A 248,986-nucleotide genomic window follows, 5' to 3' on the forward strand; every position below is an offset into this window, starting at 1 on the left:
CCTGACCTGAGTTGAAACCAAGAGTCAGGCGCTGTACCCACTGAGCCACCCAGGTGCCCCTAATGTCCCTTTTTAATGCAACTGTTACCATTCCCTACTAAAGAGACACCATTTCATGGGATCCTGATTAGCCATGTCCCAGAAGAGGATAAGCCCAGAAGAGGATGACTGCTGTGTGGCATCTTTAGAGATCAATAAAATCATTTTTATGTAGACCAGCCATCTTGGAGAAGTGGTGCCCTTTCATTTTGCTGCAGAAGAAAGAAGCAGCTCGTGAAGAGTCAATAACATGAGCTGCACGTTCGATGAGAAGCAGGACCAAGCCGGAGGAATTGATGCTGAATGACTAGTCAGCCTTTCTCAGAAAGGAGCTTAGCCTGGTCCCCAGTTTCTGCATCTCCCCTCTTCCAACAGCTTGGGCCACCCACAACCAATCCTGACCTTAGGCAGGAAGGCTGTTAAGATGTCCTAGTCCCTTTTGAGATTCCGCACATCTGGCTCTGACCTGGGTGCAAGAATTGATCATGGGACTTCCCATACATTCAATCAGTCATTCAGTTCTTCAACATTTTTGAGTATCTATGATGTTCCAGGCACACAGTGAGCAAGATAGGCATGATTCCTGCCAAAGACAATATAAGGAATAGTTTTGGGGAGCTTTCGATACCCCACAGTCTCCATTAGCCTTCCTCACCCCAAATAAATCCCCACCCCAAATAAATTTCTAGCCCTTCTTATAACCAGATTTTCTACTCAAATCCACTCTTATGGAAATTCTGGAGCTACTATTTGTCTGATCCCTGATCCCTATTTGACAAAGTTCTTTGTCAAAGAACTTAACATTTTGTGGGTCAAACACCAACAAGCCGTCAGTGACAACCCAGTACAACAGGTGCTCTGATGGGGGCACTAGCTATGCTGTGGATACTCAGAAAGGACACTGAACCAAGGTTCATGGAAATGACATTCAAGATAAGACCTAAAGCGTGATATGACTTCAGTAGCAAGAGAGGTAAGGGAAGGAGTCCTCATCAGAGGATTCGGTATCTACAAAGGCTAGAAGGAAATAGGATTTCGTCTGAGAACACTGAGTTTGGGAAGGTAGAACGTGAGTAGGTGAAGGGTAAGAGAAAGAAGGTAAATCACAAGATATGAGGTTGGGGAAATGGGCAGGGCTAGATGGAACAGGGCTATGGGTTGTGGGGTTTGGATTCTATCCTAAAAGAAATGGGAAGCCATCCTGTTTTTTGGGTTTTTTTTAAAATGTTCATTTATTTATTTATTTTGAGAGCTAGAGCACGCATGAAGGAGAGGCAGAGAGAGAGAGAGAGAGAGAGAGAGAATCCCAAGCAGGCTCTTCACTGTCATCGCAGAGCCTGACAAGGGGCTCAGACTCACAACCTGTAAGATTACGGCCTGAGCCGAAATCAGTAGTCGGACGCTAAACCAACGGAGCCACCCAGGGACCCCGGGAAGCCAATGTGTTTTAAGCAAGCAAACGAACTGATTGGTTTGTGTTTAGAAAGAGTCCTCTAGCCACAGGGTGGAGAATGAAGGAGAAAAAAACAAAGCTGTAGAGGAGGGTTTCGCCCAGGCTGCAGATGATCATGTGGCTGGAGCCAGGGCAGTGGCAACAGAGATGAGAAGAAGTATGAGGCTTGTGTTAGTTTTCCAGGGGCTATCACAGAGTACCATACACTGGTTGGCTTAAAACAACAGAAATGTATTACCTCACAGTTATGGGGGCTAGAAGTTTGAAACCAAGGTGTTGGCAGGGCCATGCTTGCCCTGACGCCTCAAGCAGAGAACCTTCCTTGACTCTTACAGCTTCTGGCATTTGCCAACAATTCCTAGCCCGTAGATCAACTGCCCCAGTAACATAGCTATGCTTCCCCTGTCTCCATATCATCTTCCCTCCGTATGCGTCTGCCTCTGTGTCCAAATTTCCCCTTTATAAAAACACTAGTTGCATTGGATTAAAGCCCACCCTAATGACCTCATTTAACTTGACTACATCTATAAAGACTTTATTTCCAAAAAAGGTCACACTCCGAAGTAGTGGGAATTAAGACTTCAACACATCTTTTCTAAGGGATAGAGTTTAACCCATAACAGGGATTCTTTTTTTACTCTAAGTCCCATGCTCCACCTGATGCCCAGGGTCAGACAGGTGCCTGGTTCCCCGGGCTTTGTCCACTGTCCTCCAGAACGGCAGTGGCTTGTTCTTAATAGTCCTCATTCCAAAGGCCAGAGACTTGTCTCAGCCAGGGAAGCGGGGTCTTTGGGACTTTCCTCCTGCTACTGCTTGCCAGTTCAGCTCTCAGAATATTCTCTGTATCTGAATTCTTCAGCTGAGGCTCTGTCCATCTTCCACAACATCCCATTCCCAGGAGGCAACATTCCTGTTGCCAATTGCCATCCCTGACTATCATCTGTTACTTATTTTGCAATCCACTAGATTAGTGTTTCTCAGAGTGTGGTCCACAGACTACCTGCAGCAGAATCACTCAGGAGTACTGTTAAAAATGTCATTTATTGGGGCGCCTGGGTGGCTCAGTCGGTTGAGCGTCCGACTTCAGCTCAGGTCACGATCTCGCGGTCTGCGAATTCGAGCCCCGCGTCGGGCTCTGGGCTGATGGCTCAGAGCCTGGAGCTTGCTTCCGATTCTGTGTCTCCCTCTCTCTCTGCCCCTCCCCCGTTCATGCTGTGTCTCTCTCTGTCTCAAAAGTAAATAAACGTTAAAAAAAATTTTTAAAAATGTCATTTATTTTGACCCACCCAACCCCATTGAATCAGAACCTCTAGGTGTGGGGTCCACGGCTCCATGTTTCTAACTAGCTATCCTTGTGGTTTTTATGAACACTCAAGTTTCAGGGTCACTACTCCTGTAGGCTCTGCCTCTCAGAGATGGCACTATATCTGAAAGCAGATGTTCTTTCCAGTCAGGCCCACACTGTCATGGTTAAATCAACCCTTCTGAGCCTCCAGTTTAAGTCTCACACAGAGAGGAAAGAACAGTACTGAAATAAACCATCCCTCAGGAAGAAAAGACCCAAGTATTGGGATTTCACTGGGCCTTTTGATAAAGATGTAGAATTCCATACAACTCATGAAAATGAGAATAAAACTATTTATTGAAGGACTCTTTAAGAATATCCCCCGAAATTAAAAACCTGAAATAGTATCCCCAATAGAATCACCTAAAGATTAAACATGGTATAGGGGCACCTGGGTGGCTCGGTTGAGCGTCCACCTTTGGCTCAGGTCATGATCTCACAGTTGTGACTTTGAGCCCTGCATTGGGCTTATTGCTGTCAGCACGGAGCCTGCTTTGGATCCTCTGGCTCTCCCTGGCTTGCACATTTTCTCTCTCTCTCTCTCAAAAATGCATAAACAGACAAAACGTTAAACGAGGTATATGTATTTATATGTATAAAATGTATACACATATATATTTTCTGTATATGTATAAAACTGATAGCAGAGATAGATAATCCAGAGCCCTGACTGCTTCTCTCAAGCCCACTCATTCCCCACCCTACTCAAAAAAAACAAAAAAAAAACAACAAAAAAAAAACCATGTCATAGCCTGAAAGTTTTCTATCACCTGATATTTAGTTTCAAAGAGCAAGTCTGCCTTATTCTTGCTGTTTTTTAAATTTTAGGCTTCTGGAATTTGGCTGCAATATAAGGGAGTTATAGGATAGATGTCAGTATGTAAAAAATACTAATTTTTAGAGTTTGGTTCAGAAATGATTTCTTACAATTTTCCTTGAGGGATAAAGGTTCAACTCTGTTTAAGCACCAGAAGAGAGCAGGCATGGGGCCCAGTGCAGAAACAGCAATCCTGCGGGTACTGAGTAAATATTTGATGATGCTGACCCTATTCTTGCCCAAGGCTAAGAGACTGTCACCAACAGAGGGATAGATGATCATCCCTCAAGCAGTTTGGTCTTCTTTGTACATAAAACTCGTATCAGACTTTTACTTATTAATGACATTTTTGTGTTGTAATGATGGTGGGATTTTCTAAGCCCAGATGCCTACCAGTTATCTCTGTCTATAGAATAGAGTTGAGAAACTCCAAAAAGATGCGTGGGTCGACAGGATGACTGATCTCACCTTTAAAGTAAAGGAAGAACTAAAGTAGTTCTTTAAATAGGTCGAGTCTAAATAAACTGACTTGAACTTCAGCGATACTTCCTGGATATTTCAGCCAAGTTGGGATGTTATTCACTTCATTTGCTCATTTTATAAAGATGAACCCACCACAATTACACTAACTTTAAAGGAAAGGATGTTTCCATTTATTTTTTTTAATTCAACAAACTTGCATTTCTAATATCAACAACCAGCGTGTATGTAACCAACATCTGATATGTCTTACTAATCTGTTTTTAACCCTGCTTTCATAATTCAAAAGGTGAACTCCCGATTTTTTTTTCTGTGTTTTTACATGTATGTTCTTTAAATAGTTGATGCTAGGGTGAAGGAGTTTTATAGTAACAGGCAAACCAGAGATTGTTGAACCTCTGACTCCACCAGAGACCTGGCAAATTTTACTGGAGTAAGAGGGAGCTTGTCTTTGCTGCGTTCTTGTCTCCTTTTTGACCTGGGACCTGCTGTCTTCACAGCACTCTCTTCTGAGTCTCCCCAAGTTGTCTTCTGTTGTACACAGCCTCTTTTAAAATATCATGTAGGTTTTACTCTCCATCACTCTCCCCAAGTACCCTGTAAAATGAAAAATATAAAATGCCAGGGCACCTGGGTAGCTCAGTTGGTTAAGTGTCCGACTCTTGATTTTGGCTCAGGTCATGATCTCACAGTTTGTGAGTTCAAGCTCTACTTGCGATTTTCTCTCTCCTCTCTGCCCCTATCCTGCTCTCTCATGCTCTTTCTCTCTCTCTAAAACAAATAAATAAAAACTTTAAAATATTACATTCTCATTTTCCCCATTCTATTTCAAAGTATTTTCCTTAGTTAGGAATTAAGAAAACTTAGCTGATTAATTAAAGTGGCTCATATTGGGTCACCTGGGTGGCTCAGTCTGTTAAGCATCTGACTCTTGGTTTCGGTTCAGGTCATGACCTGAGTGGTTCATGAGTTCGAGCCCCACATCAGGCTCTGCACTGATAGTGTGGAGCCTGCTTGGGATTCTCTCCCTCCCTCTCTCTGCTCCTCCCACATGCACATGTTCTCTCTCTCTCTCTCTCTCTCTCAAAATAAAGAAACTTTCAAAAAATTTTAAAAATAAAGTGGCTCATATTAATGTTATATTATAAAACAGGAATATGTTAGATTGAATGTGGAAAGAAAGACAATGAAATGGAATTCTCAGGAGCCCTCAGCATGGCTGGCTTCTTCATGGCCTTCCTTCTCCATGACAGAGAAACAGGGGGAACAATTGGGCAGCCCATCTTTGAAAGGATCCCTCCTCATCTTCCTGTAATAGTGCATCCATTCCAATTCACTCTTCCCTGGTTAGGCTCAGCCTTTCACATATAAATATGACTATGCTTTGATGATCTTATATGGAAAACTCAGAGAGAGTTACTTTTTCACCCACTACCATAAAGCGTTCCTTCCGAAACCCAGAAAGAAGGTACGAAGAAAACTTTGGTTGTCCTTCATTTCGTCTTCTCTTGACACAGAATCATTTTTTCTGGTTTTAAGTACTGTTAGGCAATTTGGGAATTTCAAACTATGTAAATAAACACTCTCTTCTCTAAGTTTCAGTTATACATAAATTAAACTACTTCCTTAAAAGACTTTTTGGAAAGCAGTGGCCAGCTTGGAAACGTGTGTCAGTTTTTCATTGAACTCAATTCAGAAACAGCTCTGTAGCATGTTGTTAGTACTCATTTTTAAGGAGCAGCTATAAAAGAATTCACTGGGACAAACATTAGGTTGAGCTTTAAAAGGCCAAGGTTGGGGGGCCTTTTAGCAGTTGCAGATTTTATAAGTTTAAAAATTGTGAACTAGTGTCCTTTACACTCCTTATTTCTTTTCTAATGAGGCACTTTGGGTTAAGTTCTATTTTTAAATGTATCTGAGCCTATTGAGAAGAAATTTAAACAAGGGCCTAGGATGGGGCACCTGGGTGGCTCAGTCCATCAAGCGTCCGACTTTGGCTCAGGCCATGATCTTGCGGTTTGTGAGTTCGAGGCCTGCGACCTGCGTCAGCTTCTCTGTCCCCTTCTCTCTCTGCCCCAACCCCGCATGCACACGCATGCATGCACACGCTCTCTCAAAAATAAACGTTAAAAAAAAAAAGTCTTAAACAAAGACCAGGGTACTGGTTCCAGTCAAACTTTAACCTCCAAGACCAAAATCCACCCAAGCTGGCTGAGTTTAGCATTAGAACAAACTCAGCTTAGGGACAGTGCCATAACACAGGGCAGCAACTGCACCAATCACGTTGCGCCAAGCAGCATTTTGAGTGCAAGTCTAAAGTACGGCAGGAAGGAAAGTTTATGGCATTTTCCCCCTCCATTTTGAGATTTAGCAACCGTGCTTCACAACAGAAGGAAAAATATGACTGTCATTGAATAGCAGAATGCATGTTTACAGAAGGAATTGTGGGTTTCATCATGCAAACAACCAGTTCAGCATATAAGCATTTCAAGCTGATAAAAAGGTAGATCAAGGGGAATCCACAACTAAAGCACTCAGGAGGGGAGAGAGCCTGATGTAATACCGCATACAAGTAACATTTGAAGGCATGCTAACTAGTGACACTCTTCCTGTTATTATGCAATACTAGAAGTCTGCAGAAAAACCTTTATTTATTTCTTAGTTTTTAAAAAATTTTTTCAATGTTTATTTATTTTTGAGAGAGAGAGACAGATGGAGCCCAAGCAGCAGAGGGCAGAGAGAGAGGGAGACACAGAATCCGAAGCAGGTTCCAGGCTCTGAGCTGTCCGCACAGAGCCTGACGCAGGGATCCAACTCACAAACTGTGACATCATAACCTGAGCCAAAGTTGGATGCTTAACTGACAGAGCAACCCAGGTGCCCCTGCCGAAGAACCTTTATACAGGTAGTTGTGATGGTTAGAATATAGATCAAGATACTATAACCCAACACTACAGTGGCTTAAGTAAGATTGGTTTATTTCTCTCACATGTTATCGGCCAGACATAGTTGGCCATTCCAGGGCAAGTGGGGGGCTCTGTTTCAAGGTCACACAGGGAGCCAGGTTGCTTTGATTTTGCTGCCCTGCTTCCTGTTAAGATGTTGCTCTCATCTTCATGATTGACAGCGGCTCACTAGTACCAGACCATATGCCAACTATGAAAAGCAAGAAATGACAAAGTGGAGGGCAACCAACCTCTTTTTCAAAGACATGCCCCAGAAATTACATACATCATGTATCCCCACCACTAGATACAAAGGTGTGTGGGAAAATCTAAAACTCAGTGGCTCTTCTTGCTCAAAGGGGAATGGATATTGGCGTTCAATTCAAACTTTCCCATAGTAGTTAAATGACGAGCTTCTGAATGTGTGTGTGTGTGTGTGTGTGTGTGTGTGTGTGTATACACACTCTCATACACAAGCATTTGTAAGAATAAATAGGGGCTTACATAGAAGGCAGGATTACCTAATGATTAAAATAGATCCATGGTAGATTTTAAGGCCAGGAAGACCTGAGCTTGAATGTTGGCTCTATCATTGACTAGATGTATAGCTCTTCTAAACATTAATTTTCTTACCTGTAAAACAGAGATAATTCTTACCTCATAGAAAGGTTATAAGGGGCAAATTAAATAATGTGTATTGTCGGATAATAACGAATTTTTCTGTTCTTTGTCCTGGATTTCTGGCTGGGAGTTTCTAAAACCCTTGGAATTTCCCAAATGTCTTTGTTATTCATGAGCCTTTTGGGTCGCCCCCGAATTCGTTCTATCAAGATAGAGATGGTTCAGGATAGGGGCTGTTACCAAAAAGACCAAACGTGTGATTAGAGGGTTGGGGCTTTAGAGCATGGGATATCAGCCAAATCTCCTGGCTTTTTTGGAGACTCCACAAGGAGACTCTGCATTTGGGATCCTCTCATTCCTCACCCATGTCTCTTCACTTGACTGGTCCTGATTTGTGTCCTTTGCAGTAAAACTTTAATAATTAAGTATAGTGTTTTCCTGAGTTCTGTGCATTGTTCTAGTGAATTATCAAACCTGCGGGCATTGTGGGAACGCCCAAATTTGTAGCGAGTCAGTCAGAAGCACAGGCCTAGACACCCCCCAAGGTGTGGCTGACCTCTGAAGTGAGGGCAGTCTTGTGGAGAACTGAGCCCTTAACTTGCAGGGTCTGGGCTAACTTTGGGTGGTTAGTGCCAGAATTGAATTCCAGTACACCAGTTGGGGTCAGAATGGGTATAAAATGCTTAGACCGTACCTGGAACATGTTAGAGCTTAATAAAGGCTAAGTACTTTTATTGCTTTCAATTATTGTCGTTAAGATTGTCCCTACTCGACTGAGTTACTGGAATCCTAGCGATGTTGAAATGATACTTAACTATTATTCTGCAGTCCTCATCAGAGTTTCATGAGTGTTTTCCTCAACATGTGGCTGTCTCCAAGCCTCTTTCTCTGAATAGAAAGTTGAAATGAGGGACTTGGATCCTCATCAAGTTCGTGAAGAAAACCGAGTACATCACCAGCCCTTCTCTCAGATGACCACCATCAATAGCACCCAGTTGAAAGGCTCCCACACGAATGCCACTTATAAAGTACACAGGCTTCTGTGCCTTTCAGAATTTGGAGTCACCTGAAGGAGGTAGAGTTCTAGTCAAACTAGAGGTGACCTCATGTCTCTATTCTGAGGGCAGCCACCATATGGAAGGAGAATCCCAACTCACAGCCCCCTGAATGGTTGAGGCCTGTGCTCAAAGCAGAATTACCAAAATTGGACGACGTAGAAAATGTGTTTTAAACACATAAGGGTGGTAGAAAAAAAACATGGGATCTGCAGTTTGGTAGAAATGTGTTCAAATGTAGTCTTTGCAACTAGCCAACTATATGACTGGGGATAAATGTTTTAATCTCCCTGAATCTCAGTTTCTCCCCTACATACAATGGAATAACAATGAGTCACTTATGAGGTGGTTGGGAAGAAACAGCGAGATGATGCACGTATTTACCACAGCACCCAGCTTGTAAGAAGACACTGGATGTATGTGACTCCCTCTCCCCTTTGCTTCATGGGGCATGGTGAGAGGGAAATCCTTCCATTCGCTTACTATTTAAAAAGCCCAGTGCGGACAGCTTTCTAGGATTGGGTTACCAGTTATTCTTTTCCTGAAAGGCAAGTCTTAGGTTACAGTTTTATTGTAAACATCTCCAAAACACTGCAGGCAGAAAGATCAAGGAGATTTGCAGTTCCTAGAAGGTTGCATGAAGGTTTGTATTTCAGGGTTGATCTGCTGGTGGACGGGATTCTGTCGTCAGGAGTTTTCTTTCTCCATGTGGCTTCTCAGCAGATCATCTGACCTTCACAGTTTATTCCCCACAATTTGTACCTTTGTACGGGTAGTGTTTTTGATAACGTTGACATTTAGAGAACATTCCTGTTCAGAATCCATGTATGGGATGGAACTGAACTCTTCCAGTAATGAAGAATCTTTTTATTTAGCCGGGACTTTCAACTCTTCATCTCTCCTATCTCCCCGATGTGAAAATCCTGCCTGCCTTTATTGCCAAAACAGAAATGACTGCAAAGTTCGAGGTCACTTTCAACAGATAACTATTTATGTGGTGCCCTAGGGAGGGGGGATATGGATCCTTCAGAAGGAATGTGCTTTTATGGCACACAGGGTCTGTAAGTTGCTAGGCTTAAAAACATCATTAGACTGATACTAATCAATGAATAATTAAGTCTTTGTAATTAAGGATGTGTGCAAACATTAATTGCAAAAATAGTCACCCTGGTATTTCTCAGCGTTTCTACCTCATAAACTAATAATTCATTAAAAAGTAGTTAATAGTTATAGAATTCTGTATTAGCCATTAAAAGTGAAGTTGTACAAGTATATTTATTAACATATTTGTACATTAGCAATCTACATGTGCAAAATAATAAAATTATGTACTATACAATCCCCATTTTGGTAAAAAATAAAATTGCATATTAAAAATTAAAAACCGAATTAAAAACTACATTATCTGTAGACGAATACTACAAGGAAACTGTCTAAAAGGACATGCACTAAAATGCAAATGACAGAATGATAGCTGAATTTCATATTCTTTTTTCTGGAATATAGTTTCAATCTTTCTATAGCGAACACACATCACTGACATACGTTTTTTTTTCTTAAGATTTTACTTTTGAACGAATCTCTACACCCAACATGGGGCTCAAACCTACAACCTGACATCAAGAGTCACGGCCCACCAACTGGGCCAGCCAGGAGCCCCACAGCTGGCATACCTTCTTAAAGCTATTGTTAAAATAATTATTTTCTGATCACCAGACCGGGCTCTGCGAGGTGTAAGGCAAGCGTAATAAGGTTTCACAGTGAAAAAAGAGTTTACGTGTAACTAAAGGGCAGTGTAACTAAAGAGCCAGCCTCAGCTGAGCACTAGGGTGCTTGTGTCCATCACAGACTCGCCTCTGCACGAGACAACCTTGGGCAAGCCACATCCGTTCTCTGTACATCACTTTTTCCACATGGAAAAAAGCACAATGCTATTCCACACCTTGATGCGATATCACAAGATTGGGTGCGTACCTCATGCTTGCACTGGGTCGCAGGAAAACCCCGCACACTGTCAGCACCCTGGATTTCCATTCGTGATGTGAGCAATGAGTTTGTTGGAGTATTTATTTAGTATTTCTATTTATTTTTGCTATTATTAGATTATGTTCTGGAAACTTTTCCATGCATCATGGAGAGAGGCTTCTCTGTGGGGAATCTTGAATTGGTAATCATTTCCATCAGGAGCAGTGAATCTTTGGCTTTTGCTTCTCTGTTAAGTTCGAGGTGCTCTTTTATAAGTCTCTGTACTGTTTGGTTTTGCAGGGCAGGCTTTACTAAAGTGAAATTTCACCAACAGCATGGCCTCTGACAATAGAACTGGGTAATTCAAGGGAAAGGAATTTAGACAAGGAGTTTAGACAATATGCAGGCCACTAAAGAGAAAATAGATCACAAAACACAGAAATACCATCCAGGTATACAAGTTGGTCTCCAGCTTTTATGAAGTCTTTATAATGTCTGTGTGAGACCCTATGGTTCAGAGGCTTGAGTTTTTGCAATGTCTAATGATATGAAAAAATGTTAATCTAATTATTTAAAAAGAGAGAGCAGGGGGATTGCTACCAATTGTTCCTTCAAATTAAACTTAGGGGCATGTTGAAACCGACTGGGTGGCTCGTCGGTTGAGTGGCTGACACTTGATTTTGATTTTGACTCGTGATCCCAGGGTCATGGGATCAAGCTTTGAGTCGGGCTCTGTGCTGAGCATGGAGTCTGCTTGGGATTCTCTCTCTCTCTCTCTCTCTCTCTCTCTCTCTCTCTGTCTTTCCCTCTGCCCCTCTCCCCCACTCTCTAAAATTAAAAAAATATTTAAATATTAAACTTAATAAGATAAATCTGACCTTGGGCATTTAAATCAGAATAAATAACAACGTTGGTAAGTCTTTTTTTTTTTTTTAACGTTTATTTACTTGAGAGACAGAGCATGAACGGGGGAGGGTCAGAGAGAGAGGGAGACACAGAATCGGAAGCAGGCTCCAGGCTCTGAGCCATCACCCCAGAGCCCGACGCGGGGCTCGAACTCACGGACCGCGAGATCGTGACCTGAGCTGAAGTCGAACGCCCAACTGACTGAGCCACCCAGGTGCCCCCAATGTTGGTAAGTCTTAAAATAGGTTAAGATTGTCTTCCTGAATAGCTCTGTAACATGCACACTTCTACCTTTGGCAGAAAACTGGAATATTGGAATTCTAAGGTCACAGATGATCAATGTCAGGTGGCTGACCATGATTCATTTTTAATTCCAATCTAACCATTAATTAAAGTAGGTGTCCTTGACTTAACATTCAGTGCAAGAAAAGCTCAAAAAGAAAACGTGACACACACACCCCCTAAAAAACCACCGCATGGTTCCACTATCACCTTTACATCTGCTGTTCATGGTAGCTATAGTAACTAGCATTTAAGACGCAAACACACAAAATCAAAGTCCTAGGCTGATGCAATAATTCTCAAATGGCTTTGTTCCACGTCTAAGATTTCCCTGCCTGCTCTTGCATCATATTTCATGTCCAAATCCTCAAGTGACTAACTTACTGCTTTGGGATGGGCAGGCGAAGGGGGAAAGGATAGACGGGAGTCAGGAGGCATTAGGGCCACCTGCCCTTTCAGAGAAAAAAAAAAAATATAGATGCCCAGGGCGGTTAGAGAGACTCAGCCCCCTCGGTGTTCTGCTGGGAAAGAAAGAGGCTGGTCTGTGACAGCTGTTGCATTGTTGGGAGCAGTGCTGGTCCAGCCCCCTCCAGGAGCGTGGATGGGGTCAGCCCTGCCTTGTCCAGCCACAAACTTACCTTGCGTGGTAAGACCTTGCTTGGGGGCAGGGGCTGGAAGGTGGGGTAGGGGCGGGGCTTCCAATTTTAGCCCGAAAAAGGACAGATGATTTTCCAAGGGTTGAATTCAAAGCAAAGAAAGAGCAGAGTGGGAGAGGGAAGTTAAGCTATAAGTAATAATCTAAGCTTTTCTGAAAAACAAATTGGGCCAGTGGTTTTTAGTGGGATTTAAATGAACATTTTGGTTTATTTCATCTATTTTTGTAGCAGATACGGGCAACGTGTTTAAACAGAAAAGTGGTGAATAGTCACCCTTCCATTCAGGTGTTTATATTTTCAGCATAAAGGCATCGCTGACAAATTGTATCCAAGACTGGCCTACTATGCTAAAAACACACTTTCCTGGTATTCCTGTAATTAAGAAAAATTAGGGCACTTCCCAAACAGGGGGAATTGCAGACCTCAAAATACCCCTCTTGGAAGACTATATATGACATTACATTACGGGGACATTAGCCTCGGTTGGAATAGTTTTACACACATAAACCCTTAACTGAATGATAAACTAGTAATTCCCAAGCATTTCCTTAAAGGGAGCTTAATATTTTGGTTGGCAAATGTGCCTGGGGAAGTATTACATTAATAATACTTGCTTTTTACACAGTTCCTTTCTTTATGTAGTCAGCATGCTTTATGGTGGATCGGATTCACAAATTGAAAAGAGAATGAATACACTTGAGCTTTTATGACTTACTCTGTCAAAAGAATGCTCTCAAAAAGCACAAAAGTAAAGCCCTGTCTCATGCCTGAGGGAAAGGCTAAATGATTAATGGCTTAAGAAACATAGATAAAATTGCAATATATATAAGGTAATAATCCATTAATCAGATATGGGAAGATACATAATATTACTTTGTTAATGAAGATTATAACTGTAATCCAGCCTTGGACCTACCCAAATCAGGTTGGACCTAAATCCAAGGCCCGGGGATAAAAAATAGAAACCTATAACACAAATGTTCCATTTCCTCAGGCCCCTAGACTCAATCACATCTGTTGGGTGAGTTCTCTGACACTGCTAAGTGGAGAGATGACTTGGGGAAAAGACTTCTAGAACTTTCCTGTATGCCTGAAGTGCCACATATGACATTTATGTCTGAAAAGCTCATTTATTCATTTAGTTCCATGGTCAGTGCCCATGTAAAGGGTGGGCAAGGGGAGGGAACTAGGAGTCCCATTCCCATTATCTTATCTGCCTTTTCAGGGCTAAGCCTAAAAGAAAAAGCAGCATTAGTGAAAGAGGTACAGCTGTTGGAAATGCTTTTTTATTTCGGTCAATTGAAAGACAAGTACAATGTGATTTCTTAATGCAAAGGGACAGATGCCATTTAATGCAGCCATTACCAAAAGAAGGGTATGTCTTATTGATTGCCATAGCTAAGAGCCATGCTGATAAATACAAAATCAGCATTAACATGGCATTATGCCCTGAGCAGACCAGATATTCACTACAGGAGACACAGGCAACTAAATCTGGGTTTCAGTTACAAGTGACTTAGTAAGGCTGCTTACCCGGCTCTTTTGAAAACCTCAGTCCAAAAACACAGCAACCTTCTAAATAAAAGTATAGTGAAGAAAGTAGTCCAGTATCATTCTTTTGCATGTTGCTGTCCAGTTTTCCCAACACCATTTCTTGAAGAGACTGTCTTTTTCCCATTGGATATTCTTTCCTGCTTTGTCGAAGATTAATTGATCATATAGTTGTAGGTTCATTTCTGGGTTTTCTCTTCTGTTCTTTTGATCTATGTGTCTATATTTTTGTGCTGGTACCATACTGTTTTGATCACTACAGCTTTGTAATATAATTGGGCATCCGGAATTGTGATACTTCCAGCTTTGCTTTTCTTTTGCAAGGTTGTTTTGTCTATTCAGGGTCTTTTGTGGTTCCTTACAAATTTTAGGATTGTTTGTTCTAGTTCTGTGAAAAATGTTGGTGGTACTTTAATAGGGGTTGCATTAAATGAGTGGATTGCTTTGGGTGGTATAGACATTTTAACAATATTTATTCTTCCAATCCATGAGCATGGAATATCATTCCATTTCTTTGTGTCATCTTCAATTTCTTTTATCAGTGTTTTATAGTTTTCAGAGTACAGGTCTTTCACCTATTTGGTTCGGTTTATTCCTAGGTATCTTGTTGGGTTTGGTACAATTGTAAATGGGATTGCTTTCCTCATTTCTCTTCCTGCCGCTTTATTATTGGTGGATAGAAATGCAATAAATTTTTGTGCATTTATTTTGAATCCTACAACTTTACTGAATTTATGTATCAGTCCTTACAAATTTTTGGTAGAGCCTTTCGGGTTTTCAATATAAAGTATCACATCATCTGCAAATAGTGAAAGTTTGACTTCTTCCTCGCCAATTTGAATGCCTTTATTTCTTTCTGTTGTCTTTTTGTTGCTGTGGCTAAAACTTTCAGGTTACTACACCCAAACAAAAAAATAAATTTAAAATGGGTTGAAGACCTAAATGTAAGACATGAAACCATAAAAATCCTAGAGGAGAACATAGGTAGTAACCTCTTTGACATCAGTCATAGCAACGTCTTTCTAGATATGTCTCCTGAGGCAAGGGAAACAAAAGCAAAAATAAACTATTGGGACTCCATCAAAATAAAAAGCTTCTGCACAGCAAAGGAAACAGTCATCAAAACTAAACAACAACCTATGGAATGGGAGAAGATATTTGTAAATGATATATCTGATAAAGGGTTAGTATTCAAAATACGTAAAGAACCTATAAAACTCAAAAACAAATAATATAATTAAAAACCAGCAGAAGACATGAATAGACATTTTTTCAAAGAGGACATCCAGATGGCCAATAGACACATGAAAAAAAGCTCAACATCACTGATCATCAGGGAAATACAAATCAAAACCACAATGAGATATCATCTCACACCTTTCAGAATGGCTAAAGTCAACAACACAAGAAACAACAGGTGTTGGCAAGGACGAGGAGAGAGGGGAACCCTCTTGCACTGTTGGTGGGAATGCAAACTGGTGCAGCCACTCTGGAAAAGAGTTTCCTCAAAAAAGTTAAAATTAGGGGCACCTGGGTGGCTCAGTCAGTTAAGCATCTGACTTCAGCTCAGGTCATGATCTCATGGTTTGTGGGCTTGAGCCCTGTGTCGGGCTCTGTGCTGACAGCCAGAGTCTGGAGACTGCTTCAGATTCTGTCTCTCTCTCTCTCCCTCAAAAATAATAAATAAACATTTTAAAAAGTTACAATTAGAACTACCTTACAATCCAGCAATTGCACTACTAGATATTTACTGAAAGAATACAAAAATACTAATTTGAAAGGATGCATATATCCTGATGTTTATAGCAGCATATCCACAATAGCCAAATTATGGAAACAGCCCAAGTGTCCATTGACTGATGAATGGATGAAGAAGATGTGGCATATATATATATATATATACACACACATATATACACGATGGATTATTACTCAACCATAAAAAAGAATGAAAGCGTGTCGTTTGCAACAATGTGGATGGAGCTAAGCAAAATAAGTCAGTCAGAGAAAGACAAATACCATATAATTTCACTCATACGTGGAATTTAAGAACCGAAACAAATGAGCAAAGAGGAAAAAAGGGAGAGGCAAGCCAAGACACAGACTGTTAACCGTAGAGAACGAACAAACTGATGGTTATCAGAGGGGAGATGGGTGGTGGAATGGGTTAAATAGGTGGTGGGGATTAAGGAGTGCACTTGTTGTGATGAGCACTGGTGTGGTATGAAAGTGGTGAATCACTCAATCCTACACCTGAAACTAATAGAACATTGTGTTAACTAACTGGAATTTAAATGAAAACTGTTTTGAAAAAGAGCATATAAATGCATCAAGGTCAGGTTTGAGAGAATCAAGTGGGCTGGGGAAGGGTTCATTCCATCAGGGTACTGAAAGTCCCATCAAAGCCAATACCCCACCTGTCTTGATCCCCCAGAGACACCCCAGACCGTAGGCTTAGAGGTGCCAGAGAGACTTGATTCCAAATCATACATGTGTGATCGAGGGCAAATCACTCAATCTCTCTGAATCTCAACTTCTCGTTGATTTACGGACAAGTAATAACTCAAAGTACACAAAGTGCTTACTTAGCACAGTGCCAGAAACGTGTGAGACTTTCCCTATCCCTCTTCAACTTCACTCCCCTGCCATTTCTTTCTCTGCTTTAGACCCGCAGGGCTATTCGAAGGCTATTCTTTTGCTTATAGATACATTCATTTGCTCAGCATTTTGTCAGTTGTCGGTCTTCAGATTTTTCCACAATTGAGAAGGAACCATGAGAAAAAGCAGAATGGCATATCTTCTTTATGAGGATAAAAAGAAGTAATGCAAATAAAGTACGTGTGGGAGGTGGGCTTTCCTATATTCATTCTTTCTACACATACTTGCTGTATGTGACTGTGCCAAGAATGGAGCCAGACTTGTCCCCAGCCTCTGTGGGGTGGAATAGGGGGATGGGACAGTGTTGAGGCAGGATGGGACACCTCGACTCAAGCACTGCCTCTTTTTTAGAGGTAGTGCTTGAGTTGAATCTTGTAGGGGAGAGTGGGGAGTGTGGGTTAGAACGCGGGGAGTGGAGAGGGAAGAAGTACCGTGTAAACACAACACACGTAGAGCTTCCAAGGCACTTTTTAGTCTCTTGCTCTCAAACATGAGCAGCCGGAGATTGCCACCCTCCGAGGAAACCTCCTCACATAAAACAACTAAAACTAAAAAAGTAAAAAAAACAAAAACAAAACAACAACAACAACAAAACCCCCCACTACTTTGAGGGAGAAGAAATAACGTAAGAAGAACTCTTCCAAAGAAATCGTTATTAATAACTTCGTTGAAATTAGGGAAAATATCCTACCCATGAAACAACAGAATTCTGTAAACAATTAAAGAACAAACAAATAAAAAAAACTCTCAAATAAAATTCTTCAAAGCAAGATCAAGGTAGATGAGATGTAGAATAAAAACTAAGGAAATGAAAGAATCTGACTTTTAAGGTGGACAAAGATGAAGGCTGTTACCACATTATAGATTTTTTTTCCTTCATAAAAGGCTACACACTAGAATTATTTCGAATACCCCAAGGAGCTGACTGTGAGAGAGTAGAAGATACCCCAAGGATAAGGGGCTGCTGAGAAGTAAAATATTTAACTTCTATTTCTCAGTCTAGAGAGGGAAATTGATGTCTCCCATCCTGTGAGTTCTTGGTCACGAAACCATGTGGTAAAAGGCGGTGAGACTTTGTGCCTCATCTGTTAAAGAATAATTTTTACAGGAGCGCCTGGGTGGCTCAGTCGGTTAAGCGTCCAACTTCAGCTCAGCTCATGATCTCACACTCCATGAGTTCCAGCCCCGTGTCAGGCTCTGTGCTGACAGCTCAGAGCCTGGATTCTGCTTTACATTCTCTGTCTTCCTCTCTCTCCGTCCCTCCCCTGATCGTGCTCTGTCTCTCTCTGTCTCAGAAATAAATAAAAACATTTAAAAGATTTTTTAAAAAGAATAATTTTTACACAACGATAAAATAATGCTCTCATATAAATATAAAATAAACACATGTGAAAGGTTTTTTTCTCACTAATAATGAGGGAACCAGCAAGATATTAGAATGGGTTGAGAAGAAAACTCAAAGTAATACACATTTGTAGTGATAAAAGGAAAGCAGAGATAAATTTGAAGGAAGAAACTTGAAAATGAATTTTATTTGCCTTAGTTTTTAATACCTGAGTCTGAAAAGAAGCTACGAAGTGTATTAAAAATCTCAGTAATATTTGCTCAGTTCTGAGCCTTTTTTATTAGCTTTTTTGTTTGTTTACCGATTAATGATTTGCCTACAACATGAAAGGTTATTCTTTAAGTGTAATCTGCCTAGGTAGTAAAAATCCCGTGCCTTAGGAAAATTTTCGGTGTTCCATGTTCATTTTATTATATCCTTTATTATTTAAGTGTACCCCCAAAGAATCCTCACCTATGATAGAGCTATGGTTCTTTTTTTAAAGTTATTTATTTATTTTGAGAGAGAGAGAAATAGGTGGGGAGGAGCAGAGAGGGATGGAGAGAGAGAGAATCCTAAGCAGGCTCTACTTTGTCAGTGCAGAACTCGACGTGGGGCTCGATCCCACAAACCGTCAGATTATGAACTGAGCCAAAATCAAGAGCCGGACACTCAACCAAATGAGCCCCCCAGGCGCCCCTCTGTGTTTATTTTAAACTGTTTTATTGCCACTTTGATTAAACAGGTACCACATACATCTTCACTGAATATCCAAATCTTCTCTGATAACTTTTTGGATTTTTGTCTTCTCAGAACGTGGGCTGACCCATGACAAAATTGTTAGTTCGGTGAATTCTTCTTCAGCTCCTTCTTATTACATTCTAATTTCTATTTTTTTTCTCTGGTTCCACACAGTTCCTTTCAAGGACCCAACACCAGGAAGTACACTTCCGGTAGCCCAAGGTATTCCTTTTGTCAGGCAAAACCAATGGTGAAGGTTTTCCCTTCCCCAACTCCTCCATCAAAACCCACGTGCCGTGTTTCCATCCCTATAATTCCTGTTATCGCTTCATCTGACGAACTATATTCCATGGTAAGGAGTTATCATTTGCACAGCAGAAGAAAACATTAAGATATATTTAAATAGTGGAGGACATATTGAGTACTGTTGTATGTTGGGCATTATGCTCTACCTACATCAACAGACATGGTCAATTCCTAGACTTGAGAAGCTTATATTCTATGAAATTAAGTCAATGTGGTACGTGTTACAGTAAAGTTGTATATAAAAAGTCCCAGAAGCCCTCACCTTTATGTTCAAGTAAATTTTTTAAATATTTATTTTATTTACTTTTGAGAGGGAGAGGGAGGGAGAGAGAGCATGAGTCGGGGAGGAGCATAGAGAGAGGGAGACGCAGAATCCGAAGCAGGCTCCAGGCTCTGAGCTGTCAGCACAGAGCCCGATGCAGGGCCTGAACTCACGAACCTGAAGATCATGACCTGAGCCGAAGTCAGACCCTTAACCGACTGAGCCAACCAGGCGCCCCAATATTCAAATGATTTTTAAGAAGGGTGCCAAGATTATTGAATGGGAGAAAGAATAGTCTTTTCAACAAATGGTACTGGGACCACTGAATATTCACATGTTAAAAAAAAAAAAGTTGGGTCTCTCTCTCTCACACACCATATGCAGAAATTAACTGAAAATGCATCAAAGATCTAAATGTAAGAGGAAAGTATAAAACTCAGAAAAAAAAAAAAAACATCAGAATAAGCCTTCATTACCTGGGTTAAGTGATGGTTTCCTAGATTCCCCCAGCAAAAGCAACCAAAGAAAAAATAAGTAAGTCGAATTTCATCAAAATTATTAAAAACTTCTGTGCTTCAAAGAACACTATCAAGAAAGTGAAAAGACAGCACACAGAATGGTAGCAAATATTTGCAAATCAAATATATGACAAGAGACTTGTACCCAGACTGTATAAAGGACTCCTGAATAGATATTTTTCCTAAGAAGACATAACAATGATGAATAGGCATATAGAAAGATTTCAGCTTGCTTTTTAAGAATGTTTATTTATTTATTTTGAGAGAGAGAGAGAGAGAGAGAGAGAGCACATGCAAGAGAGCATGAGTGGAGGGGCAGAGAGAGAGGGAGAGAGAGAGAGAATTCTGCCAGCACAGAACCTGACACGGGGTTTGATCTCACAAACCATGAGATTGTGACCTGAGCTGAAATCAACAGTAGGATGCTTAACTGATTGAGCTGCCCAGGCGCCCCAAGATTTCAACTTCCTTAATCATTAGAGAAATGCAAATCAAAATCGCAAGGAGGTATCTCATCACATAAGTTAGGACGGTATCATTAAAAGGACAGACTATAGCAACTGTTGAGAAAGATGTAGAAAAATTGGAACCTTTGTACACTGCTGGTGGGAATGCAAAATGGTACAGGCGCTTTGAAAAAACACCTTGGTAGCTCCTCAATCTGTTAAACATAGTGTTACCCAGACATTCCACTCCCACGTATATACCCAAGAGAACTGAAAACATGTCCACATGAAAACCTGTACATGAATGTTCCTGCCAGCATCGTTCATAACAGCCAAAAAGTGGAAACAACCCACATGTCTATCAACTGATAAGTGGACAAACAAAACGGAGCATATCCCTGTGGTGGAATATTGTTTGGCCCTAAGAAGGAATGACATACTGTTACATGCTGCAACGTGAATAAACGTTAAAAAGATTGCACTAGGGGTGCCTGGGTGGCTCAGTCGGTTAAGCCGCCGACTTCAGCTCAGGTCATGATCTCACGGTCTGTGAGTTTGAGCCCCACGTCGGGCTCTGTGCTGACAGCTCAGAGCCTGGAGCCTGTTTCAGATTCTGTGTCTCCCTCTCTCTCTGACCTTCCCCTGTTCATGATCTCTCTCTGTCTCAAAAATAAATAAATGTTAAAAAAAAAAAAAAAAGATTGCACTAAGTGGAAGAACTCAGTCACAAAAGGATAGTGTATGATTCCGTTAATGTGAAATATCCAAAGTGGGCAAAACCATACAGAAAAAAAGTAGATGAGTGGCTGCTGAGGGGCCAAGAAGAGTGAGGGAATGACCGCTAATGGATACAAGGTTCCTTTGAGGGGTGCTGAAATGTGTGGAAATCAGATTGTGGTGATGGTTGCAAAACTCAAAATATTCTAAAATATTTAGAACTGTATGCTTTAAAAGAGGGAATTTTCTAGTTTGTGAAATATGTCTCAATAGATGTGTGTATGAAAAAAAGTCTCAGAAACCTGAAGTTTGAAGAGAAGGAGAAGGCTTTATGAAGAAAATGACATTTGACCTATGGATGAAAGGCTGAGGAGTAGTTTTCTGCATAAAATTAAAGGTCTTTTCAGCCAAAGGGAAAAGCAAGGGATGGTGAACTACAGCTGACCCTTGAACAACACTGGTTTGAAGTGCGTGGGTCCACTTATGCCCAGATTTTCCATGAAGGACAGTAAAGAATCATAAATGTAATTTCTTTTCCTTATGATTTTCTTAATAATATTTTCTTCTGTCTACCTTGCTTCATTGTAAGAATGCAGTATAGAATACATATAATTAATCGACTGTTGTCAGAAAGGTTTCAGTAAGTTATTAGCAGTTAAGTTTTCAGGGGGTCAAAAGTTATACGTGGATTTTTTTGTTTATTTGAGACACAGAGACAGAGCGTGAGCAGGGGAGAGGCAGAGAGAGAGGGAGACACAGAATCTGAAGCAGGCTCCAGGCTCCAAGCTGTCAGCACAGAGACCAATGCGGGGCTCGAACCCATGAACTGCAAAAACATGACCTGAGCTGAAGTCAGATGCTTAACCAACTGGGCCACCCAGGCACCTCTACACATGGATTTTTGACCGCTCAGGATCAGCACCCCTACCCCCACCTGCATTGGTCAAAGGTCAACTGTATTTGGGAACTATGTGACCAAGTCTTGCCTAGGAAAAGGTTAGTGGGAAATAAGAATGGAAAGGAGGGCCTGGATCAGCCAATTTCAGCAGGAAAGAGAGGGAGTGATCAAAAAGGAGTAAAGAGAATGTGAAAAAGACATGGATGACGGAGGTATGGACAGAGTTAAAAGAACCCGAAAAGGATCATGAAGCTTTCTCAGACCAACAACAGTAGGGAGTTGTCATAGTCCCTAAGCCTAAGGGTCCAATGGTGGGGAAAATGACCAGAATTTAGAGCTATAGCTATAGGAAAGAACCAAGTCAATTTGGATGTTAGGTAGAGGAAGGTAGCCACTGCCAAACCTTGGAGGAAAGAAGCCCAAAGGTGGGGCAAGGGATGGGATACAGTGATTGCTGTCTTTCCCACCTTCCAGTCTCCCGACACCTGACCCGGAAGGCAAAGCACAGAACCTGTTGATACAGTCCCTACAGGGCTGCCTCCTGGGGTGGAGAGCTGGGCCAAGTGTGAAGAGTGAGTCTGGAGAGGAAGCAGCTCAGGGCCAGATCATAAAAGATTTGTGTGCCTTGCCAAGCAGTCTGGACTTTGTCCTGCAGACAGGAGGAAACTATAAAAAGGATTTAAGTAGGGAAGTGACTGCGATGTGATAGTTTGGACAGGGAGCACTTAAAACCGGTTCTCAAAGTGTGGTCCCCAGTCCAGCAGCATCCACATCACGTGGGAACTTGTCAGAAATGCAAATTCTTGGGTCCCCTCACTAAATTACAGGAGGGAGATCCAGCAATCCATATTTTAACAAGCACCATCACGGAGAATATAATCAGATAATCATCCATAAGTATGTGTTTAGTTAATAAACATTGAAAGGATGCTTACCCTCACTACTCATCTGAGAAACTCGATGGAAAACAATAAGCTATATTTCATCCATGACACTGTCAAAGCTAAACATTTTTTCCAGTGGCAAGCAATTGCCAAGGTTCTGAAAATACAGATATGTATTGTTGGTAGGAAGCTATCTAGGTATATCCTTTTTGGACGACAAATCTGACACTCTTTAAAAAAACCCTATGCTTACCCTGACCCAATGACTCTACTCCTTTGGTGTCTAACCTAGAGAAAAAGATACACATCCACAAAGAGAGATACAGAAGTACATGCATGTCCCTATATTATTTGTAATAGACCAAAACAAAAAACAAAACAAAAACAAAAACAAAAAACCCAGAGGAGGAATAGCCTAAATTTCCATGCATAAGGAACAGATAAATAAGAGATAGTAAAGTTATAATATGAAGGATTTCTTTTTGGATTGGATTCCTTTTTTTTCCTTTTTTTTAATGCTTATTTATTTTTGAGACAGAGAGACAGAGTGCAAGTGGGGGAGAGGCAGAGGGAGAGAGAGACAAAGAATACAAAGCAGGCTCCAAGCTCCGAGCTGTCAACACAGAGCCTGACATGAGGCTCCAACTCACAGACTGTGAGATCATGACCTGAGCTGAAGTCAGACACTTAATGGACTGAGCCACCCAGGTGTCCCTGGATTTCTATAGAACTACATAGGAAGAGATTATCAAAAACATCTCTGAATGAAAAAAAAAATTCAGAATGATATACGCAGAACAATACTGTTTGTGTAAAAAAACATACGACTTTACTAAATGTTTTTGATAAATATATGTTATGTATAAAAATGGATTACAATAGGCATCAAACTCATCATAGTTATTTCCTCTGCAGAGAAAGGAGAGGACAAAATTAGAAGACAGTAGCCAAGGGGAGCTTTTATTTTACTTGGAACAGTCGCATCTCTCTTTTTTTTTTTTTTTAAAGAATATTTGTATACTTTAAAAATATTTATATACATGGAAAGGCTGAAAGATAATGTGTTGAAACATTAATAGTAATTCATTTTGGATAGTGGGAAATGGGTATTAGTTTCTGCTCTCTGTGTTTTTCTTTATTAAAAATTCAAGCTCTTCCCCAAAAGAGATGTATATAAGAAATCTTTACACTTTGTTGAAGAAGAGGAAGGAGGAGAAGGAGGATGAGAGGAAAGAAGAAGGAAGGAAGGAAGGAAGGAAGGGAGGAAGGAAGGAGAGGAAAAAGGAAAGAAAAGAAAAATGGAAAAGCTACATAGTATGTGAGTCTGGCTGCTAGTTGAGGGAGGAGGGATGAATAGGAGGAACACAGAGGATTTTTAGGGCGGTGAAACTACTCTGCATGATATTACCATAGTGAATACATATCATTATATATGTGTTCAAACCCATAGCATGGACAACACCAAGTGTGAGTCCTAGTGTAAATTTGGGGCTTTGGGTGATAATGATGTGTCAGTGTAGGTTCATCAATTGCTACAAATGTACAGCTCTGGTGAGGGATGTGGATGGTGAGGGAGGTTCTGCATGTGTGGGGCAGAGGGGTATATGGGATATGTCTGTACCTTCCTCTCAGTTTTACTGTGAACCTAAAACTGCCCTAAAAAAAATAAAGTCTATTAAAAACAAAAACCCAGCTTAAAAGTTCCAATATAGAAGGTTGATAAAATTATGGTATACTGTAGAAGACACTATCATTAAAAACAATAATAATATGAAGACATTTTTAAGCTTACAAAATTATAAGGTTAAAGTTAAAAAAAAAAACAACAACAAAACAGGTGCACAGGTGCCTGGGTGGCTCAGTTGATTGAGTGTTGACTCTTGATTTTGGCTCGGGTCATGATCCCAGTGTCGTGGGATCGAGCCCCATGTCAGGCTCCATGCTGAGTGTAAATTCTTAAGATTCTCTCTCCCTCTGCCCCTCTCCCAGGCTTGTGCTCTCTCTCTAAAACATAATAATTGTATATAATAAAATATTTAAAAGGCAAGTGCAACAGAATTTATGTTACAAACCCATTTTGTGAAAACAAAGTGAATGTTTCTGAAGGGTGGATCTATGAATAAGTTTCTTTTAGCTTATTTGTATTTTCTCACTTAATCTGAAGAGAGCCTTATTAGTTAAAAAATAAAGTTGACAAAAGAAAAAGAATCTAGCAAGGATAGAGAAGACAGATAAGTCAGTGGCACACCTAGTCTTGCCCTAGGTGATACTTGATTTTTATTGGCTTCTATACATCTTTTGTTATTTTTTTTTTAATTTTTTTTTTTACGTTTATTTATTTTTGAGACAGAGAGAGACAGAGCATGAATGGGGGAGGGTCAGAGAGAGAGGGAGACACAGAATCCGAAACAGGCTCCAGGCTCTGAGCACAGAGCCCGATGCTGGGCTCGAACTCACGGACTGCGAGATCATGACCTGAGCCGAAGTCGGACGCCCAACCGACTGAGCCACCCAGGCGCCCCTTTCTTTTGTTATTTTTTTAAAAAACACAACTTAGCAGCTCCTTTTCCCAAAAAGACACTGAGAATTTCATGCTGCCAAGGGAAACTTTCTGATGGGCAAAAAGGGTTCAAAACATAATTTCAAATGACAGTGCAAGTGATTTATTGCGGTACCCCCTAATGTGGGACAGCTGAGGACACAGCAATGCGTTCCGTGTATAGGAACCTGTGTTCTAGTACCTTCCATCATTTCTACACTGTAGAGAGCCAAGCCACCTGACTCAGAATTACCTGGAGAGCTTATTGAAAGGAAGCTCTGTACAAGGCCTGATGCTTGGGGCAAAAGGCTCTGTCGCCAGCAGAAGCAAACCCCATGGAAGATGTCCTGTGCACTCCAAAATTCACAAAACTTTGCCAGAGACTAATCACCGAATCACTGGGATTTTTCAGAAACCTGGATTCGTCATCAAAGTGCCGGTCCTAACAGTTGCGATGAGGATAACACACAGTAGTGTCTTTGAGCTTTTGCTTTGAAGAGTCCAAATACCGGAGAGGTAGAAGCTATTGTTATCAGTTTCCACTCCCGTGGAGGCGGAGCCTTGGCATTTTAGGGACGACCAGAGACAGGAGATACCTCCAGAATGAATTATCTTTAGGTAGTCCCAGATAGGAAAGATAGTATGCGTCAGGGATTCCTCTCGATACAAAGCACAGAGGAACCATGCAGGAAGCTGGGGCCAGGCCTATCTCATAGGCGATGGTGTGCATGGACATATATCAAACTTCCTAGAATGTAGAGAATTCTTCTGATGCATCACAAAGAAAGTCTGCTTTTGACAAAGGGCCCTCTTCAGTCCCTAAGTACCTCAGAATGGTAACGAGTTTTGCTAAATATTCCTGAGAAAACTTGAAAAATGATCTGCCCTATCCCTTTCCTGCCTCCAACCAATTTCTGGCTATAGGATATAGAGCTAGAACAAGAGAGTAAGATGTCTCCTTCTGCGTAAATATGAATTTTAGCACCCATGGAGCACCCTCTGGAGTGGAATGTTCTAGACCGACACTGTTCCCTAGGTAACCGCTGGCCACGTGTGACTACTGAGCACTTGCAGTATGGCTTGTATGAAATGAGATGTGGTGTAAGTGTAAAATGCAGATTTTGAAGACAGTGTAAAGAAAGAATGTAAATCACTTAAGATACTTAGGATATATTTGGTTAAATAAAATATATTATTACAATTGATTTCACCTGTTTCTTTGTACTTTTTAAAATTTTTTTTTAACGTTTATTTATTTTTGAGACAGAGAGAGACAGAGCATGAACGGGGGAGGGTCAGAGAGAGAGGGAGACACAGAATCCGAAACAGGCTCCAGGCTCTGTGCTGATGGCTCAGCGGGGCTTGAACTCACGAACCGCGAGATCATGACCTGAGCCGAAGTCGGACGCTTAACCGACTGAGCCACCCAGGCGCCCCTCTTTGTACTTTTTTTAATGTGGCTACTAGAACATTTTCAAGTATCTGTGTGTCTCGTATTTCTGTCAGACAGCAGTGCTCTAGGACAAAAAAGTAAGCAGTTGCTGCCTAGCAAAAAAATATAAGTGGCAAGTGGGTACTCTCTTGCCTTTCAGCCTAGCCCGAACAGAAGCACGGCTTCCATTGCAAAAATGTCTCTCTCTGATCTTCTCTCAAATTGCCGAGATTTCTCTCCTTTCCTTTGGTGAAGTTCCTTGTGGTGAAATGAGAGATGTACTCTTACTTTCACTTTTTTTAATCTCTCAGTTCCTCAAGGTCAGGGGCCACGTTGCCTTCTGTGTTTTGCATGGCTCTGCACCCACTATGAATGCAAGATAAAGATTTGACCCACAATGATCACCATCTGTGCGGGCTCCCTTCTATTATTTACACCTGATGGATGTTCATCAACGTTTGTGGTTGTTCATTAGTGTTCAGGTTTATAGATGAACAACCATAGCTAATTGATGAGCCTTTATTGCTAATGAGTAAAGGCTGATTGAGAGATGACTGAGTTCTAGTTAACTCTGAATAGCTCAAAAGGCAATTCAAGCACCAGAAGACACCTGCTTTGTGCAAGGCGTAGGTGAGTAAGTATAGGTTTAAATAGGAAAAAAAAAAAAGAGGCAGTGAGATTAGAATCATACACAGAATACACACTCAGTAACCACAGCAGGAAGACCATGGTCTGAGAAGGGAAGAGCTGGGTAGAAGGACTTTTAGACTTGAGTTTAGATTCTAGAGCTGATTGAGACATGTCCCCTAAACTGGGCAAAGCTAGAATCTGTTGCAGCTCTTTGTGTGTTTAATTACACATTGACCTCTTCTTACAAAGTGATAAATAGCTTGTGCAAGTGTGCATACATCTACTCCAGTATACGTGTGTGCACATGCACACACATGTGCTCACACACTTGGTCTCCCGCCATCCCCCTTCTGTGGCTAAAAGCTCCACAGTTCCCACAAAACCCCCTCATGGGAACTGTGGAGCTTTTCAAGTATGAATCTGAAAAATTTAGAGGATTGTAATGTTTAATCTTAAGACAGTTGTTATTCTGGGGCTGCTTGTACCAGTGTGCCATTACCAAAACAAGGATTAGCTAAAATCCGACTCTGGCCAGTTCAGGAAAATCTATGGGTCAAAGGGTGGGGTTTGTGAAAATCACAAACACATTTTAAAGGATTAAGCAACTCGCTTGCAGTGTTTTTGTGGGACCTGCCCCATTCCCTCCTATTCTAATACTCTCTCCCCAACTCTTGCTCTATCTTGGTTTTCATAGTTTGTTTGTTTTTAAATGTCACAACATAGTGTCAGTTAGAGATAACCCGTGTTGGCAAGATTCATTTCTAGAAATTAAGAAATGACTCTCGAAAATCAAGGGCTATCAGCCATTCTTACATTGTGTAAACCTGTTCAATGACACCTCAGACCAGCTGTGTTGGAAAAATAGATGGAGGGGCTCTGATGGAGGGGAGAAGAGGGCAAGTAATTGGTTGAACTTGGAGCACTTTTGGAATTCGGATAGAACTTCGAAGGTACCATGGTGGAGAACAGAGTGCCACGAGACAGTGGAAGCCTGGAGGGAAGGGACACAAGCTACTGAGAGAGCAAGGCGCTAGGTGAGGTGAAGAAGTGGATGAGGACACATTTCACCCGGTTCAGATTTTCCTAGGGCATCATCCATTGGCTCAGGGTAAGGAAAAGGAATGGTCTTTCTTCTCTTCTACCCTCTTTACTGCTGCAAAGGCTGTCCCCTTTCCTCACCATTCAGACTTCAAGCCTATAAGATTAATGCTATGACTAACTCTATTCTGTAATGTGTTTGCTTTTTTGGTCTAGCTTGGGAACCTAAGCACCATTTAAAACATTATTATTTTTTTTTTTAAGAAAAACACGTGGGGCACCTGGGTGGCTCAGTTGATTGTCTGACTTCAGCTCAAGGCATGAGCTCACAGTGTGTGGGTTCAAGCCCTGTGTCGGGCTTTATGCTGACAGCACAGAGCCTGCTTCAGATTCTCTGTCTCCCTCTGTCTCTGCCCCTGCCCCCCCACCCCGTTCTCTCTGTGACTCTCAAAAAGAAACATCAAAACTTTTTAATAATAATAAAGAAAAAATATGTGTTCTCTATTGCAAGCCTGTGAAATGAGCACAAAATGGACTTTTGGAACAAAATAATTTTTAAAATATAAGCTATCCATATACAGTAAAACCTTAGTTTGTGAGTGTAATTTGTCCCAGAAACATGCTTGCAACCCAAAGCACGTATATATCAAAACGAATTTCCCCATAAGAAATAATGGAAACTTAGATGATTCATTTCCCAACCCAAAACAATATTCATTAAAAATGATTACAATACTGTAATATAATACAAAATAATAAAGAAAGTGCAAAATGTAAAGAAAAATAAACAAATTAACCTGCACTTACCCTTGAAAACCTTTGTGGCTGGTGCGAGGGAGACCAGAGAGAGGGGGGTTATTGTGTAGAATGACTTTCACTGTCACTACTGGACTATCTATTGGCTCAATGGAATCTTTTTCTGCATGGGGGCACAGATGTTGACCACAGTCCAATATTAATAAACTCTTGTCATACTGTATTTAACGTAACTAACAATAAGGCAGCAGAGGAAAGGGTCTATATCTGCAGGCAGGCTGACCTAGAATGAAGCAAAGCATTCCTAAGCTTACTCTTGGGTGGAAAAAGCAAAGGACTGTCCATAGGTGTTTGAAGTGACAAAAAATACACTAGTGCCAGTCGTGGGCTCCTTCCAACGTTCTGAAAACCACTGATTTCTGCCAAACACCATGGCCTGAGACAGAGCATTCAAGCATGGGAGATGATCACCCACAATCCCACAGCAAGGGAGAGAAAGAGAGAGAGAGAGAGAGAGAGAGAGAGAGGAACATTGGCTCAGTTGTGAGCAGGTAACATTCAGTGTCAGGTACTACTCATATTACAACATATTGCTTATTTATCAAGTTAAAATTTATTAGAAATGTTTGCTTGTCTTGCAGAACAGTCACAGAACAAGTTACTCACAATCCAAGATTTTACTGTATATAGTTTGGATAATAGCCTCATACTTCTAATGAAGTTGTCTTTATACTCTTGAGATGACTGATCTACGATCCCTTAATAAAAAATGGTCTTTAATGAAAAAAATTCATTCCGTAAAAACCTCACTACATCATCTTTTTAAGGTTATTTTACCATTATTCTGCGGACTTGTGAAGATAGTTTTAAGAACAGCATGTGGGGCCCTGTTCTAAGCTGCTGTGTCATCATGCACTAGTGCAGTTTTTCCAGAATTCTCTCTGGAAAATGATACCTACAACCCCACGCTGACTTCCTCTCTTCCTGGTTCAAAACCATTCCCCGCTGCTAAACCTATCACCATGTTTCTCTTTCCTGCTTGAGGGAAAAGTGCTCAGCTTCCTGCAGCCAGTGCAGAATTGGTCTCTTCTGGGCTCAGGATCTGACGCCACACTTCTGCCCAAGCTGAGTAAAATGACGTATGCACTTCATTTCTGGAGCTCAGTAGCAGAATGAAGCCACAGGAGAAATATACAGAGCATTGCACAGCATTTTGAGGACCATTGTTCTCTTTTATTACAAATGCAGGGGGTGGAGCGTGCAGGTAAATGGCTGACAACTGGATCTGTGGGGGAAGCTCTAATTGGTAGCATTTGCAGATGTCCATGATGGAACTATTCCCACCATGACTGATTTCTAGCTACCAATGTGCTGTCGCTGACTGGATTGACTGGGAAGGGATGTGCAGCAGTATATCATGACTTAGTGTTTCCACCGCTCAGATTCAGGTGGAATCTCAAGATCATAGATAACTGTAAAATGTAGTAACAATTAACATGCAATGAGTTTTGAGGGTTTATCACTTTTGTTTTTAATATAATTTATTTAAGTGTAAGTTTGTATGATTAAGTTTTTAATATTAACTGTGTTTAACAACTGACTCACAAAATCCCTGAAATCTAACAATGGGTTTTTATGAGGCAGTTCCATAGGGCTTTGGCATCCCACTGATGTGGATCTGCCTTGAGCAGGGGACTCTTTAAGTCCCTTTTTTAAGTAGGGGATATGTATCAGTGAAAAGGCTTCCTGAGATGATGGCTGTAGGGATCTGCCCCTAAAACTTTAGGAATACAGTCAAACATATTTAAAATCATATATTCCTCTCAGAGACATCTGGGTTTTCTTTGTAGGTTCCCATCCTAGCGTTGACCTTACTCAAAGCTACTCAACTTGCAAATTCTAGCAGGCTCATAGCCAGAGGTGGTACAGCTTCCCGCATCGTTAACTTCCATGTGTAAGTCAAGAGGGGGACGACCCTGTTATTCAGAATCACTGTTACACGTGAGTGAAAAGTAATGGGGTTATATTTTACTTGCTTTAACTATGTTTAGATTTAAATGAGTATAATTTCCTAAAACAATAACATAAATCCCAGAGAAGAAAACCTGTCACTCGCAGGAAAGCAAAGCCAGAATAAAGCATTTCAATATCTCCTTTTCTACTTTAGCTGGGTGGCTAGTCTTCTGACAACCCAAAATATTATTTTAGGAGTTTGAGACACAGGGAGAGGGCACAGACAACCCGAGAGAAAAGGTTACAATCACAGTTTGGTGAAGAGAAAACACTCTCACAAAGATAATATGCCATGACATATTGTATTGAAGTGTGGCTTTTCATGAGAAATTCCACATCACAAGGTTCTCATGTAATACAGGACTAAAGTCGCCCCTAATCTCCAAATCCAGTGCCTAAGTGCTAGCATAACCTGCTGTGAAACAAGGCTCTTACATAAATTCTCCATGCTGTAATATTTCAGCTACAAAGGAGATTGTATCTGCCAGGATAATTCCCAATGAGGAAAGTTACAGAAAAAGTAAATAAAATTCTCTCTCTCCATGGAACACCCAGCCCATCTTTTACATGTAGATAAGGTTTTGCCACATGTAGACTGACCGGTTTTGGGTTAAAGGGCCCACGCGGAGATTTGATGTTTAAAGAGAAAAAGAAAATGAAAATTACGTGACATACTCGGTAGGGGATATTTTGAAAGCTAACTTGGGATGGTTTATCTAAAATGCAGGGCCAGGGAATTTTTACCAATGGAAGGTCGGTAGAGTCTTCACATGAGAATTCCTGATCAAGAGTGACAGGACTGTGTACCTGGAGGCAAGACTTCAGCCTTTGAAACCAGAAACAGTCAGCCTTAAGACTGCCATGTTATGCCAGAAGTACTTAGCTTTTTCTGTTTGTTATTCTTCATAAGTTTCAGGTTGCTATCTTCAGTTGTTAGTTCCTAACTTTAATTCCTAATCAGATGTTCAACTGCTTTAAATTTATGTGACTATAACATGCTGGTGTTGAGATCAACAAAGTCAGTTTTCTCTTGTTTGGGTTCACCTTGTGTTCTGGGTTGAATTTTGTCCCACCCCCTACTCCCACCTTACCCCCACCTCACCCCCAAATTCTTATGCTGAAATCCTAACCTCCAGTACCTTAGCGTGCGATTGGAAATAGGGTTTTTAAATGGACAATCAAACTAAAGAGAGGTCATTAGTGTGGGCCCTAATCCAGTGTGACTGGTGTCTTTATAAAAAGGGGCAATTTGGACACAGAGACAGCCATGCATGGAGGGAAGACTGTGGGAAGACACATAAGGAATGAAAGGCCATCTGCAAGCCAAAGAGAAAGGTCTGGAGCAGATCTTTCCTCATAGCCCTTAGAAGAAACCAACCCTACCCACACTTTGATTTTGGATTTCTAGCTTCCAGAACCGTGACACTATAAATTTTTGTTCTTTCAGCCACCCGGTCTGTGGTACTTTGTTATGCTTCCCTAGCAAATGAATACACCTAGCATATCCTAGAGGGCCAGATAACTACGGAAAACAGAAGGTGCTTCCTTTTCCCTTGGACATTCTTTCTTATCTGATAGTTCCTTCAACCATCCCATTGGCATTATTAGAGTTCGTTTCTACCAGTTTAAATTCCTCTCAGGATATGCTTCAATTCTCTTAGGGAATACCAGACCTATGTGGGCTCATAAGAAACATCAACTGTAACATCTACAAACAATAAAAACAAGTATGTGGGACATTTGGCAATAGGTATCAAAAGCATTAAAAGCCTTTATGTCCTCCTGTGCTGTATTTCTGCTTCTAAATACATACTCATGTATGGGCACCAAAATTGAACTAGGAAGTACCAAGGAGTTTTTTTTTTTAATTGTTTTAAATTCTGAACTTCATAATGAAACAGGTGAAAGGGTTTTTTTCTTTTAATGTTTATTTTTGAGACAGAGAGAGAGAGAGCAGGGGAGGGGCAGAGAGAGGGAGACAGAGGATCTAAAGAGGGCTCTGGTGACAGTGGAGAGCAGGATGTGGGGCTTGAACCCACGAACCATGAGATCATGACCTGATCTGAAGTTAGACGCTTAAGCAACTGAGTCACCCAGGCGCCTTATTTTTAATACCAAAAAATTAAAAGTGACTTATTGTACAATCAAAAAATAGTTATCTTGACATAATAAAATACTGGTAGCCATTAAAATGTAGATGGAACACAACTTACTTACAAAGAAAATTCCCAAGATATATTTTTAACTAGTTAGTCAGTTATAAAATAAAGTGATCCCAGGTTTGAAAGAGAAGGAGGGCAGGGGAAGAAATGTTAATGCTTTTCTCTGGTTTGCAGACTTATGGGTGATTTTATTGCCTTAAGTAGCAGTATTTTCCAAATTCTCTACAAAGAACAGGAATTCCTGTTATAATTACGCAAAAGAAACAAAACAACAACAACAAAAGTTTGGGTATAAGAATTTATAAGATAATTCTTATGGGCATGATCTTGAGATGATTTGGCCTACTTTTAAATTTATATAACTATTTTATTTTCACATAATGTACATACATAAAAGCATGCAAATCATAAATGAACAGCATGACGAATTATTGAAGTGAAATACCCATGTAACTAGTGCCCAGATAAAAAATTTGAGCAACAGTAGCACCCTAGAGACCTCCTTCATCCCCTAAAGGTAACTACTCTTCTAACACCATTATTAGTTTTCCCTGGTTTTTAGTTTTATGTAAATGAAACCACACTATATATTCTTTTACTCAAAGTTATTTTTGTGGAGACTGATCCATATTTTTACAAGTAGACATGACTCATTCATTCTCATTGTTGGATAACAGGGGTTGCCAAACTATGGCTCACAGGCCAGCTGCTGATTTTGTAAATAAAGTTTTATTGGAACACAGCCGTGCCCACTTCTTTACCTCTTGGCTGCTTTCATGCTACAATGGCAGAGTTGAGTAGTTATAACAGATATAAGGCCCACATGGCCTTACGACGTAGCCCATTACAGAAAAAGTTTGCCAACTCCTGCTATATAACATTAATTATGTGCCGATGCCACAATCTATCCATTCTACTTTGCATAAACACCTGTGTTGTTTCTAGTCTGGGGCTATGATGGGGCTGCCGGATACAGTAAGTAAAAATACAGAATTCTCAGTTAAATTTGAATTTGAGACAAACCAACAATATTTTTAGTATAGCCCAAATATGGCATGGCCACCCTGGCCTATAGGAATAGCATAGCTATTCACATTCGAATATGTGTCTTTTGGTGAACACATACACTCAGTTCTGTTGGGTATGTTCCTGGGAGTGAATTGCTAAGCTGTGAGGTATGTGTATGTTCACATTTAACAGATACGAATAAAGACTTTTCCAAAGTAGTTATACAAATTGATAGTCTCACTGGCAGTGTATGATTTAGTTGGCAATCGTTAATATAGTTAGTCCTTTTAATTTTAACCAGGCTGATGGGTGTGGAGTGGTATCCCACTCTGGTCTTTATTTGCATTTCTCTGATGACCAGTGTGAGCCCTTTTCACACGCTTATTGACCATTTGGTTACGGGATTTGTATGTGTGTATGTGTACTGCCTATTTAAAATTTTTGGTCTTTTTTTTTTTTTTTTTTTTTTTGATTGTTGGGCTAGCTGTCTTTCTCATGGCAACTAATGATTTCTGGCATGATCTGGCTTAAAACGGTGAACTGGAACAGATTTTTTTGTGTGTGCCTCTTTTTTCTCTTTCATTTTCTCTCTCTCTCTGGAATTTGACCTGGAAAAGATGTTAAAAAAAAAAAAAAAAGATGGGTTTCAGCAGGACAGGATTTGAAAATTCACAAGGTGACAGAGCAGCACTGCCCAACAGAACTTTCTGAAATGACTTTCTCAAATCTCTGTATCTGAGATACTCAATATGGTAGCCGCTAGCCTCATGTGGCCTCATTGTTTGAAATATGGCAATTGTTACTGAGGAAGTGAACTTTGCATGTTATTTCATTTTAATTTATTTAAGTTTAAATAGACACATGGGGCCAGCGGCTACAGAATTGAACAATACAATTCTCATGGATTAGCCAAGCATAAGCTAGTTATGAATAAGCTAGTATAGGGATCCTAGTTAAGATAGTCAAAGAGGTTCTTTTCTTCTTTTCTGTCCTTTCTTTTCTTTCTTATTAAAGTTTTTAGTTAAAAAAATTTTTTTTAATGTTTATTTATTTTTGAGAGAGAGAGAGACAGAGTGCGAGCAGGGGAAGGGCAGAAAGAGAGAGGGAGACACAGGATCTGAAGCAGGCTCCAGGCTCTGAGCTGTCAGCACAGAGCCCAACGCGGGGCTCAAACTTACTAACCATGAGATCATGACCTGAGCCGAAGTCGGATGATTAGCCAACTGAGCCACCCAGGAGCCCCTAAAGTTTTCATTTTTTTAAGTAATCTTTACACCCAACATGGGGCTTGAACTCACGACCCTGAGATCAAGAGTCACACGGTCTTCTGACTGGGCCAGCCAGGTGTCTACAAAGGAAAGTATCTGTTTCTGAATTCTCAGGAGCTGTTCTGAAAAGTTGAGTGGCTGGAGCTGTTTTCATGTCCCCTCTTAACTGTGGCCTGATCTTACTATAACTGTTCTTAGATTTTGGTAAGATTGCATCTCCCTTATACTGCCCCAATGCTGGTTTTTCAGCTTTTCTGAGTTCTCAGTTAAACACGATGAAATGAATCTTTTCCAAGTGACTTTGCTGTGACTAAATTGATTAGTTGGCTCCGAATATTATAACGTCCTCTCCCTAGGGAAGAACCAAATTTTACCGTTAAGACCCTTACAGATTTACCAGCTTTACTCGACACCTCTCGAGGCGGCTACCAAGTTCATAACACTTTCTCCTCGAGAGGAAGACTCCCAGACACATAGTGAGAGGTCCTGAGTGACCAGATCTAAGAAGGTCTTGTAATCTTCTTTACAGAGGAGTGGTTCGAAAACTCTCCTGTAGATCTGAATCAGCTGCAGGACTTGTAAAAACAGACTGGGGGCCCATTCCTGCAGTTTCTTTTCAGTTAGGTCTGTGAGTTGGGCCCAAGCATTTGCATTTATAACAATTTCTCAGGTGATACTGATGCTGCAGATCTGGGGCCCACATTTTAGGAACCACTGCTATAGATAATCAACTTAGGGGTAGATATCTCAGGGATATCCCTGCGATAGGGATATCAGCTTCTCTCAGGAATTTGTGACTTGGAACAAAGAGATGTGGAGACTGAGCCCTCTGGAGACAAGTTACAAAAACTACCCCTGTTGTGATTCCCTGAGCTGGTCGGTTCCTGCTTGTGAGTGGAGCCTGGGTTGTTTAATCCTTTCACTTAATCCTATTTCTGTATTTTCCATAAACTGGCCATAGACAAGTTTCTGTTGCCTGCCCCTAAAAGAACTTGAACTAAGACATGAGCGTATCAGTTACATGTTCCACCACAGAAACAGAAACCGTTCTAAGTATTTAAAACAGATATAATACAGCACAGGGAATTGGTCGTGGGGTGACAGAAGGCCCGAGAAGCCAAATATGAAATGAGAGATTAATAACATCAGGAAGCTACCTCCACCCCTAGGCTGGAGGGACAAGGGGAGAAGGTAGCATTAACAGAGGCTGGGGTGATCTAGAAGAAGCCAAGACCACAATGGACCAACCCGACATGGGAAATGCTGCTGCCCTTGCCAGAAACATTACCCAATGCCACTCTGCAGAAGTGGAAATAAAAAAATTCCCTGGCTTCATTCTTCCTCTTGCCTCCAACCTCTCATCAGTGCCTCTGTCTGCTCAGAAATCTGGAGAACATGGCCTGTGATAGGACAGCTTGGGGCACTGGTGGGATACAGATCTGAAAACAAGCCAAGGACCAACACTGTTCTATTTGGATTTTGTGTGTTTTTTTCTTCAAAGCACACTTTGCCTCCTTGCAAAATAGTGACATAATATGTGCTCACATATAATTTCTAATAGTTGCTTGTTAAGAACAAATGTTTTATAGCTTTTTATTGTTTCATAATTAGGATTGACGTTTGAGACCATCTTCAGGGGAATATTGCAAACGGTAAGAACTAGCATGTGAATTTTCAGCGCCAGAGGTGTTTTTATACGTCTCATCAGATTTAATGCTCAAAAACCTCGTGAAGTAGGTTTTACTGTTAGCTCAATTTTAAGAATAAGGAAATCAAGGCTCAGAAGGAGAAAGCAACACAGAATAAGCAAAGTCACATTGCTCAAAAGTGGTAAAATGGCTTGATCCCAAACCTGTGCTCAGCACATAACCTCAATTGTTGCAAAACACCAAGCTATTGTGCGAAACCACATGCAAAGCTACAAACTTAAAATTCTTTCTCTATTGATATCTCATGTCCTCTCTTATCAAAAAACCCAATGTGTAGAGTAAAACTGTGTAACCAGAACTGGGAGAGGTTATTCTGAAAGATCAGCAAAATACCCCCAAAGCACCTTCCCTCCTCCACCACCTGTGGATGGTCAATTAAATCTATTCTCAGTGGTCCCACAGTTTCCTAATTAATAGGCAATGATTATGGGGCAAGGCAGGGTCTTTCATAAGCTCATTCTAGAACAACAGCAATCATTTTAAAAAGAAAAGGAAAAAAGCAAAGAACCCTTTGGCTGAGAATATAAATTAAGCTACACATAGTGCGTGTTTTTGATGGCTCCTAAGACTACTTAGTCACTTAGAATTAAATACAAACACACACAATGAGTGTATGTGAATGTATGTGCCTGTGTCTCACGGAGAGGAAGAGAGAGAGTTCCCTTCTGTATCATAGAAATTGTTAATCTTCCTCTAGTCCCAGGTCTACGGGCTGCATTTCTGATGCTGAAAAGCCATCTTTGTTTCCCCTGGTTACCAATGAAACTGTGCAGGGATCAGTTCAAATCCATCACCATGTACAGAAAAATGCTTCCAAATACAAATCTTACTCTCTGTATCTGTTATCTATATCTATTTAAAAGGAAGGACAGCTCACATGTGCACATGCACACATTTCTGTGCTTACAGTGTAGGTACATGATGTCCTATATATATGGAAATGAGCTATGTAACACGGCACATCTCTATAATATTAATTGCTATAGAGAATGGGATTTTTTTCCACAGGCAGCCTCCATCCTCTCCTTCACTGCTTGAAGACCCAAGAGAAATTGCTGTAAAGTGATTTGTCCTATAAAGTTACTGCTCAGAATGTACCTCAATAATATACTTTTATCTATAAGGATAAGCCCTGCCTTAGAGAGAGCCCTACACCCAATTTATTGACTCAATAAATTTCAGGCTCACTGATTGTATTTCCATCTAAAAGCTTTACACCGTTATAAAACTGGAGAGCCTTTAGTATCATTTCAGGTCAAGTTTCTTTCTGAATATTTTTCCACAATGAGCTGCAATACATTAAGCCTACCCGTTAACTAGAATATCACCGATTATACTCTTGATCTGATGGCCAAGGGACCATTTGCATTGTCTGGGTTCCACTTAACACAATATTTGAAATGGATAGAATAGCTTAGAACAGGAGAGCAACATTCAAGCCATCTTCCTTCAGTGGAGAAAAATGTGTCTGGTTTGTTAAAAGAAAATCAGAATTCAGAACTAAAACTTCTCTCTGTAAAACAAAGCATTTGTCTCTGCTGATATCCTCAACCAGTTCCATGAATATTTTTTCTTGAACCCAAGTTAGTGCTGCATAATGAGATGAGAAAATAAGAGTGATAAGATTTCCAGTAATTAGGTGCAGTTGTTTGAAATCTTAATTGTGAACTTCTCCCCTCCCCCAAGATGTACAGTCTTCTAGAGATTTTGCTAGCAGAAATAAGGGTGTGAACTGATCCTTATGCGTGATTGAGACACATCCAGTGCCATTATAATTTACCTTTACAACTGGAATAACTAGATACATTGATTCTTTTTTCAGTTAAAAAGACACCTGAAGAACTGCTCTCAGTGTGAATTTTTCGTAATACTTGAGATCCACTGAATAATGAAAAATGTCACAGAAAAATTTTACATATTGAAAATAAAATCCTCCTAAAGGGTCAGAATTCGGCCACACACTTTTTGCTTTAGTTAAAATTAAACATTCAGCTGTATTAAGATCACGGCATTCTTGAACAGCACGATGCTGTTTGGTTTAGGTCGTTTAAAAAATATTTTAAGAGAAAGGCATGGAAAAGGAGGGGAGAGTGTTGTGGATTTAAAAGTGCATGTATGCATATGTGTCATTTATCAAAACTTTAGACAAGGACGTCGTCTTCCTGGGAGTTGAGAGCCCTCAGAGCGGGAAGTCCGCTGCAGGGAAGAACAAAAGCATGGCTGCGCGATAGTACTATCTCTGCAGCAGCAGCAGGCTCCCCGAAGGAGGGTTGCAGCGACTGTCTATTATTACACCGCATTTTTATTAGTGACAGCCTCCGTTATCCTGTCAGCTCAGCCAACTAAGCTGTTCCCTGCGTTCTGGTTGGTCACCCGGACTCCGTTAAATGGGAAAAGGAAAGAGGACAGAAAGGTGAATTGTACTAAGTGGGGGCACACGGGGATTTCTCTTCTTCGCGGCCGGCATCGCCTCTTCCTCGGGGACGTGGGGGGAATTCCAGGACCGCTTTTAAGCCAGAAACCAGTGCGTCCTATTAATTAGTTTCTAAGCGCAAGGAAGGCAGCGAAAAGCTTAATCTTCTCCCTCCAGCTGGGGCCAAGAGCCGGGATGGTCAGAGCTGCCTGGCCCGTGCGCACCAGCGCCCGACCCCTGGCGGCCCTCAGAGCCCTCACCGGGCAGAATGGAGGTCAAGTCAAAGGTCACGACCGCAGGGTGCCCTCCCCCCACCCCCCTCGCCGCGGTGTCCGCAACTCAGCTTCTTGAACGACCACCACTAACACTGCAAGGCTGGAGGGCGGGGAGGGGGCGGGTCCGGCGGGGGGCGGGATCAGGGGGCGGGGACGCAGCGGCCGAGGAAGGCGACGGGAAGTGTAGTTCCGTGAACCCTGGTTAGCGTAGTTACTCGGGCTGTTCCTGTGAGATCGAGACTACAACTCCCAGGGGCGTGCGGGCCCGGCAGGGGAGTCCATGCGCAGTGGGCGCCACATTGTATCCTATCAGGCGAGGAGAGGGTGATGTCACCTGCGAGTTGGTAACCTACGAGCGGCTGTGAAGGAAACTGTTTAACCGGATCCCATTGTACCCGGAGCGCAGAGCCGCCTTTCCAGCATGCAGGGGCTGCTCAGGTAAGGGGGACGTGCCGCCTCGCCCGCCGCACTCATTCATTAAGTAGCACCGCGCGGTGGCGTGGGGGTGGGCGCGCTACTTCGGGCCGGGCGCTGGGTTCGCGGCGCGCCCTCCCGCTGCCTCCCCGGAGCCCCAGGGCCAGTAGGTAAATATTAAACCCGTCCTTCAGGTTGGGTCTGGGTGGGAACGGGACCTAGACAGCTCCCGGCTGCCAAGCTGGGTTTGGGAAAATGGCTGCAAGCGCGGCGAAAAGCAAGGCAAGCCCGGAGGAAGGCGCCCCCGAGGACGGGGGTCCCTCCCTCCTTTCTTTCTGAGGCGCTGGGATGCCAAAAGAGCAGGCAGGGTACCATTCGCCGCCTTGCTGTAGGCTTTCGAGGCTGGGGCTTCGGGGCGCCGGGGGTCGTGGCCTCGGCTGGGGGCCCTGCCCGCGGTCGGGAGCTGCTGGCCCGGGAGGCTCCGATGCAGGCGTGGTGGACTCGGAGGTGGCAACAGGGAAGGAGGGACTCGTGTGCCCGCCCGCGTTCGAGCAGAACCCCAACCATCCCTGCAGCCCTCGCTTCGAGCTTTATTTGAAAAAGGGACGAGGTGACTGTAATTCCGCGAAAGTTGGAAGCTAAAGGTCTCGCAGGAGAGGAGGGAAACCCCGCGCTGTGGAAAGACCAAGGGGTGTTGGCGGACAGCGGGGAGCGGAGCCTGCGCCGCCTGTGGAGCGGGTTCGGGGCGCCGCAGGGTGCTCGCGCCTCTCGTCCCCCTGGGAAAGGTGCATCTTGTTTCCCCTGTCCGGATTGCTCCCTCCACAAAGAGCACCTGAGCTGGGGCGAAGCGTCTGCCCGGAGCCTTGGGCTGGGAGTTGGTTAGGCGGTGCGGGGTGTCGAACAATCTAATGATGAGGCTCGCTGTGGGGCAGGAGGGCTGGGCAATAGGAACCATCTGGTGTCGAAAATCCAACTGCTTGCAAATGGGCTTGCCCTCCGACTTGAGACGTGCTTGGGGCCCGAGAACTCTATAAAAGTCCTCTGGATTTCCTTTCCTAGCACCCTCATTCTTTCGCATACTCACTCATTCATCAAACCCAGCTAATGGATCTGTTCTCAAGTCGCTCACAGCCTGGTGATGGGATGTTCTGTTTTTTTGTTTTTTTGCCCCCATAAAATATTTTGGTGGGCCTAGGAATTGATACTTGCGCTTTATTTCCTCTAGCTTGGTCCCCTACCCCATCTCCACCCGCAGGAGAGCATCAAGAGCATATGCTACCCGTGACCGTTTTGCGCTCAATGAGTTGGTAGTTGCTTGAGACTGGAGAAGGACCTAGTGAATTGAAGCGGAGTTTGTCTGCGAGACGAATCCCGTTGCCATGGCGACTCCTGCCGTCGGAATCTTAACTGCTCCCACTGCTGTTTCAATTCGTTGTGGCTCTGCGGGCAGCTGGGAGGGCGTGGCCAGTGGGTGTGGTCAAATGCTCGTTCCGGGCCCAGCTGCTCTCTCTTCTTCACCGTTTCCACAGCCCAGGCCTCCATTCTCTTGGAAATAACTTGGGCACAGTTCTAGACCCCTTTCCCTCTCGTGTGCCCAATACCTTGGACTCTCCTCTCTCCAGAAGTAATGCTGGAGCCTTTTTCCTGAGGCATGCTCTTTCCCTTTCAGGCTAGATGCATAATTTCCCTAATAATGTACCTGACCCGAGTTGGAGGCATATTTCTCAAGGAGGGCGTGTCCTCTGTTTTGCATGAAGAGAGAGCTCTCTGGCCACCAGTAAAGGGCCTCGATTTGCCCTAGGTGCATCTCTCTGGAAGTTTATAGGAACAGTTAATTACTGAAATTGAATTCTGGAAGTCCATGTCATGCCTTGTGGTTCCCATAAAATCTAGAAGCCTGCCGCCTGCTTAAAGGATGCAGGTCCTTGAGAATGAAGCAGGCTGGGCAGGAATCTAGGAGGCCTGGGTCATTCTCTAGCTCTGTCATTGCTGGCTACCCCACTCTGGGGTAATTCTTTACTTCAGGGGACCTGGGTCCTTAGTAACGTGGGAGAGGGGCTATAGAGGGTTTCCCAAAGTTGATTCTAGGTATAAAATCTTGTGACTCTACAAAGGACTTGGTCATTGTCTTTTCTCAAAATAATCTGAAGATGAGTTAAATTCCACTTCTGACACTGTGGCATTGGGTTAATATCTCTGAGCCTTATTTGTATGACTCACTTGACAAACCAGCCTGGCTCTTCATGGCAATCCTTCAAGGTAGGCAAGGCAGCCATTTGACTAGTTGTGATGATATTTCTAATATTACTAGTGTTATCCCTGTATCTGGACTTCTATTTATCCTTTTATTGTAGAATTGTTCAGGGTTTGTCATTTTATAGATTCTTGATGAATGCAGTTATGTGTAATCTAATTGCATTCAGTGTAATTGAATTACACAAATATTTTGTTTACCTTCTGCTTTTGTTACATGCCAAAGTGGATTATCACAGACATTGCAGTTAAGGGGGAACAAGGCTGTATCTGTGAATGTGTATGCATGTGCATTCTTGTGCAGGTAGATGCTTGGGGACATTGACTGCCAAGTGGTTGACATTTCATCGTCTTGTTTCAAGTAGGCGGTTACATCCTCATGAGGAAGCAGAATCAGAAATTGTCACTGTTTTTGTCCTAGAACTTATCATTGACTGAACATCTCCTTCGATTGTCTGATTTTTCATGTGTCCCTGTAATTCTGACAGCAATTCTAATGTGTTCCACCCCCCCCCCCAACCCCCAAGGTCTTTGAGGGCAGGGTCTTTGTCTTGTCCTTCCCCGTCTCTCTAGCAATTAGTGTTTGACCATTGGTAGGTATTTAATAAATATTTGTTGAGTCAATAGTAGAGCCATGATTGGAGATTCAAGATTGCATTCTTTCCACTGGTAGTTCTGGCATCAATGGTAATACTCCTTTAGCTTTCTGTGAAGTAGTTTCATCTCAGCATAAATGAAAACGCCTATGTAGCACGTGACCTGAAGTATAGAAGGCCTTCCATGTGTCTGAAATCGATGTGTTTTGTAATTATTTGCTGTTGGAATACATTCACTCACATAGACTTTCTTTTTTTTTTTTTTTTTTCTCTAAAATTCTTGTTACAGGTCTTAATGCAATTCTTATTACCCCACAGCCGGCATTTCTAGATGTCTCTTGTTCTCTCCCTGGCCCAGATAACTTTCCCAGGAGGTGTAGGACAGGAGAGAGAGAGAGAGAGACTAAGGCAGAGATAACTAGAGGGTTTTGCCAGGCCACCCATGGCACCGGAGGCACCATTGGGGTAGAGGAGCTGGACAGTGGCTTTCTTATCTGTGGAGGAGTTTTCTCATAAACAGGATTGGTTGTCCCAGGCTGGCTCATGTGAGAGAAGAACGGAGTAGGAGAGATTTGTCCAATATTTGTAACGTTGTGTTATCATCCACTAGTCAGATTCTGTGGGTTTTCAGAAGTATAAATTAGCGAGGAGGCATGATACCAGCAGTGGGTTGTGTCCTTGGGTGGTGCTTACAGGAGCTTAGTAGGTGCCAAGGAATTTGAATCCTGGCTTTCTCGCTCTGTGGATAGGCTCTGGGTGTCATGAATGCCTGTGTGTCTGTGTGTGGTTTTATTTGAACGACTTTGTTTAAAAGCCTGCTTTTAGTGTTGGTATTATGGTCATCAGAACAAATAAGCTGTTTACAAACAAAACATGGTTAAGATTGAAAGTGTTTCATCGTGTAAATATTTTGGGGATGTCATAAAGAGTGGCTTTGGCTTGAGAATCTTGAGGTCTTCTGTGAAATCACTTAAAAAGTTACAGCTGTTGGATCAGGGAGACCCGGCTTTTCCAACAAAGCCTGGTACCACTGAGAGCCTTAGGTGTTTGGTTCAGGAAATAATCACAGAGTTGTAACTTCTGTGGGGCCCTCCCTGGCTTCATGTCATACTCCTGGTATTTCCAAGCTTTAAGCCTATCCTTATATTATTGCAGGAAATAATTGCAGGCACCTTTGCCACTTTAGGTTAGCAAACTTGTTTAAACTCCAGAGGGGGCACGGTCAAAATGAAAATTCTTATATTTCATTTTGTGATTTTTCTTCTTTGCATAAGGAACGTGGACTACTGTCACTTACATTGGCATTTCGAGTTCTAACGTGGTAATGGAGGAAATCTTCCAAGTGAAATGTATTCTAACACTCACAGCATCTGTTCTTAATGGTTTCCCTGAGAGCTCAGTTTAGAGGCAACTGATACCACAGGTACTATTTAAGAAATCAGTAAGGTCGGGTGATGATCTCAGTTCTTGAGTTCGAGCCCTACATCGGACTCTCTGCTCTCAGCACAGAGCTTGCTTTGGATCCTTTGTCCCTCTGTCTCTCTCTCTGCCCCTCCCCTGCATGTGTGTGCGTGCTCTCTCTCTCAAAAATAAACAAATATTAGGGGCACCTGGGTGGCTCAGTCTAAGTGTCCGACTCTTAACAGATGCAGGTCATGATCTCACAGTTTGTGAGTTCAAGCCCTACATCGGGCTCTGCACTGACAGTGTGGAGCCTGTTTGAGATTCTCTGTCTCCCTCTCATACTGCCTCCGCCCCAGCTTGTGCTTGCTCACTCTCTCTGTGTGCCTAAATAAGTAAATACACACTAAAAATTAAAAAAAAATTTTTAATATTTATTTTTGAGAGAAAGAGAACGTGTGCATGAGTAGGGGAGGGGCAGAGAGAGAGGGAGACACAGAATCTGAAGCAGGCTCCAGGCTCCGAGCTGTCGTCACAGAGCCCGACGTGGGGCTTGAACTCACAAACCTTGAGATCATGACCTGAGTCAAAGTCAGCTGCTTAACCGACTGAGCCACCCAGGTGCCCCAACCCTAAGGAAAAAAAAAGAAAATTAAGTAAATAGACCTAAAAAAGAAGAAATCTGTAAGGAGAGGAGTTTCTGTATGTGGCTTGAGAGTAACATCTGGTGGATGGGGCAGGCTCGGGTGGAGGATACTTCCTGTGAGGTCACATTCACTGGCTTCTTCAGTAGGTTGTGTTTAGAGTGGCTGATAGAGATTGGAAGTGAAGGATGGATCTGAATTGCCTCCCCGTCCCTCTGATTCCTCCAAGCCACCACTTAGTAAGTACCACCACTGAGAGCGGGACGGATGCAAATGAGATGCAAGTTGATTTTGGTGACCTACATTCTACTCTAGCAGACTATTTTTGCAGGAAAAAAAAAAAAAAGGAGTTTACCTTTTTATTGTCTGGCATCCTTTCCACTGTTCCGGGAGGGGAGAACTGAGCATTTCAGAATGCGTTTGCGTTCATAATACACACATCCAAAAATTAGTTAAAACGCTGAATCCAGGAGCACTGCAGCAAGTATACGGAGGCCTCCCCCCTTCCCCGCGGTTCATCTGAGGTTGCCAAATACATATGCAGCTTTGGTGAGCATTCTTTTCCTTGTTGATGTTTCAGCACTCCTGGTTTTTACACCATCTCTGACTTTGTCCAGTAATGGCTCCACTCATTTGGAATGTGTGCTCCTCTGAGTTTCTAAATTCTGCTTGTGCTCTCAGATCCATCTTGAGTGCCACAGATTCCAGGAAGCCTTCCCTGCCTCAGCTTTTACCACCCCCCTCTGTCCTTCCTCCTCAGAGCCCTTAGCCTGACCACGGAACGTAACATAGCTGACACGATGCTGATAGTCAAGGTATGTGAGGTGCTTACCTTGAACCAGGACCTTCCTAATACTTTACATGGGCTTAACCATTGACTCCTCTCACCAATTGTATGAGAAGGTACCATCATCACCATTTTACAAAGGAAGAAACTGAGGCATGAAGAAATTAAGGAACTTGCCTGGCTCAGGTCCTGCAACTGGTAAGGGGCAGACTAGGTTAGGGACCTAGGCAGCCTAGTTCTCTGCACCCCTACACTGTTGCCTTGCCTCTGGTTTTCCTGTGTGTTCTTTTCTCTCCATCGAGTTAGGGGGAATCATAACTTCCTTTGTATCTCTTACTTCTGAAACAGTGCTGGGTCAGTAAGTGCTGGGTTCATTGAGAGTAAAAAGGCTTCTTCATTTAATGGTTTCTTTTTTAAAATTTTTTTAAAGTTTATTTATTTATTTTGAGAGAGAGTGAGCACAAGGTGGGACAGGGCAGGGGGGTGGTGGTCAGAGAGAAGGAGAGACAGAATCCCAAGCAGGCTCTGCACCATCAATGCAGAGCCCAATATGGGGCTTGAACTCATAACTGTGAGAACATGACCAGAGCTGAGATCAAGAGTTGGATGCTTAACCACCAGAGCCACCCAGGTGCCCCTTCATTTAATAGTTTCTTAAAGTCTGACTTTTCTGGAGCAGAAAATGTTGCAGAGGATTAAAAATGTTGCATCTGTGTATTTGAATGATAAAACTTTTGAACTCCCTCCTTTTTGCTGTGTGGGTGATAGGCAAATTATTTGAAAAAAGAAATGCTCTTATATGCCATCTCTAAATCTATTTGGAGCCTGTCCAGCATTAGATTGTATTTATTAACTGAGATAACTTTCCAATAGGTTGAATCTCTTATCTAAAAAAAAAACCTTCTCACCCAGAACAGAGCTCCAGAAGCTGACTCCCATAACTTCTTAGCATTCTTCCTCCTTGTTGTCTTTTAACATAAATTGTAAAACCTCTTTTGAAAAGAAAATAATGAAAACTTGAGTAGTAGTCAGACATGTAATCTAATATTGGTTTATCCTTAGATATTAAAATAAGCTTTTTTATTTCTCACCTCAGAAGAGAGACTTTTATTTATTTTTACAGTGGAGCAAATTTGGTGCCAAATATATGATTGCAGTTCTTTTAAACCTTAGCCCCTATTGTGAATTAAATGTGGAAACCCAGGGAAGCAGGTTCAATTTTTAATGCAGTTGGTACGATTTCCTAACTTACAATAGATCTTTTCCTTTTGGCTTAAAACTGGATATTTTGCCCCTTTGACATATTTAATGAAGACAATTGAGTAAAACTCAAAACTGTGTCATTTAGGGAAATAATAGAAAAGTTATGCCCTAACAGTATATTGCCAGGAAAAGGAAATGAAAACAAGAGGCTTATTAGCTGATAAGTTGTTCAAACATAATATTCATTCATTCAACAGACATTGATTTCAGAAGCTTTTTTTTTTTTTTCATTCATCTTCTTACACTTCCTAAGTATGTCAGTCACCGTTAGTAATAACCTGAGTTCATTCTGTTCTATAAATTGCACCCGGATTGGAATTGAAGGTACCTTTTATTCTGCCAGGTACATAATTAGGGTCAACTAATAAACTGGTCTTTGTCCTTTTCATTTCTGAAAGAAAAAAAAAAAATCTGTGCAATTGGCAAATATTGCCCATCTGATGGGCTTTCTGAATTTAGTCTTCCAAGAGTAGATAGCCCAGATCTGAGCTTTGGGCATTGTCTGGGCAATAAGAGATGCCCATTTTTTGTTTTTTGAAATGGGTTCTATATTCTGGCTTTTTGGCTATGCTCAGCTTGTTAGTGACCTACAAACCAGGTCAAGGCCATGGGTTAGTTTTGTCTTGTTTTGGAGCCACAAACTGTACCTATAATCTTAGTCAGCTTTAAAAAAAATTTTTTTTTATATTTACTGGTTTTTTTTTTTGTTTTTTTTTTGTTTTTTTTTTTTAAGTAGGCTCTATGCCCAATGTGGGGCTTGAACTCACAAACCTGAGATTGAGTCACATGCTTTACCAACTGAGCCAGCCAGGGCCCCTCCCTCCTGCCCGGTTTTAATTCATCATGCTACTTCTTGGCAACAGAGGAGACTAGATAGTACACTGTGGATATATTAATGCATAGCCATCACTTCAAGGGGCAAAAGATGGGGGTCTTAGTTTTTTTAGACCCCATAAGTTAGAGGTAAAGCTTTGCCAACAATTTGCCAAGGAATTGTATGCTTCTGACAGGTGTCCTTCTATGAAGAGTGGGTCAGAACTAAGAGCAGCTTCCTAAATAAAACTTTGCCAAAGCCCCGTAGCCTTGGTCTTTTCTGTTTCTTGGGGGATGTGACCCAAGTCATTAGTAGATGTTTTTGTGCCATTTCTTGGCTTCACTCTTCTTCCCTAAAACCCCTGCAGATTTGCATCCTAGGAGAAGAGTGAGGGATAGTGGTCAGCATCATTCACCAGGTTAGATTGTTCGTATGTATCTAAATGTATTTGTTTCATAGAGATCTGCAAAACCAAGCAGTGAAATGATTAGACATGAGTTAGTTAATTAGAGCCTGTAGTTCTGCAACAAGAGGATTACACCAAGGGCTCTCCTAAATATTGAGAATTTAATACAAAAAAATATTGTAAAAAGTTCAAGGAAATGATGTAGACAGTTTAAACCATTTGAAGGTCCCTTTTGCATTCTCTCCTCTCGAAAGTTGGTGAAATTGTGGATACAGAAAATGTCATACAGTTTCGCCCTTAGCATTTCTTTTTTTTAATGCAGCTACAGTTACCCCATATTAGTGGCTTTTTGACTTAGGATGATGACGGCAGAAGAAACAACAATGACATTTGGCTTCTTTCCCATTCTGTTTGTATGTGGCAATCTTGTTTGCATTAGCAGTCCTCAACCCTGCTACTTGCACTCAGTGGTAATTTGAAAAAGTCTGAGACAGTGTGGAATGAATTGGGCTGGAATTGAAGGCGATGGCCGAGACTGCATCATGTTCTCAGAACGTTAAATGAAAGGCCTGTTATTATATTTTCATATTTTGAACATTAAGAATAGGGATTGGATTGGACTAGAAAACCTCTATGACCCATTTAGGGCTTAACAGTCTGTGTGTAGGTGACATTTCCAACTATAGAAGTTCCAAGAACTGTGGCAAGAAACTGCCGTGCCTATGACATTTTCTGCTAAGGGACTGGTTTGAAATTTAAAAAAATAAAATACTATTTTTAGTTTGACCCAGTTTCTTTTCAGGCTGTGACTGAAGCCACCTTTCTTCCTCACTCCACCTTTGCCTACTACACTCCTTGGATTGTAATTTGAGTCTGGAAGAGCAGTGAATTGCCTCCTTGTCAGTCCTGTGCTCATAGCCTCCTTGTGGGAAAAGGACAAGGTTGTCTTCCATGGGCCAGGTTTCATGTGAGGGGAGCCACAATCACTGACCTCACCAAGGAGCGCGTCTTACCCCTTACCCCCTATTTGAGAAAAGGGAGCTGTGTGGTAGCAGAGGGTGGGGGCTGCTTACATTTGAATCCTCCCGAGCTCACATTGTTTTTCTGATGGAATATGTTGGGGGAAGTAGGTGGAGGGGAGGACAGAGGGAGTTATTGGGTCTCACTTATCTTATCATTTGTTTCCCTCTGGATCGCGTTTGTTTATACTGTCTCCTCGGGCCAGGAATTCCTCCAGCAGAAAGCATGCATACACGTGGGGATATTCAGATCTGATCCGAGCTTCCTTCTTCTTGTGTTCCATTTGCTGACTTGGCTTTCCTCTCTACAGCCTGATCTGAAAGGAGGGCTGGAGATATTTAACCTGTTTTCAATTCTTCTGTTATGTGGAAACGAGATCTTAAAACGGTGACTTGGGGCAAACATGTTAATGTGTTTTTGATGAGAAAAGAGGATGGTGATGAGTAGGCTTAAATCTAACATTTATGTAGAACTTACTTATGTTGGCAGAGAGTTTAGTCATGAGTGTTTGACACCTTGAAATGAAATCTCGTCACCATTTGGTTGCTGTGTTGCAATTACACAGAGAAAAAAGACACACCAATTAATTTTAGGTTCAGATGTGGGTAATCTTTGCAATTCATTTGAAATTCCCGGGCCTCAGTTTCCTCATCATGAACTGTTGTGAAAATTCTAAAATTTTGTGTGAATGGTGTTATTGTTAAATAATGACCTTACTTGTATGGCATTGTGTAATATTGATGATTATAATAGCCAGTGGATTTCCCTAGAATGGAGATCAGTGAGGGGGGGGCGTACCTCCATTTTCTCACCTTCAGAGTTTCCAATATTGGCCCCTGCTCTTAGCACTAAGAGACTCTGAAACTAAACCCTTAAAATCTGATCCCTCTTCTGTTCTTTTTTCTTTTTTTTTTCTTATGTTTATTCATTTTTGAGAGAGAGAGAGAGAGAGAGAGAGAGAGAGAGAGACTGAGCAAGAACATGGGAGGGGCAGAGAGAAAGGGAGACACAGAATCTGAAGCAGGCTCCAGGCTCTGAGCTGTCAGCACAGAGCCCGACGCAGGGCTGGAATTTAAGAACAGCGAGATCATGACCTGAGCCCAAGTCAGATGCTCAACCAACTGAGCCACCCAGGAGCCCCTGATCCCTAGTCTGTTCTTAATTGAACAGCTTCTTGTTCTGTTCCCCAGCTTGGGGGCTCAGGAAGTTCCATAGGGTATAAGGGACAAGGCTAGACAATGTCTTTGGGTGATCATCCAGTTCTGTTTAAATTGATAAACTCTTTAAACCAGAGTTTGACTACCAGTGGTATACAGGATGGATGTAGCCAGCTGTCATGTTTTGTTTGACTAACCCAGTGTTATTTTAAAAAATTGAATGATTTTAGCAAGTGTTTACGTTCTCATTTGGCACAGGCCTCACCACACCCTAGTGCCTCATACACAGCCACTTTGTTTAATGTGATATTTCTTTATCTCCTTGGACCTTGAAGGCATTTGAGTTTGTGATCCCTATTTAATTTAATTTATTTATTATTTTTGAGAGCCCCCTAAGTGGGCTTTGCGCTGTCAGCAAACCTGATGTGGGACCCGAACTTGTGAACCATGAGTTCATGACCTGAGCCCCCAGTTCATATTGTAAGCTACTGGTAACAAGAGTCTCTTCAAACCAGTGGTCTGGTAAACGACTCAATCCAGGGTATCTGAACCTCAGTGCTATTGGCATTTTGGACAGGATAATTCTTTGTTGTGGGGGCAATACTGTGTACTGTAGGATGTTTAGCAGCATCCTTGGCCTCTATCCACTAGATGCCAGTAACAACCTTTCCTCCAGTTGTAACAACCAAAAATGTCTCCAGACATTGCCAAAGGTCCCTGGGAGGGCAAAATTGGCCTTGGTTGGGAGCCAGTTGACAGATTTTGGATGGCCTGAGAACTTTTAAACATTGGACCAGGCGTAGATATTTAGGGATAAATTGGAATTCATCTGGGAAACTAAGCTACCCTGCTGTTTTTATTTATTTGGGCAGTTGGTGAGAGCAAAGTAAAGGTCAGTGGATTAGACCCTGTGGGGTCATTTCTTCATTCTTCCGTGACCACTGCCTGGGAGGCCAGCCACATTTTAAGGACATATTCTTGGTCACAACAGGGGACTCTGTGAGACACTGATGCTGGGTCAGGGCAAGCCTACCAGAGCTAGTGGGTAAACAACTTTGAAGCCCAAGGCCTGTGTTGGTAGGTCAGTAATGTTATCTGTGGATAAGGAAGATGAGGCTTTGGGGAAAGAAAAGGTTTGCTCTGTCATTATTGTCAAAGGCCAAAATGCTTAGAAAAAGGGAGGGGGGGCTTCAACCTTTAAAAATGACAGCTTATCTCACATTAGCAGTGTGGGAAGAACTCTGAAAAAGATTAACATAGTGATGGGGGTTTTTTTTTGTTTTTTTTGTTTTTGTTTTTGTTTTTTTCCCCGCCTCTCCCTCAACCAAGAATGTCTTTAAAACTTGAGTCTAAAACTTGAGCTTTGGCAACACTCAAACTTGACTCTCAGAAAAGCATCGGTAAGAATTTCAGTGTACATGGGGGGAATGTTGTGAAGTTTTAATTAACCAACCCAAATTCAGTTCTTGAGCAACTAATGAGAAGATAACGCTTAGGGAAGCACACAGTTTCAGTTAAAAGAGAAGCCAAAGTCCTTTCTCAGAGGGTTGCGTAGGACTTCCGAAGGCTGTCTGTTGGTTCTCCACCCTGGATGTGAGTCAGAATATCCTCTGGTGGATATAAAAAGATGCCTCAGGATTCTGATTTAGTAAATGTCCGGGTTTGGACCCAATCTCCAGGATTCTTGAAACTCCCCAGGTGATTCTGATATTTAGCCAGGACTGAAAATGAGTGGGAAGAGCAAAAGATCTGAAAAACTTGAGACCTTATCTTCTTTTCAAGATGATTCCCTAGGAGATTGAATTTGCACATTAACCGGTTGTTTCAAAGAAAAGGAAGCAGAAACCACCCTATTACAAATGGCCAACACCAGGGTGCCTTTGCCCTAAAGTGGGTGAAAGTCGTAGTCGGTGCTCTTTCTAGCTTCTATTCTAGAAAATCCAGATCCTAGAGAGGATCTAGATATTTCACAGCTAGATTTCACTCAGTGAGTTTCTCATCAGACTCTTTTGGCTTCATAAACATAGGGTAGATTTGTTTGTTGCAAGTTTCCTTCCTTAACCTATGTCATGTGCCACCACAGAGCCCAGACTACAAAGTTCCAGTGTTATAACTACCAAAGGTGAGAAATAGAATAAAATGCCTCCTTTTACTTGGATTCTACTTAGAATTTCAGATCCAGATTTCTTTCAAGCATAGCAGAGGCAAGGGAGTAACTAAGTTTCAGGGGGGAGATATTATACTGGCCATTTTATGGACTATGTCATAAACTATGGAAGCAACACCTTAAAATATCATTCATTCATTCTTTCATTCATTCATTTGGCTTGTAAAATATGTTTTAATGTTGGGTGTGAACCCTTAAGAATGCTATTTTAAATTCCAGGTTTTTTCCCTTGGAATACAAGAACTCTTGTTTTACTTAAATAAAGCTCAGATCATCCTCTGTCTTCTGCTCCTGAAATAAACAAATTACATTGTGCAATAGGTGAAGAGTGTCTCCAATGAAAGATTTTTTTGCTTTCACTGGCAAGTAGTTTCATGTTTTGTGTATTCGGATCATGTCTGGGTTTTCAAAGGAATGTTCATAGCATCAGTTATAGGAAGCAGTACTCTACAATCCCAAATCCACAGTTTTTCCAGTATTTGTTATGCCTGTAGATCAAGTCTTCTACCCCCCAGTTCTTTTCTTCCCCAAGTGCTGATTTTGGTGTTCTAGGTGACCAATGTTTCCTGTGCTAGAGAAGAATTTGTTAGCATTACATGGTTTTAAAGGGAGAATGACTAATAAAAACAAAGAATACGGTTTGTTTCTAAAAATTGTGGAAATGGTTACACAGTTTGTAAACATACTAAAAACCACTATATTATACATTTTAAATGGATGAATTTTATGGCATATGATTTTTATATCTCAATAAAGCTGTTAATTTTTTAAAAAGGCAAAAAAAAAATCCTAAGTGCGACCTTAGAAACAGAATTTTAGTCCTTAGGGATAATATCTATGATGTATTTTCCCATTTCTTGTATTCATGAACATCTCAAATTTTTTCCTCTAAATAAGTGGATATAAACACTGACAAAGGATATTTGTGATAATTCCTTAATATTTATGGACCATCCAAGACATTGGAAACTTTGTTATAAAGAAATTGTTGTATGGATTCTGGCTCATATTCTTTTCACACCTCCTAATCATGAGCTAGGGCATTAAAGGGTAGAAAGCTTTGTACTGTTTTATACTTACTGTGATGATAGGCTAAAGGTTTTGGTCATACATTTGGCTTAGTCACAATTTACTTTAAACTTGTTCCATATGATTATTTTGCAGGATTTTTCTGCTATAGAAGTCTTCACACTGTAAAAAGCAGTCAAGTATGTAATCTTGCCTGTAAAGCTAACTGTGTGTGTTGGAAAAGGAATATTTCATTTATAAGGGATTATGTAGCTCAGCGTTTCTCAAATTTGGATTCATGATCCTTTGAGAAACACTGCATTAAAAGTTAAATTGCTGAATGTTTAGGTACTCACTTGGTGCCATGGGATCATAAACTCATGTGCAGAAGGTGTGCTCTGAGGTCCTGTGATGTACTCTTTGGGTATAAGATGCTTATCCAGGCATATTAGTTTTATTGCTAGGTAACAAATTACCACAAATTTAGCGGTTTAAGACCCCACCAGGTCAAAAGTCTGGGCATGCTGTGGCTAGGTTCTCTGCTTAGGGTCTCAGCAGGCTAAAAGTCACGTGTCAGCTAAGGCTGCAGTTCTCATTTGGGGCTCAGGGATTCTTCCATGCTCTGTAGTTGTTGGCAGAATTTATTTCCTTGTGACTATGGGACGGAGGACTGCTAGTTGTTGGCCAGGGACTGCTTTTAGCTCCTAGAGGCCACCCACATTCCATGTCATGTGCCCACATTGGCAGCTCACACATGGATGTTTCCTTTCTTCCAGGCTAGCTGGAGCACATCTCTCTGACTTCCTTTTCTGCCCTCTGTCAGAGAAAAGGCTAAGCTTAAGGTCTCACCTGATTAGGTCAGACCCACCCAGGGTGATCTCCCTTTAACCATATAATGTAACATAACCATGAGAGTAACGTCTCACCATAATTCATAGGTTTCACTCAAAAGGTAATGGGGAGTGTCATTTAAAGTTCTGCCTATTGTGGTTCCTGGGTGGCTCAGTCAGTTAAGCGGCCAATTCTTGATTTCAGCTCAGGTCACGATCTCACTGAGTACGAGCTCCTCTTAGGGCTCTACACTGACAGTGCTGGAGCCTGCTTGGGATTCTCTCTCTGCCTCTCCCCTGCTCGTGCTCTGTCTCTTGCTCTCTCTCAAAATAAATAACCAAAAAAAGTTAAAGTTCTGCCTATCATAACAGATAACAGAAATTATGCCAATATACTGTTGATGATTAAGGTGAAAATCCAAAAACCCAGAAAATAAAGACACGTCACAAATGTGCTTCTGGACTCCCTTTCCCCTTTGTCTGCCTAAAATATCTCCTCCTCAGATGTATTGCTTCCCTTTCCTACTTTTCTTGTTTCAAATTGAGTGGAAAATGAAGATTTAATTTTTTTTTTTTTTTAACGTTTATTTATTTTTGAGACAGAGAGAGACAGAGCATGAATGGGGGAGGGGCAGAGAGAGAGGGAGACACAGAATCTGAAGCAGGCTCCAGGCTCTGAGCTGTCAGCACAGAGCCCGACGCGGGGCTCGAACTCACAGACCGTGAGATCGTGACCTGAGCTGAAGTCGGACGCTCAACCGACTGAGCCACCCAGGTGCCCCTGGAAAATGAAGATTTAAAAAAAAAGTTTTATTATTGAAAGTTTCCTACACACACATACCCGTGTAGAATGACTAATATTGCTATTAGGATAATTTTACATATACTCACAGCTTCATCAATTATCAATTCATGGTGAGTTTTTCATTTTGACCCTGAACTACTTTATGTCAACTCTGGGTTTATTTTAAATTTTTTTTTTTTTTTAACGTTTATTTATTTTTGAGACAGAGAGAGACAGAGCACGAACGGGGGAGGGTCAGAGAGAGGGAGACACAGAATCCGAAACAGGCTCCAGGCTCTGAGCTGTCAGCACAGAGTCCGACGCGGGGCTCGAACTCACGGACCACGAGAGATCATGACCTGAGCCGAAGTCGGCCGCTTAACCGACTGAGCCACCCAGGCGCCCTAACTCTGGGTTTATTTTAAAGCAAATTCCAGACATCTTATAATTTCATTTGTAAATATTTTTAGTACTTCTGTCCAAAAATACCAGGACTCTCTTTAAAAATGTAACTAAAATACTATTATCATACCTAAAATAACTTATGTTATTTCTTTGAAGTTATCAAACATCAGTTTTAAAATTTACACTTTTTAAAAGTTTGTTAACTCGAGATTCGAATAAATTTCATACATTGCAGTTTTTAAAATATATTCATTAAGCCTCTATGCATCCTGTGCAGCATTTTTCTTGGCAACATGTGAAAAAAACTGTTGTTTGTCCTATAGAATTTCCCACAGTGTAGACCTCACCGTACAACATCTCTCTGTTTCCTCCATTTCCTGTAAATTAGTTAAGATGAAAAGCGATGGACCTATCTGATCATTAGCGGTAGAAAAGCTTACTTGGTAAAAGGAATGTATAGTAAGTTACTCGATTCATGTTTGTATAAATAGAAAAATATTTGGGAGTAGAGCAAGTATGTTAGATTTTTCAGACTCCTATTACTGAGAGCAGGCTAAGTGTTATATACTTCTAGCGCATGAATTAGTGCCATTTAAATTCTTATAGGAAATATACAGCATATAGATTCATTAAGTGATACCTAGATTTGTTTAAATTTTGGCCTAAGTGTTTTTGTTAAATTGAGTTTTAGCTTCCATAAAAGGAGAAAAATTCTTAAGGAGAAAGGTATTTCATTTATGAGTTCTGGAAAATAACCAGATTTTAAAAATTGTGAAGATCATGAAACAACTGCTTTTTAATCATAGGGCATTGATAATTATTTCTTATCTGTAGGCTCTCCAAAGACATGTCCTTTATCCTCAGAGAACATGATATATATTTAAAATTCTTAACCTTGAAATATTCTATTTTAAAAAATGCAACGCTTAATATTATTTTAGGAGAACAATTTCATTTGACTGTCACTGAAAGAAAAAAGAGGTTATCTAATTTAAATTTTGTTTTGGAGGAAAAAATAGCTTTGGGTTGAGGTAAGTAACAGTTTACTTAGAGCATAATTACTTAGAAGAGGGGATACAGAACTTTTTCTATACAGGGACAGATAGGAAATCTTTTTGGCTTTGTAGGCCATGTTGTTCCTGTCAACTATTAAATTCTGCCATTATTGTAGGAAAAATAACCATAGACAATATGTAAACAATGGGTGTGGCAAGTTGGGGAGAACTGATGTCTTGACAATATTGAATCATCTTTTCCATGAACATGGAATATCTCTCCATTTATTTCATTCTTCCTTGATTCATTCATCAGAGTTTTGTATTTTCTTCATATAGATCTTGTACACATTTTGTTAGACTTATACATAAGTATCTCATTTTGAGGGGTGCCTACTGTCAATGGTATTGTTTTTAATGTCATTTTTTACTCTTTCATTGTTGGCATGTTGGAAAGCAATTGACTTAGTAACCTTATATCCTGCAACCTGTTTTTTTTTTTTTGTAGATAGTCTTTATCAAGTTAAAAAGGTTCCTTTGTATTCCTAGTTTATGGAGAGTTTTTATCATGAATGGGTGTTGGATTTTGTCAAATACTTTTCCTGCATCTATGAATATGATCATGTGATTTGCTTACCTGGGACAAATCCCACTTGACTGTAGTATATAATTCACCTTGTACGTTGTTGGATTCAATTTGCTAATTTTTTTGAGGATTCTTGCATCTGTGTTCATGAGAGGTACTGCCCTATTTTTTCTTGTAATATATTTTTCTGGTTATGAGCATAATGCTGGCTTCATAGGATGAGGTAGGAAATATTTCCTCTGCTTATATTCTCTGAAAGAGATTGTAGTGAATTGTTATACTTTTTCTTTAATGTTTGGTAGAATTCACCAGTGAACCTATCTGGGCCTGGTGCTTTCTGTTTTATAAGGTTATTAATTATCGAGTTCTCTGTTTTTATCAAGGCCTGTATGCAGAAACTGATCTGATAGTCTATGCTAAAGAATAATTTTCAAAGAGTTAAAAAAATAAGATTCTCAAAATTATAAAATAAACACATCAACAACTTTGTTTATTAGAAGGAACCAGAAGGATGTTAGGACCAGTTCAGAAGATAATTTAAAAAAAAATTAATGTTTATTTATTTTTGAGAGAGACAGAGACAGAATGCGAGTGGGTTGGGGCAGAGAGAGAGGGAGGCACAGAATCCGAAGCAGGCTCCAGGCTCTGAGCTGTCAGCACAGAGCCCAACGCAGGGCTGGAACTCAAGAGCTGCGAGATCATGACCTGAGCTGAAGTTGGACGCTCAACTGACTGAGCCACCTCAAAAGGCGCCCCTCAAAAGATAATTTAAAATACAGATATATCTCTGTCTATCCATTGATCCATCCACCTGTCCATAATCAGAAATGCTGAAATAAATTTGTAGTAGATACAAAACTAGTTAATATCCTAAAGGACTATAAAAATTCATGTTTTCTTTTCTGCATGTATGTAAATCAGTTGTATCTCTGCCAGGCAAAACCTCTTTGCTGTGTTATAGATAAGGGCCATTACATTGTTGTATGTTTTTTTAGGAGTTAATTCCTACTCCCACAAAGCTGTGAAATAGTCTGGCCCAGTGGGTTCTCAAACTTGTTTGTTTTAGGGTTTTTGATCTTTTTTTTTTTTTGACTCTTATAATTAATTTATTTTTTTATAATTTACATCCAAGTTAGTTAGCACATGGTGCAACAATGATTTCAGGAGTAGATTCCTTAAGCCCCTTACCCATTAAGCCCATCCCCCCTCCCACAACCCCTCCAGCAACCCTCTGTTTGTTCTCTATATTTAAGAGTGTCTTATGTTTTATTTTCAGGATTTTTGATCTTATGAAGTATTGAAGAACCCAGAGAAATTTGTGTAATGTATTAATTAGATTAGAATCAGAATTGAGAAACTTTAAAACTGTTCTTTCATTAAAAAAAGATAATAATGAAACCTATTTTATGTTATCATCTGGATTGATGACTTCATCATGAGTATTGAAAGTTTTGGAAAATTCCCCTGTGTACTTGTTGAGAGAATGAGAGAGAAATGGCAAATAACATCTTGATATTATTATGAAAACAGTTTTGAACTCATAAACACCCTGACAAGGCCTGAGGCTCTCCAGGCCTTCCCAAACCACACTTGAGAGAACCACTGGCCTAGTTAAAAGGGAAAGAAAAAAAAAAAAAAAAAGGTCAAAGATAATCCCTGTAGGACCTGCTAGACCACAAATAGCATTCTACTGAAAAGATACCCAGTCATCTGTTTTACCCCTTTCTAAATTTTAGGTTTTTTCTTAACAGTAGTCCCTCCTTTGACAAATGTTATCCTGCCCAGCATGGGCCATTATCAAGGCTATTTTGAAACTATTACGTCGGAAATGTATTTTATTTTTTGATTATAAAAGTAATACAGGTTACTATATAAACCCACATGAAAGAAAAAAAATAGGAAGTATAAAGGAATAGAGAAGCATCTTACCAAGGAGTCAAATAATGTTAACATTATGGGCATACATCTTTATGAAGTTTTACAAAAATTTTTTGATTATTATTTATGCTTTTTTTGTTTCCTTCCCCCAACTAGATATTGACATAAGCATATTTCATGTTATTAAAACTTTTTGAAAAAAATCAAGTATAGTTGACACTAAAACTCTTTTTTATTGTGGTAAAAAACACATGATGGAATTTACATCTTAACCCTTTTTTAAGTATATAGTTCCATAGTGTTAAGTATATTTGCATTGTTGTGAAACATCTCTAGAACCTTTAGCCTTGCAGAACTGAAACACTGTATCACTTCAACAACTCCTTTTCTCCTCCCCCACCCCCACTGCCTCAGCCCCTGATAACCACCATTCTACTCTCTTTATTAATGTGACACCGTAGATATGTTATGTAAGTGGAAGCATGCAGTATTTGTTATTTTGTGGCTGGCTTCTTTCGCTTAGCAAAAGTCTTCAAGATTCATCCATTTTGTAGTATGTGATAGGACTTCCTTTTTTTTTTTTTTTTTTTTTTTTTTTTAAGCTGCATAGTATTTCATTACATCAAATTTTGTTTATCCATTACAACTATATCCATTTTGGACATTCAGGTTGCTTCCACCTCTTGGCTATTGTGGATAATGCTCCTATGAACTCGAGTATGCAAATACCTCTTTGAGACCATGCTTTCAATTTTTTGTGATATATCCAGAGCCTGGTTCATCTGGTAGTTTTCTTTTTAATATTTTGAGATCCTGCCATACTGTTTTTAATAGCACCTGTACCATTTTACATTCCCACCAACAAAATTTGTTTTTTTTTTTTTTTATGGTAGTTATCCTAATGAGTATGAACTTATTAAAATTCTTAATAAACTTAGCTGGCTGCATGTATTTCTATTTTATGTGCTGTGTAGGGTAATCATTTTCCTAATGTTTTTCCATTAAAAACCACTTGAACATCTTTTTTATGTTTCAGATTTTTTTTAAGGATGCATTCTTAGATATGAAATAAATGAGTCAAAAGATATATAATTTTAAAGTTTTTTATAAGTGCTGCCAAATTGTCCTCAAGAAAGGTTTTGCCAGACGGCACTGAATGAGGGTATTAAAGGATCTTTCATTTCACACATGTTATGCTGAGTATTGTTATCTTACAATTATCTGTGACTGAACAACTGGCAAATGCTATCACATTGTATTTTAACTTGCGTTTTAGAAATTTGTTCAATAGAACTTTTTTTTCCCAAGGCCATTTGTATTATTTCTTTCTCAGATGGCCTGCTTGCGCATGTATCTATTTAAATCTCAATGTTTTAAACAGATAAGAGATTAATTAGCAATGCAAATATGAAGCTCCCGGAACTTCTCATAAATGCAGTAAACCATCATGGAACCCGTTAGAAGGAAACTTATGAGAGCTTCAGGCACATTTAAAATGACCGAAAATATTTCTCTGTGATTAAGGATCTCAGGGTGCAGATTTACATAATTAGTTATCTCAACAAGCCCTTTCCTCATTATGTGAAGGAAAACCTTAGGTCAGCTCCTGTCATTTTATGGCCCATTTGCATTTCCTGGAGTTGGCCCCAGTTGTTTCTTACTATATGCGCTTTTTCTGCTGACTGTGAGGCTGTGCTACATAGAAGGCATTTCTGAAGGCAGAGGGGACAGGGAGATGATATGTAGTTTTTCCGTTGGACTGCACATGTTTGGAAGAATAGGAGGTAGAACAATGAAATAATCCAAATATTATGAGGAGGGAGGCAGAAGTTTATATTAGACTGGTTTATGTGATAAAAGAAATGTTATACCCAGTGCTTTTTGTTTATAAATCGTATTGTAAAACAGATATTCACATGCTTAGCTAAAATATTTAAAGCATTTTGCCTATACAACACCTAATATTACCAAAAATGCTGTATTTATCACAGTCCAGTTGTCTTCATGTCAGCGTGTCGTAAGTCCATATTGTGGGGGAAATTGATTTTCTCCTACCTCAAGTGCTCTAGGTTTGTTCTCATTTAAACAGAAAATAGTTCTCTTCCAAGCAAGGAGGGAGGTTCATGTTCTAAAACTAATTTTAGATGGTTACGGTAATTCAGTAATAGAATAGAATGCAGTGTTTACCAGTATACTTTAGAGAAGACAACTTAGTGTTATCATGGCTCTGCTCACATCCTTTTTTTCTGGGACTCTGTTCTGAGGCACAGTGGCTGTCTGTCCTCCTTCGCGAAGTAACAAACAAAATGCAGAACATAACCCACGGAGCTTTCTGGTAAGGCCAGTGTTGACAGATTCTCCCTGTGTATTTGTTTGGGAGACATGGTCTGACCCCGTGGTGTAGAGGCTTTTGAGAGGATTCTCCAGAGTAAGGGCCAAGATCCTGAGGAGGAGTCTCCTTTGGCACTCTCCTTTCTGAAACGTCAATTCATGTCTTCCTAGCCTGGAAGAGTGGATATTTCTCCCCAGCTGATTCGTTAGTTCCTAGGCACCATTCAGATCACAAGTGGCTTGACTCACTGTAAAATTGGCTGATGGAACAGAATTTCCAAGAGTACCAAATGCAGTTGTAAGTGGGAAATGAGACACTTTATTCACACATTCTGTGGACAAATGACATCTCCAATGCCAAATGGACCGTGAAATATTTTATCTTAATTTTCCACAACGCTTTCTTGATTTGCAATGGCAAAATCCTGTAGGAAATAGAATAGAGATTATAAAGTCTTTTATTTCGTGGCTGATAAAGATCTGTATTAAAAGAATTGAAACGTGCTTTTCTTGTTAATGGCAAGGAGTTCCATATTGTTTTATGAATTTACAAAAAAGAGATTAAAAAAATGTAAAACACTGAGGCCCTGTCATTTTCTGATTTAGCCAATCCCAGGTAACTCTTATCATAAAAGTTTTAAGTGGAATATATGACTGATGGAGTCACAGTTTGTAGCTTTATGTAGGTTTCATTATTTAAAGGGACTCGTGCTAAGCGTGCCAAGCTTTGACAGTTTGTAAGATAGGCCATCATTAATTTCTACCAAGATTGGCAACTATTACTTGGTTTGTGTTTACTGAGATTCTCAAATGTGTAATTTATCTTCTATTGAAGAAACATTTATTTTACTTTATTGTTATTTTTTAAAAAGATTTTATTTATTTATCTATCTATTTATTTATTTAACGTCCAAGATAGGTAGCATATAGTGCAATAATGATTTCAGGAGTAGATTCCAGTGATTCATCCCCTAGGTATAGCACCCTATACCTAGTGCTCATCCCAACAAGTGTCTTCCTTAGTGCCCCTTGCCCATTTAGCCCATCCCCCACCCACAATCCCTCCAGCAACCCTGTTTGTTCTCTGTATTTAAGTCTCTTATATTTTGTCGCCCTCCCTGTTTTTATATTCTTTTTGCTTCCCTTCCCTTATGTTCATGTGTTTGGTCTCTTAAATTCCACATATGAGTGAAGTCATATGATTTTTGTCTTTCTCTGACTAATTTCGCTTAGCATAATACCCTCTCGTTCCATTCACGTTGTTGCAGATGGCAAGGTTTCATTCTTTTTGATTGCTGAGTAATACTCCATTGTATATATATACACCACATCTTCTTTATCCATTCATCTGTCGATGGACATTTGGGCTCTTTCCATACTTTGGCTATTGTTGATAGTGCTGCTGTAAACACTGGGGTGCATGTGCCCTTTTGAAACAGCACACCTGTATCCTTTGGATAAATACCTAGTAGTGAATTGCTGGATCGTAGGGTAGTTCTATTTTTAATTTTTTGAGGAACCTCCATGCTGTTTTCCAGAGTGGCTGCACCAGTTTGCATTCCTACCAGCAGTGCAAAAGATTTTAGTTTTTAAAGTAATCTCTGTATCCAACAAGGGGCTCGAATTTAACAACCCTGAGATCAAAAGTTGCGTGCTCTACTGACTGAGCTAGCCAGGTGCCCTGTAAAGAAACATTTTTAATACCTAGGTCCATATTATGGCAACAACACTATGGTTTATTTAGTATAATCATCTAGTTGGGAGGGATGAACTTTTTTGAAGTGAGAATTCAAAAACAAAATTTTTTTTAATGTTTATTCATTTTTGAGAGACAATGTGAGCAGGGGAGGGGCAGAGAGAGAGGGAGACACAGAATCTGAAGCAGGCTCCAGGCCCCGAGCTGTCAGCACAGAGCCCGAGGCAGGGCTCGAACTCATGAACCGTGAGATCATGACCTGAGCCGAAGTCGGACACTCAACCGACTGAGCCACCCAGGTGCCCCGAGAATTTTTTTTTTATAGTATCAAACAGAAAGCCCTGATTATTATAGTAGGATAACTAATATAAGCAATTACGTCAAAATTTCAAACCACGTTATGATGGCTAATGTAGTAAAAAACTCTCCTGTGGGGGACTGCAAATTCTTTAGACTGCTATCTGCTTATGTGACTTTGGCCAAGTGTCTTGGGCTTCAATTTCCTCAGATGTGAAATGGTGAGGTTTGAATTAGCTCACCAGTTCTGTGACAGTTTTGTTGTCTCCAGTGGCTTTTAAAGGAGTATAGCAGTCACTGTCTGAGTTGGCCGAGCGTTCTGCATCAGAAGTCAAGATGACCCCTTTTTAGACCTAGCAAATTGAAACCTGGAGTAAGTGATTTGCCTACTAATAAATTTAGTATAATGATAGAATTAGAGCTCAGGTCTCCAATAACCTCTTAGATACCTGTCTGACACAGTCTGGATGTCACATGCACATGTCCTTTCCCCCACTTTCTCTTCCCCACACAGCCGTGGCAGACAGTGTTTATCTAATGCTTATCTAATGTGACATTTCTTTCCTACTCAGCCTGGACATGGCCTCAACCCTTCTCGAAGCAGTATTCTAACAGCCACAGCTAATAGACAAGGGGATCTAACTGGTTCGACGTTATAAGTAGTAGAATCTTTCAAATAAAAAAAAAGTCACAGATGGTTTTTTACGGAGATTTACTTGTTTAATTCAAGTGGAATATTGTGGCCTTCTCTTTAGTGGCGGTTCCCAGCGTGATGATTCCTTTTTCATTAAAGGAAATTCTAGATTCCCGCATGACCTTGAATTCAGTAACATTTTAAATGAATTTGTTATGAATCCCAACATACAGATGCATTTGGAAGATGGCATACATATCTGTGTGGGACATTTTCGTGTTTATGAATTATTACCTTTGTTCCCATTACTTTATACCACTTTGTCTTTTTTTCTTGGTTTCAGTTTAAATTTTTATTTTATTTATTTATTTTTTTAAATATTTTTTTAACGTTTATTTATTTCTGAGACAGAGACAGAGCACAAACGGGGGAGGGTCAGAGAGAGAGGGAGACACAGAATCCGAAACAGGCTCCAGACTCCGAGCTGTCAGCACAGACCCCGACGCGGGGCTCGAACTCACGGCCCGCGAGACCATGACCTGAGCTGAAGTCGGACGTTTAACCGACTGAGCCACCCAGTCAGCCTTCAGTTTACATTTTTAAAGTAGGATTGAGTTTTCATTTTAAGGGATCTGTCATATCAGTGGTTTTCATACTATGTGCTGTAGAGTCCCAATTCTAGGAGGTGGGGAGAGTCCCCCTTTCCCCACACCCCTTCCGGCTCTAACCAGCCTGTTTTCATTCAAACTCTTCTATATATTGAGGTTCTCCATGAGATTTCATTTGGATAAAGGGTTTCACAGCTTTAAAAAAATTGAAAAACACTGATAATCCCACCTTCCCATTTTACACAGAGTGGTTTGGAGTTACCCTATTAACACTGGAGGCTGAGGACCCCGATGGTCCAATTTGCAGGTCACTCTTCAACCCCCTACCTGAGCTGCTGCTCAGAGGACCAGTGTAGGATGTAAACTAACACCACTGCCAGCTGAGTGCAGCGCACACTTATGTGGAAGGAGAAAATGTTCATATGGAAAGAAAAATTGTTTATGTTATAATACCAGGGGAGGGACTCACATCTATTTTTATTCCACCCTTGAATAAAAGGTTATGTTGTGTACATATTTGTAAATGTTTGTCTTGTTTGGGTGTGGGCTTCTCTTACTTATTTGGGCTGGGTGGCAGGATGGTGAAGCTTTTTTTTTTTTTAACCTTTATGTTAAACCAGTAGAGAGCGATGCCACCGGCAGAAGAATGCTTCCCTTCTCTTTTCTCCCAGTGGTGTTTTCTTTCCCATGCTGTGGCGTGCTTTCCCGTGTCCTGGGTTTAAGCACTGTCCAAGCAGAGTTTTTGGTGTCTTTCCTGGATTTTGCCTTTGATAAAGGACGGTCTCATTTCAGGACTCATTTCTCTGCAGTGCTCATCTATTGCCATTATTAAAATCAACATGCCATTAAGATCCCAGCCAAATAGGATACTTACCATACCTGGCCTGGGCTACCCTTTTCTGCCTGTGGCATTAGCACAAAGCCAAATGTCCCTCTGAAGCCTGCTGTGATTTCTAGGACTTGCTTTTCTCATTGACCTTGGCCGTTTAGGGCTGTAGGTGATCCAGGGTAACTGGAGTGAATGTCTGGTGACTGATTGCAGAGGGTGGGCCCCATACCTGGCTGTGGGATGTTAAGTGCTTCTGGTTCCTCCTCTTCCTGGTTGGCAGGAAGTGCTGACTGCTCCCACAGACCCCCTGACAGGCCACTTGCTTTCTTGCCCTCTGGGGAAGGTTCTTACCTCTCTTGTGGAGACGCTTTTCTTTAAACTGCAGCAAAGCCAAAATGGTTTGCTTTGGCCAGTAGTCTCAACCTCTTCCTTTCCCATATGTTTTAACAGATATGATGAGAAAGGGAAAGCACTTTTCTCTGGCCCAGGTCACTTTTTACCAAAACAGTAGAGGGAAAAGTTAGGAGGTAAAAGGAGAAAGAAGAAAAGCACATAGGAGGATGTTACATCAGAATACTGATTCTCAGATAATTGAGTGGTAATTTTTGTGCCTGAGTCGTGAAGCTGAACTTTCAAGGAAGTTTGGGGAGCCTAGTGGAAGACCTCATTCGAGAAGGAGTCTCTTCGTGCCATTTTCCACCCGGAAATTAAAATAGCTATCTGCTGTCTTATTCTTTCCACTGTCAGCTCTCCAACAGACTGTTTTCTCTCAGGAAGAATTAGGATGGCGAATTTCAAGTTCTTGGTCCGCTAAGGACAGGCTCTCTGAGAGCTTTAGTTACCTGAGCACTTCACCAGCATCACTCTAGAGAGAGACTCACCGAGCAGCCTTCCGGGGCAAAAGTTTGGTGAGCAACAGGACTCTGAAGGGCCCGTCAAGTATATATGGACTTAATGTGCTTTGGTGGAAATATTTTTTACTAGTGGTAATTTAGTCTTCTTAACCAGGGCGTGTTAAAATGTCCACCACTCATCTCTTTGTCACTGGAATTACTGATTAGTTGGCTATAATCTGACCAGAATGACTGGTAAAAAGAGTAGGAGTATAACCTCAAGGATTATTACCCAGAAGCTGTTTTTAAAAGGCATCCCTGGGGGGGGTGGGGGTGGGGAGAGACATCCCTAGAAATCTGAGTAAGATCTATAGTTTAGTTAACTGTGATGTTCCCGGTTTTGATAATGTATCATGGTTATGGTTATGTAAGCTATTTCCAATGGGGGAAGCAGGGAACTTTTCTGCACCTTTTTTTTTTTTTTTTTTTTTTTTTGTAACTTCTTGTGAGTCTGTGGTTATGGCAAGATAAAAAGTTAAAAATACCCTGAGAAGAATAATTATCACTCCGGGTGAGACATTTCAGGTCTGACTTTGTTTGCTTTTTGCTTCCTGTCCCTGCTACCTCCCTTCCTTCTTTCTTTTAATGCTTTATTCAGAGATATTTCACATACAAAAATCATGTATTTTAGAGTAAATTTAATGGTTATTGTCCCAGTTCATTGGCTTATTCAGAGTTGTTACAACCATCACCACTATCTAATTCTTAAACATGTTCTTTTTTTTTTTTTTAATTTTTTTTTTAATGTTTATTTATTTTTGAGACAGAGAGAGACAGAGCATGAACGGGGGAGGGTCAGAGAGAGAGGGAGACACAGAATCTGAAACAGGCTCCAGGCTCTGAGCCGTCAGCACAGAGCCCAACGTGGGGCTTGAACCCACGGACCGTGAGATCATGACCTGAGCCGAAGTCAGACGCTTAACCGACTGAGCCACTCAGGTGCCCCAAACATGTTCTTTCTTTTAAAAATTTTTTAAAAGGTTTTTTTTATTTAAGTAATCTCTATACCCAACATGGGGCCGGAACTCATGACCCTGAGATCAAGAGTAGCACGCTCTTTGGACTGAGCCAGCCAGGCTCCCTTGATCCTAGCACATTTTCAACTTTCCCGAAAGGAACATCATAGGCATAAGCAGTCATCTGTGACTGTGGACATCCTTCTCCTCCCCCCATCCCCAAATCCATCCCAGGCAACCATTAATCCTCTTTCTGCCCAAATAGATAGATTGGCTTGTTCTGGACATTTCATATAAATGGAGTCATACGACATGTGGCCTTTTTTGACTGGTTTCTTTGATTTAGTATAGTGTTTTCAAAAGTTCATCCATTCACCACATGTACCAGCATTTAATTCTTTTTTGTTGCCAGATAATATTTCATTTTATGGATATACCACATTTTGTTTATTCGTGGACATTTAGGTTGCTCTGCTGCTGTCAATATTTGTGTACAAGTTTTTGCACGAACACATGTTTTCAGTGTTCTTGGGTAAATACCTAAGTATAGAATTGCTGGGTTATATGGAGACTCTATGTTTAACGTTTTGAGGAACTGTCAAATTGTATTCCAGAGTGGCCATACCATTTTATATTTCCACCAGCAGTGAATGAGGATTCCAATGCCTTTACATCCCAGGTGTTTCTTAGATACTATATTTGTCTATTTTAGTTGTGTTTATGGAAGGCCTCCTGTTGTCTTGGTGGGTATGGGAACCGGGACCTGAATGATGATTTTGGAGGAAATGAAACAAATGAAAATCAAGTAAATTATTTTCAGACTGGCTCAGTGTAGTGCTTTCAGCCCTGAGCGTACAAACCTTCCTGTTTGACTGGATATGACATTACCAGGAATTTTACTTTCCTGCTTTCATTCTCCCTGAGGGGAAAAAAGAAATATGTCTTTTCCTCAGCTAGACGTGGAGGGTTCAAACACACATAAAAGACCCCTGAGCTATTAACAATTCCACAGGAACATGTACTTGGTTTATGCCCAGAATAGTTTCTCTCCAGTCATTCTCTCGGTGCTTCCTCTGTGCTGTTCTCCGCCGGAGCGTAACCTAAGAGCTGAATCAAGGTTTGTTCAGTCGATGTTTGGAAAAGAAACGGTGACTGGATGCTGGTCAGCTGGCTCGGGGCTGCTGGCAAGACTGGCCTAGACCATGCTTTCTGCAGGCCGCAACCTCTCAGGCTTGTTAAAGGCCTGTAGCAGGCGGTGGTTGTGTTTGCCATGTCTGAGGTCAGGATGACAGGACCTTTCATAATCCCCCATGGCAGTGAACAGGCAGGTTCAGAGATCCTGGAAATGGCCAGTGCACCATCCAGAGACAAGATCCCAGATCCTTTGCTCTGTGTGGGACCTACGGAGCAGGCAGGGAAGGGAATAACAAGCTATGTTGTTTCTTAGTTCTGGTATATAGATCTAACTCCCGCTGTCTTCTGGCCACTGTTGGTTACTTTTGGTTATACACTGGCAGTAAGCAATCGGATTATTTTGCTGCAGAAACCACACTGTGGCAGAGAAGGCCTGCCTCTTATGATTGCTTTTCTTACGTTCCCTATTTCTATGCTTGTGGAAAAGAACTTTGTGAATGTTTGCAATCTGGTGGATTGCCTCCAGATTTTCATTCACACACCAGTGTGAGTCTCTGTGACACAGGGCAGGTTTAGAAGGTGAGTGTTGTTCCCTGGGGCCTCTCTAGCCCTGTTTCAGCTGGTCTGCTCTTCTGAGAGCTGTATAGTCATACCTCCTCTGACTTGCCAGAGTCCCTCCCTGAAATGACTTAAATCAGGACAAGACTTCATGATCCTATCTCTTTTCCCTTAAAAACTGTCCATCTCAGACACATGCATTCAGTGTCCTGTATTATCTCTGTTGAGTCAATATCTTTCATTAAAATGAGGTTGGGGGATGGCACCTGGGTGGCTCAGTTGGTTAAGCCTCTGACTCTTGATAGTGGCTCAGGTCATGATCTCAGTTTGTGGGATTGAGTCCTGTGTCGGGCTCTGTGTTGATAATGTGGAGCCTGCTTGGGATTGTCTCTCTCCCTCTCTCTGCCCCTACCCCCCTCTAAATAAGTAAACGTTAAAGAAAAAAGTTAAAAAATAAAATGATGTTGGGCGTGTTTATATATATGTATATGTGCGTGTGCGTGTGGGAGGGTGTGATTTTTTGGATAGCTGCCTATTTATTACACCCATTGCAAATTGCCTATGCATTTTATTATGCCTCTATTTCATAGATTTGCACCCCCCCCCCCAACAAAAGATTTTAGGTTTAGCCATTTCAAGGGTCAATTTCATATCACCGTGAAGTATTGATATACTTTAAGATTAGAGTAACAGTTGATGTGTTGTCTGTTGGCTACCCTATTGTGTAATTTCTACAGTAATTAATGTATTTGGCTTAATTACTTCAATTAGAACTTAAAGAATTGAATTCTAAATCTATACATAATGTATTTCTTTTGACTTACTGTGGTCCAGCCATGACTGGGTTGAGAGTTCATAATGCCTTCCCATATTCCCCCAAATAGGAGTTTCCTGCAGTTTAAAAATGTTCTAAGCAGATATTTGTTCATCTCGCATTGTGTTTGACCTGGTCTTGGGAGAAAGAAAACTGTCTGAAAAAGGCTGGTTCTCATGTGGTGGGGGGCAGAAAACTGGTTCTTCCTAATCTGTATATGTGCCTTTTTTGTTACTGGCCCCAGTGAACTCAGAGGCAGACTGTGTGATCTGCCAGGTCTCAGGATTAGCTCTCTGTGAGTGTCTGTGACTGATTTTGAAGGCATCAGTCACCACAGCATTTCATACAGCTACCTTCAACCTGAGTACTGTAAGTGGGTTTATCTGTGTTACATTTTATCCAGTGTAAATCCAGTGTTATTCGATAAATGAAAATCATCCTTTTGTCTCTTTGGGACATTTTCACCTTTGAGGTCTTCTGATTACGTCCTTGTTATGAGAGGTCTGAGGTTTGATTCTTCTAAATAAAATATGTTCTATGCTGTCCAATATGGCAGCGAGTAGCCATATGTGACTATTTAAATTCTAATTAGTTACAATTAATTACAAATTGCATTTGTCCGTCACACTAGTCACATTTCAGACCTCCACTAGCCACACATGGCTAGTGGCTACTCTTTTGGAAAGTGCAGAGATAGAACACGTCCATCACCACGGAAAGTTGGCTGACTGTAGACTTTTCTCTATCCTATAAAATCCAGGCAAGACATTAATCACAGCAAAGAGGTAAATTCAGGTGCTGGTAAACTGTTGCTGCTTATTCCTAGCCTAAAATGAGAGAAGTAACAGGATGTGTCATTCATGCTTTACTTGTTTCTGGGCAGTGTTTCCTTACTATGGTTTGGTTTCCAAAGGGCAGTGTATGTCCAGTAATCAGACTTGCTCATATTCCAGTGCAAGTTAGATGTTCTGAAACAATATATAAATACATTACTGCCTACCATCCCTTCCGTTAGAAATGAGATCTCTAACTCCATTTCCAGGAGTGAGTTGTGGGTAAATTAAAATTTTACCAAGATAGGGTTGTCACTATTGGCCTGTTTCCTAAATGGCACAGGTATACAGGCTTTGTCTTGGGCGGGGGAGAGTGGTTAGGTTTCATTTTGGTTTAAATTTACGTCTATTGGCTTTTAGTTGTTAGGAGATATTTTTAAGACTGGATATTTGTTAACTGTATTTATCCACCTTGAAATTTGAATTCACAAGCTATAAATTTATGAACAGAAGAATTGGGTGTAAGTCCTTCCCTCCTTTACCCTTCCACATATGACTATTAAGTTCTTGCTGCTTTTGTGTAACTGATATCCAAGGGTTGAGACTGCATACAAGCCATACAACATGGACATACAACATGTTAGCTCTCCAGGAAGGTTCTGGTAAATGGACAGAGAAGTGGCAATTAACTGAAAGACCTTTCCTAGCTAATGTGAACCATTCTTTCTTTAATTTTCATTATCTTGAATAATTCCCAATTGCTTGAGAATATATACCTGTGTTCTTTCTAATGTGTGCATTTGGTGGTGATGGTGTATACACCAAAATTATATCTAAATTCCTCTTAGGGCAAGGGTGTGATACTGAAGAGGAATTTAACACGTTCTACCACCAGCTCCCCCACCCCCATCACCAGCCTATTTTCAGAAACATTGTAGGTGAGGTTATGTGAATTTTTATTTTATTTTTTTATAAATAATATTTTCCCAAGGGCTGGAAAAACTCCATAGCAAGTAGCTAGCTCTTGGCATAACCCCTTGGGGAAACCATTGCTGTGCCATGGTGTGAGGATCCTGGTTCTTGTTCTCTGCTATCTTCTGGGACAAGCAAGAGCACTTTTTATTCATGTTCAGCACTTCAAGATGTAGCTTTTATATTCTCTCTTGCATGAAGAATCACTTATTTTCTTTATTCTTTTGTTTCATGCCTGCTTATCTATCATTGGAAGTACTTTCTTTTTCATAAGCCCATGGTAAATTTGTATATATCATCTATACATATATCATAATAGAATACTTTTTCTTCCAAGAATAGAACCTGGGCTAACATGTAGAAAACTGGAATTGCTACTCTTTAGAACTGGATCTTAGATCTGGTTAAAAATAAATAAAATGAAATGAAATAAAAAATAAAACAATATAATAATAAATTAGTGTCAATGTCTTTCATATATTCACGAACATGTAAACACATAACGTTTGGTTTGAACATGAACTTGGCTGTCATGTGTTGTGATTCATTGAGTGCTTCCTCTAGCTTCTTGTTCTCAGGGCCTTGCTTTTCTAGTATTCCTTTGGTGCCCACTCCTTTGCCTCAGGGACTTTAGCACTGCATCTAGCCATGCTGTTATTCATTCTTAACTGTGGGCCAACATCTTGCTCCAAATGCATACATTTTCCTTGGATGGGTGTTAGCCATAGATTATGTTTGGACCCAAGAGTGATTCCTGCTATGGATGTAACTTTTAAAAACACAGAATGTCATCTATATTGCCCCTTACTGAGCCACGTTGAAAAGTATTGTCTTGCATTTAGTTCTGGATTTCAAGCATTTGATCCACATTTCAAGCCTCTCCTTCTGTGATTTTGTTTTACCAGAAGGTTTTGGCAGGAGATAGAATGATTTGGAGAAGAGATTCATGGAAGTCAGAGAATCGATGGTTCTATTCTCTGGAAGTCATGGAACTGGACTAATTTTAAGCTTCTGAAAGGGAAGGGCAATATGTTTATTACCTATATTAACCTGTAAGTATTTAATCTATAGCACTTAGCCTATAATTGACTGATCGATTAACTCTAGAGCAAACATGCTCAGTGTGTTTTGTTTTTTTTTTTTTCATTTTTAAAGTTTATTTATTTTGAGAGAGGAGGGGGAAGGACAGAGAGAGAGGAGAGAGAAAATCCCAAGCAGGCTCCGCGCTGTCAGTGCAGAGCCCCATGTGGCGCTCCATCTCACGAACTGTGAGATCTTGACCTGAACCGAAACCGAGAGTCGGTCACTTAACCGACTGAGCCACCCAGGCCTAACCGACTGAGCCCCTGTGTTTTGTTTTTGTTAATATTTAAGTGCTAAAATTGAATATTGTGTATCAGAGATGTTTGCCTAGTTTTGAACGATGATCTGGCTTATTACATGGTTTCTTTATTAACCACACTCATTATTGTTTCCAACGATACTTGCAGTGAGTACATTAATGATAATTAATAGCTTTCATGATGAAGCCAAAAAATGAATGTGGTTAGTGAAGCAACACTGCTGAAACTGTTTTTTTTCCCCCCACTAACACAAGGTAGGACGTGGGCTCTTTCTTTCCCGGTGCTTCCCTTCTCTAGCTTACTCCACAGATTTATTAGCTCCATTTCTTCCGTTGGAAGAACCCAAGTGAGGACCCCTGGGAGTAAATACAGTGTGGTTCTAAATTCTGGATTTGTCAGGGTGCCCAGTTGAGTACTGGGTTTGGTGGGCAGAGATCTTGATTTGAGCCTCCTTGGGCCAGCTTTGCCACCTCTAGCTCTATGATTCTGGGCAAGGTTTGATCTAATTACCTCTTTTGGAGAATGTGTATTAATGATACCTGGCTTCCCTGCCTGCTTAGAGAGAGCTTGTGAAGATCAAAGGAGAAACAGTACATGTCATTTGCACAGCACTATAAAACGTACGATCTCACTATTAAAAAGGGTAGTTAGGGTCCCTGGGTGGCTTAGTCCGTTGCCTGTGTGACTTCAACTCAGGTCATGATCTCACAACTCGTGAATTCGAGCTCCGCGTCGGGCTTACTGCTGTCAGCACGGTGCCTGCTTCGGATCCTCTATCCCCCTGTCTGTCCGCTCCTTCCCCACTCACGCTCTGTCTCTCAAAAATGAATGAACATTTATTTTAAAAAATAGTAAACTGCCTGTGTATTGATATTTATACTCACTGAACCCTCTTCTTCATGTGTTAAGAAACACAAGCCTGGGCGTTGGGGCAGCTAAAAACAACTGCAAGGAATCCAATGGAATATATGCTCAAAATGTATTTTAGTTGCCTGGTGATGATATTTTTGCATTTGAATTATCAATGTGGTACTTGTTATTTTTTTCCAGTAGTTTGAGAATGGAGCTTGGAACATTTTTCACTGGAGTCCATTTGGTAGACTGTCCCCTGGGACATTCATCTTAGTGGAACAGTATTGAACTAATGCCTACTTTCTTGGTTTGCTGTTCTCTGGGCTGACTTGGTTTGTACCTCTGGAAGATCATAGAGAAGCCACCAAGTAGCATCAAAGTCTCTACTTTATTCTTTTTCTTTTAGTTGTTGCATTGGAATTATTTTGAATGTAAGCAAGAGAAACTAAACTTAGGCAAAAAGAAAAAAGAAAAAAATTTTCCTGAAGAATATGAGGTAGCCCTTATACCTACAGGAAAGCTGGAAAGCACAGGTACCTGTGGAGATTTAGAATTCTGGGGAGAGGGGCACCTGTTGTTTAAGTGTCTGACTTCGGCTCAGGTCATGATCTCATGGATCATGGGTTCAAGCCCTATGTTAGTCTCTGTGCCGACAACTGAGACCCCAGAGCCTGCTTCAGATTCTGTTTCTCCCTCTCTCTCTGTCCCTCCCCCGCTCGTTCTCTCTCTCCCCGCCCCCCCCCTCAAAAATAAACATTAAAAAATATATAAAGGGGCTCCTGGGTGCTCAGTTGGTTAAGCGTCCAATTCTTCATTTCAACTCATGATCTCACGGTTTGTAGGATAGAGCCCCATATGGGGCTCTGTGCTGACAGCACGGAGCCTGTGCTCTCTCTCCTTCTCTCTCTAAACATTAAACAAACAAAAAAAGAAATAAAATAAAATTCCAGAGAGAAAGCCTGCTTTGCCTATCCTAGGTCTTTGCTCAGCATTGGCACATTTTTCATGGGGTTGGAGGGGTAGGGGCTGTGATCCCAAGAGTGCAAGGAATAGGGATAGGTGATTCCCTATAAAATCTGTGTGCTAGATAGGCAAAAATGACACTAGCTTTCAGCAAGATTCTCAGTTCTCTGAAATTGGGGGGGGGGGGGGGGAACTTAACATCCTTTGTCCATTATCTGCCAGCATGGGTTAAACCCCCCTTTTACTAATAAGAGAAATTGAAGTTGAGAAACAGCAAAGGAGGAAGGTATCTTCATTAGAAAGGGAGGCACTTGTCCTGCAAATACAATACAAGGGCCCTTGCCCTAGAATCTAGGGATGGGCCATGGCACTCAATAGCATTAGCATTCCTGTATCATTTTCAGGGCCGCCATGTGTCTACTTAGGGTGGTCTTGGCCAACTCCACCAACAGAAGGTAGTGTGAATGGTGCCCCTGGAGTTCTACAAAGCCGTGGTCTCTGGTCTTGTTTCTATCAGATGCTTTTTTCACTTCTATATTTTAATAAAAAAAAATGTTCAGCATAGGTCTGTAGAATTTTCAGTGAAACAACTAAGTACTTGAGTCAAAATATTTATTTCCCCATAGTCTAATTAATATATGAAATACTTTTAACATATGTTCTAATTTTAGCTTCTAATTCTTTATATGGACTCCATTATAAATACAGTGGGTACTTTATGAACCACCATACGGAAATGGGTTTATATATGAGCAGGAAAGGTGTGGTGTGCCTTTCATTTCCTTCCTTCTGTCCCTCACTCCTGAAAATGTGCTTTTAGTGAAAGAGAGGGAAGTCTCTCCTTTTCCATTATAGACTACCTATGTAGGTCACTTTCTTGTTTTTTAAATTGTTTAACCGAAACAACTGGCCATGAGATTGAGATCGAGGTTTGTGTGAAGGTCTTGATGGACTTGTTTGGGATGGCTAGGTATCAGAGGTGTGATTTGCAAGTTTAATGTGTTCCAACTCTGAACATCCCTGTAAGTGTCCATCCTATGCTGCATAAAGTATGCAAAAAAATTATGTATGTATTCCGTATATACGGATACGTATGTATGTATGTATATCTGTATATACGGATGTGTGTGTGTGTGTGTGTGTGTGTGTGTGTGTGTGTGTGTGTATCCTTCCAAGGATCTAATGTTTCCCCTGACGTAAGTTAGGTATTAAGATGTTTTACCTAGAGACAGCATCAGCTTATCATATATATATGATATATGATATGATATATGATATATATGATATGATATATGATATGATATTTTACATACACACACACACACACATACAGGAAGGTTTGCACATGGGCCTGGATTCTTGGGAGGTTATCTATAACCACATACTTGTGCAGATTTCCCCAGTGTCCCAGACCAAATTTGGTGCTCCTGAGCACAATTAGGAGAAATTGTTTGCACTAAAGTTCTTCCACTAAAATTTGACTGTCCTTAAGGGCAGGGATGGGGTCTTATTTTCGGTGATGCCGCCACTGCTGGGCACCCATGTGCACACCCAGGACTATCGGATGGTACTTGTTGCTCCTGAGGCAGGCTTTCACAGTGGGACTTCGTGACTTCTTATGCCCAGTCATTACCGCCAAGCTCTATCTTTACTTTGTACTGAAATAGTCAGAGTAGGACCGTTATTCCTGTGTGACCAAAGGACAGACTCCTATGCCTTCTATATTATGCTCTTTATATAGTGAAATAGGATCCTTTGGTACTCCATTTCTTTCTTTTTTGCACTACCATTGTAGTTATCTAATTTTAAAGTGTGGGGGAACAAAAGTACGGCTGTCTTTTTCTAACTGCCATTGGGGAAAAGATTGATTTCAAACGGGCAGCACAGAGCATAGGATGGGATTACTAGTAGTTACCCCTTAAATATTTTTTTGAAGAAGTGCTAGAATTACATATGTCAACCCACAAGTTGTTTTGTATTTTTTAGCACCTTTTTTTTTTTTTTTTTTTTTTTTTTTTTAGTTTTAAGGGGGAAAATCCCACCCTAGGCAGTGATACTGAAATCTTTTAAATTTGTGGTGTGATAGGAAAATGTAATCACAGTGTCAACATTCTGTCATCTTCTATTCATCTTTCTTTATGGAAAAAAATAATTATAGCGGTTCTCACACAATTCCAAGGATCTAATGTTTCCTGTGACATAAGTTAGATATTAAGATGTTTTATCTGACAATATCAGCTTATCATGGAATTTAGAAATAACATTCTTGCCCATTACTGGCCTTTGTGTCCCCCTTGCCCCCCTTGCCGCCTCCCCCCCCCCTCCCCCCCCCCGCAAGAGAAAACTAAGGGAAGGAGAAATTGCATTTTTACTATTGGTCAAATATGGTTTAGAGCATCACTTTACTTGATAATATCTGGAAATTCACTTAACTCAAACGGTTTTGTCTTCCCACACATTTCAAATAAATGCTAACAGGAAAATACCTCTGTAGAAGCAGAAGGGTTATTTTTAGATCGTGCTCCTATATTTGGGCTTCATTACTCAGATTTTTTTTCCCCAGGGCCAGGGTCATATTTATGTAGGCTGTGCTTGATGGCTTTTCCTTATTTTTGTCTTTACTCAAGAACCACCTGGAAGCCAGCACACTCAGTACACATGTTGTTTTGTAATCTGAATAAATCCTGTCTTCCTTGCCTACCTTTTCCCTCTGTCCTTCCCCTAAGTGTTGTAGATCAAACGGTTACTTTGTTTTAGACTTACCTCTAGTTTTAAGTAACTTATTTTTTCCTAGTTGCAAGTAGCAGTCCATTGGTAGAATGAATACCCTCCACTTTTCTCCTCTGAATTTTAAAACACCTTAATTTTTTTATCGATTTTTTTATGTTATATTACATTTAGAAAATGTTAGAGAATTCATCTGATAAGATTTTTTCTATGAGGATTATATTATGAGGATTGTAGCTGTGATGAGCCAACAAGTATTGAAACTAAGAAACATTTAGTGGACTGGTTTAAAAGATTCCTCACAGGGTATTTCCTTTCCTTTCCTTTCCTTTCCTTTCCTTTCCTTTCCTTTCCTTTTTTTTTTTTTTTAACGTTTTATTTTTTGAGAGAGTGTGTGAGCCGGGGAAGGGCAGAGAGAGAGAGAGAGAGAGGGAGATACAAAATCTGAAGCAGGCTCCAGGCTGAGGCAGCACAGAGCCCAACATGGGCCTATGCGTTGGGGCATAGGTAGCCATGGTGATTTTCCTGCCTATAAATAGTTCACTAGGTTGAAATGAATACCAAACAAGTTTCTCCCCCACCACCCATTTTAATAGCAGAATATGTGAGACAATGGAACAGCATTGGAGTAAATTTAGTGCTGTCAGCTTATTGGTATAAACTGTAGTGGATTTTGACATTTAAGGCCCATTAACTGTCTTTCCCTTGCAAATGGAATTTCAGCTGAGATGTAGATAGGGCAACCCACATGACAAATCCATTATTTCTCTGTGAAACAGCAGGTATCAGGGTGGGCCTCCTACCATTTCCTTACAAATAAGTCCCTAACGGGGCCACAGTGGAATTAGACTTAGGTAGTAGTCAACTTGGGAGTCTGGGGTAGTATATTGACTAGCGTAGCTGGAAGCTAACATTGCAGCTAAGCCAGCAGGGTGGTGGTGGTGGTGACAGGGGGGTTGAGAGTACTTATTTTCAAAGAAGGGTCCCCTTGCCCGAGGAGGTAGTAGTGTTCCATGGGGTAACACGGAGCCTCTTCCTGGGGCTGAGCTGCTTTCTATCCAGGCAATATACACTTAAAAAAACAAAACAGATATTCAATTGACCAGAGACTTCTAAGTCATATTTAAGAAGCATTGTTCTGTGGCAGGTGGGACTCCTTCCATCATCCTGTTGACAGAATTAAAAGTTTTCTCTCTTGCACAGCTGTATACTTGCTGTCAACATGTCTTTTGCTGCTTATAATGATGTAGAGGTTAAGACAGATCAAATTCAAATGTTTCTAGCAGGTAGGTAATGCAACTGAGCATGGGAAGGAAAGCAGTCATTCATTTTGCATATTAAACACAGAAGAATCTTCATGTCCACTTGTCTCCCATTTTTCTTTGGACATGTGGCTTACTGTCTTCTATTTACCACTTTTGATAGAAATGCAAGCCTGAGAATTATTTTACCTTCCTCCTAATTCTTTTATGAGAAAACAAAATGCAAGCAGTAGTGATGAAAAATGGCAGCTGGCCCCTCGTCTTGGTGTTGGAGAAAGAGTAGGGAGTCCTGGGACCATGGCAAACTGTGTCAAATTGTCGTTGCTTGGGAACGAAAGTTCTGTGTTAATAGGATATCCAACTATTTGGCAATTAATAAAACTGTATTTTAAAGCGTTATTACTTTTTAAGGAGACTGTTTGGTCTAGTGGTTAAGAGTTTGGCTCTGGAACCAGACAGCCAGAGTTCAAATCTCAGTTCCACCATTTATCAGCTATGCGACTTTGGGCATTAGACCTAATCTTTAATTCTCAGAGCCTCACTGTAAAACAGTGCCAATAATAAAAGCCACATCATAAACTTGCAGTTAGGACTTGATGAAAAGAACTCAGTGTCTGGCATATAGTAAATGCTTAACAAACATTAGCTGCTACCATAGGATTAGTCAACACTGAGTAGGTCTAAGAAAGTGTGTCTGTGGACCACCAACAAGCAACTTCTGTTGCATGTAGACTTTGGAGCCATCTGGCTTTGGATCTAGGTGCTGCCATTTGCCAGCCGAGTATTTTGGGGCAATTACATAACCCCTCTGAGCATTTGTTTCTGATCAGTTGTAAGCGTGGCACAATGGGACCTATTTTGGGGTTTAGTGAGGATTCAGTGAGGTAAAACATGTGAAATGATTGGTGCATTTGACGAGCGTACTGCTTATTGAGCACCTAGTAAAGTGTCCACCACCCTGAAGGTTACTACTATTTTATGACTGCTTTATGGTGAGGAAACTGATTGCAAGTTAATTCTCTGGGGAAGTTGTCTGCTGGTTCTTCTCTGGCTTTGCTGCTGCTTTTGAAGGTTCACGCTTCAGCATACTTTTCAACACTGCTCTTCTATGGCCTGTTCAAGTCTGCTTATGAACGTCCATGCCATACCCGTCATCACACAGTGTTCACCAATGAGGGGACCTTGTTCTGCAGATCTGTGCCTCATCACATCTTAGCAAAGGCCAGTTGGTTGTCATCCCTCCAGAATATCCCATAACTACTCGTGCTTCATAAATTTGGCTGTTCGCTGAGAGTCATGGTTTTATCAGAGCACCTCTGTCTTGGCCTTTCTTCCGAATGCTCTTGACTTCTTATATTTTGGGATCTAAAAATGGAACGTTGTTTTTTCAGATTCATAAATCCCTTAAAAAATTTGAAAGGGAAAGGGCATTAAGAGAGGAGATTGAGGGACCCTTGGGTGGCTCAGTTGGTTAAGCATCCGACTCTTGATTTTGGCTCAGGTTATGATCTCATGGTTTGTGGGTTTGAGCCCTGAGTCAGGCTCTGCACTGGCAGTGTGGAGCCTGCTTGGGATTCTCTCTCCTCCCTCTCTCTCTCTGCCTCTCCCCTGCTCTCGAGTGTTGTTCTCTTTCTGTCTCTCAAAGTAAATAAACAAATATTTTTTTAAAAAAAGATTGATTTTTGTGGCTATTCAGCAATACATTGAAATTCTCTACAGTGAAACAGTCCTCCATTTACTTTGACGATGGCAAACCAAGCCATATGGTATATCTTTCCAGACTTTCAAGGAATACTACATTTTGTCCAAACCAGCCAACTGCTTTGAAAGATTTCTGGTGGAACATGCACACAGCTGCTACTCAGAGATGGTGAGGAGACAGACCTCACTTCATTGAATGAATAGCCTAGTAGACTTGGGAAAATAGGCTTAATTATGCTTAATAACGGGAAATTCTCTTTCTTTAAAAAAAAAATCCCATTTGAAATGGTCACTTTATGTCTTTGCAATGAGAACAGTCAGTCTTTTTTTTGGGGGGGGGGGGGTTGCGGTATATGCAGGGAGAGGGAGTAATTACTTCCTTAGCAGAAACTGTCTCTAACAAAGTGTTCTTTCTTAGGCTGCTAGACATTTGAGCTTCAGGTAATTTTCAGCAGATCAAAAGGAAGAAGTTGTGGCAAAATGAAGTAGCCAAAGCAATCCTTATACTCTGATTAGTTTTTTTTTTTTTAAATCTAGTAGTGTTTATTAATACCTAAGCAGCTGAAGATGGAAATTTACTAGTATCATGATTTTGCTCATTACTCATCATACATGGTCCTTGCTGACCCCTTGATTTTACCTTGTGCCTCTTTCTCTTGTCCGCTGTGCTTCAGGTGCATTAGTCACCTTTTTGTTTTTTGAGCAGGCCTAGCATTTCTTGCCCTGGAGCCTTTGTTATTCCCTCTGCCTGGGTCAGTCTTCAGATTTTTGCATGTTTGGCCTCTCACCATTGAAATGTCAGTTCCAGTGGCATCATCTGAGCTGTCATCCTCATGATTTTGCATCTCCTAAAGAATCACCACCCTTCAGAATCCTTGACTGCTGTCTCTATATATCCTGTTTTATCTACCTGGAATTAAAGTAGTTATGTTTGTCTGTCTCCTCTCACTAGAATATGACCTCCAAAAACACAGGGGCCTCATCTTTTCAGTTGATTAATGGGTTTCCAGCCCCTAGAACAGTTTCCAAAGATGGTTAATATATACTTGCTAAAGGAATGAATAAATTCTTTTTCTTTCATCCTTTCTTTAAAATGCTTATATATTTATTTATTTTGAGAGAGAGTGAGAGTGTGTCCGTGCGTGCAGGGGACGGGCAGAGAGAGAGAGATCTCAAGCAGGCTCTGCATTGTCAGCACAGAGCCCTCTGCGGGGCTTGAACTCATGAACCATGAGATCATGACCTGATCTGAAATCAAGAGTAAGATGCTTACCTGGCTGAGTCACCCAGAAGCCCCATGAATGAATTTATTTTTTATATAAGTGTTTTGGAAAACATCCCCAAACTTCTTTTGTTTGGTGTACTTAATATAGACCAGGGGTCAGCAGACTTTTTCTACAAGGTACTACATAGTAAATGTTTTAGGTTTGGGGACCAAAATATCTGTGACAACTACTCAGAAAGCAGCTACAGATAGTCTATAAACCTAGGTGTGGCTGTGATCCAATGAAACTTTATTTACAAAAACTGTTGGTGAGTGGTGCTTGGGTGGCTCAGTCAGTTAGACATCCGACTACTGGTTTCAGCTCAGATTGTCATCTTGTGGTTCATGAGTTCAAGCCCTGTGTCTGGCTCTGTGCTGACAGTGTGGAGCTTGCTTGGGATTCTCTTTCTCTGCTCCTCCCCCATTCTCTCTCTCTCTCAAAATAAATAAACTTTAAAAAGAACAACAACTATCGGTGAGGAGTGGGGTGCTGTATTTGGCCTATAGGCTATAGTTTGCCCATGTTTTGTGTAGAGTCCATCAGTTTTAACCCACATATTTTGGAATATATATGAAAAAGTGGGATTTGAAGAGTAGCTGCCTTAATTGGAGGTTCAGTTCATTTGGTTTACAACTAGGAGAATATGAGGAACATCTGTTCTTGTTTCTCTAGAAGAGAACATATAGTGAAACTTATTTGTAGCATGATAGCAACATTCCAAAAGAGACCTCTCACAGGGGATGGAATACAATGGAATACATATTCAACACTATCGTAACAGAAAAAATGAGTACTGATCAACATGTCGGTGAAAATACCAGGAGAAATATTTAGGAGAACTGAAAGTTGAAAAAGTTTATTTTGACCACCCCAGGCCAACGTAGGCTAATATAGATAGGGTTTAGTTTAATCTAATGCAGCATCCTATTTAGGAAATAGAATGATCTGAAATTATGAAGTACTTTATGTACTTTTCTTCTGAAGGAAGAATACACTCCAGGATACCTATAGGCCACTGGGCATACTTTTGAAAACTGGAATTTATAAAATGTTTTGTAACAGGATTGACATAGGCCCCATTGTCTAGTGAGACACATGTCTGAACTTTCCTAATAGTCAAGAAAACTGTTAATCCTGGACCTTCTCCCTTCTTTCCACACTACTCCCCAGAGCAGGAACCAGCTGGTCAGTGGGAAGTCTCTGTAGCTCTTTCTGTTATTTGAAGGATTACAGATTCTTAGAGAATAGCAGCATAGTTTGCTTCTGGAATTGGGTTTCTACTTTTGTGACTGAAAGAATTAAAGAAAATGCAATCAAAGTTGACTCATTCTACTGAGTAGGAGAATTAGATTGTAAAAATCTTGTTAAAAGCTCAGTGTTTAAAATAGCATCATTAATAAACCAAAAACATTTGTATAGGTTTTTGTTTATTTACCTACCAATTGTTTTAAATTGTGGCAAAAAAAAACCCCACATTTGTGTGGTATTTTGAGATTAATTTGCTAGGTCAGACTTCCCGGTTATTAAGAATCTATTTAGAATCACTCCTTGAGTCTTATTTAACTGCTTTGTCTTTAAATTAGTGTGTGAGCTTGAGGAAGTCAGTTATTTATTTATTTATTTGTTTGTTTATTTATTTATTTATTTAAAGTTTATTTATTTTGCGAGAACGCCAGTAGGGTAGGGGCAGAGAGAGGGGCAATTCCAAGCAGACTCCATGCAGTTAGCACAGAGCCCAATGCAGGGCTTGGACTCCTAAAACTGTGAGATCATGACCTGAGCCAGAATCAAGAGTCAGATGCTTAACTGACTGAAGCGCCCAGGAGCCCCTTGAAGAAGTCATTTAATCTCTCATAGTCTTGGTATCTGTAAAATGGTCTCTCAGGTCTCTTTTCTAATTTTTAATGATTTTTAGTTGAGCACGTATGCCAGTTCCAGTTTTGCTGGAAATGGGAAAATTAGTGAAACCCATATATCCTTCTGATGGTATTAGCATGCTTTTAGGGTGATGCATTCATAACTTGTTTCTCCTTCAAAACTAAATGGATGGGTTAGAATGATTTGTGAGAATGTAATTGACAGTCTTGAAGAGTAAGATATTCTTTACGTGGCAATCTTCCCATTATTGGGTATGAAGGCAATTTAGAGAGAAATATTGGAGGCCCAAATGATTCACGTTTTTAACGTAATGGCTCAGATCCTAGAAAGATGAGTGTCGTGGATGTCTTTCATCAAGTTTGTTTGTTTGTTTGTTTGTTTGTATATCTTTATGACCTTGTGAATGAGAGAAAGTTCACGGGAGTTCAGCAGCATCATTGTCCTCAGCTCAGTGGTTGTCATAGACCAATATGGAATCTGGAGCTTCTCAGGATGTCTCTACAGGGAGCAGGCAGCTGGCTTTTGTAGTCTTTGCCTTATGATCCACTAAGATATAACAGTTGTCTAAAGGCCTATTCATATTTAATCTTTTCAAAAAATTTCTGAGGTCATCCTAATTAGAAGTGCCCTTTATGTCCTCTGAACACTTACATTACTTAATACCTCTTTTGTGGCATTTATATCTATTACTCTGTATTTTGCTGTGTTCATGAGTCTCTTCTCCGTTAGATTGTTAGCTCCATAATGACTGGAACCAAGTGTGATGTTTCTGGTTTCCCACTCTGGAGATATCATCTTGGATATAGGTCTCTTTCCTCTGTGTTCTTATAGCCTACAAGTCAGCCTCTCCCTCTTATCTATTTGATTTCTGACAGGGACAGACTATGGCGTGTTCAGTTTTGTATTCCTTTTTTTTTTTTTTATGTTTGTTTATTTTTGAGAGGGGGGAGGGACAGAGAGAGAGGGAGATAGAGAATCCTAAGCATTCCCTAAGCTGTCAGTGCAGAGCCCGATTTGGGGCTTGAACTCACAAACCGTGAGATTGTAACCTGACCTGAAACCAAGAGTCAGATACTTAACCGACTGAGCCACCCAGGTGCCCCCAATTTTGTATTCCTTAATCCTTTGTATATAATCCCTGACAAATAGCTGGTTAATTAATGTAGAGATGAGACGAGTGAGTAAAGCTGTGGCTGACCCAATAAAACACTGGAGTATCTTCATTTGTATGATTTTTGCCACTATAAACACCTCCTAGAAGTATAATGGACTGCCCTCTAAAACATCACATATGCTGATGACAGATAATAATAACTATTTGAAACATAACTTAAATGCTGTTTCTTCCATCAGAGCCTTTCAACAAAAGAGCCTGAGACTATTCTTTGTTGGATAATTCTAGGATGGTCAGGCTGGCAATTCAGAATATTGGAAGAAGGGTGGCCTGAATTCAAGCCCCTGCTCTGCTACTTAGGAGTGGTTTGGCCTTGTGGAGGTCATTTTAGTGCTCAAAGATAGTTTCTCATCTGTAAAGTGGAAGTGAAAACAGTATCTGATTGCCTGTGACTCTCTTCCTCTCAGGGTTGTTGGGAAAATCAAATGGCACAGTGTATACACAAGTACTTAGAAAACTAAATTACGTTATGAAGGGAATATACTATTACATGTTATGAAATAGGGTGACACCCTATGGTTTTAACATTTACCTTTTTCTTGTGGTTATGTAAAATAAATAACCCAACCTATAATAAGGGTAGTTGGCCATTACCCAAATAGGGGCCTCAACTCCACCTGTTAAACCCAAGTCCTACAAAAAAGGATAGTAATGACTAGTTAGGTAAGCATAGTTTCCTTATTGCCATGCTAGTTCTTTTCCTAAGTGGAAAAAGAGATGTAGCTAATGAATTTTATGCCTACAGCAGAACACTGAATTCTATTGACCACACCTTTGCCTGTTCGAGTTTCTCCACCCCCTTCTTTCTCACCTCCTTCAATTGGTTTGACACCTTCACCTGTGATATGTTCTTTTGCAGGCCTACTGGTGGGATTTTCAGACCCTTGATACTTTTCTTAAATTTGCCTAGTTGTGTGCTACCCCCCTTGTTAAATTCCTTTCTTGCTACAGTCTGTCTCTCGCAAACTCTACTGCTCGGGGCAAAGTTAGAGATGAATGACTAAAATTTTGGATTGTGGCCTGTCTTTGAGAAAGGGGGGTGGTGGTGGTTATTTCTGAATGCTTCCTGCTTAGCTGTGACGATGACTTCTATGTTCTAACTATGTCTTTTTCAACACCATACACCCCAAAACTTGTGTTACTTCCAAGCTTCAAAGAGTAAGTCCCTCCAGGCTTGTTTAAGATTCCTGGAAAGTCAGCCTGGCAAAATTTGTTTCCAAAAATAGGATTCATTTGAGAAAAGAGGTGTTACATTATTCATATTGACTTGTGAGCAGCAAAGTCTTCAGAGCCTTCCCTAAAATGAGACACTTGTGTTTGGATTTATGGCTTGATTGTCAGCTTGATTATTAGGTTGAGTCTTAGAAAATAATGAAGTATCTTGAAAGACACAGGTTTGTGGTTTGAGGTGTAGTTGGTAAGAAGAGAATGGGCTTTGGAATGAGACAGGCAGGGTTTAAATCCCTGGGGACACTTCCTAGTTCTCTGAATATCCTTGGTAGCTTTCTTTATTATAAAATTGTGACATTTGCTTCCCAGAATGATGATAAAAATTAGCTAAAATGATACATAATTTTATTTTTTTTTGGAAGAGACAGAACATGAGTGGGGGAGGGGCAGAGAGAGAGAGGGAGACACAGAATCTGAAGCAGGTTCCAGGCTCTGAGCGGTCAGCACAGAGTCCAACGAGGGGCTCAAACACATGAACCGTGAAATTGTGACAGGAGCCGAAGTTGGATGCTTAACCAACTGAACCACCCAGGTGCCCTGCCAAAACGATGCATATTGATGTTCCACATGGTCTCTGACACTTGGGAGGCACTCAATAAGTGATAGTTTTCACCCCAGTTAGTCAAGTGGAGCATGAATCAGGTTTTTGTTTTTGGTTTTGGTTTTGGTTTTTTTTGCATCAAGGGACAGAACCCACTTAAATTGGCTGGTGGGGGCAGTAGTTCATTGAAACATGCAGTGGGGAGTTCCGGGGATATTTGACTTGAGGCTTAGCTGGATCCACTAGTTAAATGATGTCATTTAAAACCTCCTCATCTCCCCATCCCCCTTGTCCCATCTCTCAGTTCTGCTTTTGTCTTTGCTGGCTTCATTCTTGGGTTGTTTCCAACACATGGTGGAAAAGTCAATTACTGTAAATTGCAGGTGTTTATGGTCCTATCTCATGATTCTAGGATGTGTCTACAGCATTGACACACATAAAGATGTCCGGTTTTCTTTGTGTTGGGTGCCCATCTCTAGATCAGTTACTCTGTCCAGGGGTAGAGTGCCTTGATTGGCTAAGCCAATGCCATGTGCCCACCTCTGTTGATGAAGACGTATGATCACTTGGTTGATTACCCCTTTAGAATCACAGGGAGAAGGAGATGAGGTAGTTCCCGTAGGTGTTCAAGTAGACATATAGGTTAGAAACGTGTCCATCTGAGGTAGCAATGGCAGATCCCAAGACAGATATAGCATGCTCTCAAATTTTACTGTGTGTGTGTGTGTATGTGCACACGATGCGAGAGTGCTTTAAGGACTCCTTTGGTGCGTTTTAGTTGTGTGTTTAAAGTTTTTGGGCTAAGGCCGATGGTAAACTGCAGGGGGTCTGGGAATTGCCCGAAATGATACATAGCATATTATATATATGTACAGAAAAATATTTTTTCCCTGGAGTTAATGTTATGCAACATGTCCTCTCCAATGAAGTTAATAGAAGCTCTTTATAAAATTCTGCAAAATCTTTGGCTCATCCTCTGCAACATGTTAGGAAAACTTTAGGAAAGTTCCTTTCACAACTGTTTTTGGAAGATCAGACAGAGATTCATTCTCTTAGGGTTCCACCACTTACTATTTCTTCCAGTGGAAACTTTACCTTGAATGATGCTTATCAAAAAGGAAAATATTGGTTTTTGAGACTTGGCTAAAATTAGCTATATTTTGTAAGATCTGAACCAGTTAATTTTATGGGAGCTTTTGTGTTTGTAATCGATAGCTTACCAATTGTGGTACATGCTGGTATAAACAACCAGTAGAAGAAACTAGCTGTTGACATATTTCTTCTTTTTTCTCTGGCATAAGGAACTTCCACAGTGTACTACCATTTTTCTTCTCAATTCTAGAATTGTAGACAGGAGAGAGAATTCTGCTTGTTTGGAGCCAATTCAAACTCTGGAACCAAAAGGAAGAGCTTCCCTGCTTCCTCTAATTATATTAGCTTCTCAAAATCAAAATAGTGGTTTACCCAGCAGTAGGTGGGAGTGACAGGCTATTGTATTCCTTCCCATTTTTAGGGAGATGAATCAGGTGGCCTTGGTTCTAGGTTTGGGACTTATGTGCAGGCTTTTATATTAATCCTAGATTTCGAGTTTATTTCTTACAGCTTTCTTAAACCACAAACTTCCCTTCCTCAAAATTAATTGTTTCCTATATGGGGATTTGATGCTTTGAGAATTAAATTGCTCAAATAAAGGCAGGAGCAACATGCTTCTAAAATGGATCCTCTGGTTCATATCATCAGATGTTGGGACTGGAAGGGATCCTTGAAGATTCTCACCTACCTCTGTAAGGATAAACTGAGTCTCCGACAAGCGCAATGATGTAACCAGGGTCCCAGGGCTACTTGAGGAGAAGAGCTGGAAGTGAGGTCTAGGGATCCCTTCACACACATTTTTCTCTGGCAAAATTTTAAAAAATTACCCCCAAAGCATTGTTTTCATTATCACATAGCTCAAATACGGAATCTGAGGGCAAGAACCAAATTGGTCTTTTTAATGATCATATGCCCAGTGGTAGCATTAATTAGCAACAGCAGCAGTAGTAGAAATAGTCATAATAATCTCATCTGTAAGAACTTACTCTGGCCAGACATTATTCTTTATACTTTACATATATTTACCTACTGAATGGGGCCAACAACCCCTTGAAGTGGGTACTATTATTATTTTCATTTTACAGATGAATAAACTGAGGTCCAGACATATAAAGCCTAGAAATGTGCATGGAAGGCACTTGGCAAATCTTTGCTCAGTACTCAGAATTTCCAAAGCACATTCATAGTCATTATATAGTGTGATGGCATTTCAAGGGAGGGCATTTTTCTGAGGAAATAATGGCCCAGAGGGCTCTAAGAGACTGAGGTTAGGGGGACAGTTAGTAGTAGAGCTAGGACTTACTTTGATCCTGATCTTCTGACCCCGTTAGCGTCATCTGTGGATTTCTGCAAAAGCGCATCCTAAAGGTCAGTGGCTGGGAAACTCTGAGGCAGTGTCTGGTTTTATATTTACCCAGAGGTTGGCCATTTTCAGCATTCTTCTTTGCTTTGTGTAGATCCAAATTTCTATCTGGTATCAATTTCTTTCTGCCTGAAGGACTCCCTTTAAAGAGTGTTGGCCTTTGTTCTGGCACATGGTTAAATTACTTGGGATCAGCGAGACCCTTTTGAGGCTGCTTTTAAGCCCTTTCCAGAGCAGGCTGTGTCTAGGACCCTTTTGGAGGCTCTTCCTGATATTTTATGTAAACCAGCTCTTTCTACTCAGGCTGGTGGGAATGCCGCTTATTCCCAGCCCCATGTGAACCCTAGGTCCTCGTGCAGAGTAGTACTCAACCGAGGATTGGAGGGGACCCCCTTTGCAGATTTCCAGAGTTGCTCACTGCCTCATTCTCCCCGAACTTTTATCTCTGGCTCCTCAGCTTAGCACGACCCCTGAGCTTGGCTTGGGTTTCCCCTTCCTGCCCTACTGCCTAGAGTAAGTTGGGGTGATAGTAGGGCTTATCTCACTTGGAATTTCCTTGTCTCAAAGATCATGGCCCTGCATTGTCTTTGTCCAGTAACTAGTACAGTTGTTTCATGTGTTTTGTCCATTTTTCTAGTTATTTGTAGTGGGAGGGCAGTTCCTGTAGCAGCTAATCCTTCGAGGACGGAAGTGGATGCCGGTGTCTTGTTTGAGGTCCCAAACCTTAGCAGGGTACTCTGTGCCCCCTATTTGTTAAGAACAGATATCACCCTCTGCTTCCTTTTACTTCCTCTCCCGAGCTATAGTCAAGGGAACATGGAAGTTACTGGGAGCCTGCGTTATTTGAAGCAAGTAGAATCTGCTCTTGCCTGTTGAAGATGAGGTGAAGAATTGACCACTCCTACTTACTTCCTGTCTGTCTGCTCACAGAGCCAGAGTCTAGAACCTTGAGTTGGCTTAAGGAGCCAAGGGCTCATGTGCCTGTGAACTAGCTGTGCAAGGGCAAGGTCTACATCTATTTCGGTCATCTTTGTATCCCAAAACCAAACAGAGTGGGCACACACTGGGTCCCTGAATGAATGAATAAAAATGTATAGATGATCACACAGAATTGTGAACTTGAGATTTGTGTGTAGATATGTGGGGTGGGGGGTGATTCCTGACTGTCTGTGAATTGTCCCTATGAGGAAAAACCAGTTTGACACCTGTGTGTGTGCGGGTGTGTATGTGTGTGTGTGTGTGTGTCTGAGGTTGATTACCTGTGGGCATCTCTGTCCTGGTTGCCTTTCCAGTCTGAGCAAGTACAGTTGTTAACCAGCGTGTTTTCCCACAAAGAGGCTGGCTTTTACCTTTTACGTGCTACTACCCAGTGAGGTGGGTGGTGTTTATAAGAGGAGTAACTACGAAGAGGCCAGTTGCCAGGTTAGCTAGAACATCTGTCATAGCTCTGTTTTCTGCTGATGAATAGGAGGGAGACATTGTCCTGGTTGATTATTTTCATGGAATGGAAAGTGGTGCTTGTAAGGTAAATGATGATTTTAGGCAGGGGTTGGGGGGGAAGAAATGTGGGACAGAAGGGAAAGGTGGTGGGTGGTATATATTTAGAAATCATGAATAAATAATAATTAAGCAGCTTTTTAATCATGTCTTCATGTAGATTGCATGTTCCCTTGAAATGCATAGCCTATCGTTTTTGTCTTTATTTTGAGGTCTCTTTTAGTGTTAGTCCCGTCTCTTATTTTGACGTTAAGTTTCTTGTCCTTCTTTAAAAAATAGTTACCAGTGTTTGCCTTCCTCTTTTGTGATCAGCTGTTAGGCTTCCATCTGTGCCCTTTTGTAATTCAGACTTCCCATTATGGTATTTGCTTGCTTATTTAAGATTGGGTCAGGAGCCATGAATGTAAGAGGATACACTGTGCTGCTACTTCAGTAGCTTTAGAACTGGGCTTTAGAAAGCAGGACTTTAAAATTACTAAGCAAATTCATTCCTTCTGGGTCAAGCTTTCTAATAAACACCTAACAAAAAATTCCGTATGTGGTGTTCCTGGGGCTGCCACCTGGAGAGTGGATTTTCTGAAGATAAAGGTAGCAATAGTTACTTCTATAGCAAAGAGTACTGTGGATTTCAGTGGATTCTGAATTGTGCTATATTGGTGGAAGCAGTTATGCGTTCTGTTGCTATGGTGATGAGATGGAACTGTATTGATATATACAGTATTGTCTTCAGTAAATGGTAGCTGCCTCTCCTTTTATTCCCCCCTATTCTAAATTCATTATAAGTTTAAAGGAAAAAAAAAAAGTCACTGTTCGTATTGGTGTTTTACAGTTGAACAGATCGTTTTCATTTTGAGAACTAACAATCGCAGAGGTGGGTGTGGTAAAGTGGAAAAGTGCAGAAATTAAAGCAACTAAGGTCAGAGCATAGAGATTTGTTGACAGTGGACTGTGTTCTCAGGAGGAGACACTTAAGGATTCACAGCTTATCTCTTTTATTCATTGAGGTAACAAATGGATGTAAAGCACAATAAAAGTGGCTGGCATGTTGAAGAGTGTTGATAAATGAAAGTCATTTATGTTATTTTATTTTATTTATTTATTTATTTTAAGTAAACTCTATCCCTAACATGAGGCTTGAACTCATGACACCGAAATCAAAAGTGCATGCTCTACTGACTGAGCCAGCCAGGAGCCCCAAAAAGCCACTTAATTTTTATAAGATCTAATTACTTTCTAAACATTTGGAAACAGCTTGATAATCAAGGGGAAAAAAAAGTAGTCCAAGCCTATGTTTAAAAAAAAAAAATGAGAAGGAACCGAGATGCAAACAAGCTTCCCTCCTTTTCCAATGTCCATTTTATCCTCTAGAATAGGAGCTACTTGATGGGTTTTTGTAGCTATTATTTTATCACAGGCTAGATACTTTGTTTCCATGCTTAAGTATATTCCTTTTACATTTATGATATATCATGTTTATACTGTAACTTGGAAACTTAATATACTTTAGACCTCTTAACAATAGAAAAGGTATCCCTTAAAAAAAAAAAAAGAAAAGAAAAGGTGTCCCTTTCTTTTTAATGGCTGTGTGGTATTTCACCATACAGAGGTACCCTAAATCATTTAACCAGTCATATATTGATAGCTTCCCATATTTAGCCACTTGATGACTTTTGACTGTTTAACAATATTTGCAGAACATGAAATCCAAATATTAACCTCAGTCCAGCTACTGTAGGCTTCGTAAATGAGTCAAAGTAGTAATTTACAACAGAACTTTTCTTGTTACTGCATTTAGAATAAATTTTGCAAGAGAAGCAAATGTCTAGTCTTCTTGAGTTATGCAATTAAGCAATTACTGTTCTCACCTAATTATATAGAAAATTACAGAGTTGGGTGGAGTGGGCACTGGCTAGTATCAGCTTCCTTCACACTTCCCCCTTGATGACTGTGGAATGGCCCTGTTTTTTGGCCTGAGTTTAAGTCACGAGTGTGGTAATCATGTATAGTAATTAAAATTCAGTAAAGATCTTTCTTCACTATTTGTTTGGCTCATCCAGTTTCAGAATCATTTGTTAAGCTATGTGAATAACTTCCTAAGGATGTTTGTCACATGGAGAGAAATCACCAATGAGAAAACACTTTTTATTGTAGCTGCTGGTAGTTTCTATTTTGGTTGATTGTTAGCTTTATGAAAAGAGATGATATACATTCACCAGTTCACTTATTCAACGCACGTGTTCTCCTGTCCTTGGCAAAGCCTGCTAGCTCTCACAACTTTCCCTTATCCTATCTGTATCCTCAATTGCTTTTATTATGCATAGGTTAGGCAGTTTTGAAGCCCATATTAAAAAAAGGAAAACACTTTTTCTGAGAGCACATGCCTCGACTTTGTGCTTCCTTAAGACTCTACCTTTGTATGACTTCTTAACTTTCAAGAATGGCATCATTATCCGGTTCTTCCAAGGTCATCTGGGATTTCTGGAAGTGACTTGGAACTCACTTGCCAAAGAGCCTATTAACTCAATAGGTATCAGATGGAGTTCCTTTAATCTTTGATATTTTCCCAAAGCTCGATAGGCATACCACATTGACTGATGGTGGACCATTTGTTCAGACTTGGTCATCATTGTCCTATGGGTGCTGTGTACTCATTTTTTATTAACTTGTGAAGAGCCCAAAAAAATACATTTTACTTCCTCTTTGACAATGTATGCTTTCCAGTGTATGCTTCCAGTGCATTGCTTCCAAAGTAATGGTAACTGTGTTTCACTGGGACCGATACTAGTATACTGGAAATGATTTTGCAGTTCTGAGAATCATAGATTTCCTTTCCAGCTGTTTGCAATGAATATTTAGTGATATTTGAAGGAATTGGGTTTCAACTACATAAACTTTGGAAGATGTAGCCAGGAAATAATTAGTCTTAATCTCATAGGAATATTGTCAGCATTCAGACCTCAAGTTCATAAAATTCCTTGATAAAATCTTGGTCCAGGAAAGACCATCTCTTGCCTCTTATGAGTTCATATGATCACCATGTTTTCATTTGCTTCTGTAAGCAGTGTGGTGACTTAATGATTGATAAAGAGGACCCCACCTTTGTTTTTATTTACTTATTTATTTTTGAATATAATTTATTGTTAAATTGGTTTCCATACAACACCCAGTGCTCATCCCAACAAGTGCCCTTCTCAATGCCCATCACCCACTTTCCCTTCTCCCCCACCCCCCATCAACCCTCAGTTTGTTCTCAGTGTCCAAGAGTCTAATGGTTTGCCTCCCTCCCTCTCTGTAACTTTTTTTTCCCCTTCCCCTCCCCCATAGTCTTCTGTTAAGTTTTTCAAGATCCACATATGAGTGAAAACATATGGTGTCTGTCTGTCTCTGACTGACTTATTTCACTTAGCATAATACCCTCCAGTTCCATCCACATTGCTGCAAATGGCCAGATTTCATTCTTTCTCATTGCCAGGTAGTATTCCATTGTATATATAAACCACATCTTCTTTATCCATTCGTCAGTTGATGGACATTTAGGCTCTTTCCATAATTTGGCTGTTGTTGAAAGTGCTGCTATAAACATTGGGGTACATGTGCCCCTGTGCATCAGCACTCCTGTATTCCTTGGGTAAATTCCTAGCAGTGCCATTGCTGGGTCATAGGGTAGATCTATTTTTAATTTTTTGAGGAACCTCCACACTGTTTTCCAGAGCGGCTGCACCAGTTTGCATTTCCACCAACAGTGCAAGAGGGTTCCCTTTCTTCACATCCTCGCCAACATATATAGTCTCCTGATTTGTTCATTTTAGAGAGGACCCCACCTTTAAAGATAGAAACTTAGGAGCATGTACTTGGGAGAAAATTGCTGGAATCCAGCTTTAAAGTTGTTGTAGTCAAACATTCAGTGCCCAAGTAAATGTGGATGATGCATACCTTTTTAAAATTACCTAAGATAGAGAAGAATTTTGAAAATTGTACTAAATTCATTTTTATAAAAATATAGTTTTTAAATATGTTTGATTGCATCTTAAGACTGTACCACAAGCTGGGGCGCTTGGGTGGCTCAGTCGGTTAAGTGACCAACTTAGGCTCAGGTCGTGGTCTTGCCGTTCATGAGTTCGAGCCTTGCATTGGTCTCTGTGCTGTCAGTACAGAGCCTAGAGTCTGCTTCAGATTCTGTGTCTCTCTCTGTCTCAAAAATAAGCAAATGTTAGGGTGTCCAACTTTGACTCAGGTCATGATCTCATGGTTTGTGGGTTCGAGCCCTGTGTCAGGCTCTGTGCTGACTGCCTGCTTTGGATTCTGTGTCTCCCTCTCTCTCTGCCCCTCCCCCGGCTCACACTCTGTCTCTCAAAAATAAATAAACATTAAAAAATATATAAAAATTAAAAATAATCATTAAAAATGTTTTAAAAAGACTGTACCACATACTAAGTTTTATTCCATGTATGAGCATCCTTAAGCCTCTTATCCTGGGCTGTATTTGTGATGCCCTTTGTTTTCTGATCCACAATAGAAGTATAATTGAAACAGAGCCAAATAAAAAGAAAAAAATAATAGAATCTCCCAACTTTTCTTCTAACTGGCCCTGTGACTATTTGAAGGCTTCAGGGAAGCAGAAATTCTCCACTAATTGCCTCTTGGGATATGAAGAATTTAAGACCAAACAAAACATTTTTCTAAAGTTTGTCACATTGTCATCCCTGTGGCTTTAACACGTAGCCCTGGGAATATTCTTCCTCTTTGTTCATCAAGGTGGTATCTAGCATTACGTTGTAGTTTTTAGATTTGTTGGCTGACATAGAACAACTTATAAATGGGCCATTTTGGTGGACCTACAAATCAATATGATATTGACAATGAATCTGCCTGCATTTTTGGGCATGGGTTTCGTATATACACAGAGCAAGCTGTAATTTTAAAGGCTAATGAGTTATTCAGGTGTACACTTAGAGTTTTAATGGGGTTATTGAGAAGCTTGCACACTTCCTAGTTTCAGCAGAATACTGTCTGGTGCACTTATAAGAAGAGTTCATTATCCAAGTATGAAACCATAGGTTCCAAAAACTTAGATGCACGTGGAAGTAATAGCCTCTATTTGTCGAGCGTCTTCCATGTGCCAAGCATTTGGCTAACTTTTGACCAACTTTACAGTTTATACCACCAATTCTGGAAGGATTTCTATGCATTCACATATATAGGTGTGTGTGTATTGTTACAAACACAGGGTTGTTTTTAGTTTTAACATAAATGGTGATACATATGTTTTGCTATGCAACTTGATTTCTTTTTTCTTCTTTTCCTCCTCTGAATATGTTAGATCTTTTTCATGTCAATATTCATGGACCTAGGACATTGTTTGAACCTGGGCATAGGATTCTGCAGCACTGGTTCTCAAACTGACCTGCAGATTGGAATTACCCTTGGAGTTTGGAAAAATACTCATGCCTGGGCCCCCAATACCAGAGATTCTGATATAATTGGTATGGAGTAAATAAAGCTTGGGCATCAGAGTATGAAAACCAGTGTCTTACGCCGCAGGGGCACAAACATTTATTAAAACATTCACCTATTGAAGGTCACTTAGACTGATTCTCTATTACCAATAATGAATGGGTTTTCTATTACAGTGCTGTAGCGAACATCCTCGTTAATATATCTCTGTGCTCATGTGTAAGTATATCTATAGGTTAATCCCCATATATGGAATCTAGGAATCCTTAGATGTGGATCAAAGGGCCAGTACATTAAAAACAACAATAGATATTGCCATTTTGCACTCCACTGAGGCAATACAATTGACTTTCCCATCCATAGATTATTAGATTGCCCACTGTGGGGCTGAAGTTCTCCCCAACCTCACCCCCCATTAAGAAAAAAATTTGTTCTGATTTTGGATGGTTGTATATCTAAGTGCTTATGGAGTTTCCTAACACGAAGGGAGACTGGGGAAATCCCACGTCAAAGTTTTATTTCTCTTGGTCCTTTTAGCGCTTTTTCTTTTGGAAATCAGTTTTAGAGGCTGACGTGACAAGGTAATGCCTTCACTTCTCATTCATTAGAGGGTATGTGTGTCTCTCATGAAGGGCCGGGGAATTTCTGATTGAAGAGCAACACCTACCAGAGCCACACAACATCCCATACTGGTGGGGGCCAGAAGGCCTCTTTACTGCCTTATTTCTACACCCGAACTCGCATTCAATTGAAGCTTTTACCGGCATCTTTTCATAAGCCTCTCTTGAAGGTTTATTATGCAAAATTTGTAGTTAGAATTTTATGAAGGGCAGGGTCCTTCTTTCCAAGGGAGTTCCAGTTTTCATAATGTGACTCCATCATCTGTCCTTATAGTTTCTGGGTGGCTTCTCCCTGCCTTGTCATGCGCAGGACTCATTAGTAACAGCCTGAGCATAGGTGTGGTGCTGGCCTTGCCCAAAATGAACCCCTCTGAGCAGCAGGTGTTGTAGAGAGGCTCAGGATCTAGTCAACAACTCACCACACTGTAATTTTAAACCAGGAATCACCATGGACTTAGCTTTCTATAAACATTTTTTACATTTGTAATGGCAAATGGTGGCTGTGTCCACACATGTTCAGAATGACCTCTCTGAGGCAAAAGTGTGGAAGCCTGTGGCCGTGGCTGCTGACAGTCACGTTGTCCAGTTTGGTGACCAATTCAGTGATTTTCCTGGATAGACGAGATGCCTTCAGAGGTACAAAGTAGAATAATAAGTAGGTGAGGTCAGTGCCTGAGTAAAATGTGAAGGGGAATCAGGTCAGTATTGCCCATGTCAGCATCCTTGCAGTGACTCAGTTGGGTGTGCTGTGTGGTAGTTCTTGTATAAGTGGTTGGGTTGAAATACCAAATCTGTTGAATGCTTCAAAATATACAAGAAAGCTAAGACTTTTTAAAAGTGCCTTTCCCACGCGGCCCCTAAAACTCTCAGAGAATTTCCCACAATTTGCAGATAAGCTGACTAACCTGCAGAGCCCTTGATTTAGTGATGACAACTGCCCTGTAGAGATTAAACCAGCCTCGTTCCAGGAATTTGTTCTGCTGATACACACAGGAATGTCAGAGAAAGGAATCTGGTTAACACATTTCTACCAAACAGTAGTTAACAAATACAAATCCTCCTTCCAACTCTCTAAGGTAGTTCTCCGTTCCCTTTGTAATGTCCACTTAAAAGCCATCACACTTTTAGAGAGGACGTTAGGGTCTTAAAGCCTTTCCTCCGGTTCCTCCAGGAAAGAAATGGGTGAGCTGCTCTTTGAACCTGGGTCAAGTCTCCACGGCTGCCTATGTCATGTTGTGTCTGTTCATTAGTTTTTCCCTCACTGAAAAGCACAGACATTTTCCATGAGAAGGATGGGGTTTCTTAATAGTTCCCAGAGAATGAGGCTAAGCTTAACCAAGAAAGTTTGTTCTACATGGTGTTTCATTTTCTCTTGCTGCAATTGTATGAAACTTGGCATGAAAGTAGTCAGAAGAACATGAACAGAAGAAGGTAATTAGTGAGGTTTAAATTTTCTTTCAGTAAACATGAACATATAAAGCCTTCCAGGCAGGGTTTTATTTCTTTATTTTCAGTCCAGGGAACTGTAGTTTCCCTAGGATGCCAGTGGACATTATTCTCCATAAAGGCCTGCACACAAGTGGAAGTTGTACCTACTTGGCAATAAAACGCCTTGATGATAAAATGTCGTTGTAGTATTTGGGGAGGAGTAAGGTCGAGCAGCATCTGGTTTGGGGGCTGGGAGGGTTAGTAGCAGTACTCACTTTTCAAGGGACCATGTCTTATGGCCTCACTGGGAAGAGGGACTAGATACTCCTTTGAGGATGGCATTGCGCGTCCTCGGCCCAGAGTACCTCTGGTTTATCTTCTCTAAGCCGTATTAGACTTTACTCCTAGATCTGGAAAGCACAGTTTTTCAAACTAAGTGCATATCTATTCAACCTCTTCTCTCTCAGGATTTGCCAGAATTATTTCAGTTGTGAGAAGGTTCCAAAAAATGAGTAGTAATCTACTTATTTTTAGGCAGTGTCTTTTAATGTCACTTAAATATTCTGTGTGAATCGCCCCAACGTGTTGGCTACTTGTTTGGAAAGGTCTGAAACCTAACACCCCTGAAGTGTGATCATCGTGGTGGGGAGGCATTTCAAGAGGCACCACATCGGGGCGCCTGGGTGGCTCAGTCGGTTAAGCATCCGACTTCAGCTCAGGTCACGATCCCGCGGTCCGCGAGTTCGAGCCCCGCGTCGGGCTCTGGGCTGATGGCTCAGAGCCTGGAGCCTGCTTCCGATTCTGTGTCTCCCTCTCTCTCTGCCCCTCCCCCGTTCATGCTCTGTCTCTCTCTGTCTCAAAAATAAATAAATGTTAAAAAAAAAAAAAAAAAGAGGCACCACATCTGCCTGCAGGGGTGAAGACTCTGACTTCAGGGGTTACTCAAGTAGGGTCAGCAGAGGACTGGAGCCACAGGGTACAGGCAGCTGTTGGTGCCCCGTAGGGTACTCGCGTTCTCCTCTGGTGACTGTGATGTCGTATTCTCCTATTCTTCCTGAAAGAGCTGCTAGGTGATTCAGGAAAGTTGCTTGTTTTACATGTTTGTTAAAGAACAAAACTTGGCCTCTTGGAAGAGTGAGAGCTTTGATGTGACAGAACTGGCCATTGAGTTGTAACTTCCTATGTTTGTGTAACCTCTCATTGAAATTTGTCCTTGCACATCTAGGTGGATCCCTTAGAGGCAGTGAAGATGGAAACCTAAAGGGAGAAAACGATTTGCATTTCTTTTGGCTTCAGCTTAAATCTGTTTATTGACTTAACTCACAACAGGTCGGCAGGCCCAAGGGCACAGGCTGTCTGGCAAGGCTGTGCTTTCTTTGGTGGGGACTCCAATGACACTTTTGGTTTGGCTCTTCTCCCAGATGATCGAGACGAGATGTCCTGGCTTCCAGACTGGTTTCTGTCATGTGAACAACACAAACTCCTAACTCGAGAACCGTGTTGTATTGGCTTTAGGGATTTATGTCCCAAACCTGTGGTTAAAGTACTGAGTCATGGCAGAAGAGTCATTGCCAGCTTTTTAGGGTGAGACCTGGAGGTCCCCCTCCTTTGCTCTTTACATGAAGAGCAGGTGTTTTCTGGCAGGAGTCTATGACTTGGGCGTGGAAGAAAGAATTATGTGCTGGTTGAGGCTTGGTCTGGCTTGAGGGTGTGCATGAACTTCGCTTGGGTTCCTTCCTTATTATCTAGGGAGGAAGAGGGGAAGGAATGGGACAGGTTCTGGCTTCCACTTTGCACCCCTTCCCCCCACTGATGCAGAGAGGGCACACAGGAAGGAGTGTGTTTTGTGTATACTGCCCTGTTTTAGGGTGCCTGGTGCCTATATTGTTTTCCTCTTGCATCAGGAAAGTCAGTGAGCTGAAGGGACTGACTACAGGGTGAATTTCCAAGACCCACTTCCAGAAGTGCCCCGTTCGAACATCCTTTTGGGACTTGAGTGTGTGGGAAGGGCTGGCCCTCCGCTGGACACACTGAGAAACGCCCTTTCCGTTTCCTGGTGGAGAGGATGTTGAAACTTGCGGGGGAAACACATCGCCTTTCAAACGTTTCTCCTGCAACCTTTAGACCGTATCCCATGATTTTTTTAAAGCTCCAAATAGTACTTGGCATCTGGTGTGCTTGGGAAATGAAACCAGACATGAGGAATGCGAGAGCGGAGAGAGATGGCCAAGGAAAGAAGCAAAGCAGTTTTTTCTTTTCACATTCTTCTTGATAAGAGAATTTGGGTTAACATTATCGTGCTGTTGAAACCAAAACTGCATGTCAGGGCCCATTGGAAAATTGCAAAATGTGGGGTAAACTGCATCTCTGAAAATAAGAGGTATGGCACCAAAATGGAGGGTTCCCCGGCCATTCTCTTTAAAGTTGCTCTTACGGTATAATTTTTTTTTTTTTTTTTTGCTTGTCCCTCTTTTTAAGTCTGTGACATTGTTTCAGAAATTCCGGAGACCATTTACAATGAAGGAACAATGCCAGTATTTTAGTACTGAAATTATAATTGGAGAATTAAACGTGAAATACTGTCTTGATTAAAAAAATAGACGTGGGTTACGATATCATTGTGAGTACATGCAGGAGCTCTCAACTGTCTAATCACGTTGGTGGCTGGCAGGAACTCATGGTCTCTCCTTGTCTCTCTTCCTCCAGCATCTAAGTTGCTTCCCCCGTGACCTTTGGTTAGAGGAAAACCGTGGTTACTTAGCCAGTGAGCGTATCCTTCGGTCTGGACAGCCATCTTACCAACGTGTGGCAAAAGTCCCTGATGAAGCAATCAGAAAGATGTATGCATGGGTGCAAATCTGTTTTGTCAACACTGCTTTCAAGTTTCCCCTATTTATTCGCTACAGATATTGACCTGCTTTGTGGAAAACAATGCTTACGTATCACATATGTGTTGTGACCTGGCATTATCAAAGGAGAGTGTTAGGGAGGGTCTTCTTGTGGACTGTAAGTTCTCCAATGTTTTAGATCATCCTGATCATCATCGTCTATATTACCAAAAATTTGGCCCTCATTTGTTGACTGTTACCATGTTGAGAGTCTTGTTTGTTTTGTTAAAGAGCAGTACAAATGACTCTGACTTCGAGCTAGGCCACAGATGGATTAAATTTCTTATTCTTTGCTAAGCAGAATGCACCTGCTCCAGAATCTTAAGTAGCTTTTTAATTGCTTCCTTGTGCGTGGCATAGCAATAGTCATCTGTAATGTTATAGATGGATTGCATTTTGGATGTCGCAGAAGTGACTTCTTCCCCTCTGCAACGATGCCAGAAGCTGAGATTAGAAGATGTGTGCTGGTTGAGGGCCCAGCTGTCATGGTGGAATTAGTCCTTTCCCTCGGGCTGATCTGATTAAAAAGGGGCCAAGATGTGGAAACACAGGTCCCAGGTTTCAGTAACTGTGTTCCCTCTTCACTAGACAGAGTTAGCAGCTTCGTCGCTCCCTAAATGTCCCCACTAGTCTGTGATCTCCCTGAGTCTGTGGACTTTCTTCATCTGTGTCTATAGCACCTAATGCTGTGTCTGGCTTCTTGAGGCTCAGCTATGATAGGTGAAGAAGTGAATACTTTCTCGGGCAAGGTGTTCATTGAATGTAAGGAATGGGGAAAAGTCTAAAAGATTCTCAGTGGGTCTATTTCCCATGGATCTTACTTTTGAGGCTGGGTGGAAAAAACAAGCATGAGCTAATTCAGCCAGAAAGAAGCTCCTTGCTTGAGGGAAGCTGCAAATACCCAGAGGATGAAGTCTGTTTGTGAGGCTACTGTCAGCATCAGAAAGCTTGACAAGTGGCTAAGGAGCACTTGGTGATCTGGTTGACTTTAAATGTCTTGGCATTTGTGAAAAAGAGATCTGCAGGCAACTGTGGGAAGAACACCCAGTCACACAATCCTGAAGTTCAGAAACAAGCCATCTGTTCACTTAGGCATTTATGCTTTTGCATTCAACAAACATATATTGAGAATATACCATGTGCCAGAGACTGAATGAAGCATAGTCCCTGTCTTCAGGATCTCATAGCCTGGTGGGGGAAACAGACATGAATTAAAAAAAAAAATCCAGACAACCAAAAAACACTCAAATGTATATATATATATATATATATATATATATATATATATATAGTGCTTGGGATGTGGAAAGGAACGTGCAACCATCTCTGGAAAACTTAAGGCCCATTAAAACATTGAGTGGGTTTTGAATGGTCAGTGGAAGACAGGTTCATAAGGAAAAGAGCACCTTAGGCTGAGGGAACTGTGGATGTGTGGGCTCAGAAGTGACTCCTGTGAATGTCTGATTACTTCTTGCACGTTGGCGGGAGGGCGGTGGGCACATGGATGGACAGTGCTCATGGTACTGGGAGATAAGGATAGACGATAAGTAGCCAAGGACTAGACCACGGAGGGTCTTATGGTCCCGGCCGGAAGCTGTACTGTATCCAGGAGACACGACAGAAGTCGTGATTGAGTGACACAATCACATTTATGATGTTCCCAGGATAAACCCCAGACTCCTCACTCTGGTGTACGAGTCCCTGGAGTCTGGGCCTCTCCCCTCTCCAGCTTCTTCTCCCTTAACACTGTCATTACTCACTATGCCCCAGCCATACTTGTTGTCTTCCCTGATCCAGATGTGCCAAGTTGCCCACCTGCTCTGGGCTTCTGCACACACTCCTCCCACCTGGAATCATCTGCCTCCAACACTTTGCAGGACTGGTCCCATTCATCCATTAGGTCTCAGCTTAAATCCCCTCTCTCTGGAGAGGTTGTCCCCGATCACACTATTGAAAGTCGCTGTCTCCACCACCACCATCACCACCATTACCACCATTTTCTTTCACTTGCTTCTTGCATCCCCTGTAACCCTAACCAAAATTAATACAGTTTACTTGATTTTTTTTTCATGCCTTTTCCAAAACATCTTTTCTAAAACTCCCTGAAGGACACATCATCTCATTTTCATCCCTGTTTCCTCAGTGCCTAGAGCAGTGCTTGGCACGTAATTAGCATGCAATAAATTGCTCCCCCCACACAGGTTTTTTTTCTTTTTTTAAGTAATCTCCACACCCAGCGTGGGGCTCGAATTTATGACCGCGAGATCAAGAGTCATGTGCTCTTCCAAATGAGCCAGCCAGACACCTCAGTACTCAACAGAATTTTGACTTAATGAATTAAATGATTAATACGATGAACTAGGGCAGCTGTTGGTGACCTTCAACCCCTGGGCCTCCATGCACACACCACCTATTTTTGTATGGCCCATGAGCTCAGAATAGTTTTCACATTTTTAAATAATAAAACAAATTTTGAAAGAGAATATTCTGTGACATGAGAAAGTTCTGTGAAGTTCAGATTTTAGTGTCCACGGTGAAGTTGTATTGGCATATAGGCATGCCCATTTTTTACAGATGTCTGTGGCTGCTTTCAGAATAAAATGGCAGGGTTGATGAGTTGTGATAGAGACTTAAGAGCCCACAAAGCTAAAAATATTTACTATCTGGTCCTTTACAGAAAAGGTTTGTCAGCCCCTAAACTGGAGAACCACAGGTTAAGGAGAAGAGTTACGGAACTGTTGTAATTATACAGATGACATAAGGGGAGGCTGAACTAAGGTCATGGCCTTGGGGTTGGAGAGGGTGGGGATTGGATTCCCATTGGATTAAGCACTCAGGTTCCCTGACCTCTGCCAAGCTTCCCTGCCCCACTCCGAACCAGTTAGGCTTCTTCCAGTCAACATCCCTTTACGTTCTGCAGCAAAGCAAGTCCCTCCCCAACTTCTCTCTTCCTAACTTCCCCACTCCCTCCCAAGTCTCCCTTTCAGTCTGATATGTGAAATGAGGATGATAAAATGGGTGTGGATGTGCTTCGTAAAATTACATACACAGCTGTTGGGATTGCTCATTAGCGAAGTGCCAGGGCGGTTAAGGAGGGCTGACCAGAAGTGTCTACTGCCACTGAGGGGTCATAGGATGATTACTTATGCTTCCACTTTGGTCTATATCTAGGAATCTAGTCTCTTAACAGTGAGTTCCAAGTATGTGTATTAAAAATGGCAGCCTGGGGGCGCCTGGTGGCTCAGTTGATTAAGCCACTGACTTCGGCTTAGGTCATGATCTCATGGTTTCAGAGTTTGAGCCCTGCTGTGCTGACAGCTCAGGGCCTGGAGCCTGCTTCGGATTCTGTGTCTCCCTCTCTCTCTGCCCCTCTCCTGCTCACACTCTGTCTTTTCTCTCTCTCTCAAAAATAAACATAGAAAAAAATGGCAGCCTGTTGGAAGTCTCAAAGCTTTGCCATCATCTATAGTTTAAGGATGGGTTTAATGGAAGACCTTGTATTTGGTGTCACACACAGGAGCCAGCATAAAAACTTGGCTTTTGGGTGTTCGTGAGGCTTTTAAACACAAATCACCTGTCAAAGGCAATATTTTGGTCCTTATTAAAATGATTTCAATTAGGTTCTTAAACGTAATGGACTCTGTATCTTATCACCCATCTTAGAATCTAGCCAAGACCCTCATTTTGTGTTTGTTTATAGAACTGCTGGCTTAAAGAAAAAAAGACTTAAATGCTTTGGGCTGATTTTTAGATCTCTGTGTTTCTTGTGCACACCCTCCCCCCCTCAATACAGCCAGAATGTAATAAAACTTGGGTTTAAGTGAAACAACCTATAAAGTACAAAAGTAAAGTTGCTCTCAATTCATTTCCCAAATACTTGGGTCGTGCTCCTATGTGTGTGAGGCACTAAGTGACACAAGCTGTGGGCACTTTTTCTCATGGAGTTGACTCTTCAATAGGGGAAGTAAGACCCAGACCGCAAATTACCGTAAGTGTTGGCTCTGCCTCATAGGGGTCACAAAATGCTAAGAGGGCCCAGACCACATTCAATGGGATAGGTTAGCAAGACTGCCTGGCAATAAACTTGAAAGCTAAGCATTGACCATATGACCTTCCATGAGCTGGGTCTTGCCCGTTTTTTTGTTTTTTTTTTGTTTTTTTTTTTGTTTTTGTTTTCTCCCGTCTTCCAGTAGCGTGAATACTGCCTCTTTACCCCCATACAGAGGTGCTTAGTCATGCAGACCTTGACACTAATCCCTGAACGGTCTCTTCAGGATACTTACTGACAGTTGAGTGACAGGGTGTGCAGGACTCTGGCCTGGCTGCCGAGGGGGACATGGCTGGGTCCTGAGGACATACGTCGGAGACAGACATTCACAGTTGTATTTTAGTGAACTAAGTCTGAACTCCCATCTCCTCGTGTACGTCAGTGGTATTGCTCCTTCCCCATGCTGGTTAACAAAGAATACAAGAATTGCACTCTTAGAGAAATTCTTCTAGCATTTTGCCATTGCTGAAATAGTTGTACTCTATTTTACAAAAATACATTGCTAACAGATTGGAGGGAAGCAACTCATCCTTCGCCTCAGATAGTTTGGGACACTGGTGTATAGATCACCATAACTTGGATATTTTTGATAAGAACATTTTTGCATACACATTCCCCTCCTTCCATCTGTCATAGAAACAAATGATCATACAGTTTTTTTTTGTTTTTGTTTTTTTTAAATCTCATCTTCATTTGATTGTGAAAGTAGTATGTCTTCATTGTGACAACAACTTGGGAAAGTACAAAGAAGTTTTTTGGTGGTTTTGACACAAGCTTACTGTTGGCTCACATTGTGCTGTTTCTCTTATCCTTTTTTCCTTTTATCTTTGTCAACACACTCCCATCCTGACAGCTTATGTTCGTACATGAATGGGACACTGGATACCTATTCTTTATTTTACATATAAAATGCGCATGTCATTAAATATTCTTTTAGAGAGGACTGCTTGGTCATCTGTCATCTAGTTATACCATGATTAACCTTTTCATATAGTCTCCTATAACTAGAACTTATTTTATGCCTTTGTTTATTGGTTATTAGGTAACGCTTTGAAAATTGTTGTGACCACATTTTCGATAGTATCTCGGAATATTCCATTGGGATATATTTCTAGGAGTAGAAATACTTCCAGTCAAAAGTATGAGTGAAAGGCGTCGGTAAACTGCCCTTCAGGAACTTTGAAACAAATTTCAGTTTTCACCAGCCGTGGATGGGCTTACCATACTGAGTACTGTCAGGATTGGTGCTGGCAGGATGGGAGCATGTTGACAAAGATAAAGGCAGAAGGAATGAGCAGACCACTGGGATGGAAGAAGAGAGGAGCGTGGGATGTGTATGGGGCGTGGAAAATGGTCTGTTGGCTAAAGTGAAAGATACTTTCAAAGAAATAGGAAAGACAGAGAAGTTGAGTTGGGTCTGAGTTGATGGAGCACTGGAAGCCAGTTTAGATTGGTATCGGAGAGACTTCAGTGGGTTTTGATCAGGAAGATGAGAGCCCCAGGGTTTTGCTGTGGGAAGGCTGTGTTATATAACACAAGCTGTACCACACCACTACTCATTCCCTATGTACTCCATGACCCTTCCCACCCCATGCCTTTGCTTGCGCTGTTCCTTCTGCCAAAATGTCCTGCTTTCCATAATCTATCGAAGCTCCACTCATCCATCAGGGACCATACCCACATTCTCCCCTATGTACTTCCTGCTCGATTACGTAGCACCCACTGGTATAATACACCATATTGCCTTTTTATAACTGTTTGGTGTACTACTCTCTCCCACCAGATTATAATCTCCTAGTGACCCATTTCCTTTATGTATCCTTCAGTGCTTATAGTGCCTGGTATATAATAGGTATTAACACACATCTGCCAAAGGAATCCCAGGCACTGCACATGTCTCCTATGACATTGAACAAGTACACTTTAGGCCAGGAGATATATGCTTCAACAGTTTGGGATATTGGATGTCTTGGCCAAGTTGTTATTCCAGAGCCAGTTGGAGTAGCACATAGGGCTACGTGAGGGACAACCTGCTCTTAACATTTACCTTCCCTTCCCATTCTAAAGAGTTCTAGTCACTGGCTTTTGGAGACCACCATCCCTTAAGTGAGCGAGATCTTGACTCCAGAAGTGTTTGTAAATCAGTTATTTATGAAAACTTCTACCGGAGCTTGTAATGTTGTATGAGATTGGTTTTTTAAAAGCCAGTATGGCATCGTGTTGTACATATCATTCTTTGATTTGCTTTTTTCAATTGACAGTATAACTTTGGAATTTTCCCAAGGCAATACATATAATTACAAAAAACTATATAATAATTAAAAATGTGTCTTTTAAAAATTTCTTTTAATGTTCATTTATTTTGAGAGAGAAAGAGAGCACGGGCAGGGGACGGGCAGAGAGAGAGGGAGATGCAGAATCCAAAGCAGGCTCCAGGCTGTGTGCTGTCAACATGGAGCCTGACGTGGGGCTCAAACTCAGGAATTGCAACGTGAGATTATGACCTGAGCCACAGTTGGACACTTAACTGACTGAGCCACCCAGGGGCCCCTAAAAATGTATTTTTATGGTAAAAATTCAAATTCAAGGGGCACCTGGGTGGCTCAGTCGATTAAGCGTCTGACTTCGGCTCAGGTCATGATCTCACAGTTCATGGGTTCAAGCCCCATGTCAGGCTCTGTGCTGACAGTTCAGAGCCTGAAGCCTGCTTTGGATTCTGTCTCCCTCTCTCTCTGCCCCCTCCTGCTTGCACTGTCTCAAAAATAAATAAACATTAAAAAAAAATTCAAATTCAAAAGGGTACAAAATGAAAAAGGATAGTTCTCCAATCCCCTGTTTTTATTTTAGAGGTTAGTGCTATTTGCCCTTTCTTACATATATTCATAAAAACATATATGCATTCTTTAAAACATGTAATTCTGTAATACGCACAGTATATCATAAAGTATCTTGAACATGTTTTCATATCTACATATACAGATGCCGTGTTGTTTTTAAATGAGTGCATAATATTCTGTTATGTGAATATACTATGACTCTCTCTGTATTGGTGGACTCCTTTGATCTTTTCTGTTTGGAAAGCTCATGTGAAATCACTCTTCGTTTGTTATGAATTTAAATTATTCAACATGATAAACATGAACTGAGTGCCTCCTACCTTCCTGGCACTGTGCAGGGCACTAGGGCCAACAAGGTGTTTGATGGTCAGTCCCTTCCCCTGACTTGAAGTTATTGGCTGTCTAACAGTGTCTAACAATACTCTCTTAACGAACTTAGAATATGATATGAGCTGGAATGGGTAGATATGCCTTAGCATACATATTAATTCTCCTTTGGGAAGGTGAAAAAGAGGACGTTGGTATCAAACTTTAAAGGATAAGAGATCCTGGATTCCTAAGGGGTGAGGAAGAGAAGGTCATTCTTTCAGGGGATGTTAAAGAACAAGATGGGTTGGCAAGAAAGCATGTGATAGGCAAAGAATGGCCAGTAGCCCAGTGCGACTGGGGCATGTGCCGTGGTGTGGAGGGGGAGAATTGTACTGTTTGCTCAGCAGTTGGTCACAGGAAACATTCAACAAGTGAATAGAAGGATGTGCTCTTTGTGTAACTGAACTCCAAACCATCTCGGGGTTGTCCTCTTTATGCCCTGCAGGCTATCAACTGCCTCCAGGGCAGAGGGTCTTTCTTGAATTGGTCTGGCTTTAAAAAAAAAAAAAAAATCTTTTATCCATTTTTGCACCTTTAACCATGTCTTGTCTTGTTTTTGCAGAGTTTAGTCACTTCAAGAAATAGAACAGAAATCCGCCATGGCCCCAAGGAAGAGAGGTGGACGGGGGATTTCATTCATCTTTTGCTGTTTCCGAAATAATGATCACCCGGAAATCACCTATCGGCTGCGAAACGATAGCAACTTTGCGCTACAGACCATGGAGCCAGCATTACCCATGCCCCCTGTGGAGGAGCTGGATGTCATGTTCACTGAACTTGTGGTGAGTCCCCAACTTGCTTCCTGCCGGTGGTTGGGAGCCAGGAGGAAGAGGAGAGGGTGTGCCTGGTTTCGTTTGGTTAGCCATGGGCTCGCCCTTCTTCAGTGCAATGACCCCTTTATATTGGCACCCCAGCTGTGGGCACTGAGCCTCTGGAGGAAGAGAAAGAAGAAGGTTGCTTTACTACATCAGAGGGCTTTGCTTTAAGTGAAGGGATTTAGACCCTTAGATCTTCGAATATGTGGCCGAATCACATCCCAAGTTGCTTCTCCTGTTGCCCTCCATCCCAGCGTGAGTCTATACCTGTGTCCTCTGCCTCACAGCCCTCCAATTCTCTAATGCTTTCTCCACCCCTACTCTCAGTGTGCTGTATGAATGTCTTCTAAACAGTTAGTCCTACTCCTCTTCCTGTCCCAGATCCTTTGATGAAAGCCATTATTACTTAAGGCAGTTAATTATTTAGCCTAATGATCAGACTGTAGTAATAAGTGTTGTGGGAAGCTTTTCATGAATCCTGTCATATTTTAGAATCCACTGTACTGAAGTGAGATATCTGGTGTAGGACCTCTTCTCAAAAGATGTAAGTGATCTCTTCAGCTTAGCTTTTTAGCTACCTCTGAAGTAGTGTTTCTTTCCATTCCATGTTATAGAGGTATATTATGGTATAGTTCAGAGTCCTGGCATGTGGATTAGGAAGACATTGGTTCAAGTTACTATTCGGACTTTATTATCTGTGTAAGTATGGAAGAAGCATATGAGCCTGTTTTCTGGAAAGTGAGAAAAAAAAAATAAGTCCTCTTTCTAGTGTGATGTAGTGTCGAAGCGAGAGTAATACATAGTGGGAATGGCCCAGTGCCTGGCCCTCATTGGGTGCTCAATAAATGTTACATGAGTACTCTATCCTCCCTCGATCATTGCCGGCATTTTGTAATGGAGTTAGTTCTAATCAGACGAATCAGACCATTTGTATCATTCAACAGATACTCGAGAGTGCTATCATTTTGCATGACTCTTAGGTCAGAAAGTAATGTAGGCTGTGTTACTGCCCTCCAGGGGTAATGTCTGAACCGATCAGGCCACTGCAGCTCTTCCAGACCAGAATTTACCTATAGGCTTACCCTATAAGATAAGCCAATATGAGAGTATTACCAAGCCTATTACCAACCAGAATTGGTTGGGAAAAAGAAGAGATGGCTCTTGGCAGCATGTTTGTATTTTACGATGTTGATGAATATTTTTGATGTTTAAGGAATCTCTCCCCTCTCCCACCTCTGCATGCAGAGATTATGTTCTAGGTGTTAATGGGGAGGTTCAAAGTGGGAAACTAGAACCTTCTCTGAAACAGCTGACAGTTTCAGTAGCAAAAGGGGATTGATAAAAAAGTATAATGCCACTAGAGGAAGAAGCACACCCCACCTCTGCATGGTGTGTAGATGTGTTGTGGGGTATAGGACACAGTGATGAGGAGGGTGGTCAAGGAAGACGTTCTGGAGGATGTGAGCTGTGAGTGATTGAAGGTAAGAAGGGAAGTGGTGGGGATCGGTGTCAATGGCTGTCTCAGTCATCTCAGCTAGTTCATCCTGTGACGGTTACAAACTACAACAGCTTATCCCTTGCTGATGCTGCATGTCCATTGTGAGTCAGGTGTGGTTTTGTTCCTCACCATCTTTCATCCAAGACCCAGGCCTGGTGGAAGAGTAAGGAGAGACATGGCAAACTGCTAGTAGGCTCTAAGCTTATGCTTGGAAATGGCATGTGGCACTTCTGCCCACATTTCTTTGGCAGGTGAAAATCACGTGGCCACTCCTGAGATCACAAGGTAAGGATGAATCATCCTTCTGTAGAGACTGGCACCACAAGTCGCATGGACAATCCTGAGGTCACTGGGGCAGTGGAGGACATATAATCCTCTTCCAGGGAGAGGCAGTGAATCATCTACCATGATGGCTATCAGGAAGGGCAATAATGTATTCACGGGCTTGGTTTTATTTCCCACTTAAAGTATTTTATGACCCAGTATGTGATCTATCTTGGGGAATGTTCCACGTGCACTCGAGAAGAATGTGTATTTTGCTGCTTTTGGATGAAAAGTTCTGAATGTATCTGTCAAGTCCATCTGGTCCAGTGTATCCCATTTAAAGTATTTGAAAACCCAAAGCCCACCTAAGGAGATAGATGTTGCTGATAGATGAGGGCCCACTTGGTGGTAGTTGGAGCTGATGGGCAGAGTTAGTACCCTCAAAGCCTCTACATCCACTGTCTTTTCAATTGTGCTCTATCAGACTCCCCAGATGAGACCTAAGCCAGAGCCTGTGTGGTGGCAGCTCCATGTACATCTTGAAGGCAGCTCATTGTTCTGTATTCACAAGGGAGAAAATTCCACTCTCTGCCTTATTGATGTCTTTATTCTGTGTGAAAATTGCCTACAGCTGTTAGTTGTTAAAAAGCCAATGCCAAACCAGAACTTTAAGCCGAAACCATTGGAAAACAAATTATATTGAGGTTTGTATCTGTCCCGGTGAGTGACGGATGGATTTCTGTCCACTCCTTACTTCAGGGACTTAGACCACAAACCCATCCAATGGCCAGCGGTGTGCTGGGGCAAGAGGGGTGGGCTCAGAGCCATGGGAAACCTCTGTGGGTTCTCTTGAGTGTTCGCAGAAGCACTTCTGCCTCTGCCCGTGCACAGGATAGGGAGGCCAGGTGGGGAACGGGAGCGTGCTTGGCCTGTGGAGTCAGACTGCTCTGCAACCCGGGGTGACTGCCTTTAAGATGGTTTCTATTGGAATTTAAGTTTATTGCCTTGCCTATACAATGGGGACAATACCGTCTCTCTGATAGGATTGGTATAAAGAAGGTAACTTCTTTAAAAAGGGGGGCACCTCTTAGGTGCTTTATAACCCACATCCTAGTGCAATGAGAAGGATGGGAGATAAGTATTTCCTGGGCACAACACCCTAAGCACATATCCCAGGTTTTTCCTTTTCTTGAAAGCTAATCTGCCCGCTGTGAGTGAGCCAGTGTGGGTCCTAACTTGCAGGGCATTTTACCTCTGTATCTGTTGGAAAGCATCTCATCACAGCCGGTTGGTGTCAGCTAGTTTCCTTGGCCTCTTCTGGTGACACACCCATTTAATGTTTTTAAATGAGTGGTACCAAATAGGTTACCTTCAGATTGCTTGCTGCAACCTTATCATCTCATAAATAAAGCAAGCCTGAGCGGGAGGTCAGCCACGGGAATCTGTAAGGAGGGTGGGCCGTGAGGAGGTGCCTGCCATAGGCAGTGGAACCAGACTCATTCCAATTTCAGGATGTAGTGGTTCCTGGGGGTCCCAGTCCAAAACCCTGCCAATTTTTTTTTTCCCTAACAGCTTTATTGAGATACAACTCACAACTGTAATCCACCTATTTACAGTGTACAGCTCAATGGCTTTTAGTTGTGCAAGCATCACCACAATAAATTTTAGCATGTTTTCATGACCTCCAAAAGTAACTCCCTTACCCATTAACTGTCACTTCTCTTTTCTCCCCAGCTCACCATCCCCTGGCTACCTCTAATCTACTCCTGTTTCTGTGAATTTGTCTATTCTGGGTATTTCATAAAAATGGAATCGTGTAATATGTGGTCCTTTGTGGCCGGCTTCTTTCACTTACCGTAATCTTTTCAGTGTATCCATGTTGTAGCATGTATCGATACTTCTTTTCCTTCTATGGTTGAATAATACTCCACTATATGGACATACCACATTTTGTTTATCCATTCATCTGTTGACAGACATTTGGATTGTTGCCAGTCTTCAGCTGTTATGAATAATGCCACTGTAAACTTTATTCATACCCAAGTTTTTGCATGGAAATATATTTTCAGTTCGCACGGGTGCAGACCTAGGAGTGGAATTTCTGGGCCACATGCTAACACAATGCTTCAATTTTTAGGAATTGCCGGACTGTTTTCCAAAGTGTCTGCACCATTTTACATTCCCGCCTGCAGTGTATGAGGGTTCCAGTTTGACCCTATCTCTGCCGACACTTGTTATTACTTCCTACCGATTGACCTGCTGCTTCTAAAGCTGTTCGACGGCTCCTGGAGAACTGAGAACATGTAACTTGGGAATTTTTTAACTATCTAATTAATTTATTTTTGTGAGTTGTCACACAGAAATAGTCTCTATGCTAACAATTTTAACTGATTTGGTATATTTTAAAAAACATTCAGTTGAGAGTTTGTGTAATCTCTGCCAACTCTGTATTTTATGCCTTTCGAGCATCAATCCTTTTTTTCCTGTATTACCTCCCCCACCTACTCTCCCCACTTTTTCTGCTTTGTCCTTTGCTTCAGCCACACATCATGAGCATAACCAACCCAAGAGTCAACACTGTTCCCATAAAATAAGATTCAGCTATAGTCTTGCCTTTTCTACAGGCTTCTAAAGGTCTTAGATTGTTTTTGCTGACCTATTTGAAGACCCCTAGGCATCACGAATCTGTAAGTTGTCCTTATTCAAATAACTTTTTCATCTCAATGTTAGCAAATAGAAGATTTCCTTTGGGATGACTAGAAGGATGTGTCACTAATTGACCGGTCAGTTCTTTCAGGGTGTGTGCGTGTGATGAGTGGCTGCTGTGTGTCCTGAGATAGCTGGTGAGCAAAGCAGCCATGGTTGTTAATGAATTTATGGGACCAAAGGTCTAGTGGGGAAATAGGCAAATACACACACAATCTTATCCAGTGTGCCCCAGGATTATGAGGGGCTCTTCCAGCAGTATATATTGTTGGGGAAGAATGTTCATTTGCCTTTTTTCACAAGGAGGGGGTTGCACTCACAGGTTCCATATCTATAAACCTAGCTCTCTTGCCCAGTAATTCCTAGCTTCTCTTCCAAGTCCTCATGGGAATATGCATCCCTCAGTTCCTTTCTCTGTCGATTTCTCTGCCAATCAACCAGCTTTCAGGAAACACGTTTTGTGGCCCGTGGTACTATAAGTTTCCTAGCAGTGAGCTCCCCTTGGGGAGTTCTACAGTTGTCCAGCTGACCCTACCACTGGTAGGTGAGTGTCTAATTCAGGCTTGAAATCTCAGCAAGGCCACTTGTCCTCAGATGAAAATTGAGTTCTCCAACTCAGCTTACATGAGTGAGAAAGAAGGTACATATTTTGATTTCCATTTGCTTGACTCCTTAGCTTAGCTGTCAAGTTAATAACAAACTTGCTAGATTCTAAACCCCACAGTTTCCTAACTTAGTGTGGAAGGGTCTTGGAAGGCTTTGTGGGAGAGGTTTCATTTAATGTTAAGATACGAAAATCTAGTAGGAATATCAGGGCAAAGAGGAGAGATTGTTACAGACCTTGAGAACAGCACAGTAGGGGGCCGGGAGGTGAGAGAAAGTGTGGAAGGCTCAAAGAACAGAAAGCTCAGTGTAGATGGAACATGAAATAGGAAGCTGGGAGGACTGGGGCTTCTGAGAAGTGGTTCTGGAAAAGGGGATGGGGATGGTTGTGTTATTGATTTAATTCTATATCTCAGATTCTTATTTGAATGAGAGGAAGGTGCCTCTGCCTTTTTACAGGTTTTCTCAGCAAACCAAATATAATAAAACCTTGGTTTGCCAGCATAATTCGTTCCAGAAGCATGCTTGCAATCCACAGCAGTTGTATATCAAAGCGAATTTCCCCATAAGGAATAATGGAAACTCAATGCTATAATATAGTAACGAAATAATAAAATACAAAATATAAAGAAAAATAAACAAATTAACCTGCACTTTCCTTTGAAAACCTTCATGGTTGTGTGAGGGAGACCAGAGAGAGGAGGGTACTGTGTAGGACGACTTTCACTATCACTGATGGAATCACTGCTATCTTTTGGCTCCATGGAGTCTTTCTGCATGGGGGCCATTGTATATGCTCGTACGGATGTTGACTACAGTATTAATAAACTCTGTCATATACTGTATTTAATGTAACTGGCAATAAGGCAGCAGAGGAAAACGGTCTATATCTGCAGGCAGCTTGACCTAGAATGAAGCAAAGCATTCCTAAGCTTACTCTTGGATGGAAAAGCAGGGGACTGTCCCTAGGTGCTTTGAAGTATCAAAAAATAGTGCCAGTTGTGGGCACCTTCCAATGTTCTGAAAAATCATTGATTTCTGCCAAACACCTCAACCTGAGACCAAGCATCTGAGAAAGGGAGACAATCACCCACAATCCTGCAGAGAGAGAGAGAGAGAGAGAGAGAGAAAGAGAAAGAATAACCATTGGCTCAGTTGTGATCATGTGATATTCAGTGTCACCTACTACTCCTGTTGCAAGACATCGCTCGTTTATCAAGTTAAAATTTATTAGAAACATTTGCTTGTCTTGCGGAACACTTGTAGAGCAAGTTACTTGCAATCCAGGGTTTTACTGTGTATGAAAGTACGGCAAAATATATTGCTACTTGATTACATTTACAAAAATGACCGTTGTTCTTTGCAGTCTCTGTGAAGTGTTGGTAAGTTAAGCAAAAGGTTTCATGCCTTCTTGAATAGATGCTGAGTACGTTTTCATTTGAGTCCACTTGTTGAGATGAGATGCTATCTTGCTGTAACACATACCTCCTCAGGGCACTTTAATTTTGAAATAAAAAGGAAATAGAGAATTACTAGGAGCCCCCCCTTCCCCCTTTCGGCCCTTCTACCCAGTGCATAGACTCCTGCATCCACCTGGAATTGATGGGCTAAGTGTTCCCTGCAGAATATTCCACAGCAGCAGTGATACTGGAATTGGTATCTCCTAACGAGTTCCCTCAGCCCTCTTGCCTTGTGAAATGTGCAAAATAGCCCTGGGTGAGATTTTAGGTGAGAAACCAGGTTTAAGACAAGGCTGGCTATTATTTTTGAAGTGTTTTGCACTAAATCTCCACTCTTCTAGTACACACACTGTTTTGTGTATTTGGAATCAGTTTCATAGATTGATTAGAGGAAAACTTTCATTTCTAACACAGTGTATCACTATGAATTTATGGCTGGTTGGAAATAATATGCAGTATGGACCCAGGTTTTCCTAAATCTGAAATATGACCAATTACATTTTACACTGTTTTCTGGTTAATCTGTTTTCTTTTGAATCCATTGCTTAGTGTCCAATTTATTTGGCCAATGGGTCTAATATTTTAGGATAATAAACTATAGAGTGCTGTGCCTTCCAGGAAATGTAGCATATTTTAAAGAAACTTATTAAGAAAATCATTATTGGTCATAGAACAACCATTTATACCATTGAGGATTACCAGTGAAAATTAAATCTCAATGGGGAATGTGGTGATCATGGATACCGTAGGTTGATGGGATTTGTATCCTCATAAATGTAATTATAATGTCAATTACTTACTATAGCTCAGTTTTATTACTGCTAATTACTGAGGACATTAGTAGCCAACGTAGGATATGAGAAATAAAGATAGCAGGAATGGGAGAATTTAGTTGGTGTATCAGAGTCAGATGAATTCACGGTCAAGTGAAGCTGTGCCAAGTGAATTCACCTGGGAATTTACATCAGTAATCTCTTCATTTTTCAATATATTCTGAAGTCATTTTGGTATGAAAGGAGCTACAGGAATCCAAAGTTGTCTTACAGACTTAGCAGTATACACATTCTGTTCTTCCCCTAGCTACGTGAATTGTTACTCATCTCCCACAGGCTGCCAACATAATTTCTTTTATTACTAGACTGTCTTAAGCTCTTTTTAATAAAAATTCTTCCACTATCACTACAATTGATGAAAAGTTTCAACACTTTTTATCTCTTTGTTTTTTAAACTCACCATTTACACTAAAGGCCATGACTAAGAATAGAAAGTTTCTTACAGAGGGAACCTGGGTGGCTCAGTTGGTTAAGTGTCTGACTTCGGTTCAGGTCATGATCTCATGGTTCGTGGGTGCGAGCCCCACATCAGGCTCCGTGCTGACAGCTCAGAGCCTGGAGCGTGCTTCAGATTCTGTCTCCCTCTGTCTCTGCCCCTCCCTGGCTCTCTCTCTCTGTCTCTGTCCCAGAACTTTATAAACAAATTATTTTGGCCTTGAGAACAGCTGACGGTTTGTGACGTAGGTGATGTTAATATAGGTGGTTTTGCTTGCTTACATGTGTTGTACTTCTGAACAGAACATTGTATTCTAAGAACCAAAGAAGGATTGGTAGTAGATCTTTATCCCAGTTGACAGTCTACATTTCTTTGTGCTGCTTGGAGGCCCTGTCTGCTTAGAGATAGTAAGGTGGTCAACATGGCTTCTTAAATTTCCTTCTTGTCTTCTAATTTACTAAACAAACCCAGTGAAGCTTAAGGTAAAACTACAAAACCATTTTGCTCCTTCTGGTGCTAAATTTATGTTTTGTCTCGCCAGATTCATTCCAAACGTCCTTTCCTGTAGGCTGTTAGGTTTCGTTTTTTGACTCCATGTTAGATGCTCTGTTATAAATCAATACACTTATTTATGGGTGCTTCTAAATTTATTCATTTATTTTTAACGTTTATTTATTTGAGAGAGAGCAGGGGAGGGGCAGAGAGAGGGAGAGGGATGATCCCAAGCAGGCTCCGTGCTTTCAACGCAGAGCCCAACATAGGGCTTGATCCCATGAACCGTGAGATCATGACTTCAGTGGAAATCAAGAGTCGGATGCTTAACTGACTGAGCCACCCAGGCGCCCTTCTGGGTGCTTCTAAATTTAGATTCCAGGGATTGAAATGGGAGAGTGCGGAGAGGTGGAGGAAAGAAACATGAAAACTTTTTTTTTTTTTTTTTAATACAAATAATGCAAAACCATGTCTGAACTAATGATGTTAGTGAAAAAATGGTTATGAGTCCCCTTGGCCTTGATGATTTTCATTACTATGAATTGTAAAGAGACTCTGAGCAGTATATACCTACTTAGCTTTTGACTACAATTTAAAATATGATTATTTAACTTAATCCTCAGGCTACCATGTGCGAATTACACAAAGTCAACACACTGTACTGACTTGCCAACTCTCTGTATGTCCCCAAATAAATCAATATGGGTTTTAAAGGACTGGGGGAAATAATTTCATCTCCATAAGTCATGTGGTTTAGGTAAGCTTTCAAGTGTAATTTTGAAAATGTGTTTCAGTAATGGCTAGAACATTTTGGTAGTTTGTATAAATAACTGCACATGAGAATATATATTGTTGCATTGGGAATCATCTAAACATCATTTGTTCACATAGAACATATGTCACATGGCCTCTGAGAGGTAAATGCACAAGAGGTGGATGGCGTATTTCAGTTCTAATGGTCCTCGGTAATTTTATCCGTTGTACTTGGAATCCTCCCTTCCCCCGCCTTCAATTCCCAAAATTACTCAGGAATTTCAGGCTGTTTCTTGATGCGTGTTATAGGAGCTCAGGACCAGTTACATCTTTTAGTTATGGTTTTTTTGGCTTATGGATGAAGAACCATATCTATATGTATTTTTTTTTTTAAATAAGATCCCTGAAAATGCAGCGTTTTTTTTTTTTTTTTCTCTCCTGCCCAATTTTAAATGAATCCACTGGAAACATCCTACAGCTGCTATTTATTTGATTACACAATGGGATATTTAAAAACTAAACTAAACCAAATGAAAGCTCACTTAGAATGTATACACAGGTTGTTTTTGGGAAAGATGGGCATTTTTTGCATGTGGAAGAAAAAGTCATCAAGTCTCTTGCCATCTTTGAAATAATCAGATGCTTTGAGTTCATTCCCATATGGACACTCGTTATGTTAAATCCTCTATGGATAGACACCTTTGCACTTTCAGAGAGCAGAATGACATACAGGCGTTGTATCTGGCTTTTTTTATCCTCAGGACTCCCAGAGCCTAGAGCAGGGTGTGGCCCAGAGTGGGTGCTCAGTAAATGCTTGTGGTCCAGATGAGTAATTACTGAAGGTTAATGCTTGAGATGCTCAGTAACTATTTGCATGCATGCATGCATGCATATATGCATGAATTAATGACTGCTGAATCCTCCAGCAATTGGGTATGTATTCTGAATTATTCTCAAAGTAGTAGTATGGATTCGGGCTGATCCCTGCACCCTTCCTGTCCCCCATCCACCTCTTTGTCATTCTCTTTACTCATCTTCTTCATTTGGATGTCAGTTACTCTGGGAGCATGAAAGTGACTGGCATCAACAGCAGATTGAAAGGATAAGTTGATAGGGTTTAAGAATTATTTTTTGTCCTTAACAGTCTCTATCATATATGACATGGTAAAATACATAGCTGCAATATGGGAGAAGTGACCTATTGTGCTAAATATCTTTTGACCCAAATAAAACTTAAAAGTGTCATCTGAGCTGCCTAAAAGTCTCTGAAGGGCATGCTGAGCAGGTGTGAGAGGGGCCTGGGCTGGCAAGAGTCATTGAGGGAGGGGGCACGTGTGGAACTTGGTTTCACGGTTGCCCACAGGGCCTTAGGGTGCCTTTCTAGGAGACAAAGCCCCTCCATTTGGTGAGGGAGATACTGCTAAGAAATTCTCCCAATTAAGCCTTGTCAACAGAAGTTGTACCAGGTTATAGGTATAAAAACTGGATATTTGGCTGGGGTGCCTGGATGGCTCGGTCTGACTTCAGCTCAGGTCATGATCTCACAGTTGGTGGTTTCAAGCCCTGCGTCAGGCCTTGGGCTGACAGCTCAGAGCCTGGAGCCTGCTTCAGATTCTGTCTACCCCTCTCTCTGCCCCTCCCTCACTCACACTCTGTCTCTCTCTCTCTCTCAAAAATAAATAAACATTAAAAATATTTTTTTTTAAAAAGTGGATATTTGGGTGGCTGGGTGGATACTGGGAGATGATTATGACATATATTTAGAACAGATTTATCTATTGTAGATTCCTGGAAAACTGCTGGTGATGTATACTAATAAAAGTTAACATTGCTCCGAGTTTCTGGTTGAAATAACACAAAGAAGCTAAATAAGCCCCAGGTTTAGCGGCAGATTTTTTCTAGCAAACTGGATATAGTTTTCATTGTCTACTCTTAAAGAAAAGGAAATAGTGTAAAACACTTAACCATTGGTAGTAAGAAACTAAAAATTATTTCTATTAGTCAGCCTTTGCTTGTAGGATCTCACTTCTTATTTTTATATATCGAGTGAAAACATGTCTGTCAGACACAGAGAACATTACTGTGTAGGTGGTGGTGAGTCATATTGTGGTATTTCATGTAATGACTAATAGGGTTTGCAGAAACCTTACTGGCCGAAAACCTTCAAGGTTCATTCTCTGTGTGTACACATCCATTTTGGGATTTAAAGCACGCAGTTGTTTCCATTTATTTTTTTTCCTGACCAATTAGGAGCAGGTAATAAGTCACCGAATATACTTACTTTCTTTCTTTCTTTCTTTCTTTCTTTCTTTCTTTCTTTCTATCTATCTATCTATCTATCTATCTATCTATCTATCTATCTATTTTTGAGGAGAAATCTACAAAATCCTTTTTAAAATTTTTTTAAATATAATTTATTGTCTAGTTGGCTAACAGACAGTGTATGCAGTGTGCTCTTGGTTTTTGGGGCAGATTCCCGTGGTTCATCGCTGCCATACAACACCTAGTGCTCACCCCAACAAGTGCCCTCCTCACTGTCCATCACCCATTTTCCCCTCTTCCCCACCCCACATCAACCCTTAGTTTGTTCTCTGTATTGAAGAGTCTCTTATGTTTGCCTCCCTCCCTCTCTGTTTGTAACTATTTTTGTCCCTTTCCCTCCCCCCATGGTCTTCTATTAAGTTTCTCAAGTTCCACATATGAATGAAAACCTGTATCTGTCTTTCTCTGACTGACTTATTTCACTCAGCATAATACCTTCCAGTTCCATCCACATTGCTGCAAATGGCAGGAGTTCATTCTTTCTCGTTGCCAAGTAGTATTCCATTGTATATACAAACCACATCTTCTGTATCCATTCATCAGTTGATGGACATTTGGGCTTTTTCCATAATTTGGCTATTGTTGAAAGCGCTGCTATAAACATTGAGGTGCATGTGCCCCTATGAATTAGCACTCCTGTATCCTTTGGATAAATTCCTAGTAGTGCTATTGCTGGGTCATAGGGTAGTTCTATTTTTAATTTTTTGAGGAACCTCCACACTGTTTTCCAGAACGGCTGCACCAGTTTGCATTCCCACCAACAGTACTTATATTTAAACTGACAAATACGGTATCTAACTTTCAGATTTCAAACCACCACAGTGAAAGTACAATATTGTTTCTCATGGTCATTATGGTTAAATTTTAAGAGTTGAATTGGCAATCTGTGACCTATGGATGTGACGGTCACTTTCTGTGCTGGTAAAGGACATTCATAAATTTGATGAAATAGCTCAGCCTAATAGAACATTTTTTTCTATACATGTGTAAAATTGTAATTTGGCCTTTTCCCCAAGGTGCACTTATCACCATGTCATATGACTTAAGGCCTAGTCACTTGTCCCTCCGAGTGTTTGACTTATTTCTGGTTATATTGAGTTATGGGATGGAAGGCGAAGGTTAAAAATCCAGAAAAGACACCGCTAACATAGCGTGTATGTGAGGTGAACTTGAGGATTGCTGCCTACAGGGCATGTGGGGAAACCTTTTGTGGGTGGGGCTAGGGTGGGTGAATTGGGTCTACATGCTGTGGGCAAATACCTGAAGTGTGTAATCTGAAGGAGAAAACTTAGCTTTGTCTGAGTTATGCTTAGAAATTCTGTGCGGTCTGTACATTGAGTCAGAGGGTGGGTCACCTTGTCAAGGACTATGAAAGAGCAAAACGAAACACACACACAAAAGAGTGAGTTGATTGGCAGGGTGACCCCAGGGACCTATCTTCTCGTCTCCTCACTTTTTTAATTCTCCCTTCTCCACCGCGTTAATTGCATGTCCTTCCACCTCTGCAGGAATATGTATTAGTATGTATGTAAAGAGTTAGCTTAACTCATTAGAAATAGAAACCCAGAATTCCTTTATTAGAGATTTCTCTGGTTAGCTGGAAACTTACTTGTTGGCTCACTGAAATCTATTGATTTGGTGGATTTTCAAAGAATAAATGCTTTCAATACTGTTTTGGAGGTTTTATAAATAACTCTATATTTCAGTTTAGCTAAATATCTGGAAAAGCTGTTTCAACCCATTCAAGACCCTTATTGTATATTATTTCAAAATTCCTTCCTTTGCTTTATCTAGCAAATCAATCCATTTCCTTAGATTTATTTATACTGTGCCAATTGTTTTGTGATTTATGTAGATTTCTCTATAGTGTTGCCCGCTTATGCAGAGTGTAAGACTGGTGAGATTTCTTTGTACAGAACCTTTTAGAAGTGGGTCTTAATTACATGCTTTGTTAGGGAACTTTAGTTCCCACAGCTGGGCTTCCCTCAGAGGTCTTTTCCTCTTAAAATATATATAATATTTTTCATATATATAAAAATATATAACTTATACCTTTTTCCCAAGATACTATATGAAATACATATAAAGATATTAAAAACATAATTAAAATGTTCTCTAAGAAGAAAAGCCTGGAGGGTTTTGTTTGCTGGTTTTAGTTTTCAAGAAGCTTGAGCACTGTGGGGAGAGGGCTGATGCTTGGTGGAAATGTTTCTTCTTTTAGCACTGGCCAAATTATTTTCCTTCAGTTAACTGAAAACTCTGTCCAACAAAGAAAAATGCGAAAGAATATTCTGTGGCCAGTGAAAGGAGCTGGGCCATCCGGAGTAGGAAAGAAGTTCGTTCTATTTGTCTTGGCATGAATCGCAAAGCAGTTGTTTTGGGGAAAACAGTATGTGACTTAGCATGATTGCAACAAAACAAAACAAAAGCAGTAAGGTGATCTAGGAGCATCTGGGATGTTCCCTGGAACTGGGCTAATTACATTTATTAATCTTAGTGGAAAACTTGCTTATTAATTCACAGAGGCCCAGAGGAGCAAGTACTCTATAGCACCACCAGTAGGGAAAATTGGGGGAAAAACAACCCAAAACTGAAAAAGTTCTTGAAACTTTATCGTTACATTTAACACATCATTTAATTTAATATTAAGGGACTTTAAGGGTGCCTGGGTGGCTCAGTTGGTTGAGCGTCCAACTTGGGCTCAGGTCATGATCTCGCGGTCTGTGAGTTCAAGCCCTGCGTTGGGCTCTGTGCCGACAGCTCAGAGCCTGGAGCCTGCTTTGGATTCTGTGTCTCCTTCTTCTTCACATTTCTTTGCAATCCGTTTCTCTTCTAAACCAACTCCTTAGTTTATCTAATATTCAGTCAGAAATTTCTTTCCTTCCAGTGTACACAGACTATATTTTCTCTACTCTGAACTTTTTGTTTTCCTCGGGGCTCCAACAAGCAAGCTTGACTTTGTTGTTGTTGTTGTTTAGCAGTTTAGATGTAGTTTACATGCTATGGAATTCACCTTTTGTAAGCGAACAGTCCAGTGAGTTTTAGCAAATGTATACAGCTGTGCCGCTATGACCACACTCCTGCTTCAGAACATTTCTAGCACCCTGCCCATGTGCAGTCAGCCCCTGCTCCTCCCTCTAGCCCCGCACAGCCACCAATCTGCCCTCTGCCCCATAAATGTACATTTTCTAAAAATCTCCTGTAAAGAGATACTGTCTGAGATAAAGTGATCCTAACTGTTTTGTTTTCCATGATTGCCTCTTTCAGTCTTTGAATTAAGTATAAAAATGAAAAATCTCTGTAATCTGTAATATTGCTTTGAAGTAATGGCAGAGCTTGAAGGGCCTAATATGTCAAGATGATTTTCCAATTAGTTTGCATTCCATTCTTTTTCCTTCTTCCATCAACTGTGGCTTAATTCCCTTCCTTGTCCAGCAGTATATCTAAATGAGTACAAGTAGCTGGAAAAAAGAGAAGGCAAAAGCCATCCAGCTTTTTTGTATCTAAAGAAGGACCCCAGGAGTCTGGTCTAGGAGATGTGGAGTAAGATTCAAACATAGAAGCTTAAACTACAACTGGGCAATTTCCATGCGGAACCACAGAATACTTTTTGACCTGAAACTTGCAAAGATTTCTCAGAGAAGACAAAAAGCACTAACTCTGAAAGAAAAGAATATTAATCACTTAGACATCATTAAAATTAAAAACACCTAGTGATCAAAATAGATTGTTAACAAAGTAAAAAGGCAAGCTACAGGCTAGGAGAAATAGTTTCTCTTCTGTTGCCAGACTGAAAATTGTATTCTTAAGATCTGTACATTTCACCATATGTACATTTTACCCACCAGAAAAGGTGAAGGGGGCATTAATCTTTGAAATACATTGAGCATTACTATACATACTATAGTGTATTATATATAAACTTATACTACATATTATATATTATATAATATATGCATACTATATATTACTATACATACTGTACTATACTGTTCTTACAATAGTCCCTTCTCTTCCTCCTAGCTTCCTCAACTTCCCTCACCTTACTTTTTTGGGGGGCAGGGGGTGGGGAATCCAGCTATGTCAGGTATTGTTTCAGGCACCATAATTACTTAATAGCAACAACAAATAGAACAAATTCAGTTCCTGCCCTCTGGGAATGAGTCCAGAATGGGAGTCAGACGTGCCAATAATATAACAGTAGCAATGTGATGAATGCTGTCAGGATAGGTGAAAATAGATGAGCTGCCCTCTCGAGGAAAGTGAGGATAGGCTATCTGGAGGGGAAAAGTTGACACCTTGTAAAAGGTTAGATGAATAGGACTGATCCTTAGAAATGGTGGGAAGGGCTCTCTGAAAAAAGGGAACAGCATGTGGAAAACTTTCAGAAGTGGGCAACTTGTGATCAGACCTGCTAAAAGGTGGCTGCTGGTAGTGGTGGAGGGGGAGGGGAAGGAGAGGAGACAAGTCAGCCTATCACAAAGGGCCTCTACCTACCTGCTGAGGAATTTTGGACTTGATCCTGAAAAGAAAGGGAACATTGAAGCTTTCTATCATCTTTGTCTTCCTAACTAGATTCTTAAATTCCATGAAATCGGGGTCTGTTATTCATCTTTGTATTCTTTATAATGTCTGGCCCTGGTCCTGGAATGGGTAGGACAGCGAGTGTTGATTGATCTCTAAGGCTGTAATAGTCTTGTAAGAGTTTCACATGCTTGATTCAGCCATGTTATGAAAATGGAATGAGTCAGAGGAGAGATACTTTTGGAATGGAGGGATGGGGGTCTTATTACACTCTGGACATTGTGCTTAGGCACTCCCAGTCATTATCTAATTTAATCTATGTCATTCCTACTCAGAATCTGCCAGTGACCTCTGGTTGCTCCTAAGAGAAAGACCAGAGTTCACATTGTCCTTCAAGGCTACTGTTCAGTGTCTGCTCTGCTTGTTACCTATTTGGTTCTTAGTCATCTGAACTTTGACCTCACTTCCTTGGGACAGCCCTTCACTGCTCTGCCTTTCTGCACAAGTGGGCTGTCAGATCTCAGCATCTTGTGTGATCATACCTCAGTTCATGTGGTTATTTCATTTCCCTTCTTACTCAACAATTTGAGCCCTGTGATACTTTTTTGTCTCTTGGATGTAGCGTAATGCCTAGCATTGAATGAAGCCTGAAAACAAGTTGTTGGCTGCATGAATGAATCCTTGAGAGGACTCTCTCAGATAGATGCTGTCATTCTCATTTTCCAGGTGAAGAAACTGAAGTTTGGAGGTTAAGTCACTTGTCCAAGTTTGCATGACCCATGAGAGCCAGGCCTGGAACTCAGGGGTGTCTGATGACAACATCTTCCTCTCTCTGGTAACGGAAGTTTAGTAGGCCGTGAGTGCAGCAGATGGATACATTTTCACATTTGCGTCAGTGCCATGATTTTACCTACTTGTCGAATGATCAACAGAATGAACGGTCTAGTGGTTAGGAACGTGGACTCTGTAAACAGACAGTCTAGACTTCAGTTCCTTCTCCACCATTTGCTAACGTTGTTACCTTGAGCAAGCTATTTAATCTTTCTACGATTCAGTTTCCTTAAAAATGCGGTAACAGTGCCCACTTTATAGCATTGTTGTGAAAATAAACTAAATGAATTCCTATAAAACAGCACGCATACAGAACGTGCTCAGTAATTGTTAGCTATTACTATTACCAGTATTCATTTATTTCTTCCCCATTTTTTTTACTGTAATCCAAAGTTATATCCAGAGACCCTATAGCAGTTTATTTTTTATTTTATGCAAAGTGTCTTCTTGCATAAAACCATCTGCTTCTAAGTCCTATTCGACTGTGTTCTCTCGATTCAAAATTGGTGTTCAGATGTTCTCTCAAAACTGGTGTTCAGATGTTCTCTCAAAACTGAGGGAGCATTTTTCTACCTCTAGCAGCAAAATATAGTAATATTAATACTCTTTGCTGTGAATCTGTAGGTTTTAGGACTCACATGTTTGTTCACACCTCCGCCCAGTTAGCAAAAACAGTGCTGTAGTATAGTAAAGGCTGCAACACAAGGAGTGCTTTTCTCTCCTACAAATCACAAACCTTCTCCCCAAACTAGGCACCATATTATCGAGCTGTTTGGATAACCAACCTGGCCATCCCCTGCATCTGCCCCCCCACCCCAAGTAATTTATGTCACCATTATTTTCCCCATTCATCAATAGGTGGCTTCTAGGAAGTTAAAAAAGGAAGGAAGTAAGAAAAATTCTCACTTCACATATATAATAGTCGCATGCCAAAATTTTAACATTTTAGCATGTTTCCTCATAATGCAATTTTCGGTAAATATCTTTTGTCCCTTCCCTGGTTGTTCATTGCCAAAATTCGTAACTCGTTTCTTGTGGTTAGGGTGTAATATGTGTGGGTGTGTATTTAAGTGACTGAACTGTTTACCTTGCTCTTAAAAGAAAATAGCACCTGATTTATGTTTAAATGACGAAGGAAATAACAGTAATGCAGCTCCTCAGCTACCCGCCCTGTGCCGAGCTTTATTCCATACCTAGCTGATGTTGCTAATTTCACAACAGCCCTGCAAGAGAAATGATAGGCCCATCCTGGAGGCGAGGCAGTAGGTCTTAACGAGATTAAGAACTTCCCCAGGAAGCTAGTAGCACATATCTGGGTATGCAGCCCAGAGTGGCTAGGCCCTGGAGGTGCGGGGTTAACAGAACAGGGCAGAAGGGATAACCAGAAGCAAGCCTGGCAAAGTGACTTGGGGCTTATAAATGGAAGACCTCAAAGGCGAGCTGAGGAATATGTAATTACTTTTGTAGGCATGTGGAACTAATGAAGTTGTTTGAACTGGGAGCTCAGGACAGCACAGGAGCCCTATTTTTAAGGCAGTCGTTTTAAAATGTGGTCCCCGGACCAGCAGCATCAGCACCACTTGGAAACTTTTTAGATACTCACATTTTCACACATCCTCCTACGGACTCGATCCTTAACACGGGGTGATCAATGATTTCAGGAGTCCTCCAGGTGATTCTGATGTTCTCTCAGGTTTAAGTACCACTGCTTTAATGAATTCTGGATGTGCCATTGGAAGGATTGGAAAGGCAAGGAGGAGAAGTGGGCAGGCTATTGCCAGGAGTCGAGGGAGCAGCTATTAGAGTGCAAGTTTGGGTGGTTTCATTGGAAATTTTAGAAAGAAAAAAAGGGCACCTGGGGGGCTCAGTCTGTTAAGCATCCAACTCTTGGTTTCATCTCAGGCTGTGATCTCTCAGTTCGTGAGATCGAGCCCCGTATTGTCAATTCTCTCTCTGGGTTCTCCTTTTTCCTCTCTCTCTCTGCCCCTCCCCCACTTGTGCGTGCACATTCTCTGTTTCTCTCTCAAAATAAATAATAAACTTTAAAAAGATCCTGACACTTCTCAAGAAAGAAATAACAGGGCTTGATGATAAATGGAGGTACAAGTATGAGATATGAAGCTAGAGTCTACAAGTGGCAGAATTGCAGATAAATACCAAAGGCATTCAGGCAGGGGATGAGTTCATACTCCTCAGGGATCTAAACCTTATCGTGCCTTAACTTACAGCATCTTTTTATGTGGCCTACACCCACCAGCCTCTCAATGAGATAACTTTCCCTATGTAATAAAAATGTACCAGACGCTCAATGCCAGTAATAAGGACCGGGGATGATTGAGTTATTAAATGCCAAGAACTTATGTCTAAGCACTTTATATTTGTTATCCTACTGTTGTTATTCAGTAGTTACGGATGTTTGTAAATTGCTCTCCCTTAGTGCCCAGTCTAAGCTTCGCTCCACTGTAACATTCATGTTTCCAGACACTGATCTGAGAGGCTGAGTCTGGGTCCTGGAGTCTGACAGCTATAGGCTGAAAACCAGCCCCGTCATTTACCAGGTGCGTGGTCTGGAGCACGCTACTTGCCCAGTCTCCCACCCAAATTTCCCCCAGTTGTATTACAACAGGCATTGTTATTACGAGGAGGTAATAATGGAACTCCGAGTTGTTGTGGGAACTGAGAAAATGCCTGCACAGTGCTTGGCTCCAGAAGCACTGAATAAACGTTAGTGGGGCCTGTGGCAGTGAAGATGCCACGCCCTCGTTCACAGCCGTCATTGGCTCTCCTTGGTCAAGAGAGTAAACTCCTTATTCTTTTTCCTAAGACTTTTTTCACAGGGTGCCTCAGCGGCTCAGTTGGTTAAGCATCTGACTCTTGGTTTCTGCTCAGGTCATGATCTCACGTTTCATGAGTTTGAACCCCACATTGGGCTCTGTGCTGACAGTGTGGAGCCTGCTTCGGATTCTCTCTCTCTCTCTCTCTCTCTCTCTCTCTCTCTCTCTCTCTCTCTGTCTCTGTCTCTCCGTCTCTCTCTCTGTCTCTTTCCATCCTCTGGTCTCTCTCTCTCTCTCAAAATAAATAAATAGACATTACAAAAAAAAAAAAAAAAGACTTTTCACAAACTGATCACTCCCAATCTCCCAAACCTTTTATGTGATGATTCTTTGCATAATTCTGGTGTTTCGGCTAAGCTGATCTCTGTCCCCCAAACACACCTAGTCTGGTCTCGCACCCTGCCTTTGGTGCTGTTGCTCTCCTCTCCTTGTCATGTGCAAGTTCTTCAGGTCCAGCCTGATACTCAGTGTTGGTGGAGCCACCCCCAGCAAATCCTCATCTACAATATGAGTAATCCTTCCAAACTCTGGAGCTTTGATGGCCTTTACTGCTCAACAGAACCCCCCTCCCCCCCCCAGCTGTACACACTGGCTCAGGATGATTCTCTCTGTGCTCAGCTCACTTTCCCACACCCTGCAGTAAGTGTAGGCTGAGCCTTGTCCTTCTTGCCATGCTTGATAATCAGCCCCATGCCAGGGACGTGGCTTCTTAATGGTGACAACATACACCTTACAGTCTCAGTCTTTTCCAAGTTCATTGAATTCTGTGTTGGTTTCTTCCCCCCCCCCCCCCCCCCCCGTAATGACCCTTGATAAACTCTCCTATAGGAATAACATTTAATCTGTGAAATACTAATTACTATTTTTCTTCTCAGGATGAACTTGACCTGACAGACAAACACAGGGAAGCCATGTTTGCACTTCCAGCTGAGAAGAAATGGCAGATATACTGTAGCAAGAAAAAGGTAAGAAATTCATTGTGTTTATGGTTAACTGGAAAATTATCACTGTTGATTCCCTTTGCTCTCTCGTTTCACCACCAGAATTCAGACAGTTCTTTATAATGTACAGACCAGATCGTGGCCTTGTGGCTACATGGGGCAATGTGGTGATGCCTCAGATGTAATTTTTATCAACACTTCATTGGACACCTTCCCATATCTCCTATACCTGTACCTGCTATTCATAGTCTTGTTACGACTGAGACCCAAAATAATACTGGCTTACACCAAGATCAAATTTTCTCTGTTTTTTACATAAAAGTTGGTATCTTGGTAGGTTAGGACTAGTATTCTGGGGTCTCACTCCTCTGTTCTTACCTTCTAGCAGCTTTCCGTTTCAGCATCTCTAAGGTGTGGCCTCATCCTCATGGTCCAAAGTGGCTGTCTGACCATTTCATATTCCAAACTGAGGATGTGGGAAAGGGAAAGAAGGCACAGACTTCCCCACCTCCCCTCTTAGGGACATGTCCTAGGAGTCATCCACCTGAATTCCCTCACAGCCCACTGTTATATGGCCCCAGCTGCAAGGAAATCGATCTTTATTCTGGGTTCTGTTACCTTTGGAGAAGGGGAGAATGGATATCCTGTCTCGTGGTGCTAAGCATCACCGCATGGACTGTATCTCCTGCAATAACGTTCACTCTGCTATCTTTTACCCTGTGGCAAATTCTGAGACCATGCCCACCCCATTTTTGGAACCAATCAAGTTCATGACCATCTTTTGCCACTTTTTTCTTGTGTTCAGTAGAAACTTGAATCGCGATGGGGTAAGCAGGAAGGGCAGGCTAGCACCTAGGAGAAATGGTACCTCTTTCTCTAACAGGCAGTGGACACTGGAGTTCCTCACTCTTGCCACAAGGAAATAAGAACAAACTATAGCAATCCAATTTCTTTTCAAGACACAATATCAGTCCGAGAAACTTTTCCTATGTGACTAGCGTGCATTGTGAGACCTCCATTTACCCATGTGAGTGTCTCTGAGCACCACTGCCCCTTTGCTGCCTTGTCTGATTGCTGTGCTGTCCTTCCAGGAACATGTCTGCAGTAGTGAGCCTGCGTGTGCCCCTCTCCAGCCAGACTTTGTGCCTCTGGGGGCGAGGCACCATGTCTTAGCTCATCTTTGTAACCCCAGCATCGGACACGTTGAAATGAGTGCATGACGAGTGAACCACTAAGTTGTCATGAGTGTTATGCTGAACTGTCAAAAAAAAAATTTAAAGCACAATTAGTTTTCCACCTGAGCAGTTACAATTGCTAAAACTATGTGTGGGGTTTGGTTCCAGGGGCCTTTGCTGAGAGACGTGTCCAGCTCTAACCTCTCTGTATGGTTTTCTGAGCTGCTACCAGATCAGACTAAGTTGTAGACCTAAGGATTCCGAAACTAGTAGTAACCAAGAAGATGTGTTTGTGAATGATTGTGTCTTCTTCTTTTTTCTCTTTGTACTGTCTCTCTCTTACTGAACTGATTGTCGTAGCTCAGGGAACAGGTATAATACACTGGGAAAGCATTTTGAAATTAAAATATGTTCAGTTCTGAAAGTGATGGTATTGTATGGTCTTTGAAAGCAAGGGAACTTTCACACAGCTATCTTAGGGCCTGGCCCCTGGAACCAAGAAGGAAAAATCTTCAAGTTCCTTATGTGCACAGAGGACATGTCTGTCTATTTTGGCTCATCCGAGTGCAGAGTTTTTTTCTCAAAATTAGGAAACAATATGAAGTGGGGACTGAGAATATACACTGGAGGGAAGGAAAGGGCAGGAAAATGGGAGCAGCTTACTGAGGGGAAAGTTTTCTTCTTTCCCAGATTTTATTACACCCTTGACAGCAATTGTAAGTTAATCATGGAAACTGCTGCCCCTTAGACTAGAAAAGGCAAATCCTGGAGGATAGTAATGACCTTGGACTTGGCAGCTGTTGCTCATTTTTCAATTTCCAGGCCTATCAAATCCCCTTGCAAACCCTGCCTCATGTGCACATGGTGAGGTTTGCCTTTTTTTAGGAGGATAGATAGGGATGTGGCCCCTGGCCTCTGAGTCCCATTTCTTGATGGATGGGCCCTTCCTACTAGTACCTGGCCAGACTGCACAGACCTTTGGAAATGCAGTTCTCCTGCAGGCTTCATCCCTGCAGCCTGGATTCCTTACATGACAGCCAAGTTGTGGCTGAGTGGGAAAGCCATTTGAAGTCTTTGGGGATTCCCGTGGGGTTATAGATCTGCCTCACTTTAAAATGTATGATAGGAGCCTGGGTGGCTCAATGGGTTAAGCGTCTGACTTCGCATCAGGTCGTGATCTCCTGGTTTGTAAGTTTGAGCCCCACATCAGGCTCCATGCTGACAGTGAGGAGCCTGCTTGGGATTCTCTCCCTCCCTCCCTCCCTCCCCCCCGACCCTGCCCCTCCCCAACTCGTGCATTCACACGTGCTCTCTGTCTCTGTCTTTCTCTCTCTCAAAATAAATAAATAAATAAACTTTTAAAAATGGTTTTAAAAAAATGGATGGGAGTGTTGCTAAATGTAGGTTTTTCTTGATTAGAGCTTCTCAAACTGTTAAGCGTGCTATGTGATGGATCTGAAACTGACCTTTCTTGGGGCACTGTAATAAATAGGGAAATAATACAATGAGTAAGAGAACACAAAAATTTAAGTGTGAAAAGGGCATAACGTTTACCTCTCTTCATATAATGCGATCCCCTAACGGACAGTTTGCTCACTCTCAAAGTGGAGCCCATGGTGGCCGTCCGTATTACTACGAACAGATTGTTTCCCTTGGACCGTATCTTTGGTCGCCTTTTCAAATCAGGCTTGTCACCAGCAAGTCAAACCACATCTATTTCTCGGGCCAAGGGAAAGCTACATACTCACGGCTTTTTAGATTTTCCATCTCCCAAGATTAGAACCCAGCACATTACAGACATTCTCACACATAGTGAAACCATAGAGTAAGGGCCCACGAAAGCCAACAGAAACAGACACATGAGTTGGTGAAAAGCAGGCTTTCTGTGTAAAAGTGCACAGCAGTTGTGGAGGCAAACGAGACTGGGAACTGAGGATGGGGCCAGGCCTCACTCAGCCAAGTGGCTCTTTTCCACCCAATAGTGACTTGTGTCCCAACAGCGGCTGTCTGCTTATCAGCCTCCATGTTCATTTCTCACACTCGTCTCTATCTAGGTCTCCGGTTGAACACCCATTTCCAGAGCCAAAGTGAAAGCAGCAAAAGTATTTCTGGGGCTGAAAGAATTGGAGAGAAATTAATTGGAGCCTTGCCTAATTGAGTAATCCGGGGGAGAGTAAGAGATGGATGTTGTGGCCTTGTTGAAAGTCCAAACAAATCTGTAAAAATGACGGGGCTGGTTGGGCAGCCGTGGTTTGTCATATGCAGCAGTCCACTGTCAAATTATTTTCACTTCTGTGAAAGGGCCAAAAAAAGGTCCTGTTGGTGGGGCTGGAGGTATTTTCGAATAGGAAATGTTTGTGGTTCTTATCTTTAAAGGTAATTCCCTTTTTAGTTCCAATCACAACATACTCTTTTGTTTAAGTGAGGTTTTTCCCAGTCTCTAGCCAGAAACTGCATCTGTTAACAATCTTTTGGATTTTAAACTGAAACTTTTTAAACAATGAACCATCTGACCACGAAAGGCATCTGGCCATGCTGTATTTGCTTATTGTTAACATGATTTTTAAACCCTGGGAAAAGCAAGGAGAGGGCTGCGGAGAGGAGAGAATAAAAGGGCGTGTGCCCCGTGTCACGGTGGCAGCGATCTTATCGGCACCGGCAGGAATCTTTAATTGCAGTTTTCCACGGGAGCAACTGCGCCAGTTGCCTCGCTTAGCCAGTCCTTGTAAGTCTCCAAAAAATACCTGCTTCCCCTCCTGAAGCTTCAGAGTTTGCAAAGTAGACGAATGGCGCTGGACACTGTTAGCGGTAGTGTCATCAGGTATTTGAGGCAAAGATCAAGATTTGAGGAGTGTACGAACTTCCCTCCTTCTGTCTCCAATCTCTAAAGCCACGGCTTAAGTAAATGGCTTTGGATTCTCCATATTGCATTTCTGCATCTTTTCGGGTCTTCTGTGGAGGAGGTGGATTTTTACTGCGCCGCTGAGCGTGTGTTTGACTGTAGTTCAATTAAATCCTTTAAGAATCTTGCCCGACCCGGCTGCAGCGGAGTTGTTGTGATTTGTGCAAAGTGCTGATCTGGTGCCAGGTACATTTTGGAGACCTCTAGGAAAAGTGGCAGAAAATTCAGCTGGTACTTTTCATTCACTCCCGTCTTTTGGTTCGCATATCCTAATTGGATCACTTCCCCACTCCTCCCCGCAAAAAGCAATTCTCCTTTTGCCACACACCAAAAAAAGATTGAAGTTGTGTTGTGTACAGTCGCCAGGGTGCAGTTTCAGTTCCTTGAGAGCGGAGGCCCTCTTGCGTTCAAAGGAACTTAGGCTGAAGCGCTGGAATTAAGACCAAAGGAACCACCAGTTTTCCACACAGCTGTCAAACAAGCCAGGTATAAAACGAGGGGGCGAGATGATAGTTCACCCTGTAGTTGTTTCCAGTATCCTACTGAGAGGCTCCTGTGGGGAGGCTGGGACGAGAAGCAGTGGTCGGGCACTGGACCTGAAGGCGTGAGAAGGAAGAGAAGCTAGGTATCCCTCCTTGATGGTGGTTTAAATGTACAGTAGAGTGAGCTTTGGGTTTTCAGGCACTCACTATGTTAGCTGTCAAGATTGGGGAGAGGGAGTCCGGAAAAGGGAGAAGACCAGATTTCAGTAAGTATGTTTCTAGACTTTTAAAGAAGTACTTGGGTTGGTTTCCTGCCATTGAGTTTTCACCTGATAATGGATTCCAGTTGGGATTTGTAGTCCTAAGTGCTCAGGGGTTGAGGAAAATAGCAGAAGTAGAAGTGAACAGAAATAAGATCGGGCTGTCTTTCCCCCTCTGCTTCTCTAAAGAAAATGAGGGAAGCACATTAGCTGGAGGACAGTGGGCATCTTCAGGCTCTGTAGGCTCTGAAACTCTCTGCCTTGTCTACATATTCCATGGCTCTGAAAGGGAATATAATTGCATATAATGCCAGACTGAACCACTAAGGAACAACGAGCTTTGAGTTTCTTCACTCCATGCAGCAATACAGTTGGCGGAGGGCAAGCTGGTTTGTGACTCACCTGATGTGTATGGAGTACTTTCTGTAGGTCAGAAAGTACTGACTAAACTCTTGGCTAAACTCTGAGGATGATTAAACAAATAAGTCAAATTTCCTGCAGTGGGTGATCCTGGTAGGAGAAGTAGATAAAATCAAATAGTTACCAAGTCTTGTCATAAGCTCCGTAATGGGGTAAGCAAACAGGCTCTGGGGCACAGGGGAAGGAGCCACCAGGCTTTGGGGGTGGATGTGTGTGGCTCAGACAACAGCTCCTTTACCACTCTGACCCCTCTAGCACTTGCACCGGTGAGAGACCTGACACTGTCATGCTTTTGTCCCGTCTTCTAGAAACTGGCCCCCTTTTTCAGTAGTTGAGCGATGTTCACATCCACTGTCTATTTTCTCTCTTGATTAGTACTTTGTTCTCTGTCCCTTTTCCAATACTGAAAAGGTCAGCTTTAGACTGTTGGCCTAATCCAATTGATCTTCGCTAAACACAGTTTGTAGGTCTTGTTAGGAAATCTGTAAAGAGGCTTAAACTTTTGAAAAAAAGACACTGGTGGCGGGGGGGGGGGAAGAAGACTGAAATAACTGAGGTTTGTTCAGCGTGGAGAAGAGAAAGTCAGGTAGAAATTCTAACATGAGCTGATGTCCACTGGGTATACCCCAGTGAAACTATGGTATCTTGTCAAAATATTGCCAACTTAGAGTTGGTAAAGAGCGGCTGCCTCAAGCCCTCCCAGTAAAAATCTCCATGCCAAGCTGACTTCTTTTTTTTCTTTTTTTTAAATTTTTTTTAATGTTTATTTTCGAGAGAGAGAGAGTGCATGCGAGCAGGGGAGGGACAGAGAAAGAGGGAGACACAGAATCCAAAGCAGGCTCCAGGCTCTGAGCTGTCAGCACAGAGCCTGATGCGGGGCTCAAACTCACGAGCTGCGAGATCATGACGTGAGCCGAAGTCAGACGCTTAACCAACTGAGCCACCCAGGCACCCCTGACAGTCTGACTCTTCTCCCAAGGGTCCAACAGTTTTCTCCCATGATTCAAGGACTGAAGGGTTAAGTCCTGGCATGGCAAAACAGGGGACTCCAGGACCCTGTTCCCACATTGCATCATTGGTTCTGATGCACTGACACCCTTCACTGACTCCCATGCTATACAGGTTGATAAATATTTTGCCCATTGGCCTGAGTATGAGATGCTGATTGACCTGAAGATGGTGACCAAAACCTTTTGATAATATGTACTTGGAGCCTGAAACGTTCCTCTTCTGGGAATTGACTCCACAAAAGTGATGAGAAATGAAAGCGAAGACCTATACGTGAGGCAGTTCTTTGCAGTGTTCTTGAAAGCCCAGGATTGTAACCAACTTAAAGAGGATGGTTATATTATAGCACACAATCCTGACAGTATCTTGTAGCCATTGAAAAGTCATGTTATCAAAAGAAAAAAAAAAATGTCATGTTATCAAAGAAATCTCAGTGACCTAGGAAACTAATGATACAGTGTTAAAAAAAAAAAAAAGGTGTAAAGCTATAATTGGTACGATCAAAAGTTTGCACAAAAGTATATAGATAGAGGTAAGCAGACAGAAACAGCTGTTTGTTGGGACTGTTGGTGATTTACTTTTTTTTTTTTTTTTAATGTTGATTTTTGACAGAGAGAGATACAGAGTGAGAGTAGGGGAGGAGCAGAGAGAGAGAGGGAGACCCAGGCTCCAGGCTCTGAGCTGTCAGCACAGAGCCCGACACGGGGCTTGAACCCACGAACTGTGAGATCATGACCTGAGCCAAAGTCGGATGCTTAACTGACTGAGCCACCCAGGCACCCCGCTTTTTTGTTTATAAAGATATTTCCCAGATTTTCTACAGTGCGTTATTCTCCCTCTTACCTAGGAGTATTTTTCTCCCCCTGATTATAAAAATAAAATTGCTCTTTTTAAAATGTGCATTCAATATATTTTGTATCAGTCGGGTTTCAGTCAGAGAAGCAGGACTACTGGGGGAGACACAGAGCTAAGAGATTCACCGTGAGGCCGGCTAAGCACTCTTTGTCAGGCTGCTGTCTTTATTTCTGTTGCCGAAGCTTCACATTCTGGAGCAGGCAGTTCCGAAGAAAGGTGGGTGTAACTGGGAGGGAGCAAGGATAGGCTGGAGCCCACAAGGACACACAAGCCAGTGTCCATTCTCTCGACCTCTGGCTCTTGTGTGGGTGTCATGCAGAAGCCTGAACCATTAGTCATGGACCTCAGCACACACACACCTGGGCCAGGAGAAGCTGAGGGAGGATCCAGGGGAAGGTGGGGCAGTTGCAGACCCGCCTGCTATTTCACAGCAACAAGGTGAGCCAGCCGATAAAAGACAAGTATGAAGAACAAAATGGCTGCTGCTTTGCCTCTGGCCTCTATACCTCCTGTGAGAGCCTCTCTCTGTGGCTCCCCGTACCCAGAAGCCTCCAAGAAAGGATATTGTTCAGCCTAGCCAAGTCGAGCATTATAAAGCCACCACATACTTGTATTGAAATGAGGAGGAAAAATAAATATTATTTAAAATGCAGCCAGTGCTTGTGTTGTCAAGGCAACCCTGGCTTTTTTTTTTTTTTTTTTTTTTTTCCTTCCTTCCTTTGTCTAGCTCAGGGACCTGTTTTGTTTTTTGTTTTGTTTTTCTCCCCTCCATCTCCTCTTTTTTTTTTTTTTTTTTTTTTTTAACTCTTCCTTTGTGACATTAAAACAAAGGGGAATCTATAAACCACCCAAAGGTTTTCAGTACCATTTATCTATTTAGGCAGTGACTGTGAAAACATGGTGATCTTGGCTCTAGTGAGATTTCCTGAGTTTTCTGCCCAGAAACGCACTGAAGCCATGTTTCTCATTGCCCTTTCTCCCCTAAGGAGTGTAATCTCAAAGCTAATGACCCATTTCCTTTCTTTAGTTTCATTTATTTTTTTTAAATGTTTGTTTATTTTTGAGAGAGAGAGAGAGCAGAGGAGGGACAGAGAGAGAAAGAGAGAAAGAATCTCAAGTAGGCTCCGCACTGGCAGGGCAGAGCCCCACGCAGGGCTCAAACTCACGAACTGTGAGATCATGACTTGAGCCAAAATCAAGAGTCAGACGCTCTCGACTGACTCAGACTGAGCCACCCAGGCGCCCCTTTCTTTATTTTCTTTTAATTGCAAAAGCCAGTGCTGTCAAAATGAACACCGAATTGTAGATTTGGAGTAGAAAATTCAAGGACTCTCTGCCTCTGGCAGCCCTTGAACCAGTGTTGAAATAAAGGGTGGTTGGTTCATGAGTATTTATGTGACTCCTACTCCCGTAATCCCTCGGTTCAATAATGTCAGTTTGGGGCATTTTTTTCCCTCCTTGTATTAACCAATTCTGCCATTCTAGCTGTGCCTACTACCACCCATGTCTTGAAGTCTGAAGAATGGTCCTGAGCTCATAGTTCTGTATTGCCACTTGGTAGGTGGCCAGTTTCATGAATGAAGAAAGCAGTAAGCAAACTTGCCCACAGGGTGAACCAAAACATATCTATCTTCCCTGGTGCTTGGAGAAGTGAACAAATCTAAAATATGGTGGGCAAGTTCTGTAGTCTTTCAATGGGGTTCTATATTCTGGGTCAGTACAGGCCTCTGTTTTTCAGGCTTCACCAGTAAAAGGACTTCCCTTGGGGTAGATTATCTCCAAGAGCCTTTCAGTCAAGAGATCTGTCTACAAGCTTCCTACATTATGTTTGCCCCTCATAATTGTTCTAAACTGTATTGTAATGTGATTGCCACTATTTTTTCTAAGATAAGCAGAAGGTAAGTAACAGCTATGAGAAAATATTTTGCATAGTTACAGGCCATCTGAAGGGTGACCAGAGAAGGGAGGATACCATTCACTAGGAGATATTTCTGAACCCTTCTGATTTCTCTCTCCTCTGTATAATGAGATCAACTTCACAGGGTGGTTGTGGATATTAAGATAATATAATGTCAGAGTTAACGGAGAGCTTGGGGCATGGTGATGACAGCTGTTGACATTGTCAATGTCAGTGATGGTGACTTTGATCAAAATAGTAGTATGGACTCACTTTCTGTTTGTCCACACTCATGCTAGTCTGGGATTCACGTCCATATTCTTAAACAATGATACCTGGTTTTCACAGAACAGTAGTGAAGATTTTAAAAGCCCTCTCTCTCAGTTGGACCACAGAAACTTTTGGAGGCAGAAATAGTGAGTTAGGAGGATAAATTATAGATCAGGGAAGAAACCAAGACAGTCTTCACTGTTAGCACCAGAAATGGGCAGGAGGCCCCTTTTGTATCAGAAGTTCTAGGGCATTGGCGATCAATGTGTAGTTCCTAAGCTCCTGGGCGGAGCTCTGAATCTGGTATCAGGAGTGCCCTTAATTGGTACTTGGGAAGGTTGGGACCCTGAAAACGTCAGTCTATCCCACTTCTTCTCACCCACCTGCCCACTGCAGTGCTTCAGTCCCTGCTGACCAGCTGCAGCCCTTGGAGATGCTCCCATCATTGGGCTTGCTTGGCAAGCAGTTGTGAACACCAGCTGATCTCTGGGAAATGGGTATGTGTGTGGATCAAGCCAGTTTTTAACTAAAATTCCTCTTTCGCTGCCTTGGAAAGGCAAGTGGTTGAAAGATCTTCAGTTTTTGAAATAAGAGCACTAAAAATAGTTTTAGACGAAAACATTACTACTGCTATTTTTTTTGCAGTGGGGAAAAATCCCGTGATAGGACACAACACCAAGAGGTTCCACGAAACAAGTCAGCTTTACAAATAAGTGATTTATTGGGTTGAAGTGAGCTAGAATTACCCTCTGTTCAACAATAAAATTTGTTCAGAGTTGCAGCATTATAATTCAATAGTGCATTCTAGCTGTGTGATTTCCAAAATCCATCTAACAAAACAAAACTTCGGCGTTGAGGAGATCATAAAAGAATGTTTTAGGGACACTTGGGTGGCTCAGTTGGTTAAGCATCCGACTTTGGCTCAGGTCACAATCTTACGGTTCTTGACTTCGAGCCCCTCATCAGTCTGTGTGCTGACAGCTCAGAGCCTAGAGCCTGCTTCGGATTCTGTGTCTCCCTCTCTCTCTGCCCACCCCCCACCCCCCCACCTTGTGCTCTGTCTCTCTCTCTCTTTCTCAAAAATGAACAAACATTAAAAAAAAAAATAAAGATGCTAAAAATAAAAAAGAATGTTTTAGCACAGATACCATTATTTGTAGAAATCTTAAACCTAATTACCAGAGCAGACATTCTGGGTACCGATAAATTGGCATTCTCTAAAATTTCTGAAAAGAAAACAAATTTCTGATAACTTCCCCCTCCACTCGTGGGATAAACTACTATATCCCGGTTGGTGATATGATTTTTCTTGTGAAATTTTAAATATACAAAAAAGTACAGAATATAATGAACACCCGTGTTTAACAACTGCTGACATTTTATAATCACCATGGATTTTTTTTTTAAACATTTATTTATTTTTGAGACAGAGTGAGACAGAGCATGAACGGGGGAGGGTCAGAGAGAGAGGGAGACACAGAATCTGAAACAGGCTCCAGGCTCTGAGCTGTCAGCACAGAGCCCCACGCGGGGCTCGAACTCACAGACCACGAGATCATGACCTGAGCTGAAGTCGGACACTTAACCGACTGAGCCACCCAGGTGCCCCTCACCATGGATTTTTTATTTTATTTATTTTTTTAATATAATTTATTGTCAAGTTGGCTAACATACAGTGGATACAGTGCGCTCTTGGTTTTTGGGGTAGATTCCTGTGATTCATCACTTACATACAACAACAAGTGCCCTCCTCAGTGCCCACCATGGATTTTTTAAAAAGAAAGGAAACATAAATATAAATATAGCTGAAGCCCAAAGGTGACCTATTCTGGAGGTGGTACATGTTTTCTTTTCCTTGCCCAAGTATTTATGACTTTATTCTGCATGTATATATTCATAGACAATATATGGTAGTTCATTTCGACTGCAATATGATGTTCCATTACATGAACACACCACAGTTTAATTATTTCACACCCCTTTGGATAATGCTTACTTGCAGTTTTTCATTATTTTTTAAAAAGTATGGCAACGAACAGCCTTGTGCATGTGTTCAAGAATTTTTCTGGGATAAACACCAAAACATGTAATTCCTGGGTTGTTGGCTGTGAACATTTCCACCTTTAATTGCTCTCTGAAGTTGTCGTAATAATTTATACCTGCAGCATATTAATTGCCAGCCATCTGAGGGATCAGTACCCTCCGAGGGGAGAGAACTGATACTTTGTTGCCCTGGTGAATCGCTTTACTTAAGTTTGAATGTTTCAGATACAAGAAGCTGTCATTCAGTTTTCAAATCAAATCAAACTTAAGTAGCAAATCAAACTGAAGTAAAAATTACTGAAGTAGAAAGTGCTCATTTAAAGAAGAAGAATCCGGGGCGCCTGGGTGGCTCAGTCGGTTAAGCGTCTGACTTCAGCTCAGGTCACGATCTCGCGGTCCGAGTTCGAGCCCCGCGTCGGGCTCTGGGCTGATGGGCCAGAGCCTGGAGCCTGTTTCTGATTCTGTGTCTCCCTCTCTCTCTGCCCCTCCCCCGTTCATGCTCTGTCTCTCTCTGTCCCCAAAATAAATAAACGTTAAAAAAAAAAAAAATTAAAAAAAAAAAAAAGAAGAAGAAGAATCCAAGGTTTGGAAAATGAAAAGCATTCCATTCAAATACCCATAAAGCCATAGAAAAGTACAAAGTGTTAGAAGTATATAAAAATGGACAGTTCACTCAGCATTATGTTTATTTGATTTGACTACAAAGGAAACTGCTCTGTGTGTGGTTCACCCTTACTCTCCTCCAGACCTCTTTACACCCTTAGTCCCAGACACAGGCAAATTGTGTTTCCATCTTTAGCAGGCTCTTGACTGATATATGTATGCAATCACCCAACACAGGAAGTCCCTCTGAGGCATCGGCCACTTCCCTGATGGACGACAGCCCGGGTACAGGTGCAGGACCAGCACATCTGCACAAGCAGGCAGGCAGGATGTGGCTGGAAATGCCATAATTGGTTTCTTTCTTCCTCTCACCAAAGTACCTTTATCTCGAGCATCGGTAACAATTGTGAAAGCCTCTCTCCTTTCCTTTCTTAGACTCTTTGATTCCTTTGAATGTTAAGAAATTGAGACGTGTACTTGCTGTGTGTCTACCCCCCATGCCTGAATTCTGAACCAGTTTCTGCGTACAAGTCAATTCCTGGATTTGGGGATTGTTGATTTTTTTTTTTTTTAATGTTTATTTATCTTAGAGACAGAATGTGAGCGGGGGAGGTGCAGAGAAAGAGGGAGACATAGACTCTGAAGCAGGCTCCAGGCTCTGAGCTGTCAGCACAGAGCCCAATGCAGGGCTTGGACCCATGAGCTGTGAGGTCGTTACCTGAGCTGAAGTCCTGTGCTTAATCAGCTGAGCCCCCCAGGTGCCAGGGGATTGTTGATTCTTAAGTCTGTAAATACTTTACTCTGCTTGGTTCTTCCTGACAGCCTTGTAAAAAAAAGTGCTTGTGTATCTACTTTGTGGACACCATCTTCCCTTTGTGCTTCCTCATACTTGCATTGCTCCAGTGAGTAACTCTGTTATCCAAGGCCTTGCTTTCACTGTAAATAAGAAATACCAAGTTGGAAGAGGGGGGAGAGAATGACCCTGCATTTGCATTCACTTAAAATCATTCAAACAATAAAAATAAGCCATATAGAGCTGGGGGAAAGTAGGCCATCTTGGTTGGACAGATCAATGAATGTGGAGTCAGGGAGAGAGTGGGTGTCGCTTGTCCTGTGGAGCTCTATCTTTCCCTCTGGAATGGGGGCTAGAGAAGCAACTCTCCCCTCTTTCATTCTGTGCTTGTCACTCATGCCTGTGTCGGTGCTGCACTATGGAGAGAACACTCCAACTTCATCTCTGGTCACTGGAAAAGATGTGTAGCTTGGGGTTTGCATGGAATCCCTGGGAGGGCAGTGGTTCTCAACTGCCATACAGCAGCTATCTTTGGCCTCCAAATCTTAATTGTTAAGCAGATTCCTTTTGACAGCTCCCTTTGACAGCTCTCGTACATAACAGATTCCGTCATGTGTTGATTGCAGAGTTAGGAGTACATGACTCTCTTGGAGCTCTCAGTCGTTGCCATAGAGTACTTGTCAACAGTGCTGTTGTGGAACCAAGGTGCCAAATGTGTCTGTGTGCGGCCCTTTGAACCCCGTGCCTGTGTGTGTTGAAACACACAAGCACAGGCCCATTTCACTTCCAAAATTCTGCAATCTGCAGGTGTAGAATTACACATTGAGTGTCTCAGTGATAGCTGTATCTCTGATGGAAAGGACATCACTACATTTCAGATCTGAGAGTCCAGAGCTAGCTGCCCTTTCTGATTATTGCCAGCTCATTGGGTCCCTTAGGGACAAACGGCACAAGAGACACTCCAGACTGATGCACATCCTTTGATTCAGGATTCCTTAGGACTGTGGCCCCCTTCCCTGGTTGACAGAGTGTGCACTGTGAGTAACCTCAAGCAGAGATGGCAAAAAGGTTCATCTTGATTACCAACTCGGAACAGTTGGGGGTTGAAGCCTGGAGCACTTAAAGAACCATTCAGAGGTTATGAATGGATTCAGTAAGAATAGTGTGGTAATTAATTAGCAATGTCTGCCATGAGACATGATGGGAAAAGGTGGCATATGTAGCAAATTTTCCCATCCTTGCCCTTGAGGGCTTCTCTTGCTCCTAAATTGGAGTTGGACGTTAAGTATCATATTCCATGCTTTTTTCTCCCCGGGTCTCTCCCTGGTCTTCTGCAGACTCTCTAAGTGCCGTGGCACCTACTTTCATAGAACGAATACCCCAACCCTGCCTGATGTCACCATCCCCTGGAGATAGGTCTATGAAAGACATCAGTAGAAGGAAGTATCCACTTTAGAAGAGGGAGCGAAGAACAAGAACCACTTTTCCTGAGTTTCTCCTGTATGTGTATTTATTTTTTTCGTCTCACTAATAGCGCTGGTGCATCTAATGCCTTGAATCCATATTATGCTTGGTGCATCTCAGAGCTTCACCCCCTCGTGAAGTAAGAAGAAACTTTGAGCTTCCAGCGTAACTTAGAACATACTGCTAATACTTCTAATTTGGGGTTCTCCAAATTCCTTATACTCCAGGAACCTAGCAATTTGTGGAACTAGAAATGGGTTACAGTAGAAAGTGTACTAAAGAATACCAACTTTAAATTACAGTGTCTTAAATCCTCTTGTTCTTCAACGCGGTATGGGAACAACACTTGCCTTAAGCATATCTGTCTTCCTATGTAAGGAAAAACATGTGATGCTTCCTCAATTTCTAAGATGTACTTCCCCATGTCCTCACATTTGGGCATTTCTTAGATGGTGACATCTTCCAACTGATGCTTTTCTTTTTATATTTCTTCTGCCAACAATTCTGTCGTTAATTCAATAGTATGCCTTAAAGTAAATGATCACTTAAAATGAGAAATACGGTTATGACTCCCCTTCTAGGGGACAATTAATCCTGTCCTAGCATTTTTCACAGTCGTCCTGAGAATGCTTCTCTGAATGGAATATGCCTTTATGGGCTTACTGTTTCCCCTGATTCTCTTCTTAGTTTAATTACTGTTTTCCAAAGCCCCCGCTTTATAGCCTCGTGTTAAGCATTATATTGCAAATCATAAACACACTTTGATTGTTTTCCCAAGAGCAGGTTACAGAACATCAAAACCTGCTTTACGACATTCTGAAAGGCTGGTCTGGTAGCAGCAAATCTGGTAGCAAGATGTGAGGCAACAAAGGCCATTGACACCGCTGATTGGATTTCCACACTGCATACGGGTTTAGTGATGTGTGTCTGAACATGTTAATTTACCAACCAGCTGGACTGAATTGTACCTGGATCTGTAGCACTCCATGGTGGCATGTGGGTCAAAGACTTGACTCTTAACACACTACATAGAAGTAATTTGTTTTATGTCATTGTATACCTTTGTGTCCTAAGCAACAGGGAAACGTGGGCTTGTATCATTTCTGAAAATCACAATTGGAGAATGTTTCTTTCTCTTTGCCATGAAAATGAGGGGGAATTGTCATCTAAAATTGGCTTCAGATGTTGAAGTTATACTGATTGAGATTTTTAGGCTCCAGTCATGTTCCATGCTGTGAAGTGATTTGCCAGAGCAATGACTTGTTAAAATAAATAAAATAAATGTCTTGTAGTATAGGAAGTGGGCTGTAAAGTCTCTGCTTTTAGTTCTAGGTAAGGATTGTGGCTATTTTCTTAGCTATATCAGCACATTAAATGTGTTTCCCCCCAGGATCCTGTAGCATATATATAACTTTTAAGATTTGGGTTCTGTAAAGTCAGCCAAGGCTTTTTCAGGAAAGAACAGGGTGTTAGAACAGACTGAGCCCCTTAGCTCTTTCAGAAATGCCGTTGGTCTCTTTATTCTTGGAGTCATGTTGTTCGTCTTCTGTCTGTCCTAGTGCTGCCGTCCTTGGACAGGGACTAGATCTCTTTAAAGTGGCATGCTGCTCTTGCTTTTCTGGGGTTTGTGATTTGGGGGAGAACGAAATGGTAGATGGCTGAGAAGTAGCACAAGCCCAGTTTTTAATGGGCAGTGTTTCATTTTAGCTCATTCAGAAATATTTGATCATTTTTACCAGTATAAGTAAAGTTTGTGACATAAAAATATTAATGTGGGGCACCTGGGTGGCTCAGTCAGTTTAGCGCCCGACTTTGGCTCGGGTCATGATCTCACAGATCGTGAGTTTGAGCCCCGCGTCGGGATCTATGCTGCCAGCTCAGAGCCTGGAGCCTGTTTCAGATTCTGTGTCTTCCTCTCTCTCTGCCCCTCCCCCGCTCGTGCTCGTGTGCTCGCTCTCTCAAAAATAAATTTGCAAAACATTTAAAAAATATTAATGCAACATTTTGTGCAATGAAGAAAGGTTTCAAAGCATTTTTCCCAGTTGAGCTTAGGAATGCTTACATTTGATTTATATTTTAAAGTTAGAAGACATTGATGAAGACTGGAGATTAGTGAAAATACAAGAGAGTTCATAGCACTGGACTGTTTCTGTCATGATGAGAAAAGGGAGTGAAGTATACAAATGGGTACAGTTCTTTGTAGCTATCCTTGTCATAACTGAGAACCCATAGTCAGAAGTTTGTGATGCTGTAAGAAACTCTCAGTGCCAAGGTTTGAAAGCATATTGTCACCAGTCTCCTATATCCTGTATTTATGGATCCCTAAAAGGAAAGCAGTAGCTTTGTTCTTCACGTGTTCAAACACCTAGAATAGTGCCTCAGCCATTATAAAACTCAACAGATATTTACTGGGTGAGTAAATGAATGAGAAGAGAAGCCAGTGATGGAGTTCAGCACTGTGAATTTTGGGGCATGATGAGCAGAGGGATTCTGCTCCTGTCCTGCCCTTGAGAAGTCCTGTGTTCTACAGTATAGTGTCTGCACTGCTCTCAAGTTAGGTTATGTGTTACTCTGAAATGGCGTTGGGGTCCAGCGGTTGAGTAAGGCTTTCTTTCATCCAACAGATTTCTGGGGAGGATAGAAGACTAGGCGTAACTCTGGGTCTAAGGGGGACAGGGTAGAGTGGTCTCAGTGGTTTCAAGTCAGAAACTCAGTGACACACAAATAGAATCCATGCCACACAGCCAAGGCAAGGGAAACTGGCAGAATTGAGATGAGGCGAGTGGTCAGGATAGGGTAGGTGTTCTTGAGCAAGAGCTTTGGGCATGCCCAAGCATCTGGGTAATTTAGGTGTGAGGAGCCTAGAGCAGTGTTAGTCATACAGCTTGGCTTCTACATTACACCTCTGTAGACATGTCCTCTTCAACCAGGAAGTGCTAGTCATGTATCTGTTATTCTGGTAAATTGTAGTTATTATATTAAGGTGGGGGGTGGGGGGAATGTACTGACTGTTCTGTCTATAGCACTCTTCAGAGTGATCTTCACTTTTTACTACCTTTGAGCTGTTTAAGAAATCTGAAAATTGTCTTTGCTAAAAACTAGTAGCAATGCAATCGATTATGCCCTGTTGATCATTTTTGTATCTATTTACACATATATAATTATATATGCCTTTGCTCTTTGGATTCTCTTTTGAACCTGTTGTCACATCCTATTAGTTCCTGCATTTATTAATGAGTTCAGCAAAATCTTTGACATGAGTACATGCCATGATTTTAAAATCATCCTCTATCAATATAAAATTTTCTCTTATTTTTTATTTAACTCCAAGTTAGTTGACATATAGTGTAATAATGATTTCAAGAATAGAATTTAGTGATTCACACTTACATGTGACACCCAGTGCTTATCCCAATAAGTTTCTCTTTAATGTCCATCACCAAGAATTGTTTGAGAAGGGGTAGCTTATTCCAAACGAGCTGAGATCTTTAATAATATTTTACACTGGAGTACAGGATATGATAGCAGGAAGCTCTCTGGGAAAATGTGTGTTGTTTATCGATTCTAGTAAGCTTGATATATCTATCTATCTCTCTCTATATATATCTGCAGATTATATATATATATATAGATATCTGCATAAAGCAGAGAAGGGGAAAGAGCAGAGCTTGGGGTCAAAAGAGGTGTTAAACTTCACACACATTCAAGGAAGAAATTCCTGTGATGTTTGAAAGGGTGATGTACAGGAGAGAAGCAGGGGCAATGTAAGTGTAATCCAGAGACTTGAAAAACAGTGCTCTAAATGGGTCTTAAACTTCCCACAAAGTTTCTTGGCTAATGAGCCTAGGTTCTATTCACCCAGTTTTAATTCTGTTAACTTGTATTGATGTTTAAGAGAGAAAGCATCCTCAGTCTTATAATAATAAGACCTATTATTGAGTTTATGGCCAATGTTGTTACAATATGTGTACTTAAAAAACAGGAGCTATGCACGTTTATGCTTCATGAGACATGGATCTTTTATTCTAAATCATAAATGTCATTTGTTGTGAACATTCAAGAAAGCAAGAACTTGTTCTGTTTCATCTTGGGGAGATATTTTGGTCAGAAATCTTCCAGATGCCCTCCTAGTAGAAACTGTCTTAAGTTATGCATCACTGGCATGTGAGAAGATCCCTTTCATAGGGATCTAGATATATTTGTTGGAGTTATTTTTGCAAAAAGTGGACATGAGGGTGTGATAAACTTATGGAAAATTTGAGATTTATTTATGAATTGAAGATAAACCTATGCTATTCAGCCAGTGGAGAATTTTTTGCTTGGTATAGAGAAGACTTTGGGTGGACATAATAGTTTTATTCAACTTGTTTTGAATATTTGCAGAGTTATTGCTCAGAGGAGAAATTAGACTCTTCCAAGCAGTTCCTGAGGGCAAAACTAAGGCCAACAAGTGCTTGAAGTTATGAGGAGACACCTGTCAATTCAGTCTAAGGTGGATTTTCTAACAGTCAATGAAGGTTATGGTTCTTGGACTCCTTGAAGCCTTCTCTCAGAGAACATACGGTCACCTGCTGGCGGCCTTATACGAGGGACCCCTGTGAGGGGAAACTTGGACTGGGGTGTCTCTAGGGTCAAAGGCCTCACTGTATAATTATGATGGCTTTCCTTAGAAAACATACAGATGTTCTGCGGCACCAGGAAAAAATGGGGAAGAGGATTTGCTGCTCAGACATGGCTGTAAGTGCTAAATATGAAAGCCATTGTTATTGCAAGTCACCCTCCAGTCTTTCCAGAAAATGACTGACATTCTGAGGCTTAGGAGGAGGTGTTGGGTTTCCTGCCAGACGCAGAAGCCGCTGTTCTGTAATCATTCTTCGTGTGGGCCCAACCGGATTTGGGCAGCAGATGCACTTGATGTGTAATTGTGGCAGTGGCCAAAAATGTAACCAGGATTGGCAGCCCCAGGGGCCACATGACTATCTTGAAATGTGACAACATAAGAATTATTTTTTGAAACCAACTGCCTCCCTTTGGCAAGTTTCAAATGTGGGGTGTAGTTGTAGCCCCACTGATAGGGGTTACAGGGAAGGGCTGTTGGAGGGACTGAGGAAAGCAATAGTCTCGGGAACCCAGGTTTGTGGACCTGCTGGTTCTTCTCTTCCCAGTGAAAGAACAGTAAGACAGAAAGATTTGGAGGCAAAAAATCAGGATTTAAAAGACCGAATGATGCCATGCAGTTTTAAAAATGAGGATTAAACCACTTTCAAGGTATAGTGAGCTTGGTAAGAAGGTGGACTTTTCAGACAGGGCAGGTCCTGCCTCTTTGCTAGACAACAGTGCCAGTTCCTGGGTGAATTCCCCATACTTGAGGAGCTGATCCTAACTTAGAGCCGGGGTTCACTGCAGATGGAGTGCCTTGAAGGAGAGGAGAAAACCTGGAAAATAATTGATGACCAACTTGGAACGGTGATGCACCCCTGCCCTCTTGAGAGCCAGGCTTATTCTAGCACAGGGGGTGACAAACTATGGCCCATGGGCCAAATCTAGCCACTTAACTGTTTTGGTAAATAAAGCGTTACTGACACAGGGCAGTGCTCCTTCACCCGAGCGTAGTTGGAGCTGCTCTCACACAGTACAGTGGCAGAACCGAGTGGTCGCAACAGACTCCGTGGTCCCCAAAGCCTGAAATCTTTGTTATGGGGGCCTTTACGGAAGAAGTTGGCCAGCGCCTGGTCTGTCAGGTTATTCCACCGTGACCATCTTAGGAGAGGATGCTGATTACACTGTTACTGAGTCAGGAGGGAAAGTTGGCAGAAGTTATTAGCAAGGTCTTCCACACAGTACTTTCCACCTTCCATCCCACCTGCTCTTCCTTCCCCGTTCCTCGGACCTGTTTCCTGTCGTTCACTTGAGTTTATTAGAGGACATACACATTGGGGAGTCATACCTAATAGGATAAAATATCTTGGCCTGTCTGCCCCTTTCTCGTTAGTATTCTGTAAAAATTCTAGGTGTAGAGTAAATTTATTTAACACCTGTTTCATTCATCAGTATATGGGGCTGGGTCCACCACATCCAAAATAGTAATGACAATTTAATGCAACAGGTAACTATTTTGATCATTAACAAGGGGTAGGATTTCTTGATCCTATATATAATCACAGTTAACATGTTTTCTAGTAGTGTCTTCTTTATAAGTGGAACAAGCTTTGATTAGTATTTAGTTACCTTTACCTATGATAAAAATGATCAGAATGAACTCTACTCTGTATCATACCGAAACAATGCCTTTCTGCTGTTGAAGTTCATTTAGTTAAATCTTAATACGTCTCTCCTATCGTTGAGTCGATGGTACTCGTATACGTTGTTAGAGGATTTTTAGCCAATATAGGCAGTGAAAGAATGTGTCTTTCACAAGTATTCTCTAAGAATCTCAGGGGTTTGTAACAGTGAACGTGGAGATTTATGGCTTTAGTTGGCCAAGTGCATATTCTTCAGCCTGTGATTTGTGGTCTCGTGAACAACCACAAAACACGTCCTTTGCAATTAATTGCCCTTTGTACAGCCTATTTTGGGTCTTACTAACAGCATCCAAAACTGAAGAAAAACTCTACCAGTTCTTACATATTATTACTTGGAAAATGATCCTATTAAAAATTTGCCCTGTGGTAATTTCAAAAGAAGTCATTCTTAAAGACTTAATTTTCAAACTGTGCTTTGAGTCTCACTGAAAGACTTTAGGCGCTACTAAGAAATTGTTTGCCACCCAAAAATGAAAGTGTGGAAATTTCAAAAATTTTAATATCCTTTGAGTACATAAGTCTTAGTCCAAATCATAAAATTTCTTTGCATAAACATTTGATATTAGGGTTGTAGTGTGTTTTAGAAGTAGAAAATCCCGTGAGAAGACAGTAGCAAAATGTTTTTATTTTTTTATTTTATTTCTTTGTCTGATAAAGGAAATTTTATTTATTTTATTTTTTATTTTTTATTTTGCTCTTTGATTTCTTTTTTTTTTTTAATTTTACTCATTTACATCCAAATTAGTTCGCGTAGAGTGCAACAATGATTTATTTGCTGTGGGGAGCAGGGTGGTGCCCCAGGTGTAGACAACAGAGACATCCCAAATGTCACGGGATCTTGTTGACTTGATGATGCATTTCATGTTACATAGAACATCTTAAAAAGCACTTGTCTTAACAGAACATACAGAGCTTTAGCACTTCTGTTTTAACTGTGAAAGATAGTGCATGTACTTGGCAAAATAGAAGTTTAAATTATACAACAGTTTGTAAGTGAAAGACCTTTCTTATTGCTACCCAGAGGTAGCCATTGCTCAATTTTCCTGTATATACTTCCGGAAATGTTTGTATGTTAAGTGTACATGTTTTTTCTACAGATGAGAAATCATATTCTGAGGCATCCTCCCCCTCCCCATACTATATTTGGCCATTTTGAATGTCATTACATAATTCTACTTCATTCTGTGTTACTGCCACAAAGTAATTTATTCACCCATCTCCCTTTCCATGTATTTGTTCGCTTTGTTATTTGGCTGATTCAAACAGCACTGCGGTGAAAAAGATCTTTGTAGTATACATCTACGCAGTGTAAATATACAATTGTGGGCTGACTTCCTGAAAGTAGACTTAAAGGAGGGTCAAAGGCTGTGTGTGTGGTTTTCAGTTTGAACAATTACTGCCAAATGTCCCTCCGAACTGGTTGGTCCGATTTTTACAGTCCTAGCATAACAAGGACTTAGAATGGCCATAACTGCAGCACATTCACAGCATGGAGCCTGCCTGGGATTCTCTCTCCCTCTCTCTGCTCCTCCCCCTCTCGTGTTCCTCTGCTCCTCCCCCTTGCTCACACATGTGCTTGTATGTACTTTCTTTCTCCGAATGAATAAAACATTAAAAAAAAAAAATGGTCATAGCTGGAGATTTTGGAACAGTATCCTTATCATCCTAGCTAACATTTATTAAGCATGTTCTGTGTGTACTGTTCTCGGTGCTTCCTTTACTTGTAATAACCTATCGAATCTTCACAATGACCCTGCGGAGTAGGCACCCATTTTACAGATAAGGAAACTAAAACTGAGTCATACAGGAAGGTTACTTAACTAAAACGGAGTCATATAGGAAGGTTACTTAACTTGCCTGCCTATACATCACCGTAAGTAGTGAGTGGCTGAAGATTCGAATATATTTCTGTTGGTGATAGAAGACGAACACAGCCAGCTTGGATTGGTAGAGATGATCACAAAATGAGAGGCAGAAGTCTGGGACATAGCTGTGAATGTTTACCTCGGGAAGAGTACAAAGAAATAATGCAAAATTTATTCTTGTGGGCAAAGTGATGTGGAGAAAAATAAACGTACTCTTAGGCCTTTTAAGAGAATCGGGGAGGCCCTCTTAGAATTTTTTTCACTAGCCACTGACCAGAGATTTGGAATAAAAAATTGTACCAGTTGAAAATGAGGCTAAGTTAGAAAACCGATGTGTGTGTGTGTGTGTGTTTTTTTTTTTATCTTCTAAATGAGTTGGTTAATTAAAGCCTGGTTTTTTAAAGACGTCAATTTCTTGACTGTCCCTTGTGCCATACCAGTTTCCTTTTCTAGCAAAAGGGTTTTTGTTTTGTTTTGACAATGGAAGAAAAGTAGATAACAAGAAAAGAGTTTAATGCTAGTCAGGCAGAAAGCAAAGCTCGGGGTGTCCCTCCGGCAGGTCTTGTCTGTCAATGTTCTCTAATTCATGGTGTCAACCTACCAAGGAAACAGAGTGAGTTGGATTAAAGAAATAGTAAAACTAGTGTTGGGCACCCCACCCCCCACCCCCGGCCAATTACCTTATACAAGAAGTAGCTGTTGAAAGTTAAATGTTTTATAATTGGGTCACTGAACAACATAAATTTTAAAAAATGATTTGTTTTAAGAAATTGGGCCCTCAACCTAAGTACAGTACACGCTGGTTTTCTGTGACCACTGTTAGAATTCCATAGAATCTTATAGCTTATGGGGACTTTAGAAACAGTCTTGTCTTACCCTCTTGATTTGGAGAGAGAAAAACGAGGCCCAGAGATAATTAAACTTGCCAAGAAATACTGATTAAGTACACCAAAAAGTAGGTTTTGGGATCTCATCTTCAGATGGCCAATCTGGGCATTTTCCCACCATACCATTGCTCTGAAAATAAGTGATGTTTGCAAGTATTATCTAAATGTTAAATTTTCTGATGATTACTAACATAAAATGTTGATATCAATTTAGTGCTAATTATTTAATAGACCTAAAGATAGACATATAAGCATAAATGTTTGTAACACTTTGATAAGGAGTCAAAACTAGATTTTAATATAAATTATCCATTCTATGGGTAGAATAAAAAAGGATTTAATGTGATTGCTAGAATTTGTATTCTCATGGGGCAAACCTTCTCTAGGTGTCCTTAAGTGCTACCCACAATATTTTAATTTTTTTAATTAAAAAAATTTTTTAATGTTTATTCATTTCTTGAGAGAGAGAGAGAGAGGGGGGGGGGGGGGAGGGACAAAGAGAGAGGGAGACAGAGAATCTGAAGCAGGCCCCAGGCTGTAAGCTGTCAGCACAGAGCCTGACACAGAGCTTGAACCCACGAACCATGAGATCATGACCTGAAGTCTGACACTTAAACAAATGAGTCACCCAGGCGCATCATACCCACAATATGTTTTAAAAGGGGAAAATAGAACTTTTTAAAAGAATATAGAATGAAACCAATAATCTCGCTTATTAGAGAAAATTTCTAATGGGATCAGTCAAGGCAGTAATCAAAAGTAGGGTTAGATGTATATGGTTTAAGGAGGGATTTGCTTGCAATTCCAGTGTCCAGAACTGCTCTGTGCTATCACAGCTCATCTTCAACGCAGTCTTGAGAAATCCCCATGAAGGCGGCTGTTAGACTGGTGGATAATGGAACAGGAGAACAAGTTAGGGAAAAGCTTCACAAGTGCTGTCTGTATGCATGCATCTAAATAGATAAGGCATTGATAAAGGGGTCGAAGAGTTCCCACAGAAAAAGTCTAGAGAGAGAGATCAGAGGGAATCCAAGCAGGACATCAGACCTTAGAATAATGTTCAGAATGAGGGTGATATTCAGAAATGCTGAATATAGCAAAAATAGCAATAAAGATTTGGGGAAAAGCAGTCATTTCTGGCCACTAACCACGTTTGAGTTTCTTATACAATAAGGTGGTTAAGAGTGAAAGGCCAGTTTCTCACTCAATATGTATTGCTTGTGATTAATCTGAGGTCTATTCTTAGGAAAGAGGTCGCCCTGATTCTTTCTCACTGGCCCTGAATTTCTAGTGGGGGGACCTTTGGCAACTCACCCGTCTTCTCTTTGCCCCTGTTTCCTTCTCACTAAAATGAGTGAGGTGACTTCCTGCCCCACCCAGTAGATCACATGAAGAGCAGTGTGTAGAACGGTTTTTGACACAGTAGGCTGTGCATGTGTCATTACTGCTGCTGCTTCTCTTAGAGCTGAGACAATTTACGCAATCTTGTTTATTTTTCCACTTGTTTCTCCATAACAAATAAAAAAGAAGGGAGGCAGATGGTTCAAAGAAGAACACATGTCAGAGGCTGGTAACACCTAGGACCCAGTTGCTTCCCAGGAACATCAGACATGTACTTTCATCAGCAGTTTCCTTCATGGACTTCTTAGGAGAGAGTCTTCCCCTCGGCGTGTCTCAGTGTCCCGTGCTCTTTTGGGGGGGACCCCCGAGAACAATTGCATTCATCTCTTCCCGGCCTGTGTCTCTGCATAACAGCAGCCGCACGACATAGGAACAGAGAGTTGATTCGCAGATGTGTTTCACTTGGCTCCTGGAGCACACATCTGTGTAGAAGAACCAGGATCGCACAGAGGAAACTGGAGACACGTTGCCAAAATGAAGAACTCTGAGGATCACCCCCAGGAATATAGTGATAACAGTACTTTTACGAGAAGCTTTTATATACGTTAGCTCATTTGATTTTCTCAGCACTGAGGCATGTGAAATAAAAATGAAGCTGTCTTCCCCCTATTTTGACTACAGTATCTAGGTCTACTCTTAATATGTTTACCTTATTAAAGCATTTCCAAAGTGTAAAGATTTCTCTCCCTTTGCTAATCTTCAGCTTCTAAAATGGTCTCCTGCTCTGTTAACTGCGACTATTAAGCTTACAACAGATGGGCTCTCATGGGACCCCAGACAGGGGACAGAATTTTGTTGTAGTTTTGGACATTTGCCCTAGTTTGAGGGACTAGAAAGACCTGGCACCTTCTATTTCATTTTATAGGTTCAAATACCGTTGGCTATCACTGTGGGTTTTGGCTTGCTGAATGCATTGGTAACTGGGGTTTTGCTAACTTTAATTCTCCATTTTAGGAGGAGAGAAGGGTTCAGCATTTACACTGCCATTGTAACTATTTTGTTAACATGTTAAATAATAGTCAAGGACTGTTCTAAAAACTCATCAGATTTCTTAAGCTTTTTAAAACCGTGCAAGTGTAATACAGTCTAACTTCAAAGCTGCTGCTATAGCCTTTGTCCCCATCATCTGGCTTGTTCAGTCTCCAGATGAGTTCCGATATTCTTTACTGCCAGCCTTTAAGGCACCGTAAGCACTGATTACTTTGCCTTCTTTTTGTGACTACTTAAAGAATAGTTTTGAGAGGCACCTGGGTGACTCAGTTGGTTAAGCCTCTGACTTACGCTCAGCTCATGATCTCACAGTTCTCGAGTTCAAGCCCCACATTGGGGCCTCTTCTGTCAGCCCAGAGCCTGCTTCGGATCTTCTGTCCCCCTCTCTCTCTCTGTCCCTCCCCCTTCTCAAAAACAAATAAACATTTTTTAAAAGCGGGGGGTGGGGCGGGGCGGCACCTGGGTGGCTCATTTGGGTAAGTATCCAACTCTTGATTTCAGCTCAGGTCATAATCTCACGGTTTTGCCCGTTTGAGCCCCACATGGGGCTCTTGCACTAACCTCACAGAGCCTGCTTGAGATTCTCTGTCTCTCTCTCTCTCTCTCTCTCTCTCTCTCTCTCTCAAATAAATACACTTAAAAAAAAAGAATAGTTTTGAAATGACATTTCTTTTATCTCACCCCATAGACCTGCCTCAAAAGATTTGCTTAGAAAAAGTGTTTTTGAGATAAAGTATAGGACTGAAATGAAAAGTCCCACCTTGAAACTGCTGTCTCAAGGACTGAGATTCTTGACATCAGTTAATGGGTAGTGACTACTTCATTGTCTTGTAGCAATGTACCTGGCCCAGCACCTTCCCCAAGGGGACAGGGAATAGCAGTTGTACCGAGGTGCTCTCTGAATGTGAAGCTAAAGACTGAAGTTGCCCTCTGAGTCTGTTTGATCACACAAATGACTTACAGCCACATAGGTTTGCAAACATGCCTGGAAAGCCCCAACTCCAATGCCGTCTTCTGATGAGCTCAGTGTTGCCGTGGAGCCGAAGCCACAGCCCCCTAATTTTGGGGGGAGGTGAGGGTTCAGGCTGGCAGGGAGCTGCCATCCACAGAAGCCCTGAGGGCCCTGGTGCTGGCTTCATGTCACCCTGTTCTGTAAGATGAGTAATGTGTGTTCATTTTACTACTTCCCATCCACTGTCCGGCTTTGTTCTACCTTCTCATCTGAAGCAGTACCTAGTTTTGGTTACATCAAATGAAACCCTTCGAAATTTTTACTGTCTTCTGGAGTCTGAATAAACTAACTAAAAAAGTTTAATTAACAACTGGCCGAATCCTGTGGTCATTTTTTAAGACAACTTTCCTTCTTTTGTGGATTTCATCCAGACATATAATTGAGCAATACTGTCCCCAGTGTGACACAGAGATCCTTTGTGAGATCCTTTCTCCTCACAAAACACACTGTGCCCTTCCCAGTACTATTGTGTCCCCGAAGGAAAGCAGTATCATAACATGGTGTGGCTGAGTTCCCACTTAAATCCTCCTACAGTCAATAACACCGTAACAACTTTTGTGGTGACAGATGCTAACTAGACTTACTGTGGTTGCCATTCCGTATTGTTTAGAAATGTCGCATCACTACGTTGTACACCTGGAACTAATACAGTGTTTTATGCCCTGTGTTCTACAGTTTTTAAAAAATATACGCTACAAAAGTGATAAAATAGTAAATTTCTCTTGATGCATGGTTCAGAAAATGTCCCCTTGTCACCCCTAACTGACTTTCGCACTGTCTTGTGTCTAGCCAAGTGGACAGTCAGCTGATTAAAGCCAACATTTGAAGACAGATATCTTCGATCTCATTGTCTTCTAATGTCTTCCATGTAGGCCACTGCCTAGATGCTGTGAAAGTCAGATGTGCTTATGGCCACTGTGTGTACATATCTGGCTGTGTGTTACTTTTTTTTCTTTCTATCTAGGACCAGGAAGAAAACAAGGGAGCAACAAGTTGGCCTGAATTCTACATTGATCAGCTCAATTCCATGGCTGCTGTAGGTATACTTTCTGTTCAGTAGCACAATGTAAAATGCAAATTTGTCACACAATTGCGCCGGAAATTCTCTTGAGTAAGAACTACCAAATGTCATCATCTTTCCAAACTCCATTCCAAACACTCAGTGTTGGTGGTGGCTGCAGGGGGCGGGGGAAAGGAGGGCAGAAGTGGTACTTGGCAAAATGATTTTTTTCCAATATGTTTTACATAAAATCAGCACACACTAAAATACAAGTGAGTTTAATGTTATAAGAGGAAACGTAATCTTAACTCTGGCTTATGTTCAACTTTAACTTGCAATTGCTCTTACCGATCATTTGGAGCTTTGTTATAGCAGCACTATTCTACAAGTTAATGCCATTTAAAGGTAATGCAATGAAACTATTCCTTCTCTCTTACCCTCCCATTCTCTTTTCACTGAGGACTTGCCTAACTAAGTTCCTGGATTCTTGATTTCACAGGGCAGCCAGGTACTCTTTTACTCTGTTAAATTAACAAAAGGAGTCTATGGAATAAGTGGTTGAATGAAGAGGCACAATAATTATGCCGAGATGTCCGTGGGAAATCTTTGGTTAAATAATTGCTTGAAATCCATTCTCAGTATCTGAAATACGCATCTTTATCACATGGACGTCTCTGTAATATCCGCGTTCTGAGCAGCTTGAAGGGCACCTATCGATCCCAGCTAAGATACGCAGCAGAAAACAAGTCGTCAACCTCTGAGTGTTAGCAGCTCAAATCCTGCTCATGTTGATAAAAACCAGAGATTGCCCACAGCGGAACAGTCTCGTGATTTTAAGAGTCACTCTGTTAAATTCAACTTTGAGTTTATAATATCCAAGCAAAATGATAGCTTCCATGACAAATACTTTCCTCTACCTCTTCCTTTCCTCCTCCCGCTGAGCCTTTTTGGAGAGTTAGCTTCTTAAGACTTAGGGCAGACATTTTTAAAAACATTGTCTAATATTTTGCTGCTGCTTCTGCTGCAAACGTTAAAAACTGGCTAGAATATATGAATCACTCCCACTTTTACTAAACTTTCAGAGGGCTTCACTTTTAGTAACTTCCTCTTTTCTAGTTTTTCCTTTGAAGATACTTCTGCTGTTGCACAATGAATAATAAACAGCCTGGTAAATGTGAACGGGGCTGTATAAATTATAGAAGAAACTGCTAAGCTTTTGCCCTGAGGAGTTCTAGTCTAAAAGCAGAAAATAACCTCCACAGCCATCCAGGATAAGGCATCCTGCACAGTGGCAGAAATGAGAAAAGGGTGATCTCAGCATTTGTATGAATATGTTAGCAGAATGTGAGGCTTGTGGTGACCATCAGGGATTTTCTGTGTATCACCTAAGCAGTAATAATTTAGGAGCCATTTACATTTCCTGCGTGTGAAGATTGTATTCTCAATTCTTGCTCCTGGCTGTTAGAGTGGGGGAAAAAAAAGAGCTGTGGGCAGGCTGTCTTTCTTTCTAATTAAGTCAGCATTGTTTGATGTAACAAGGGAAGAAGTTGCTTCTTCGTTAATGAATTCACTTCTATCAATGGAGAAGTACTAAATACCATGGCATTTTCTTTCCTTCAAATTTTGGGGGCAGTTAGGTTAATTTGTCCTTTAGTGACTTAACCCATGCCTTGTATGGAGTCAGCCTGGCTCATTTCCTGCACTAGAAGGTCTGTGATGTGCCAATATGAGGCACTTCTTTAAGAGCCTCCTTTCTCCCTTGGCCAGCTCCTTGGACAACCTTTTGCTACATTCATGAGTCATCTACATTTTAATTATATTTGTTTCCTAATCCGAAGTCCTCTCCGAGAGTGTCTCAAGGCAATTAAATCGTCAGTCACTTGGCTATTCTTTCTGTTTAACAACTAACAAAGCTTTCTAATGCTCCTTTAAGAACAGAGCTGGCATCTGTCTAGGGTTAAAGGCAAAAAGCAGTAACAGCTCATGAGTCAATGAGACCTTAGAACTCCTGCATATGTAAAGAACAAGGAGTTCTGATGAGACCAAAAACCCTATGCTGAATTTTCTGTCTTTCTCGCCAAATGTGTTGCCACCACCTCCTCCTATAGTTCTGGCTGATCTCTCTGATAACTGTATTGGAGAAGTCCCAATCACACACAGCAGAAAGCCCGAGACATTGTCCCTGGGGACTGGAAACACATACAGCTCTTCCATATCCTTCCATATCCTTTCATGGCCTGGCAGCTGGCCTGGCAGCTCTCTAGCTTTAGAGATTTGTTGGAGGGGCATTATCCACCTTGTTATCATCCATTGTCTTCGGCGTCAACAGCAGCTACTGCCATTGAGTGTGAAGCATGTGACAGGCAGTATAACAGGCACTTTATATGTTGTTTTAAATCCTTATAAGCACCCAGTGCTATAAGTGCTGTTGATAGATAAGGAGTCAGGACTTGGAGAAAGGTTACCTTGCCCAAGGTCATCTAATTAGGAAACAGTAGAGCTGGAATTTAAACCTATCAGTCTGAGCTCACAGATTCCTTTCTAATTTGCCTCTCACTAATTCAGTTTTAAAACCCTTTGGCAAGTACCAGAGGCCTGGTGATCCCACCCTCCCCCACCCCCACCCCACCTCCAACTTTTCTGAGGTGGGGCAGGCATCTGTTTCCGTTAATGCCTCCAGAGTCTGATGAACTGTCCAGGTCGAGAACTGCAGCACTTACTGGTCTGCGAAGCCGTTTGTGGAACAAGTTCAGTTACTTTACGTAAGCCTCTTCACAAGAATGCTTTGTTCTTGAAAGGACCCCTGAGTGATTGGTTGGCTTTTAAAGAGTGAAAAACAGTGTAATAAAAGTGCAGCCCAACAGGTTCGAGAAGGACCTGGCCCTCCTTTGTATGTGGCTTCTCCTCTGCGCTCTCAAGGAGGAAGATGTGAGGTGAAGTGCAGCGTGCTTAGCCGACTGGCTTATTGACTTCACACAAGTGCAATGTCTCAAACAGGAGCTTGGTTCCAGACTCCCAGCCAAGAATGATTTCTGTGCTTGGTTTGTCCATCTTTCTCAGACTTGCATGTTCCAATGTACAGCTTAGTAGCCTTCATCAGAACATCCTCTGCCAGCACACACTTTGTCTTTTGCCCACTTCTCAAGTGAGCAGGGATTTGGTAAGTGCATAGAGCACCCCAGGAGGCTACCACAAGCCTGGGCTGTGTAGACCAAGGTGCACGCTAGATGTTTAGCCTGGCAGCCATCTTTATTTAGAAAGGTGGGCGTAGCTTCTTTTTCTACAAAAAGCTGCAAACCAAGCCTTCTTCCTACACGTGAAGCTTGAAAACTTTCGACTTTATATAAATTATGTTGAAAAGTCACATTACAGCGACACGTCCATCTACATATCCTCAGTTTTCTCAGTACAACAAACACAGTCTTAGAATCAAATCTAATTGCATCACATGCAGAAAAGAGTATGTCACCTCTGTTTTGAGAGGAAGGTAATGGTCCTTATACTGGGAAAGGAAATTCCAATTTAATTTTCTTGACTTTTCATAAATCTCCCAGCTCTACTAGGGAGAGACTTAATGTAGTCTGTCTTTATTCAGATGTTTCACCCTCTCCAAGATTGTTAAAAGAGTAAATACATACATCTTTCTTTAGAATTAGTGAACCATAATAAGAAATGTATGTCTCTGTGTGATTAAGTTTAGGAACGAGCAGTGATGTTCATGAACGGCTTTATTCTGAGCTGCAGATTCAAAAAGTGATTGCTTAAGAGTCTAAACAAGTTCAGCTTTGCCTTAGGGGATTAAACATACTTGGCTGGATTCATGTTGAATTTTCCAGGGAATACATCTCCTAGAGCTCTGAAGAAATTTATTGGCTATTTCTGCACATCGCCTCTTCCCCTACCATCCATTGGTCACAGCTGTCTAGGCGCATCACCAAGCAAGAGGACGGTGTCAGCAGAAACAATAACCAGTTTGAAAAACAAGATTTTACGGATTTTTATTTCAGTTGCCTTAAATGATACTGTTACATTTGTTTGTTTGGAGGTTTACCCCCTCCTAGTCATGAAGTCAAATTTAGGCTTCAGTTAACATTTAGTTACTCAGTGCTGATACTATTAACTTAAAAGAAGTAAGTAAAGCCACTCTTTGATGATTTGTGATCCTGAAAGAAAGGGAGAGACTGGATCATTGAGACACATGGATAAGAGCCAACCCCCCTCCACCCCGCCCCCCCCCCCCCCAAGCAGTACTCCAGACTGTTTCCCAGCCATGCACTTAATCAGAATTAGAAACAGGTAGGGAGACTGAATTAGAAAAGCACATGTTCAGAATAGGATGAAGACAAGGAACCAGTAGTTCTGTGGGTGGAGTATACCTGAGGCCATTAAGATTTGGGGATACTTTTAGTACAACTGAGTGATCATGGACTCAAAGGACTAGAAAAGACTGTTTAACAAGTATAAACTTGACTGGCATCCATGGCCGTGATGTCAGCCGAGGTCTGCTTCCTTGTGCCTCATTCTTCAAAGTGAGGTCCATATATACCTGCAGCATCAGCACCACATGGAAACTAGTCAGCAATGGAGCACCACGGGCTTCACTCCAGACATAGCATGTCAGAACCCACATTTTAACAAGGTCCCCGGATAATTCGTGTCCACGTTAAAGTTTGGGAAGCACTGCTCAAAAGATCCCTGTGTAGGGAAAGCGTAAACACACTCCTCCTCCTCCTCCTCCTCCTCCTCCTCCTCCTCCTCCTCCTCCTCCTCCACCACCACCACCACCACCACCACCACCACCACCACCACCACCCCCCCACCCCCCACCTACCCACCCACACACACTCTGTAGCCAAATTTCCAAATGGTGTTGAATCATTTCTAAAGCTTAAATCTTAGTCTGAAGGAATTGTCCAACTTAGTATCATATCGGAGTTCATTGCCCTTCTTAAATAATTTAATGTGACAGAGTGTAAAAGATTACACTTTTTGGCTTGAGGATTACACATATTGCCTTGGTTTGATAGTGTGATAATGTTACTAACTTTAGTTGCCAGAATACTGTATTTAACTGCAGGCCCAATCCTCTTTCTATAAAATATAAATAGTTATATCCTCATTAGAGTGTAGTTACAGAGTCATTTACAACTATAGTCAGACAAACTGCAATCTGTACCAAAGATTTCTAAATGTTTCTTAAAGCTTTATAATTTGAAAGAACTTCTAGCAGAGATAATAAATCTGAAATTCTTAGTACTTTTACTCTATATTTTGGTTTTGTAATTATCTTGATTATAGATTTATTACTTATTTATTTGTCTTAAAAGTGATAATAGCATGAATCTGTAGGCTTGTCTTGCTTGTACCCTAACTAAATCATAGAATTTGAAGAGGTAACTTCGATTTTCTTTGCATAGAGAAAATCCCTCCTGGCTTTAGAGAAGGAAGAGGAAGAAGAGAGAAGTAAAACTATAGAGAGTTTGAAAACAGCACTGAGGACAAAACCAATGAGGTAATTCTTTTCTGGGTAGCATGTGCTACTTATCACTCTTCTTTTTTTCTTCTTTTCTCCCTTCTTTTGTACCCTTCTTTCTTCTTTTTTCCTGAAATAGCCAAACTTTCAAGGATGTCTTAAATGCATGCAATTGAACATAAGTGAAATACTTTAATCGTTGAACATTGAATGAATTGATTTTCTTCAATTAGAAGATATGCAGACAGCTGTTAAGATGGCTAAAATAAAAAAAGAGACTAGCAAGTATTCGTTGCAGGCACACTGCTGGTGGGAATGTAAAATGGTTCAGCCACTTTGGAAAACAGTGGGGCAGTCGCTCATACTGTTAAACGTAGTATCGCCGTATCATCTGACAATTCTATTCCTCAGTATATAGCTAAGGGAAATGAAAACCTGTCTCACAAACACCCATGCAGGAGTGTTCATGTTAGCAGTATTCCTCATGGCCAAAAAGTAGAAACAACCCAAATTCTATCAGCTCATAAATGGATAAATAGCATGTGATATATCCATACAATGGAATATTATTTGGCCCTGAATACAATAGAATATTGAAATAGAATAGAATATTGATACATGCTGCAACATGGATGAGCCTTGAAAATATTTATGCAAAGCGAAAGAAGCCAGATATACAGAAGGCAACATAGTATATGATTCCATTTATACGGAAGATCCAGAAAAGGCCAATCCATACAGACAGAAAGATTAGTGGTTGCTTAGGATTGGGGTGAGGGGGAAATGGTCTTTTGGAGATGATTAGAGTGTTCTAAAATCAGATGATGTCAGGGCGCCTGGGTGGCTCAGTCGGTTAAGTGTCCGACTTCAGCTCAGGTCATGACCTCGCAGTCTGTGAGTTTGAGCCCTATATTGGGCTCTGTGCTGACAGCTCAGAGCCTGGAGCTTGCTTCAGATTCTGTGTTTCCTTCTCTATCTGCCCCTCCCTTGCTCATGCTCTGTCTCTCTCTCTCACACTCTCAAAAATAAACAAACATTGTGGTGCCTGGGTGGCTTAGTTGGTTAAGTGTCTGACTTCAGCTCAGGTCATGATCTCACAGTTTGTGGGTTCCAGCCCCGCATCAGGCTCTGTGCTGACAGCTCAGAGCCTGGAGCCTGCTTCTCAGATTCTGGGTCTCCCTCTTACTCTCTGCCCCTCCCCTCTCGTGCTCTCTTTCTCTCTCTCAAAAATAAGTAAACTTAAACAAAAATTTTAAATAAATAAACATTAAAAAAAATTGGGGGGGATGCCTGGGTGGCTCAATTGGTTAAGCATCTGACTTCAACTCAGGTCATGATCTCATGGTTCATGAATTCAAGCCCCGCATCGGGCTCTGTGCTGACAGCTCAGAGCCTAGAGCCTGCTTCGAATTCTGTGTCTCCCTCTCTCTCTGTTCCTCCTCTACTTGCACTCTGTCTCTCTCTCTCTCAAAAATAAATAAAGATTAAAAAATTTTTTTTTAATTTTTTAATCAGATGATGTCAATGGTTGTACATCTCTGCATATCACTGAATTGTACATTTGAAAGTATGAATTTTATGGCTTGTGAGTTATATCTCAATAAAACTGTTACTAAAAAATGATGGGGGCACCTGGGTGGCTCAGTCAGTTAAGCGTCTGACTTCCGCTCAGGTCATGATCTCACAGGTTTGTAAGTTCCAGCCCTGTGTCAGGCTCTGTGCTGACAACTCAGAGCCTGGAGCCTGCTTCAGATTCTGTGTCTCCCTCTCTCTCTGCCCCTCCCCTATTCTCGCTCTGTCTCTCTCTCCCTCTGAAAAATAAATAAAAATTAAAAAAAAAAAAAACCATGATAGGTAGTCAGCCTTTTCTGTGTGTCTCCCATGCCTTCATTTTCCATTAATTAGGTTTGGTGAGATGTTGGGGTGTTTCTAGTTACATTTCATTGACATAGGTGCTATGAAAGAAGCCAATTGATTCAACCAATTGGGCTCCATCTGGGTTGTGTGATTGCATGAAATGGCTGGAAAAATAAAGATTACATTTTCTTTATTTAACTATAAAATACTAAGAAAAACCTATTGACTTATCAAAAATTCTGTGTAGTTGTGTGACACAGGTTTTCTAGCCAATCCTAACTACATCAATGTTTCCCTATTTGTGTGTGTTTTGCATTCTCAGATGTTAATGGGTATCCAAGGCAAAATAAATTTGGAAATTTCTGGTGCAGTCGTATAAGCAAGTTGTGTTACTTCTGAAATTTTCAGAGACTTCAAATGCATATGCATATTGTGAATTATTCTCACTGACTTTACAGTAAATAAGCACTATAGACGTCAATTAAATTAATTAGCAGTGACAAAGAATTGCTATTATTTTATATATTGGGATTCCAGCAGCATGTCCTACAAAAGAAGAGATTTGCTGCAGAATGTTAATAATATAGATTTTCATCTTTTGACAAGCAAAAATTCTAGAATTTAAGGATGCTCTTTGACATTCATTGATATGGGTCAGGGGTTAACGTAAAGGTATCTAGGGGCTGAATGCTATAACAACACGGGATCAGCAGATGACTTTAACTTAAGACACATATTCTGAGTGTCTTCCTGTTCCTGAGTTTCTATGGTTGTATGATCTGTTAATTGGTTCTTTGTATCAGCTGAGATCTTTGTATCTCAAATAGAGATTATTTTACCTTTATGAGAGACCTGACCATTGGGTTTGTGCAAAGGAAGAGGCCAGGAATTAAGAAGACTTCATCAGTGTAGATCTTTGGTGCTCAGGACTTATGTCTTCCTTCCTCCTGTCCCTGCAAAACTTTTCCATTAAGGGCTATTAGAAAATTCCAAATAAACTGAAGTCTGATACATTTTAACCTTCTTCTCCTGACAGGTTTGTAACCAGATTCATTGACTTGGATGGCCTGTCATGTATTCTCAACTTTCTAAAGACCATGGACTACGAGACCTCAGAGTCTCGAATACATACCTCTCTCATTGGTTGTATAAAGGCGCTAATGAACAACTCTCAAGGCCGGGCTCATGTCCTGGCTCACTCTGAGAGTATAAACGTGATTGCTCAGAGTCTGAGCACAGAGAACATTAAAACAAAGGTGGCTGTGCTGGAAATCTTGGGCGCCGTGTGCCTGGTTCCCGGGGGTCACAAGAAGGTTCTGCAGGCCATGCTGCACTACCAGAAGTATGCCAGTGAAAGAACCCGCTTTCAGGTGGGCATGCTCCCTTGCCACTTGGTCACTCACCCCTTTTGACAGCTGCCTTCCTGGCCCTGAAGGGGAACATGACTTATTTCCCCCTGTGATGATTACTCACACTATGTCTTCCAGTCTTTCTGTCCTTTTGGGTTTTAGTACCAGAGTAGAAGATGCTTTCTATAGTTAATCAATCTGGGATTTTAGATTTACTGAACTTGAAAATGTGGCCCTGCTTTCTACACATCATGTAGCATATATCTTTTGATTCCATGAAATGCAGTGTTCCCTGAAATTTTTATAGGTTACCATTCTTGATTTAGTATTAATATATACAGTGGGATTATGTCACCATATTTATGCTCAAATATAAAGAGCTGAGTTGACAAAGCAGACAAAATATGTATTTTGTGTGTGTGTGTGTGTGTGTGTGTGTGTGTATATACACACACACACACACACACACATACATACATATATGGATGTATGTGATGTAGGAATTTTGAAAGAGTTTTTTGAACTAATTTTAAGAAAAATAAAAGATGGCTTTCTATAGATCCATGTAATTCTGACTAAACACGAGATTTTTAAAAATTTACTTCTGAGTATAAGAATTAATAAAATGAATGTACAATTAGTGATTCAGTCCTTTGTTTCTATATTTGTGTCCTTGGTAGACATTAATCAATGACTTGGATAAAAGCACAGGGCGGTATCGAGATGAAGTGAGTCTCAAGACTGCCATCATGTCCTTCATCAACGCAGTGCTGAGCCAAGGCGCTGGGGTGGTAAGAACCTTCCATACTGCTATTGAAAACATGTATTATTGAAGAATAATGTTAAAAAAAAAAAAGATTACTATGTAGTCCAAAAAGCATAAATATGTATTTTATCACCCTTTCACTTTCAGGAAAGTTTGGACTTTAGACTTCATCTTCGCTATGAATTTCTGATGTTAGGAATTCAACCTGTAATAGATAAATTAAGGGAACATGAAAATTCAACATTAGATAGGTAAGTCAGACTGTTCTCATCTGAGATCATTCTCAAGCTTTTTCCGTATGTGTAGCACTAGCCTGTGAACTACATGTGAGCTTTGTGTAGCATAAGGAGCTGGCCCCAGACTGTTAGTTCAACTATGATGCTTTTCTATTAAGACTTTCTCCGTGAAGGAAGCAGCACATTGTGTGGAGAACCTCATGTGGGTTCTGGCATCAGGCTGAACCCACATTCTTGTCTTACCTCTTTCACTTGCTATATATTCTGGTCAAGTTACTCAATCTTTCTGAATCTTCCTGTTGTGTGGTTTTTGTTTTTTTTTTTTTCCTAAGATATATGATGATGATGATGACAACTATGTTTTATGGGCTATTATGAAAATTGACTATAAAACTTGGAGGCACCTTGATAGGCATTAGTTAATTTTCACTTTCTTATTCATTTGCTCTTGTTGGCAATCATTTTACCATTTCTAAGATCTCCCACCAGCTCTCAGATCTCTCCTACTGCTCTCCTACCTCGTTCATGCACTCTTTGATATTCTGTGAACATGTCAAAATACTCTTGCCTCAGGGCCTTTGTACTTGGTATTTGCTCAGCATTAAAAGATCTTCCTACAGATGTCCAAATTGCTTATTGCTCCCTTCCAAGAGACCTGTTCCAGCCAGTGTGTGTCCACCACTCACCTTCCCTCCCATTATTCTTTATTCCCTTTACTCTGATACATTTGTCTTCATAAAACTTATTATCCCCAGTTGCTAAAATACATAGTAGGGACTCCATAAATATTTGAATGAATAGGTGAATGGCATGAATATTTCTTCTGTGATCTTAATTCATCAGTCAGGCAAGTGGATTTGCTTTTTCCATAAAAGAAGTCTGTGAGCAGAAGCTGGACTTGGTTTTGTTGGAATTTGATAAACATTTATTAATTATCTAATGTGTACTAGGCATCCTAGGCTTTGAAGCTTGTCTTACTGTGATCTCACTCAGTATCTTTTTTCCATAGAACATAGTTAAGCAAAGGCATTCACAATTTTGTCTTACTTCTTTTAGAGCTATCTCTGACAATTTAGGAAAAGCCTTAGTATTAATGTCCTGATTCCTATGTGCTTGTGTTTGTAGGACATTCTACTTTTAATAGCTTCTCTTTTATTGGATTTCAGGCATTTAGATTTTTTCGAAATGCTCAGAAATGAAGATGAACTAGAATTTGCCAAAAGATTTGAACTGGTACGTATGGTCACAATTATTCAGATTTAACTCATGAACTCATGGGCTTCCCTTGCCGTAACGTGTGTTGAGTTGACATGGACCGGTACAACCGAAAAGCAAAATCCGGGTTTTGTTTTGCTACCTAAGTGGCAGGATTAGCCGTGCGTGCCTTGGATTTGCTTACCTTGCGTTGCAGCTATTGAGGATACCGGGTGTTGACTTAGATCTCTTTTTCATACGGAATAGGTTCACATAGACACAAAAAGTGCGACTCAGATGTTTGAGCTGACCAGGAAGAGGCTGACCCATAGTGAAGCTTACCCTCACTTCATGTCCATCCTGCACCACTGCCTCCAAATGCCTTGTGAGTGTGTTTGTGACTTACATGTGTGTTTTTGAATGTTTGGATATCATCCAAAGAGCTCTGTCTTCTGAGCAGCGCTGATTAGCTTGGGTGCACACCAGGGATTCCAAACCTTGCTTTTGTGACAGTCCAACGTGTCTCCACGCAGCTTAAGGGGTATTATGACATTCTAAAAATGAAATGAATTAAAACTTACTTTGATTTAAAAAATAAATATATGCCTTGCAACACATTTAGAAAGGGGTAGAAAGTGCCTCTCAATCATATAAATGATCATCGCATGTCAGAATTCCAGAAACTTTGGGAAGTGCTGGTGCAGATGTTATAAACATCTCTGGTTCTGTGGCTCTGGCGGGTGACCGCTGTTGAAACATATTCATCCTAGTTTAGAAACAACATGAAGTATTTTTCCACCCTTCTTTTCTTTTTTAGACAAGAGAAGCGGCAACACCGTTCAGTACTGGCTGCTACTAGATAGGATTATACAGCAGATAGTTATTCAGAATGACAAAGGACAGGACCCTGACACCACGCCTTTGGAAAACTTTAACATTAAGAATGTCGTACGAATGTAAGTTTCTGATTTTGCTGTCTGTGAGATGATAGTCACAATGTAAGGCGTTTACTTTATCCTACTTTAAAATAGCAGCTGGGAGAACCGAAATGTTCTAGAGGTCAAATATGAGCGCCTATATATACATATGTAATGTATCTGAGTAACATCTGGGTTTAAATGGGTTTCAAGCATGCTGAGGATTTTTCTGCAGAGGACTATTTTTGTACCTAGAAGAGCATGCATTTTGGCAACGGGCCTTTTATGTTTTTGTAATGAATGCTCTTTTGACTATCATACAGGTTGGTCAATGAAAATGAAGTTAAGCAGTGGAAAGAACAAGCGGAAAAAATGAGAAAAGGTAAATAGTGAGGACCCAATGAGAGAAACGGCCGCGTATTTGGTTATTGGGCAACTCTGCTTTCTGTATATTTTAGAAACTTGCACTGATATTTCTTACTGACTTGAATGCATCCAACAGCCTTTCTTTTTCTGTGTCTTAAGGGCATTTTGCCCTGTTTTCTCTCGAATTCAGCTATTTTAATTGTCATGATGATTGCCAAATATTTTATCCTTTTATTATAATTATGTAAATTTTTTTTGAAAAGCTTGTAGCATTTGCTGTTTGGCATTCATTAACTCAAATTTTCTTAACTACCACTCCTGCCAGCCCTCCCCCCACTCTGTAACTGCTCTTTAAAGCACACTAGGTTTTAAGGGGGACTACCCAGAATTTTAACAGAAACCCAGGCCACCTGGTTTCAGCAGCCCAATTCTCCACATGACCTTTATTTGGCACCCGTTATAAAAAGAGAAATCATATAGAAAATCACCAATCATTGTAGATACAGGCATTATGAGACGTAACTAGGGCAGCTCTTGGTGAGTACTTGAGCATGTCTTTGGTCTTAACACTCAGCATCAAATGATGGGAGAGTCATTTGTACCCATCACTGTGCCAGCCACTCACAGAATGGATAGAAGTCCCCCTCTCCCTTCCAAATGCTTGCAACTTGAAGTCGGCCGTCTTATGAAAACAGTCCTGTTCCCGGCCTCTGCTCTTTGGCTCTGCTGGCCAACTGACTTCCTTTTCCTTGTCCAACTTACTTAGTCACAGCCAGTGACACACAATAGCACTCACCCCCGATATTTAGTGCGTTGAAAAGAGGGTCTAAGAGATGCCAAAGCATTTCCTTTTCCCTCATCACATTTGTCCTTTTCCGTGGAGCAGAAAAGCAGGGCCACCACTGGTAGCAGAAAATACCAGACACGCAGTGCACCTATATTAGAAGTTCCATATATGAATTCAGATTGCTCTCACACAGGTGAGGTTGCTGTATACTGTTTTATAAATAGATTCCAGAAGCTGCTGTAGAAAGAATAGAAACACTGACCAAAAGTTGGGGTGAAGAGAGGTGATACCGAAGAGAAAATGGTCAGGTGATACTTTAGGGGCAAACGTAGAGCCACAGGGATGTGGGTGTGCAAGCTAAGGAGTGCACCCAGAACAGAAGCTTTGGAGTCATTCAGGCGGTCACTCAGTGCAGGCTTGTTGAACTCCTCTATGTGTCAGGCCCTGCACTGGGCTCTGGGTCTGAGTCTCAACTCCATTCCTCACTGACTGCATGCATAGGCATGCAGACTCCTCTTCTCCACCCTCCCCCTCTATAAGCTGAAGATTATATCTAACTTGCAGGGCTGTTGCAAAGATTAAAGGACAAAACAAATATAAGGACTTTAACATAGTGCCATATTGATTGCACTATAAATGATAGGGACTATGGTAGATTTAGGCGGCTGAGGTGGCATGAGAAATAATGGCCAAGGTCAGTGGGCAGAACAGGATGGTTTAACGTGAGGTCACAGGTGGAGTGTAAAAGAGGAGATACTGTAGATAAAATTAATTCTTTTCTGAAGTCTTCAAGTAGCAAGGCTGTATCAAAAAGGGCACAGGATGATGAATCGGAGGGTGGAGGCTGTGAGGAGATGGGAGTTCTCTGGCCCTGAAAGGTGGAGAATTCTCTTTACTATGGCATAGTCAGTAGTAAGTGTTCAAGAAGATCTTAGCAAATGGATGGTAAATGAACGCCTTTGTAGGGAGAATCCTTTAGGCTGCAGCTTCCCAAACCTGGCATTACATCAGAATCATCTAAGGAGCGTTTGAAAACAAATCCCTAAGCCCTGTCCCTGACCTGTAGAAGACACTCCCAGAAATAGGGTCCGGGGCTCCTGAAATGTTAAAATCTCTGAGGTGGTTCTGAGGCACAGCAGGATTTGTCAAAGCTTAATGACGGGTCGTAAGAGTCTCAAGTCTTAGAATTGTGAAAGAAGAATGACGTGGAGACAGAAGAAGGAAAATGGGATACAGTGAGGTGGGTTTCAGACGCGTCGCCGAAGAAGTCAGGGATGCGTTCATTCACAGAATGAATAGTGGTCACCTTAACTTCAAGACTGGTAGAATTCAAGGCTTTCAATGGCGTGAACTCTTCTCTGCAAACTCAGGAAAGAAAAAGTAAGAGATGGAGAAAGCGAGAATTTAAATGTGTTATCAGATTCAGAAATAGAGACCAATTCTGTGTAGCTCAGCCCCAGTGGGTTATATCTCTCGTGGGTTTACTTTATGAAAAGAGTAGGAATTGGGGCCAAGTATTTGAAATAAAAACCTGCAGCCTCAACTTCATTAGTCCTCTTTCCCAAAGCTCCTCACTCCCGCAAGGGCTGGAGTCAGCAGGCATATTGGCAATGTAAGTAAACATTGGGCTCCATTGGATGCCTCGTTCCATTATAGCAGGATTGGGAAGTCAGTAAAACTACAGCTGAGAGCTAATGTTTTTCTCCCCATATTGTGGCGATTGTCATGCTCTGCCCTTAAAGTCTTTAATGCTGAGAATCTGATAGCATTTGCTTTCACAAGTTTTAAGGACTATTTGCCAGAAGCATAAAATACTTCAAGTCCAGGTAGCCTTCCGAGAGGAGAATGGGAGAGAGGACTCGGTGTCGGGACAGACGCGGTCTGGCATCAGCATATCCCCAGGGAGCAAGATCCTCCCTCTCAGCCCTCTGCTGGTTGGACACAAGCCAGCAACCTGGCTAACAAACAATGGCTTCTCTGGTTCTCATTTCTAATTTGTCGAAAGAAGCCTTTTTAATATTCATTTTCCCTAGTGTGGCTAAAGGGCCATTTTTATGACAGGATCCTGAATTAAATACCAAACGGGCACCATTATCCTCCACAAATAGGTGCTCACCCTTGTGTTCCATCTTCAGGACTGTGACTTCAGGGTCTCTTCTTCAGTATTTTACAAGATGTAGTTAACCATAACGTTCTTCACCTAAAGACCCCTCCAAGCACGAACACCACTGAGTCCACAAGTCGCTCCCTTTGACAGAGGAGAGGAATAATATTTACCTAATGAAGAGCCTCACATCATCCTCAGCCAGTTTTCTGTTTAGAGAAAAACACTTCAGCTTTGAAGAGTCCCCTGTTTTCACGTCCCGTTGTTTTCTTGTGTAGAGCACAATGAGTTGCAACAGAAATTGGAAAAGAAAGAGCGCGAATGTGATGCCAAGACCCAAGAGAAGGAGGAGATGATGCAGACCTTAAATAAAATGAAAGAGAAGCTCGAAAAGGAGACTAGCGAGCATAAGCAAGTCAAGCAGCAGGTGGCGGATCTCACAGCACAGCTCCACGAGCTGAACAGGGTGAGGGCCGGGGCCACGGGCCGGGTCTTCGTTTCTGAGCAGCTGCTGGGCCTCGCTTATCCTGGAGCCCCTCTACCTTAGGCAGACAGCTTCTGCCTGGGTATCCCAAGGTGATCTATCCCAATGGTTTTAAGACTTCCCCCCCTCTGCCATCGTGTAAGTCAGGCAGCAGAGGGGGGTTGGGGGTGTGTGTATTTAAATAAATGCAGATTCTCTAATAAGATCAAAGGAGATTACATTAACTTTTTTTTTTAAGTTTTATTTATTTACTTTGAGAGAGAGAGAATCCCAAGCAGGCTCCATGCTGTCAGCATAGATCCCGATGTAGGACTCGAACTCACCAACTGTGAGATCATGACCGGAGCCGAAATCAAAAGTCAGACGCTTGACCAACTGAGCCACCCAGGCACCCCCACGTTAACTTCTTAAAATGAAAACTGATTTCATGAAAACCAAACTCGGATGCTATAAGAAGTGAGGGATACGTGAGTGCTATACAGACAAGCACTAATGTGCCACATATAAAGGGCTGACTCAGTAGTCCATGAAGACCCTAAAGCCCATTTGATTTATTGCTCCTTTTAAACCCATCTTCTCAGAAATGTGAATTTCTCTGTAACATACATTTTAGGCAAAGTTTCAGACTCCGAATCATCCAGTGAATTTACTTCTTCCACTGACCTTCTCTTTTCCTATTTTTACCTTTTCAGAGAGCTGTCTGTGCTTCGATCCCAGGTGGACCCTCCCCTGGAGCCCCAGGGGGGCCCTTTCCTTCCTCTGTCCCAGGGTCCCTCCTCCCCCCACCACCACCTCCACCCCTGCCAGGTGGAATGCTTCCTCCTCCACCCCCGCCCCTTCCTCCAGGCGGCCCTCCTCCTCCCCCAGGGCCTCCTCCCTTAGGGGGGATCATGCCACCTCCTGGTGCTCCACTGGGTCTGGCACTCAAGAAGAAAAACATTCCTCAGCCCACAAATGCCCTGAAATCCTTCAACTGGTCTAAGCTGCCTGAGGTAAGCCATTTGTTCTGATTTTCCTTCTAATGGATAACATTAGCAGCTCACTGTGCTGTCACTGAAAAGGGAAACAGCCCTGACTGTTAAGTGATTTCATTTTCTTAGTATGGACTCGGGTTCTCACTAGCTCTGATACTTTAAGTGTTAAAGCTGAAATAAATGACATGTTGTTTGAAGCCAGACCACTTTGAGCATCTGGTAGAACGAAAAATTGGGGGTGGCAGCACTTTTTAAAAAAATAACCACGTCTGTTCTTTTTGTATATAACCATAAACTCTAGTATTTATTACTTATTAACTTGATGTTTGCAGAATAAACTGGAAGGAACAGTGTGGACCGAAATCGATGATACAAAAGTCTTCAAAATTCTAGACCTCGAAGACCTGGAGAGAACATTCTCTGCCTACCAAAGACAGCAGGTAACACTGTGTGCTCTCCAGATGAGACAAAAATAAGAAGTCCTGTCCTCACGCATGGTCCCTGTGTTATCTGCCATGCCATGAGGTGATGGGCGTCTTGGTTTGAGGCTGTCTGGTCTACCCTGCTCTGTTCCTGCAAAGCAGCATGGTGTGCGTGTGTTCACATGTGTGTCTAAGTGCCTGTCCGTGTATGTGTGTGAACGTGTTGAAGCTGCTTGTTAACTTCATACCCTGGTGTGTGTCCAAGACCTTATCTGCATTGGTGGAAGGAGTTTTGTATATTAATATATCTCTTGTGCTTGGTCCAAATGGGTCATCAGGAACAAATATTAGTAGGAGAGCTGCCTAACTTGTAATTGTCGCAGGGTTCGTTTCTTAAGCCATTTTAGTTTATCTGACTTTTAAAAATCTATATATCCGTTGGTTATTATCAGAAATGAACTGCTTTTTGAAATAGATGGAACCTTTAGACATACAAGGGTTTGTAAATAACTATGATTTGACAGTTAACCAGAACCTTAGAAGTTTTTACTATATGTCACGAACACGGTCAACTCAGAAGTGGGGCTGGGAAGGCTGAGCAATTTGGAGGATGGCACTGACAGAAAAAGGACCAGAGAAGCTTCTGAAACAGGAGCCAAACTTTTGTGACGCTAGCGGGAAACGTGTGATTTGGTGCTCGTTGGCTATCCATGTTGATATAGCCAGCGAATCAACTTTATGCCGTACACTCCAGTCACATCTGATGGTACCTCTCACTTCTTGAGAGGACATCTTAGGAGATCCTCCTAAGGGTGGACCAGAAGAGATCACAACAAAGATCCCAAGCAGACAATCAGAGACGTAGGAAGGGAAACGTGGTGTCCTGGAGTGAGAGAAGAAAGATTCTTCAGGATGACTGAGAGAGATGATGGAGAGAGCAGAGTGCATCTTACTAGGAACACAAGCATGCCAGGCATCTGCATGGGGGCTTTTCTTGGGCTTTACTGGGAGCCCTTTATCTCCTACGTGAATCATGTGCCGGCTGGAGCATCCTCAGAGCAGCTGCAGACTGGTTCCCAAGAAAGGGTGTCTCAGAACAGAACTACCAACTATCGAGGGAGAAGATGGACTGAGGCTGGGGAAGAAACCGAAACTGTGACAGGTTTTTATTTTAAAACCTTTGATACATCTGAAACTGAAAAAGTAGTATGTCTTTTAGCCAGAATATTTTCACTCAGAGGGAAAGCTTCTCTGCATTGTATTCTGTGCTATTTTAGTAGTACAAAAACGCTGGTCGTTGTCTGCCACGGTAGCATGAACCTAAAACAGGAGCCCTCAGCTGGGGCCCCTCCATAAGTACGAAGGAAAACTTGTGCAGTGTTGTACCCACAAAATAAAGGAAAATGAAGGGGAAAAAAGATAATGTCCAGTAGAAAGCAAGACACTTTATCTTTCAAGGGACAAACAAAGGGTATGTTTAGGGCCCTCATATGGCGGGTGCTTGGACCAGACTCATTCCTGATTGGCTGCAATGGACCTCCTCTCTCGGTCTCTTTGCTGCTGACCTAGGAAGGTGTTCTCTGGGCCTTGACATGAAGTCGTAGGACATTTTAGCAAATTTCCTGGTAGATTCAGTAATCTTCTGACCTCATCACACATCCAATTGATTTCCCACTTCAGTTTCAGTCACTAATTCTGGTCCATTCTGGTTGCCTAAGGTGAAGGTTTGGGAGCGTAGAAAAGTAAATTAAAGGGGTGCCTGGGTGGCTCAGTTGGTTAAGCATCCGACTTCAGCTCAGGTCATGATCTCACAGTCCGTGAGTTCAAGCCCCGTGTCGGGCTTCGTGCTGACAGCTCAGAGCCTGGAGCCTGCTTTAGATTCTGTGTCTCCCACTCTCTCTCTATGCCCCTCCCCTGCCTGCACTCTGTCTCTGTCAAAAATAAAATAAAAACATAACAAAATTTTTTTTAAAAAAAAGTAAATTAAAGAAAGGGAAAACAGCAGTCAATTCCAAATGATGTTATTCAAGTCTGAGCATGTGGGTTGCGTTGATCATGAAGGCAGGTGGTTAAAAGACCCGACTTTACAAGACTCATAATTAACTGGCTTTCAGCAGAAGGTGCAGAAGGATGCTGCCAAAATGCTCTGGGACAAATATGTGGACAGTTCTCAAGAGCTCTGGGAGACAGGGTTGCAGAAAGCCTTGCAATTGGGTAATTGTCTCCTAGCAACCGATCCCTGTTTAAGTAATCAGTAGTCATTCCAGTCAGTGTAGACCAGAACATATCAGTTGTACTTAACGCTAAGGAGACTGGTAGATTCATTTGTGACATTTTCAATGGCACTTTCTGGAAAAAGATTTCAACACACTTGGCTCAGCTTGATTGAAGTAGGTTTCCCCTCTTGGTGCACAAATTTGAGATGAGATTTTTAAACCATAGCTATATTTCCCAAATGAAGGTAATTTTATCCATTTTATTGAGTTTATTGAATGTTGAGAGACAAAAAAAAAAAAAAAAATCTAAAGATACAGACATTCTAGTAGGAATTTGTAGGACAGAGTATAGGAAATGGGGTGCCTGTCATTGAATGTTCCCTATCTCCTTATCTAATGACAATGTCAAAGACCTGTGTATTTTCATTTTAGTCTTGGCAATACGCTGTATAATTATCATCACACTTGAACTGCCCTCCTTTCCACTCCCCAGTGAATAGTGGGAACCTATTTTTTTTTTTTTTTCCTATAGTATCTCCCCTATCCCTCCAATTATAAAACCCTGGTCAAACTCTCTGAACTTCAGCCAGTTGTTTGAACAAGTCAGTTTCTCAGAGAGGCAAAGGAACACATGAATACCATTACCTGTGTGCATGTAACAAGAACACTATACAGAGTAGGATTTTGAACACAACCTCAGGTATAAGATTAGTACCTTTAGGTGAACACTGATTAATGATATTTAGGAGAGATTTTATATAAATATGCACACATATGAAAGGTATGCCCACTTGATTTGAGAAATATTTTTATCATAAAAATCAAAACAGATATTTATACCATCTGTTTTTGTATGTGAAGTGCTTCAAAGGATGCAAATGTATTGAATGGTTGCACAGGCTTTTGATGCAACTTACAGTGTAAAAGCAAAGACGAAGACAATCTGTATAGACTAAAAAATGATAATCAATATTAAGTATCCATTACCTTTTTGGTGCTGAGAACAGTATACCCAGTCTCAATCTCATCAGTTGTAAAATTTAGTTCTCAAGGCACTCTTACACTTATTTTTATTTCATCCTCACACCAGCTCTATGAGGTATTATTCCTATCTCATAGGTAATAGAAACATGGCTTAGCATATATTCAGTGTCTGAACAGGTGGCACAGCCAGGTCACAAGTGGCATACATTCTCAGTTTCACTTTGTTCTTACACCACAGTTTCATTCACTATGAAGGTCAGGCTTTGTAAAGGATTTTCTGTAACTCCAGTTTTAAGAACAAGACCATTTCTATTCAGGATTTTTCTTTTCCAGTGTGGCTATCAAAGGTGTGCGGACCTGATTATGTAAGCTTATGTGCCACATGAAGTGGAATTTAATAGCGTGCAGTTACTCCCCTGCTTACATTCCAAAAGTTCATTTGAAAGTCAATTTCTTGAATCTCAGAACCTCTTTTCCTCATTGAAACTACATTATGCATGATTTTCAGGCCAACCACAAAGGACTTGTTCTAATACATCACATGCATTGCATAGTAGTATTACTTGAGATACACTTAATATTCATTTTGGTTTTGTGGGAAATTTTCACCTTGAGATGTTATAAATTCACTCTCCCCGTCCATGCAGTTGGATATAGGAAGATGAATTTTACATTTACCTAAAGGGAGTCATATCTTTGTAGCAGTAAATTTACAGCTCGTATCTCCATCCCTTCTCCCAGTTCTTTGCCTGAGGGCACCCCTTCTTTACAGGTCCTTTTATCAGCATATGGTAGAACATTTGAAAGCCTCTCTGCTCTGATGTAGGGAACAAAGGCTAACTCAACGCCAAACTCCAGAATCTGACCTCTTCCTGTTAATAACGTAATATAGAAGTCATTCTTGGGTTCCCATTTGGAACATTCTGTGTTATCTTCTGATTTTTTTTTTTTCTTAAATAAATGGTCAAAGAATTTTTTGTTATTCTTTTCACATTTTCAGTATTCTGGAGATCTAGTTTTTACATTGAAAAATTATAATTTAGGGTATTTATTTCAATAATCTTGGCCCTTCACCATGGCATGTGAAGGCCGAAGAGAAAATTATGAATGATGGTTTTTCTTAGACCAAAGTATAAGGTAGAGGTTCTATTAATTGACTCCATGGTAAGAGTTAATTAAAGGCAGGGTTTTATATAAATATTATGCATTTAGGGGTGCCTGGGTGGCTCAGTCGCCCAGGTGGCTCAGGTCATGATCTCACTGTTTGTGGGTTTGAGCCCTGCATCGGGCTCTGTGCTGACAGCTCAGAGCCTGGAGCCTGCTTCAGATTCTGTGTCTCCCCCCCACTCTCTGCTTCTCCCCCTGTTCATGCTCTCTCTCTGTCTCAAAAATAAATAAAATTTTAAAAATATATTTTAATATTATGCATTTATATGAATAGTATGCATTTTTCTGGAGAGGGATCCCTACCTTTTGTCAGATTTGCAAAGGGATTGTAACCTCGAAAAAATTAAGAAATATCCAGGTAAGGATTATTATTACCTATAAACTGTTGAATCATTATGTCATTGAGGAACCTTATCCCTAGGAAGCTATCAGCATTGGTTCCTGAAAATTCAAGTCCCAACTTTTATTTTCCAAAGCCCTACACCAAAAATCATCTGGAAAAATCAGACCTCCTGTTAGGTGATCCTATGGTGTTTGGCCCAAGCCAATTAGTGAATCATTTAAAGTTTCAAAAAGAATATTAACTTATTTGAAAGAGGCCTGGAAGCATCATTATTTTTAACATGCCCATCTAATAAGCTTTGTGATTTTATTTTAAATGTGGTTAAAGGACTGTTAAAGAAGGGAAACCTTAAGGCTAACAGTAAACCACACTCTCCCATGGCATTCCTCATCATCACCTCTGCACAGATAAGATGCATTACTTGGCTATTAACGGTCGCTCACTTCTGCTGCTGGCAACAAACGGGAGATCTTGACCAGCTGTTCTTCAACTCAATTAAAAAGAGAGCAATAGGAGAAAAAAAATGGACTTGATCATCAGCTTGAAAGATAGTTGTATGATACCTTCCAAGTATTGAGCTCATAAATATGTACGAGGTACCGTGCACATTGCTTTTTTACATGAATTACCATGTTTAGTCGTCACAGTAATAATCCAGTTGTTAATTCCATTTTGCAGATAGTAAGGCTGAGCTACAAGCCTCACACCTAATTAATGATAGTTGCCTGATTCCATAGCCCACTATAGTCAAGGTCAGAAGTCTTAATTTTCTGACAGTGCAAACTTACGGAGAATAAGTTGCCAGAGAGCTTTGTAGAAGTTTCTTCTTTGAAGGCCAGACAGTAATAGCTGGATCTAAATTCAACTAGCAACTTGCCTCAGTAAGAGAGAAAAGTAGGATAAGATGACCTCACGGAGTTCACTCTGCCATAGTTCTTTCTGCCCTTGCAAGGAGAGGCTACTTTTACAGGGAAAGTGTCCTAAGGAGTTTGAGAGTAGAAAACCTGGCTGTTGCAACTGGGACAAAAGAAAACTGTGACGTCAGAGTAGAAGAAAGGTTTCTTGTGGTTGTCAACTTATTTTTAAATGCCGTTCTAGAAAAGCAATCCCTCCTTGTGTGGGAGGAGCAAAAGGAGGACACATTTTGTTTCCCACTGGAAGAATGATGTGAAACAGCTCATCTGTGTAAAATTGGCCTTGGCAGTGCTGCCAGGGCCAATGAGGCCTTAAGGAATCTGCTGAGCAACTGCTGGTCATGAAGCGGTTGGCCTGAGAGCTGGGGTGTGTTTTGCACCCTGAAGCTTTCTTCATTCCAGCATGGCAAAACCATGTAAAGAAGGCTGTAACTTTCTCTTAGCATGTCAGTTACTTCTTCCTCTTTCTCTTCTTCACTCCAGATCTTGTCTGGAGTATTTCAGGAGGAGGCCACAGGCCTTGTATCCTTGAACTTCCCTGAGGCAGCTGGGACAGGGCCACCAATGGCGGCACACAAACATGAATCACTTATTGTCTCTTAATTGCATGTTCGGTCTTTTTTCTCATACCTATCCATAGCACTGCCAGGCATTGTTTGGACTCTTGAGGGATACTGAGGGTTAATATTACTGACCTATGTTGCTGAACTTGTCTTTTGTCTTTTCTTAATCCTTCCTTATGACATAAGAAGACAGATTATTCCTGCTCCCATCCCCCCAAAAAAGCATATTTTGCTGGTAGGACATAACCATAGGAGTAGTTTCCTCAAGTTGATGGAATTGATGGATATTTTTCTGCTTCAAGTGAAAATTGTCATGTTGAATAAATGGAGCCCATTCCTCTTTCAAAGAGAGTGTGTTCCTTTCCCAACTTGGGTCTTTCTGGGGTGTTCTCAGTCCTTTCTTCTCCAAGTTTGATTTGCCGCCATTGGAAATGGTGCACAACACATGTCCTCTACCCAGAATGCTTTGTACCGTGCACTCATTGTATCTTCAGCCAGGCTCTCCCGTCTTCATCAACTCTCATTGCTCATCCTTGGGGCATAAATCCTCTCTTACCCTGTGTCACTGAGTTCCTTGACTGCTTTGACTTTCTCCCGTTTGTTGCTGTGATTTCTGAACTGCATGTATCTGATTTGCCTTTTCCATGCCTCTGCCATGGCTGTAGGATTTCTTTGTGAACAGTAACTCCAAGCAGGTAAGTGAGCAACTACCCAAACCTTGCTTAGTATAACTTCTTGGCTCACTGTAAGCTCAGAATGTCTTGGCCATCCTTTTTTTTTTTTTTTTTTTTTTTTCCCCCAGATAGTGTAATGCAATGCTTAGGTAATTCCACACTGGGTTTCAACTCTTAACTGATAATTAGCGGTGTGCTTGAAATCTCAGTATGACAGGAGACCGTTGAAGTTTGATCACCCAGTGCCTCTTACTATAAACTCCATATTGTCTTTGTTTTTTCCCAAACTGTTAAGTTCCAGAGCTTTTTGCTTTCCTTACATATTTAAAATGCCATGATCCGTGTTTAAAATTGATCCTGACCTCGAATAAAATCAAACTTGCTGTTTATGAAGTTAGTCTGTGTTTTCACCTTGGTGCCCAGTTTACTCAAACCGTATTTTATATAGAATTTTTTTGTGCCTCTTCCACCATAAATTATGACTGGCCATCATTGCTTACAGCTTTTTGTACAGCGGCAGAGTATGGAAGTAGTGTTTTGTTGTTAATTCAAGTAATTGAACTAATGCCTTGAATTGCCCCCTCTCTGTTATCCATCAGGCTCCAGGGTAATGAAAGGTACCATCTGGGCTTGGGACCTTTCTGTTGCACATGAGGATGTTTGGGAGGATTTATTGTTTGGCTTTTTGAGTGCTCACGATGCAAATGGCTCCGGAGTGAATGGGCCCTGCAAATGGCTAGACTAGCAATGGCAAGCCTCAGCCGAGCTTGATTCATAGTGACAGTTCTTCTGTCTGCTATCCATAGGGATTTGGGGGACAAAAGGAGGGCACCACTCACTGATAATTTATGCACGCTTAGCATCTTCAACTTAGATGCACTTTGTTCTTCCAAAAATGCTTTTTCAAATGTGGGTGGTCAGCGTTTCTTATTATTTCCCTTTGTCAACTAGATTTTAGCCCTTTGTTTCAATTCCGCCACCTCCTTACACTCCCTCCCTCACCATCTCAGCTTTGCGTGTGTGTGTGTGTGTGTGTGTGTGTGTGTGTGTGTGTGTGTGTGTGTAAACAGAAAATATAAAGGAAAAGTGTGTGTCTGAAGTCAGAATGTCCCTGTTTGACTTTGATGGATTTCTTTCATGCTCTTTATAGAAAGAAGCAGATGCCATTGATGACACTCTGAGTTCCAAACTTAAAGTCAAAGAACTTTCGGTGATTGATGGTCGGAGAGCTCAGAATTGCAACATCCTTCTGTCGAGGTATTGTTGAAGTTGAATAAACATTTTTGGTAGGACCAACTTTTCTCTCTGGTGGCTCCAAACCATGTGTTTGTGCCTATTCTTATAATCGGACTCTGCCGAGATTCAGTTCTTTGGATTCTCTTCCGTCTGAGGTGAGGAGAATTCGTGGCGCTTACTTTCCCTGAGCAGAATGTATCAGAGCTGGATGCCTACAGAATTTCCACAGACTTCTAAAGTTAAAGAGTGGAACGTCCCAAGTCAATGTTTTCTTTTGTTTTGTTTTCCCAGAGAGCCTGTAAAATGGATTTTACCTTTATGTATATTTCCTGGCTTTAGAGGTATTTTGTGGGGTTTTTTTTGTTATTTATTTATTTATTTATTTATTTTTATTATATGAATTTTATTGTCAAATTAGTTTCCATACAACACCCAGTGCTCACCCCAAAAGATGCCCTCTTCAATGCCCATCACCTACCCTCCCCTCCCTCCCACACCCCAGCAACCCTCAGTTTGTTTTCAGTTTTTAAGAGGTATTTTGATTAAGTAACATTGCCACAGAATCAGCAGCAACCATGAAAGCTCTTTGTCTTATTTTGCTTTTCGAAGTCACCTTTTTATACTTAGAGTTTATGTGATTTCATGCTCTTTTTGAGACATTTTTATGACTAAACAGATATGTAAATCTCAAGCCCCAGTGAAATGCTAATTTACCCATTTCAGCCCTGTTCAGAAATCTTTCTCATAATTAGTGAACCATCACGGCCTTGGAACTTGAAAAGAAGAAAGGAAATTTGGGAGGCTGAAATCTGCTTATAGCTTCAGGCACTGTGTCTGTCATCCCGGGCATTTCAAGTAGCTTTTCTGTATCTAATTTCTTCTTTTCTCTAAAAGGAACTTTTATGTCACGCAAAGATACCTAATGCTTTTGAGGTGAACGAAGATCTAAAGAATCCTGGGTTGGGGGGCATTAAGTATAAGTCCCATTGGTCACGTTCTGGAAAGAATGTCGTGTATGTGTTAAAGCTGGCGTGAGGTGGCTGCTCTTTCAGGGAGCGCAGGGAGGGAGGAGAGTAGCAGTCTTTAGTTTTCAGATGATCTTACAGTGAATTTCTTTTAACACAAAGTGCTGCTGCTTGGTTTACAGCACGGAGCTTGATTATTAGCCAGATATATATTACTTTAGGGAGCAAATGTTTCTTTTGGTAAAAGAGAAACTGAAGCTTAGTGAGATCCCTGAATTTTAATACAACTAGTAAGGTAACATGAACCCTCCTGTTAGCATTTCATTTCTGCCTCTGGCTGGAAGCTATGTAAATGTCCAGGCCCTGTACTTAGCCCCCCTTTTTCTCCCTGAACACATGCTGATGAAGATACCAACGAAATAATCTGAAGGTCTACTTATTTTTCTTCTACAGTGTCTATAATCTGTTTTGTTACAACTTCTTTTTACAAATAACATTCTTAATAGTGAAGTTAAATGAAAATTTGGGGAAAGGTTTTTTTGTTTTTTGTTTTTTTTTTTCCTAAAGCCTGGAATTTCTGCCTGTATCTTGTGCTTTTGCAGTCTGGAGGAACACTTTTTAAACAGCTTGACAAAGGGAGCTATCACTGAATTCCTATAGTATTTAAGTGCTCGTAGGAGCAAAATCTATGACCTAGTTCCTCACAGACAGATTATTCTCAGTAGGAGATGTCAGCGAGGGTCATAACACTAACACTAGCTATAGATAAGGTTCCAGTTCTTTCTGGCAAACTTCCCATCCCATTATTGAAGGAATTATTTCGTATTTGTGGTATATAATTCCCTTGTTACCTTAAAAGTGTCAGAGCCTAAGGTGACTTAGAACTTGAGCGTATCTAAACTCTCTCTGGAAGATAATTTTAAGAAATTGCCTTGTATCTGTTAAATTATCTATTAAAATCCAATTTAATGAATAAGTGTCATTATAACGAGCATAATTAAAAAGCATATTATACGTAACAAGGTAATTTTGAGTCCCAGTTGACCTTATGGTAATTAGACGTTATGGATCAGGTTCTAAAACGTCCTTTCCCACAGAGGATTCAGCCCCACATGCTTTTCTTTTCCGTGATCAATAGTTTTACTCTTGCCAGGAAAGCAGAGGACCAACTTGTAATGTGCTGTGTGGCAAAGGTAACAGAAATAAAGCAGATTGAGTTCTAATTTGGGTTGTATCTAGCTGGGGGTTTTTTTGTGTGTTTTTGTTTTTTTTTTAATTTTTTTTTTTTTTTAACATTTATTTTTGAGACAGAGAGAGCATGAATGGGGGAGGGTCAGAGAGAGGGAGACACAGAATCCGAAACAGGCTCCAGGCTCTGAGCTATCAGCACAGAGCCCGATGCGGGGCTCGAACTCACGGACCGTGAGATCATGACCTGAGCCGAAGTCGGCCGCTTAACCGACTGAGCCACCCAGGCGCCCCCCTAGCTGTTTAACCAGTCAGTAGTTCACCTTGTTTTCATTCTCCCGTTTTCTCTGGCAACGCCTTACCACACGTGAAAGGAGCTAGGGGCGGAAAGGAAGGAAGAGATCTTAGAGTTACCACTTTGGAGCACTGACTTGCCTGGCACTACGTGGGGTGCCATAGAACGCACCACGACTTTAGGTAGCACTGCTGCCTTTGAAAGCTCGTGGCTATTTGGAGAAGAAAAACAACACCAGCAAGATGACTTGTGAACAGCTCAGGCCCGGACTGATCCAGCCGGAAGGAGCCAGGAGCTGAGCCGAGTGAGGACACCGACGGGGCTCAGAAGAGAAAGTGGGTCCCAAAGGGTGATAGCAATTACATGGCATGGGGTCGAGAGGCAGTTCCAAGGAGGTGTACAGCGGAAGCCAAGGCACCGGGGGTGGAGGGGTGGGGGAGGTGCAGGGGGTCGATGCACAACTAATACAGAGAGCCCTGCAATTGTAGCAGTCATCAGTCGTAACAAATGGGACTGGGCAAGAGAGCCTGTGATCCATGCCGCGTGCCTTCGTTAAGGGTACCAGTCAGCCCAAGCTCCAGCCGCACCCTCCTCATCTATAAAATGGAGATCGTGAAATAGTGGCCTTGCAGTAGGCCCTCTCGACGTGTGAGAGTTAGACCCAGCGCATGTGCAGTAGCAGCAGAGAACCTGCATGGAGTAGTTGCTCGTTTAGTGGCCCGTTAACGTGCCTGTGGGATCGGGAATTGGTGCAGATTGTTCAGGACGACACTTTGTTTTAAGAAGGTTTGAAGTTTGCCCTCTGCAGTTTGCAGGACAGGTTGGAAAGGGTGGTGACCTGGAGGCCACAGTCGCCACTAGATAGGTTCTCCCTTATGGCCAGGTGCGACCCCGCGAGAGAACTGAGAGAGACCGCCCTCAGCAGTACTTGGAGACGGTTTTGTGCACGTGGACGATGAACAGGAATGTTTCCAAGTTGATGTCAAGATTTCCTGCCTTTCCACACTTACTTTCTCCTTTTCTGCTGATTTCGTTCCCCAAGACTGGTGACCCTCTCCATTTCTTACCTTGCTGACAAGAAGTTTAATCCCCAGCAACACAGTCATCACACCAGATTCCATCCTTAGATAAGCCTGTGACGTATTCCGTGGGGGATGTTTCATAAGCACATATGTCCGCAGCGCTTGGTTATCCTTAAACGCTCTTCCTTACTCCCACACCGCAGAAGTTAGTGGACCCTTTGGTCAGGCACCTGCCACAGCCCTGCCTGGAGTGGAGAAGTCAGTCGGGAGGAAGGCCCTCCCTGCCCCACAGGCTGAACAGGGAAGGGAAGTAAGGGCCCTTCACACCGGGCTTGCAGCCTCAGTGGCCAGGGTCACTTGCAGCTCCCAGAGGGGAGGCTGCCTGGAAAGTGTGAGTTTGAAGCAGAAGCTCCCGGCCACGAGGGACCCTGCCTTCCCAGACTGGAGAAGAGAGTGGCGGAATGGACAGGACATTCCTTAAACTAAGAACGCTCACTTCAGGCCTGGGCAGGGTGAGCAACAACCTACTGGGTATCTATAGGTGACATGTGGCGATTTAAAATTCGCCCTGCTTTATTCCCTGAAACAGACTTCTCCCTTCCGAAATAAAGAAAGAAACTTGGAAGCTGGTTTATATTGCCAAATGAACCCACCTAAAATACACTTTTATGGAGTGTTCTGCCGTTCTTTTTTTTCCAGATGCTCACTTAACATGGCAGCCCGGGGTGCAGTAAAGCACAAAAAGCTACTTTAAAGTAGGGGGATTTGGCTTAAATCCACTGAAGCAGAGCTAAGGCTGATCTCGCCATCCATCCCTAACTTATTTTAATTACGCCTGGATGTTCCAATTCTCTTGGCAAATTTTTGAAATACTTGAGTGTAGCAAGGTAGACTTAAATACTGTTTTAAAATGGCCGATTTGTTTCCTGCCTTGTAAAGAAAGTTGAAGTGGATGTCTCAAACGTTGCCACCCTCCAGCACACCAGAACACTGCCAAGCTTTAAAAGCAATTAAAACGTTAGGATTGGTAGGGTCCTTAAATTACAGAGATTAGCGACTCATTCTGTGGATGACAGATGATACTAAGAACTCGGGCAACCTACAGAACCATCCCAGAGGGCGGAGTACCCTTCTCCCCTTTCCCCAAGGGTACAGTTTCTTTGTCTGCTCCAACAGGCCACGTGCAAGGCAGTATGTTGACAGGTAGATTTTCTTAAGTACTATCCATTAAAGTCTCGAGTCTCTTTGTGGGACACATAAAGAGAAACCAAAATTGTTATGAATTAGAGCTAGTGTTTAGTCCAGACAGCCTCTGGGGGTTGAGAAGCATAAATATATACAATTTCAAAAGCAAGGAGCTCTGCACTCCATATGGGGAGCTAATGAAATGCAAATCTGATACTTCAAGTATTGTTCTCACTCTGATTTTCAACTCCTTTTCTTTTAAATGTAAAACAGAAGGACTCAGCAGAACCACACCATAAAGTAGTTTCTTCAGCTCAGTGTGAAAAGGGCACAGAACTAATTTATTTTTTTCTTATAAGTGGAGCTTTTCTCATGATGCCTATAGATGTTTCCACGGCCGGTTGGTTTTCATTAGTGGCAGTTTCAACCTTCCTTAGCATTCCTCTTCCTTGGCCTTGCATGGCTGGACTGTGGTGTTCGCTCTTAACTGACTCATGAGCCTTTAGTGTTCTGGAACTGAGGGCTACCCAGAGCCTGTACAGTGATGCCAGCATTATGGTTTTTACCCTATCATGTGTTTTACCCATGCCAACTTAGCTAGATTGTTCCAGTTAAAGTTTGAGGGTTTTCCATCACGATATCCTGGTGAAAATGTTTGTGGGGCAATGATTGTCCCAAGAATGACTAAAACAATCTAAAGAAGTCTGCCCAGGTCTAGGGAATTATGATGGCACCCTACCTCAGACTAGGCGATAGAATGGATCTCATTTTAGAACATGGGCAATTTTCTCCTGTTGCCTACATGGTATATTTGGATTTGAAAACATGAGATGAAAGAGAATGGTACTACTGGGGCACCTGAGTGGCTCAGTCGTTTAAGCTTCTGACTTCAGCTCAGGTCATTATCTCATAGTTTGTGAGTTTCAGCCCCACATTGGGTGCTACCAGCAGAGAGCCTTCTTCGATCTTCTATCCCTCTTTCTCTGCCCCTCCCCCCCTCAAAACAAAACAAAACAAAAAAACACAGTACTAGTACAATAGGATTGACAAATTTGTTCCTTCCCTTTCCTACTTATCGGCACACGAAACAATATTCAGCATAAATAGCAGGATAGATGGTTTTAATGAGATCATGTCAAAATCTAGGGGCGCCTGGGTGGCTCAGTCGGTTGAGCGTCCGACTTCAGCTCAGGTCATGATCTTGCGGTCCGTGAGTTCGAGCCCCGCGTCAGGCTCTGGGCTGATGGCCCACAGCCTGGAGCCTGCTTCCGATTCTGTGTCTCCCTCTCTCTCTGCCCCTCCCCCGTTCATGCTCTGTCTCTCTCTGTCTCAAAAATAAATAAATGTTAAAAATAAATAAATAAATAAAAATCTAGAGAAAAGGACAAGCCGAGTTGTCCAAAGTGGGGTGTGTGTTGTCCAGCTCTACCCCCAGGGTTCTTTCCTCCTTCTGTGGCCTTTGTGTCCCGCCCCCTTCCCCACACTCATGCTGCCCCCTCGTTTATCTGTGAGAGCGGCAGTAGCCATGTGTGCTTTCATACCCATGTGTCTTGAGTGTTTCACTTACCATTTGATTCTCCCAAATGTTACAGCCACCTTTAAAATAAGAACCCTATCTTCTAATTCTTGTTTAACATTTCTGGGCCTAATGGATGTTGTGTACAGAGAGGAAACGCCAGTGAAATAATGGCCGTGGGAGTGCTTGGGGAAGTGTTCGTAATAACCCTACTAAGCGCTGTGTGAGAATGTTTAGGTTACAGAAGTACTGCTGCTTTTTTGTCCCCAGTGTAGAAAAGTCTGTTGGAAAGTGAGACACCTAATTTATGAGCTGTATCTATGGACAGGCAGTGCGTAGTGCTTTACATGCATTATTTCACTCCATAGATGAGAAAACTTAAGGCTTTTTTTTTTTTTTTCTGAGTTATTTAATTATTTATTTATTTTGAGAGAGAGAGAGAGAGAGAGAGAGAGAGAGAGAGAGAAAGGGCATGAGTAGTGGAGGGGCAAAGAGAGAGAATCCCAAGCAGGCTCTGCACTGTCAGTGCAGAGCCCGATGCAGGGCTCGAACCCACGAACAGTGAGATCATGACCTGAGCCAAAACCAAGAGTAGGACACTTAACCAACTGAGCCACCCAGGCACCCTGAGAAAACTAAGGCTTAAGGAGAACTCGACCCGAGGTCACACTGGCCAGGTAGCGTCACACAGGACTGAGGCCCAGTCTGATGCCAAAGCTCCCGCCTTCAAATATTCCGTGTGAAGGCTTCATGTCTTGCTCTGTATTTGTGTGTTTATGTCTTCATCTCCAGGCCAAAATGTGATTTTTCTTGAAGATCATAGACTAGAGGAACAGACAAATAACGTTAATATGCCACTTTAATAGTAGCTTAAAGAAGTAAGATATTTTTAAGTAAGTCTGGGTCTAATGCTTACAAATAGAACAAAAGAATGACTCTATTTTTCTAGCTAATAATCTGATTAAGATTCCCCCCCCCCCGAGTTTAGACTATTGGTTGTGTCTAATAAAAACACATTTTTACAAGTACATTTTAACTTCATGACTTTCTTCATAGTCAACGCTTGTTGTCCTGACATAATCAAGCCATAAGTCCTAAAATTAGTTAATCATATAAATTTATGGTGAACAGAAAACATATTTGTGGTTTTGCTTAAATTCTTCCCTATTAGATATTAACTAGATAAATAGATTTTAAAAGGAATTTGGGATTGGGAATCAGGAGTTTCAAGTTTGTGTTAGGTACTGCCACTTTCCATATGTTTGACCTTGGGCAAATCAGCCATTCCGAGCCTCAGTTTGTCCCTCCATTAAAAAAAAAAAAAAAAATCATAGTTATTTTAAACCTCCAATGAAATATTATATGTGAAAACTCCTCAACCATGAAGTGCCTTACACATTCTATTCCATGTATTAACTATTCAACTTTTTGACAGTAACAGATTCCAACCTTTTTTAAATCCATTTTTAATCTGAAAGCAGACTTTGAACATTCCTGATGAATAGTCAAGAATTCAGTTTTCCTCTTCTGTCTAGAATTCATGGATGCTGTATATTAAAGAGATAATTTGGATCTAGGTGTTTTCCCTATTTCTCATCCTCCGATCCCTTACATAAGGAAACTAAACAATAGAACATAACAGCTCTGTTCTCTTTGTCAGCAGAGCATTACAAAGTCCTGAAAGAATGTTAAAGCAGTTTCAAAATACTATTTTTAGGTGCAATATTGTCAGGAAATAAGCTTTCACTAAGAGATTTTGAGAAGAACGGTTCTTGAAAGTCAGCAGCTGGAGTAGCAAAATGAATGATCTTGCATTAAATTTTAATACCCGTGCCAATATTGTTAACAACAAAATAAAATACTCTTTCTCCAGGTTGAAATTGTCCAATGATGAAATCAAACGGGCAATTCTAACAATGGACGAGCAGGAAGATCTGCCCAAGGACATGTTGGAACAGGTGAGCTGCCAGACATATTTCAGAGCGTAAGCGACGACTGGCTTTCAGCAGGGAGTGGGATACTGAGAAAATCTGGTTGCTGCTGGTGGACAGTTTCCTCATCTCTGAACCAACGTTGAATGTGGCTCTCTTAGGAGATTGTATTCTCCCATTGCCCCTCAAAATGATGGGTGAGAAGGAAGGTCACGAGTTTGTCAAATGCCTGAGACCCACAGTGCCAGATTCTGTCTGTCCCTCATGCTGCAAGTAAGGTTATTATGCCTTCAGAGGTCATGCAAATCTAGCTTTTGGGAAGTGTTTGACAGGAGTATGGAGAATCTCACTTGCATTATGAGGTCACAGACTGCTACGTAAACTGATTCATTATGGAATCCTTAATACAGTTTGTGTCTTGGCCTTGACTCGCCATTCCTACACCACAGGAGCTACCGTTACACCCCCAGCTCTGTCACCTGCATCGAAATCAGTAGTGTTAGCCGTGGCCGGGCAAGCTGAATGTGGTGACTTCACGCTTTCCGTGCAGCCTTTCTATAACATGCTCTGCAGCCACTCCAACTCGGTTACGTGTTTCTCTGCAGCTTTCTTCAGTTGTTACCCAAATGACAATGTTGTGGAACTAGCACATGCTTCCGGGGTTATTACCTGCTTCTTGGTCTGGACCTAAATTTTTCTGTGCTTTGTGGAGATAGCCTCCATGCTCTGAGAATGTTCTGTCTGCTTGTCTCATTGTCCATAGGGCATAATCCTATTTTGAGTGATTTCCGTCAAGAGGTCCACGTCCCTTAGTGCCAGGTCCTCCAAAGGTTAACTGTGGATGCCGGTGATGGTGATGCCAGGCTGGACTGGGTGTCTCATCGTAGGCAGACTCGGCTCCCAGAAGCAGAGGAAAAGTCTGTTTGGCGTTAACTAACAGTGATCCTGGGTGGCATGGCCGCTCCGGGTGGAGTGCCTGTCTGCTTGTGCATTTTCTGTCGTGTTCTCACTGGTGTCCCAAAAGGCCTCAGACGCAGAGCAGGGAGTGATGGCTGAAGGGTCACCACACCTCTGTGCACCAGCCCCACCTGAAACCTGCAACTGGAATTGTCCTGGGGAAGGCCTCACACTTGGCAGTGGAATAACTTTTCATGCTGTCCTTTGTAATTTTTTTTTTTTTTTTTACATTTATTTCTTTTTGAGAGACAGAGCATGAGCGGGGGAGGGGCAGAGAGAGAGGGAGACACAGAATCCGAAGTAGGCTCTAGGCTGTCAGCACAGAGCTTCAAGCAGAGCTTGAACCCACGGACCATGAGATCATGACCTGAGCTAAATTTGGACGCTTAACTGACTGAGCCACCCAGGTGCTCCCATGCTGTCTTTTTTGAGGTTTGACTTAGTTATCAATACTTAATAACTATATACCAAGCCTATTGGGATACTTTGTGTACAAATAGTTTAAAGGTGATTCCTAAACCAAAAATTAATTTTTAGAGCATTTAACAGCTTCTCTGCACATACTTTCTCTTCTTCTCTTTCTCCACCTAGCAAGAGTCTCCAGCCAGAGGTGCAGCCCAGCTCCCCTCTGCCCCTCTCTGGCCCCCAGGTGACCCTGCATGCTAGTTGCCTGCATCAGAAGCTGCTCACACAGAGGGAAGAACTGTGCAGAAAACTGCTTTGGTCCTTAGGCCTTTAGCCCCTATTGACAAGGTCGTATGTTTAAAATTCCACAAGATCTGTTTACTGTGAAATTGCATCCAGCGAAATTCCTCCTTGAGGGAAGGGATTTCAAAATCTTGCCAAAAGGGCTTGCAGTGCAAATAGAATGTACTTCAAATAAATACAAGTAAGAAAATCAATGGACTGATGCAGAATCTGGCCAAGTGGGATACTTTTGACCTGGTCTCCCCCGATAATTCTGTGTGTGTCTTACTCTCTGGTCTTCTACCACGCTCTTTCTTCTCCTTCTCATTCTACTGTTCTTCCTCTGCTCCCTCATCCTTCACACAGCACTTCTCCCAGACAAGCTCTGAAGCTAACATCGCTTTACTCTTAATTATGAGAACCACATTCATTCCTTCCTTTCCTTTTTTAACTGCTGAGCTCAGAACTCAGACGAGATTAATACAGTCTTTCTTGGAATACGTACCTTTCTCCTTATTCCCGGGTGTTCGTCTAACTCTTCATCCTCTCTTAAAACTATCCACACACAGTCTGTCACTCGACTCTTCTTTGGGAAGGACTGAACCTTTAGCAGGTGCCTCTTAACAGTGTTCTGTACAAAAGAGAGCTAGTGGTTGTGGTATCGTGAACAGGGCTGTGGACTTTGCACAACCAATGCATGTGTCACGGGAGGAGGGGGAATCCCTGACACTAGACCTGAGTTTCTTTGCCCAGTAGATAAAAATCCAAACTGAAGGGAAAAAACAAGTTTTTGTCTCTCCCTTCTCCCTTCTCCCTTCTCCCTTCTCCCTTCTCCCTTCTCCCTTCTCCCTTCTCCCTTCTCCCTTCTCCCTTCTCCCTTCTCCCTTCTCCCTTCTCCCTTCTCCCTTCTCCCTTCTCCCTTCTCCCTTCTCCCTTCTCCCTTCTCCCTTCTCCCTTCTCCCTTCTCCCTTCTCCCTTCTCCCTTCTCCCTTCTCCTTGTCTTACTACCTTCCTTCTACACTGAGGAAAAGCTAGAAGATACTTGTCCTGTCCACTGGCACCATTTGAACACAGGAACACAAATGCCTAGAAGCTATCAGGCCACTAGACCCATGAACGCACTGGCATCTGCATCCACTACATCCTCCTAGGAAAGAGGGGGTATCCCTGGGCTCTGCTCCGGCCCAGCCCTTTCTTCTGCTCAGGGACCCAGCCAGATCAGAGGACTGCCCTTCTCCTAGATCATACGCCTTTCCCTCTTGACTCTTAACTTGTTCGTGTCTCAGCCTTCCACAAAACAGCTTTTAATACCACATTCCACGTAGCCACCATCCTCTCTCTTTCTCAATATAAGCAAAGTTCTTGAAAGCTTGTCCACACTCGCCTCCTGTTCACTCTTCCTCACCTCCCTAAAGCTGTTTTCACTAAGGACTCACCACCTCCTTATTGCCAAAGCCAGGAGGCACTTTGCAGTCCTTATCTTCCTTGACTTGTTGGTGGTATGCAACACCAATGGCCACTTGCTCCATGATGAAATGCTTTTCTTTGGCATTTCATTGTCTCCTCTGAAGGTTCCTCCTCTTGTCCTCATTCCTCAAAAGCTGGCTTGTCTCCAGCCCTGCTTTGTTTCTCTTGGTGGTTCCCCTGGTTACCTCACTCCCATCCATGCATGTTACAACCAATATCAATGCTTTGTCTTTCAAATAGATCTCTTTAGGATATCACACCCATTTGTCCACCTGCCTAGGAATCACTCTTGGTTCTCTTGCTAGTATTTCAAACACTAAACTCACTTTCTCAAAACCCACCCGCTCTCCTCCAGCTATCTCTTCCTCGGTTTCCTGTTACACTCTGTGTACTTTGTTGCCTAAGCCAAAAGTCTGGACCTCATCCTTTTGACCCTCTACCCTAAACCATCCATCAGCAAGTCAGGCCAGTTGTATTCAACCCCCACCTAAATAGCTCTAGAATCTACTCACTATCCAATCCAGGCCTCTGCCCTCTCTCACCTGGACTACTACAGCAACAGTCTAATGCCAACCCCCTAATACTTTTGATCCTTTCTAGTTCTTTCTCCATTCTATGAGCATGGTGGTCTTTTTACAATGCAAATTCAGTCTCCTACCTAAGATTTTAAGCTACACCCCAGTGCCCACATAAAGACTGAACTTCTTACAAGGTCCTTGCTGCTACCTGGCCTTGACCTCTGATGCCATTGCAGCTGTCCTTCTACTTGCATAAATGCTGTGCCACCCATTCCAGACCCTGCCACTTGATATGCACTCTGCCTGGAATATATTTACAACCGCATACCATTCACCTGGAGTTCTAGTTCTTTCTCTGCTGGTGGCATCCAGACTGACTGCCTTTTCTGAGGTCCCTTATTTAAATCCAACAAACTTTGGAAACCTACTAAATGAACCATCCAAATGCCAGCTTCAAGTTATGGGGAGGATCTTGGGGTTCAGAGGGTCAATGTCATTAAAAAAATGTATATATCCAAGGGTATTTGATCCAGAAAATAGCACACATGGTCAGGGCTGTGGGTGTATATACATCTATTTGTAACTTTAAAGGAAATCAGACACAGAGTACTTTTTCAACTTTAAATATTATTGTTATTTCTTCCACATTCCATGCTCATTTGTTCCTCCAAAATAAAATAATGGAATCAACAACTTCAAATCCTGATGTTTTTCTCATCCATCTTTTTTACATGGAACAAAAAATGAGATGGAATTAGATAAGCCAGAGAAATAAACAAAATTGAATGGAAAATACACATAGAATTACTCATTCTAGCATGATGTAATAGAAAAAAGCATTGAGCTGGCAGTCAAGAGACCTAAGTTCTATTTCTGACGAATACATGAATTTTCTTTATAATCCTGGGTAAGTGGTTTAATCTCTCTGGACCTCAGTTTTATCACCTACTTGATGAGAGCATTGCATCTCCGCAGTCCCTCTAATGGTCTATGCGAAGCAGATACTGCTACAGGGCTTACACGATCTGATTTGAGAGACCGTATAGAACAGAAAGGTGCCATAAACGAATCTTATACCAATAAGTAAAAAAAGGAAAGTTTTTTGAATATTTGAATAATATTTCATCGAAATATTATTGACATACATCACTGTATAAATTTAAAGTGTATAGCATAATAGTTTGACACTTACAAATGTGAAATGATTATCATAATACGTTTAGCATCTGTCATGTCCTATAGATACAATAAAAAAGGAAAAAAAGAAAAACATTTCTTCCTTGTAATGAGAATGCTTAGAATTGACCTTCCTAACAACTTCCCTATATGTTATACAGCAGTGTTAGCTATCATCATGCTGTACATTCTATCCCTAGAACTTAATGTATCTGGTAACTGGAAGTTGGTACCTTTGGACCACCTACCTGGAAAGATTTAATCTCGTAGCATATTTTAACAATGACCCGGAAGTAGCACTTCTAAATGAAACCAAAGTTACAGTCTTGTCCTAGGGCCAATTAACAGAAAGAGTGAAAAATTACTGCAATAATTCCGTTATAAATTTCAGTTCTAATACTTGTGTGTACTTTTTAGCTCTTGAAATTTGTTCCCGAAAAAAGTGACATTGACCTGTTGGAGGAACATAAACATGAACTGGATCGCATGGCCAAGGCTGACAGGTTCCTTTTTGAGATGAGCCGGTGAGTTTGGAAATGCATAAAATGTGAACATGCCCTCTACCTTTCTCAGGAAGTTAAACTTTCAATCCTGGTTGAATTATTTGGGCCAATAACCTGGCTTAACTTGAAGCCTTTTTAAATTGCAAAATCTTCTGAAGCCTGAGTTGTGTGGAATTTGTTTTGTTCATGTGAGTTCTTGCCCATGGGTGAACCAGGGTGAGGGCTTCTTCACAATTACCTCTATTTCTGGACCTAAACAGGTCATAACTTTTCCTGGTTCCAGTCGGGGTCATTCTCCTTACCACTTTGACTTCTTGGAATCGTATCTCACTCCTCTCTGTACCTCAGCATCTCAAAAAATAGACTCAGCAATGTCGACCTAGAGCCCACATTACTGAACTGCTAGGGTCTGCATGTCAAATCCTGACCCATGCAGACATCTCTAATCAATCATGGCATACTTCCCGTGAAGCCTTGGCAAGCATTTTCAACCCCTCTCCAGAAAGCCCAGAGGCAGCCACTGCTTCATAATTTTGTTTGGCATGTGAGCTGAGTCTCTTTGCCATCCTCGGCCTGGAAATTTGATTCTGCATTAGACAAGGACCAGTGGTCCTGAGACTCTCAGTCACCCCCAGGGCAGCACTCTTCCCCTGAATATCAAAGGCCTACGAGTGTAGCTCAGGTGAACATATCTCTCGCTGTACGTTTCTACCATATCCAGAATTATTTTGTTGTTTGTCCATCCCAACTTGTCATTTTGTATATAGTACTGTAGGACAAAGGATGGTTTTGGATTTTTGACAAGTGGGCCCAGCAACCCTGTGTATCAATAGGTAGATGGTCACTTGCGTAGCTGCCATTTTGTCATTGTCTAGCTCTGTGCATGCATCGTCCCACTTGATCCTCTCATCTGCCCTGCCAAGAGGGCTGGTAAGTAGGGAGGTATTCTCTTCCATCTAATGGAGGAGTTAAGTTACCTGCCAAAGGTCACCTAATAAGAGGAGAACCTGGACTGCAAACCCAGGTCTGCCTGATTATATGGTATCATTTTGGAGGAGGGGCTACTGGACTGAAGTTTCCACTAGAGAGCAGGTAAGGCAGTGGTTTGGTTTCAGAAGACCTTGGCAAGAATGCTCTGCCCTCGCCCCTCAGCAGCAGCAACCTATCTTACTGATGACCAGACCACTTTGCACCCTCTTATCTTTGGTCACCAGTTGCCATCTTGAAGGCACAGCCTGCCAGCCCTGAGGGGAGCAGATAGGGAGCTAACTGTAAAGAAAGAGGAAGGTTTGGGGACATGAGTGGGGAGAAGACGAGGAGAGAATGCCGGAGACAAGTTTTACTCCACAGCTTTGCCAAAGGCAAATTTTGTGGAAAGTTAAGTATAGGAGAGACATAGGACACAGCCCCTTACGTGCAGCAGAATGGGGAGGTTTTGCATTCTCATTCCTTTTTATCTCTTCTGTCTTCACAAGAGCTGCTGGGACTCTGAGGAAAGGGAGGTGGCAACTCTCCTTTTCTTTTAGCAGTTGCCTGACCTGGTTAGAGCTAAGGACCCTGCTGCCATTGCCCAAATACCTCCTGTTGGTCAGAGGGAAATGGGCTCTCCAGGTGAAGTGACCTCATTTCCTGTCCAGCAGGGGAATTGTGCAGGCTTATGTGTGTGTGTGTGTGTGTGTGTGTGTGTGAGAGTGTTGGGGGGGTGGTGCTCTAAGGCACCTCCACTTCCATATCCATTAAGTGAACATAGATAATATATTAAGTAGATGTTCATTAGTCCATTCTTGCTCTTACAGCATCAATCATTACCAGCAAAGACTGCAATCGCTGTACTTCAAAAAGAAGTTTGCAGAGCGTGTGGCAGAAGTGAAACCTAAAGTAGAAGGTAAAGTCAGGCCTCCAGATTGAAAGTGATGTTCATCTTAAGTGCCCATTTGCAACTGCAACCCAAGTGCAGGTAGTAAACAGGATCCCTTGGGTGATTTTTTTTTTTTTTTTTTTTTTTTTTTTTTTTTTTTTTTTTTTTTTTTTTGCTTAAAATCTTTTGAAATTGTGATGAGTAATTACTTAATGTCTGCACTTGGCCCTGTGGCCCAGCCTGGGTTCTGGAGCCCACAGCACATCTCCCGAGCTCCTCTGTAGAATCAGGCTTTTAACATCCTGGATGTTGGTCAGAACGTATCTGACTGCTACTAGCATTAAACCTGTAGCCAGCTTTATTGCAATGGTGCCTTACTAGGTATTTCTAAGGGAAGATTTGAGGCTATTAAATTTTTAAGTGTTTGAAAAAATGGGCATCTGAAGAACACAGCCACAGAATGCAGGCTGGACTCAGGACCCTGCTCAAGCCCCAGTCCCTGAGGACACCTGCAAGCTATAACATGAAACACATTTGGCCAGTTTTTCTGTCAATAGAATTGATCAGTTATCCTCTCAGTCTTACTCATACCAGGCAAGAAAGTGTTTGCAGAGGAATGTGGGAAATGCAATCACTGTTTCATATATCCCTGCTTACAGTTGATGAGCCAGTCAAGAAAAGGACTAAGAAAGGATAGGCTGGTGCGGCTGTGGGTCTCTTGAGCAACGTGAGCTGGCTCTCCCTGTCCCCTTGCTCTTTGCTTCTAGGTTAGGTGTTTTGTAAGTGCTCCCTGGTAGTCTAGTGACCCAGGCTTACATCGTCCGTGTCTGCTCCCAGGTGTGTGGATTTAGGCTGGGTGTCCCTGGAAAGTCCTGGTGGTAGTAGTTGTGTTCATGTGTGCTTTGTTTTGAAGCAATTCGTTCTGGCTCAGAAGAGGTGTTTAGGAGCAACGCCCTGAAGCAGTTGCTAGAAGTGGTTTTGGCATTTGGAAATTACATGAACAAAGGCCAAAGAGGCAATGCGTATGGATTCAAGATATCCAGCCTAAACAAGATTGCTGACACAAAATCTAGTATTGACAAGTAAGTATGGTATCTTCCAACACTTGGAGGATCCAGGAGCTTAGGTCAGGACCCCTCTGGGCCTCCTGGGCCTCCCTGATCCTGCAGCCTCTGGTTTGCTGGTCTCCTGCTCATGCTCTTTCCTTCTCTCCAAGAGAGAAGTGACCTCTCTTCTCTCACAGTTATAAATATCCCTAAATTCCCATTGGGTCAATTATCCTTCATCCATTTTCAGTCCCCAGGGATATCAGCTAGTCTAAGTTTTAGGGTTTTCTTGGGTAAACTTTTTGTTATAGTATAATACACTAAGAACAAGTCCACCGGTCTTAAATTTCACAAACTGGACACCTCTGTATAACTAGTCCCCAGAACAAGAAACAGAATGTGACCCACATGCTGCTGGTCTCCTCATGACCTCTCCCAGTCACAACCCCTCCACAGAGAACTGTGTTCTAGGGGAAAAGAGAAAACTGACAGCCGATGATGGGAAGCTTGTTGGGCTTTTAGGGTATGTCTTCCTTTATACATTGACGCTAGTGGCTATAAAAACTGATGGGGTCTAAGTGCATTTTGGCTGTTGGTATTAAGCCGCTGCTCCCAAGACTCCTCAGAATGCTTCCTAGAAAGTGTAAAAGTGAACAGATTCTTGTTAGAAACACTGAGAGGTGGAAATGCTCTGGTGTCATTAACAGAATCATTAGGCATAGTAACACCAGTTTCCCTGAGAGCCCTGTTTCTCTAAGGTTCTTACTGACTTCAAAGCAACTTGCCCAATTGTCTCTAAGGCAAACTTCTCTGCATCCAAATTCTTTTTAAAAATAGGCTGTTCATCCTAATTATTCCTAACTAGCAAGGGCTTTTTACTCTATATTTTCTATAAGGTTAGTGATGCATAGCATTATGGCAACCCTGAATCCATCCTATAAAGAAATAAGCAGGGTGGGGGAGCCTGGGTGGCTCAGTCGGTTAAACATCTGTCTCTGGGTTTTGGCTCAGGTCATGATCTCATGGTTCTTGAGTTTGGCCCTGCTTCAGGCTCTGTGATGGCAGCATGAAGCCTGCTTTGGGGATTCTTTTTCTTCCTCTCTCTGCGCACCGCCCCCTCACCCCCTCCACTCACACTTGCTCTCTTTCAAATAAATAAACTTTAAAAAAAGAAATAAGCAGTGAGTGTGTTAAGTTGTAGGGCTAAACCTTATTTTTTGCATCATGTAGAGATAGATTAACAAAGGCCAGCTGTTCTATCACCACCTTATTTTTAATGTGAGCACTTGATCCTTCCAGAGCACTTTCATATTTGATTGTGTGAAGTGCACGGGCCAAGTGCTACATTGCCTACTGTCAGATAAAGAAACTGAGGCAATGTCAAGTGGCTCATTTAGTCTGCCTAAGATCACAAGCAAGGTATTTGGTCTCACAGGTATTTGACACCTGTCCTATTGTCCCCACCTCTACTCTAACAACAGATGGATCTTATTTGTAGGTTGTAGTAGGTAACTGCAACATCTCACCTGCACATAAGCAGCAGTCACCTTTTTCCTTTTTTCTTTTTTTTATTTTTTTAATTATTTTTATTTTTTTTTATTTTAGAGAGTCCATGCAAGCAGTGGGGTGGTGAGGGGAAGAGAGGGAGAGGGAGGAAGGGAGGGAGCAAATCGTAAGCAGGCTCAGTGCAAAGCCCAACATGGGGCTCGATCCCACAACCCTTGGGATCGTGACCTGAACCAAACTGTAGAATCGGATGCTTCACTGACTGAGCCACCCAGGCACCCAAGAGCAGTCACCTTTTTTGAGGAAGGGTGTTCTCTTCAACTGGGCTTATAAGTTGGAGAGGAAAGAGACCTTTACTACCATTTAGGTCTTCTCTCTCTCTCCCCCCCACCCTCCCCTAATACCTTCTGCCATTACCTATCAGCCATTACTGATAACCTGGCACTTACTATGTGATTATCTGCTTATCGAAGTTACTACAGAATTTATCTAATACACAAGCCTTTTCAAAACAATAAATTAAAAATATTTCTGTTTTTTTCTTCCCTCTTCTTCCTGTGAATATTTGGTCCCTGGAAATAGTACCAGTGTCTTCTAAACCCATAGTGCCTAAGCACAGTGCCTTGTTTATAAGCAGTCACTCATTGGGGAGCCTGGGTGGCTCAGTCGGTTAAGCGTCCGACTTCAGCTCAGGTCACGATCTCGCGGTCCGTGAGTTCGAGCCCCGCGTCAGGCTCTGGGCTGATGGCTCAGAGCCTGGAGCCTGTTTCCGATTCTGTGTCTCCCTCTCTCTCTGCCCCTCCCCCGTTCATGCTCTGTCTCTCTCTGTCTCAAAAATAAATAAATGTTAAAAAAAAAAAATTTATAAGCAGTCACTCATTAAATGTCAGTTGAATCTTATCAAACTGCACAAGGGTGGGACAGTGCACATGAGGGACACATTTACTCTGCATTAAAGGCTTGTTTCCAGTTATACCAGCGAAAAATCAAATGTGTGGCTGTTGTTTTCATTCTTTAAGAACTTACATTCAGTCGAATTAGGTGTTACTTGGATAGCACATAAATGTGAGTGCTCTGATCTAGGTTGAAGTCTTTCTACATGAAGAAAAGTGTATATGGTTAATTAAGTTCCCTCCGAATCACAAAGCATCTCTGTGAAACAGTGAAGAGAAATGGCTCCGCTCTGTCTCGTGACAGTCGCTGGGATTTTACTTCCTCACGCAGCAGGCACATGGGCTGATGCTCAGCTTCTGGGAGCAGCAGAATTGAAGTGGAAGGATAACAGCTCAGTGTCTGCAAAGGAAATGGCCGGAATATTAGCCACCGATTTACTTTGCTGAGCTATTGTTTTCTAATTATTTCTTGAGAGCAAGAAAAATAGAAAAAAAAATTTTTGCACGTGTGGGTCAGTTGACTCCGAGGAATGGGATTGCCTTGGCATCTATGAAGATGCAAGGGTAACCAGAAGTGGAAAGCATTTCGTTGTTGTTGGAAAGGAAATGGTTTGACAACTCTGCTTCATGGTAGTTGGGGGTGGATGGGACTGTTGGGATGTAGCATCGTGAGTTAACAAATTGCCTACAAATTACGGACATGTTTTTAAAGAATTACATTTGTGTCCTCCTGATTATGGTAACCTTCAGTAGACTAGTGGTTCTTGATCCTGGCTCTTAGAATTACCAGGGAGTTTTTAAAAATACCCATGCCTGGCCCCACCTCATTCCAGTGAAATGAATCTCAGGTTGGCCCAGGCATCCAGGGCCCAGGTGACTGTAATGTGCATTGGAGTCAGGGACAACAGGACCAGACTGCTACAGCTTTGCCTGACAGACAGTGTTATCAGACATCCACTTTTTCAACCCAGGTCAGTCAGGGTTCAGTGCTGTCACCACCAAAGAGGGAGCTGGGTTGTATAGTTAGGAGCTCAAGTGTTGCTAAAATTAGGAAATGGATTTTTGGCTGCAAAGATGTCATAGCCATGATGGCACAGTCCTGGTCCACTTCCAGGACCAGCCCTAAAGCAGGAGGCCTTCTAACTTCCTGAATGTCCTTTGCTGCAACAGCAAAACAATCGAGTCAGAAGGGAAAAAAGCTAACAAAGTGAGTCAGAGGATTGGGGGGTGGGGGGGCAGAGGGAGGGAGTTATTGAAGAGTTGAAAAAGCTTAAATGAGAATTATCAATAAATTCTTATCAGTGAGTTGCTGCTCTGTACTTTGAGATTTGAAAAATAGCTATCCTTTTCAGTGAAATAAACATCCCTCCATCCCCACCCCGGCTGGCCCCATCCCGTTGTCATGAACCTCAGGCACACCTTGTCTTTGGGAGGATTCGCTGTGAAGCTATGTCCCCACTGGCAGTGGTTCCAATTCATTTCTGTCATCCAGATTTTGAAGGATGTTTGTTATGAGCCAAAGTAGTAATTCTTATCCCCTTCCCTTTTAGAAGAGATATGCTTCCTTTCATCATAAGTTATGTAAATCCCGTGTAGGCCCTCCCCTTATCCCCTTCTCTTGAGAATCCCTGCCTTAAAGGAATCTCCAAATTTTAAAATGAATGCAGGAGTATAGCATTCTTGCAGGTTCAGCCACTTGGATATGCAAATCATATGCAGATATTAACCATGTTTAATACTTTTTCTTCCTCTATTGTAGGAATATTACACTTCTGCACTATCTCATAACCATTGTGGAAAATAAATACCCCAAGGTCCTCAATCTAAATGAAGAACTGCGGGACATTCCTCAAGCAGCAAAAGTAAAGTAAGTACTTACCCGTGAATTGTTTTAGTCTTTTAAATCACTTGGACTGTGCTTCAGCCATTGAGGTGGTCAGCTGGCATCGCGTGAAGAGGGTCCTTCTGTTTGCTTTCCCCTGAGTAGCATACGAAGTAAAGTTTGAATCCTACCCAAGTCACTGAAATACGTTACATACTTTTGAATATATATGTATATATATGAATACACACACACACACACACGCATACATGTTTTGTATTTCCTTTGGATTATTCCTGCATGCAATTTTTAACCACCAGGAAACCCAATTTTCTGGGTTATTAAGAGTATAAGAAAGGAATACAGTTTCACTAGTACTTTTAAAAGGTAGTTCTGTTACATACAGGTAGGAGCACTCTTAGTTAATGAGGAAACATGGCTAAGCAAATAGAACGTAAATGTCAGGGCGTTGCTAGTAATTTTCACATGTGCACACACTCTCAGAAACCAAGGCAGCCTTTTAATGGAAAGCAGTCTTTATGCAAATGAAGAAACTAAAAATAAAATGGAAAGTTGCCAAACTTTCACCACAGACTTCACACCACTTTTCAGAGACTGAAGAGCAGGCAGTTTTCCTTGTTGTTCTTCCCTCCTGCTTTTGGCCCTTTAAAAAAAAATAAATGCACAGGGGCGCCTGGGTGGCTCAGGCGGTTAAGCATCCAACTCTTGACTCCGGCTCAGGTCATGATCTCGCAGTTCATGGGTTTGAGCCCCACGTCAGGCTCTATGCTGAGAGCACAGAGCCTGCTTCGGATTCTTTCTCTCCCTCTCTCTCTCTGCCCCTCCCCTGCTTGTGCTCTCTCTCTCTCTGTCTCTCTCTCTCTCTCTCTCTCTCTCAAAATAAATGTACTTAAAAGAATTAAAAAAAATAGGCGTGCCTGGTGGCTCAGTCAGTTAAGTGTGCGACTTCAGCTCAGGTCATGATCTCGCGGTTTATGGGTTTGATCCCTGCATGGTGCTCTGTGCTGACAACTCAGAGCCTGGAGCTGCTTTGGATTTTGTGCCTCCCTCTCTCTGTCCCCTCATGCTTATGCTCGCTCTCTCTCTCTCTCTCTCTCAAAAATAAACATAAAAAATTTTAATAAATAAAAAGAATTTAAAAATAAATGTGTGTGTGTATTTAAAACTATCTTTTGCAGTGAATTTGAAAAGTATGATGAAGAGTAGGTTAATTTTTTTCCCTCTTTTTGTAGACTTTGGTAGAAATGTGAGACATGAAATTAAAATGTTAAAGTAAATGACATTTTGGTGAATTTGCTAACATCTGAATTATCCACAAGATTTATGTTATAATCTCTGAGATCTAAAAGCCTTCAGATAGAAAGTTATATGGGAGAAATCCAGGAAACTTTCTCTATAAAAAGAGACAATGAGATCTAGTTAGTACAACTTGAAGAAATACCATTGTTGATTGAAATTTAAGCCATCACCTTGTAATACTCACATCACCAGAGCTTCAGTGAAAAGCAGTGCCCTAATTATGAAGAATACAATGTGAGCATGATTGTGGATAAGGCGGTTTCTTTTACTTGTTCGAAAGGAGCTACGTATGGCAAAATATTTATTTCTACATGTGATAATTGGCTTAAGTGAGATTTTTGTGAAATTGAAACATGAATTATTTTTGTAGAGATGACAGGCATTTCTGCTCTTTTTAATCTATAAAATGTACCTACTGGCTGAGGAAAACAAAAACCATAGGTCCACGTTTAAATGGCTTAAGTTTAAAATTTTATCTTTCTGTGAGATCTGAGCATGGAAGGGAATTTTGAACATTGAAAATACACTAGGGTGGACTTCCAAGCGTGAGATATGTGAACCCATTATGTATTTAATACATACAAGTCGCATGTTGGTTACTAAAATGTTGCTATTTACAACAGCATGACTGAGCTGGACAAAGAAATAAGTACCTTGAGAAGTGGCTTGAAAGCCGTAGAGATGGTAAGTACGTGTTTCTTCTTCTGATTCCCAGTCTCGCCGCTGCTGCGAGTGCTGATGATATCCAGCATGGTGGTCTGCCCAGGATAAACATTTACTGATTAAAAAAAGAAAAAGGAAAACAGCAGCAACAAGGAAGCAAAGGCTGGCTGTGTTACCCTGGCGACTCAGCTGCAGGATGTCCTGGGGTGTCACCGGAGCAGGAACTGGGAAGCTAGGGTCACACTGATTTCCCACCTGTAAGGCAGGACTCATTAAAGTGGGTTTGGCCAGATAAGGATACCCTCAGTGTCCATGTTCTGTTAACAAGTGATGTTCAGAAAATGGGTGATGGGCATTGAGGAGGGCTCTTGTTGGGATGAGCACTGGGTGTTTGTATGTAAGCAATGAATCATGGGAATCTACCCCCAAAACCAAGAGCACACTGTATACACTATATGTTAGCCAACTTGACAATAAATTGTATTTAAAAAAAAAAAAAAAAAAAAAGGAAAGGAGGCATCAAAGGGAGGGAAGAAGTTAATGGTCATTTTTGCAGACTACCACACTATAACAAAAGCCTTGAAAATGTGTGTCACTATAAAACCAGTGATCGTATTTGTAAGGATTGTTCTGAGCATGTGATTAAAGACATGCCAAAGGAAAACAAAACAAAAACAAGTGAGTGATGTTCACTCTCAGTAGAGCAGTGGAACACCTCTCTTGTGTTGAAGTTGGTCTTTTGGGGAGTATTTATTGAGTAGACACTTGGGCGTACGGTCCGTTTTCTAGGCAAGGGGTCACGATGATTCCGACTCCTTCCCTCCAGGTGTTGAAATGGCCAAGAGCAGTGAGTCCAGCTAACGTTCACAGTTACTCAGCCTGGCCACGTCCAGATAAGCACAGTGGTTACAAAAATGCCTTGAGGAAGAAGGGTGGACTTGGCTAGTCCAAAACTTGTGGAATGACTGGCATTGATTAGAGGAAGGTTCTCTTCTGGAAGAGATGAACTTCGAGCTGTGGCTTAGAAGGAGGGTGGCGTAGGAGCGCCTGAGTGGTTCATTCGGTTATGCTGCCAGCTCTTGATTTCTGCTCAGGTCATGATATCACAGCTCATGAGTTCAAGCCCCGCACTGGGCTTTGTGCTGACGGCACAGAGATTGCTTGGGATTCTCTCTCTCTCTCTCTCTCTCTCTCTCTCTCTCTCTCTCTCTCTCTCTCTCTATTTCTCCCTCAAAATAAATTTTAAAAAATTTTTTTAATTCTAAAAAAAGGAGGGTGGGGTAAACTTAGTTACATAGGAGTGAGGTTGTCCCTGGTGTGCAAAACTACCTGGGCCGAGCCTCCGTGGAAGGAAAGCAGGCCACCCTGCTGGAGGCAGAGGAGTGGGTGCACTTAAACATGACTGTGTGGGCAGAATGCCACATGGATACCACACAGCACTGCCACCAGTGAGGAGGGGCCGGTCAGGACAAGAAACCTGCTTAGGAGAGTGATCCTCACTCCGGTCTGGTACTTGACAAAGGAGACTGTTCTTCAGGCAGCTTAGCAAGGTGGCCCCTCTCTTAAGTATCTTTCAAGTCGTGTATCAGTAATGCCATGAAGAACCTCCTTCCTTTCTCCTGCCATAGACAGCAGTTGACTTCATGGAAGACATAGCTCTAATAAAAGTTAAAGTCACAATATCTAATCTTTTCCTGTTTTTTATAAATCAGAAGCTTGTAAGGCTCCCCCCGCCCCCTTTGTGGCGGGGCATGGGGAGGATGCTCTTTCAAAAGGAAAGGGAGATGAACTGAATGAAATATTTCTGCCAACCCCAATGGGTCAAGACACTGAGTGAGTGAGTAGGATGGTCCTCCTCAGATTTCAGAGGCCCAACAGGCTCAGGGCAGTTTGGGATGAGGCTTTTTTTTTTTTTTTTTTTTTTTTTACAGCCTTCTCTTCGTTCTCATTTCCTCCTGGTGGAAGTCTTTCTTGAGACTAGTGTGGCAGTGATGACACAGCCCTAAAGCCTGATAATGGATCCTCTGACCTTTGCATCTAAACTAGCTCAGAGCAAGACATGAAGGGGGGAGGGGGGTCCAAGGAGGTTTTGTGTTTGGGGTTTATTAAAGGTGGTTTTGCTTGAATCTGTCCAGCACCTGGGTCATGTACACTAACACACTTCTCGTAGGAAAGGGACTACAGGAGCCTTCCCCTCCCCCTGGCAGCATGCATGTCAAGATGTAGCCCTGGAAGGAAATATTGGGAGGCAGACCTTGGCCTATCTAAATATTCATGTATCCCAGTTGTGATTTACACAATTCAGTTATACTGCTTGAAGATAGCAAAGTTGGAATTCATCATCTGCCTTTGAATGAAAGAGAATAGTACGTTTATGAAATACTTTCAAATTACTCTCCTATCTCTGTACCTCACATACATACATGTTCACTTGCAAGGCCAAAGTCCTAGAATCGTGGCAGTTTATTCCAATCAAAGCAAGTTCCATACTTTCTAAATTTCTACTTGTTATTTCCTTGATTCTCACGGTGATATGGATATTGCTTGCCTTTTGTCAAAGAAGGAACTGAGGCCGAGGCCACTTGTCATGGACAAGAACCAAATCCGTGGTGGAGCTGAATCAGAACCATAGCCTGTGACTTCTCCACTCCTGCTTGGTAGTTCCTCCACCAAAGCACGTATAGAAATAGAACCAGATTAAGTCATTGGTAGGCAAGATGGTTGTTACTGAGACTGTGCAGAGTCAGACAGATCTGACCTCAAATTCTGGCTCTGTCGTGTTTCAGCTACTAGACTCTGAGCCAAGAATTTAATCCCTCTACACCTGAATTTATGTGTCTGTACAATTAGAATAATAATCCCTCGCTCATAGAGGGTGAGATAAAGAAAGTGCATCTGGCAATGGTTGAAATTAATTACGAAAATTAGATTTGAATAATCTGTATGTTCATCACCCTGGTAATGGAGAATATGGATAACTAACAAGGCACTAATACTCCTGCCTGCCTGTTCACAAAAACGGAATGGTGTAGACAAGAATAAAAATGGGAGACAATTATGGTGCCAAACATGACAGTTGAAATCCCACTGACCCAGATATCATCACGTAGCCTCAATATAGCCAGAGGGAAAGAAGGAAAAACCAAGCAGCCAGAATTCTGAGCACAGAGTATCAACAGATTAAATTCTCTTGCTTTCAGTCACACACCCTTTGAATCTAATTTGCTGTTTATTTAATTTCTGTTAATTGTATCCCAGTGCTAATCTGCTTATATCCTAAAGCTGGGGTAAGAAATCTCAGGGGCACCTGGGTGGCTCAGTCAATTGAGCATCTAACTCTTGGTATCTCAGCTCAGGTCATGATCCCAGGGTCATGGGATTGAGTGTTGCGTCGGGCTTCACACTAAGTGTGGAGCCTGCTTAAGATTCTCCCTCCCTCCCCCGCCCTGCACCCCCTCCGCTTGTGCTCTCTCTCTAAAATTAAAAAAAAAAAATCACACCAATAAAGGGCTCCAACGATTGGTACATTGCAGTTTGCAAATATATGCGCGCACAGGGGCACGGCTTGGGCATGGCTCAGGCATTGTGGGCAGAGGGGCAGAGGGAGCTAGGGCATCACAAAATGGTTTGGAGTAGGTTCCGATGTGTTCACCATTCAGACTTACTACATTTGAGGCATATGGAAAATTAGACAAGGTGTGTGTGCATCTGCGTTTGAAGCCCACCTTGACATTATCCATTTCCTGTGTTGAAGGAGCTGGAATATCAAAAGTCTCAGCCCCCACAACCCGGAGATAAGTTTGTGTCTGTTGTCAGCCAGTTCATCACAGTAGCCAGCTTCAGCTTCTCTGATGTCGAAGACCTTCTAGCAGAAGCTAAAGACCTGGTAAGTTTCCCGTTGCATACCGAGTGTTGTTTGACAGGGCTGACACTTCCAGGTATTCTGTATTTTCATATCTCGGACTGTGATCATTTGGAACACACCCCTTTTTGTCTAACCTATGTTGCCCTTAGGTTAGCAAGACCTCAAAGTATCTGGATGGTATAAAACCACAAAATATTCTGCAGTTTTCTCTTGGTTGATATTCGGGTGAAGTACCTGTCTCTGGAAACCAGAAAAGAGTCGATTATGAAAACCAGAGGCCAGGTAAAGTGTGAGATCAGGTGTGACCAAGGCCAAGTGTCTTAGTAGCTGTAAGTTATATGCTCTCCTGAGATAGAGACTTCAGGCAGGATATTCCCTCTTGAACTCTCCAGCAGACCTTATTAAAGGAGATACACTTTAATTCACAGCCTCATTACAAGAGGCATATGTTTTAATAATACGGTGCTTTTTATGAGTTTTGCTATTTAAAATGCTGTTTGCCTCTAAAAGAAAAGTTTTCGTTGGCTAATAACCAAGACCTCAACTCCTCGTTATTTCCTCTTCCAAAATACATACCCATTTATATACATGTGCACATTGTCTCATTTTTCTCTCACCCCCCCCCCTTTCTCATAGTTAAATAAATCATATCAGGCCCCTATGCCACCCTGTTGAGTTCTTCCTCAGTGCTCATCTCTCAGTTGCCGTAATACTCTTTTGCTTTAACTTGATCTTACCTTTGAAACTTGAGTAATGGATGTCATTCCCTGTAGCCACCTGTTTAGTAATAGATATAGATGATTGTTTATGTAAAGTGCACACACAACTGCTTAAAGTTCGGAAGAAGATCATATTAGGATACATTAGCTAGTCTCAACAGTAAACCTGACCTCCAACATTATTAGATAAATGGAAAGAGAATATATGTTCAGATGACTGCTGTTAAAAGTCCCATGACTGATGCCAGCAACCTCCACTGTGATAGTCCCCACCCATGTCTTATGTGTGCCTCCTGTACAGGAGGGAAGGGACCCTTCCCCGTCCCCCACTCCAAACCAGGCAGTACAGAGTCTACTTCATTAAGGACTCAAGAATTTTTATAAGAATCAACTCTACAGTTAATTTTTGAGGTAAAAACACATGCTTGTGCACAACCTACTTTTAAAAAAATTTTAGTGTGGGAACTTTAGTCTGGGAACATTAGTCTGGGACTAGTTTTCTTCAGATTTTTAAGACTAAAATACACATGACTTCATCATCACTAGAATTCCTAGATAAAAAGATCATTCAGGATGGCTTGAAGTGCATGAACTTGAGTGTTTTAGAAACTCAGTTGTAGGCTGTCTAATGCCATTTTGCTCATACCAGAACTTTTAGAAATTAGCTTATAAAGCCATGAAGGCAGGCTAGAGCTCTGTGCTTATGTGAACAGTGTATTTTTCCCTAAAGAACTCTGATGTCTAGTAGATTATTTCCAAATAAGTAAAGCATTGAGAACAACTCAGTGAAGAGAAAAATGGTAAAAGCACATTTTTATTATACGTTTAAAGATGTGAAATAACAATTATAAAATGTCATGTGCACACACATCTATTACTTCATAGTTTTATCTCAGAATCAATGTTGAGGGGGAATTGGAGGAAGGTGATCAAAAAGTACAAGCTTCCAGTGATAAGATCGATGAATATAGGGGTTGTAATGTACAAGGTGATGACTCTAGGGAACAGTACTGCATGCTCTTCGTGAAAGTTGTTAAGAGAGTAGACACTTCCGTGTGTGTGTATGAGGTGATGGATGTTAACTTATTGTGGTAATCATCTCACGATATATGTAAGTCATGTCGTCATGCCATACACCTTAATTTTATACAGTGCTGCATGTCAATTATATTTCATAAAAACTAGGGGAAAAGAAAATACTGAAAAGGTTTCCTTTAGGGAGATAGTACTACCAAAATATCAGAAAAAAAAAATAATAAAGGCAAGTAATGCAAGAAAAATAAAAGCAATTAGAAATTCATGGGTTGGAGGCAGTGCATAAACACTTCATATGCTAAATGAAGAAAATTAAAGATCTGGAAAATGTTAAGTAGTTGATGAGGCATAGGGATTAGGAATTCATTTGACTCTGAAGCTGTAAACACCACCCTTCGTAGCTCAGGAGTAACAGCATCGGATCCTTACAGGGGGAAGAGAAATTCCAGCAAACAGTATCACTGGCATTGAACATTATTTAGATAGTCATGATACTGCTAAGACTCCTGAAAGCATGCGATCTTGAGTTCTGAAGATAACTGCCAGAAGAAGTAAAACCAGAAGAGTACAGCACAGGGAACAATAACGTTTGGTGACAGATGGGGACTGCACTTTTCCTCATGAGCACTGACTACCATATGCAATTGTTGAATCGTTACATTGTATACCTGAAACTAATATAACACTGTATGTTAAGTGTACTTCACTTTAAAGAACTAAAATATGAAATAAACTGACACATTCACCAGTCCAAAAAAAAAGAAAGAAAGAAAATCAAAGAAAAGAAAACTTGAGGTGTTGAGGTGCTTGGATGGCTCAGTCGGTTAGGCATCCAACTCTTGGTTTCAGCTCAGGCCATGATCTCACGGTTTGAGTTCGAGACCAACTATCAGTGCAGAGCCTAGTTGGTATTCACTGTCTCTCAAAATCAATAAATAAACATGCAAAAAAAAAAATAAAAGAAAGAACTGAAGAGACTGGTGATACTATTTTGTTACTATATCCATATGTTTGTATTAACTTTTTAAAATTCTCCCTTAATATTTTGCTCTTACGGTGTTTTAAGAGGATTTGTATTGAAAGGGGTTGCAAAACAAAGGATTTGGAATAAAATTGTATTCTCGGTCCTAAAGTAGGGGTTTGATTAATGATCCCATGGTCAGTTGTTTTCTAATTGAGACCCAGGAAATATCACAACACGAGCAGCTACACAACATGATCAGGGAAAGCAGCTAAGAAGGACTGGATCCCATTTGTTTTTGATATTAACCATATGGCACCAATAAATGATATTAAACTACTTCAAAGAAAAGTTAAAAGTACAAGTTTCCCTACCCCTGCTGAGTTTGCTATTAGTTTTATGTCTTGAGTGCTCTGCCCTACGATATTTTGCTTTCTTGTTTTTACTACTGTTTAGTTAATAAAAAGTCATAGTAGGTAATCATTGGCGTTAGGCTGAAATGAGGTGGAAACGAATAAATGGTTTCAAAAGTTGAGGAGTATTCAATTTTTTTTACTTTAGACATGAGTGATAGGCTTGTTCAGCAGCCAAAGATAAATACAGGCTCACTAAAATCCAGCAAGTTATATTTGACTCTTCCTGCGCTTCACTCCTTCTAGAGAGATAGATTTCTATTTGATCACAGAATTCTCTCACAACACTGAACTTCTTAAAACCTCCTTTCTTCCAGTTTACTAAAGCAGTGAAACACTTCGGAGAAGAGGCTGGCAAAATCCAGCCGGATGAGTTCTTTGGCATTTTTGATCAGTTTCTCCAAGCTGTGTCGGAAGCCAAACAAGAGAATGAAAACATGAGAAAGAAGAAGGAGGAAGAGGAACGCCGTGCTCGCATGGAGGCTCAGGTAAGAAAATGTTGAAACTGGCCGTTTCCAACTCCTGGAAGTTCAATGCTGCGGCTCCTTGGTTTGTAGACCGTGCTGCGATGTGCCAGCAGGAGGGAGGGCATGCTGGAGTTCCATTTCTTACAAATTATTCTAAAGAAATAATCATAAATTTGCACAAAGAGAATAGTAGTCTTTACAGTAGTTCGACCTGGAAACAACCTAAATGTTTACCAACCAGGCAGTAGTTTTAAATGCAATAATAGCTACATAGTGGAATATTTATGCAGTCCTTAAAAATCATATTTTTAAAAAATATTTAATAGGGGCGCCTGGGTGGCTCAGTTGATTAAGCGGCCAACTCTTGGTTTCTGCTCAGGTCATGAACTCACAGTTCGTGCATTCGAGTCCTGCATCGGGCTCTGTGCTGCCAGTGCAGAGCCTGCTTGGGATTCTCTGCCTCCCTGCCTCTCTGTCCTTACCCGGCTCATGCTGTCTCTGTCTTTCTTAAAATAAATAAATAAACTTAAAAAAAAAAAAAGAATATTTAATGATACAAAAAAGCTTATAAATGTATTTCTATATGAAATCTTTTTCTTTTTTAATAAGGTAAGTTTTAATAAGGATAAATGATAGTGGTGGGCTATACCCCCAAAAGGTTCACAATGCTTCATCTCTTAACAGTAGGATTAAGAATGATTTTCCCTCATTTGTTTATATGAATTATCTAAGTTTTCTAAAATGCACATGTATAATTTGGCTTTTAATAGTAGTAAATTGTATGAAGCAGGCTCCAGGCACCCACAGGAAATTCAAGCTAAGCCTTTGATGTAAGGAGAGTGGCCTAATGAGCATTTGCTTTAGTGTCTCATAGAAAACAATATCTGGGGTCTGTTTAATAGCGATAACTTTCTGGTTCCATTATAGAAATATGAATTGCCTCGACTGCTCTTGTTCTAACTAGAATATCATGAGGTTTACCTAGATTCTAGACGATGAGTGTCTAATCACAGAGTAGTGGTCATTTTTCATCATTATTCCTTGCTTCTCAAATGAGACCTCATGTCCCAATTACCCCTGTCTTGTGACGTCCAGGGGGCTTAGCAGCCATAGATGCACATGGGTTGATGTGGCTGAAGCAACGCTATATTTCAGACTTCCTCTCCACCGAAAACAAAGCACAACATTTTGACGCTTCTCTAAGAGGTTGCTTTCTATTTGCAGCTCAAAGAACAGCGTGAAAGGGAACGTAAAATGAGGAAAGCAAAAGAGAATAGTGAAGAAGGTGGAGAGTTCGATGACCTGGTTTCAGCTTTACGCTCAGGAGAAGTGTTTGACAAAGACCTTTCTAAACTGAAACGGAACCGCAAGCGTATTACCAACCAGATGACGGACAGCAGCCGAGAGAGACCCGTCACAAAACTTAATTTCTAATTTTCCTTGGATACTTTTTTAGGAAGCCCATTAGCAGCCCTTTGAAGTGACTAGAACTTTTCATTACACTGCCTTGCAATCCAAACAGTGGCAATTTCTTCCTTCATCTGTGAGTGAATGCGTGAATGTGTGTGTATGTAAATGTATGTGTACATATATATTAAAAAATGTATATAGAAGTCTGAGTGTTGTCTGGAGACCTATATGTATGGTTAAAAACAAAACTCTGTGTTAATGTATGTGCTCAGAAACCCTTTGTGTATGCATTCATATTGAGTATGGCTCATTTTCTTCCCTTGAACACCATGGCTGTTCAGAAGCACAATGCTGTCTCCTGAAAGAGATGACAGAGACATTCCCTAGAGTAAAAAAGAAAAACAAAAGCGAAAAAAAAAAGAAAAAAAGTAAAAAAAAGGCTTGAGAAATATTTTATGGTTTCTAAGCTTGGTATACTTAGAAATTATTTTCACTGGGGAAACTGGTGTTGGAAAAATATAGATTTAAAATGGTTTTTGATAGTTGACGATGTGATGCTGGTGTAAAGCATCAGTAATTAAGAGGAACCAGCTTAGAATTTCTGACATTGGTGTGGGGGTGCAGGCTGTAAATGTTTATTGAGAATATCTCGCACACAATCTGAATTATGTAGAATATCAATCAGACTCTTTTTTAGGAATTTACAACTCGGGCATCAATTTTGTTTCCTAATTTCATCGCGTTCTCTGCCAAGCGCTCTTGAAGATTTCTTTACATGGCTTTTGAAAAGAACACTATTTATCTACATGCAATTCACGCTCTTGTTAAAAAACAAGATCGCCAGAATGTGCTTGTTGTTCTAACAATGTAGATATATAAACTTTAAAAATAAAATTTCCCACCCAAGACCTAAAAGGAGGAATTCTCTGAAGGGATAAAAAAGTATTTAAATTTTTTTATGGGGTGCCTTTTTTTTTTTTTTTTTTTTTTTGTATCTTCTATTTTGTAGGACAAGGGTGCATCTTCTGTCAATATGAGTCTGGACTAAAGGACACTTAACGAATGCACAAAATGCCAACAACACCAACAGAGATGCCAAGATCTATTTATCTCTAAGTATGTTTGAAATGGTTTGTTGTTTATATGTTGTCATTTTAAATTGTGTGTCAGTAAAGCTACCTGTAAAATTTCAGTCCAAAAGATAAAGCTCTCAGGGAGAAATGAATAAAAACAATGAACATTAGAAAATAAAATATAGATGCTTACCATTAACCTACCAACTCTTAATATCCTTAAATTATATATAAAGAGGACTGTTACTTTTTTTTGGTTTTTTTGGGTTTTTTTTTTTTTTTTTTTTTGGCTTTGCTTTATTTATTTGTAGTGGGGGAGGGAGGGGCTAAGATTCTCTCTTTTCTTTCTATCAATCCTGTTGTGGTTGGGTTTCCTGTGGAGAGAGTAGTCTGTCCTGTTGCACTAGAACATTATTGACTCACGAAATTGAGTTTTTCAGTCAGTTAACAAATATTTATTAAACACCTACTATGTGCCAGGCTTAGTAGGGCTACAGTGATAAGCAAGACAAAGTCCCTGCCCCCAAGGAGCTCATGTTCTAATGGGGATAAAGGGGTGAATAGAATACCAATAGGCGCTGTACAGGAATCATGCTATTTAAAAATACTTTGTATGAACTTTAATGCTTAGTGCAGACGGCGAGGCCCTGCACTGCGTGAAAGCTGTGAAGTAGTGCTCAACGAGTTGTCAAGAGCAGTGGTTTTACGTTTTGTCCCCCTTCATTGCGAACTTAGAGACTTTCTACATGTTTTAGGCAAGTAAATGACTCTAGCACATGAAACAGTCATAAAAACACAGCAGAGGTTGTGTTCCCCAGCCCCTAGTTACCAAGGTCTGCAGATACACCCAGTTAGAGGTGCAGACAGAGACTCTGCTCCAAAAGGCTTGGAGATGAGGAGTGGGATATGATGAGGGATGTGTCTCTTCCTTAACTAAAGTGCCTCTATCTTCTTTTCTATTCATAGCAGGAGAAATTTGGTCTGGCTCAATTTTGGAACTGTATTTTGAAAATGGCTTTGTTTTACAGTTTAAGGAATGGACAAGTGGATGAAGTGTCACCTAAAGGAGCAAGTTCGCGTAGCCTGTCCCTCTTGCCCTTGGTAATCATCCTCATTTTGATACGGCCATCCTGGTAGGCCTCCTTTGCCATTTCCATTCTTGGTTTCTTTTCCCAAAAGCTTTGTGCAGGTAATTCCATGTGCCATTGTTGGAAAAAAAAAAAAAATCTACTTTTTAGATTGGTGCTGGTGTAAGTAGCCACTTTTCTCTCTTGGGTGTGTATTTTAAAGGTTTTTGTTTGTTTTTTTAAATTAATGCCAAAAAGAAAGCATTATAATTTGTAAACTTAATTATATGTCTTGTATCTTATTAGCTTAGTAGTTGGAACCACTTAGTCTTTAGGTGCAAGACTGTTGTTACAGTACCAAGAAAAAAAATGTTGTGTCATGAGATTGTACATTTTTTTTTAAAAAAGCAATATGCAATAAAGAGATGAATTCATTGGGTGTATGTATATGCTTTCGATGAGTCATTAGAACATTGCCAAACGTCTTTTTACTTTGCACTATTAAATACTGCAAATTGTTTAGTAAGTCAAAAATACATATTTTTAAATTTGTACATCCGGGCTGGACCTAGAAGGGTATAGTTTTCTGCTATGGTAGCATCTGATATGTCCACAGACATATGCTACCTCTTTCTGTCACTTTTCTATAACCTCTCTGTATGACTCCATAGAGTTATACGGTTGCCCAATAGGGCTACTAGTGAATAATTCAACTTGGGGTATAAAAAAGAATGTCTAGTCTCTAGAATCAAAGGCTTTTTTATTTTGAAGCATTTCCTTTTTTAAAATTAATTTATTAGGGGCACCTGGGTGGCTCCCGTCATGATCTCACAGTTCTTGAGTTCAAGCCCCGTGTGGGGCGTGCTGCTGTCAGCACAGAGCCTGCTTCACATCCTGTCCCCCTCTCTCTCTGCCCCTCCACTGCTCACGCTCTCTCTCAAAAAATAAATAAAACATTAAAATATATATAGGATACACGTCAGTATCAGAAGTGTCACCTGTATAGAACAAGGGATGTGCATCGTATCTTCTGAAAATTGGGCTTTTTCTTGGCCACATCACTTGGGCTGCCTGGCCATCCTCAGCCCAATTTGAAGTCAAGCTGAAAACAAATTGGCCTGGTGGTTGATAGAGGACCTAAGCCCTTCTGATCTTTGGAATGGACTCATGATGGTCTAAACATTGCCATCCACCTTGCGTTTCTTCTAGTCAATGGATACTGCATGGTATCCAAAGACTACTGCTTTTCTCTTATGCTGGCCTTCAGGTGGGAGAGAGCCTTCTGCATGTTAGATATTTTATTGCAAACTACAAACTAATGTACAATTACCAATTTATACATTTGAGGGTGGAGTTACATACAAAACCATCTAAACCTCAGTTGCTTATGGAGTATTGCATATGGAAAAAAATAGGAAACTTTTAGATCATTGTGTTTCCTTTTATGTCTTCAATTTACCCTAAAAAAATAACTTCTGGGGTACAATATGTTTCTGTTAAAAGGATGAAGCTATCTGACTCCTCCAAGATTTTGCCCATTTTCTGTAACCTACCATAGGTTTATGTGAGGCAAAATGATAATCTTTATTAAACCAGTTTAGACAATTATTCAGAGTTCTGAAAGAATTTTCTATGATTTTTTTTTTAATAACATCAACTGTTGCTTACCAAGTAGGAAACCTAAAATAAGAACTACTAAGGCTTAACAGCTACTTGATAACATTCAGTTCCAAAAACACTAGCTATCTTCAAGAACCTTTGGACTATGTGTAGGTCTAAGTCAGGGTTCTGGGGCTTTTTACACTGGAGTCATTTATAGATCATCACTATGTTGGTCTAGGTGCCCATTTTCTCAAAGTGTTGTATACATTGGTTTGTTTCTATAGCCCTGTGCCCCTATTAATATGAACTCTACTGAAGTTTAAAAGCCTGGTGAGTCTATAATTAAGAGATGGCTTAAAATCTCTAATTCTTTACCTTGGAAAGAGTTTGGAACCCCCGGAGGAAGGAGTTTCCTGTTTATAAGGATTTTCATGTTTTCCATAGCAAAGACCAGTCACAATTATTTTTCACTAGTCTTGGGGGCGGTGGGGAAACCTCAGATCTAACCTTTGGTCTTTTCCCTGACACGCTTTTGTCTACTCCGCTCAACTATGTTTCCATGGTGTCAAACAAACAACACGGACATAGGATTGCACACTAAGAGTTTTTGACAAAGGAGATCCTTATTTTTAATCAAACCTTGATATGCGCCCCCCCCCCACGCCACCATGGGAAAAGGAGAGGTTCCCAAGTATAAATTTCTCATTTACATAAAGTGTTTTTTATGCTTCTATGCCTACAGTTTCATTTACTGGAAGGTGGAAGAAACCATTCTGTACTGATCTTCGATGCCATCTCCCATTTCATTTACACCCATTACACTGCTGTGGCGAAGGACTCGCAGCACCCCCCCCCCCACCTCGCCCGACCATGGGATGGTGAGCATCTCTTGTTAGTGTCCTTGCCCCCATTCCCCTACCCCCACCTCCAGTGTGGAGAAACTTTCCTGAGTCTAATCAGATTTGGGAAGCACCCTGACTGTCCTGGGATGAGAAGGGGTGCCCAGAAAGGAGGTGATTGTAGTGCTGAGCAATGACGACTCAGGAAGACAGACACAGGGGAGAGGGAGGTGTCTCTACCAGCTGCATAAAAAGAGAAAAGCCCGTGTATGGATGGCCAAGACACTTCCCTACCAAGTCAGGTCAAGTTGCCCTACTCCCTTTTACATGCCCCCTTTTGCTAAACTCCCTTTGATGACTTATCGTGCCCGTTGACTTCCCCCAGTTCATTCACATCTGTGTGTATCACCACAAAAAGCCCAGCAGAGTAGTTTCTCATACTTTCTTGGACTTCCATTCAGACCACTACCCTTTGAGACTTCAGCCCTGTCTCTAAAACCTCCTGATTAACTCTTAGACCAATAGGATCTTTGTGTCCATTCCTTAACTCTACTTGAGAAGCAGAGGGGTGGAGGGGAGAGTCAGAAAATAAAAGGAAGGGCTGATCACTAGTGAGCTAATCAAGCTTAGGCAGTTCAGATTATAAGCCTTTAGGATTTCCAGTTTAAGATGGTTACTACAAGCTGACTGTCATTAGAAGGCTCACAAGAAGAGCCTGTCCTTTTTCCCTCCCTGTCTTTCTTCCCTCGAACCTCCACCATAATAAAGGCTTCATTATTAAGAATTCTCGTAAAATGCCTTTTGCAGAAAACAGTCCTCTCCTACTGCCTTGAATGTGAGCTATTTGACCCTGAAAAGCAACAGCTGTTTAGTGACCTGACATTTTTATGGCTGGTGAGTTCACACTAAAAGCTCGGTCTTCTAACGGCTGTTAGAGGCGCTGCTAGAAATGGGGTCTCTGGAAAGGATTAATGCAATTAAGAAAGGAGATTCTCTTACGTGATCTGGGGAAATGATGCTCCGAGGACAATTAGCATTGACTTTGTCTCAAAAGAAAATAGCAAAGGTGACCCTCATCACTGACTTTCCCTCACAAGAATGTGGCAAAGGTGAGCCTGATCCATCAGCCTGATCAGTCCTGAAATTATCTGTAGTCATTAAAGTCTTTCTCACACACGATTACCCCCAACTTCCCTTGCACAGATTTCTAAGCAACACTAGAATCTAGGAACTGAGTTCCAGAGTTTGTCTATTGCCATCAGATGGGAGCTGTAACCCTAGGCGAGTGCCCTAAACCTTTTTGGGAAGTTCCAAAATGTCCCACCATAGGGGGTTGTAGTCCTGCCTCTGAGGCTCCAAGTCCCTGGATGCTAGGGATTCACTGCAGCCGAGTCACTAAAATTAAACAAATTCTCCCAGTTGCACTGTTTAATGACCTCTGCCCTGGCTGTTTGGGAAGGGGAGGTGGAAAGGCAACTGCTTAGAGCAGATTCTATTTCAGCAGCAAAGAAACTCACTTGAGGGCTTCCTTTTGTTTTACCAGGTAACTGCAGTAACGCTGATCTCAGAGCCCCACTGGGGCTGCACCAAAACCACTTAATGTGTTGATTTAGTGACAAAATCAGTGTTGGTCATTAACATGGCTTTCCCCTGTAGAGGTTGTGGTAACCTAGGATGAGTGTGGTTGGAAGAGGAGGAAAGAACAAATCAAACGAAGTGAAGGGGCCCAGCTGAACGCTGTGTTCTCACAGACACTGCGTGTTAAGAGCAACTCTGACAAAAGAAGATGCATCCTGGTGAGGAGGTTTAAAAACTGACTCAGAATCATCCACTGACAAGAAGCTTTAAGCCTGCAGAACAAATTACTAAGGAGATATGACAGCTGGCCTCATCTTTGAAGAAGTAGAAGACTTATTCTGTATTTTACCAGACAAAAGGGCTGTAACCAATGGGGTGAAAGTCACCCAGACTGAGTTCATTTTTCTTAGCTTGTAGAGAACTTTCAGACTCCGTTAGCTGACCAGCCATCGGACAGGCTACCTCCTAAGATACTGAGTTCACTCATCCTTAGAGGCATTCAGACCTATAAACTCAGAAGTTTGGGACTAAGGGACAGATTGGATAGATGATTTTTTTTTAAGTTTTTTTTACTTGGAAATAATTTCAAACTTAGAAAAAGGTTGCAAAAGTAGATATAGTGCAAGGAACACCTTATTGCCTTTTCTCAGATTCACCTATTGTTAACTTTTGCCCCATTTGCTTCATCATTTCTCTTGTTCTGTCTTTGTGTGTTTATGCACACATCATGTTTTTTCTGAACCATTTGCTTACACCATGGCCCTTAATTCCTGAATAGTCCAGTGTGCCTTTCTTAAGAATAGGGATATAGGGGCGCCTGGGTGGCGCAGTCGGTTGGGCGTCCGACTTCAGCCAGGTCACGATCTCGCACTCCGTGAGTTCGAGCCCCGCGTCAGGCTCTGGGCTGATGGCTCAGAGCCTGGAGCCTGTTTCCGATTCTGTGTCTCCCTCTCTCTCTGCCCCTCCCCCGTTCATGCTCTGTCTCTCTCTGTCCCAAAAATAAGTAAATGTTGAAAAAAAAAAAATTAAAAAAAAAAAAGAATAGGGATATACTCTTCAATAACCTCAGTACATTGATCAACCTCATAAATATATTGATACTTTTATCTAAGTAACCACCCAAGTTCCAATTTTGTCAGTTGATATAATAATGTCCTTTATAGTATTTCTCCCCTCCAGAAAAGGGTCTAGTCCAAGGCCAGACAGTGCTTTAGTTGTCCCCTCTTTCCAGCCTCTTAGACTTTTTAGTATTTGTTGGTTATGATGTTGACGTTTTTGAGCATTAGTCCTATGGGAGGCAGAATAATACACCCCCCAAAGGTGTCCATGTCCTAATCCCCAGAACCTGTGAGTATGTTACCTTACCTGGCAAAGAGGACTTTGCAGGTGTAAATAAGATAAGGATTTTGAGATAGGTTATCCTGGATCATCCAGGTGGGTCCAATGTAATCACCAGTATCCTTATAAGAGGGAGGCAGGAGAGCCAGAGCCAGAGAAGGAGATGTGAGGACAGAAGCAGAGGTTGGAGAAATGTGATTGCTGGCTTTGGAGATCGAAGGGCACCACAAGACAAGTAAACAAGTCCCCCGCCACCCCCCCCCCCTCCCCCCCCCCCCGCTTTTTTAACTATAATTTTCCTCATGTTAGTCTGATTTTTCCTTTCCTTTTTTTTTTTTTTAATTCAAATTAGTAACCTAACAGTGTAGTCTTGGCTTCAGGAGTAGATCCCAGTGATCATCCCAAAAAGTCCCCTTTTTAATACCTATCATCCATTTAACCAATCCCCCCACCACCTCCCCTTTAGTAACCCTCAGTTTGTTCTCTGTATTTAAGTCTCTTATGGTTTCCCTCCTTCTGTGTTTTTATCTTATTTTTCCTTCCCTTCCCCTATGTTCATCTGTTGAGTTTCTCAAATTTCACATGAGTGAAATTATATGGTATCTTTCTCTGACTGACTTATTTCACTTAGCATAATACACATTGTTGCAAATGGCAAGATTTCATTTTTTCATTGCCAAGTAGTATTCCATTATATATGTATATCACATTTTCTTTATCCATTCATCAGACAATGGACATTTGGGCTCTTTCCATACTTTGATCATATTGATAGTGCTGCTATAAACATTGGGGTGCATGTGCCCCTTTGAATCAGCATTTTTGTATCCTTTGGACAAATTCCTGGTAGTGCAGTTGCTGGGTTGTATGTAAGATAGTTCTATTCTTAATTTTTTAAAGAAACTCCATGCTCAGAGTGGCTGCACCAGTTTGCATTCCCACCAACAATGTAAAGAGGGTTCCCCTTTCTCCACGTCCTTGCCAACATCTGTTGTTTCCTGAGTTGTTAATGTGAGCCATTCTGACAGGTGTCAGGTGGTATCTATCTCATTGTAGTTTTGATTTGTATTTCCCTGGTGATGAGTCACGTTGAACCTCTTTTCATGTGTCTGTTAGTCATCTGGATGTCTTCTTTGGAAAAGTCCCTGTTCATGTTTTCTGCCCATTTCTTCACTGGATTATTGGGGTTTTGGGTATTGAGTTTGGTAAGTTCTTTATAGATTGTGGATACTAACCCTTTATCTCATATGTCATTTGCAAATATCTTCTTCTATTCTGTCAGTTGCCTTTTAGTTTTGTCGATTGCTTTCTTTGCTGTGCAGAAGCTTTTTATCTTGATGAGGTCCCAAGGGTTCATTTTTGCTTTTATTTCCCTTGCCTCCAGAGACATGTCTAGTAAGAAGTTGCTGTTTTCTTCTGTAGGATTTTGATGGTTTCCTGTCTCACATGATGTTTCTTTTTGTTATTTTAAGGTTATACATTTTTGGCTGGAATGCAGCATAGGTGGCACCAGGGAATCACATCCCGAGCATACAATCTTTGTTTCAAAATCACTTCTTGCACAACAATGTAAAAAACTAACCTACGAGAGAGTGCAGAATTAGTACTTCCTTCTTCTTCTGCTTCCCCTTCCCACATCCTACTCTATTCCATGTTGAGGATGTATTACCAAAAACTGTTCATAAATTACATGGGTTGGTTTTTTCTTTCTCTCCCTTCAGGATGGGTATAGTAATCATTTGAAATACATTTTGATCCATTTGTTTCCATTTTATTTTGGTGTTACTTAGGTTTTTCCTCCTTCTCAATGATTTAATTTTTATTTTTGAACATGTAGGCTGCTAACATAATTTTGAAGCCAAAACTATATGAAAAGGTGTAGTCAGAGAAGCGTCACTCTCTCCTGTATCCCTTTTCCTCCCTTCCCACCCCCACCCTTCCTTGTAAGTATCCAACTTTAGTGTTTTCTGGTTTATCTTTCCTTTGTTCCTTTTGTTTTGTTTTTTTTGTTTTTTGTTTTTTTTTTTTAACATTTATTTATTTTTGAGACAGAGAGAGACAGAGCATGAACAGGGGAGGGGCAGAGAGAGAGGGAGACACAGAATCCAAAACAGGCTCCAGGCTCTGAGCTGTCAGCACAGAGCCCGACGCGGGGCTCGAACTCATGGACCGTGAGACCATGACCCGAGCCAAAGTCGGACGCCCAACAGACCAAGCCACCCAGGCGCCCCTCCTTTGTTCCTTTTGTAATGATAAACAGATATATGTGTGTTTACTTATTTTTCCCTTTTTTGCACAAAAGGTAGCATGCTACATGTGCTCTTCTGCAGTGAGTCCTTTACGCTTAATACCTGCTGGAAATCACCCCGTGTCAATTCATATAGATCTTCAACCTCACTCTTTTTTACAGCTGCATGCTACTCCATCGTGTACAGGTAACATCGTTTATTCAACCAACCTCCAATATTTTCCAATTACATATGACATTGTAGTGCATAACCGTTTGCATCTTTATTTGCTACTGTTGAAGGTATATTTCCAATCTAAAATCTTAGAAGTAGGATTGCTGGGTCAAAGAGTAGACACATAGGTCATTTTGCTCAAGATTGCTAAATTCCCCTTATAGGAATTGCACCATTTTGTATTCCCACCAGCAATGTGTACGTGTGCCTGATAAATTCAATCAGCTCTCACAATCTCCACTGTTAACATCCCGGACACAGCACCATCCTCTCTCTTCTGAATTATGGCAATGGTCTCCTAAGTGGTCTCTTGGCTTCATCCTTCCCCCAACTCTCATCACCACCACCTGCCCCCCCCCAACCCCAGTCTATTCCCAACACAACAGCCAAAGTGATGCTTTCAAACCGTATGTAACATCATATCACTCTACTTAAGCTCTCCAGAGGCATTCTATCTCACTTAGAAGTCAATGTGATAGTTCTCACAGTGGCCTCCTACACCCGGAATGATCTGGACACTTGCCAGCACCGTTACCCCTCTGACCTCATCCTCACTACTTTCCCTCTTCCTCCCTTTGCTACAGCTGCACTGGCTTCCTCTTCCTTGATTGTACCAAGCAGCGAGCTACATCTGAGCTTTTGTGTTGCCTGAACGACTCTTCCCTTAGATATCACATCACTTTCTCTGTCATCTCCTCCCCGCCTTCCTTCCAACTTAACTTTCTCAGTAAGGACTTTCTTGCCACTCATTTTACGATCATCACCCACACCCATCCCAGCACCTATCCCTATTCTCTGCTCTATTTTTCTTCATAATACTTACATGTTTTGTGTATCATTGATTATGTCACCTGATCCTACCCTATCCCTTAGAATAAAAGCTCCATAAAGTCAGAGATGTTTATTGTATTCTCTGAAGATTTGCAGCTCCAGGAACAAGATCTAACATACTAGAGAGGATCTCAATAAATACTTGTTAAATTGAATAAATCGCTTTAATATATCACTCTCTTTCTTTGTTAAATCAAATATACCAACAAACACATGATATTAATGCAATCGACAAGGTTGATCAATTGATACATTTTAAACAAAGATACAGTTTAAAAGATAAACCTGCCTTTTCAAATGCTAATGGTAGCGTTTCTCAACAGTGTTATATTTTGTGCTAAATAAAATTCTTTATCGTGAGGGCTGTCGTGTGCATCCCAGTCCTCTACCCATTTACACACCTCCCCAACTTGTGGCAACCAACAATGTCTCCAGACCTTGTCAATCATAACCCTGGGGAGTAAAATTGTCCCCATTTGGGACCCAGTCACCTATGGTTACATTCCCGAAAATGAAACACACGTACACAAAAAGAATAGAATTTAACAATAAAAGTTTAAGCAGAAAAGATTAGGTCAAAGTTAACCAAAGCTACCATCTAAGATCTATTTATAACAGGGTTTTCCAGATAAAATACAAGACACGCAGTTACCTTATAATTTCAGATAATAAATCTTTTTTTTTTAGTGTAAGCATGTTCTGTACAGTATTTAGAACATACATGAAAAGTTTGATGTTTGTCTGAAATTAAAATTTAGCTGGGGATCTTGTATTTTTATGTGCTAAATCTGACAAGTCTTATTTATAAAATAATGAATATAGCATCATTACATACAAAAATACAGCCACTACATACAGAATACAGCAAAAACTGTACTCAAGGCAAAGGCATGTTTGCGGATGCCTTCATTTCTTAAAAAGAAATGACTAAAACGGAACTAAAAGTTTAACTTAAAAATGAGAAAACAACCAAAATAAAACAGGAAAAAAAATGAGTACGGGAATATCACAGCTCAGTTAATTACAGGAATATCTCACAGCTCAGTCAATGTGAAGGAGGAATCTTGCCCATTCCTGCCTTGCCAATGTGACAATAACACTCCAAGACTGGTGACTCTTGACAGTGCTGGGTACATTCCAATGATGCTTTACATCTGCTCATCCTTCTTCTAGGTGCTTTATCAATATCTTCTGTTGATATCCTTTAAATATACTACTTCATATCTCCATCATCTTGTGTAATGTCCATCAGATTTTGTTTACAGCCCCCTAGAGGAAGCCCTGTAGTCACAAGTACAGATATTATTACTTAAGCTCGTGGCTTCAGGAAAAGGCCTACTTCATGCCTACTTAGTCGATTAAGTTAGATTAACTGAGACCTAGAGAATCTTATTGTCACGTTTATACATGATCCCTCGCCATCTTTACGGAGGAGTCAAGTATTTTCCAGGCATTTCCCTCATATATCCTTTTAGACATTTACAGGGAGATGGTAATGCCTCCCTAAAGGCATCAGCACTCAAGAGACATGAACCTGTGAGTGACTGGACTCCCCGAAGGAAGTGATTCTATCAGACAACTTTGAGAACCAGGATGGAAACAAAGAAGTAAGCCCCATTGTGTTCAATCGGGTATCACCATATTGTCATTTCCTGAGCAACGTTCTTCTTATCAGCCGTTTCTCTGTTGCTAAATTTCAATTGGAAAGAGCATGACAAGGGGGGAGGGGGAGGGGGAATCCAAATCTTTATGTAGTATTTCCTAGGTAGTAAACACAGGATTTCCTGTATCCGAACTGACTTCAACAAATTGCCTGTTCCTTCAAACATGACCTGGTGACAAATTTGGACACTGTTTCATTAAGCAGAGATAAGCTTGCTGATTGAAATCTCCAGCTGAGCAAGGGGTTTTGCCAAGTGTACAGGAGAGTTCACAGAGCTGCCCGGACCCACCAGGACTGTGAGCCACAAAAATGAGCCTACATTGCACACTGCTCTCTACTTGGTCCTAGTATTTCATGTGTTTACATATCTCCCCAGGTAGAGTCTAGAAGTACCAAATCACCCTTCTCTTCTGAGAGCACCAGTGGGCAACATGGTGATGAATAAAAAGGTAGGTAGTTGGTAAACAAGTGCTTTTGGCTCATCGCTTTTAGAAATAATAAGATGGGGGAATTCTGGAGAACTGGCATTGAAATTTTGAACACTGGCATTCGCAGCTCTCAACCTCCAAAGGAAGGAAGGGTGCTCTGTCAGTGGAGGGACAGGAATCTTTCCCTCTCCAACCCAGATCTGGTCACACGTGGATGATTTGTAAATCTGCATTAGAAACAGTTCCTTTCCTCATTTCCCATCCCTAATAAGGTGCTTACGATGAACTAAGTGAGTGGCATTCTCTCCCCAGACTTCAGTCCCTCTGTTTTAAAAATCCTTTAGGGAGTTGCTTCTGGAAGCATGTGGTCATAACTCCCAGTACACACTGCTGGCCTGAAACTCAGTTGTACTTTAGTCACCACGGTGATGTGCCAAAGAGTCCTAGCAACTGCTCCAGTTTGCCAAGTGACGGAGGCCGTACAGATTTTGATTGCATCAAACTCCTACAGAAATAGGGAATCCATGCCATTATGAGGAAGTTACCAGGCAGGAAACTGTTTCAGGACAAGTCAGGGTAACTCTTTGGCATGAGCATTTGTAATATTCATTCTACAGTGTTGACCCAGTTGAAACGCTAGCTGTGTCCCTGGACACAGTCTCTGTGACAGGTCCCTGTGTTCCTGGAATACAAATCTGCATCTTCAGTGAATTACCAGCGTTCACTTTGTTAGTCTCCTGGGCTCGGTTGCTGAGAATCCGAGAATATCTATCTGTTCGTCCTGTCTCCAAGCTCTAATGAATTTATGAAAATGAACTCATTAAAATGTGACTATAAATATTCATGATTAACATTTGAGATAAAATTCCCTTTCGGGATAATGACAATAACTATCGTTTATTAAGGCAAGGCATGGTAAAAAGCATTTCCCATAAAACAGCCCAATAAAAACCCAATGACTCACATTTTACAGATGAGGAAACTGAGGCCTGGGAAGATTAAGAAATTTACCCAGTGTCACACAAATTCAATCATGATCTGACCAAAAATCTGAGCCCTTAATACATATTCAATAAAAAAGCAATTGCAAAAGACATTGCTATTATCCCCATAATTTTATTTTTACTTCTTTGTTGGTGCTGCTATTTTCTGAGATTAAAATTTGAAATTAGAGGCTCAGCTAGCTCTCTGGGGCCACCTTGATTTGCTGTTGCAAGTGAAAATTTAATTTTATTTTCTTTTCCTTTCTTCCTTTTCTTTCTTTCTTTCTTTCTTTCTTTCTTTCTTTGTTTCTTTCTTTCTCTTGGCAGGGGAAAGATTGGTCAAATATTTTTCCATCTTAATCAGTGTCTTAGTACAGATTTTTAATTTTACAAAACACTTTCTCTTTTTTTGTTATTTATTGAGATATATTTGGCATACAGTATTATATTAGTTTCAGGTATATAGCATAAATGATCCAATGTGTTTATGTATTGCAAAATGATCACAAGTCAACATCCTTCACTATACATAGTTACAGAACTTTTTTTCTTGTGATGAGAGCAAGTAAGAACAGCAATGGAACAGTAGTCATAGAATACAGGGGTTGGAGGAAACCTCAAAGGACAGTAGTGGACATATTTTAGTTTCCTACAATCAACTCCCTTCTGCTAGCCATCCTCTCGCACCTGAAAATGTTCCCATCCTTCTGCATCAAGGGATGGACATGGTACCCAAACAAGGCAATCAGAACTAAGGAACACCAAGTGTGGTTCCAGTGACAATCCCTGAAGAAACTGTCCTTTAGTTCTTGCTACCCAGAACTCCAGAGCATCCCTGATTCCAGTCCTTTCTGAAGTTTGTTTCTTTAGCTTCCCCAGCTATCTAAAAACTGGCCCAAATCAGGTTCTGTTGCTTGGAATTAAAGAATCCTAACTGATGTAAGTGTCCCAATCTGATGTCATCAAGGGTCGCCAATCTGATGCACCAGGCTTCCACTTCTGCAACAGCAAAGGACTGTTTGAACCAAGGGTTTTATTATTAAAATCGGAAACATCACAAATCTAGTCCAAACACCCTCAGTCCTCAGTAGCTCAAACTGACCATCTAGCTCAGCTCTCGGGGCCTTTAATTGGGGCTTTTATATTTATTTTGCACATGAATTAAATATGAGGACAGGGTGGTATTTTAGGAGTTTATTTATTTATTGGAGCTTTTTTAATCTCACCACTGTTTGCACTCGATCCAGACAGACATGGAAACAACTACCATCCCAACTCACCTCTTGTTGACAACTTTCTCAAACACGGTTCCAACTCACAGCTGAACTTTCTTTTAAACGGCTTATTATTACCATCAAATTGTAAATGTGCAACAGCACTTTTGCCTGTGTACATATCCAGCATTGGCAGTTTTCATTATTTCCTACTCCATGCCTGTCAAAAGAGATTTGTTCAATAATTTATTCTTTAGAGTTAGTGAATTTGGAATTTGTAGAATTTTAAGGGACCATTCCAAATTCAAAACTAAGAAAGCTGAATGGAACTTCTAAGCTATATCCTTATTCCTCATATTATCCTTCTCCAAAAAAAGGCAAGAATCCAAAATTCTTTGTAAAAAGAACATAGAGGCTCAAATCTGATTTGTAGTTTTTTTGTTTTTAATTTGAGATTGGATGTAATCAATCTTTTTTTTTTTTTAGAAAGGGAGAGAGAGTAACAGCATGGTGGGGTGGGGTCAGAGAAAGGAGACACAGAATCTGAAGAAGGCTCCAGGATCTGAGCTGTCAGCACAGAACCTGGTGCGGGGCTTGAACCCAGGAACCACGAGATCATGACCTGAGCCAAAGTCGGACACTCAACTGACTGAGCCACCCAGGCCTCCCTCAATCTTATATTTAATAGTGGCTATCTGTCCTTTTTTCTCAAAAATACATTTATCTTTTTTCTATTTTGATAAATGGGCCAAAGTCAATGTGAAAAATTGAAGGGCCTCTAAATTATTACATCAAAGTTGGGGTGGTTTTCCAAGTTCTGGTTGGGAACCTTGTGGTATGGAATTTATAACAGATAGTTGCCTATATGGGAACAAATTGAATCCCAAATGTTCACATGGGAATTAGTTGTTCAAACTTGAAACATGAAATCAAGTTGTTCAAAACTTGAAACATGGGGCACTTGGGTGGCTCAGTTGGTTAAGCATCTGACTCCTAATTTCGACTCAGGTCATGATCTCATGGTTGTGAGATCAAGCGTTGGTTGGGCTCTGCACTGGGCATGGAGCCTGCTTCAGATTCTCTCTTTCCTTCTCTCTCTTGTGCTCTCTCTCTCTCTCAAAATTTAAAAAAAAATGTTTAAAACTTGAAACATATTTTCCACTAGATATCATGTTTAAAATGATAGCCATGTTCTCAAGTTTAGCTTACAAAGTGCTGTCAGACTATTCAGTAGTCCTACTATTGTAGTAAACAGTCCTAGTTTATATGGAAAATAAAAGAACGGTGTTAAAGTTTGACACCTCCTTTGCCCTTCCTCTAGCTTCCCGGTACCCTTTGCTTCCCCAGGTCTCCCCTAGGGATCTCTCTCCAGCTACTCCCCACAGACGCTAATACCCTCAGCTTCCCTGCAGCAAAACTACATCAGGGGATCATTAAAAGATGAAGATATCAAGTCTCATCTCTTACATAGAAATTTCTAGAAGTAGGGCCAACGAATCTGCATTTTAGCTAGCTTTTTTACACACTGATCCTTTTACACACTGAGGTTTGAGAGTCACCACCATAAAGTGTTTGGTTTCTAATTTCCTACTTCCATCTCTGCCACAAAGCCAAATTTCTCTTCACTCAGGCTGGCTGATCTCAGCTGGAGTGAAAATGAAGGCAATAAATTAATGTGAGTTTGCTGAAGATTTAGCTTACGTTGTCCTCAGGGACAATGTTCTTTTCTCTCTTTATGGAAGCTCCTGATCAAAAGATAATCATATTTAACTACTAGGTATATTTCTCTTCAGATAGAGAAATTTGGGGGAGGGGGATTTGGAATTATTATATATAGAGATTTTCATCTTTTAAAAAAATCCATAAAAGTACTTTTTAATCTTTAGGTATTTTATGACAGCAGAATTTTTAATGACTACCTAATATTTTAATCTTATGAATTTGACAAGTTCCCTATCTGTTAACCGTTTATCACTATTATAAAGCAAGGCTCTGATGAATATTCTTCAATATAAGTCTTTGCCAGAGTCTCTCATTTTCCCTTGGCGTTCATTTCTGGAAATAGAATTCATAGTTTCTCACTACAGATTGCCAAAATGCCCTCCGGAAAGGATTGTACCTGTTTACACTCCCAGCATCTGAGTGTGAATATCCCCTTCTACTAACCACACCATCATCAACATTGAGTCATCTCAGGATTAGAAAACTTTTAGGCGCTTTTTTTTTTTTTTAATTTGGGGTGATCCAAGCTGTGACTTCAAAGAACAAAGGGACAGGGAAGAGAGATAAATGAGAGTTGTGGGCAGAGCCCTGGAGGGGGTGAATCAGGAGCTGGCTGTATGGTACAGGGACTTGGTGACTGTCAGTCTGTCTGAGTCTCGGTGAACCACACCCATGGGGAGGCTGAGTGGATCATGAAGCCACAGTCCAGGCAGAACCACGCACCTGGAGGTGCCTCTCCTACATTTCCAGGTGGTTACTAAACAGTGATTTGGACATATCAATTTGGATAAAAATTACACAAGGCAAGATTAAAACTCAGATTCCTAGGTCTGCCCAAGGATCCTGACTCGGTTAGCATGAGGTAGTACATAGGAACTTATATTTTTATTAAGAACCCTGCGTGGGTTCAATATAGGTGGCTGGGGACCTCACTTGAAGACATATTAAACTGAAGGAAAGGAAGAACATCTTTGGCGTGTCAACCCTGTAAACCCAAGTTTATTTTATCTCCAGAAACGACTCCAGTATTGCTCTTTCCAAGAGGAATCTACTCTGAACAGCTCCACAGTAGTCTAATGATTCTGCTGTATATTTTTGAAAAGGACATCTGTCCTCGAAGGCAGAGCTCCTTGAATGATATTCTTCAACTGGCCTACCTTGCAGTCTGTTACTGGGGCTGGATTTCTTCAGCTGTATGCAGTTCTAGTTTGTAAGCCTTCACTGGTCTTCTTTCTCCAGCCTCATGCACAAGCCCTAACCTTGTTTGGTGCTAGGTTGGCGCTAACTAGAGAGCAGTTACAACAAATGCTGGCATAGACTTCCAAGGGCACACTCATTTGTGGTAGAAAAGCAGTCTGTGAAAGTAGGCTGCAGCATGTAGAGCCAGGGACCAAGGACCTTTTGACATCCTGCGGAAAGGGTCCCCAGGCCTGGTCCAGCCCATGCAAGACTGCGAAGAGGGAGAAGAGAATCTGCATTAGCATCCAGGCTCCACACTGCCAGCTTCAATTACCATCTAAATGCATGCTTAAAGGGGCTCTGTCAACATTGCTCAGATCTGAAGATGAGTTCAAAGAAGATAAACAGAGTTTGCAGCACTGACTTATGAAACAAGCCTTAACCCCAGGCAATGTAGGTAGTTACCCACTGTGATGGGCTGAACTGCATCTCATCAAAATTCCTATGTTAAAGACCTGACCCCCAGTACCTCAGGAAGTGACTGTATTTGGAGATAAGGGCTTTAAAGACCTTAAATTAAGGTTAAATGAGGTCACTAGGGTGGGTCCTAATCCAACAGGATCGGTGTCCTTATAAGAGATCAGGACACAGAGGCACACGGGAAAGACCATGGGAAGATGGTGGGAGAAGGCAGCCATCTACAAGGAGCCAAGAAGAGGAGCCTCAGAAGAAACAACCCTGCTGACATCTGGATCGTGGACATCTAGCCTCCAGAATCATGAGAAAATTCTGTTTAAGCCACTCAGTAAGCACTTTGTTATGACAGCAGAGCAAACTAATACACTATAGTATGATTTCAATAAATCTTTCTCCCGTTGGTCCCTGGAATACTTCCATTAAAAACCGGTGGTCCTTTGGCTTTGGCTGGTCCGTTTAATCATTTCTTACTTCGTTTTAAATGTTTATTTATTTATTTTGAGAGAGGGAGAGAAGGTGAGAGAGAGTGGGTGAGGGGCAGAGAAAGGGAGAGAGAGAATCCCAACTAGGCTCTGCACTGCAGGATGAAGGGCTCATTCCCATGAACCGTGAGATCATTACTTGAGCTGAAATCAAGAGTCACTTAACCAACTAAGCCACCCAGGCGCCCTTAGTTTCTTACTTGATATTAATCATACACACACACTCACACACAGTATTTGTTGTTCCTTCCGGACCAGGCAGCAGCTGGCTTACTCATCTCTGTTGTCTTAGGCAACATATCAGGACCTCAATGTAATGGAATTCAACAAACATTTATTAAGTCCTTACTATATTCTAGACATGCTAAGTGATAGTGACTGTAAAATAGAAGATGTAATCCTTGTATCTGAGATACTCGCTGTCTGGGGAGGGAGAACCATGCACAGTTTCCAGGCTGTGATGGAGATGACTTTAGGAGGATAGACCTGGAAATGACTGACTATGCCTGAGGCAGCTGGGGAGGCTTCGCCGAAAAGGTAAGATTGAAAGGATGAGTAGAAGGTTTCCAGAGAAGGAAGAGGGAAATTCTGACTAAAAGGAACGATAGGTACCCAAACACAAGAGTATCAAACAAAATATGTTTGGGAATGTTGAGAACTGCAGTGGGGCTCAAGGGTAGGGCTGGTTTGGAGAAAGTCAAGTGGTAACACACACCGTCCTCAGGATGGTGGGACAGGAAAAAAAAAACACTCTGCTTAGCACATGTTGGTCAGGAGGGTTCTCCAGTCTCCTCAGACTATTTCAGCATCTGTGGAGCAAGTGGACAATTGCCAACCAGAAGCAGCCAACGCCACTCCTGTGCATTTGGCTTTACAGACACAGGGAGCCCAGCAGAAAGGCAAAGTCCTACGTCTCACTTTCAAGCAATCTGTTCTCAGACCCCAGTCTCCCCTTCAAGAGAGCTGGAAAGTAACCAAAATCAGAGAGAAAGCTTAAGCTAGCGCCTAACATCTGCTCAGGAGAACATACTGTCTTTTTTGCTGTCCTTGGGTCCAAGGATCAGTCAGCTTGTCAGAAATCCTAATGGCGTCCCTACTCCTTTCTGTGTGGTCACACCAGAATCTGTGTGTTTTGGCAAATAACTGATATTCTTCCTATTTATAGACTATTTCCCATGTTATTCACTTACAGGGTTTCTGTGGTCCAGCATTCTGTCCAGTCCCAGCTGGCTGGGAGCGTGTAACAGTCATTAACACTACAGCTGCTCATTTTATGGTCTCCGTGGACAGCCTGTTGTTAAATGTTCCTAGATAAGTTTAAACCTGCTTGTGTTAAGACACATATATCCAGCTGGGTAAAAATGCTTATTTATGTTAAGTGCCTTTCACAATTAATATCAAAGCCAAAAATAAAAGTTCCCCTTTATCCAAATGATAAACTATTCATTTTTACCTTTGCAAGATACAGAACAGTAAAAAAAACTTCTTGAAAAAGTATTTCCTGACTGAGCTAAGCCAAAGCAAAATCTTTTATTAAAGTAAATGTACCAGGGGACTGCGCAAAGAACCAGATATCTTTTTCTTTCGTATCTCGTCTTTCTCCTTATAATCCATTTTTGAGAAAGAGAAAGTTTGGTAGATGTCTATTCAAATGTTGAATTTCCCCTTTCAAACAGAATTTTTAGCAGCTTATGTAATGATTAACTAGCATCTCCTCATCCCATAATAATCCTAGATATCATTTTGAGTGCTTCCTAAAATAACAGCTTTTTAAAGTCTTTTTTTCCCCTTCAATGTTTATTTTGAGAGAGGGAGAAAGAGAGAGGGAGAGAGAGAGAGAATCCCAAGCAGATTCCACTGTCAGCACAGAGCCTGACATGGGGCGCAAACCCACGAAACATGAGATCATGACCTGAGCCAAGATCAAGAGTTGCACGCTTAATCAACTGAGCCACCCAGATGCCCCAATAACAGCTTTATTGAGATACAATTCACATACCATACAATTCACATGATTGAAGTGTACCATTCAATGGCTTTGAGTATATTCGCGAAATTGTGCAATCAGTACCACAATGAATTTTAAAACATTTTCATCACTCCAAAGAGAAACTTCATACCCATTGGCAGTTACTTCTCATTTCTCCCCACTTCCTTCCCCTCCAACCCTAGGCAACCACTATTTTCTATGTCTATAGATTTGCCTATTCTGGATATTTATTGCCTATTCATATGCATGGACTTATACAATAGATGGTCTTTTGTGTCTGGCTTCTTAGCATTTTTTCATGGTTCATCCACGTTGTAGAATGTGTCAGTGTTTAATTCCTTTTTATTGCTAAGTTTATTGCCGAATATTCAATTACATGGACATACCACTTTTGTTTACCCGCTCATAAGCTGATGAACATTGCGTTGTTGCCACTTTTTGACTGTTATGAATAATGCAAAAGTTTTTGTGTGGACATGTGTTTTCATATATTTCACATGAAGTGGAACTGTGGGATCATATCAATTTGCTTGTCAGTGTTAAAGGAGGACACCTTTAGATTTCATAACTAATGAACATAGGGGAAGGTATTTGTTAATGTTGCTCTCATGGGCATAGAAAAAAGTCCATTTTGTTGCCAACGTCGCTACATAAATCTCTGACCAAAACAAGAACTGGGTAATTACTCCACTCTGACTGAAGACAAATCAGCTGGTCAATAACCATGTCTACTGATTATCTAAGAAAGCATATATGTTATTCAGATGTACAAACCACACAAACCAGATGACTAATGTCAAAAGTGAAGCTTTCAATAAGACGTATTCCTCCTTTGTGTCATATTCAACTGCTTAGTTGCTAGGTAAAACACTGTGATTTCCAGAAAAGACACAGGGACTGTAATGTAGGGACGTTTTGCCTTTATTTTTCCAACACTAGTGTCGCATCTTTTCTGTTTATCTGTGGGACAACGCATTTCAGCACTGAGCACGTAGAATGTGCCGAGACTTGTGTCCAGTGCAGGGGGGTAAAATATGACTTAATACGTGGCCACTGCCCTCACAAAGCCCACCAATGATGAGCTTGCCAATCACTAATGCCAGGTACATATTACTGCATGACTGTTCAAATGATGGACAAACTTCCACCAGTTGGGACATCAGGAGAGACCTCAAGAGGTGGCATTTGACACCTGTCTTGGAGGATAAGATTTTGATATGCAAATGTTATGTGTAGAAGATACTGCAGAAATTCACATGAAGGAAACTACATGAATAGAGGCATATACAGTATAGGGTGTATTTGTGGAGTTTAGATTTAAATTTTCTCAGTGCTCCCTACTAACCATAATACTTGGGACAATTTACCTAAATTTCTGAAGACGCAGTTTCTTCCTATGCAAATGGGCAAAATAATGCCATTATATGGGTTAAGGATTAAATGGCATAATATGTTTTAAATGTCCATCACAGTGTCTAAAAAAGGTGTTCATTAAAATGTTGGCTTTGGGTGTCTTGGTTGGAATATAGGTAGGGACAAAGGAGCAGAAAGTAGATTGGATCCATAATGCAGTGAGCCTTGATGTGGGATGAGAACTTAGAACTTAAATCCCTAAGCAAAAAGAAATTGTAAAGATTTTGGAGCAGGCAAGCACCATCATTGGACTTGGCCTTGGGCAGGAACATGTAAGATGGGATACAACTGGCTACTCGTTAGAAGGCTGTTGCCATAGTCCTAAGAAAAGGTAATGAGGACCAGAGATGAGGCGGGAGGTATAGAAATTTAAATGAAAGGCGCCTAGGTGGCCCAGTCGGTTAAGTATCCGACTCTTAGTTTCAGCTCAGGTCATGATCTCACGGTTTTGTGGGTTCGAGCCCTGCATTGGGCTCTGTGATGGCAGCACGGAGCCCGCTTGGGATTCTCTCTCTCCCTCTCTCTCTCTGCTCCTCCCCACTCACGCTATCACTGTCTCTGTCTCTCTCCAAAAAAGAAAAAGAAAAACAACAACAACAAACTTAAATAAAAAATTAAAAATTAAGAAATTTAAATGAGTTCATTAGAAAGGCTTTATAAAGGCAGACTATATAGAATACAGCAACTGCTTACATTTTGGAGGCAAAAGAGAAGCCAATGTTTTTGAGCCTGTGTCTCTGAGTAGACAGCAATGTCATTAACCAAGATGAATGAGTTCAGAGGAAAGCCAATGAGTTCCACTTTGGCTCCGAGGAGTTGGAGGTATCTGTGAGAGACCAGTGTGAAGCTGTCTGACAGACCGGTGGAATGGGGGCCACAGCATGGGAAGAGAAGTCCATTCGAGAGTTTCTGGAGCTACCTGCCAAGAACTGCTGATGGAAGTGAGGGGGAAGGTGACCCAGATCTTCACAGGAGAGTGAAGATTGCCATAAAGAAGAAATCAGAGCCGAGAAGAGTGGGATGAAACCAGTCCTGCATACCTCAAGAAGTTACCAACAGGAAAATCCTTCCCAAGCTGTCAAGCACCGCAAAGACTCAGATGAGAAGCAGAGGAATGAACCAGCTGCCATGGAGAAGGTCCCAGGGAGTCCCTTCCTGAACCAATGGTACAACGGTGATTTTTTTGATAGTTCTGATAAACAGTCAAATGAAATAATCACACTGCTAGTCCTTGGATAGGATATAATAGCAAAGGATTCCTTAAACCAAGCTTTTTTTTTTTTTTTTTTAACAAAAGAATTGCTCCCGTATGCTTCAGATAAGTGTGCTGGTAATTCTAACTGCTTTTTGGAATCTGCACTTTCAGCCATGTTTCCAAATTAGGTAATGATGCTTGGTGGCTTTTATGACAAGGCATTGGTATAGGATTCAGTAGTTCCCCCACTGTCCCTGTCTTTGGTGGAGACAATTTCCAGAATAAACTTATTTTCTCTGTCACACGTTTTGCATCAGGTCTTCAAAGTATAAACAGCTCCACAGTTTAAAGTTAGTAATCAGTCAAGGGATGATGGCTTGTTGATGACATCTGCCTTTTAAGTTCTAGTGAAATCTTGATGTCTCCCCAGATGTTCATTTGGCAGGTCAGACCCCAAGGCTGGAGGAAGTCAAGGGACCATAATGACAGGAGGTCAAACACTCAACACCTGTAATCACAATGGTTTCTCACAAGGACCTTGAGAGGTAATTACTCTATCTCAAATTTTCAGGCAAGGAAACGGTGACTAAGCAAAGTTCAAGTTGACCAAGGTCAAAATCTAGTAAGGGGCCAACCTAGAAGTTTAACCTATGTTTGTCTAACTCAAGTGTTTTTCCCACTAAATAACTTCTGCCTGGCATGTTGAACTTCTGCCTACAGTGTTCACGGTCTCTGATGCAACTATTCTCAGACTCTTCAGGTGACGGAGTGGCTGCAACTCATGACATTGGATTTTTTCCCTCTTAAGTCATTTAGCATTTTACCATTTTATGCCATATTCACCATCCCATAGATTTTCTGGATACCTTTTATTTTCAAATGCCTCTATAATTGAATTAAAGAAAACTACACCTATTTCAGCTTAATTTTATTTCCTTTGCCCTTCTTAGACAAATCTGTAATGAGAGGAGGGTTAAAATAAACCTCACCAATGAAAAAGTGAGTCTCAGATATCATTTATTATATAAACGCCATTTCATAACCAGGATTGCAGAAGTGAAAAGATAAATTTGAAAATATTTAGCAACGACAAAACTCTATCCTAAACATGTGAGAATTGCTAATAGTTGTGTATTTTAGTGTCTCAAGGATAATGCAAATATAACAGCCATTTTATACAAAATAAATGGCATCTCAGAGTAAGCTAAGAATTCATGTGTAAATTAACTTAGGAATTTAATAGCTTTTATCCTTCCCCCAAACAATATGCTAAAAAAAACTCACTTGCCCTAGGGAAGTACATACACAGTAAAGCATGCCTAGTGAGGTCTGCAATTTTACTAAAATAAATCACTACTTGCCAACATTAAGGGGAAACAGTAATTTATAGGTCTGTAGTAAATACAAGTTTTTAAACTTATGGTATGTCCTAGGGGAAAACTACCCCCATACAAATGCATTTACAAGAAAAAAAAAAAAAAAACTGGAAAGATTCAGAAGCCTGGACACTTAGTATATTTTGCAGTGGCATAATATTTTATTGCCATCATTATTTGCCTAAGTTAAAGTGCTTATCAGACTTGATCTCAACCCTAAGAAAAGTTAAAGTAGTAAAAAAAAAAAAAAAAAAGTGGCATTCAAAGCAGACCCATCTCATTAAAACAATAGTCCTTCTAAAGTTTTCTACGTTCTTTATCACACATCTCAGAAAACAGTTTCTTGCCTAAAATAAATAAGAAATTAAAATATACAGATTTACAAGCCATTTGACAAGGGTAATTTGTAAATTAACTTGGGCCTAAGGATGAGCCTCCATGTTTTATTTAGATTGTGCGCTCACGTAGAGTTGTGCGTTTCTGTACATCACCCCTGCCTGAGTTCCACTTCATTGTCTTGCCAGCCTAGGCCCAAGGTCCTCCATGTTAAACCCCCTCTTGCTGATATCCACATCTCCCTTGAGCTCCTGGCAAACTTCTTCCTTGGATTAATTCCATTGTCTGACTTTGCAATGCCTCACAAAGGGCTGCTATGCCCTAATAGTATAAAACAAACAAAGAACACACCCAGTCATGTGGATTAGAGCCACCTCAAATTCCAGTTGCCTGCGTGCCCCCCTTGCTTGGGCCTCAGCTCTGTCCCACAAGATGCCTTCTGTCCCCACAAGGCAACCTTCTCTACCATTCTCTTCAGAAGCTTTTGCAAACCTCCTCTTCCTCCCTCAGACCCCATCACCTCCCACATCCTGTGTTCTCAGTACCTCCTGACTCAAACGTTCATCATTCCTTTCATTTCAAGGAACAACTTCTTTCTCAGGAAACTTGCTCCGTTACTATCACTCTGGGCTGAATATTGTCTCTCTCTTTCTTGGCCGAGTCTTTTCCTTAGCAGACACAGGCTCTTCTGTCCAAAAGGGTCTATCCCCAGCACCTCTCTGGTCCACTCTTTGGGCTGACAGCCCTTTAAATGTAGGTAGTTTCAGATTCTTTCCAAGGCTCTCCTCTTCGTGACTCTTTATTCTTTCCTTGGGGACCTATATTCACCCTACACCATCCAGGGTCCAGTAAGGAAACGGAACCACACCAGTTATTTTTAACCAAGAGAAATTAATATAAAGAATTGTTAACTAGGCATAAAGTTGTTAATGAAGTAACTGAAAGGGTGAAAAGAGAACTCTTAAGATATGGCAGAGATATGGCACCAGCAGGAAGCAACTCCACCTCTAGGGCTGAAGGAACAAAGGAAAAGGCTGAGTTTATTAAAACCAGAACTTAGAGAAAGTTCCTGTGGGGTGGGACCCAGACCTCAGGGAGGGGGTGTAGCCGCGTGTTGAAGTGTCTCTAAGTGGGGAGAAGGAGAAGAAGGTTCTGCAAGTGTTAGACAAACAACACACTGGATCCTGAAATGAACAGTTGCTGGAGTGAAGAAGTGAGGTCAAGGGTGCTCGTACCCCTCCCTTCTCCAGTTCTGAGGCTCCCTCTGTTGGCAGAGATTAAGAAGGAGGCAACTGGCAAGGCAGAAATGTGATTTTCCAAGTCCCAGCTCCAGTATCTGAACATGAGTACAGAGAGTGAATTTGGATTGAGAGATAGAAATTGGCACAACCCATCAGGGCGCCTGGGTGGCTCTGTCTGCTAAGCATCCAACTCTTAATTTCGGCTCAGGTCATGGTCTCACAGTTGAAAGATGGGGCCCTGCATTGGGCTCTGCACTGAGCATGGAGCCTGCTTAAGATTCTCTTTCTTCCTCTCTCTCTGCCCCTCCTTCGTTCATGTGCTCGTTCTCTCTCTCTCTGAAATTATTAAAGGAAGGGAGGGAGGCAGGTAAGGAGAGAGGGAGGGAGGAAGGAAGAAATTGGCACAACTCCATAGCCTCAAAAACTATAAGAGTATTCAAAAACCTATTTCCCTTGCCCAAGCCTCTCTCTTGTGCCCCAGACTCATTCAGCGAACCCCCTGTTGGAGTATTTACATGGATGCCCCATAATTACTTCAAACTCAACATATTCTAAATTGCTCTCATCCTCCTTCTCCTTCCTGAGCCTGTCCCCTCTTCCACCCTGCCTTCCCCAGCTGAATAAATACCACCATAGTGTATGTGTGGAATATACAAGGGTTACTTCACCGTTGACACCCCTGTCCTTTACCATCCACACTGAATCAGTCCTCAGAGTCCTTCCACTTCCCTTACGGTCTCTCAGGTCTATTCCCTCCTCCCCATTGCCACTTATAGTCTACACCCTCGTCATTTCTTACTGGATTAAGGCATTGTCTCCTAACTAGTCTCACTATCAAAATTAAATTCTTTTTTCGGCTTGACTTAGAAAGCTCTCCAGTCTTTTTTTTTTTTTTTTGAAAGAATGCATATGAGCAGGGGAGGGGCAGAGAGAGGGAAAGAAAATCCCAAGCTGACTCTGCACTGTCAGCATAGAGCCCAGCGCAGGGCACAACCACACCAACAATGAGATCATGACTTAAGCTGAGATCCAGAGTCAGACGCTTAATGGACCGAGCCACCCGTACCCCGAAAGCTCTTCAGTCCTAATTCCTATTTCTGCTTCAACTCCCCACCCCTCTTGCTCAGTGCAACCAAAATTCAAGTACACTGCCCCTCTTACTTTTGTTCCACCTTGCACCATTCTCCCTTGCCTCTGCATGCTCGCACATCCCATTTCCCATTCTGGGCTAATCTTTCTATTTCCTACTTCTGACTCTTTGCCATTCCAACTCCTTCCCATCCTCCATGACTGAACACAAGCTTTGACTCCTAGGAGATTTCTCTCCATCTCAGCCCCCACACCTAGCCCATCTGTTAGTGTCTCTCCTGTGAGCCCCCATAACCCATTTGGGTTTCTTCTTGGTGGTATTGCTGAATGGTTTAGCATGACGGCTCTGGAGCCAATGTTCAATTCCCAGCATTGCATCTTGCTACCTGTGTGACTTTGGGAAAATTATTTAACCTTCCCACCCTTCGGTTCCCAAGTATGTAAACTGGGGCTTATAAGAGTACCTTCCTGACAGGCGGTTATGAAGATTAAGTGAGATGATATTTGTAAATGCCCAACCCAAGTTTTTAATCATTCTTTTCAAGGTGTCTCTCTCACTTCTCTGGTCGTTGGTAGATGTAGATTATTTTGAAACCTGGACACAAATTGAGAGTGTGCTGCTTTAGAACAACACTGCTCTTCTGCTAAAACTCATAGCCACATTTATTTTGGAACAGCCAGGACCAGATGGATACTATAATTGCCTTGATTCCATAATTATTTGGGGATGGGCTCAAATCTCACATTTTCTCAGGCACTGGGGCCTTCTACTTCCTCTAAGAAAAAGAGTGAATGCTTTGCCAGCCCTGGATCCTCTGGCTGGTGTTAAAGTGAGTTTTGGTGGGAATGACATTAACTTTTTCATGGGAATGATGGAATTGGCCGGCACCCTCTTTCTGCCTTCCAGTTTTGCTGGGGTCCTTACTGGGCCTGGGAAGGGGAATCCAATGAAGCATGAGTTAAGGCAGCATGAGTGCTTCCCCGGGGCCCAGTCAGCCAGCAGGCCTCTGTTCTACCTTGATGCAAACACTCCTCCTAAACATTTACTTGTGCTTTCAAACCCAAGTTCCAATGGGAACATAAAATATATCATTCCAAAAGAGATTACCCCCCCCCCAACTCATTCTTTCTACCACACACAGAGAGAAAGAAAACCACACGCAAGCCAATAGCATGGAACTTCTCCAGAGAGCCTCTGACCACCATGTTTGAAGCCCTCAAATATAGCCGTGGGGATCACAGTATTTGGGGAGGAACATGTGCAGAGTGAAGACACATGAATATGTTTTGTTTTGATTCTCTTTTCACCAGACCTATCCTTGACTTTTCACAGATTTCCCAGCAGAAGAATCGGGATGGATGATAACATGGGAGAAAAAGGTTCCCCTGTGGCCAGTTTGTGTTCTGCCGAAGAGCTGTTTGCATACACGTGGATAGGCAGCAGTGAGCCCCAGTTGGCTCACACAGTGGGTGGGGAGGTCATGCTGCTCCCTGGGAGCTGGGATTGAGTGACCTCTGTCTTTCAATCCCCTGGGAGGACGCGGCTCACGCTGGCTCATGTCCTGCCGCAGGCTGTCACCTCATATGGCCTCACTGAGGCAAACTTGAGTTACTGGCTAGTTTGCATAGCCTGGCTGCATAATGCCCCCTCCTGTCTCCCCTCCAGGGAGGGGACTCTGTTGACTCTAACACTGTCACCACTAGGCTATGAAAATTACTAGGAAAAGTGTAATAGAGATTCCTTCCTTCCTTCCTTCCTTTCTTCTTTCTTTCTTTCTTTTTCTTTTTAACATGATAACTTTTTTATCCTTGCTCAAAAAGTCCTTAATGAAAAGGCAAGAGAGCCCGAGTATGGGAAGAAAAAGCTAAAATACTAGTGTCTCCAGGGGAATTTTCAATTTTCTTCCAGAGGAATACAAGATTACAGTGTGACTCATGCTCCCTGGGAATGGTTTATTCTCTAATAATTAATCTACAAGCACAAAATCAGACTGTATGTAAGCATTTTGCGTGTATTCGTCATCACTGTTAGACATTACAAGTATATTACATTTACATCTAAGATATTGCAGCCACATTATAAGAGCCTTTACTTCGTTTTACTCCTTCTTCCACACTACAGCCCTCCTGCCTGACACGTAGAAGGACAGCTGACGCACTGGTCCTACGTGAAAGGAAACTGTGTTCCAGACTGTAGGTGAGAAATGTTTTAACCATTTCTAAATTAGTAAGAGATACAGTTTTCACTTTTAAAAGGGAGAGCTTGCAGTCGTTCACTGTAAAGAAACAATACAGTTAAAAAAGAACACATGCTGGCTTTTGAATGTATTTGTATATAAATATAGGTATTTGTTTCTAATTCTGAATTTAGTGTTTGTCTAGGACTTGGGGAAGTCATTTCCTGTCAAATAACCTGTAAAACGGATCAGGTTGATTTCACATTTCTTTTAAGCAAAGAAAACCTTTTTAAAATCGAATCTTGCTTAAAAGCCTGATACGTAAAATAGGTTTAAAAACAATGGAACGGCTTTGGCAGAAGCAGAGGTTAGAGCTGCTGAGCCTAGCTCTCTTGGCTGTCCTGTCCACCTCAGGGTGACTCCTCAGGAGAGAGTAGTTGAAATAAACAAAAGGAGCACATGGGAAGATGCTCACCATCATTAAGCCGTTAGGGAAATGCAAATTAAAAGCACAATGAAGAGTTGGTGCACACCTATCAGAATCACTAAAATAAAAAAAAGAATGACAATACCAAATACTGGCAAAGATAAAACAAAACCAGATCACTCATGCATTCCTGCTGGGAATATAAAAGGGTACAGCTACTCTGGGAAGTAACTTGGCAGTTTTCTTAAAAAAACTAAACACACGACTACTATACAACCCAAAAATTGCACTCCTGGGCATTCATCCCAGAGAAATGGCAACTTATGTTCACACAAAAGCCTGCGCACAGATGTCCATGTGAGCTCTATTTGTAATAGCGCCCAAATAGAAACAACCTAGACGCCTTTCAACAGATGAACGGTTAACCCAACTGTGGTACATCCATGCTACAGAATACGACTCATCAGTAAAAAGGGACCAATTATTAATATATGCAACAACCTGGATCAATCTCCAGAAAATTATGCCATGTGGAGAAAGCCGATCCCAAAATGTCATACACTCTATGATTCGATTTATATAACATTCTTCAAATGACAGAATTATAGAAATGGAGAACAGGTTAGCAGTTTCCAGAGGTTAAGAATGTGGGGGGGGGGGGGGGGAACGGATGTAGCTATAGAAGGGCAACATGAAGGAATCTGATGGTGATGGAAATGTCCTGTATCTTGTCTGTAGCAGCATCAATATCCTGGTTGTAATATCGTACTATCATTTTACAAGATGTTGCTATTGGAAAAAACTGGGTTAAAGGCACATGGGATCTATTATTTCTTACAACTGCATGGGAATCTACAGTTTCCTTAGAATAAAACGTTTAAGAGTAATTTTTTTAAACTACCGAAAAGGTTGATCTCTCTGAGTATTGTGTCTATGATTCTAAATAACCCCATACAGCGATGACATGGATGTCCCTTGCTGTGGTTTACCCTGTTCAGAACTGATGCAGATATCACTCTAGAGGGGGGTCATGACGCCCTCTCAGGCAAATGTCAGGCTCCAGGTTAAGTTCAATTTTCCTCCTTTCCAACTGAGTCAAAAACACTTACTTGAGTAGGTATCATGAATCAACACAGGATTCAGTGTTAAAAATGAACCATTTGTGCTTAAAGTCCGTATCTTCTCTTAACTGCATAAATATTTAGGTGTAAAGGCAGTGAAAGTAAATGAGATAAATACTATCAACAAGAGATGGTTGGTTGGTTGGTGGCAGGTACCTAGCTAACTCCAAAACACGTATTATATAGTGTGGTAGGCTGAATTATGGTCCCCCTGATAGGTTCCTGTCCTCCTCTCCAGAACCTATGAGTATGTTATCTTACATGGCAAAGGGACTTTGCAGATATGATTAACATAAGGCTTTTGAGGTGAGGAGGCAATCCTGGATTATCCAGGTAGGCCCAATGTAATCACAAGAGTCTTTACAAAAGGGAGGAAAGAGGTCAGAGAGAAGGCAATGTGATGATGGAGGCAGAGACTGGAATGATGTGGCCCTGAACCAAAGAATGCTAGAAGCCCATAAAAAAAAAAGCTAGAAGAGGCAAAAGATAGATTCTTTTCTGGAGCCTCCATAAGGAATCATCTTGCTGAAACCTTGATTTTAGCCTTCTAAGACTCATTTTAGACTTCTGACCTCCAAACGATGAGAAAAGAATAAATGTGTTGTATTAAGGCACCAAATTTGTGGTAATTTGTTACAACAGGAACAGGAATTTAGTACATATACCATAAATCCATTAAATTAAGAGAGGAGAAAATAGGGGCGCCTGGCTGGCTCATTCAGTGAAGTATGCAACTCTTGATCTCAGAGTTGTGAGTTTGAGCCCCATGTTGGGTGTAGAGATCACTTAAAAATTAAAATGTTAAAGGGGCGCCTGGGTGGCGCAGTCGGTTAAGCGTCTGACTTCAGCCAGGTCACGATCTCGCGGTCCGTGAGTTCGAGCCCCGCGTCAGGCTCTGGGCTGATGGCTCCGAGCCTGAAGCCTGTTTCCGATTCTGTGTCTCCCTCTCTCTCTGCCCCTCCCCCATTCATGCTCTGTCTCTCTCTGTCCCAAAAATAAATAAAAAACGTTGAAAAAAAATTTAAAAAAAAAAAATTAAAATGTTAAAAAAAAAAAAAAGAGGAGAAAACAAAGAGAAATAAGATAAAGCAAGAACTTATTCTCTATTTCATTTTATTGAAATATTTGTAGGCAAGATTTACTTTTTGTAAATTGCATATAGGCCGTATATTTGAAAACTTAAAACAGGACCTCAGTCAACTCCCATAGCAAGTAGTTGGACCATCTCTAATAATAAACTTTTTTGAACTCTGCTAGTGAACAAGCCCACGGTAGGAATTCTTTAATTATTTTAAGAATTTTATTCAGCATTTCTATCATTTGTCTTGACCTCAGTAAGAGTTGAACTCAATATTCTCCCTTTTTTTTTCTTTTTCTTTTTCTTTTTTTTTTTGTATTTCCATTTTGGAAAACCAGGAGTCAAGTAAGTCACAGTAAAATTATTTAGAACTGTCCATGAAATTCTCTATTCTTCCCCTTTTCCATATTTTGGAGGCAGCTTTACGTTCTCTAGCATCACTCCCATTGTGATTAAATCATCACCACTCATTTATTCTTTCAATGGGCTAATTACTGACATATATGTCATTGTGTGTATATGAATGTATATAGATGTATATATGTGTGTATGTTCATGTGTATATATATACACACACACATATATACATATATATACACATGCACACACACTGACATATATATATAAGCAAACACATATATACAAGTATATATGTATTCCATATATACATGGAATTATTCCCTTTTTAGTAGATATTTTAGGATAGTGAAGATTCTGTTTTTCAAAAAAGTGAATCTCAGAACGTGATATCATGCCCTAGAGAGATCTTTTAGGACATTACTGTACAGTGGTTTGAGAGCATTTAGAAAAGACTATAATCCTCAGGAGTCAGCAAAATATTTTTCTGGTGGTTCCAGGCATGACTAATCCAGACAGAGTAGGCATTCATGTAATATAGGAGCTTCTGAAAAGTGCTGATGTCCCAATATACTCTATATTCCATAGGCTCAACCTGGTATGAGACTCTTGTTTTCCAGAGTACCTATTGATACGTGAATGACCTGATTAGAAATAACGTTCTTGCCAAGCTTCTATATGTGTGGCTTGAAAATTAATCACAAAATACTCTATGAATCTGCCACACTGGTTTATAAACCACAGCGTACCAAGAGTAGCCTTAAAGAATCCTTCTATAGCATCTACTTAAATACTCCTAGAGAATGGGACCCTACTCCCTCCCTCTTCAACCTATTCATCAGACATTTCGTTTACATAGAGCTAAATTTGCCTCTATTTAAAATCAACTCTTTGCTCATCTGTAAATAACAAAGAAAACTCTGTCTCTCTATTCTAAGACTTCAAGATAGCTATCAGGCCCTCCTGCCTAAATCTTCATTTTCCACAAATATCCATTTTTTTTTATTCACTATTCTTCACAGGCGAGTTACTAGGGAGATGCAAATCAAAACTACCATAAGATACAACTTTATGCCTATTAGAGAGGCTAATATTAAAAACAAACCAATAATCCATAACAAGCGTTAATGAGAATGTGAAGAGCCCTCATATATTGCTGGTAGAAACATAAAATGGTGCAGCCCACCCTGGAAAAGTTTGGCAGTTCTTCCAACTGGTAAACATAGACTTACATGGAACCTGACATTTCACTACAAGATATATACCCATGAGAAATGAAAACATACATCCACACAAAACTTATACATAACGTCCATAGCAGCAATCATTATAGCTAAAAAAAAAAAAAAAAACCCACAATATTCATTAACTGATGAATAAACAAAATATAGTATATCTCTACGATGGAATACTATTCAGCAATACAAAGACTAAAACAATAAAAAGAATGAAATACAGACCCCTCTTACCATATGGATGAACTTTGAAAACAAGGTTCATTAATATGCTAAGGGAAAGGAGTCAGTCACAAAAAAAACATATATTGTATGATTCCATTTATACACAATGTCCACAGTAGGCCAATCCATAGAGACAGAGAGTAGGTTAGAGGTTGCCGGGGGACGGGAGGAGAGGGGACTGGGAAACCTGACGAATATGGGGATTCTTTTCCAGGTGATGAACCAGTTCTAAAGTCATATGTGATAATGGTTGTGCAAGTCTGTGAATACACGAGATCAGGCTGAATTGCATACTTTAAAGGGTGAGTCATATGAATGTGAATGATATCTCAACTAAGCTGTTACGAAAAACAAAGATTCTGAATAGTGTTTTCAGTTCTACCTGATCATTCACTATCTCTGAGGCCTCACTGACATCCATAGAGCTTTGAAGCGAACTTCTCAAGATGTCTAACGTAGAATCTCCCACTTAGAAAAATAAAATTTCAACACAGTAATTTTTAGTAAATCCTGTGAAGTTTGTCATGTTAGACAAATGAAACCAAACTACTGACAGCATGAAGTTCAAAAGTAATAAACTGTAGGCTTAAAAGTGTGTATCATGACTGCAAAGCTTAATTGAAATTTTTTTTGATAAATTAAAAACATGACAAAGTAAAAGCATATCATCATTGGTGTTTATTTAATGAACCTCCGATGTTATGAAAAGAACTAAAGCTGTTTGATTTGGCTGAACATATATTAATTACTTAAAAATATAGCATAGTCTGTAAAATAAGCATGTTTAGAATGCCTGTCCAGTGATTTAGAATTACCAAATAATATTCTGTTGCTCAATCTTTATATTTGTTTTACTGAAGTCTGCTAAATTAGTTAACATAAACTC

At 41.4% G+C, this 248,986-nt stretch overlaps 1 protein-coding gene across 1 annotated transcript; it reads left to right on the forward strand.

Moving 5' to 3' along the window:
• The first annotated feature begins 40,440 nt into the window (after positions 1-40,440).
• DAAM1 (dishevelled associated activator of morphogenesis 1) lies at positions 40,441-214,346 on the forward strand. Its single transcript, XM_042989809.1, has 25 exons — positions 40,441-40,550; positions 109,110-109,329; positions 129,794-129,883; positions 157,453-157,524; positions 162,906-163,000; positions 165,855-166,188; positions 166,848-166,958; positions 167,081-167,184; positions 168,336-168,402; positions 168,631-168,748; positions 169,181-169,319; positions 169,604-169,662; positions 172,816-173,003; positions 173,714-174,013; positions 174,328-174,435; positions 182,429-182,535; positions 190,559-190,643; positions 195,839-195,945; positions 197,721-197,809; positions 198,696-198,864; positions 202,987-203,094; positions 204,993-205,053; positions 208,787-208,918; positions 212,343-212,513; positions 213,717-214,346. Exons 2-25 carry the CDS (start codon positions 109,147-109,149, stop codon positions 213,924-213,926), a joined length of 3,207 nt encoding a protein of 1,068 aa, XP_042845743.1. The 5' UTR covers positions 40,441-40,550; positions 109,110-109,146; the 3' UTR covers positions 213,927-214,346.
• The last annotated feature ends 34,640 nt before the right edge of the window (positions 214,347-248,986 follow it).

Source organism: Panthera tigris, chromosome B3 (assembly GCF_018350195.1).
Source record: "Panthera tigris isolate Pti1 chromosome B3, P.tigris_Pti1_mat1.1, whole genome shotgun sequence".
Taxonomy (NCBI): domain Eukaryota; kingdom Metazoa; phylum Chordata; class Mammalia; order Carnivora; family Felidae; genus Panthera; species Panthera tigris.

Coding starts and splice junctions, on each gene's coding strand:
- DAAM1 (XM_042989809.1), top strand. CDS start 109,147: ATGGCCCCAAGGAAGAGAGGTGGACGGGGGATTTCATTCATCTTTTGC. Junction 167,185..168,335: donor GAAAATTCAACATTAGATAG/GTAAGTCAGACT, acceptor ATTGGATTTCAG/GCATTTAGATTTTTTCGAAA. Junction 203,095..204,992: donor CCTCAAGCAGCAAAAGTAAA/GTAAGTACTTAC, acceptor TATTTACAACAG/CATGACTGAGCTGGACAAAG.